Source organism: Hylobates moloch, unplaced genomic scaffold, assembly GCF_009828535.3.
Source record: "Hylobates moloch isolate HMO894 unplaced genomic scaffold, HMol_V3 SCAFFOLD_10, whole genome shotgun sequence".
NCBI lineage: Eukaryota > Metazoa > Chordata > Mammalia > Primates > Hylobatidae > Hylobates > Hylobates moloch.
The window spans coordinates 78,653,902-78,872,442 of NW_026652285.1; the positions used below are offsets into that span (position 1 = coordinate 78,653,902).

The 218,541-nt window shown below is 39.5% G+C and overlaps 1 pseudogene; it reads left to right on the forward strand.

Annotated features, from left to right (window-relative positions):
* Nucleotides 1-43,458: 43,458 nt before the first annotated feature.
* LOC116475447 (E3 ubiquitin-protein ligase COP1-like) lies at nucleotides 43,459-191,116 on the forward strand (annotated as a pseudogene).
* Nucleotides 191,117-218,541: the final 27,425 nt, after the last annotated feature.

Here is a 218,541-nt window from a genome sequence, read left to right on the forward strand (position 1 = left end):
GTGTGATGTTCCCCTTCCTGTGTCCATGTGTTCTCATTGTTCAATTCCCACCCATGAGTGAGAACATGTTGTGTTCGGTTTTCTGTCCTTGCGATAGTTTGCTGAGAATGATGGTTTCCAGCTTCATCCATGTCCCTACAAAGGACATGAACTCATCATTTTTTATGGCTGCATAGTATGCCATGGTGTATATGTGCCACATTTTGTGAATCCAGTCTATCATTGTTGGACATTTGGGTTGGTTCCAAGTCTTTGCTATTGCGAATAGTGCTGTAATAAACATACGTGTGCATGTGTCTTTATAGCAGCATGATTTATAATCCTTTGGGTATATACCCAGTAATGGGATGGCTGGGTCAAATGGTATTTCTAGTTCTAGTTCCCTGAGGAATCGCCACATTGACTTCGACAGTGGTTGAACTAGTTTACAGTCCCACCAACAGTGTAAAAGTGTTCCTATATCTCCACATCCTCTCCAGCATCTGTTGTTTCCTGACTTTTTAATGCTCGCCATTCAAACTGTTGTGAGATGGTATCTCATTGTGGTTTTGATTTGCATTTCTCTGATGGCCAGTGATGATGAGCATTTTTTCATGTGTGTTTTGGCTGCATAAATGTCTTCTTTTGAAAAGTGTCTGTTCATATCCTTTGCCCACTTTTTGATGGGGTTGTTTGTTTTTTTCTTGTAAATTTATTTGAGTTCATTGTAGATTCTAGATATTAGCTCTTTGTCAGATGAGTAGATTGCAAAAAATTTCTCCCATTCTGTAGGTTGCCTGTTCACTCTGATGGTAGTTTCTTTTGCTGTGCAGAAGCTCTTTAGTTGAATTAGATCCCATTTGTCAATTTTGGCCTTTGTTGCCATTGCTTTTCGTGTTTTAGACATGAAGTCCTTGCCCATGCCTATGTCCTGAATGGTATTGCCTAGGTTTTCTTCTAGGGTTTTAATGCTTTTAGGTCTAACATTTAAGTCTTTAATCCATCTTGAATTAATTTTTGTATAAGGTGTAAGGAAGGGATCCAGTTTCAGCTTTCTACATATGGCTAGCCAGTTTTCCCAGCACCATTTATTAAATAGGGAATCCTTTCCCTATTGCTTGTTTTTGTCAGGTTTGTCAAAGATCAGATAGTTGTAGATATGCGGCATCATTTCTGAGGGCTCTGTTCTGTTCCATTGGTCTTTATCTCTGTATTGGTGCCAGTACCATGCTGTTTTGGTTACTGTAGCCTTGTAGTATAATTTGAAGTCAGGTAGCATGATGCCTCCAGCTTTGTTCTTTTGGCTTAGGATTGACTTGGCGATGTGGGCTCTTTTTTGGTTCCATATGAACTTTAAAGCAGTTTTTTCCAATTCTGTGAAGAAAGTCATTGGTAGCTTGATGTGGATGGCACTGAATCTGTAAATTACCTTGGGCAGTATGGCCATTTTCACAATATTGATTCTTCCTACCCATGAGCATGGAATGTTCTTCCATTTGTTTGTATCCTCTTTTATTTCATTGAGCAGTGATTTGTAGTACTCCTTGAAGAGGTCCTTCACATCCCTTGTAAGTTAGATTCCTAGGTATTTTATTCTCTTTGAAGCAATTGTGAATGGGAGTTCACTCATGATTTCGCTCTCTGTTTGTCTGTGATTGGTGTATAAGAATGCTTGTGATTTTTGTACATTGATTTTGTATCCTGAGACTTTGCTGAACTTGCCTATCAGCTTAAGGAGATTTTGGGCTGAGACAATGGGGTTTTCTAGATATACAATCATGTCATCTGCAAACAGGGACAATTTGACTTCCTCCTTTCCTAATTGAATACCCTTTATTTCCTTCTCCTGCCTGATTGCCCTGGCCAGAACTTCCAACACTATGTTGAATAGGAGTGGTGAGAGAGGGCATCCCTGTCTTGTGCCAGTTTTCAAAGGGAATGCTTCTAGTTTTTGCCCATTCAGTAGGATATTGGCTGTGGGTTTGTCATAGATAGCTCTTATTATTTTGAGATACGTCCCATCAATACCTAATTTATTGAGAGTTTTCAGCATGAAGGGCTGTTGAATTTTGTCAAAGGTCTTTTCTGCATCTATTGAGATAATCATATGGTATTTGTCTTTGGTTATGTTTATATGCTGGATTACGTTTATTGATTTTCGTATGTTGAACCAGCCTTGCATCCCAGGGATGAAGCCCACTTGATCATGGTGGATAAGCTTTTTGATGTACTGCTGGATTCGGTTTGCAGTATTTTATTGAGGATTTTTGCATCTGTGTTCATCAGGGATATTGGTCTAAAATTCTTTTTGTTGTGTCTCTGCCAGGTTTGGTGTCAGGATGATGCTGGCCTCATAAAATGTGTTAGGGAGGATTCCCTCTTTTTCTATTGATTGGAATAGTTTCAGAAGGAATGGTACTAGCTCCTCCTTGTACCTCTGGTAGAATTCGGCTGTGAATCCATCTGGTCCTGGACTTTTTTTGGTTGGTAAGCTATTAATTATTGCCTCAATTTCAGAGCCTGTTATTGGTCTATTCAGAGATTCAACTTCTTTCTGGTTTAGTCTTCGGAGGGTGTATGTGTCCAGGAATTTATCCATTTCTTCTAGATTTTCTAGTTTATTTGCATAGAGGTGTTTATAGTATTCTCTGATGGTAGATTGTATTTCTGTGGGATTGGTGGTGATCTCCCCTTTATCATTTTTTATTGTGTCTATTTGATTCTTCTCTCTTTTGTTCTTTATTAGTCTTGCTAGCAGTCTATCAATTTTGTTGATCTTTTCAAAAAACCAGCTCCTGGATTCATTGATTTTTTGAAGGTTTTTTTGTGTCTCTATTTCCTTCATTTCTGCTCTGATCTTAGTTATTTCTTGCCTTCTGCTAGCTTTTGAATGTGTTTGCTCTTGCTTCTCTAGTTCTTTTAATTGTGATGTTAGGGTGTCAATTTTAGATCTTTCCTGCTTTCTCTTGTGGGCACTTAGTGCTATAAATTTCCCTCTACACACTGCTTTGAATGTGTCCCAGAGATTCTGGTATGCCGTGTCTTTGTTCTCATTGGTTTCAAAGAACATCTTTATTTCTGCCTTCATTTCATTACATACCCAGCAGTCACTCAGGAGCAGGTTGTTCAGTTTCCATGTAGTTGAGTGGTTTTGAGTGAGTTTCTTAATCCTGAGTTCTAGTTTGATTGCACTGTGGTCTGAGAGACAGTTTGTTACAATTTCTGTTCTTTTACATTTGCTGAGGAGTGCTTTACTTCCAACTATGTGGTCAATTTTGGAATAGGTGTGGTGTGGTGCTGAAAAGAATGTACATTCTGTTGATTTGGAGTGGAGAATTCTGTAGATGTCTATTAGGTCTGCTTGGTGCAGAGCTGAGTTCACTTCCTGAATATCCTTGTTAACTTTCTGTCTCGTTGATCTGTCTAATGTTGACAGTGGGTTGTTAAAATCTCCCATTATTATTGTGTGGGAGTCTAAGTCTCTTTGTAGGTCTCTAAGGACTTGCTTTATGAATCTGAGTGCTCCTGTATTGGGTGCATATATATTTAGGATAGTTAGCTCTTCTTGTTGAATTAATCCCTTTACCATTATGTAATGGCCTTCCTTGTCTCTTTTGATCTTTGTTTTATCAGAGACTAGGATTGCAAGCCCTGCCTTTTTTTGTTTTCCATTTGCTGGGTAGATCTTCCTCCATCCCTTTTTTTTGAGCCTATGTGTGTCTTTGCACGTGAGATGGGTTTTCTGAATACAGCACACTGATGGGTCTTGACTCTATTCAGTTTGCCAGTCTGTGTCTTTTAATTGGAGCATTTAGTCCATTTATGTTTAAGGTTAATATTGTTATGTGTGGATTTGATCCTGTTATTATGATTTTAGTTGGTTATTTTGCTCGTTAGTTGATGCAGTTTCTTCCTTTCCTCGATGGTCTTTACAATTTGGCATGTTTTTGCAGTGGTTGGTACTGCTTGTTCCTTTCCATGTTTAGTGCTTCCTTCAGGAGCTCTTTTAGGGCAGGCCTGGTGGTGACAAAATCTCTCAGCATTTGCTTGTCTGGAAAGGATTTTATTTCTCCTTCACTTATGAAGCTTAGTTTGGCTGGATATGAAATTCTGGGTTGAAAAATGTATGTTAATGCAATGAGAGGAGTGCAGTCTATCAATTATATATATACAAGAATACATATATATATATATTCAATCCTCATTATTCACAGATTCTGCATTTGCAAATTTCTCCACTCACTAAAATTTATTGGTAACCTTATAATTAATACCCAACAGTGTTTTTGCACTCATTCAAACATGAGTGGCAAAAAATTTGAGTCACTGGACTTGCACGTTCTCAAGTGAGATCAAGCAAAGCAATGCTCTCCCTTCTTGTTTCAGCTATCATAATGTAAACATGTCCTTTTGGGGGTACATTTCATGGGACATTCTTCATTTTTCTTGTGTTTTTGTTTTTGTTGGTGATTTCCCTGTTTAAAATGGCCCCTAAGCATTATGCTAAAGTGCTGTCTAGTGTTTCTATGTGCAAGAAGGTTGTGGTGTGCCTTATAGAGAAACATAGGTGTTAGATTAGCTTTGTGCAGGCATGATACACTGCTTATTGGCTTTGAGTTAAATATTAATGAATTATATATGGATATATATATTATACAAGGCTATAATATATATCAGATATATATGCTTATATATAAGATATATATATATGCTTATGTAGAAGATATATGCATATTATGTATATACATATATATATACATACATACATAGATACAGATATATATCTTATATATATCTTATATATATTATATCCATATATAACCTATGTGAATATATTTTATATATAGAACATATATATATATATGATAATTCAAGAGCATGTACCTTATTTATCCTGTGGCATGGTACATCCAAGGCACAATTGCACATCCAAGTCACATTGCTGTATATCCTTAGGGGCACATGCACTGATGGAATTAAGGACATTGTGACCCTTAATTTTATGAGTCAACTTGACTGGGCTAAAGGATGCCTAGTAGCTGGTAAAACTATTTCTGAGCATTTCTGTGAGGGTGCTTACTAGAAGAGATTTGAATTGATAGGCTGGGTAAGACGATCCACCCTCCCGACGTGCATGGGCATCATCCAATCTATTGAGGAACAGAATAGGACAGAAAGGCTGAGGAAAGGCAAATTCTGTCTCTTTTTGAGCAGGAGCATCCATCTACTCTTGCCCCAGGACATCAGAGCTCCTGGTTCCCAGGCCTTTGGACTCTGGGACTTATATCAGCACCCCAATCCCCTTTTCTCAGTCTTGCAGCTTCAGTCTAGAACTTAAACAATTGACTTCCCTGGTTCTCAGGCTTGTGGACCCAACTGAATCACACCACTGGCTTTACTAGGTCCTCAGCTTGCCAATGTCATATCATGGGACATCTTGGCCTCCATAATCTCAGGAGCCAATTATAATAAATCTCCTTATATTTATATATATTCTGTTGGTTCTGCTTCTCTGGAGAACTCTCATACATATGTGATCTAAAATTTCTCAATTATTAAAATAATCAAATAAAAGTTATCTACATATGTGCATAATATAGAAAGAAACTATTTTTAAAATGTAAAATATAAATCAAAATAATGGAAGCAAGGTAAAATAAAATCTAATTATAACTGCAAATGGGGTAATTTAGTTATATTTCAAGAGCAAAAACTCTCTGACATGGGCAAAAAAACTAATTCCAATTATAAGCATTGGATAGTCAGAAAGAAAAGTGTTTTTGATGGACTAAAATTTAAAGGATGGGCAGTCAAATATCAGAAAATACAGGTAAAAAAATTGCTAGAATAGAATGTTCTAGAAATCAAAGCAAAACTTATTAAAAAGATGGAAAACATATTTTGACAAAGTGCATAAATGAAGATAAAGATATAATAGCTATGAATCATGAATTTGGCAACAAAAAGTCTTAAAATATAAAGCAAGGATTGTTTAAGATTAAAGAATATAAATTTTTAAATGGGATATAGAATATCTAATTTATGAGATTAAAGTTCTTCTTATAGCCACATATTGAAATGTAAGTCTACAAGTAGAAAATGCAACCCTTCTCACAGGTTTATGAAACATTTATAAATGTTAATTATAAGCTCTCAAGAAGAACTTAATACGTTTTAGGATTTTACAAGCCAATTTTATCTTAAGAATGCAATAAAACTGAGAATCAATAATGAGGACTATTAATAACCCAGTCACTTGGAATAGTAACAATGTTATTGTAAATAATTTTTAATATAAAAGAAAATTGTTTAAACTTTGTTTTTAAATAGCCAAAATAAAACCAGTACATACACTAGTTCACAGGATCCAGTCAAAAGTTGTTACAAGAAGTAAAATTCACAATGGAATATTATTCAGCCATAAAAAAGAATTTAATCCTGCCATTTGCAGCAAAATGAATGGAACTAGAGGTCATTGTTTAAGTGAAATAAGCCAGGTACAGAAAGACAAAAATTGGATGTACTATCTCCTATATGGGAGCTAAAAAAGTTTATCCCAAGGAAGTAGAAATTAGAATGGTGCTTACCAGAGGCTGGGTAGTATGGAGGAGAGGGGAGATAGAGATAGACTGGTTAATGGTTGCAGAAATATAGTTAGAAATAAGTTCTAGTTTTCAATAGTACAGTACAGGGACTATAGTTACCAGTAATGTATTGCATATTTCAAAATAGCCAGAAGAGAAGATCTGGAATGTTCTCAACACAAATAAATGATAAATGTTTGAGGTGATAAATATCTCAGTTACTCTGATTTAATCAGTACACATTGTATGAATGTATCAAAATATCACATATGCCCCATAAATATGTAAAATTATTGTGTATCAATAAAAAAAGACTAATCTTCTATCATTGCACAAGAGAATGGAAATAAATAAGCTAATTATTTAGTTCTAGAAGCTAGAAATAAGAAATCAGGATCCTGGCAAACTATGAAGAAGAAATATATATAGATAAATATAAAATTAATTTAAAACAATAAATATAATGATAAATCCATCTGAAAGCTATTTCTTGAAAAAATAATAAAATATAGGATACACAAGGAAATTAAATTAGAAACAGGTAGGGATTATAATCCAAAATATAAAAGACATCTATGCAATAAAATGGCAAATATGCCAGGCTAATAAATTTGAAATTGTTAACAAAATAGATTTTTTTTAAATTGTATTATTTATTTATTTATTTTGAGACAGAGTCTCGCTCTGTCACCCAGGCTGGAGTGCAGTGGCACAATCTCGGTTCACTGCAACCTCTGCCTCCCGAATTCAAGTGACTCTCCTGCCTCAGCCTCCTGAGTAGCTGGGATTACAGGTGTGCGCCACCACGCCTGGCTAATTTTTGTATTTTTAGTAGAGATGGTGTTTCACTATGTTGGTCAGGCTGGTCTCGAACCCCTGACCTCGTGATCTGCCTGCCTCAGCCTCCCCAAATGCTGGGATTACAGGTGTGAGCCACTGCGCCTGGCCTAAAATAGATTATTTTAAGAAATATACGTATGTATAGCACCATTCTTAACACTGACAAGATTAGAACCATCTAATGAACCTGGAGAGAAATGTAATCAGTCCTAGGCCAAGATGGTTTTGTTTCTAATTTCTTTTTAAATTTTTAAAGAAATACAGGGCCTCAAAAAAAAAACCTTAGGAGATTTTCCAGATTATTATATAAGATAAACATTATCCTGGCATAAAATATAGAAAATAATAAAATTCAACAAAGCAATACAGTTTGAGCATCCTTAATCCAAATATTCAAAATCCAAAATGCTCCAAAATTCAAACTTTTTGAGCACTGACATGATACCACAAGTGGATAATTCCACACCTGACCTCACGTGATACATTCCAGTCTAAAGGCAGTCAAAATTTTGTTTCATGCACATTATTTTAAATATTGCATAAAATTTCTTTCAGGCTATGTGTATATGAAACAGAAAAAAAATTATGTGCTTAAACTTGGGTCCTGTCCCCAAGATATTTTATTATGTATATGCAGATATTCCAAAAATCCAAAAAATATCTGAAATATGAAACACTTCTGGTCCCATGCATTTTGGATAAGGGATACTCAACCTTTCCATGAATCTCATCAGAAAATAGGCATTAAATACCCCAAATAAAACACAGGTAAATCAACTTTTACACTGCAGGACTTTTGTAGTAACTTGTGGCAGACCAAGTGTCCCACAAAGAACAATTGGAAATGGATTGTATATTTTTTAAAGTCTGTTTGAAAGCATCAGCGAGTTTGTTAAGTTTATTAATCTGGGCTTGAAAGGCCAATATCCTGAGCAGGGGAGAATCTGAGAAGTAAGCTAGCATTCTTTGTATTTCTTTTCTCCTTGTGGTATTTGTCAACTCTTGGCATAAGAGAAATACCCCTCCAAACCCCCCAACCCACCAAAAAACAGATAACAAATCAAATGAGGCCACCAGAGGAAAACTTTCGGAAATTTTGTAGGACTGGAAGTACAAAAATTGTAGATTGGGGCTTCCAAGTCAGCCAGAACTTTATCAGCAAATATCTTAGAAGAGTGGTGCAGAAAAGTGAGCTTTATATTTTGCTTTTTTTTTTTTTTTTTGACATCAAGATACCTGCCAATTATTTAAGCTAGGCAAAGGCAGAATAAAATAAGCTAAGTGGAAAATCTCTAAAACATCAAAGCAAAACTTGACAGTGCTAAAGAAACAAAAATTTTGAATTCAAGACATTTAAAGAAAGAGAGGTTCCAGTATGTATCTTCAAATCTCCATTGGTTCCCCTGGAAAACTATACCCTAGGAATCAGGTTAAACCAGAGACCAACCAAACTTTACAAAAATTGCAATCCAGGTTTAGATAAAGATAATCGTTGATGGATTTACGGTAATATACCCCATAGGAATTGTCCCAAGCGGGATGAACTTTCTCTGTTGAATGTAAACTTATTTAGAACCTCTACCTCTTTATGAGTGAAATAACTGGAATTTTTTTTTTTTTTTTTTGAGACAGAGTCTTGCTCTGTCGCCAGGCTGAGTGCAGTGGAGCGATCTTGGCTCACTGCAGCCTCCACCTCCCACATCCAAGTGATTCTCCTGTCTCAGCCTCCCGAGCAGCTGGAACTACAGGTGTGCACCACCATGCCCAGCTAATTTTTGTATTTTTAGTAGAGATGGGGTTTCACCATCAGGATGGTCTCCATGTCTTGACCTCATGATCCACACCCCTTGGCCTCCCAAAGTGCTGGAATTACAGGCCTGAGCCACTGTGCCTGGCCTGGAATTCAATTTTTTAAATGTCAGCTATATCAAGGAACAGGACCAAAAAAAAGTAGACAAGAGATATGCACCGTCAATTCACTGTACTTACCAGACATGAAACTCTAATTAATAGCTCAAGAAAATTGATGACAAGATGGAGAATTTCACCAAAAATACTGTATCTATAAAAAATTCAATAGCAATTCCAGAACTAAAAATAATGTGGTAATGAAAACTAAGAACTTGATTTAAAAGTTGACTAGGCCAGGCATGGTGGCTCACATTTTTGGAGGCCAAGGCAGGTGGATCACCTCAGGTCGAGAGTTCGAGACCAACCTGACCAACATGGAGAAACCCCGTCTCTACTACAAATACAAAATTAGCTGGGCGTGGTGGCACATGCCTGTAATCCCAGCTACTCAGGAAGCCAAGGCAGGAGAATTGCTTGAACCCAGGAGGCGCAGGTTGCGGTGAGCCGAGATCACGCCATTGCAGTCCAGCCTGGGCAACAAGAGCAAAAATCTGTCTCTAAATAAATAAATAAATAAATAAAATACATGAAATAAGAAAAAATAAAAGTTGACTGGACAAAACCAAAAGGATTAATAAACTAGAAAATGAATGATTAGAAAATATTCAAGAGAATTATAAAGAGCAAAACAAACAGAAAACACATAAAATACCCTAAGGAATAAACCAAACATGATAAAAATATTGAATATATTTTAAAATTAATTATCAGAAGGAGAGTAGAAAAAGAATCAAATAAAAGCAAAAAGATAATGTCAATACATTTTCCAAAACCCACTAAAGGAATTAAACCACACATTCAAGAAGCACTAAGAATAGCAAGATTTAAATAAAACACACACACTTCAGCCTATCAGCATAAAACTAAGAACAAATACAAAATACATTTTTAAGGTTTTTAAGAGAAAAGAACAACATTAACCTCAAATGAACAAACATAAGATTTATGACTAAATTCCCACCAAAACAATGGGAGCCATAAAGGCAATGAAATAACTTTCTATAAGAGCTGAAGGAAAATTAACTGCCCACTAGAATTCTATGCCTAGAAAAAAAGTCCTTCGTAAGTAAATAAATGAAATACAAATTAAATGACTTTTATTATCATATTCCAGAATAGACTTTTTTTATTACACTTTAAATATGAGGGTACATGTGCACAACGTGCAGGTTTGTCACATATGTATACATGTGCCATGTTGGTGTGCTGCACTCATTAACTCGTCATTTACATAAGGTATATCTATCTCCTAATGCTATCCCTCCCCCCTCCCCCCATGCCACGACAGGACCCGGTGTGTGATGTTCCCCTTCCTGTGTCCATGTGTTCTCATCGTTCAGTTCCTACCTATGAGTGAGAACATGAGGTGTTTGGTTTCTTGTCCTTGCGATAGTTGGCTGAGAATGGTGGTTTCCAGCTTCATCCATGTCCCTACAAAGGACATGAACTCATCCTTTTTTATGGCTGCATAGTATTCCACATTTTGTGAATCCAGTCTATCATTGTTGGACATTTGGGTTGGTTCCAAGTCTTTGCTATTGTGAATAGTGCCGCTGTAAACATACGTGTGCATGTGTCTTTATAGCAGCATGTTTTATAATCCTTTGGGTATATACCCAGTAATGGGATGGCTGGGTCAAATGGTATTTCTAGTTCTAGATCCCTGAGGAATCACCACACTGACTTCCACAATGGCTGGACTAGTTTACAGTCCCACCAACAGTGTAAAAGTATTCCTGTTTCTCCACATCCTCTCCAGCACCTATTGTTTCCTAACTTTTTAATGATCACCATTCTAACTGGTGTGAGATGGTATCTCATTGTGGTTTTGATTTGCCTTTCTCTGATGGCCAGTGATGATGAGCATTTTTGCATGTGTCTTTTGGCTGCATAAATGTCTTCTTTTGAGAAGTATCTGTTCATATCCTTTGCCCACTTGTTGATGGGGTTGTTTGTTTTTTCTTGTAAATTTGTTTGAGTTCATTGTAGATTCTGGATATTAGCCCTTTGTCAGATGAGTAGATTGCAAAACTTTTCTCCCATTCTGTAGGTTGCCTCTTCACTCTGATAGTAGTTTCTTTTGCTGTGCAGAAGCTCTTTATTTGAATTAGATCCCATTTTTCAATTTTGGCTTTTGTTGCCATTGCTTTTGGTGTTTCAGACATGAAGTCCTTGCCCATGCCTATGTCCTGAATGGTATTGATACTGGGAAAACTGGCTAGCCATATGTAGAAAGCTGAAACTGGATCCCTTCCTTACACCTTATACAAAAATTAATTCAAGATGGATTAAAGACTTAAATGTTAGACCTAAAACCATAAAAACCCTAGAAGAAAACCTAGGCAATACCATTCAGGACATTTTTAATATTCTACAAATAAGGGAGAACACATACAGTTACATAAAAATGGTCAGAAATTGGAACAAACTCTTAAGAACAATGATATCTAAGTGGCCAACAAACATGTGAAAAGTATTTAAAATAATTTGTTATCTGGGAAATGCAAATTATAATTACAATGAGATGTCAGTATGCAACCACAAGAGTGGCTAAATTGTTTTTAAAAGGTGGTAGCACCAAATATTAGCAAGAATGTGGAATTGAAACATCCATACACTACAAATAGGAAAATAAACTGATAACTTGGAAAACTGTTTGACAGTATCTACCAAAGCTAGATTATATGCATGTCCTGTGACTCAGCATTGTCATTTCTGGGTATATACTTGAGAGCAATGTGCTTACATGTGCACTAAAATCATGTACAACAATGTTTGTATTCATAATTGATAGTCACAAAATAGGAAAATATATGTCAATCAAGATTAGAATGAATAAGTAAATATGGCATAGTCACACAGTAAATTACAATAAAGCAGTGAAATAAAAAGTTACTGCTACACTCAAACATTTGGATGAATCTGAAATATAATATTGAGCAAATGAAAGTGGACACTGAAAATATATACTATATGAATACACTTAGATGAAGTTAAAAACAAAACCATAGTGATAGATATCAGAATGGTGGTTGCCTTTAGAATGAATATTAACTGGGAAGGTATAAGAGGGAGGTTTCTAAGGTGCAGGTTAATACCCAATATCTTGATCAAACTAGTGATTACACAGATGTATATTTTGCAAAACAAAATACAGTTATACAGGTACTGTACATGTATATACTTCAATAGAAATATTAAAGGTAAGTGAAAACAAAGACATTTCCAGACTAAATATAGGAGAATTCATTGCCAGTAGACTTGTACTGAAAGAAATATTTAAGGAGGTTCTTCAGATAGAAGAAAAACTGTCGCAGATAGAAATACAAGAAAAAAATGAGGTGTGAAGAGCATACAAAAGAAACATAAAGGAGTTGGTCAAATGGAATTAAACTCTTGGAAGATTCTTGTACTTCCTGGGAAATTGTAAAAGACAAAACAAAACCCTCATATATATTATATTAGACTATAATAAGTGATGGATGAATGTTGTATAATTAAAGATAACTACTCAGACTACAGTAATAACTAAGAAGCTAATAGAATGGAAAATAGAATAATAAAAATTACTTGACTAATCCAAAAGAAAATAAAGTCAAGAAAAAGAAATACAAAGTGAGTGGAGCAAATAAAAAGCAAATAGTAAGATTGTAGACCAAACCTCAAATACATATGTATACGTATAATTGTATTAAATAAAAATAGGCGAAGTATTTCAACAAAAAGAAAAAATTATCAAACTATATGATGCTTAAGAGAAACAATTCTTAATGGAGAAAGTTCAAAAGTAAAAAGATGGGGGAAAAGGTAAACCATGTAAAGATGAACCTAACAATATTAGCACTTTAACAACAGATGAAGTGTTTAAAGCAAAAATCATTACCAGAAATTGAATTGATTACTTCAAAAAGATCAAAAGGTAAATTCACCAAGAATACTGACAATTCTTAACTTGTTTGCCCCAATAACATAGATTCAGAAGATATACAACAATAACTGATAGAACAAAATGGAGAAATAGAAGATCAAAATCAGAGCTAAGATTTTGGTCTGTTGCTCCTTATAAATGATTAAAGAAACAGACAAAAAATTCAGTAAGAAATTATGAGATCCAAATAATAAAATTAATAAACTTGACTTAATTGACATATATAGAATGCAACAACCACCAACTACAGAATGTACTTTCTATTTTTTTCTTTTTTCTTTTTTCTTTTTTTTTTTTTTGAGATGGAGTCTTGCTCTGTCACCCAGGCTGGAGTGCAGTGGCACAATCTCAGCTCACTGCAACCTCCGCCTCCTGGGTTCATGCCATTCTCCTGCCTCAGCCTGCCAAGTAGCTGGGACTGCAGGTGCTCACCACCATGCCCGGCTAATTTTGTTTTTGTATTTTTAGTAGATACAGGGTTTCACCGTGTTAGCCAGGATGGTGTCGATCTCCTGACCTCGTTATCTGCTCACCTCGGCCTCCCAAAGTGCTGGGATTACAGGCGTGAGCCACCATGCCAGACCAGAATGTACTTTCTTTTAAGAGCACATGAAATATTTACCAAAATCCACCATATACTGAGCTATAAAGTCTCAATGAATTTCAAAGAATTGAAATAATGTGGAAGAAGATTACAAAACTAAGATGGAATTGTGCTAGAAAACAAATAGCAAAAAAATTAGAAAATTCCCTAATGTTTGAATTTTAAACAATATTATTCAAAATAAGCTAAAGTCAATAAAGAAATCTCAATGAAAATTAGAAAATCCTTTTCACTACTTGACAATTAAAAAAACTATATAGCAGAACTTAAGGGATATAGCCAAAGCTGTTCTTCAAGAGAAAGGTATTATCTTAAATGCCTATAGTATATTAGAAAAGAAAAAAGCTGCAAACAATTATCTAAGTATCAATTTCTAGAAGTTAGTTAAAGGAGAGAAATAAAAACTAGAAGTAAAATGAAATAAATTTTAGAGTAGGGAAATTAGCAAAGTAGAAATTAAGCAATAGAGAATTAACCAAATTAAATGCTGGTTCTTTGTAAAAAATTACTAATACTGATAAAACCCTGATAAGATTAATGAAGTAAAAAAAGGGAAGAATATATTACCAATTGGAAATAAAAAGAGGACATAATTGTAGTCTTCATGAACCTTAAACAGATAATAAAAGACTTATGAAAGACTTTGTTAATAAATTGGAAAATCAGATAAAATTAATGAATATCTGGAACAACACTACTTATCAAAACTAAATCAAGAAGAATTTTTAAAAACCAATTGACCTATACATTTATTAAAGAAATTGAATCTACAAATAAAATCATTTCCATGGAACATTCTCCAGACCCAAGAAACTTCACCTATAATTTTTATAAATATTCAAGGAATAATACCAATCTTACGTAAAAAAAATTTCAGAAGAACAGAAAAAAGAGAAAATACTTCTATGTTATATTATAAATCCAGAATAATTCTGATATAAAATCTGATAAGAACATTACCAAAAAAGTAAAATCACAGATTTATGAGCACACATGTAAAAACACTAGTAAATTTCTATTAAAATAACAAAAATATTAGCAAATATATATATATATATAAATAGCACACCACAGTCCAATTGGATGTTTCAAGAATAGAAGGACAGTGCAACAAACACCAATCCATGCAATTCACCACCATGAGAGAAGCCATACCATGTACTTCATATAATGCAGAGAAAACATTTGCTAAAATTTAAAACCTCCTCATCAATTAAAAAAGAACCAATAAAACTTATTTTTAACAAAATCCAGCAAGCTTGGGGAAATAGAGAAAATTAATCTAAAATTTCTTCAGGAATGCAAATAGCTTGGAATAGCAAAAATAATCTTTAAGAAGAAAACCTTTAGAGGACATACCCTACTAGATAACAAGGCTTCTTTAGAGTAAGATATATTGATATGAAGGTTAGAAAAGAGATGAATGAAATAAAATAAAGAGTCTAGGAACAGCACTATGCATGAACAATCTCAATATTTATGACTAAAATGCCACAGCGAAGCAAAAGGCTGATCTTCTCAATAAGCGGCGCTAAATCAGTTTTATGTTTTTATGAAAAAGTAAACTTCTGTGCTGCAACATACATAGAAATCAAAGCTAGATATATCTAGATAGCTAATACAAGAGTTAAAGCAATAAAACTTTTACAATTTAACAGAATAAATATTTTTATGAACTTGGGATAGGTAATGATTTTTAAAATTAAACACAAATGGTATTACCATAAAAGAAAAGATTGACAAATTGGACTATAGAAAAAATTATAACATCTATTAATTAAAAGACATACTACAGAATTGGTAAAGATAAATATAAGATTAAGATATGGTGAGGGAGTCATTCAGAATAACAAGCTTTTACTAAACAGTAACAAAAAGAAGGCATCAATAAAAACTAGCTAAGAAAAAACTCTTCCAAACAATAAAAGAGGAAACACTTCTAAATGTATTTTATGAGGCTAGCATCACCTGACTGATTCCGGAGTCAGACAAGAACACAATAAAAAGGTATAAAAAGAAAACTATAGGCCAATATCCCTGATGAAAACAGATGCAAAAATTCTCAATAAAATACAGCAAAGTGAATTAAACTGCACACTAAAAGGGTTATACACCATGACAAGTGGAATTCATCCCTGGGATGCAAGGACAGTTCAATATATATAAATCAATGTATTATACCACATTGACAAAATGAAAGGAAAAAAATCACAAGATTATTTCAATAGATACAGGAAAAGTATTTGACAAAGTTCAGCATCCATTCATAATTAAATCTTCAACAAAATAAGTACAAAAAGAACTTTCCTCAACACAATTATAGCCATATATGAAATGCCCATGGCTAATATTATAATCAACTGTGGAAAAACTGACAGCTTTCCCTCTAATATCTGGCACAAGGCAAAGATGCTCACTCTCACGACCTCTACTCAACACAGTGCTAGAAGTCTTAGCTAGAGTAATTAGAAAATAAAAAATAATAAAAGGTATCTAACTGAATAGGAAGTGTAATTATCTCTTTGCAAATGACATGATCATATATGTAGAAAACCCTAAAGAAAGACTCAATGATTTTTAGAACAAATAAATGAATTCAGTAGATTTGCAAGGTACTATTTCAACACACAAAGTCAGTTGCATTTCTATACCCAAACAATAAACTATCCAAAAAAGAAGAAAACAATTTCATTCACAGTAGCAACAAAAAGAATAAAATATTTAGAAATAAACTTAACCAACGAGATGAAAAATAAAATTATAAAGCACTGATGAAGGAAATTAAAGACACTGAAAATTATAAAGCATCGAGGAAGAAAATTAAAGACATATATAAACAGAAAGATTTCCCATGGCCATAGATTGGGAAAAAATAATATTCTTAAAATGTCCATATTGCCCTAAGTGATTTACTGATTCAGTGCCATCCCTATCAAAATCCCAATGTCAAGCTTCATAGAAAGAAAAAATAACATTCCCAAAATGCATATGGAACCACAAAATACCCCGAATACCCAAAGCAATCACTAGAAAGAACAAAGTTGGAGACATCACACTTCTTTATTTTAAAGTATATTACAAACCTACAGTAAACAAAACAGCATGGTACCGGCATAGAAACAGACATATAGACCAATGGAACAGAATAGAAAGCCCATAAATAGAATAGAGAACCCAATGCATGGGTTCCTCCCAAAAGAAAATATTAAAATGTTGAGTAAAATGTAAAAAACTTATCATCATAAATGATAAGGAAAATGCAAACTAAAGCACAATTACATACCACCAAATAACACCCACCAGTATGGTGAAGTTAAATTAACTGACATTATCAAGTGTTGATGAAGATATGGAGGAACAGGAACCCTCACATGCTGTCTGTAAGAGTGTAGAGTAGTATAACCACTGTGAATGATTCTTTGATGGGGCATCTCCTAACTCTGAATGTGCACTTGATGACCAGCAGTTCCACTCCTAGATCATATTTAACACAAGAAGAAATCTTGGGAGGAGATACCCCACCAGATACATATGCGCAAGTATGTGGTATACATATGAGCACAAAAGACAAGAACATAGCAACATTGTTACAATATCTAAAATTTGGACATAACCAAAATACTCACCAATAATAAAATCAGTTTAGTTATTTGTCACATATTCATATCATAGAATAGTAGAAAAATGAAAGAGTAACTACTTCACACAACTACATGGATCCATTTCACAAAATGTGAGGAAAATAAGCGAAAAATAAAAGAGAGTAATTTTTTTTTCTTTCTCTCTGGCTCAAAAATAGACTAAAACTAGTCAGGCACGGTGGCTCACACCTGTAATCCCAGCACTTTGGGAGGCTGAGGCAGACAGATTACCTGAGGTCAGCAGTTCAAGACCAGCCTGGCCAACATGACAAAACCCATCTCTACAAAAAATACAAAAATGTACCAGATATTGGTGGTGATGTGGTGGGTGCCTGTAACTCCAGCTACTTGGGAGGGTGAGGCAGGAGAATTCCTTGAACCTGGAAGGCAGATGTTGCAGTGAGCCGAGATCATGCCACTGCACTCCTGCCTGGGCGACAGAGCAAGACTGTCTCAAAAAAGGGGGAAAAAAAAAAGCTAAAACTAGTAATTCTTACCTTTGGTAGTAGAGGGCATGAGGAAGGCTCTTAGGATACATTTTATGACCTGTGAGGTAGATAACTGGGTGTTTAACTTTCTAAACTTTTATCACTTTTGCAGTTTTCTCTGTATATGTTATTTTTTGATAAAAATAGTAGATATATCAAAATATTTACAGTATGTATAACTGAGTTGTGGTCTCATAGATGGTTTTTGTTTTCTGTATGCTTTCATATACTTCTAAAATATGTAACATTTAAGCATTTGAAAGTGATTTGCATTTTCTAATCACTTTGATGAAACCTTCTCCTCTTGATCCCCTTTGCCCTTTCCCTAAGTCTATGCCTTAGAACTGTCTTGTGTCAACTATTCCAGTGGTCTCTTGATCAGTCTTCTTGTCTCTATTCTTGTAAATAGGAGGCAAAATTATCTACCAAATGCTGGTCAGTTCTGTGGTCTTTAAGAGAATTCCTTAACTTTGAAGCAATTGCTCTTAGTAGCCCTTTACCTGGTCCTCATTTTTTTTTTGAAACCACAGCACAGCACACAAAACTAATGATACTCCTATGAACCACATGAAAATGGAAACGTTTTGAAGTGATAGAAGCCAGACACAAAGGTCATGTGTTATATGATTTCCTTGTATGAAATATCCAGAATAGGTAAATCCATAGAGACAAAATACAGACTATTGGCTGCCAGGGACCGAGAGTAAAGGGGTATAGAGGGAAACTGCTTAATGGTTACGGAGTTGTTATCAGCTGAATTGTAATACCTCCTGCAAAAGAAAAATTGATATTTTAAAGTCATAACCCAAAGTACTTAGGAAAGTAACTCTATTTGGAGACAGGGTCTTTACAGAGGTAGATAAGTTAAAATGGGGCCAATTTATAGTTGGCCCTCCTCCAATGTGACAGATACCCTTTTAAGAAGAGGAAATTTGGACACAGACACATACAAAGGGAGGACCGTGTGAAAACACAGGGAGAAGACAGCCATTGACAGGCCAAGGAGAGAGGCCTGGAACAGATCCTCCCTCATGGCCCTCAGCAGAAACAAGCCTGCTGACACCTTGATCTTGAACTTCCAGCCTCCAGAACTGTGAAAAAATGATTTTTTTTGTTATTTAATCCACCCAGTGTCTGGCACTTTTTAATAGCAGTCCTAGCAAACTAACTCAGGGGTTTTGTATTGGAGTGACTGAAATGTTTTAAAACTAGATAAAAGTTGGTGTTTGCATAGCACTGTGAATGTACTGAATGTAAGTGAGTTGGTTACTTCAAAGGAGTTAATTTTATGTCATGTGAATGCCATGTCAATAAATTAAAAAGAAAAGACACCCCCCCAACCCCACCCAGCTTTCTTACCACACACCAGTCAGCCAGGCAATTTTCCCTTACAAATGAAAGCAAAAGACTGGAGGTTTATTCTCCAGAGAAGGTAAAAACAAAGACACTCTGCACTGCCTTCAAGAAATCATGAGGAATTTTGAGAGGCCATTGTCAAATTAGCCCATCATTAAATGTTAAAGTATATCAACTTAAATTATATTAAAGGCACAGACAATAAATACTCAAAATCCTCACTTCCTAATAATTTTACTATCTTTTATTATTATCAACAGTTTTGAGGTTATTTGTATCTACTGTCTATCTGCAGTGGAAATACTTCATAATGATGTGACACTTCCCATCTCTTCTCAGCTTTACTTCAGTGGTATCATGTTTGTACCTTGACATTTTTTGTGGTGGAAACTTTTACTCCATGGAAATCATCAAAAACTACAAATCAGGACACTCCTTTCCCCCCACCCTCCCTGCCTCCGTTCTCAGAGCCGGTTGTTAAACCTCTACTAGCACCCTGCTGCTAACAAATTCTAAGTATCATGGAGGTAAATCATAGTCTTGGACAAACAAGAATCCCCAACAGAAACAGCCTTTGGAAATGCTCTTCCACATTTCCTCACTGTATCCTGGCTTCCTCCTTGTTCACCACAGTGCTGTTGCCCCTGGAAGCCACCTCGCATCAGTAAGGGAGAACGAGGGCCCTGGCAACAGTCCTGCATGCTCAGGTGAGCTCCTGGGAGAAGCTGCATCCCCAGCGGTGGCACTGACAGCTGGGGACACTCCCCACAGTGATGGCAAAACCATCTAGTGCTCGGGGCTTTTGCAGCTCCTGGCTGCCATGCTGGCGGCATCCTCTTGGCTGCCACTCGCTGGCCTGGCTCTCAGCTTCCTCTGTGTCAAGGCAGGAGCAGCAGGCACTGAGCCACTCTAAATGTTTGCTGGAGATGGAGCAACCTGGCCTGGTCACAGCTGCAGCTGTGCTTCCTGCCAGAACCTCTCAGCGGCTGAGTCAGTGGGTTCATTGGTGGGATGGGAAGAAGCAGTCCATGAAAGGGCCTCCCAAGGTGAGCCTGGCTCTGCCAGCCAAACAAGGGATATTTGTGCTCCTTACCTGGGAAACAGATGTAGAGGTCAAAGGGTAGGCTTAAAGCCATAGTCATCATTCCCTATCTGGAGCCACCAAACCTGCCTCTCTCACTGGGGTAAAAGTGTTGACTTCTTTCTCAACAGGGAGTGGCAAATCAAAGGCATTGCAGCCTCTTTCATCACTGCCGATTGCTGATGCCAACCATGTGCCAAGTGCTTAATACGTCACCTTAAATCTTCTCATCCACCCTCAGAGGTAAGTGTTATTTTCCCTGTTTTACAGATGAAGAAAATCGGGCTGAGGAAGTTACTTGAATAAACTCTCAAGGATAGTTTGTGATAGAGCCTGGATTCAAGCTCAAATTCCTCAGATTCCAAAGACAGTGCTCTTCCTGCTGTACTGCCCCTGTTCAGATCCTCCCATCTGGACTGGTTCAGACCTTTCCATGTGGATGGCTGCTGCCTGTTTACCTCTGCCGCCCCTCTTCCCCTGCTTCCACATATCCTACACACCACAGTCAAATTAATCTCTGTCTAAAGATCCAGATACAGATGCAGACAGATGCAGATATAGACATAGGCATAGAAATTGACATAAACATTGACTTAGACATGGACATGGACGTGAACATAGACATGGACATTGACTTAGAAACATGGACAAATATTTTGATGAAAGATTCAAAAGGTCAGGAATCATGTCTGATTCATTTTGTGTCCCTAGAATCTATCACAGTACCTGTTTCAGAGCAAGGAAGGTCTCCAAAAATCCTGGTGGAATTAAACCGAATGGACTATCGTTTCCCAAATAAAGTATTGGTGACTCCTACCAAATAATAGTATTAGGTACAGAGCCCTCACGTCAGCATCTGGAACTCTCCCCATCTGACCCCACCTGACCTTTCTCATGTTAACTACACATAGCCTACACTCTAAGCATACATGACTCCTTCGTGTTCCCTAAGCCCCACCTTGAACTTTCTTACCTCCATGTCATTGTTCATAAGTTCTTCCATTTAAAGGGCCCTCTTTAGCCCCATCTATCCCTTCTAAAATGTCATGGCCCATTTAAAATACTACTTCCTCCTTGAAGTGTCTCTCTTTATCTCTTTATGAATGTAACGTTTCTGTCTTCTGAATCCCTTAGAGCTGTATATCTTTCTATGGCCTAACCTTTCTCTGACATAGATTTTAATCATTGAGATAATAATTCCTCTTGTCTGGAATGTCCTTCATCCAGACTCTTTTTTACGTTCATGATTCAGTCTAATATCACCTCCTCTGTGAAGCCTTTCCAGCTCTCCCAGGCCAGTTAGTCACTCCCATCTAAATGCTTCTGGAGCATCTGAACATCCTCCATTGAAGTACTGGTCATCATGGTTATGGCACAATTGCTGTTATCTCTCAACTGCCAAGTGCCTGAGAGATATAGGTGGTACCTTCTTGGACTTTGTCTTTATGGTTTCCACCACAGTTTCAGCAGTAATTGGTAAATGAATAAGTGAAAGACAAGAAAGACGCTGTCCCATTTTTTTGTGCTTCCAACCTTCTTTCTCTACCATCCTACCTGTTTGCCTTCTGTTATCAGTATGCTATTTGTAGGATCACAGGTGGAGCCATGGGAAACAAAAAAATAAGAAAAACTAAGCAGCACTCAGAAATACAGGAAAACACAATAGATCCTCTGATCTGAGGGCACAAAAGCCAGGTTATCACTTACAATTAGAATCAATGGTTTTCATCAAATGAGTTGGTGGCAATGACTGTTAATTTATTTGTAGTTTCAGTATTTCCCTCAAACAACAAGAACAAAAAAATAAAAAATAAAAATAAAAAAAAAGTAGGGCCTGGCCTGGTGGCTCATGCCTGTTATCCCAGCATTTTAGCAGGCAGAGGCAGGCAGATCACTTGAGGTCAGGAATTTGAGACCAGCCTGGCCAACATGGTGAAACCCTGTCTCTACTAAAAATGCCAATTAGCTGCGCGTGGTGGCATGCACCTGTAATCCCACCTGCTCAGGAGGCTGAGACAAGAGAATCACCTGAACCTGGGAGGCAGAGGTTGCAGTGAGCCAAAATCGAGCCACTGCACTCCAGTCTGGTTGACAGAGAGAGACTCTGTCTCGGGGAAAAAAAAAAACCTAGAATATTATACTGGTTTATAATATATTGTGAATCCATTGTTCAAGATCACAGGTATGTCCCTTAAAGGAACAGCTGACTTGCGACATATGGGCAAGGAAATGTGTATTTTTATTAGAAGGTTATCCCTAGGCAGAAGCTGATAAGAAACACTTAAATGAATAGAGAGCACCAATTGGTAGAGGAACACAAAAGCCTTACTTGCAGGTGATGTATCTGTCATCTTACCTCCCACCACTTGGGGCAGCATAAAATGAGTTTTCCTGATTCATTTTAAAGACAAAGCAGTTCAAAACAGTCAAGTCACAAATTCAACATCGCAAAACAGACAAATAGATTTGTGGTTACTGCCTCTGGTTTTCTAGAAAACCAGAGGCAGTAGAAGAACCATAAGTAGTAGACAAACTGGCCTTATCACCAGGGTCCTAATATGTCTTTTTTCCTCCCTTCTGTGCCTTTACCCTGGACCATCTCTTCTTCCTAGGAATCCCTGCTTCATATAATTTAATGAGCATATTAGCAAACATTAGCTAAATCCTCCCAAAGATCTTTATGAAGCTGGTATCCTCATCCCTGTTTTACAGATGAGGCTAGTTGTTAAGACTTCACAGTCTATAGCTGGTGAACCTAGGTCTGAAACCCTGGACTTTCCTGTTTCAACATCTGTCTCCACCATTTTCCTTTGTAAAACGCACACCCAAGGCACAACTCAAGGGCATCCCAAAAGTGTCCTGATCACTCCTGGAAGGAGACCTTTTGTTCCCGAAATGTCCGTGGACTCTGATAGCAGTACTTTTAGTCACAAGCATTAATAATAGGCGAATGCTCCTTGTCCCAGATGCCCATGAGACATCAGCTTCTTGAGGGCAAGGATTTTGTATCTTTCTAGCCTTTATCTATGAATTCAATATTTTCCATGAGAAATGCACGTCAGGTATTCAAGAAAGTCAGAGAAACCTAGGGTTACTTTCAGCAATTAAAGCCTCTGGCCATAATTTGATGAATTAAAACTGCATGAAAGCAGAAGAAAACATTGAAAGTGCTTTGCTTATATAAATGCATTAATTATTGCCCTATATTCTAGCTTTCATATGAAGTTACAATTGATATTAAACTCATGGAGGAAATGTAAAGACCCCAAAATGGCTAAACTATGTAAACTTGTGGCCCATATTGAGCTGGAAACACAAGTCAAAAGGTCTTCCTACTCACATAACTTTACTTACCTCAGTCTGTGACACATAATCATGCTTAATAAACATTAATTTGATAGACAGATGGGTTGATAAATGGACACAGTGATGCATGAAACATATAAGTGAGTATGTAAACAAAACAATATTGCTTCTTTTTAGTAATGATTTTTGAGGAATATTAATAATAATGCTTTAAACCAAACTAATCCAAACAATGCCATCCCTGGTAAGTTGTCTACAAACAAAGCAAAGCTCCCATGATCTCTGTAATTCTGTTTTGACAGTATGGCTTCTGTGTCTGAAATATCTACAATCCCTTTGTTTACAATAGCACCTTAACTGGGTGATTTAAATGAGTAGAGATTGCTTTTACATTTTTCTACAATTATTTAAATGCACATTTCAATTTTCCTGAATTGTGCAAAAGTAATTTGGAAGATTAATTTCTGAAAAATACCTGCTGGAATTTGCATACACCAAGGATAATTATTATTGATATTTGCATAGTTCTCCCTGCCCACGTGCATGCACTATTACCAACTGCTATATAACCCATGAAATTATTGAAGAAGTTGCTGTCAGTACAATATGGATTCATCAATAAATGTTCAGCCTCATAGAAGAAAAACAAACTTCACTGTTCAGCTGTAGAAATGTGTCATTTCATTTTATTTATTTATTTGGGGGCAGAATCTGCAAAGATAAATCCAAAGCAAAATAATGTGGCAGTCTTGTGCAATAAAGATTAATGTTATTGCAAAGAACCTCTGAGATTCCTAAGAGGTTGAAAACCCCATTGAAAAAGCTAGAAAAGCAATAGGAATTGGGGAATCTTCGTGGGGAAAAGAAAGGAAATAGGCCGGGCTCGGTGGCTCATGCCTGTAATCCCAGCACTCTGGGAGGCAGAGGTGGGCAGATCATGAGGTCAGGAGTTCGAAACCAGCCTAATCAACATGATGACACCCCGTCTCTAAATACCAAAATTAGCTGGCCACGGTGGCACGTGCCTGTAATCCCAGCTTCTTAGGGGGCTGAGGCAGGAGAATCACTTGAACCCAGAAGGCGGAGGTTGCAGTGAGCTGAGATCGTGCCACTGCACTCCAGCCTGGGCAACAGAACAAGACTCCATCTCAAAAAAACAAAACAAAACAAAACAAAACAAAAAAAAACAAAGTAAATATACCCTTGCTACAGAGGGTTGGGGTATTAGAGTGTAGTCACAGAGCTATGCCACACATGGCAGAAAGAAAATTCACAGAGATTTGGACTGTGGGAATCACAAATTCTTGATGAATGTATGGACAGGTTAATTAAATGCTTATAAGGTGTTACACAGGAATGTGACATTTCTTTCCTTTAATCTGTTTGGGTGGCAAAACCAAATGGAAAGAAATATGGACAGAAATTATGCAGGAGAATAATAATAGAAAATACTTTTATAACACCTATTGTGTGGTAGGCATTCTTTTTTTTTTTTTTTTTTTTTTGAGACAGAGTCTCACTCTGTTGCCCAGGCTGGAGTGCTGTGGCACGATCTCAGCTCACTGCAACCTCTGCCTCCCAGGTTCAAGCAATTCCCTGCCTCAGCCTCCCAAGTAGCTGGGACTACAGGTGCCTGTGGTAGGCATTCTATTAATAGCTATATCTATGTATATATTTAATTCTTATAATAAATAGTTATAGGAATAATATTTAATTCTCATAATAAATATTCATTCATTCATTTAGTTCACCAACTTCGGAAACATTTTGTGTATTTGGCATGTTATAAGGGACTGTGAGAAGCTACAGAGATACACAGATCAAGTCCTTACCCTCAAGCATCTCACAGCAAATGACACAAAACAGATGTCAAATGTACTTTTATAAATATGTATATTATATATATGGGGGAAATAACAGTTGACTCTGCTAGGAACTGGAAAGAAGTTCTTAGAGGAAACAAGAGTGGCATTTAAAAAAATAAATAGGCAATTTCCAAATCAATAAGAACAGAAAATCATATTGGTATGTTGGGCATCATGCACAAAAACATGGTGCTATGAAATGGCATGCCTTGTTTATTACATCATAAATATCTCATTGCAGCTGGCAGTGGGAGAAGAGGAAAAGACATAAATGACCAAGGCCTTGAGTGCCTTATGGGCAATACTGAGCCACTGAAAGATTTTAGCCCTTTTCCTATTTAGAAAAAAAATGATGCAGCTCACTGCCAGCACTCATTTAATTTTATGTAAATACACTCTTTGAGGGTCAAGCAAATCTGACTGATTTTCAATGTGAAAATAAAACATAAAAACCATTTTTGGAGTTATTTCAGACAGAACTAATATAAAAATTGTCTGAATCATCAGAATCATCTATTTCAGATAAATCAGATTCATCAAATGAATCTTTGGCCAACAACTGTTCAAGGACGATGTTAACATCACAGGTAGAAATGCTATTTTTTTCTAGGATTTGACATTTTCAGTGATCAATAATTACTATATTTCATAAATGGAAATACCGCTACTAAAAACAGAATGCTATAAATACAGCGATGTGTTTTGTTCCTAAAGTCAATATACTAGAGTGAGGCAAAAATGATAATAAAAGCCAGATATTTCATGGCAAAGGTTATCACACAGTAAACATTGCAGCTGCAAGTGACTCTGGCAAGTATTCTCAAGGCAAATGGGAAAAGTTAAACAATAAAAATGACATGGATAGGTTCCCTCTTCAAAGGATCTCTCCAGGAACTCTACAGAGAATGGGCTTATAGCGTTAATTCTAGAAGAAGATAAGTTGTTGCAATTTAAAATATGACCAAGGAATAAAATATATTATATATATGTATATTATATAGGTACAATATATGTATAATATAATGGTGTATAATAAATATATTTATCAAAAATATATTACGTATTGTGCATATATAATATATATAGGTGAGAATGTAAGTTGTTGGAATTTAAAATATGACCAGGGAATAAAATATCATATTATATATATGTATAATGTACAATATATATTTATGTACAATAGATAACATACAAATATATGCATATAATATATAGTATGTATACTATATATTAGATATTTATGCAATATATAATATATACAATATATACTATAGTATGTATATAATAGATACATATATAATATAGATATATAACATGTATATAATGTACATTATACAAATATATATTATATGTATATTATATATGTGCCTATCATTGGCTGGTATATCAAGAAAAGTTTCCATTTCTCGGGGGGGCAGGGCCGAGATGGCCGACTAGAAGCAGCTGCGATCAGAGGCTCCCATCAAAAAGAACAATAATCAGCATGTGAATCCTGTACCGGCAACCCAGGTATCCATGCTCTCTCATCAGAACAGTCTAGGTGGCTGGCATGATCCACAGAGAGGAGGGAAGAGAGCTGTGGTGCGGGGGCCCACCTGAGAGCCACACGGGGCAGGGGAGCCCCTACTCCCTAGCCAAGGGAGGTGGTAAGTGAGTGTGCTACCCAGCTGGGGAAACGGTGCTTTTTCCATGGAACTGTGCAACACATGGATAGGAAAATCCCACTCGCGAACCCATGCCATCAGGGCCTAGGTTCCCAACCCTGGAGCCACGCAGATTCTCAACAGACTCTGCCTGCTGTCTAAGCCATTTGAGCTCCTTGGGGGAGGGGCAGCAGCCAGCATTGGGACACATAACTGCCTAACACATTAAGCGGGGAAGGGTGGCATCCATCTCTATAGCTCCAGGCTGCACTATTCCCTTGTTGGAGCCAGGGAGGCTGGGTGGCTTGGTCCCAAGAGCTGTCCCCCACAGACCAACACACCTGCTGTGACAGACTGTGGCCAGAGAACCTCTTCAGGCCTGACCCTGACCAATCCTTCCTTACTAGGCAGGGCCTCCCTGAAGGAACTCCAACAACTCCAGCCAGAGGCTCAGGGACAGAACTCTGGTCTCCCTGGGCCTGATCCCCTAGGGGCAGGGGTGGCCACAGTCTCTGCTGACTAGCAGACTTAGCCTTTTCTCCTGGTAGTTCTGAGGAAGCCAGGCAGCCCAGACTAGTGGGTTTCCCCTGAGTGAAGCACACCCCCTCCACAGAGAGACAGTCAAAGTGCTTTGTTAAACAGGTCCTGTTCCCCCTGCCACCAAACTGGGTGAAACCCTCCAACAGGGTCGTAAGACGCCCTAGATAGGATTGATCCTACTGGCATAAGGTTGGTGCCCCTCGAGGACAAAGATCCCAAAAGAAGGAGCAGGTACTCATCTTTGCTGTTCTCCAGCCTCCTTGAGTGACATTTCCAGGCCTGGGAGCAACAGATGAATAGGGCCTGAAGTGAACTCCCAGCAAACACAGCAGCCCTACAGAAAAGGGACCTAACAATTGAAAGAAAAACAAACAGAAAGCAACAATAACAGCATCAACAACAACAAAAAAGCCCCCAAAAAACCCCATCGAAGGGTCAGCAGCCTCAAAGATCGAAACTAGACAAACTCATGAAGATGAGAAAGAATCAAGAAAAAGCAACACTGAAAACCCAAAAGGCCAGAGTGCCTCTTCTCCTCCAAATGATTGCAACACCTCTCCAGCAAGGGCACAGAACTGGACGGAGGGTGAGATGGATGAATTGACAGAAGAAGGCTTCAGAAGATAGATAATAGAAAACTCCACTGGGAGCTAAAGAAGCATGTTCTAACCCAATGCAAATAAGCTAAAACCTTGATAAAAGGTTAGAGGAGCTGCTAACTAGAATAACCAGTTTAGAGAAGAACATAAATGACTTGATGGAGCTGAAAAACACAGCAAGTGAACTTCAGGAAGCATACACAAGTATCAATAACTGAATTCAACCAAGCCGAAGAAAGGATATCGGAGTTTGAAGACCACCTTGCTAAAATAAGGCATGCAGACAAGATTAGAGAAAAAAGAATGAAAAGGAACAAACAAAGCCTTCAAGAAATACGGGACTATGTAAAAAGACCAAACCTAGGGTTGATTGGAGTACCTGATGGAGACGGGAGAATGGAAACAAGCTGGAAAACACACTTCAGGATATTATACAGGATAACTTCCCCAACATAGCAAGACAGGCCAACATGCAAATTCAGGAAATACAGAGAACACCACTAAGATACTCCACGAGAAGATCAACCCCAAGACACAAAATCTTCAGATTCTCCAAGGTCAAAATGAAGGAAAAAATGTTAAAGGCAGCCAGAGAGAAAGGCCAGGTCACCTACAAAGGGAAGCCCATCAGACTAACAGCAGATCTCTCAGCAGAAACCCTACAAGCCAGAAGAGATTGGAAACCAATATTCAACATTCTTAAAGAAAAAATTTTCAGCCCAGAATTTCATATGCAGCCAAACTAAATTTCATAAGTGGAGGAGAAATAAAATCCTTTCCAGACAAGCAACTACTGAGGGATTTTGTCACAAGCAACTACTGAGAGATTTTGTGAGAGCCTGCCTTACAAGAGATCCTGAAGGAAGCACTAAATATGGAAAGAAAAAAAAAGTACCAGGCACTGCAAAACCACACCAAAATATAAAGAACAATGACACTCTGAAGAAACTGCATCAACTAGTGTGCAAAATAACCAGCTAGCATCATGATGGCAGCATCAAATTCACACATAATACTACTGACCTTAAATGTACTGATGAAATGCCCCAATTAAAAAACACAGACTGTCAAATTGGTTAGAGTCAAGACCAATTGGTGTGCTGTATTCAGGAGACCCATCTCACATGCAGAGACACACATAGGCTCAAAAGAAAGGGATGGAGGAAATTTACCAAGAGAGAAAATTTACCAAGCAAATGGAAAGTAAAAAAAAAAAAAAATGGGTTGCCTACCTAGTCTCTGACAAAACGGACTTCAAACCAACAAATATCAAAAAAAGACGAAGAAGAGCATTACCTAATGATAAAGGGAACAATTCAACAAGAAGAGCTAACTATCCTAAATATATATGCACCCAATACAGTAGCACCCAGATTCATAAAACAAGTTCTTAGAGATCTGCAAAGACACTTAGACTCCCACACAATAATAGTGGGAGACTTTATTTTTATTGTTTTTGAGACAGAGTCTTGCTTTTGTCACCCGGGCTGGAGTGCAATGGTGCCATCTCAGCTCACTACAACCTCCACCTCCCGGGTTCAAGCAATTCTCCTGCCTTAGCCTCCTGAGTAGCTGGGATTACAGGCACTCGCCACAACATCTGGCTAATTTTTTTGTATTTTTAGTAGAGACAGGGTTTCACCATGTTGGCCAGGCTGGTCTCAAACTCCTGACCTCAGATGATCTGCCCTCCTTGGCCTCCCAAAGTGCTGGGATTTCAGGCGTGAGCCACTGTGCCCAGCAATAGTGGGAGACTTTAACTCCACACTGTCAGTATTAGATCAAGGAGACAGAAAATTAACAAGGATATTCAGGACTTGAACTCAGCTCTGGATCAAGTGGACCTAATAGACATCCACAGAACTCTCCACCCCAAATCAACAGAATATACATTCTTCTCAATGCCACATGGCACTTATTCTAAAATTGACCACATCATTGGAAGTAAAACACCCCTAAGCAAATGCAAAAGAATGGAAATCATAGCAAACAGTCCTCAGACCACAGTGCAATCAAATTAGAACTCAGGATTAAGAAACTCACTCAAAACCACACAATTACATGGAAGTTGAACAACCTGCTCCTGAATGACTCCTGGGCATATAATAAAATTAAGGCAGAAATCAATAAGTTCTTTGAAACCAATGAGAACAAAGCAACAACATACCACAATCTCTGGGACATAACTAAAGCAGTGTTAAGAGAGAAATTTATAGCACTAAATGCCTACATCAGAGAGCTAGAAAGATCTCAAATCATATCCGAACATCACAATTAAAAGAACTAGAGAGGCAAGAGCAAACTAATTAAAAAGCTAGCAGAAGATAAGAAATAACTAAGATCAGAGCAGAATTGAAGGAGATAGAGACAAGAAAAAGCACCCCTCCCAAAAAAAATCAATGAATCTAGGAGCTGGTTTTTTGGAAAACAAAAACAAAATAGACTGCAAAATAGACTAAGAAAGAGGAAAAGATAGATTCAAATAGACACAATAAAAAATGATAAAGGGATATCACCACTAAACTCACAGAAATACAAACTACCGTCAGAGAGTACTATAAACACCTCTACACAAATAAAGTAGAAAATCTAGAAGAAATGGATAAATTCCTGGATATATACACCCTCCCAAGACTAAACCAGGAAAAATTCAAATCCCTGAATAGACCAATAACAAGTACTGAAATTGAGGCAGTAATTAATAGCCTACCAACCAAAAAAAGTCAGTCTAGACAGATTCATAGCTGAATTCTACCAGAGGTACAAAGAGGAGCTGGTACCATTTCTTCTAAAACTACTGCAAACATTTGAAAAGGAGGGACTCCTCCCTAACTCATTTTATGAAGCCAGCATCATCCTGATACCAAAACCTGGCAGAGACACAACAACAACAAAAAAACTTCAGGCCAATCTGCCTGATGAACACTGATGCCAAAATTCTCAATAAAATACTGGCAAACCAAATCCAGCAGCACATCAAAAAACTTACCCACCATGATCAAGTCGGCTTCATCCCTGGAATGCAAGGCTGGTTCAACATTTGCAAATCAATAAACTTAATCCATCACATAAACAGAACCAAAGACAAAAAATACATGATTATGTCAATAGATGCAGAAAAGGCCTTTGATAAAATTCAACATCCCTTCATGCTAAAAACTGTCAATAAACTAGGTATCAGTGGAACATATCTCGAATAGTAAGAACTATTTATGACAAACCCACAGCAAATATAATACTGAATGGGCAAAAGCTGGAAGCATTCCCTTGAAAACCAGCACAAGACAAAGATGCCCTCTCTCATCACTCCTATTCGACATAGTATTGGAAGTTCTGGCCAGGGCAATCAGGCAAGAGAAAGAAAGAAAGCGTATTCAGATAGGAGGAGCAGAAGTCAAATTGTCTCTGTTTGCAGATGACATGATTCTATATTTAGAAAACCCCATCATCTCAGCCCAAAAACTCCTTAAGCTGATAAGCAACTTCAGCAAACTCTCAGGATACAAAATCAATGTGGAAAAAATCACAAGCATTCCTTTACACCAACAATAGGCAAGCAGAGAGCCAAATCATGAATGAATTCCCATTCACAATTGCTACAAAGAGAATAAAATACCTAGGAATACAGCTAACAAGGGACGTGAAGGACCTCTTCAAGGAGAACTATAAACCACTGCTCAAGGAAATAATAGAGGACAAAAACAAATGGAAAAACATTCCATCCTTATGGACAGGAAGAATCAATATTGTGAAAATGCCCATACTGCCCAAAGGAATTTATAGATTCAATGCTATTCCCATCAAACTACCATAGACATTCTTCACAGAATTAGAAAAAAATATTACTTTAAATTCCATATAGAATCAAAGAAGGCCCCTTGTAGCCAAGAAAATCCTAAGCAAAAAACAACAAAGCTGGAGGCATCATGCTACCTGACTTCAAATTATACTCCTACAGAATCCAAAACAGCATGGTGCTGGTACCAAAACAGACACATAGACCAATGGAATGGAACAGAGACCTCAGAAATAACACCACACATCTACACCCATCTGATCTTCGACAAACCTGACAAAAACAAGCAATGGGGAAAGGATCTCCTATTCAATAAATGGTGCTGGGAAAACTGGCTAGCCATATGCAGAAAACTGAAACTGGACCCTTACTTACTTACACCTTATACAAAAATTAACTCAAGACAGATTAAAGGCTTAAATGTAAAACCCAGGCAATACTATTCAGGACATAGGCATGGGCAAAGACTTTATAATGAAAGCACCAAGAGCAACTGCAACAAGAGCCAAGATTGATAAGTGGGATCTAATTAAACTAAAGGGCTTCTGCACAGCAAGAGAAACAATGAACAAGCAACCTACAGAATGGGAGAACATCTTTGCAATCTACCCATCTAACAAAGGTCTAATATCCAGAATTTAAAATGAACTTAAATTTAAAAGAAAAAAACAACCCCATCAAAAAGTGGGCAAAGGGTATGAAAAGACACTTTTCAAAAGAAGACATTTACGTGGCCCACAAACATATGAAAAAAACTCAACATCGGTGATCATTAGAGAAATGCAAATCAAAACTACAATGAGATACCATCTCATGCCGGTCAGAATGGCAATTATTAAAAAGTCAAGAAACAATAGATGCTGGTGAGACTGTGGAGGAATAGGAATGTTTTTACACTTTTGGTGGGAATGTAAATTAGGTCAGCCATCGTGGAAGACAGTATGGTGATTCCTCAAGGATCTAGAACCAGAATTACCATTTGACCCAGCAATCCCATTACTGGGTATGTACCCAAAAAATATAAATCATTCTACTATAGACACATGCACACATATGTTTATTGCAGCACTATTTATAATAGCAAAGTCATGAAACCAACCCAAATGCCTATCAATGATAGACTGGATGAAGAAAATGTGGTACATATACACCATGGAATACTATGCAGCCATAAAAAGGAATGAGATCATGTCCTTTGCAGGGACATGGATGAAGCAGGAAGCCATTATCCTTACCAAATTAACATAGGAACAGAAAACCAAATACCGCATGTTCTCACTCATAAGTGGGAGTTGACAATGAGAACACATAACACATGGACATAGGGAGGGGAACAACACACACCCAGGGCCTGTTGGGGGATGGGGAACAAGGGGAGGGAACTTAGAGGACAGGTCAATAGGTGCAGCAAACCACCATGGCACACATATACCTATGTAACAAACCTGCATGTTCTGCATGTGTATCCTGGAACTTAAAGTAAAATTAGAAAAGATTCATCATTAATGATAATGGATATAAATCCATATTTCAAAAAGTTTCTTTGATCAATACAGTGTTTCTGCAGGCTCCATAACTTTTCCAGAAAGAGTCCACCATCTCTTCCCTCCACCATCCTATGGTCTTTCTCCTCTCAGTAAAAGACGTGATCAATTGCCCAGTCCTCCAAACTAGACACCTGAGAGTCTTCACCAATGCCCCATTATCCTTTATTCCCTAAATCTATCCATTCATCATTTTAATTTACTTCCTTGTCATCCACCCTTTTTAGTTATCTTTACCTTTTAAATACCACACATATCAGTCACAGTTTCTTTATCCTACTATGGCTGCCCTAATTTCAGTTGGCATTTCTTCCTCAGACTAAAACAGCCCTGGTTAAAATGCCAGCCCCACTGTTACTGCAATGTGACTTTGTACAAGTTGTTTAACCTGCTTAACTTCAGTTTACCCATCTGTAAAATGGGATAACAATAGATTTTTCATAGTTGTTGTGGTCATCCAATGAGCAACGCAGGTAATGTTTCTGTACAGTGCTAGCACATAGCAGTTAATTGATGTACCCTATTCTTATATTTAGCCTTCCTGTTGCCAGACTCGGGTCTCACCTCCCATCTCACTGCAGTATCAATCCATTCACCATAGGTTATGTAAAAGTGATTTCTCTAAAACGCAAATTTGACCAAATTATTCTCATGCTTTAAACATAGATTTTTCCATACCTTTTCATTAACTACAAGACCAATCCAGACGTTTTGTAGGACAGAAAATGTTTTGAATGGATATCCTGTATTTCTATGTCCAATCCTACTGTTGCCACTCCTTAACGTGCCCTTTATTCCACAGATGTACTGAAACATTTACACCACTCCACATAAACCACATTCCCTCCCTCTTCTTAGCGTTTGTATTTGCTATTTCCATACACAGAATACCTTTCCCTGTCCACTGTCACCATTCTTCCAACTCTCATATTGCAGCTTAGCCTCCTATGGTCAAGTCACATGTGATGATTCTGATATGAATTATTGCCTAGTGTCCTGTATCTAAGGATGGAGTTCATCATTCTCATCATTTGTCCTCCCAAGGCCCTCTCCCTATTCCTTGGTCATAACACCCTGCATGCTGTACTGTAATCATCTCCTCTACCACAGCCCACAGCACCCTGTACTGTAATTACCTTAGAAGGTATTTGCCCCACTAGATTGTGTGCTCCCTGAAGAAGAGTCTATGCCTTACCCCAGCCTCAAGATCCAGCACAGTAATATCATGCTTAATAACGGCTCAAAGAAGCCTTGGAGTGCGTCCCAGGTAACTAGGTTTTCAGTGACTTGTATACTCATGTGTCTATATAGGTTGTTTCCAGGAAACTGGCCAACATGCTAAGGTCAAACATTTATAGGAAGCCTTTGGCTTTACATTTTAAAGGCTTTTAGAATTAGCAATGCACTAGCAGAAGGAAGATCTCAAGTTTTTATCTATGCACAACTACATGATTAGAAAACCAGTTGCGTAGTTGAAAGATCATAGACACAAAGGGCAACCCTGCACTTGACTCAGTTCTGCTAACTTTTAGCTGTTTTATTTTAAGCAAGTTACCTAACTTTTCTGGGTGTCAGTTTCCCCTTCTATAAATTAGAGATGACAACAAACCACACAGAGTTGTTTTGAAGATTCAAGGAGAAAACGTGTGTTAAACATTTAGTACATAGTATCAGTTTAATACATGATTAGTATTGCAGTTATTCTCATTCTTATCATCCTCAGAATTCAATAAACATACCACTTCGAACCCATTAAGATGACTATTTAAAAAAAAAAAAAAAAAGAACATAACAAGTGTTGGTGAGGATGTGGAGAAATTGGAATGCTCAGGGAATGTAAAATGGTAAAGCCACTGTAGAAAACAGTATAGTGACTCTTTCAAATAAATTCACATAGAATTACTATATGATCCAGCAATTCCGCTTCTAGGTATATACCCAGGAGAATTGAAGCTGGGCATGGTGACTCACGCCTGTAATCCCAGCACTTTGGGAGGCTGAGGTGGGTGGATCATTTGAGGTCAGGAATTCAAGACTAGCCTGGCCAACATGGTGAAACCCTGTTTCTACTAAAAATACAAAAATTAGCCAGTCAGTGGTGGTGGTCATCTGTAATCCCAGCTACTCAGGAGGCTGAGGTGGGAGAATCGCTTGAGCCCGGGAGGCGGAGGTTGTGGTGAGCCAAGATTGCGCCACTGCACTCCAGCCTGGGTGACAGAGTGAGACTCCATCTCAGAAAAAAATTTAAAAAAAAGGAAGCAAGCCCCCAAACAGATATTTGTATAACATCAACACTTGTTATGTTCTTTTTTTTTTTTAAATAACAGCATTATTCACAATAGCCAAAAGGTGGAAACTACCCATGTCAACCAACAAACAAACAAACAAGTAAATAGAGAAATGAAATGTGTACCCATACAATGGAATATTATGCAGCCTTTTAAAGGAAGGAAATTCTGGTATGTGCTGAACATGGATGAACCTTGATGACATTATGCTATGAAATAAACCAGGTGCAAAAGGACAAATAATATCACATGATTCCATTTACATGAGGTATCTGCAGTCTTCAAATTCATAGAGACAGAAAATAGAGTGGTGATTATCTGAGGGGAGAGGAGAATGGGGAGTTACTGTTTAATGAGTACAGAGTTTCAGTTTGGGAAGATGAAAAGGTCCTGTGGATGAACAGTGGTAATGGTTGCATAGCAGCAATGTGAATGTACTTAATTCTACTGGACTGTACACTTAAAAATGATCAAATGTTAAGTTTTATGTTACGTATATTCTACCACAATAAAAACACTCAATGAACAAAGTTTAATCAGATCTGCCAGAATAATTAAACAGCTATAGTAAAGCCAACTGCATAGTTAAACTCATAGGAGGGTTTTTGGAAGGTTAAAGTGAAGACTCCATGTTCCTTCAACTCTAATCTGATTCCTTTATCTCAGAATGATGTTGAGATCCTGCGAATCTTTATTTTCCATAGAAGCGAGCATGCATGCACATGCGCACGCGCGCGCGCACACACACACACACACACACACACACACACACACACACACACACACACACACAGAGTCTCTGGGGCCCATAGAGACACAACCTGGAAACAGGGCTTGCCAGGATTAGAGAGCCAGGCCAGCCCATGTATCATTCACCCAGAAGACAGCCCTCCATGGAGAAAAAGAACCTCATAGTCTCCTAACAAAGAGGATAATAAATTCCGATTAGCCAAGGAAGCTCTGAGTCTAAATACCAGCAAAGCTCAGCCCCTGCAAGTGGGGATGAATTATCTGAAAGGTCATCCTAGAGACACTGAACAAAGGGCCTCGAGCAGCTGGGTTTCTTAATTTGAGGAAACACTGAAGCCTTTAAAGAAGCCAGAGGCAGAACTGGAGAGATGGGAAAGTGGAGCGGCCTTCTGAGCACAGGGAGGATTTAATAGGAAGGGAAACACAAGCCCCGCAGGAAGCTCTGGGACCTGGCAGCCATGGCTCTCTCTGCCAGGCTGATGGCCTCTGGAAAGAGCCGCCATCTCCTGTGCTGGGCCAGGGTGGCCTTTTTTGGCACTGTAATAAAATAGGATGGCTCTGATCTCAGTGATTAAAGCTTTAAAACCGCAAGCCTCTGGGAGGGAGTAGACTCAGAGTAACAACCCATACACCCATGTTCACTCTTCTCCAGGCTGTGGGCTGCTGACAGAGCCCAGTCTGTCTCCAGAAAATTCCAGGGGCCTCTCAGGAGTCTAAGGCCAAGCCTTGACCAGTGGCCTCTTGCCTGGGTCCTGTTGTCACAACCCCAGCGGTTGAAAGATGGAAAGCTCCGTGGGAGGGCCAGGTGGCAGGCAGGAAGCAGCCTGCTGGCCTGGAGCCATCCCCAGCTTCCAATAACCCCTCTGTCTAGAAAACCAAGGGAAGGAGAATGAAAGGGTCATCTTACTTGGGTAAAAACCTGAGCAATTGGCCTCATCCTGGACAGAGGGCACTCCAAGGGTAGACCTGAGTCAAATTCCTGAGTCTCTCAGGGAGCAAGGGGCTAGCTAGCACTGGTATGTTTCGAGCCAAAGACCATGCTAACAAGAGAAAGAAAAGAATATATATGGTGAACCAAGTGCTTAGTGAGGTTTTCCTATTGACTTTAATCCTCACAACAACTTTGTGTGGCAGGTAATGTTGTTCCCATTTTAGACAAAAGGGAATGGGGTACAGTCAAAATTTGAACCTGTATGTAGATGGCTCTAAAGTCGTCTCCTCTATACCACCTACACCTAAATTAAGCCTTTCACAAATACTAGTTTCCTATGCCTTGAAAATAGTCTCTAATTCATGTATTTGAGACCCAGAAAAGTTTAGTAGCTTGCCAAATATACTGTCAGTGAGTTACAGAACTGAGACTGGAATTCATTTCCGACAGATTCCAAAGCTGATGTTCATTCTTCCATGCCTCATATATCTTTAGTTAAAATAAAATAATCCTGTGGCTTTTTGCCAATCAGCAAACATTTTGCTCCTTCACTCTTGAAGCCTTAGCCCTTTAAAGAGTAGCTCAGTAATTATGCTGCCCCAATGCCCCAGAAGTCACAATTTACTACAGAATGAGGTGATATGAAACAAAACAGACACATCTCCAGGCCAAAGAAAGGCTATCTGGACTGCACAGACCCGATGACTTTTATTGAGATCTGAAGCCCATTTATGTACAAAAAGCAGTGAAGGGAAGTGGCAGTATATATGTGCATTTGGCACATGTTTAGTTCCTGCTCTGGCAAACGATTCTAGTTTTTTGGTTTTGGTGAGAAAAGACCCAGTGGGCTTGAGCAATAAAAATGACCAATCATTTTGTGGAGAGAAACTAGATGTCATTAGCCAAAGTAATAAAAGCAACTGTCTCTTCCAAGATTCATGTATTCCAGCAAATGCAGGTATCTCTCTTTTCTTCAGACTTAAATCCTGCAAGTATGTTAATTTGCATAGGAAATATATACTTTTATAATCAGGTACCTCTCTTAGTTTCTTGGGGGAAATGTTCCCAATGGCAGGAATATGCAAATTGAATAAAATGGAAATTATCTAGGATATTGCATATCACCTTATAATTTCAGTCAAAATGGCAAAGCCCACTTTAAGGATTACTCATGCCTAAAGGAAAGGGAATAGTTAAACCACAAAGGCTTGTTAAAGAACAATCCTAGGGCCACTCAGCTCCTATGAGCACCATCCTTGCAACAGAGACTTTCATATTAAAGGATGCACAAAGGATGGGAAGTCTTTAGCAATAGGAGAAAGTCTTCCATGCAATACTTGTGGTTCCAGCAATATGCACAGTAGATATTCTGAAAAAACTCCTTCCACATATAAATGCTAGATAAAGTATAACAAACATCCTTTCAGACTCATGGCTGAGCTCACAAGAAAGGGAAATCCCCAGAGGTCAGAGGTCAGAAATGAAGAAGAAACTCAAAAGCAAGGTTGTAAGCATGTGTGCTTATGCTGTTGCTTCCCTGAGGTGACAGAGGGCAGGCACAGTCATTCATGGTAATCTAGGATTTTGGATTTTAATGCCCATGTTGTGAAAGGAAATGAAGTCTTATGCTTATGAAATGTGGGAAGAGTCAGAACTTACACACTGGCATAAAACCAGGACCCATGAAAAATAACACATATGATAAAAGGATACACTAGAAATGAGCTGCCTATACCCAAAGACAGAGAAGAGGAAAGTTTATCTCTCTCAGCTAGGTTGTCGTTAGGATAATATATTCTTGAAATCTGTAAACACCAATTTGAATAACATGTATGCCTGGGGCTATAATTTATATTACATAATCCTGGAACCTCCAAGCTAGAATATTATACAAAATAGGTCATAGGCTTTTAATATCCCTAGAGAATCTGGAATACCACTCTTATGGACGAATACTTTCAGTCAAAAATGAACATGATTCCTATGGATAAAGACCCACTCACGATAAACTCTCAATCCTAAACTAAAAACACATCAACAATTGATCTATTGTGAGTTGCTATCAGCAGAAAAAAAAATTATAGTTAAGCCCTAAAGAACTCCAATAATTAACCAATTTCATAGAGACTATACAAGTATATTTAAATAGTTTAAAGGCATAAAAAAGAGCTACAAAAATGAGACACTGAGAAAAGAATAGATACTTTAAAAATAATTAATTAGAACTTATAGAAATGAAAAATACAGTTATTGAAATAAAAAATTCAATAGACAGTCTACAACGAAGCAAAGATCTTTTGTTTACAAAAGACCAACTGACTGATAAATTTGAGGTTATAAATTGAAGCCACCTGACACAGTGGAAAAAGCATGGGCCTTGTGGCCAGACAGACTAGACAGAATTTTGTAGAATGTGCACCACATCAAATTATAAACTAGTATCTAGTACTTATGAAGTGCTTATTATGTACAAAGCAGTACCATAAACACTTTATATATTATTTAATATAATTCTTACAATAATTCTGTGATATAGGAATAAGTATCCTCATTTTACAGGTAAAGAAGCTTGCCCCACATTCCACTGACAATTGAAATTGCTAGGATTCAAACCCAGGTCTGTCTCACCCTCTTAACCACTGAGATTTATTGCCTGTCCCATTAGACTGAAATCCAATTTGAATCAGCTGTGTAGGTTTACATTGCCTGAGAGTAGGAAAAAAGTATTTTATTTTCATCCTGAAGACCTAATAGAGCCTTTCAAGAATGTATTTTACAGCTCTTTTCTTGCTGATAGTAGCAGAATTTGATCTACAGCTCAAAGTATAGGCCCAGTTGAATGTGGAAGACTTGAAGGGTTAGACAGGCATCTGATGTCAGAAGAGGCAATGGGCCAGTTCTTTAAGTCTGGAAAGCTCAGGCTAATATTAGTGATCAGAGCCTGTCATGGAAGAATCTGAGAAGTCAGTAAAATGGTGAAGGATTTGGGTGACATTGAAAGTCAAGGCTAGCAAAATGTTCAGAATTTAGTGGTTCAAATGGTTAGAGAGATTAGTATTATCAAAGTGCAATTCTGAATGTGATCTGGATCAGAAATTAGTCATCATTTTTCTGTTCTTTTATTCTGTCATATTTCCTCCTGAGGCTGCTTGCTTGGGTCCTTAGAGGAAGCCCAGAAAGTAAAGATGACCTTGCCTCTGACTAAGGCAGAAAATCATTAGGCTCTGCTTGATGTGTCCTATCTCGGGTTATATCTCCAGAAGTGGATAATGCTCTATTAACATCTTGTGCAGGTAACCGTATTACTACAGTTGTTATACAAATACTAGAGCTCATTAGAAGCATTTCCTAAGAATACATATTTCATATTTCACAGCTAGTTTCTCAAAAAACAGTGTAAACAATTACTAAGCATTTTAAAAAATTAATGCAAAACCCCAGGAACCTTGCATGGAATGATTTATGTTACATTTGTAACATAAATATAATGCAAATGAACAAAAAGGCTTAAAAAATGTATATTGGGACTTTTTTTGACTTTTGGATAGGCTCTTGAATGGTCGGTGAGGATTGAAATATTTATAATGATAACAAGAATTTATTTTTAAAGCCTTTATCTCAACGAATTCTCACAGTCCTCTTGAGTCTACACCATTAGACTTAGGTTACAGATGGGAAAACTTAGGCAAGGGCAGTTAATGAAAATTGCCTAAGATAAAATAATTCATTAAGTGACAAACCATACTCTAAATTCAAGGTTTCCCAATTCTAAATCTCATGCACTTTTCTTTTTTTTTTTTTTGAGACAGAGTCTTTCTCTGTCCCCCAGGCTGGAGTGCAGTGGTGTGATCTCAGCTCACTGCAAGCTCCGCCTCCCAGGTTCACGCCATTCTCCTGCCTCAGCCTCCCGAGTAGCTGGGACTACAGGCGCCCGCCAACACACCCGGCTAATTTTTTTTTGTATTTTTAGTAGAGACGGGGTTTCACCGTGTTAGCCAGGATGGTCTCGATCTCCTGACCTCGTGATCCGCCCACCTCGGCCTCCCAAAGTGCTGGGATTACAGGCTTGAGCCACCGCGCCCGGCCTCATGCACTTTTCAATATGTCTGGTTAGCTACTTGGTAGCTGACTGAAAGCACATGCAAAAATTATGGGTTAAAGGAATCTAACAAGGTGAAATTTTTCAAGGATAAACTTAAGGTACTGCCTGAATTTATGCCAAAAGTACCCTCAAATAAGTGAGGAAGAATGTCCCAGCAGCTCATTGAAAAAAGACTCAGGAAGTCTGGGTAGCAGGAAGAACAGCATAAATCATCATATGTGATAGGACCACAAAAACTGGTATGTTAGTGACTTTATGCTACATCAAGAAGACAGATAACTCCTGGAACATCTTGCTCCATTTTGGGGTTTATGCTTTAAGAGGAAGCTATATAAAGTGAAAGATGATCCCCAAAGAGAAAACAAGATGGTAATGTACCAGAATGTCACCATATAGAGAAATGATGAGAAAACTCAGCATGTTTAGCTTGGAGAATCAATGAGATGAATTCAAGATATTCCCACCCCCAGGCAAATATAGAAACCCTAGGACTTTTAAGAAGAGGATAATTTACCTGGGATATTATAGTTGTTACAGTACCGGACTGTGGAATGATACTTGTCTGGGTTCGAATCCTACTTTCACTACTTACCAGTTATACTTACCACCTTGGGCAAGTTATCTAATCCTTTGGGTAAGTTATCTAACCTGTCTCTCAGGGTTCTCATAAATAAAATTAGACTAATAAGAGTACCTTCCTCCTAGGATTATTCTGAGGATTAAATGAGTTCATACAATTCATAAATTTAACACAAGCTATTGCTATAGCAGAGCAGAAATCTCATTAAGTATTATTTGTTGATGCCATTATCCTTTCTCCAATTAAGTGGGCCATTCACTGCCCAAGAGAAGAATCTGTCTCATAGGCATAATGGCAGCTAGGAGATGGGTCTCCATTTCCTCAGCATTTGAGACTCCCACACTCACCTCAGATGAGTCTTTCATTTCCATGAAGTGCTCTCAATGCCTGAAACATTTGTACCAAAATCTAAACCATCCCAAAGAACAGAAATGCCTTTTAAAACACAATCTCCTAGATTTACCGTCTTCTGCATACTGGCTGTGTGATCTAGAGCAAGTTAATTTGTCTCTCAGAGCCTCCGTTGCCTCATCTGCAAAATGCCTTGTTGTAGGAAAGATGACTGAGAAAATGTGTGTGGCTGTTCCCAGTGTCATGCCTACTAGGCAAAATGATCACGAAATGCTTTTTTTCTTTCCATAACTTAAGAAGCTGTGACAATGTGATAGTTTTGAAATACATCCATGTAGTCAAACAGGCCATATTAGTCTATTTTCATACTGCTATGAAGAAAAACTCAAGACCGGGTAATTTATAAGTAAAAGAGTTTTAATGGACTCACAGTCCCACATGGCTGGTGAGGCCTCACAATTATGGCAGAAGGTGAAGGAGGAGAAAAGGCACATCTTACGTGGCCGCAGGCAAGAGAGTGTGTGCAGGGGAACTGCCCTTTATAAACCATCAGTTCTCATGAGATGTATTCACTATCACAAGAACAGCATGGGAAAAACCGCCCCCATGATTCACTTACCTCCCACTGGGTCTCTCCCATGACACGTGGGGATTATGGGCACTACCATTCAAGATAAGGTTCAGGTGGAGACACAGCCAAACTATGTCACAGGCACTGAGCCCCATTATGCTATGAACACAGGGATGAATAATGTATGACCCCAACACTAACTCTGCTCATGGTCTGGAGGAAGAGGAAGTAAATAAGCAAGTGCCTAAGAACATGGCAGTAGCTAGTGATCTCAGGCAGGTTGGAATCATGGATGGGAGTAAAGGACAGCAACCACACTGCAGGAACTTGAGGAGCAAGCAAAAGTTTTGGAGTTAGGAGATAACAAATATAGCACACTCTTAAGAAACTAAAATGGAGAAAGAAGGAAGGAGAAGGAGAGAGAGATCCAGAGTTATCAGAGGCGTGTGTGTGTGTGTGTGTGTGTGTGTGTGTGTGTGTGTGTGTGTATTTGTCTGGGGCCATTATTTATAACCTGAAAAAAAGAACTAGTAAACAGGGAATAATTAAATATCAACATGACAAGGGCAGCCATTGTGCAAGTCCAGTTGTCAGAGTTGACTGATAGGTGTATAGATAGCTCACCTCACCTTTATGTCGGGGTGGAAAGCCACAGTGGACATTAGGACAAAGGGACAGTTCCAGAAGTTCCTATTCTAGGGATACAGCCAGACCCTCAGCACCTCCATAGGGGATGAATGTTATCCAGAGCCCTGAAGTTACCCATGAAGACAGCAGGAACCTCCTGAACTCTTCTCTGGGGTAGAGGGCCTGATTGAAACACTGACAAACCACAGTCAAATTTGTTTCTTGCTTTGTTTTTTTGGTGGTAGTGTTTTTCCTTGGGAACTGGCACATTTTGCATTGAGGGTTACACAAAGCAAAACAGCTCCAGTGTCAAATGGAAATCCAGCAGGCTCTTCCCAAGATGTACGCTTCCTTTGTACAGGCTGCCGACTTGGGAGAGGGGGCCCAGGACATAATGCCTGTGCCTCTTGGGAAGCACATCCAGACAATGGTCTGTGTGTGAAAAGGGGAACAGATTAACCAGGACCGGGGTATCTCCCAACTGCTTTTCTTAAAGAAAGACTCTATTGCCAGGAAGCAAAGCACACACAAAAACAATACCTAAGCTAACAGAGTACTGGCTTTAATATACTCAGAAATAACAGAACACGGGCAGGCTACAACTTTCCAAATCCCCTTGAAAATCCTTTGCCAGAGCAGAGATGGTTTGTCAAATCTATACTCTTTGTTTAATACGTTTGTTCTTTTGTTTGATCAAGGGGGGAAGCCGTCTAACTCATTATATTGGGGGAGCTGCATTCATTCCTTTGTGCTTCTTTTTCTTCTTCTAATCTTTATTAAAATCAAAAGAAGAGCCACTCTAATCCTTCAAATGATAATTTATTTCTCAACCTACAAAGTCAGAGTCTTCGCTATTATTTTAAAAACAAATCAATGCAACAATTTTAATTAAAAATGAAACAGAGTGAACCTAAAAAATAAATAGGCATTTGTTAGATCAACGAGCAAACTTGTTTACAATTAATGGGCAACAGGGCTCCTGGTGATAAAGAAAGGGTTTTAAAGCACCAGAATGTTTCACTGCAGTTGGTAAATTCTCTGGACTTTCATTTGAGTCTTTAGAGAGAAAAATACATCTGGAAGTCTCCTAATGAAATGTCCTGACCCTGGGAAATTTTATGCTTCAAAATGTGCTCTACCCACCCCCCCAGCTGCCCACCACTCCCATCTCTGCCAGCCGCTTCCTTGGCTAGAAGACTCAGTGGGTTCTATTTTAGCTGGGGTTATTCATCTCAGATAGCAGAGTAGGTTTGGCATTCTCACAAGGAAAAAAAACAGGCTCTGTATTAAGGAGACATGCTTTGGCCTGCTCGTTGGTGGGTGGGTCTGGTGGAGTGGACTGATGATCTTTAGGAAGATTCAGGTTTCTCAAGCAGGAGAGAAAACCACACATAATAGGAAGTGGACTTTCTCCCAAAATACCATTGAGGAAAAAAAAGTGATTTCCTGAAAGGAAAGCTAATGGAAAATGAACTTAAATATGTAAATTTATTCAGTGTGTATTTTTTATTGAGAAGCTACTGAGTTCCAGCAATGGCATTTAGGATTGAATTTCAAGACATGATCTTTCAGTTGGTTTATTGTGGTCCAGCAGTCTCCCAGCTCTGTCTCTGTGGCAAGCCTGAAAAGAGGAGTCACAGAATCTAAGTTCATGGTTCAGTGGAGGAGACAAAGCACGTGATGAAATCTGTGGCAGACGTGGATGCTAAGTGCTGTGGGAGGGGACATGGAGGGAGAGAGAACCTCCTTTGGAGTCACCTGTACCTCTGGACCAGGTCAGGGAAAGTTGTAGGGAAGAGGTACATTTCAGATGGGCTCTGAAGAATAAGTAAGACTTAAGCAAGTGGATAAGGATGAAGAAGAGCATTCGTGGCAGACCAGTACGAGCAGGCTCAAGTACTTTAAGAATGTAAGAATGTAGAGGAGTGGAGGGATGAGGGTCAGATGGTTATAATGGGTTTTTTTTTTCCTCTCATAAACTCCTATTCCTCCTTCCAATGTTAGCTTAAGCTTTATCTCTGAGAGGACCTCCCTAAGCTCCCTGTCTTGGTTCTGGGGACTCCCTGCACAGTACTGTGTGTCACTTATTGATTCCCCCACTAAACTGTGCCCCTTAAACTGCTCAGTCTCTCTTCCCTTCATTCCCAGTACCACAGTGCCTTGAGAAGTGGACTGAGCAGGAGGCCAGGGTCAGATGCTCAGATTTTCAGGGTGGAATGAGGTATAACACTTCTGGTAATGCTGCAGCAAAAAAATGCAACTGAAGTGTGTTTGTGTCTAAACTCCTTATGCGGCCCTGGACACTATGATTGGCTGCCCAGGTACCCCTTCAGGAATGAAGAATTTGTCACTGCATGGAAGGATTTCTGTAGGCAGATAGCCCTCAACTGTTAGCCCCTGCAGGGTCTCAGCTGAAAGCACGACCTGACCCAAGTTCACACGCTCTTCCAGAGCCATCTGCATCCAGTGACTGATTGTCAGGGTGTTTATATGCTCAAGCTTCTCAACCTAATATGAGGCAGCTCTCAGAAGCCATCATCCCATCTTCACAACTTCCTGTGGGACGTTGTGTACTCCTATGCATTAAGACTAAACCACAGCTTGACTTCTCTCTCTGCCCAATCGATCCTGCTTTCTTCTCTTCCCTTCCAAGCTCTTAATTGTAAGAGTCCTCCCTAATAGATTTCCTCCATGCTACTTTCTGTATTAGGATCTGCTTCTGAGATAATCCAACCTATTATAGCATCTTGAGGGCACAGCCTCAGGGAACCCAGGGTTGACCTGTCACAGTCACACTTAGGATACCCGGTAGGTTTGTTTTTTGTAAAAGCAGATCATTTGAGAGGAATTGTAAACAATAAGTCTTGTGAACACGACTATGTTAACAAATCATCAGAAAAAGAATTAGCAAATTAAGAAAAATAGCATCCAGGTCTGGCAATTTTGTAAGTGTTCTATTCTGGAGACAATAAAAATTAGTACAGGTCTTCTAAAAAGCAATACGATAACACATATCAAGAATTATAAATCATTCCAAACATGGAATTTATCCTGAAGAGATCATTAAAAAGAATAAAATGAATCTATACAGGATGATGTTCTTTGTAGCAATAACTCAAATGAGAAAAAAAAGTGAAACACCCCAGCTATCCAACATTAGGGACGATAATACTGTGGAATGATCTTCAGTGATAACCGTGAAGACTAAATGAAAAGCACAAAGCACTTATGATATAATTATAGGGGAAAGAAGCAAACATTTTAAAAGTTCATTATGACTACCTAAAATCTAAGTGGATTCAGATAACGTAAATAAAAGGAGATGACACAAAATGATTTTGAATGATTTGTTTTCGTTTTCCAAATTTTACTGTCATTACATTCTTCCCTTTAAAAAATTTAACTAACAGATTATTTGCATGATTTGACATCTAGTCTTCTTGCATGAGCAAAAGGGAGAGTAAATATGAAAGAACAGAAAACACCAGACCTCAATAATATGGGCCTAGAACATGATATGACCTTTCCCTGCCTGCAACTTTCTGAAAGAGATCAAGGTCTTGAAGTGGATGGATATAATTTGACAGCTGCTCTTTGAACCTTACTTCAAGAAAAGAATGAAGTCATAATTCTCAAGGGGTATCCATGTTTTTTTAGTTTAATTTTTATTTTATTATTTTATTTTTGAGATGGAGTCTCGCTCTGTCGCCAGGCTAGAGTGCAGTGCCATGATCTCAGCTCACTGCAACCTCTGCCGCCTGGGTTCAAGTGATTCTCCTGCCTCAACCTCCTGAGTAGCTGGGACTATAGGCACGTGCCACCATGCCCAGCTAATTTTTGTATTTTTAATAGAGACGGGGTTTCACCATGTTGGCCAGGCTGGTCTCCATCTCTTGACCTCATGATCTGCCCCACCTCGGCCTCCAAAAGTGCTGGGATTACAGGAGTGAGCCACCGTGCCCAGCCTCCATGGTTTAATTAAAAGAAGTTCTTGTTCTCAGTCTATTGGGGCCAAAGAAATTTACTCTTCCATATACCATCTCCTGAATGCACATTTAGTCAATCCCCTTTATAGCAGAAAAGACATCTCCAGCCTTCTTAAGAGAACCCCTTCAGGAATCCCTTCATTCCATGATTCTTGGACTCCTGATTCTACCTCGCATCATGGTACCTGGACTGTATGACCTGGTTTCCTGGACTCTCCTTTAGCGATGATACCCCAAGTAACAACATGTGTTATCATCACAGCTTCCAGTTATTTGGTATTTCTCCGTGCTGAGCACTGTGCTTAGCTTCTTATCTGTATTTTCTCATGTAGTCCTTATAACAACCCTATGACTAACTGTTATTGTTCCCACTTGGAAGATGAAGACACTGAGGTTCCAGGAAATTAAAAACTCATTGCAAGATCATAAGACCAGAAGGGTTCAAGACCAAGACTCAAGCTAGGTTTGTAACCAACAAAAACTATATCTCAATCACCATGCCTGGAGATCATGCTAATTCACACAAAAGTCAACGTTCTGCTCTTTCCACTGAGGAGCATTTCGGGAAATTCCCTTCTGTCATTTGCCTTAAAAACTCCTTAATTCTTGGGAGACACAACTGTTGCTTTGCAAAGCAATTATATTAAATATGCATTAGACTGCTTAGCTTGTCCTGAAAATGAGCTAGTCACCTTTCTCTTTTTTTCCTCACTCTGCATCTTTTTGTACAAGGAACTTGGTGACCCTGCCCTGGTGTGTGCATGATAGAGGGCAGGGAAGAGAACAAGCAGAGAAGGGAAAGAAATATGTGGGGGATCAATCTAGCTCATGTCCAGAGACTCAAATGGGAATGCCCTGTGGAAATGAACTGTGAAGGCCTGGCCAACAGGGCTGTCTGTCTAGTATCTTCTGCCTACTGTGTAGCTTCACAAAATAATTATCATAGGTTAATCAGGTCGGCAAACTTGCCGGGCAATGATAAGCTGGGCAGCCTCAGGTGTGCTCTCAGTGGGCAATTGTGAAGGCTCTCTGGCTGCTCAGATGAGCAAGTCAGCTGGGAACAACTGATCTGCTGAGAAATCTGATGGCTGCCCCATGAGGGGAACCAGGTTGCTAGGATCACTGGGTGAAAGCTGCTCACCCTTCAAATAGTCTAACCCTCTGTGATCAGGCTGTTTCAATCCCCACATCTCAAGACTCTCACAGATCTGGAACTGGTTTGTAGTCTAAGGCCCTGGCAGGGATAATGTTTAATTGGCTTGAAGGCAGAAAACGTGAAGTACAGGACATGCAGCAAAGTTAGTTTTATAATTACAAAAAGTCCGGTGCCCTTCAGAAGGGTTACATGGGGGTACTTCTCCAAGATGGATTGTTTTTTGTTTTGTTTTGGGGTTTTTTTTGTTTTTGTTTTTGTTTCATGGTGTTTTTATCTACTGCATAGAATTTGGAGGAAAAAGCCCAGGATTTGAAATGTGGACAGGAATTTAAATCCTTGGTGGGCACATAGCAGCTGTGTGACCATGGGCATGATACCTAACCTCTGTGAGGTACAATGGGGATAATTATATCCACCTCTTAGGAAGGTCATGAAAATAAATTGAGATAAAACATATGAAAGCACCCAGCACTGGCATACTCAGTCCATATTAGTTTCTCATTCTCTTCATTATTTTCATTATCATCTTTATCACATCCTCACCTTTTTTCATCATTGTCAGTAGCAGTAGCATCAACCCAGTGCCCTGACTTTCAAGACGACTATGAAAACACCCCAACTGCTGCTAAATTACCAGCAACAAGGATCTGGTGAGTAAGTTATTTTGGGGAAGTCAGGTCTTGTCAGCGTGCGTCGAGTTTCTTGCAGTCCTGTGTGTCAGTCTTTCTTAAACCCCTCAGATACCCAGAACCTCTCTGTCTACTCAAAAGAACTGAACTATTAATGTCCCTCATAGAAGAAGAAAGAGAAACCGGCTCCTGTAAATGTGGGTCAGGAATCACCAGGGAGGTAATGACTTGGTCTGTTCTGTGTTCTCTGGCCCTCCTTGGTCCTTCCATGAAAGCCCTCTGTCAGGAGCCCTGCGTGGCCATGGAGTGATTGCCCTTTTGTTCTACAAATTCCTGGATATGACTCACAGAACCGTTTAAGCACGTCTCTCTTCATGTTCCTAGGAATTTTCCTGACAAGCGCAGTGCCTATCCTGAGGCAATCGTATTTCTCCTTGACTTCTCTCCAGTATCAGCTTGTTGCTTGACACCACTGCACAGCCAATTGTATAATGTGGGTGAGTCTAGCTGCATTTTCCTCAGACACAAGCCTGTCTGCCCAGTGCTAAGGTGACATCAGGCCAGGCCACAGTAAGTCATGCCTTCCTCTCCAACCCTGAGTGAGGTGGAGTCCTTGAAACTATCACCATCCAGTGGAAATCAGTGCTGCACTTTCAGGAGGTTAAGCATGAAAAGAGCATAAAAGGTGCTATTACCCCGTGTCACGGTAATTCCCCTTCTGGAAACCTTTTCTGAGGAAATGATACGAAAGGATTCGGTCATAGTGGCTGGTAGTTACTGAGCACTCACTGTGTGCTGACACTTTTAATTGCCAGGTGTATATTGACTTATTTAATCATCATAACAACTCCAGGAGGCAGCAGTCAGGTTATCCCCATTTTTCAGATGAGGAAACCAAAGAACAGTGAGACAGTTGTATCTATGTTCATGCTGCTTAAGTGTGTAGGAGCTGAGAGTGAGCTCAGGTGGTCTGATTTCACAAGTCCTCACTCTTGACTTCTATACTAGTGTGGCCTTCATGCACAAAGCTTGATATAAACAGAAGAGGAAGAAGAAGAAGGAGGAGGAGGGATGGGAGAGAAGGAAGAAGGGGAGCAGGAGAACAAAAGGAAGGAGAAGAACAGGACAGGAAGGAAGATTTAGAATAAAAGTTAAATTTATTGTTATTTATGATAGTGAAAATCTGGGCCAGGGCCATTAGGGTCAAGTATTCTGACATTCCAGGTACCCAGGGTATTCTGAAGAAAGAGAGTTCTGTGGGTTCTATGCACAGCTGCCTTCTCACCCACTGGGGAGGAGCACAGTACTGAGAGTGGGGCTTACATTTACAAAGTTGGTATGAAAATTAATAGGCATCTACATTCCTAGAGGTCAATAAATAGAGTGAGAGTTGTTTGTTTGCTTGCATATTGGAATGGAGAAAAATAGGTCCAGTCCTAATAAACTTTAAATTACTTCTGCTCTTCCCTTCTTCCTAAACATTTTCATCTGTCCACATTACTATAGGAATTTTTTGATGCTGTCAATGGGAATTTTTAAAATAAGTATGTTGCTATGTCAAAAAATTTGGAAATTAAAAGATGTTGTTTTACCTTCTTGGCACAAAATGCCCCAGGTTCAATCTTCTCAGAAAAATATCAGGCACATCTATCTAATACCAAAAAGTTTTCGGAATGGTTATCCTAGGAATTCTCTTTCTGAAAAATTTACTATAGTGAACTAATTGACAAAGGGAGAACAATTTTTCACAGGAAGGTAATCCAATATCACTTAGAACAACAAGTATTAGAAACACCTCAAATGTCCAATAGGGAGATAGTTAAGTATCTTAGGGTATATCTCTTCCATGGGATAGTATGCAGTCATTGGCAATGATAATTTCAAAGACAAAATGTTGCAAACTGAGAAAATGGTTACAAGTAAAACACAAAAAAATTATATAGAAATTATTACCATCAAATGATATACATTTTTGCATATAGACAGAGATACATTTTTTTGCATGTAGACAGAGACTGAAAGTCTGTACAGAAATTAAATCAGATTAATGATGATGGGATTCAAGATAGTTTTATTTTTATATGCTTGTTTCCACATTAAATATTACAAATTTACAGATCCAATGATGAAAGGACAAAGCACTGTAACGGGTGCAGTGCAAGAGGGCGTCTTGGGACAAGCAAGAAGATAGACAGGAAGCTATTGCCCTAATCAGGTATGAGATCCTAGCAGTGAAGTTGAACAGTGATAGTAAGGGGAGGATTCTAGCAATAAGCTATAGTCAGTGAGAGTGAGAGGGAATCACTGATATTCCAAAGTTTGTGATTTGAGCCTAACAATAGAGAATAACAGTACGGAAACAGGACTAGGGAGAATTTTGGAAACGTTCTATGTGGAGGTAACATAGAGACATTCTTTAAGTGATATCCAGTTGGAAGTTGGAATACTGTTTTGGAGTTCACAGCAACGTGTGACTCTGGTCCCCAAGTGTCTATATGCGCAGAGGATGGTTTTATATCCAGACTGAGATCTGAGCTCATAGTAATTCTTAATATACAAAGTATAGGACTCAGGCCATCATATTACAGGTCAAGACTCACCTTAGTGATTGCCAAACTTAGAGTTCTGTTTTCTTTTGACATATATTACTCCAAAACTTAGAAGCTTAAGCTTTTGTTATCTCACAATTCCTGTGGGTCAGGAATCCAGGTGCAGCTTAGCTGTTTGTCTCTAACTAAGGATCTCTCAAAAGGGTATAATCAGGGTGTGAGATAGGGCTGCAGTTATCTCAAGAGTCATCTTGGAGAGGATCTTTTTCCAAGCTTCCTCATATGGCTGTTGGCAGGCTCAGGTCCTCACTGACTGTTTGCCAGTGACATCAGCTCCTTACCATTTGGACTTCTCCCTTGAGCAGTTTGAAATATGGCAGCTGGCTTCCTTCAGAGAGAGAAAGAGAAAGGGAGAGAAGGAGAGGGAGAGAGAGAACCCAAGAAAGAAGTCACGGACTTTTTATAACCTAATATGAGAAATGACATTCCATTACTTCTGCTGTATTTTATTTGTTACAAGGGAAATGGAAAGTCCAATTCACATTGAAAGATAGGGAATCACAGATGGGGAGGAGCAGCAGGAGGTGGAGATTATTGGGGGTTATCTTAGAGGCCTCCTACCACCAGTTTTGTAGAGGTAATTGAAGTTGTTCCACACCATTACCACCAGCACCATCACTGCCATCTTTGCCATATTCATTCACTACTTACTCTTTTGAAAAATATGGAGAAGTTGATTTTTGCAGAACTGCATAAAGTTAGCCTTCAAAGATCTCTTCAAAGCTATCCAGCTCAGAAACAGTGAATGCAGTGCAGTAAGCGTGTTGCCATTCTCCCTTTTCATGCTGCTGTCAGACATAACTAATCATCCAATTCTCCCTCCCATATCCATGCTAGGCATAACTAATCATTTAAGCCCTTGAATGTTGTGAGCATACCCAAAGTCTTGAAGTAAGTAGCAAAACTGATATTTGAATTCTGATCTGACGCCAATGTCAGTTCTCTTGCTGTTATTCACTGTCTACCTTTCAGCTCCACTCCTGGCAAGTTATTTTACAGCTCCATTTCCTATGCAGTGTGACTTAAAAATTCTAATATTTGGGTGGTTGTGTGGTAAGTGTATATGTGTATACCCACTGGCAAATTCTGTTGATTAGAATTGGCAAAACAGTAATCCAGATCACAAGATCACACATGTACACACATAGACATATAGATGTACATGTATATTTGTATATATTTTTCTTTTTCCAGAAAGTGATTATGCCATTCCCATCCAATCTAGTCAACCCACACCAGTGTGAACACCAGAAAATTGTTCTTGCCAGTAGTGGAATGTGCAATGTGCCCAAGGAGATTGTCTAAAATTTAAAGGACAGAGACCAATACAAAGTATTCACTGCCCATATCCCCCTTACTTAGAATAGGGTCTGCCATGCAATGTGCCGTAAACATTGGATGAATTAGTATGTGAATGATTACAGGAATGAAATCAGTTATTTTTCTACCATCAGTCAGTCATTCAGGCACCACTTCACAGGTTTTGCCATACACCTGTGTTTTTTGAACTTAATATTTCTCTTTAAATCAATTCATTTTAAACCTAAATAATTTTTAAATGAGCCTGTAACTTGCTATCATCAATTTTAAAAAAGAGTTCTTTTTAAATGACATAGCATATCTATTTTACGACATCCACAAATCACCTAGAAATCATCTTGCATAACACTAGGGGTGAGTGCACTGCACTAAATAAATGAATGTAAATCCCATAGCATGTGTCCATGTTTGGAGTCTCAGAGATGGCTCAAGAGGCCCTTTAAAGAGCCAGTGGCAGTGCCTGCCAGGAGCCTGGCAAGAGTAATTGGCCTCCTTAACCCTGGGAGAGATTATTGTAAAGTCTGTGAAATATCAGTAGAATTGGAAGAGGCATGGTCAAGGCAGTGGCAGATGAGAATCCATTAAAACATTCTATAGGGAGGTTGTTCTCGCTTCCTGCCAGGATGCTAGTCACATTCACTCATTCACTCATTCACTCATTCATCCAGTACCTTTTCAGATACTACCATGAGCCTAGTCCTGAACTAGGTTCCACGAAGACCAAAATGAATAAGGCCCAATGCTTGTCCATCAAGAGCTCAATCTAGAAGAGAGGTGAGAAGTACAAAACAAACAAAAACCCTTCATGCACTTACAAATTCTCTAATAGGGTCATGCATAAGATGTTCAAAGTACTGAGGAAGCAAATGCCACTGCCTCAGAGGATACAGAGAAGAGGTAACACCTGTTCCTCGATACAAAGAACAGGTATGTAAGGGCACTCAGAACAGAAACAGAATGGGTAAAGGCCTTGGAGGTGAAAAACAATGAGCATGACATGTGTGGCAATAGCGGTGGGTATACCAAAGGAAGTAGAAGGGGTAGAGGTTAACTATGAGAGCATAGGTTATGAGGGCTGCTTAGCTTGATGAAAGAGTCTGGAATTTATCCTGAGGGCAAAGGAGGTCAGGAAGGATTTTAAGCAGAGGAATAAAGCAGCCAGTCGTATATTTTAGAAATGTCCCTCCAGCTGATGTCAGTAGTATAGACAGGGGATGCAAGCTCGGTTTTCTCATCTGTGCAATGGTCTTTGTAAGCTACTTCAGAGGAATCACAGGAGAATTAACACCTCTGAGTGAAGCACTTTGATTTCCACAGAGAAAAAGCCAAATACATCTATTAAGTTAAAATACTGTCATCCTTGAGTTTCCATAATCTTTTCTCTGACCCATCTCACCCACATAAACATACTGCCCCAGGAAAGTTTGTGAAAAGAATTCAGAAGAATGTAATCCTAATACACAAATTGTGCTATTGTTTATACCTAATCACGGTTAATGTGAGTAGAAAACAAGAAGAGTGCCACACACAGAGTAATTAGCTTTCCTAAAAAAATTTAAAGGAAAGGAAATTGGTTACAGAGGAATGGAGGTCTCAGCTTGGTCACTTCCTTTTTGGATTTGGGCAAGTCTCTTAGCTTTCTAAGCTTCACTTTTCTCAGCTCTAAAGTGCAAAAAATAAGTTTTGTGTTATAGATCTCTAAGGCTCTTCTAACAGAAGTTCTAGGTTTTTAAGATGTTCTGGGTGGGGCACGGTGGCTCAAGCCTGTAATCCCAGCACTTTGGGAGGCCGAGATGGGTGGATCACCTGAGGTCAGGAGTTCGAGACCAGCCTGGCCAACATTGCGAAACCCCATCTCTACTAAAAACATAAAAATTAGCCAGGGGTGGTGGCACATGCCTGTAGTCCCAGCTACTCGGGAGGCTGAGGCAGGAGAATCGCTTGAACCCAGGAGATGGAGGTTGCAGTGAGCCGAGATCACACCACTGTACTCCAGCCTGGGTGACAGAGCAAGACTCCCATCTCAACAAAAAATAAATAAATAAATAAAAATAAAAAAAGATGTTCTACATTTTTTTAGTTATACAATCTCTTTGATAGTAAAGCATACAATAAAAAGTCACAACTTATACAGACAAGTATTAACAATGGATTGTTTTAACATATATTTAACTGGGTGTTAGTGTAAAAATAAATCTTTTTATACTAATATATTATGCACATTAATACAAGCAGAATTTTATCTAAGTAGTACAAGTGTTTTGTTTGTTTTTTCTTTTGAGATGGAGTCTCGCTCTGTTGCCCAGGCTGGAGTGCAGTGGCGAAATCTCTGCTCACTGCGAGCTCCGCCTCCCGGGTTCACTCCATTCTCCTGCCTCAGCCTCCTGAGTAGCTGGGACTACAAGCGCCTGCCACAACCCCTGGCTAATTTTTTGTATTTTGAGTAGAGACGGGGTTTCACCGTGTTAGCCAGAATAGTCTCAATCTCCTGACCTCATGATCCGCCCGCCTCAGCCTCCCAAAGTGCTGAGATTACAGGAATGAGCCACCGTGCCCGGCCAAGTGTGTGTGGTTTTCTTTTTGTTTTATACTAATTATGGTATTCTTGCTGTCTTGACCAAATTTTTATTTTATTAGTCACATTGTCACCTTCTTCATTTTTTTTTTTTACTTTTATTTTAGGTTCAGGGGTACATGGGTAGATTTGTTATATAGGTAAACTCATGTCAAAGGGGTTTGTGGTACAGATTATTTCATCACCCAGGTACTAGGCCTAGTACCCAATGGTTATATTTTCTGATCCTCTCCCTTCTCCCACCCTCCATCCTCAAGTAGGCCCCAGAGTCTGTTGTTCCCCTCTGTATGTCCATGTGTTCTCATTATTTAGTTCCCACTTATAAGTGAGAACATGCAGTATTTGGGTTTGTTCCTGCATTCGTTTGCTAAGGATAATGGCCTCCACCTCCATCTGTGTTCTTGCAAAGGAAATAATCTCATTCTTTTTTATGGCTACATAGTATTTCATGGTGTATATGTATCACATTTTCTTTATCCAATCTGTCGTTGATGGGCATTTAGATTGATTCCATGTCTTTGCTATTATGAATAGTGCTGCAACAAGGTGTTCTATATTTTTTAATGGCAAGAGTTTCATAAGCGTCTAGGATAAGAGCATTTGAGTCCAGAGAATGAGAAATGCAAAACCCTTAGAGCAGCAATGAGTTTTATGGGTTAGAAGAAAGTCAAAATGCCACTGTAGATATAGCACAATTCACCAATGGGGAAAGTAGTAGAAAGTAAGATTAGAGAGGTAGGCAGTGGCTGGATCAGGTAATGCTTGGTAGGTCATTAAGAAGTCTGAATTTCATTCTCAGTAAAATGGAAAGCAATTGAAGTGATTTTACGGACAGAAACACAATCCATTTTAAAAGAAACACTAGCTACTGGAGTAGAGAAAAGATATGGGAAAAGGAAAGAAGGAAGAGTAGAAGCAATGAGATCAATTTGTAGGCAACTGTAGTCCAACGAACAGAGCATAGTAGCTTAGACCAGAACTGTCAGACGGAGGGAAGTGAGATTAAGGTAAAGCTGAAAAAACGTACTGATAGCTTAGATGTAAGAAATAAGGGGAAATGAGAAATCAATAATGATTTCTAAGTTTTGAAAAAGACTAGAAATAATCAGATTATTCTGAGAGGGAAGAAACGATCAAGATATCTGTTTTAGCTGATTACGTATAAGATAGATAATAGACATTCTAGATGTTTGGCAGGTAATTGATATCCTATATATCATGGAAGAATTTAGGACAAGAGATAGAAAGTTGGGGGTTATCAGACTGTAAGAAATAATCCATAAACAAATGCAGATGATGAGGAGACAGTAGAGAAACACACTGAATCGTCAGAGCAGGGATGGAGGAGCCAGCAAAAAAAATACTAAGATGGGTTGGCCAGTGAAGGAGAAGAAAATCTAGAACACACTGTCACAGAAGTCAAGAGAACAGAGTACTGAGGAGAGAAAAAGTGAATAACTTTGTCAGAGCACCTGATAAGAGTAGCACTGATAATTGATCACCAGATTTGACAACATGTCGTTGTTTGATGGCATTGATAATAACAGTTTTCAAAAAATGTTTTTGAAAGAATGGGAACTAACGCCTGATTGGCACATTTTTAAAAAAAGGATTAGAAGTAAGATAGTGAAGAGAGCAAGTATGGATGGACAATTTTTTTCTCGAGTTTTGCTTTGAAAGAGAGGAAAAACATATGGCAAGAACTAGAAGAGAATGTGAGCCAAGGGTGGGTTTCATTTTCTTAACATGGGAAACAGGAGAGCATGCTTGTCTGCTGATGGCAATGATCAACAGAAAAGGAAAAAATGATCAAGAAGACAAAGAGATGATTACTACAGGAACAAAGTCCAGAAGAAATAAGTCAGATGAGATCCAGTGCACAAGCAGAAGGGTTGGTCTTAGTAGAAGCATGAACAATCCTTATGAATAAATATATAAACAGGAGAAAACTGGCTCTGGAGGTTAAGATGCAGATAGGTTGGAAAACTGGTAATGAGAATACATGTTTTTACCTTCAGATCATGACTATTTTCTTAGCTGGATAAGAAGCAAGGTCATCATCTGAGAATAAAAAGAAGGGGGCAGAGTAAGAAGGTTGAGAAATGAGAAGACTCCGCTATGGTTGTCTTGGATAATGAGAGAATCAAAAAATGTGGCAAGGTTGCCAGGGAAAATAGAAAGTCCACTTGAGGTTTATGGTCACAAATTTGAGGTTAGACCAGACAGTATGGTTGAGTATTTTTCTCCAGTTCACTATCAGTGACCCTGGTATAAGGATGAAATAGACAGGGTGGGGTTTGAGGACTGAGTTTGGCTGGCTGAGAATGACAGAAGGGCCAGAAAGGTGAGGATTTGCAAGAAGATGATTACAGCTTCAGATTCTGGAATCTGAGCTCAGTGGTGAGGAAGGAAGGAAGGCATAAAGGGGATGGGGGCTCTAAGAAGGAATTGGCTCAATGACCCAGAGGTGCAGATGTAGTCAGAAATATATATAGACCAGGGATTAGAAAAGATCTGCCAGTTCCTACTTTGACACACTTTGGCAAGTTCCTTAGTTTTTTGCTCTCATTTTTCTTTATTTGTAAAGCAGGGAAAATAATATCTACCTCATAAGGTTGATGCAACAAAAAATGTGTTAATTGCCTAGAATAATTAACATTTACAAAGAGGTCTAGTACTGGTACACAGTATTTGCTGAAAATCTTCTTTGTAAGGTTTTCTACTTTTGATGGTTAAGGCACTGGTATAATTTGAACTATGTCTACAAAATACCAAATATCTTTATAAAAAAGAAAATTCTGGCAATAACTGGATTGTTATTTTACCCAGTTTGGAAAAGATCTGGATTATGCCAGTTCTTAAGAATTTATTTAAACATTGGGCATTGTGTAAACATATTTAAGCCATTATGAGACCTTTGTCTCAGAGACTGTGGGGGGAATGAGAGAGGTGGAAATAGGAGATGGGGTCGTACCTACAATTTTAGGTATACATCCAAACTTTATAGAAAACAATCCTTTTTGTGTTTGCCTTACAAATCTCAAATCAACAAGTTCATCTTCATTGGTCTGGTATGTCAATGAGTTAAATTACACTTTCTGACATATTCTAAGCTTCACAGACATATGTTCTAAGCTTCATAGAGAAAATTGCAATTCCATAATTACATTTCAAGGAGCAATCTATACCAATACCAATACTAAATTTATTATCTCCTCCCTATGCTTATAGTGTCTTTTGTATTTTCTTTCTTGGTGTGTTGATCCATCTCGCAGGCTAGAAAATCAAGAGGTATTGGAGCTTCATCTTTCCTTTTTCTCTTACCTTCCATACCTGATTAATTGCCCATTTCAGGTGTCATTCCTAGGTCCTAGGTAGCATAGCCTTTACACCTGCCAGCTCCATCTCCATGACACTATCTCTGCTCATCTTCATCTCTCAACTGTATTCTTCACCAAACTTTATATATCTTCCTCTAATTTTTCTTCCTCTGAGCCAATACCAGTGGTATTTGACCTTAATCATTTTGCATCACTGACCTTTTGAGAATAAAATTTTCGACATTCTTTTCAGAAAAGAAAGCTCATGTGCACATAGACATGGCTTTTCACCTACAAGTTTAAGGTATTCATCTCATCACATCTGTGGACTTCTTTGTGTTCCAGGATACCAAATAACAAACTATAGCATCATCTCTGGTCCAGGGTGAGTTTTAGAAATTGCAGCTCTCACAGCACTCCCCTCCTAAGTAACTTCATATGTCAGGTTGTTGCTGAAGTTAAGACTCCTCAGTGTAGACTCAAAGCCCATCCAAATGCTGCCCCACATTTTTTTCCAGATGCAGCGTCTTACATCTACAACTGAAACACATCTAATGTAAAACTTGCCCTGTGTTTGATATCTCTGTTCTCTCCCTGCCTATCATGGTACCCAGTACTGAGAAAATTTAATAAGCACGTTGGGACACAGGAAAGAAAGGATTTTTATGTGATCCTGTTTTCCAGAGTAATATTCAAAAGACAACATTCCCAAGAAGAACATGGGCAATGGCAAACATCTTTGGCAAATACTAATAACAACTTTACAAATCCTACTAATCTCTGTCTCCTCAGCTCCGCTCACTAGATCGATACTGGAATCTATTATTTTAGTGCATTTCCACCTCCACTCTCCAAACCCTATTTCCCCAGAGACTCTACAGTTCACTGATTTTTTAGCTTATTAAAGTCATACCACTGATTGCTCGTTCTAAAATGTTCTTACAGCAATGTGATTAAGCGAATGGGCTCTGGAGTGAGAAAGTCCAAGATGTGCATCTCTGCTTTATCAGTGATTAGCTGCATGACCTAAGGAACATTATTTAATACATGGGAGCCCCACTTTTCTCATATTTCTTATCTGAAATGTGAGTATAATATCTGTTATCTCAATAAATAAAATATTATTTTCAAATTGCTTATCACATTGCCTGGCACATAGTAGTTAATAAATATTAGATGTTTTATCCTAAAATATGATATTAAGGTTCCTTCTAAGCCCATGAGTCTATAATTCAAGCCAGATTATTATTCCAGAACTCACTGGAATCTTGGGCAGGGAGGAAAAAAAACAACAATTGTTTATTGAGCAGTTACTATGTGCTTGGCTATTTAAAATTCATTGTCTACTTATCTTCATAGCACCCCCAAATCAGTTTATTAGTAATCCCTTTTAAACATGAGGCTACTATTAGTTTATTAGTAATCCCCTGTACACACGAGGCTACAAAGTTTAAGTCATGTGCCTAAGTTACAGAGAGAGTAACTTGCAGAGCTGGGACTAATCACCTCCTTGTGTTAGAATCTGAGCTCTAAAGAAGGCTTTGTCCTTAATGTCCACACTGCTTATGCGTAAACCCGCGCATTACATCTTTCACTGGAGATATCACTTTTCTGTTGTTTCTCCTTCTGCCGAGATGGTGTTTTACATGGATGCTAAAACCCTAAAACCAGGACTAGAGATCTGATGCCTGTACAGAGCCCACAAAAGCCTAAACGAAAGAATGGTTTGAAGGTCCATCTCTGCTTGGTGGTCTATAGTTTTTCAGTATAAATAATCAGTAGAGAACTGTTTCTAGAAAAACTGCAATGTTCCACTGAGTTCTGGAATTAATGATTTAACTGTAGTTATGGGGTTAGAAGAGACCTCAGGATCCTATCCAAAAGTCTGCTGAATTGATTAAAGCCAAACATTTGGAAAGATTTTGCTTCATAGACAGTTTTCTTTAGGAGGTTCCACACCATGCTTTGAAAGTAAACCTCACCTTGTCTTAAAGATTCAGTGTTTTAAACCTGATACCCGAGAATCCCAACTTCCCTTTTATGGAGTGGCTGAGACTTATCTGCAGAGGAGGCACACCCAGTTAACTCAAATGCTCATCTGGAATAATTGCTCACAAGAAAATGAGAATTGGATGATAAAGTTGAAATAACCAGAACCCTTGAAGAAAGATGGCACTTCTCATTAATACAATCATCAGGGAAGGCAAAACTTTTGAGAGGCAGACCCCAAATATCCAGAACACAGACCTAGAAGAAAAGAGGGTACAGGAAGGCCAGGAGATCTTCAAATGTGTCACTCTGAGTTTTGCAGTGGTCAGTGATTATAGGGTGCATCGCAAGAGGTTGAAAGCTGAAGAAAACAGCGGGAGTCCATTAAAAGTTCTCTGACGTGCTCAGCTTTAAAGATCATGAAAAAGAGATGGAAAGAAGGGCATGTAACCACAGAATCAAATGGGAAAATGGTACAGAGGTGCCCAGAAAATCAATAGAGGAAGTTCTAAGGGGCTCACCCTTGCTGGTTTATGCCTTCATCCAATTGTTTAGCAACATTGATTGAACATCTGGCTCTACCAGGAACTGAACAAAGACTTTCCCTCAAGTGTGAGCTTGAGCGTTAGGTTCTTCAGTTCCTTCTGATTCCCTGTGATCCAGCTCGTGCTTATTGTCTTTATTTTCTGAGTCGTGCCTCTATGGCCCCCCTCCTCTCTGAAAGCAAGGCCACTTGAGTCGTGCCTTTCTGAATGAAGTCAATGTCTGTGCCAGTCAATGCACAATTGTCGCTTATGACCTTCCTGAGGTTTCCTGTTTCCTCCTAATACATTAGAAGAACAAATCAATAAAGTCTGTGTCCCAGTACCTTGGGTAACTGCCATCTTCATGGTTACATCACTATCCAGGGTGACTGTGAAGCAGTGGGGCGCTTAACCCCAGGAGCAGTGGGAGGACTGGGTTGGGCTCGCTGGAGTCTCACACAGAGATGGCGAAATGGCTCCTGGCTGATATAGAAGCACAAGCCTCCCCCACCATATGGTGATTTGTATTCAGCAGCAGCCCCCTCCCTTGGCACCAGGCAGATGGGTCCCCAGGAGAGATCCAAGGAAGAAGGAAGGGGCTGTTGTCCTTGACAAGGAAACGATTGATGTCTCTGCTTTCTCACCCTCTTTAAATTGAGATGGGGACAAGATTAAAAGTTCAGGCAGGAAGCCAAGTGGTGATTTACAACACTGAGCAACCAGCCTAGTGTGTGAGGAAGCCTGTGGTCCATCTCTCAAGAAATGAGCTGCCTAGATATTTGAAATATTCACTATTCTTGTGAGAATCTGGACATTAAGGCCCTGTCATGATGATAATAATAATGACAAAAATAGCAAGGAAAAATAAATAATAATAAACCCTATTTATTGTATGTTGTATGCAACATCTTGTATTTTATAATTGTTATCTCTAAATTCTTATAATGATAGTGAAAGGCAGGTACAATTACCCCCATTTTATAGATAAGGTAACTGAGGCTCAGAAAAGTTAGGAAACTTGATTGAGGTAACATAGTTAGCAAGGAGTAGAACCAGGATTCCAACCCAAGTAGCCCTGGCTCCAAAGCATGTACTATTCTATTGCACTGCATTGGCTGATGCATAACGACCTGGTTGGCTTTTCTCAGGACATAGATACAGTTGAAGCACAGTCTCAAGTTGGTGTGACCACCTGCTTAGTTAAGGGTTCTCTGGGGTGTATGAAACTAGGCCAGGCCTCTTGTTGCTTAGGTGCCAAGGGTGATGGAGCTCATTCCCTCTGGCCTATGACACTGCAGACTTTGCTGTAGGAGCCTTTGCAGTCCCTTGTCCTGCCTTTGGCTTTGTGTCATGGAGTGGAACCTCTTTCAGTTGTAAAGTTTTCACAGGGAGAGCAAAGCCAAGAATGGGGGTAGGAATGGGGTATCAACAACAGGCACTGAGAAATGTGTCTGACACTGGCATCTCTAGGAAAAGAAGTACAGTGGTGTCAAGGTAGGTCAAGGTCGGGTATCAAATGGACAAGATATCAACAATTTATACACATTATTTCCAGGATAAAAAAGGGAATGTATTAAAATAAATTAAAGGTAGATCTGAGGTCAGAGTTGTCAGGAAGACGAGACAGGTAATAATACGACCAGTTAAGGGAACTAGAAAGTAGGTAGTTCTAGAAACATGAGAGCTTTCATGAATAGTTTATGACCATGCAGGGCTTCTCTTCAGAAAGTTCCACACCCTGCTTTGGAAGTAAACCTCACCTTGTCTTAAAGATACAGTATGTTAAACCTGATACCTGAAAATCCCATCTTCTTTTTTATGGAGTGGCTGAGACTTACTTGTAGGGAAAACACACCCAGTTAACTCAAATGCTTAGAACACTGTAGTGGAAGGTCAATGCATGTGATCAATCCCCAAGAGAGCCAGTTAGGTTAGTTCTGTCTCAATGCCACATCCAAGCCTTCAGCCTTTGGCAACTCTCCGGGGGAAATAAATGCCATTAATTAGAAGAGGCACCAGGCAAGTTTGTGTGTACTGAGCAACAAAAACCCATTCTTTCTCTTTGAAAGGATCTCAAAGCTCACAGTGAAACAGCAGCATGTTCCTTTCACAAGGACAGCAGAGAATTCGAGGGTTTATCAAAGATCATAACCATCTCATTTCTCTCCAAGAGATAGCAGATTTAAGGTCTAATATGATTATTTATGTTTATTTAATTCACAATATGATTATTTAATCATGTTGCATTGATCTTTGAACTCCTTTAATTCAATAACTTTGAGTTGCTCTTCTCACAGGCAAGTACAAATAACTAGACATAGACACTTCACAGATCGGCAGATTATTCTGCATTGCCCTCTCAATCTCACCTATTTTTTTAAAAGTTTTTTTAAACTATAATTCTTTTCTGTGCTAACATAAAGCATGCCTCCTTGGCCTTTTAGGCAAAAATATAACCTTGAGGATCCCAAGTGAACTTGTCTTCACTTAAACTGGAGAGATTACTCCTTGGAGGTTTTCTGTGTCACCATGTCTTCCTTCTTCTCACTTTGCTCACTCCTATTGGGTGAAGTGAGCTTCATCTGGTATTTTATGATTTGAGTGGTTAACTCTTCTGATTCTGAACAAAAGACTATACTTCATTCTGATAATTTGTACCCTCCAGGCTTTCCTCCTGAGTAGTTCCTTTCCAACCTCTTTGGAGAATGATGGAAAAAGTCTATTTATTCAGCACTCCTCATGGGTGAAAGCTCCTTCAAGCTATAAATAAAACAAATTTAACTTGTACAGGGTTACTAATGCTATGGAGAGACAAATAAAGGAGCTTGCTGCCTTCTGGCTGCAGGAATCAGGCCAAGGATTTTCACAAAATAGCCCAGGACTCTAATGTATGAAGAGTGTTATTATGATAAGAATTTAACAATAATAATTCCATTTTTGTTGCAGACATTCTTACTGAAAAGAAAGAACACCGAAATTGACCTTACCCTGACAAGATGATGGCTGAAGGATTTATGATCACTTATAACATTTGAAATTGAGGCAGAACCTCAAGAATATGACTCTAGTGAAAGGTCCTATTTATGCTTTTGATGTCTTTCACTTCAACATTTACCATATGCCTATTGGTAGGTTTGTCACACAGGACAGTTAAGGTGATAGAAGAATAAACAAAACACTATCCCTATCCTTTAATATCATTTATTTATGGGGTCAGTCATAGTTTTTCATTTTTCAAAATCTTTGATAAATGTCAGAATTGTGTTTTTTAATATTTTTACAGAATTATTACAATATATGGTAGAGGATGGAAGGCAAGGTAGTATGAAACAGAAAAGATATTTTGAATTAAGACATTTGGAACTGGATTCATATTTTTTCTTTGGTCTTTATTAGCTAAGTGATCTTGGGAAAGTTCTTCTACTAAAAAAGAATAAAGATAATAATTACTTCATGAAATTACTGTAAAAAACACATAATAAGTATATCCACACTCAACAGTGTATGCTCAAAAATTCAGATCCTTTTTCCCTTACCTGCAAATAAAGTCTTACAGTAATACAGTGGGGGTAAAGGTTTAAACTGGGGGATTCAAGAAGGGTTATAGAAAGAGGTAGCATTTTAATAGGGGAAGGAGTGGATCCAAGAAATCAGATCCATTTTCTACAAAAAGAAATGGGAAGACAGATATTTCAAGAAGAAAAGTTTACATGATTGAAGACCCGAAGTTAGAAATAGTGTTGTGTCTCAATAGTAAGTTAGGAATTGGGGTGGACACAGTTGTTGGAAGAAGGATGGTTTCAGCAAAGATCCGAGAGTTAGGTGACAATTTCAATTTCAAGTGTTTGTGAAGATATGTGAACAAAATTATAAAGTAATTAGGGTATAAGAAATAGGGAGGAGGGAATGAATTAACATTTATGGAGTGTCTTGCATGTTCCAAGCACTGTACTACTTGCCTTATAAACCTTTTTTCAATAAACGCCTACAACAATCCTGAGATGTGGATATTATTAGTTCCTCAATGGACGCAGAGAGTTTCAATTATGTGCTTAAGAACACAGCGTTAGTAATACTGGACAGAGACAGAATTCAAATGTAAGCCTATGTTACTCCACATCCTATGCATTCACTAAGCCTCTCAGGAAAACCAATTTATTGGACCTTTTAAGCATTTAAGAATGAGATGATAGGGGGTGGTTCCAAGATGGCCAAATAGGAACAGCTCCAGTCTACAGCTCCCAGTGTGAGCAACGCAGAAGACGGGTGATTTCTGCATTTCCAACTGAGGTACTGGGTTCATCTCACTGGGGCTTGTTGGACAGTGGGTGCAGGACAGTGGGTGCAACCCACTGAGCATGAGCCGAAGCAGGGCGAGGCATCGCCTCACCTGGGAAATGCAAGGGGTCAGGGAATTCCCTTTCCTAGCCAAGGGAAGCTATGACAGACACCTGGAAAATTCAGTCACTCCCACCCTAATACTGCACTTTTCCAATGGTCTTAGCAAACGGCACACCAGGAGATTATATCCTGCACCTGGCTCAGAGGGTCCCATGCCCATGGAGCCTTGCACATTGCTGGCACAGTGGTCTGAGATCGAACTGCAAGGCGGCAGCGAGGCTGGGGGAGGGGTGCCACCATTGCTGAGGCTTGAGTAGGTAAACAAAGTGGCTGGGAAGCTGGAACTGGGTGGAGCCCACTGCAGCTCAAGGAGGCCTGCCTGCCTCTGTAGACTCCACCTCTGGGGGCAGGGCATAGCCAAACAAAAGGCAGCAGAAACCTTTGCAGACTTAAATGTCCCTGTCTGACAGCTTTGAAGAGAGTAGTGGTTCTCCCAGCATGGAGTTTGAGATCTGAGAATGGACGGACTGCCTCCTCAAGTGGGTCCCAGCCCCTCGAGTAGCCAAAATGGGAGGCATCCCCTAGTGGGAACAGACTGACACCTCACACGGCCGGGTACCCCTCTGAGATGAAGCTTCCAGAAGAATGATCAGGCAGCAACATTTGCTGTTCAGCAATATTCGCTGTTCTGCAGCCTCCACTGCTGACACCCAGGCATACAGAGTCTGGAATGGACCTCCAGCAAACTCCAACAGACCTGCAGCTTTGGGTCCTGACTGTTAGCAGGAAAACTAACAAACACAAAGGAATCCACACCAAAACCCCATCTGTACGTCACCATCATCAAAGACCAAAGGTAGATAAAACCACAAAGATGGGGAAAAACCAGAGCAGAAAAGCTGAAAATTCTAAAAATCAGAGCCCCTCTCCCCCTCCAAAGGAATGCAGCTCCTCGCCAGCAATGGAACAAAGTTGGATGGAGAATGACTCTGACGAGTTGAGAGAAGAAGGCTTCAGACGATCAAACTTCTCCGAGCCAGAGGAGGAAGTTTGAACCCATCACAAAGAAGCTAAAAACCTTGGAAAAAGATTAGACGAATGGCTAACTAGAATAACCAGTGTAGAGAACTCCTTAAATGACCTGATGGAGCCAAAAACCATGGCATGAAAACTACGTGACAAATTCACAAGCTTCAGTAGCTGATTTGATCAACGGGAAGAAAGGATATCAGTGACTGAAGATCAAATGAATGAAATGAAGCGAGAAGAGAAGTTTAGAGAAAAAAGAATGAACAGAAATGAACAAAACCTCCAAGAAATATGGGACTATGTGAAAAGACCAAACCTACGTCTGATTGGTGTACCTGAAAGTGACGGGGAGAATGGAACCAAGTTGGAAAACACTCTGCAGGATATTATCCAGAAGAACTTCCCCAATCTAGCAAGGCAGGCCAACATTCAAATTCAGGAAATACAGAGAACACCACAAAGATACTCCTTGAGAAGAGCAACTCTAAAACACATAATTATCAGATTCACCAAAGTTGAAATGAAGGAAAAAATGTTAAGGGCAGCCAGAGAGAAAGGTCAGGTTACCCACAAAGGGAAGCCCATCAGACTAACAGCGGATCTCTCAGCAGAAACTCTACAAGCCAGAAGAAAGTGGGGGCCAATATTCAACATTATTAAAGGAAAGAATTTTCAACCCAGAATTTCATATCCAGCCAAACTAAGCTTCATAAGTGAAGGAGAAATAAAAGCCTTTACAGACAAGCAAATGCTGAGTGATTTTGTCACCACTAGGCCTGCCCTAAAAGAGCTCCTGAAGGAAGCACTAAACATGGAAAGGAACAACCTATACCAGCTACTGCAAAAACATGCCAAATTGTAAAGGCTATCGAGGCTACGAAGAAACTGCATCAACTAACAAGCAAATTAACCAGCTAACATTATAATGACAGGATCAAATTCACACATAACAATATTAACCTTAAACGTAAATGGGCTAAATGCTCCAATTAAAAGACACGGACTGGCAAATTGCATAAAGAGTCAAGACCCGCCGGGCGCGGTGGCTCACGCTTGTAATCCCAGCACTTTGGGAGGCCGAGGTGGGCGGATCACGAGGTCAGGAGATCGAGACCACGGTGAAACCCCGTCTCTACTAAAAATACAAAAAATTAGCCGGGCATGGTGGCGGGCGCCTGTAGTCCCAGCTACTCGGAGAGGCTGAGGCAGGAGAATGGCGTGAACCCAGGAGGCGGAGCTTGCAGTGAGCCGAGATCGCACCACCGCACTCCAGCCTGGGTGACAGAGCGAGACTCCGTCTCAAAAAAAAAAAAAAAAAAAAAAAAAAAAAGAGTCAAGACCCATCAGTGTGATGTATTCAGGAGACCCATCTCATGTGCAGAGACACACATAGGCTGAAAATAAAGGGATGGAGGAAGATCTACCAAGCAAATGGAAAAGAAAAAAAAGGCAGGGCTTGCAATCCTAGTCTCTGATAAAAAAAAAAAAAACCAACAAAGATCAAAAGAGACAAAGAAGGCCGATACATAATGGTAAAGGGATCAATTCAACAAGAAGACCTACCTGTCCTAAATATATATGCACCCAATACAGGAGCACCCAGATTCATAAAGCAAGTCCTTGGAGACCTACAAAGAGACTTAGACTCCCACACAATAATAATGGGAGACTTTAACACCCCACTGTCAACATTAGACAGATCAACGAGACAGAAAGTTAACAAGGATATCCAGGAATTAAACTCAGCTCTGCACCAAGTGGACCTAATAGACATCTACAGAACTCTCCACCCCAAATCAACAGAATATACATACTTCTCAGCACCACATCGCACTTATTCCAAAATTGACCACATAATTGGAAGTAAAGCCCCTCTCAGCAAATGTAAAAGAACAGAAATTGTAACAAACTGTCTCTCGGACCACAGTGCAATCAAACTGGAACTCAGGATTAAGAAACTCACTCAAAACCGCTCAACTGCATGGGAACTGAACAACCTGCTCCTGAATGACTACTGGGTACATAATGAAATGAAGGCAGAAGTAAAGATGTTCTTTGAAACCAATGAAAACAAAGACACAACATACCAGAATCTCTGGGATACATTTAAAGCAGTGTGTAGAGGGAAATTTATAGCCCTAAATGCCCACAAGAGAAAGCAGGAAAGATCTAAAATTGTCACCCTAACATCACCATTAAAAGAACTAGAGAAGCAAGAGCAAACACATTCAAAAGCTAGCAGAAGGCAAGAAATAACTAAGATCAGGGCAGAACTGAAGGAGATAAAGAAACGAAAAACCCTTCAAAAAATCAATGAATCCAGGAGCTGGTTTTTTGAAAAGATCAACAAAGCTGATAGACAGCTAGCAAGATTAATAAAGAAGAAAAAAGAGAAGAATCAAATAGATGCAATAAAAAATGATAAAGGGGAGATCACCACCGATCCCACAGAAATACAAACTACCATCAGAGAATACTATAAACACCTCTACACAAATAAACTAGAAAATCTCGAAGAAATGGATAAATTCCTCAACACATACATGGTCCCAAGATTAAACTAGGAAGCAGCTGAATCCCTGAATAGACCAATAACAGGCTCTGAAATTGAGGCAATAATTAATAGCCTACCAGCCAAAAAAAGTCCAGGACTAGATGGATTCACAGCCGAATTCCACCAGAGGTACAAGGAGGAGCTGGTACCATTTCTCCTGAAACTATCCTAATCAATAGAAAAACAGGGAATCCTCCCTAACTCATTTTATGAGGCCAGCATCATCCTGATACCAAAGCCTGGCAGAGACACAACAAAAAAAGAGAATTTTAGACCAATATCCCTGATGAACATCAGTGCAGAAATCTTCAGTAAAATACTGGCAAACTGAATCCAGCAGCACATCAAAAAGCTTATCCACCATGATCAAGTGGGCTTCATCCCTGGGATACAAAAACTGGTTCAACATATGCAAATCAATAAACGTAATCCAGCATATAAACAGAACCAACGACAAAAACCACCTGATTATCTCAATAGATGCAGAAAAGGCCTTTGACAAAATTCAACAACCCTTCATGCTAAAAACTCTCAATAAATTAGGTATTGATGGGACGTATCTCAAAATAGTAAGAGCTATTTATGAAAAACCCACAGTGAATATCATACTGAATGAGCAAAAACTGGAAGCATTCCCTTTGAAAACTGGCACAAGACAGGGATGCTCTCTCTCACCCCTCCTATTCAACATAGTGTTGGAAGTTTTGGCCAGGGCAATCAAGCAGGAGAAAGAAATAAAGGGTATTCAATTAGGAAAAGAGGAAGTCAAATTGTCCCTGTTTGCAGATGACATGATTGTATATTTAGAAAACCCCATCATCTCAGCCCAAAATCTCCTCGTTGATAAGCAACTTCAGCAAAGTCTCAGGATACAAAATCAATGTGCAAAACTCACAAGCATTCTTATACACCAATAACAGACAGAGAGCCAAATCCTGAGTGAACTCCCATTCACAATTGCTTCAAAGAGAATAAAATACCTAGGAATCCAGCTTACAAGAGATGTGAAGGACCTCTTCAAGGAGAACTACAAACCACTGCTCAATGAAATAAAAGAGGAAACAAACAAATGGAAGAACATTCCATGCTCATGGATAGGAAGAATCAATATCATGAAAATGGCCATACTGCCCAAGGTAATTTATAGATTCAGTGACTTTGTTCATAGAATTGGAAGAAACTACTTTAAAGTTCACATGGAACCAAAAAAGAGCCTGCATTGCCAAGACAATCCTAAGCCAAAAGAACGAAGCTGGAGGCATCACCCTACCTGACTTCAAACTATGCTACAAGGCTACAGTAACCAAAACAGCATGATACTGTTACCAAAACAGAGATATAGACCAATGGAACAGAACAGAGCCCTCAGAAATAATACCACACATCTACAACCATCTGATCTTTGACAAACCTGACAAAAACAAGCAATGGGGAAAGGATTCCCTATTTAACAAATGGTGCTGGGAAAACTGGCTAGCTATATGTAGAAAGCTGAAACTGGATCCCTTCTTTACATCTTGTACAAAAATTAATTCAAGATAGATTAAAGACTTAAATGTTAGACCTAAAACCATAAAAACCCTAGAAGAAAACCTAGGCAATACCATTCAGGACATAGGCATGGTCAAGGACTTCATATCTAAAACACAAAAAGCAATGGCAACAAAAGCCAAAATTGACAAATGGGACCTAATTCAACTAAAGAGCTTCTGCACAGCAAAAGAAACCACCATCAGAGTGAACAGGCAACCTACAGAATGGGAGAAAAATTTTGCAATCTACTCATCTGACAAAGGGCTAATATCCAGAATCTACAAATAACTCAAACAAATTTACAAGAAAAAAACAACCCTATCAAAAAGTGGGTGAAGGATATGAACAGACACTTCACAAAAGAAGACATTTATGCAGCCAAAAGACACATTAAAAAATGCTCATCACTGGCCATCAGAGAAATGCAAATCAAAACCACAATGAGATACCATGTCACACCAGTTAGAATGGTGATCATTAAAAAGTCAGGAAACAACAGGTGCTGGAGAGGATGTGGAGAAATAGGAACACTTTTACATTGTTGGTGGGACTGTAAACTAGTTCAACCATTGTGGAAGACAGTGTGGCGATTCCTCAAGGATCTAGAACTAGAAATACCATTTGACCCAGCCATCCCATTACTGGGTATATACCCAAAGGATTAGAAAACATGCTGCTATAAAGACACATGCACACGTATGTTTACTGCAGCACTATTCAAAATAGCAAAGACTTGGAACCAACCCAAATGTCCATCAATGATAGACTGGATTAAGAAAATATGGCACATATACACCATGGAATACTACGCAGCCAGCCATAAAAAAGGATGAGTTCATGTCCTTTGTAGGGACATGGATGAAGCTGGAAACCATCAGTCTCCGCAAACTATCGCAAGGACAAAAAACCAAACACTGCATGTTCTCACTCACAGATGGGAATTGAACAACGAGAACACTTGGACACAGGAAGGGGACCATCACACACCAGGGCCTGTCATGGGGTGTGGGGAGCGGGGAGGGATAGCATTAGGAGATATACCTAATTTAAAAGATGAGTTAGGCCGGGCGCGGTGGCTCACGCTTGTAATCCCAGCACTTTGGGAGGCCGAGGCGGGCGGTTCACGAGGTCAGGAGATCGAGACCATGGTGAAACCCCGTCTCTACTAAAAATACAAAAAAAATTAGCCGGGCGTGGTGGCGGGCGCCTGTAGTCCCAGCTACTCGGAGAGGCTGAGGCAGGAGAATGGCGTGAACCCGGGAGGCGGAGCTTGCAGTGAGCCGAGATTGTGCCACTGCACTCCAGCCTGGGTGACAGAGCGAGACTCCGTCTCAAAAAAAAAAAAAAAAAAAGATGAGTTAATGGGTGCAGCACACCAACATGGCACATGTATATATATATGTCACAAACCTGCACGTTATGCACATGTATCCTAGAACTTAAAGTATAAAAAAAAATGAATGAGATGATAGAAGACTATTTCAGTCTTCTATCTACCCTATTTCAGGGTAGTAGCCAAAAAAAAAAAAAAAAAAGGAGATAAAGAGATGAGTGGATGGATGGACAAATGAATGGAGAGATAGATGGGCGAATAAATAAACATGAAGATGGATAACAAAATGGATATATGGAAAGTCAATGAGTGAGTGGATGATTGCAAGAGCTGTGGAGGTAAGCTCAACACATGAAAGAACTGGAAGAAAGAGGAATTAAATATAACATCTGGTGCTGGAACATCTACTAAAATCTGAGCGTTAGTGAAGAAAAACACAAGACGAAAGAACAAGTTACAAAAAAGGGGGGGATGAAGTCTGTTCTGTGACACAGAATAAAAAATGTTTATGGGAATTATCTGCTGAAACATTGCTAAATGTGAATATGCTTGAGCATTGGATGATTTGCATAGACAGAGCAGCCTCTTTTTCCCAGAGGTAGGTTTTCCTGCTGGGTATGGACAGACAAACTGGCTGCCCTCAGCTTGCATGGAAAAATTTGAGCCAAGATGGTCACAGAAGTCACCATCCTGCTCACATCTGGATTCTGATGGAAGCAGTCAATTAGTGAAAAAAAAAATTGGGACATAAATTATTCAAATGCTTGGCAAGCAAAAGAACAGGTTGTTTCTCCTTATAAATTCTGTGTTAGAGTCATGTGAAAACAGATCGCCCATAAAGAATGCTTTCTGAGGATTCTGGGGGTGTCTTTCAGTTGGTAAAAATGTTCATTCATATTTGAGGTCCAGTTCCAATGTAAGCTCCTGTCTGAAACCTTCCTCATCTGTATGGACTTGACTGGGTCAACTTAGTTCAAGTAGACTTATGCCTCCTAGAATTTCCTTTCCTACATTGTTTCAAGTTAGCATGGGTCATAGGAGACATTTTGCATGAGTTTTGGAAGGTTGAATTAAAGCAGAAGCTGTAGTTAGTTAACAGTCAGAGGGTCAATGCAGGAACACCAGGTGCTATTGCAAACCATGTCCATTGCTACTTATCTGCTTGCAAACTTGTTGGTCTGGGCCAACAGCCAGACCAGCAGCAATTCCACCTCCCACTGGATCCTTCTTCAGTTTTTTTAACTCCTGGCTTTCATGTGAATTTAGTGCATGAAGAGACACCACTTCTTCAGGACTCAAACATTACTAATGTTAGAGGCTGGAAGACAATGAGAAACTGAGGCAGATTCTAGGCCATTCTCCATCTTTGCAGGCTCCAGTTCATCCTTGCTCTCTCACACTTCATATCAACTTCCTTGCCCAACTCTCTGTCCTGCTGACTTCAGGCTCCAGAACTAGTAGTGGCAAAGAAGGTCACTAGTTCACAAACTATGACCTGCAGAGCAAATCCAACCCACTGCCTGTTTTTGTAAATGCAATTTTATTGGCACGTAGCCAGACCCACGTGTTTATTAATTGCTTGGGGCTGCTTCTGTGCTACGGAGATCGTATGTCTTCCAAAGCCTAAAATATTTATTGTCTGCTCCTTTAAAGAAAAGGTTTGCTAAATCTGAGCAAAGACAATAACCATACACAGACTGTTAAACCAACTTCCACAATCATGTAAGGTCAAATCCCTAAATGTGCATGTGCATATATATGTAAGTACATTCACGTGTGTATATATATGTATATTATATATACATGAATGTTTGTATGCATGCATATCTGTGTTTATGAATATACATATATTTATCAGTTTTATTTCTCTGATCAAACCTTGATTATTACACAATCTCTATTCCATTAATATTTGGAAACCAAGAAAATTGAACGCTTCCCTCTCTGTTGCCACAGTATTTTGCTATTAGAGCACTTGCCATATTGAATTATAATTGGTTTGTATCTCTATTTGTGTCTGTTTTACTAAATAATGAAATCTTAGAAGTGCCCTTTCTCCAATGATAGTAAAAAAGAATAACTGAATAAGGAAATGACTAAGCAATGAGCGAATGAATAAATGTAGAAAAAGACAAAGAGATGTTTTTCTTTCCTTCTTTTGGCCTTTCTAGCTTTTGTGCATCCCCATGGCCACATACCAGCACACAGAGCCAGAGTTTGGCAGACTAATGTTTAACTCTGGGCAGCTCCAACTGGGCTACCCTCTGCCTTGATGCTGGCGCAGCCTGCTCAGCATGAGGGACCGTGGAGTCCCTTTCCAGGTTGTATTGTGCTCTGTGCCTTGACAGAAACCAAGGCCAGCTTTGGGCAGGCAGTGCTCCACTTTGACAGTGGTGTGGTTGCTGCAGACAGCCTTAAATACCTCCAGTGGCTGTGGCCCTCTGCCAAGGCTGTTGTAGGAGCTGGCAGGTGCTGGAGAGGGGCCTCTGGCATTTGGAAAGCACCTGGACTTTGTCAAGCATTTTCATTCTCATGGACTTAGTTGGAACTTATGAGGGCAAAGGACTTAGAGGAGAACTCAGTGAGAACTGGGGTTCCTCCACGACCTTGGTCAAGTCGGGTAAACTGTTTGTGTTTCAGTTTCTCTACCAGCGAAGCTCTGAAGTGCTATGATTTTGTGATGAAGAACTCAGCATCAGACTGATGGCCTGTGGCTCCTACTTATAGAGGTTTTCTGTGCCCCATGTTGCCTCTTAAAAAGAGGCTTCTTCCAGAGGTTGCAGTGAGCCAAGATCGCGCCACTGAACTCCAGCCTGGGTGACAAGAGTGAGACACTGTCTCAAAAAAAAAAACAAAATCAAAAAACAAAAAAAAAAACAGGCCTCTTCAGAGAGGAGAATGGGGAAGAGGTATATAATAAACTGGAATTTACTATACTGAAAGATATTTTAAATAAAAACGAGTGTAACTAGCATTTACTGAGAACTTATGTGCCAAAATCTCCACTCAGCATTTTAAATGTATTACCTTAAGGAAATTAGGATTGGTTGCTACTGCCTTTAGAAGCTGGTGTGTGTGTGTGTGTGTGTGTGTGTGTGTGTGTGTGTGTATGTGTGTGTGTGTGTGTGTCTTAGAATATTCTCTATATGGAGCAGCAACGGTCAATTCAAATCGTGTGTTAAATTGTTTTCACCGTTCTAGGTCATATGTGCCTTTTCTGCATGTATGCATGCATGTCTCCAGTATTCATTTTTAATAGCAAAAAGAATCACACTACGGTGTATTGAGTACCTGCCATGTACCAGGCACCATGCCAAGCTCTCTACCTTCCTATGATTGCATTTAATCTTCCAACAACCTTCCATAATGGGTATTATTCCTATGTTACTGTAGAAGAAACTAGGGATCAGAGAAGCTAAGTAATTCACATGAAGGCACACAGCCAGGAAGTGACATCCTAAATTCAAACTCAAGTCTGTTTGACTCAAAAGCAATGTTATTTCTCCTACATTGAGCTGCATCCCATTGCAGTGTGTCTGGAAAAAGTCAAGACTATCCTGCTGATATGAACATGCCCCTAAATGCCTCAGCACTAATCCTATGAGCGAGACCTTTGTGAGCATCTTAATAGGTAAATCTGTGGCTACAACCCATAGCCAGACATTTCAAGAATGATATTAATTGTCTATAACACAAAAGAAACATTATTTATTGTTATAGCTGTGAGGGACTCGGGGAGTAGCACTCATGTTTTTCCAGGTAAGGACACTGAATCTAGAGAAGTGAGCTGCTTGGCCAAGTTCACCCGGAGTTAGAGCTTAAATCTAGGTTTCTCTATCTGTCAGCTCATCTTTGTACTCCACTGCCACTTCCTCCCTTGCACTTCTGCCTTCCTCAGAAATTTTAATTGAGCATGTGAGTGTGAGAGTTTGTGTGTGTGTGTATGTGTGTGTGACAGAGAAAAAAAAGATTGCAGGAGAGTGCTGACAGGGAGGAGACCAGGTTGGGAAAGAAAGGCAGAAAGACTAGTATATTTTAAAGCCAGATACTGCATTTTTAATGGCAGTACAAGAAAGGCAACATCTTCTTGATGGCTTCTCATGATAGATTGAAACAGAAGCCAGCCTTCCAGTGTTTTCTGAGGCTTTCTGCCACAGCTTTGCAAAACCTAGAACTGAAAAAACCAATTAATGAATGCCCTGGTGCTCTGGAGGTAGCAAAGACAAAGCAATTGTGTCACAGGGAGCTGAAGCTAGGGCTGCCACTTCATTTCCTTTCCCATGGGAAATCAGAGCATTACCAGCTTTGAGGAGCCTCTGTGATCCTCCGAGTCTGTCTCTCTGCCCCCTCTCTTCCGAATGCATTTAGAATCTAATGATTCTTCTCCTGGCATGAATTGAAGTAATCCACTCCACACACCCTGACTCCAGTCAGCAAGGATTTGTCAGTGAACCCCAAAAAGGGTAGGCAGCAAGAGCATAGGATACAGGAAGATACCAGGGTGCCCCAGATTCTAACCCTTCAATATAATAAATAACATGTGAGATGGGGCTGGGGGTGGGCAGGGAAAAGATGCATTATTCACTTTCATCGAGGTCACACTGCCCTTCTCTGCTCTTTTCAGAGAAAAGCTTTTCTTTATACATGCACGCCACACTCACTCACACATGCACCCTCCCTGCAAGAAGCCAACAGAGCATTTTGGTCATCTACAGGCCACTCAGCTTCTTCAGAGTTGAGTAAGATTAAAAAAGCCCGACATCTCCAATATTCCTCAGCAACGGTTTATGTACCTGCATAGGCAGATGAAAAAAGGGCTTGGGGATGTATTAAAAAACGTGCATGTATATGATGGATGGGGAGAAAGAAAGCACGCAAGAATCTGATACAGATTAATGGCTCTCTGTATTTTTGGAGTCTTTTTGTTTCAGGCCTATAGTTGTGGTGCATTGGAAGGGTTCTGGAATTTTAGAACACAAAGTAGCAGTTTTAAATAATGAGAGAAGATTCCACATGGAACGCTCATCTGGCTGTGGCAGCCTGTGACTGAATGAGAGAAAAGTGCCCTAGAAGCTATTCATTACGAATTCACTGGAAGCTCTCAAACGAGGCTGGCAGAAGCTGAAATTGAAGTGGTCTCTGACCTAATTTTCTTCTGCATGAAACATCTGCATCAAGGCTGTCTTTGATGTATTCCACTTGGCTCTGTCTACGGGATTGTATCACATGGACTCGGTGTTGCCTCCTTATTGAAAGACATTTCCAGCCTTAGCAAGGTAATGCGATGTTACTGTTACCCAAGCTAATCACTCAATGTGCTCCTAAAATAGAAACAATAGCAGTTCAGAGACAATGTTGTCTGCTGGCTGTTCCTGCAGCTTGGGCTCCTGGTTTTCCAACTGAAATCTGTGGCATTTGCCTCCTGTAATTCCAAAACAAAGGAGAGGGAGAAGAAGGGCAAAGCTATGCAAGATAATGTTGAAGGACCAGCAGCATTATGTGTGAGAAGCTTCATCTTATTTGGTCCTTCAAGCCATTGGGTAGGATTTTGGCACCATTTAAACCACACAGAGCAATACCATAAGAGGTCGGCCTTAAGAAAGAAAAAAAATCTCTTGATTTGGATGTTGCTTTTATTCCAAATTCTGATTGACAGCCTCCGCTGAGAGAGAGAGAGAGAGAGAGAGAGAGAGAGAGACGTGTGTACTGAATGTTGAGTGTTTTGTGATTCTTTAGTGATCTATGAACTACTTTTAAAAATTGTCTTTCCCCTCTTAAGCTCTCCCAACCTAGGTGGAATGCAGGAGTGAATTTTAAAAGGAATAATGATAATAATCTTTTTTAAAAGCAACTGTAATGAGGCATCTTCTTTATCCTGGCAGAATAGCTCTTGCCTTTCTCCATAAAGGTTTGCTGCACCGTCTCCATTAATGGTGTGCTGCTGTTCCCCACCATCCCAGCATTATGTGAATAACGGTGGTGTCTTTTGTGTCCCACCCCCTGAAGAAGAAACCTTTGAAATTCTAAATGACTGTGCTGCAGGTTTTAATGTCTGCTTCTGAGAAAGGATTGAGAAATGCGCACTCACTGAGCAAGATGCAGCATGCCTTTGAAAAGCCTTTCTGCCTGACTCCTCTGTCCCACGAATTTAGATGAATATACATTCTTGTAGATGCCCTCTAGTTCTCGTTATGCCAAGAGAGAATGACAGATGTGATCAACAGCCTCCTTTTGCCCAAATATTGATATTCCCATGGACAAATATGTCGTCATTCCTTTCCATTCTAGTGCTTTCTAATCAAACAAAGCAATCAGATATGAAGCATTTGGGGGCAGTAGAATCTCTGAGGTCGGTGGCGATCTGGTTCTCCAACAAGAAGAGACTATGGGTGCACATTGACCTACTTGTTATGAACCTTCACAGAAGACCCAGGGAAGGTGTTAAGAGTCGGGGCCACAAGGTGGGCATCTTTAATCATCCTCAAGAATTAAAGCAGATATTCCTCTCCTCCAGGATGTCTTCCCTCATTATCCTCACTGTACTGGGGCCTTTCAGCTATGCAACATGACAGAACAACTGTGTTCTCCTCGATCAAAGCACTGAGAATTGTGTATGGTCTGTCTTCTCTAACAGGCTGTGCTGTCTGGAAGGCAGACGCTATTTCTTATCTTTGCAGTCACAATGTCCACCACAAATAGGCTGACCAACTCATCTGAATTTGCCCAGCACTTTTCTGGTTTTAGCACAGAAAGTCCAGTGTCCTGGAATTTCCCCTCAGTACCAGGCAAACCACTGGGTACATAATGAGTGCTCAGTAAATGTGTTAAACGAATTAATATGAAAAATATTGGCTGGGCGCGGTGGCTCGCACCTGTAATCCCAGCACTTTGGGAGGCCGAGGCAGGAGGATCACCTGAGGTCAGGAGTTCAAGACCAGCCTGGCCAACATGGAGAAACCCCGTCTCTACTAAAAATACAAAATTAGCTGGGCATGGTGGCGCATGACTGTAATTCAAGCTACTCGGGAGGCTGAGGCAGGAGAATCTCTTGAACCAGGGAGTCGGAGGTTACAGTGAGCCAAGATCGCACCACTGCACTCCAGCCTGGTGACAGAGCAAGACTCTGTCTAAAAAATAAATAAATAAATTAATTAATTAAAATAAAATAAAATAAATAAAAATATTATATCAACTTTATCCCGTGAATAATAAACTGTAGTGTTAGTTTTCAGAAACCTTCATTACCCATATTGTCTCTCCAGCCATAAGGTTCAACCCTCAACAGAGTCCAGATCTCCCAGTTGTCACACTCACTCAACAAGCAACAGACCTGCCAAGTCCTACAGTCACAGACTCAGAGTCCTGGACTAAGAAGAGAACTTGATGCTGCCTGATGCAAAATGCTGTTCTGTGTTCTGACTTCCTTGAGTATTATAAACAAAAAGGAGCTATCTTATCACAAAGGCATGAGTGCTAAGGTACAGGGGTGTGAAGAGACAGGAGAGAGAAAGAGACTGTGAAAAGAAGAGGAGAGAAGAAAGACAAAACTCAGAATCACTTTTGCTCAGGTCTTTTGGGGATCCAAGGCTCAACACAGCCTGCAAGGCCTCGGTTTTTCTGTCCCAGCCCTACTTTCTGCTCTGATCTCCAGTCATTGCTCCCACGTTCAGTGATTCCTGCTCCAGCCACAGAAGCCTCCCTGCTACTCCTCCGACTGAGAAGTAGGCTACTTCTTGGTCCTTGTACTAAGTACTCCCTGACTTGGAATGTTTTTCCCCGAGATAGCCATGGAACTTGCTCCCTGTATTCATTCAGTCCCTGGCTCAGAGCGCCTTACCTTAATACCCTGTAAACATGAGCCCTGTCCGTCTCTGTTCATCCTCTGACCCTGCGTTAATTGTCTTCACAGCCCTTATCACCAGCAGACACATTATAGATTTGTTTATTTTCTATCTAGAGCAATACTAATAGAACGTTTTATGGTAGAGGCAACACTCTATATCTGTACTTCTCAATACAGCAGCTAGTAGACGTATGGTGGCAACAAAAGTACTTAAAACTCAAGTATTTGAGTACTTGAGATCATCTAGTGAAATTAATGAAATGCATTTTTAATTTTAAAACTTTTCTTAATTTAAATTTACATAGCCACATGTAGCTAGTGGCTACCATTTGGACCTTGTGGTTATAGATGAATCTTGAAAGCAGTTTTTTTCTACTTTGTTTTTTGACATACCTCTTATGAGCAGTTCCTGGTATATAAAGGGCTTTCAATAAATGTTTTTAAATAAACTTATGATTCTGGGCATGAAACAGGCATCTGTGGCTGGGGAACAACCCAAGGAGTCAGACTAATTCTGAATTCCAATTAACCCACGTCATGAGAGGACCCAGAGTCATCAAAGGGATGTTCTCTGGCCAAATTTCATCATCTCCCTAAACCTCATTTTCTTATGTGTTCAATGGGAATATTTACTTACAGTATTTAAGAGATCTCTCAGTGACTTGATGTTCAACACACTTAGTTCTGTAGTGACACAAAAATCCTATGTGTAAGCACATGGATATATATATAGGAGGGCACTTTGAAGAATGCTAATTTGTGATATTCTTGCCAGTGATTACTATTTTGGAGGAGGGGGATAATTTATTTGTATTATAAAATAATTCTTTGCCTAACAAAAGAAACTATAACAGAATTGTCTCAGAATAGCTAACTCCCTGATGCATTTCAATTAGGAATATATTCTGACAAATCCAGGGTCCTTGCAATTTATTGCACAATGCAAGGCTTACCTGTATTTTCAAGAATGCATTAGGATGTTCCTTTGACTTGCCCGTGTTCTCATAACATCTCTTTTTCTAGGATTTGGTTTGACTTATTAGTTGCAATCTTGGAAGGGTATAGCATTCATTCCTTCTATTGGTTCAACAAGTATTTATTGAATTCAATGTAGTGCCAACTACTCTTCTTGACACAGGGAATACTTTCACATAATGAAAAATTGAAAAAGATAATCCACGTAAAGCTTTTAAAATAGTACCCAACACACACTAAGCATTCCATAAATATTAGTTGTTGTTTTTCTTGCTGGTGTTATTATATAGAACTTACAGTCTAGTGGAGGCAAGAGACAAAAAGCAAACATATATATGATCAGAATTATCTCTAATACAAAGTGCTATGGCAAATATAAAACAAGTTATAACCTGAGCCCATAGGAACAGCACCTGAGATCTGAACCCAAATGGTCCTGTGTTCAACCATTGGGTGGTAGGATTTCTGATCCCAATTACAAAAGTAGTAACATTATATTTCTGGAATTTTGTTGAGTCTGCCTCCTGTGGGCTTTTATAAAAGTGTAGTCAGACCACTTAAAAGAACAGAGAGCTATGATTTCATCTTGCTAGATGAACTATTTTTTAACCTACCAGCTAATAAATATGGTATATTAGTAAATGTCTATAGACATGGCTTAAAAAAAAATATCAGCTAAATTAAGTGATCAAGAGTTCCTGGAGCAGAAGCCACTTTACATCAGTCAAGGAAGGCTGCTCCTAGGAGGAGGTACTCTCTGAATAGGAGGAGCCAGATCCAGTCGGAAGGGGCACAGGGTTAATTCCATGTAGTAGCATTTACTGAGTAACTGCTTGGTGCAAACATAACACTGACGGCAATGGAAAGACAAGAAGGAGGGGAAGACACGTATCTGCCTTCAAGAACATTACAGTTTGCAGAAGAGTTGAAACGAGTCCACTAATGCTAAGGAAGGTAGAGGCTGTAGGAGAAAGCCTGAAAACACTGAGCTGGAATGGAGAAAGGATCTCGCTTCCCCATCTTACTTGGCTGCCTACTCTTTTTCATCTTGCTGCTTCTTCTCCCTTCCCCCTCCAACAATGCCAGAGTTTGCCCCTAGCCTCCCCAAGGACAATAGAGAAGCAGCCCTTGATGAGGCTGGAGGATCCTCCTGCCTGCCTCTCAGCACACACTTGCCTTGCTTTGACTTTGCTCTATGGAAAATAAATCACAGACACTCAATTCCCAGTCACCGTCCCCAGGGAGCTGAGACCTCACCTCCTCCCTGGAGCCTGCCTGTAACAGGGGATTGTCAGGTACAAAGAGAAAACCTTCAGAGACCCAAACCCCATTTGGAGAGCGAAGAGGGTCAATGGGAATAATTGCTAGCAGTTGAATGTGAGCGATTGTAGAGGGATTGGAAGGAAAAGGTTTCAGGAAGGGAAGAAAGAAAAGAAGGGGGGAAAAAAAGCCCTCACCCCCCCCCACCCCCCAACCTCCATAGTCTGTGCACAGAGAACTGCATGGTGGTCTGGGTCCTTGTAGAACATTTGTGTGCCGGACAATAGCACAGCCTGGCTTCAGATCATCAGCTGCTGTTTTCTGGTTAGCTCTCCCTTTATGTGAGTGCACAATGCGAGCCTTCAGTCACAGTGACTCTTGAGAAATACATCTGGTTTTTTCTTTCAGACGCTCTGAAAAGGTCAGCCTGTTCGTTTCTTAGACGCGAGACACCACAGACTTTTTTTCTCCCTCTGAACTGGAAAGACAGACCTACACCTTTTCTTGCCTCCTGGTACATAATTAGACATGGTGCGGCTCTAGAAGCCAGCTAGCCCATCCTCGGCACTCTTTCAGAGACGTGTCGCCCAGCTTCGTGGCTGCCGAACTTCTGCTCTGATCACAAAGGCTCCAAACAGTCCTCCTTCCCCAGCCCAACACCCTGGGGTTCTCTGCTTGTTGTTTTGTTAATTATGACAATGACTCCCCACAGCCTGCTACCCGAACACGGTTCATGACCGATGATGCTGTCCCTGGCAGAGGGAAGACTTGAGAATTTCTGGAAAAAAAAAAAAAAAAAAAAACAATAACAACAACAAAACCCCACATTTTAATCATTTTCACTCCAGTGATGGTAAAGATTCTTCATGCACACTGTAACATAATAATAAATGTGCCCATGAGGAAAGAATGATCAGCAGCTGGTGTCTGACAAATTATCTCATTCCAGACAGGCAAACAGTCCACAGTGGGGAGAGGCTGGAGCCTGAAGAGGCAATTTGGCACACGATTGGGGTTTACCTCTCAGATGATGGAGGTTCAAATGGCCCACTGCGTCTGGGCCTGGGCCTCTGAGATTTTCTCTGGCTCTCCTATTCTCCCATCACCTCCCGGAGCTCCTGACAGCCATAGAAAGAGGGATTATTCTCTGGGCTTAGCCAGCTCACTTCTTGCCCCTCCTCCAGGGCACTCATATTCCAGCCATAAGAAGCAATTACAGTCCACCCCCCGCCAGGAATCGTGCTCTTCCATGCGTGGTACGTGCTGTTTCCTCTCCTCATAATGCCCTGGCGCCCACGGCACACTCTTATTCTGTGTTCAAAACCCATCTAGATTCCTTCTCTCCTTTTGCTAACGAGTGTTAGTCACTCTCTCTTCCGGAAGCTTCTAGCACCTTTTCTTATTACTTTTATTACCCCATTTTGTAGCTATTTGTTTTCTATGGACTTTCTGATGGCAGCTACCATGTGTTTCTAATGAACCTTGAGCGTAAGGTACAATCCTGAGTGTTTTTCTTCTATTAGCTTGTTTAATCCTCATGACCCAAACAGGGAGGAACTCTCCCCATTTTACTATGAGGAAACTGAGGATTAATTTATTTTGCACCACTGACCCCCACATGATCCCTGAAGCAGTGTGCTAGAGGTGGAAAAGCACAACTTCACCTCTGCTCCTGTCTCCTAGCAGCCTGGTGGGGCTTACTGGCTTCTCAGGGCTCATCCCTATGTAACATGAAACACCCTGTACCTGCTTTGCTGGATGGCTGTTACGAGGTTTCAAGGTAATATGCTTTGTCTATGTTGTTCTTATCATGGGCCTTGTCTCTGACTTTATTTTTGTTAACTATTTTTAATGTCAGTTTCCTTCCAGAATGGAAACTCCAGGAGGGTAAGGACATTGCCTGCCTTGTTTGCACCTATAGTCTCAGTTACTAGAACACTGCTTGTCACCTGTAGGAGCTCCACACATGTTTTTTTAACTGAGATAGTCTCACTCTGTCACCCGGGCTGGGGTGCAGTGGTGCCATCTCAGCTCACTTCAACCTCCGCCTCCGAGGTTCAAGCAATTCTCCTGCCTCAGCCTTCCAAGTAGCTGGGATTACAGGCATGTGCCACCACGCCCGACTAATTTTTGTATTTTTAGTAGAGACAGGGTTTCACCATGTTGGCCAGGCTGGTCTCCAACTCCTGACTTCAAGTGATCGTTTGCCTTGGCCTCCCAAAGTGCTGGGATTATAGGCGTGAGCCTGTAGGCCCAGCCAGTGCTTCATACATTTTTTGATGAATGAATTGAGCAATATTAAGATAATAACACAGTCTTATTTTTAACTTGGGTCCCAACAACAGCCCACATCCTGTAAAATAAAGCTCTGGGATAAGACAGCACACACTGAGAGCTAAAAACATTTTAGCAATTATTCCTTGGGTTTCTGACTTAGAGGAACCAACCCAAAGCCCTCCTATTATTTCCCCTGCTCAGAGTTCCTGTTGGTATGAGCAACAACATCACATAGCATTCCCATCAGTGGGGAGAAAATTGAAGTTACTGGCATCTGTCTCTTAACATAGCCTTTTAGAAGTGGGTCTAAGAAGTGGCTATTCAGCAGCTATGACTTGCGTCTCTACTATGTGTGCTAGGCAATTACAGAAAGTGAGAAAACTGTTCTGTGTGTAAGTATGCAGACCATGTCTCACCCATCCAATCTCCATGTGAGCACAATATGATTATCCTCATTTTACAGATAAGTAAAACTAAGTCTCAGAGTGACTATACAACCTGCCCAAGATCTTATAGCTGTTAAGGCAGAGATCAGAAACTCAATTGCCTGTAACACAAATAAGAAACTTGAATGCTAAGGTCAGAACATGATATGAATTCTGTGAAAAACTGTCCAATGGGCCTGGCATGGTGACTCCTGCCTGTAATCCCAGTGTTTTGGGAGGCGGAGGCAGGCAGATCCCTTGAGCCTAGGAGTTGGAGACCAGCCTGGGCAACATGGCAAAAACCCGTCTCTACAAAAAAAAAAAAAAAAAAAAAATTTTTTAATTAGCCAGCTGTGGTGATACATGCCCGTAGTTCCTGCTACTCAGGAGGCTGAGCTGAGAGGATTGTGTGAGCCCAGGCGGTCGAGGTTGCAGTGAGTTGTAATCGTACCACTGCACTCCAGCCTGGGTGACAGAATGAGACCCTATCTCATAAACAAACAAACAACAACCAAAAAAAAAAACCCTATCAAATGGAAAGTTTGCAAATCTCAGTAACTTATGTTGATGAGCATAATTAGAAAACCATATGTTTGTATCTGTACCTTTGAAAAACAGAACAGAGAAGAAAAATAATAGGTTGCAGACATCTTCAATGGTCAATACAAACAAGGGTTTGCTCATAGTTGAATCAGATAACTGTAATACATATGCTTACAGCAAGTACCTAGAGATGGGGACTAGCCCCTACCTGGAGTGTTCCCCCTGTTAAACCTATAAGGAAACAAGATATCTCAGTTGAGTATCTCTAGAGAGAATCTAAAAGAATTCAGTCTCTTATGTTGTATCTCACAGTTGAGAGCTAAGATCTGGCTTTTCGGTTTCATTCTGTAATAGCTTCCTTTAGTTGGTGTTTATGTTAGACATATAAAAGACTCACAGTCATCTATTCTCTCCCAGGTTTAAAAATGGCCACGTCTTCCACTCTTATATTGCAATTTGGAAACAGTGAAGATGAAAGACGAAGAAGAGAATAGTTTCCGGTATTAGATTGCTTGATTAGTTTAAAACAAATATCATTATATTTTTAACTAAAAACCCAAGGGAACTCAGCTTGGTCTATAGCCACAATCACTGTAAATAGTAACTCTAGGACACAGAAGGAGTAGTTGAAATCCTCACTAAACGCCCTCTATGGGAGTAAACCACACTTACATGGTTACCCTGATGGCTTGATGTGTGCATTTCCTTTTGGAATGCTGGATTTGCAAAGATCTTATTTAAATTCGGACTCTTTTTTACACTGGGTTTTGAAAAATTGGGATTTCTTTTAAGTGGACAGGAATGTTAATAGGCCCTGAAGCATCTCTTGCTTAGATGGGCCTGGTTGAAGCCGCATTCTGTAAGAGGGACAGCTCACTTTTTTCAGACACTCTGGTCTGTGGAATTTTGTCTGAGGTAGAACCAAGTTGAGATAGAGAGCCATGGGAATACCCGAAGAGAGTCCTTAAAGTAGAGCTTAATGAAGTCTGCAAAAGGATTCACTGAGCATCACAGAAGGCCTGGTCTGTGCAGAACTAATTAATTTGTTAAGTATAACCTGTTGTATTCAATGTATGCAGTGCCTTATGCGATACACAGATAACAATGGGTTTTTCATGAGAACTTTCCATTCCTCCTCTAAAACTAAAAATATCCTTAGACAAAGATGGCAAAAGAGGAAAAAGTCTCTGGCTGGCCTGGCCTGGATTTCCCATGTGCAACTTCCTCAGCAAGTGCTTGTTTCTGTTACCATGGGCTACTAACATTGGCCTGTTTCCTCTGATTCCAACTACAGTTGCTCAGAGTTCACTTGGAGTATCTAGATTTCATCAACAATAATCTTAAGACATTTTTCTCCCTCAAATACTCTCCAATGTTGTCTAGACTGGGTATATTGATTATTATTCTGGATAGGATTTCTCTTTCTGTTTGCTCCTAATTACAACTCTGAAACTCTAATCTAGTTCTGTTCTATAGAAATATAATGAGAACTACAAATATAAACCACATATGTATCTCAAATTTTCTAGTAGCTATATTAAAAAGAAAGGTAAAATTAATTTAATAATATATTTTGTGGAACTATATATAGTATCAAATATATTATATCAGCATGTAATCAATACACAAAAATCATTAATGGGATGTTTTACATTCTTTTTTCCCTGTCAGACTAAGTTTCCAAAATCTGGTGTATATTTTATACTTACAGCACATCTGAATCTGGACTGGTCACATTACATGTACCCAAAAGCCACATGTCACTAGTGGCTACCAAATTGAACAGCACAGCACAAATCTGTTCTAGGGGCCTTGGGTTCTAACCAACTGCTGGTGGTAACAGAGAGATTTTCATGTTGCTCACATTTCAGTGGGATATATAACTTCCTGATTCAGATCAACCTGAAAATAACTCCCTACTTGCCCACCAAGGAGATGCCCCATGACAATGCCTGTCGATTAAACTCCACAGCTTTGTTCACCCCAACTTCCTTGCATTATTCTTGTTTAATCACTGCATTTGTAATTACCATGTTGAAGACAGTAATACAAAAAGTATTTCCAATTTCATAACTTTGACTGCATCATATTGTGTTGTTGTTGTTTGTTTTTACTTAAGTAGGGTGAGAATGTCAGGATAAAAGGATTCTTCTACTTTACTGTTTCACTTCACTATTTTCTTTTCCTCTTTCTTTGTTTCCTGTGTGTTGAAGATGTTGTCACCTTCCTTATTCCATGGTTTATGGAGTTTCATGCCTCCTCTTCTTTCTGGAGGTCTTTGCATGCAGAATGTCTAGTAGATCGTGTCTGAGTTCCCTTTCAGCCCCTCTGGAGGCTGCTTCCTGTCCACAAGTAGGGTAAGAGAAGAGACGCTAGACAGGGACTCAGGGCTGAAGGCAGTGATGTGAGGAGTGCCAGGGGGTAGAAAGCAGGGATAGGGAAGCATGATAGGGGTAGGAGGAGAAGGGAAGACAGACAGAAAGGAGTCAAGTATGTGGAAAGCATAGAAAATGGCTGGCGACTGCATAGAGAAGGGTATTCTAAAGCTGGTGGGACGATCAAAATATACAAATTGTAAAGGTTAAGTGAAATGTTTATTTTATTCCTTTCTCCTCTTCAGTCAGCCTGACTGAATACGATTAACAGGCACACTGTGCTAGCTGCATACTAAAATTAGGTGTTAGTTCGACTTCTCACTCACAGCATTAATGCACAGAGGGCTCTTACACATAAATGCCTTTCTCACCAGGCTCAGGCACCTCACATCCTTCCTCAAAGTTGTACGTTAAAAAGGAAACATGGAGCTTTTGTTCAGTTGGCCTGCCTGTGTCAGTCAGTGCCTTGTGCTGGAGAGAAAAACATAGCAGAATTGAGCATCAGACCTGACTGAGGTCAAATCCTGGCTCAACAACATCCTAGCATTGCAACCTTGGGCAAGAATATTTACCTCGCTTAGGCACAGCTTTCTTATCTACTCAAGGGACATACACATTTCTCTTTTACCCACCTTATAAAGATTTGGGAGAAAAGTAATAAGATAATGCATAGGGAAGTATTTAAAATTTCTTAAATCTTACACAAAAGGACTAATATAATTGTGTCTATGTTGGCCATTACATCTAAACATTTGCCAAGTTGCTCCCAGTTTACAAATAGAGCAAGAAAGGCTCAGACAAGTAACATTGGCTCACTCAGTATATCCCAGAAACCAGTGATAAGGGATGAAAACCTAGTCCACTGCCTTCCAGCCACAGCCGGTGTTCTTCAACCATGTTGCCTTTTTGAGAAAAATATTCCTCACCTCAACCCCATTCTAATATAATGTCTGTTCAGCCATCAAGAGAGAAAAGACCAAAGGTATTTTTCAGAATTTTTTTTAAAAAACTGTCTTTAATAACTCTTTGAAAGATTGATGTCAAAATCATTTTCTTTCTGAAATTTCTTTATCGTTTCCATCATTTATGTATATTACTTTGTGGCTACTTATAGAAGCTGAAATACACGGAATTTTTAGCCTAATGATACTTGAAACATGTGTCCTTGGGTTTTTTTCCCTTCGTTAAGCGTACTTACACCAAAAATATATGAGTTTTTCACTTGTTCAACAGTCTCACAAATAAACACTTCTTAATGAATTAGTTTTCAGAAACAATTTATTTTCAGTTCCCTGATAGCTTACATATACAAAGCCAATGACCAAGTTTATGTTCACATTCACTGTGTACAAAAAAGCAGCTAATACTGCTTAAATATGTGTTCCTTGTATTAATACCTGATCTCATTAGGTGACATGCAGTAATGACAACATCGCTGAGCTTCAGAGCTGGTTCAAGCCCCAGAAATGCTTCCAGCTAAGACCTTAGGCTTATCCCATTCCCCCTTGAACCTCAGTTTCGTCATCGGTAAAGTAGAAATAATATCACACCTGTGTCACACAATTCTTGGGAGAAATAAAAGACATACTTTTTATGGAACAGTTTTATGAAATTCAAAGTCTTGTAGAGAATTTATTTTTTCTCCGTGTAATTCTTTCAAGCGATAGCTATATGGGGCAAGAATATTCAATCTGTGCTGTGCTGTTCCCCAAGGGTCATGTTTCCATTGTGTTGATTACCAATAAGGAAGGATAAAAGCCTATGATATGAAAGAGGGTGGGAATCTGAGAGGGTGGAACAATCATCCTAAGAAATATGGCCTATAATTCTTGGAATTAAAGGATCTTAGAGATGATCTAGTCTAGCTCCTAATTTCTCAGTTAAGAAAACAGGACAGGTGGTGTGGGAAAGATGGGCCTCATTTTCAGCAGTGCAAGAATAAAAACCAAACCAAAACCATAGAAAATGCTTTATTTTTCTGCAGCTAGCTATTTCCCTACACTGTGCTGTCTCATTTATAAGGACCAAATATCACATTCTCTGGGTGATGGCAGGACACCCATGGATGATGCAGCCTTGGAGAAGTCACTCAGGGACTCTCAGAGACAGAAGGGTGATATAGTTTGGACATGTGTCCCCTCTAAATCTCATGTCAAATTGTAATCTGCGATGTTGAAGATGGGAAGTGAATGGCTCATGGGGATGGATTTCTCGTGAATGGTTTAGCATCACCCTCTTGATGCTGTCCTCGCAATTGTGAGTTCTCGCAAGATCTGGTTGTTTAAAAGTGTGTGGCAGGCCAGGCATGGTGGCTCACACCTGTAATCCCAGCACTTTGGGAGGCCAAGGTGGGCAGATCAATTGATCAGGAGATCAAGACCATCCTGGCTAACACGGTGAAACCCTGTCTCTACTAAAAAAAAAAAAAAATTACAAAAAATTAGCTGGTCGTGGTGGCATCTGCCTGTAGTCCCAGCTACTCAGGAGGCTGAGGCAGGAGAATCGCTTGAACCCAGGAGGCAGAGGCTGCAGTGAGCTGAGATTGCACCACTGTGCTCCAGTCTGGGCAACAAAGTGAGACTCCGTAGTTTGAAAAAAAAAAAAAAAAAAGTGTGTGGCATCTCGCCATCTCTCTCTTCCTCCTATTTTTGCCATGTGACGTGCCTGCTCCTGTTGTACTTCCCACCATGAGTAAAAGCTCCTCAAGGATTGAGGCCTTCCCAGAAGCCAAGCAAATACCGGCACCGTGTTTCCTCTACAGCCTGGAGAACTGTGAGCCAATCAAACCTCTTTTCTTGATAAATTATCCAGTCTCCGGTATTTGTTTATAGCAATGTGAGTACTAAACAACTGGCTCAGTAATCAAACCTGTTATACTGACTCCCTTACAAAATCCTCACCAAGTGTCCACTATCCTCTCTATACCTCTGGCGATGGCACACTCAATGCCCATCTAGACCATCCTGACCTCGTTTCAAACACATTTTTTTAATGAGAATTGATGCGTGTTTGCTGTTGGCCTCTGTCTACCCTCTCACCTACTCGGCTGAGACCCAGGCTGCTAGGATAGACTCATCCAGCCAGTATATTCACACCTGCCTGTGGCTGGACTTGGGGATACCCTGGAAAGCAAAACAAATGGCAAGCCTGTGAAAAGGGACAAGCATCAAATAAGTCATTGTAGAATTAGTTACTTCATTGAAGTCGTAATGGGAGTTCTAAAAGAAAAGAACTAGATGCCATACATGAATTTAACAAAGGGATCAAACACAGGCTTGGGGTCAGAACAGAGTTCCCCAAGAATGTGGTAATCGAGCAGACCTTGGTCCAGTGAAGTTAGATGAGTGTGAAAAGGGAGTTCCAAGCTAAGAAAATTGCTGCTGTGAAGGCCTTGAAGGAAAAGAGCCCAGAGAGCTCTGGGCAAGGAAGGAAGGCCAATGTGGATGGAGCAGAGTGCAGAAGGTGGGGTGGGGAGAGAGGTCAGGAAAGCTACTCCACACATCACTCAAACACTTCATAAGGACTTGCTCCTTTGTTTTTCAAGTTTGTCTATAATCCCCTTAAGCAGGTTGCCTGAAAAGAGCACAAGGGTTATGAACACCAACTGTATTTCAGACTGCATAGATACAAATTCTGGCTCCATGAATTGCTAGCTGTGAGACTTTAAAGTGGTTCTGTATTTTTCTCTTTATCTTCACCTATAACTGGTCCTAATAGTAGTACTCACTCCTAGTGTCTTTAGAATTAAATTAGTTTATATACACAAAGTTTCTAGAACAGCGTCTGGCATATAAGAAGTGTTACCTAAGAACTACTTATTACTATAATGGGGCAATGGCCTGACTCCTATTTTTCTCTAGCTTTTTAGTCTATGTCAATTCAGGTTCTCTGGGAAGCAGACAGGCTGGGTAGGGACAGCTTCTGGTGCAATACCCATCTGAGGAAGTCTTGGAGGACCCACTGAGAAGCTCTAGAACAGATTCCCTGAGAAGAAAAAGTCAGGTTCTAGTAATGCTGCCATGTTTAGTATGCTGAACATAAAGATGAAATTTAAAAGTTGAAGTTTGAAAGCTGGTTTTACCAGAGGTTATGGTTTGAATGTTTATGTACCCCTAAAATTCACATGTTGAAATCTTAGCCTCCAAGGTGATCGTGTTAGGAGGTGAAACTTTGTGGAAAGTGATTAGGAATGGGATTAGGGCTCTTGGGTCTTGGGCCTAAGGGAGTGTGTTTCTCCTTTTCATTATGTGAGGACACAGCAAAAAAGTGCCATCTATGAGCCAGAAAATGGGTCTTTGCCAGACCCCAAATCTGCCTATGTCTTTATTATGGAATTTCCAGCACCTAGAACTGTGAGAAACAAATTTCTGTTGTTTATGAGGTACCCAGTCTATATTTTATTATAGCAGCCCAAAGGGAGTAAGACAGAGTCCAAGGAGTGCACATATCGCTGTTATAGCTTCTCACTCATTGAGTAGCTCCCCCCAGCTTCCTGACCCTCCTTTGAATCTCCCAGACTCTCAACCGAATTACACTGTCTACTGTCCCCTGGCCTCCTGGTCTATTTGCTTTGAATAATCCCAAAACCATCCCCCCATACTGATCCATGGAAAAATTCTCTTTCACAAAACTGGTCCCTAGTGCCAAAAAGGTTAGGGACCACTGTTGAAAGCCTTTTTCACACCTAGCAAAGCTAAGTTATCATTATTTATTTAGCTATGTATAACTACGTGTGTGTTTACATGTGCACATGTATGCATGTTTAATACAAGCAAAGGTATTTTGGGTAAATAATGGTTTACCATGGTTTGGGTATATTTGGGTAAATATTGATTTTCAGGTCAACTGAAAGGGATATTTGTGTGTGTGCATGTATGTGTGTATGTGTGTGTGAGAGAATAAATAGCATATTAACAAAGTCACCTGGGCCAAATCACGGAATACCTGATAAGCAGTGTGAGCCACTGAATAATATTTCAAACGCAGTGATGGAATGAAGAGTCAATGGCTTCATTCATGATCCAAGAACTAGGGTCATGATAAGGCAACCAGGACTAGAGTAGGAAGAACATGAGAAAATCCCAAAGCCACAGTCCACAGTGGGGCCCAGACCTTAAGAACCCAGAAACTTGTCCTAAAGACACAGAAACAGAAATGGAGCCTTGTGTTAGGCTTGATCCTGTCAACAATGAGGAATCGGTGAAGGCACTAGAGAGTGATGGTCATATATATGATGGAGAAAGATCCCAGTGAGAATGAACCTAGAGAGAATGGGGAAGGGAGAAGCTGAATCTGGGAGACCAGCTTGGCATTTATAGTAACAATCTATGCTGGAGGAAGATGACAATCTTTGAGGAAACATAATGAGTTAATTACAGGACAAACTATACAAGACTCATGAGAATGTGAGTGAATTGTAGGACATGCTGAAATACTGACTTCAAAGGACTGGGAGATGGAAAAAGAGAGGGTGCAATCAGGGAGGAAGGAGGAAGCAAATGACCAAGAGAGGAGTGTCAAAATGCAGAAATGTTTGATCTCTTCAACATGATGGAGAAGATGAGCAAAGTTTTCAATGAAAAAAGCATGCAAGATTTGGAATTGTGTTGGTCCCTGGTGATCATGGATAGAACAATTTTATAGAAGGTGGTGGGGCCAGACCATATTGTGGGTGGATGATGCATCAGTGGGAGGTAAGGATGTGAAAGCAGATACGTATGTGGAGTGCAGTGGAAACCATGGCTTGGCTTTGATTTCTTCCAGCCATGTTTGCTTAAACTTTTCTAGTCTTCTTCATACTTTCTAACTAGTGAAACTGTTCACTACATCCTGAATTTTCTCTACAATCCTTCTTCATGTTGTCCTTTGATATATGGTCTTTATTCTATCTTTGCTACAGCCCTTTTTACTCCTGGACTCCTTCCCTCTTGGGATCCTCTATAAGTTTACAGTCAGAGCTGCCTGTTGGATTGTTGCTTCACCTTCTCTTTCCACTTTCCCTGCTCTGAGTGGCATGTTGTAGAAACATAGCTAGTCATTCTCTGAAATTCTTAAATCAGCTTTTCCAAAGTCCAAGGACATACCTTGAGTTTCGTCAGCCACACACACAACCTTACTTTCAGAAGACTTCCTGCTAGCATTCCTGAGAATGTCTGTCATGCAGAACAAGTGGGGTCTTGCCTATGTCCCTTTGCCAGTTAATCTTTATACAAGAGTATATAAAGATACCTATGTATCAAACCTGCACGTTGTGCACATGTACCCTAAAACTTAAAGTATAATAATAAAAAATAAAAATAAAAAAGAATTAACAAAAGATAAATTTGTGGCAATTATCATGTTAAAATCAGCATATAAAATAATATTAAATCTGAAGACCACATAGGGATGACAGGTCATTTCAGTCTGTGATTGCCTATCCTGTTCGACCATGGATGCTAAGAAAGAGAGAAGTCTCGAAGGTGGAGCCAAGATGGCCGAATAGGAACAGCTCCGGTCTCCAGCTCCCAGCCCCAGCGACACAGAAGACGGGTGATTTCTGCATTTCTGCTTGAGGTACTGGTTTCATCTCACTAGGGAGTGCCAAACAGTGGGTGCAGGACAGTTGGTGCGGCACACTGTGCACGAGCCGAAGCAGGGCGAGGCATTGCCTCACTCAGGAAGTGCAAGGGGTCAGGGAGTTCCCTTTCCTAGTCAAAGAAAGGGGTAACAGATGGCACCTGGAATATCGGGTCAGTCCCACCCTAATACCGCGCTTTTCCAACAGGCCTGGAAAACGGCACACTAGGAGATTGTGTCCCGCACCTGGCTCGGAGGGTCCTATGCCCACGGAGTCTCGCTGATTGCTAGCACAGCAGTCTGAGATCAAGCTGCAAGGAGGCAGCAAGGCTGGGGGAGGGGCGCCCACCATTGCCCAGGCTTGCTTAGGTAAACAAAGCAGCCAGGAAGCTCGAACTGGGTGGAGCCCACCACAGCTCAAGGAGGCCTGCCTGCCTCTGTAGGCTCCACCTCTGGGGGCAGGGCACAGACAAACAAAAACTCAGCAGGAACCTCCACAGACTTAAATGTCCCTGTCTGACTGACAGCTTTGAAGAGAGTAGTGGTTCTCCCAGCACACAGCTGGAGATCTGAGAACAGACAGACTGCCTCCTAAAGTGGGTCCCTCACCCCTGAGCAGCCTAACTGGGAGGCACCCCCCCCCCCAGTAGGGACAGACTGACACCTCATTCGGCCGGGTACTCCTCTGAGACAAAACTTCCAGAGGAACTATCAGACAGCTGAATTTGTGGTCTCATGAAAATCTGCTGTTCTGCAGCCACCGCTGCTGACACCCAGCCAAACAGGGTCTGGAGTGGACCTCTAGTAAACTCCAACAGACCTGCAGCTGAGGGTCCTGTCTGGTAGAAGGAAAACTAACAAACAGAAAGGACATCCACACCAAAAACCCATCTGTACATCACCATCATCAAAGACCAAAAGTAGATAAAACCACAAAGATGGGGAAAAAACAGAGCAGAAAAACTGGAAACTCTAAAAAGCAGAGCACCTCTCCTCCTCCAAAGGAGCGCAGTTCCTCACCAGCAACGGAACAAAGCTGGATGGAGGATGACTTTGACGAGTTGAGAGAAGGCTTCAGATGATCAAACTACTCTGAGCTATGGGAGGAAATTCAAAACAATAGCAAAGAAGTTAAAAACTTTGAAAAAAAATTAGAAGAATGGATAACTAGAATAACCAACGGAGAGAAGGGCTTAAAGGAGCTGATGGAGCTGAAAGCCAAGTTTCGAGAACTACGCGAAGATTGCAGAAGCCTCAGTAGCAGATGCGATCAACTGGAAGAAAGGGTATCGCTGATGGAAGATGAAATGAATGAAATGAAGCGAGAAGGGAAGTTTAGAGAAAAAAGAATAAAAAGAAATGAACAAAGCCTCCAAGAAATTTGGGACTATGTGAAAAGACCAAACCTACGTCTGATTGGTGTACCTGAAAATGACGGGGAGAATGGAACCAAGTTGGAAAACACTCTGCAAGATATTATCCAGGAGAACTTCCCCAATCTAGCAAGGCAGGCCAACATTCAGATTCAGGAAATACAGAGAACGCCACAAAGATACTCCTCGAGAAGAGCAACCCCAAGACACATAATTGTCAGATTCACCAAAGTTGAAATGAAGGGAAAAATGTTAAGGGCAGCCAGAGAGAAAGGTCGGGTTACCCACAAAGGGAAGCTCATCAGACTAACAGCTGATCTCTCCGCAGAAACTCTACAAGCCAGAAGAGAGTGGGGGCCAATATTCAACATTCTTAAAGAAAAGAATTTTCAACCCAGAATTTCCTATCCAGCCAAACTAAGCTTCATAAGTGAAGGAGAAATAAAATACTTTACAGACAAGCAAATGCTGAGTGATTTTGTCACCACCAGGCCTGCCCTAAAAGAGCTCCTGAAGGAAGCACTAAACATGGAAAGGAACAACCAGTACCAGCCATTGCAAAAACACACCAAATTGTAAAGACCATCGAGACTAGGAAGAAACTACAGCAACTAAAGAGCAAAATAACCAACTAACATCATAATGACAGGATCAGATTCACACATAACAATATTAACGTTAAATGTAAATGGGCTAAATGCTCCAATTAAAAGACACAGACTGGCAAACTGGATAAGGAGTCAGGACCCATCAGTGTGCTGTATTCAGGAAACCCATCTCACGTGCAGAGACACACATAGACTCAAAATAAAGGGTTGGAGGAAGACCTACCAAGCAAATGGAAAACAAAAAAGGGCAGGGGTTGCAATCCTACTCTCTGATAAATAGACTTTAAACCAACAAAGATCAAAAGAGACAAAGAAGGCCATTACATAATGGTAAAGGGATCAATTCAACAAGAAGCGCTAACTATCCTAAATATATATGCACCCAACACAGGAGCACCCAGATTCATAAAGCAAGTCCTGAGTGACCTACAAAGGGACTTAAACTCCCACACAATAATAATGGGAGATTTTAACACCCCACTGTCAACATTAGACAGATCAACGAGACAGAAAGTTAACAAGGATATCCAGGAATTGAACTCAGCTCTACACAAAGTGGACCTAATAGACATCTACAGAACTCTCCACCCCAAATCAACAGAATATACATTTTTTTCAGCACCGCACCACACCTATTCCAAAATTGACCACATAGTTGGAAGTAAAGCTCTCCTCAGCAAATGTAAAAGAACAGAAATTATAACAAACTCTCTCTCAGACCACAGTGCAATCAAACTAGAACTCAGGATTAAGAAACTCACTCAAAACCGCTCAACTACATGGAAACTGAACAACCTGCTCCTGAATGACTATTGGGTCCATAATGAAATGAAGGCAGAAATAAAGATGTTCTTTGAAACCAATGAGAACAAAGACACAACATACCAGAATCTCTGGGACACATTCAAAGCAGTGTGTAGAGGGAAATTTATAGCACTAAATGCCCACAAGAGAAAGCAGGAAAGATCCAAAATTGACACCCTAATATCACAATTAAAAGAACTAGAAAAGCAAGAGCAAGCACATTCAAAAGCTAGCAGAAGGCTAGAAATAACTAAAATCAGAGCAGAACTGAAGGAAATAGAGACACAAAAAACCCCTCAAAAAATTAATGAACCCAGGAGCTGGTTTTTTGAAAAGATCAACAAAATTGATAGACCACTAGCAAGACTAATAAAGAAGACAAGTGAGAAGAATCAAATAGATGCAATAAAAAATGAAAAAGGGGATATCACCACCGATCCCACAGAAATACAATCTACCATCGGAGAATACTACAAACACCTCTATGCAAATAAACTAGAAAATCTAGAAGAAATGGATAAATTCCTCGACAAATACACCCTCCCAAGACTAAATCAGGAAGAAGTTGAATCTCTGAATAGACCAATAACAGGTTCTGAAATTGTGGCAATAATCAATAGCTTACCAACCAAAAAGAGTCCAGGACCTGATGGATTCACAGCTGAATTCTACCAGAGGTACAAGGAGGAACTGGTACCATTCCTTCTGAAACTATTCCAATCGATAGAAAAAGAGGGAATCCTCCCTAACACATTTTATGAAGCCAGCATCGTCCTGATACCAAAGCCTGGCAGAGACATAACCAAAAAAGAGAATTTCAGACCAATATCCTTGATGAACATTGATGCAAAAATCCTCAATAAAATACTGGCAAACCGAATCCAGCAGCACATCAAAAAGCTTATCCACCATAATCAAGTGGGCTTCATCCCTGGGATGCAAGGCTGGTTCAACACACGCAAATCAATAAATGTAATCCAGCATATAAACAGAACCAAAGACAAAAACCACATGATTATCTCAATAGATGCAGAAAAGGCCTTTGACAAAATTCAACAACCCTTCATGCTAAAAACTCTCAATAATTAGGTATTGATGGGACGTATCTCAAAATAATAAGAGCTATCTACGACAAACCCACAGCCAATATCATACTGAATGGGCAAAAACTGGAAGCATTCCCTCAGAAAACTGGCACAAGACAGGGATGCCCTCTCTCACCACTCCTATTCAACATAGTGCTGGAAGTTCTGGCCAGGGCAATCAGGCAGGAGAAGGAAATAAAGGGTATTCAGTTAGGAAAAGAGGAAGTCAAACTGTCCCTGTTCGCAGATGACATGATTGTATATCTAGAAAACCCCATTGTCTCAGCCCAAAATCTCCTTAAGCTGATTAGGAACTTCAGCAAAGTCTCAGGATACAAAATCAATGTACAAAAATCACAAGCATTCTTGTACACCAATAACAGACAAACAGAGAGCCAAATCATGAGTGAACTCCCATTCACAATTGCTTCAAAGAGAATAAAATACCTAGGAATCCAACTTACAAGGGATGTGAAGGACCTCTTCAAGGAGAACTACAAACCACTGCTCAATGAAATAAAAGAGGATACAAACAAATGGAAGAACATTCCATGCTCATGGATTGGAAGAATCAATATCGTGAAATTTATAGATTCAATGCCATCCCCATCAAGCTACCAATGACTTTCTTCACAGAATTGGAAAAAACTACTTTAAAGTTCATATGGAACCAAAAAAGAGCCCGCATCGCCAAGTCAATCCTAAGCCAAAAGAACAAAGCTGGAGGCATCACGCTACCTGACTTCAAACTATACTACAAGGCTACAGTAACCAAAACAGCATGGTACTGGTACCACAATAGAGACATAGATCAATGGAACAGAACAGAGCCCTCAGAAATGATGCCGCATATCTACAGCTATCTGATCTTTGACAAAACTGACAAAAACAAGAAATGGGGAAAGGATTCCCTATTTAATAAATGGTGCTGGGAAAACTGGCTAGCCATATGTAGAAAGCTGAAACGGGATCCCTTCCTTACACCTTATACAAAAATTAATTCAAGATGGATTAAAGACTTAAATGTTAGACCTAAAACCATTAAAATCCTACAAGAAAACCTAGGCAATACCATTCAGGACATAGGCATGGGCAAGGACTTCATGTCTAAAACACCAAAAGCAATGGCAACAAAAGCCAAAATTGACAAATGGGATCTCATTAAACTAAAGAGCTTCTGCACAGCAAAAGAAACTACCATCAGAGTGAACAGGCAACCTACAGAATGGGAGAAAATTTTTGCAACCTACTCATCTGACAAAGGGCTAATATCCAGAATCTACAATGAACTCAAACAAATTTACAAGAAAAAAACAAACAACCCCATCAAAAAGTGGGCAAAGGACATGAACAGACACTTCTCAAAAGAAGACATTTATGCAGCCAAAAAACACATGAAGAAATGCTCATCATCACTGGCCATCAGAGAAATGCAAATCAAAACCACAGTGAGATACCATCTCACACCAGTTAGAATGGCCATCATTAAAAAATCAGGAAACAACAGGTGCTGGAGAGGATGTGGAGAAATAGGAACACTTTTACACTGTTGGTGGGACTGTAAACTAGTTCAACCATTGTGGAAGTCAGTGTGGCGATTCCTCAGGGATCTAGAACTAGAAATACCATTTGACCCAGCCATCCCATTACTGGGTATGTACCCAAAGGACTATAAATCGTGCTGCTATAAAGACACATGCACACGTATGTTTATTGCGGCAATATTCACAATAGCAAAGTCTTGGAACCAACCCAAATGTCCAACAACAATAGACTGGATTAAGAAAATATGGCACATATACACCATGGAATACTATGCAGCCATAAAAAATGATGAGTTCGTGTCCTTTGTAGGGACATGGATGAAACTGGAAAACATCATTCTCAGTAAACTATCGCAAGGACAAAAAACCAAACACCGCATGTTCTCACTCATAGGTGGGAATTGAACAATGAGAACTCATGGACACAGGAAGGGGAACATCACACTCCGGGGACTGTTGTGGGGTGGGGGTAGGGGGAGGGACAGCATTAGGAGATATACCTAATGCTAAATGACAAGTTAATGGGTACAGGAAATCAACATGGCACATGGATACATATGTAACAAACCTGCACATTGTGCACATGTACCCTAAAACCTAAATTATAATAAAAAAAAAAAAAAGAAAGAGAGAAGTCTCCTCCCTTCCTTCCTCCACTTGCAATGTCTCTGAAATTAGTACTGCTCACACAATCCCAAAAAACTCATAGAACTCTTTCTTGCTGGGAACACAAGCTCTGCATGCTACTTCAGGTCTCACTAAGATTTTTGCTACATGCCAACCTCTAGTCTATAGCATATGCTTAGTATTAAAGTGGATAATGTAACAAAAACTTGGACCCACTCACAGAGAACTACCATACTTTTTTTTTTTGCTTATTACTTCTTGCTTAGTCATTATTTCTCCAATCTGATAATAAATGTATTAGGTTGGTGCAAAAGTAATTGCAGTTCTTGCCATTGAAAGTCATGGCAAAACCCACAAGTTACTTTTTTGCACCAATATAATACAATTACCAGGATTAGCTGGATGACCAGATTCCTCATCTAGAATGGCATGGTAGCTTTCTCCCAGGTCTCTGTATGAGTATATCCTGTGTTGATCAAGATATAAAATGAAGTTTGATAAGGATGCCAAGACCATTTAAAAATGAAAGAATAGTCTTTTAAACAAACGCTCCTGGATAAACTGGATATCTGCATGCAGAAGAATAAAGTTGGACTCCTATATCACACCATAGACTGTGCAAAAGTTAACTCCAAATGGGCAAAAGACCTAAATGTAAAGGCTAAAGCTATAAAACTCTTAGAAGAAAATATGAGAGTTAATCTTCATGACCTTGAATTAAGCAAGCCTTATTAGGTATGATACCAAAAGCACAAGCAACTAAAGAAAAAAATAAAGTGGACTATATCAAAACAAAAAATATTTGTGCTTTAAAGAACACCATCAAGTACGTGAAAAGACAATTCATGGATTATAAGATATTTGCAAATCATATATCTGATAAGAGACTTGAATCTACAATATAGAAAGAAGTCTTAGAACTCAATGATAAAAAACAAAAACCCCATTAAAAATTGACAAACGATTCCAATAGACATTTCTCCAATGAAGATATACAAACAGATAATAAGCCACATGTAAAAATGTTCATCATTAGCCATTAAGGAAATGCAAATCAAAGCTACAGACAAATACAACTTCATACCCATTAGGATGGCTTTAATTTAAATGACAAACAGGAACAAGTGTTGGTGAAGATGAATAGAAACTGGAATCCTCTTACATCGCTGATGAGAATGCAAAAAGATGTGACTGCTTTGAAAAACAGTCTGGTAGCTTCTCAAAAGCTTAAACATAGAGTTGTCATACAACTCAGCAATTCAACTCATAGGTACATACCCAAGATAAATAAAAAACGTATGTTCACACAAAAAGATGTATACAAATGGTTATAGAAGCATTATTCACAATAGGCAAAGAGTGGAAATAATCCAAATGTCCTTCAACTGATAAATGGATAATCAAATTGTGATATATTTTATTCAGCCATACAAAGAGATGAAGTGCTGATACATGCCACAATATGGATAAGCCTTGAAAATACTATGCTAAGTGAAAAAATCAGACAGAAAAAAAAACCATGCAATGTGTGATTCTACTGATACAAATCTCCAGAATAAGGAAATCCAGAAAGACAAATTAGTTTTTGTTTAGGGCAGAGATGAGGAGCTTAGAGAATAATAGCTAAAAGCTATGGGCTTTTTCCTTTTTTGGGGGAGGGTGTGGTGAGTAAAAAAATGTTCTGGAACTAGATAGAGCTGATAGTTGCACAATTGTATTATTAATACACTAAAAACACTGAACTGTAAAATTTAAAATGATGAGTTTCACATATCATTCATCTGTTATGTCAATTACACCTCAATTTTAAAATGTTAAGGTGGAAGAGAAGAAAGGGGAAGAGAAGCAAGAGGGGAGAGAAGGGGGAAGGATAGGAAGAATAAGAAGGAGAAGAAGAGGGGGAATTAGAGGAAGTAAAAGAGGAGAAGGAGGAGGAGAAGATGGAGGAGGAGGAGAAGAAGTAGTAAAGTGAGCAGGACAATAACGTCCAATTTTGCAGAAAAAGTTCCAGGAGGCAAGTTAGCTACTTTGCCATTAATGATTAGGTTCATTAAAACTCCAGATTTGACAGATCCTTTCAACCTACCAACAGGCAGCAGGGGATATCTTATGCTGTCCCCATCAGGTGTAACATCATTACTAACATATTAACATTGAGCTTTTGAACCATAGATGCTGTACATTACATTTGGACAGATACTCCAGGTGCCCAAGACCAGGTGATGTGTGCTGCACAGATTTTTTTAAATTATAATTCAAATCTGGAAAGGAGTTTAAAGATTGTTATAATCATGATCAATTAATAATAACTAAATTTGATACAGTATAAAATAAATATTTATTTGATGGGGGTGGCCTCTCTCTCTCTCTCTTTGAATTTCTCTAACCTTGAATTTTATCTGTCTTGTGGCCCTTATTTCACCCTATCTTGTTGTATGCTGTTTTCATGTCTGTATTATCTCACCGATAGATTATCAATTCTTTAGTGCAGTATCATCTCTGTAACCCTCATACCTAGCACAGGGCTAGCCAACAGTAGCCTGGACTCAGCTGATGTTTGGTGGTAAATGAATCAATGAACCTCTAATTCCATTTGGAACTGGACAGAGTACACATATAAGGGAATTTTCTCAAAATAATTTCAACTTTCATTTTAGATTCAGAGCAAGTTTGTTACACAGATATATTGCATGCTGCTGAAGTTTGGGATATGAATGATCCTGTCACCTTGATAGTGAGCATAGTATCCAACAGTTCGTTTTTAAAACCTTGCCCCACTCCCTCCCCCGTCTATTAGTTCTAACAGTGTCTACTGTTGCCATCTTTATATCCATGAGGACCCAATATTTAGTTCCCACTTATAAATGAGAACATGTAGTATTTGTTTTTCTGCTCCTGCATTAATTTGCTTGGAATAATGGTCTCTAGCTCCGTCCGTGTTGCTGCAAATGATATAATTTTGTTCTTTTTTATGACTGCATAGTATTCCATGGTATATACGTATATTCTGTTTATCCAATACACAATTGATGGGCACCTAGGTAGATTCCATGTCTTTGATATTGTGAGTAATGCTGTGATAAACATACACATGCAAATATCTTTTTGGTAGAACAATTTGTTTTCTTTTTGATACACATATAAGGGATTTAAAAAAATAATATAAGAATGTTGTTATATTAGGGGTAGAAGGACTATTGCCTATACCCACTCCCCAAATTAGGCTCGCCTTCCCCAAATTAGGCTCAGTTTCCCCAGTGACACAGCCTCCAACTCTATCCTATGTTGAAATGACTTCTATTAATGTTTTTGAGCAGCCATTTCATGATGTACAACTGGAACATGGTTCCCCTTTATAACACTAGTTAGATTTTGGGAATTGTAGAAAACTTTGGCTGGGGTTAGCATTTAACTATCTGGGAGCAGTTGCGTTCTTTTATAGATGTTCTTTGAAATATAGATGAATCCAAAATTCAGAATGCAGATCAGTAATTTTCTTTCTGGATCTCCTGTGGCCACCTCAAGAGCGCCCCTTATGAGGCCACTACAAACCCCAGTGTCAGAGCTCTTCCTGGTTCCGAAGAGCAGGCACTTTCAAGGGAGTCCTGTGGGGAGTGAGTTGTTCAAGGGGAAAGCAAGGCATTGTTCAGGATTTAAAGAGCCCAGAGATCTGTGAAGACCTTCTGCTACTGATGTCTTCATAGGCTTTGGTACTATTTGCTTTCTCATCCCATAGCAGCTGGAAAATATTTTCAGAAATTTTGTTTCAATACAAAATTTTTATTTAGATTTTGTTTTTTGAAGAAGGGAATTTAGAATTTTGTGAAAGATTTAAAATATATGCAATGTGTTTTTGATATCTTTAGACTTTTACTGCCTCTTAAGTTTTAGAAATAATTGTGGCTTTGACAGAATTTGGTTTGCTCATAATTTATCACATTTGATGCTTTTCTTTAATTACAATAATATATGCAACTACCTTCAGGCTTATAAAGTGCTTTTTCAGTCTGCCCTCATCACAAGATGGCTGGGAACATCATTTTATGGATGAAAACATTGAGCTTAAGAGAGGTGCAGTGATGTACCAAGCTCACACAGGTAGTGGCAGAACCAAGACTTCAAAGTCAGGCATCAGGCTCTAGATTTTATCTTTTTCAGCACCTCACCTTATCCTATTCATATTCAGATATGCAAAGACTAGACTTCAGAGGAAGTCAAACAGAATTTGAGGGCATACAGTCCAAAATTAACATGGACAGAAAAAAGTAAGCCAAGCCTCAAGATATAGACAAGATGCATCTTGTGGGTTTTAGTCTCTCTCTTTTTGATTCAGAATCACATCTCCTTTCTTATCACAATGCAGACGTTAGGTTTTCCCCAGACTGAATTTACAGATAATAAGAACCCCGGTTCTTAGGTCTGAGATTCAGACAAACATTCTCCCAAGGCAAAGGTTCAGTGCCTTACGTGCTGGTGTAAATGGAAATGCTGTAACATTCCCGTATGCAAACAACTTGCCAAAACAGTGTAGTGTTTCAAAAGCCATGTACTGAATGGAGACAAGATTTCAGTACAAGCTGTGGGAGCAGGGTGAATTTATGAAGCAGAAAGTATGGGCTGGGGAAGAGATCAGCCCAGTAACAGTTTACTGGCCTTGCCGTTCTCTTAAGAGGCACTAATGGTAGTGGACTGGTGCAACGGAAGTAAACCCAGCTTCATTTAAAGCAGTAGCATGAAATTGGTTGCAATAAAATTATGCGTTAAGTGTGCATTATGTTTAATAAGACTGGATTGCACTTCCCATGTTTACTCTGTGACTACTGAGGCTGATCCAATTTTCTAAAGTTCTCCAATTGGTTCACGATCGAGTTTTCAGCCAGAAGGTCAAATTTCCCGTGCTGTTATTATATGTCTCTATTACTTTACTATGGCATTTACACTTTATATTCATTACTTTTTTTCTGTCTCCTGAACCTTCCCCATTCCAAAATGTTCCCTGTAGATGGCCCGTTTGACACAAATTAGAACAACCTTGATAGCTGTCAACTGGAGACTATCTGAGAACAAAAGGACATTATTGCAAACCAGCACTGGAGGTAATTTCATGTGCTTTCTCTGAAGACTTCTTAATGGCCTTTGAGAAATAACGCAATTCAGATCTGCAACCAGGAGGCAGGGTAGATGTTGGACAGCATGGGAAACATGTGACTTGGACTTTAGATCCTACCATCTAGGGGTTAGGAGTATTATCATTAGAAAATAGAAATATCTATTTTTCATTTCATGCATATTAATTAATTCATCTAATTAGAAACACTCATTGGGAACCTACTATGTGCCAGATAGTGTGAATGTGGTGAGGATACACCAATGAATAAGATATGGTCCTGTTGTGATTTTATAGTATAATAGGGATGGGAAGTAGGGATGTTGATACACTAAAATATACTTTCAATTCACTGAGATACATGAAATAGCAGAGGAAGAATTTAGAAAGTACAATCAGTATTTCTGGTGGAGAATAGACAACCTTTGCAGAAAAGGTGAAACAGCTTTCCAAAGAAAAAAAAAGAAAGAAAAGAAGGAATAAAAGGCATTCCAGGCAGAGAGAATGGCATATGCAAGACATGGAGGTGTGAAAGAGGATGATATATTTAGGAAATCATAAGTAGATCACTGGGGGCCATAAATGGTATGGGGACTAGAGTGGAATATGAAATGGCAGGAAATGAGGCCAGAGTGTGAGGATTGCTCAACATAAATGTGTCAGGGGTTTAGACATTATCCCATAGTCATGAAGGCATCATCGAAAAATTCTCCCAAACAAAGAAGTTTAATCTTTTACTTCTACAGATTGGTTCAAGTTGGGTGAAGAATAAATAGGACCCCTTTGAGACATCTTACTGAAAGAATACATTGAGGGAAGTGTAAAACAATGCATTGGTATACATATGTGTGTGTGTGTGAATAAACATATATATCATACATACGTATATGCATATCACATACTATATCATGTATATAGTATGCATACATATTATATGCATATAACATATATGCATATGTGTCTGTATAGATAGATATGGCAATACTTTCTTGTAACCTTTTACAATAGTCATGGACTTTAGCCATGTTGAATTAATGTGCATCATTCTTACACTTACTTATCATTGTAAGCAACTCTAAAAGAAGATAAAAGTACATGAAGAAATCATTTTCAGGCACTGGACAAAAAAGAGTGCAAAGCTCTAATCTTGAGAGCAGGAAACACACAAGTTAAGCTCCACATTCATATTGTGTTCCTACATGAGAATATTTTTAAATATTTCATATAAGTAGACCCCAAACAGAAAGCATCAGTCTCACTAGACAAAGGAAACAGAGATCAGAATTCAGACTGCTGTGGCAGCTAGAATTTATAAGGCAAGGTACTAGAAATAAGAGAACTGTACCAAAAAGACCTCCAGAAATTTCCACTGAATCTCTTTAAGTCTTTGCCCAAATACTAATCTGTATGTGAATATGGCAAGATTTGGTCGGGCACAGTGGTTCACACCTGTAATCCCAGCACTTTGGGAGTCTGAGGTTGGAGGATCACCTAAGGCCAGGAGTTTGAGATCTGCCTCACCAACATGGTGAAACCCATCTCTACTAAAAAAAAGAAATACAAAAATCAGCAAGGCATGGTGGCCCGTGCCTATAATCCCAGCTACTCAGGGGGCTAAGGCAGGAGAATCACTTGAACCTGGGAGGCAGAGGTTGCAGTAAGCCCAGATTGTGCCACTGCACTCCATCCTGGGTGACAGAGTTTTACAAAAAAAAAAAAAAAAAAAAAAAAAAAAAAGGCAAGATTCAACAAAGACTGACATGGAATAACTACATGCAAACTGTGAGTTGATGAGCGATCACAGAGGTCACTGAGTACAAATGGAGATCAGATTTCCAGAGTAGCTTGTCCTCAATGAACACCTCTGCCATGAATGCAAGTCTTCAGAAAAGATACATGTTGGGGGCAGTGCTACTACTTTAATCATGGAGTAAGGATTAATTGAAAGCCTGATGCATCTGAACTAATATCAAGCCTTGACAAGACCAAGTTGATCTGCTTGTGTGTGAATTAGCTGAATTGCCGACAGACAACAGACACACAGACACACACACACGCAGACACACACACACACACACACACAGAGAGAGAGAGGGAGAGAGAGAGAGAGGGAGGGAGGAAGGGAGGGAGGGAGAGGCTGATAGAAGCTTTAAAGGGAAACAGCAAAACCCAGACTGTCAACAATGTAGGAACCACAAAATCTAAATAATCAAAACTTACTAGCCATGTAGAGGATCCAGAAGATATAAACCATAAATGAAGGGAGGGGAAAAGTAAACAGAAAAAGAAAATAGATTACACATATATTGGATTGAGTAGATACAGACTTTAAAGTAGCTAGAATAAATGTACTCAAAGCTGTAAAGTACAAGATGAGCATGATGAATAAACAGATGAGGAATCTCAGCCAATCAAAATAATTATTTTTTTAAAGGGAGCTAAGGAAAATAAAATTCTAGAAATAAAGAATACAGTATCTGTAATTAAAATTTAATTGAAAAGTTTACTGAATGACCTTCATAACATATTAAATACTACAGAAGGAAAGATCAGTAAGCTTGATGAGAGATTAATAGAAAACATCCAAACTGAGTAACTAAGAGTGAAAAATACTTTAAAAACTGGATCCTCTGTAATCTGTGGGAAAATATCAAGTGGATTTCTATTATAAGTATACTTGGAGTCTTAGAAGAATATAAGGGAAGAAAAATAAATTTTTTAAATGGCCAAAAATTTTACAAAGGCAAATGAAAATATCAACCACAGATCCAGGAGATTCGGTGAATACCTAGAAGAATAAACACACACACAACAAACATACCTAGGACAAAATAGTCAAATTTCTGAAAATCAAAGATAAATAAAAATCTTAACAGCAATGAGAATAAAATAACATTATTTAGAAGGTAACAATGATAAGATTCACTGGTGACTTCCTATCAGAAATAATGCAAGCCAGAAAATAAGAAAAAGGTATATTTAAACTACTAAAAGTAAAACAGAACAAAACCTATTAATCTAGAAATCGATATGCTTTAAAAATAAAGATGAGATAAAGACATCTTCACATAAGTTAGAGCTAGGAAAATATGGTGCCAGTAGGTATGCACTACAAAAAAAAATCTTAAAAAGATTTCAAGCTAATGCCAAATTAATGCCAAATTTAAATGCAAACCTACAAGAAGAAATGAAAAGCATTGTAAATGATAAATACGTCGATAAATACAAAACACGACTTTTTCTTTGAATTGCTTTAAAATACTTTTTAAAAGAAAGATGATCGGTGGCTCACGGCTGTAATCCCAGCACTTTGGGAGGCCGAGGCGGGCGAATCATGAGGTCAGGAGTTCGAGACCAGCCTGGCCAACATGGTGAAACCCCATCTCCACTAAAAATACAAAGAATTAGCTGGGTGTAGCGGCGGGCGCCTGTAATCTCAGCTACTCGGGAGGCTGAGTCAGGAGAATCACTAGAACCTGGGAGGCGAGGTTGAAGTGAGCAGAGATCACGCCACTGCACTCCAGCCCGAGTGACAGACTGAGACTCCGTCTCAAAAAAAAAAAAAAGAAAGATGACAGAATATTGTGGGTTTTAACACATATGTAGATGTAAAAGATATGACAAAAGTAGCAGAAATGATGAAATGGTAAATGTAATTACATTTATTATAAGTTTCTTATGTTTCTGTGAAATGATAAAAATTATTTTAAATGGGTATAAATAAAAGGCAATAAATTAAGTATGATAGACATCTGAAAAATATTCAAATATTTGGGAATTCAACACACTTCATAAACAAGCCATGAGTCAAAGATGTCACAAGGGAAATGAGAAAGTATATTGAACTGAATGATATGAAAAACACAACTTACCAACATTTGCAGAATAGAGATAAAGCACTGCTTAGAGGGAAATGTATAGCTTTAAATGAATACATTATAAAATATGAAAAGTTGATCATTAAAGCTCTAGAATTTCATTCTAAGAAACTCAAAGAGAGAAAATTAAAGAGAGTGAAAGAATGAAATAATAAAGAAAAATGGAAATCCACGAAATAGGAGGTAGTTAAATAATAGAGAAAAATCAGACTGCAAAAATATATTATTTAAAATAAATAAAGTTGATAAACCCCTAGGTAGATTAATTCAGAAAAAAAATTAATATCCAATATCAAGAAAATATGATATTCAATAAAAGAGATTACCAATAATCAGAACAAAGGAAAGACATCTCTGTAGATTCTATAAATAATGAAATATTATGAACATCATGTCAATAAATTTAATAACTTAAAATGCCAAAAGCACGAACTATGAAAGAAAACATTAATAAATTGTATTTATCAAAATTAAACTTGCTGCTCATAAAAAGTCATTGTTAAGAAAATTAACATGCAAACCAGAAGAAAATATTTACAATACAGATTCCGACAAAGGACTTGTATCCAGAATATAAAAAGAATTCATACAAGTCAGTAACAACAACAAACACAAAGTGTGCCTCCAGATGCCAAAATAGGATTAGAAGTGCTAGAGATGTATTGGTTGAAGTATCTGTGAAGATAAACTGGTGGGGGAGTGGTGGCACACAAACAAGGAAACACATCTAACCTCAGGGCAATTCTGATACCTGTCCAAGATAAGAAAGAAAGAAAAATTGGCTAGGAAGAGCCTCAAATTGCAAAACACTCTGAGAATATTTTAATCAGACTGATGAATAATCTTTAAGCAAAAATTGCCCTTTAGAGGAATCCTTGTTAGGTGGGCATAGGTTAGACTCACATTCCCCAGTGCTTAGGCACTGGTTGAAAGCAGCAATGGGGAACTGTCAGTCAATTACATTTCCGAAAATAAGCTTTCTCAAAGGAGATCTGAGCAGCACACTCCTATGGATGTCAAATCACCCAGTTTAAAGAAATAGGCAAAAGAATTAAACAGACATTTCAGAAAGGATGATATATGAATGGCCAAAAAGAACATAAAAAATTGTTCTACATCATTAGTCGTGAGGAAATTACAAGTCAAAACCACAATAAGATACCACTGCACACCCATTAGAATGTCTGTAAATAAGAATGTTGACAACATCAAATACTGGTGAGGATATAGAGCAGCAGTAATCCTCATATATTACTTGTGGGAGTATAAAGTGGTAAAACCAGTTTGGAAAATTGTTTGTCAGCTTTTTATAAAGCCAAATGTATACTGACTCTATGATCTAGCAATTTTGCTCCTAGGTATTTACCCAAGAGAAATAAAAACAAATGTCCATAAAAATGTTTGTTTAAGAATGTTCGAGTTAATGGGTGCAGCAAACCAACACGGCACATGGATACATATGTAACAACCCTGCACATTGTGCACATGTACCCTAAACCCTAAAGTATAATAATAATATAAAAAAGAATGTTTGTAGCAACTTTATTCACAATAGTCTAAAATGGAAACAACTCAAACATCCATTAATGGAATATTACTCAGCAATAAAAAGGAATGAACTACTTATATACACAATAACATGGATAGCGCTCAAAAACATTTTGCTAAGCAAAAGAAGTCAGACACACAAGAGTACAAAGTGTGTGATTCACTTACATGAAATGATAAACAACATTTTTTTGTAATGATGAGAAATAGATCAGTGCCTCAGATTAGAGGGTACAGTAGTTCACTGAGGAAGGGCATGAATAAACTTTCTTGAGTAGTGGAAATGTTTTGTGTCTTGATAAGTTTCTGTATTCTTTGGAAATCATGAAATGCACATGAAGAGAGCTGTGAATCTATATATATACATGTGTGTGTATATATATATACATATACATATACACACACACATACATACACACACAAACGTATATATTATCCACCAAATGAAAAAAAAAACTAGATACTACCCTAACCATAAACATCTAGTAGAGTCAAAAGTTTGCATATTACACTAAAATATTCAAAGAAAATATAAGTTCTTTGTCTCATGATCTGTTCTTTCTCAAGAATTCCCCTCCCACAGCTCTCTAGGTAGCTGGGAAACCTAGAAGTGGAAATTTACAATATCTCAATCTTTTTTCCACTTTAGTCTCTTTTCACATAAATGTTGGATATATTTTAAGTTCACCTTCCTCTTAGAGATGGCTTAAAGTTTTCCTTATTTCTGGCTTCTCTTTTAGTTTAGATAAGTGTTTCATCTTATAGTGTCCTGAACCCTCCCTGTTCTTTATCCTGAGATGATTTCTGGATCTGATGACAAGGCTTCTTTGCATACTCTCGAAGCAGAGAGAAAAGGCATAAGTTCTGGCAGGTGTCCTTGGATCCTCTATCTTTACTGGGAAGCATCTGGTCTGTTCTGATACCTGGGCTGATCACTGCTGAGGTGTTATTGGCCCCATCTAGAGCAAGGTGGTACTGTTGAAAACTGGAATCCACGGTTCTGGTCATATGTCCCTGTTTGGAAAGCCCCTAAACACAGTGCTGTCTCTCAGCTCCTCAGTATCCCCTCAGCGAGGCTCATGGTAACTTCTGGATTGATTACCTGACATAGCTGCAGACAGCCCTGTCTTTCACCTATTTATTTCCTCCCCAGTCATCACTGCTCTGTATAACCCCAAACCATATTGAAAGTAGCCTTGTGAGAAGACTTCTCCCGAAAGCATATGACCTTCTTCTACTATCCCCAAGGTTGCTGGTGACTGTCTCCTCTCTACATCCTCCCACCATATTTTTAAATTCTTTCTTCTTTCATGTCTATCTGGATATTTCTGACTCATCTCCACCCACATCTTCTATTTTCTAACTGCTGTATGTCCCCTATGTCATATCCTGAGTTCTTTCTACTCCCTTTGTTCTAATTGTCTAGGACTGACACTAGTTATGAAAGGCACAAGCCAACCTGGAACAAGAGCTCACCGTGAAAAAAAAAAAAAAATGCTGCACATTGCCCTAGTATCATCAAAATATTGTCCCATTACACACAAAATATTTAGTTCGGAGTCTATCTTTTTAAGTTGGACAGTCAAACTAGTTTTACTGGGTTTTATTTCTCTTCTATTTTTCTGGCCAGTTCTCCTCCAGGCTTGCTAGCTCTTTTTTTTTTTTTGAGACAGAGTCTCGCTCTGTCACCCAGGCTGGAGTGCAGTGGCACGATCTCAGCTCACTACAAGCTCCATCTCCCGGGTTCACGGCATTCTCCTGCCTCAGCCTCCCCAGTAGCTGGGACTACAGGTGCACACCACCAAGCCGGGCTAATTTTTGTTGTATTTTTTAGTAGAGACAGGATTTCACCATGTTAGCCAGGATGGTCTCGATCGCCTGACCTCGTGATCTGCCAACCTCAGCCTCCCAAAGTGCTGCGATTACAGGCGTGAGCCACCGCACCCAGCCCAGGCTTGCTAGCCTTTTAACCAGTAGCAGACAGGGTGGCAAAAAGAGCCATAATGTAAATCCCAGCAGGGCAGCACCTTTTAGACAATGTGATGCTCATACTAGTCTGATTAGGCTGGCAAAGTTGTGACTCAAAGTCTTTTAAAAAATGGAGGAGGGAGAAGAGGAGTACTAGGCATGACTATACAAACTTAAAGTAGGAAATTAAATTCACCAGCATCAAGTAAAAAAAATCTCAAAATGCTTAAAGATTGAAAATAGAGACATTTTTGTTCTAACAGTTACCTGAGAGTACTCTCCTTATGGAGAGAGGGGCTTACTGGACAGAACCGACTAATCTGTGTTCTCACCCCATCAACATCATATAACACCATCCCAAAGTACCATCATACTGTTCTGATATCCCCAAGGAAAATTAATAAAAAATTATAATAATCAAAATTAATATAAAACATCGAAAGTACAAAATTTCAACTACTTGCCCTGTGAAATTTTGATAAAGGCTCTATTTGTTGTGTAACAATTTAAAGATCACATATTTTTCATCATGATGTAATATAAACACGAAGAAAGACCATATCCCCATCTTCCTTGTTTTGGCAGAGAGTCATTGGCATTTCATTGTGGTACATTTCACAGCCCTAATGCAATCACAACGAGGAGCCGTTTATGAGTTAAATTACTCTGGCATTGCCTAAATTTCTGTGAGAAAGCAGATTTACCCCCCTTGAATGTTATTATTGCAATCCTGGAATTATTTGTGTTTTCAACTAGTGAGACCGAATATAACCTTTCTGCTAAAGTTTTGGCAAAAAGACACAGCAATATATCTAACGTACACATGTGTGTTCATGTTCAATGCAAATGCCTTGGCAAGGAAACTTAGGTCAGAGGCTCCAATCAATCAATGGGATTTGAGACTTTGACTGGACTCTGCAATAGGAACTCATTTGTGGCCTGAACCCTCTTTATTAGACATATCCACATAATACCAAGCAATGCCCCACTTGATCAGTTGAAGCAACTGACCAGGTCAGGTTGTTGTTTCTTGTCTTGCTTCTGTTTGTTTAAATACAAGAACTAGAGCACTGCAGATAAAGTTGAAGTCCCTTTTGTCACCCTTCACAAGAGCATTCATTTCTCCTCCTCTCTCCCTAAGCTACCACATTCAGCAATTTACTGTGTATCCTATTTCATATGTTTATAATTTTATTACATCTATATGTGTCCCCAGTACATTTTTAAATGCTGTCATATAGTCTGTATGATTCTGCAACTTTTCATCCATTCAACATAATGTTTATGAGATACACCCATGTTGATACATGTGGACTTAGTTCATTTTAACAGCTACATTTGAATTCCATCACAAGCATATAGCACAATTTATATATCTATTCTCCTATTAATGGACATTTCAGTTGTTTCTAATTCTCCTCTATTATAGACAATGCTGCAATGACTGTCCTTGTTCAGGTCTCCTTGGTGTACATGGGCAGGAACTTCGGTAGGGAATCGCTAAAGGCAGAATTTCTGGGTCCTAGAGCATATGGATTTTCTACTTTTTTAGTGGATATTGACAAATTAATTTAAATTCAAGTATAAATAGGATCTTTACTATAGCTTATACAGCCCACTCCCTTTTTTTTATTTTTTCATCTGGGTGTGTAATTTGTATCCCAAATAACATGGGCAGAACAGGACTCTTTTTTCCATATCTTACCCTGCGATCAAATTGTTCATCCCCTAGGCTTTTCCATTTTCATTGATGATACAACCATCCATCAGCTCAACTGCTCAAGCCTAGAACCAGGTGACATATTTAATTCCCAACTTCCTCTCACCTCCCACATCCCTTTCATTTCTCCCCACCACCACCATCAACACTAGTCTCCCATCATCATTCCTGTCTAAGTCACCATCATCTCTTGTGGACCTCTGTGCTAGCCCTTGACATTCTTCAGAATTTCATTCTGCCTCTCAACACTTAGCAGCCAGAGTTTTTTTGAAACATAAATCTGAGCCTGTCTTCTTCCTTGTTTAAAATCATCCATTGTTCTTGGAACAAAATCCATACTTCTTAGCCAATAAGGCCCTACATCATTTGAGCTTGTTCCCTTCTCCTAATCCACCTAGGCCCACTCTCCCACTCCACTGCTCTCAGTCCATGCTGGTCCCCTATGCTCACACCTGCCAAGCCAACTCCTGCCTATGGATTATTATACTATTTTCTTATTATTTTATTTTTAATTTACACATAATAGTCATATATATTTATGGAATATATAGTGATGTTTCAATACATATACTGTATAATGGTTAGATCAAAGTATTGGCATATCCATCATCTTAAACATATATCATTTAACATTCAATATTCTCCTTCTAGCTATTTGAAACTATATATTATTGTTAACTATAGTTATTCTACAATGCTATAGAGCACTACAACTTATTGCTCCTATCTAGCTATAATTTTGTTTACTTTAACAAATCTCTCTCTACACCCTCTTCCTCCAATCCTTCCCAGCCCCTAGTATCCTCTGTTCTACTTTTGATTTCTATGAGACCAACACTTTTAGCTTCCACATATGAGTGTGAGCATGTGGTGTTTAACTTTCTGTTCCCAGCTTATTTCACTCAACATAATGCCCTACAGTTCCACTCATGTTGTCGAAATGATGGTATTTTATTCTTTTTATAGCTGAATAGTATTCCATTGTGTATATACCGTTTCCTAGAATGTTCTACATTTTTGCTGGGCTGGCTTCTTCTTGTCCTATAGGTCTCGACATAAATATCATTTCATTGAGAGGCTGCTCCTAATCACTTAAACTATAGTGGTTCTACTGCAATATCCTACTTTAATTTTGTCTGAGTTATCATATTTTCTTGTGTTTTGACTTGATTTATGGTAATTTTCTTATTCTTCCTTTTAGAAAGTAAACTCCATTAGAGAGGAAACTTGTCTGCCCAAGGTTTCATCTGTATCATCTACAATAGCACATGACATATAGGAGATGCTTTGTGATTATCTGGTCTCTGAGTGAGTGAATAGTAATTCAAGAGAATTTTTCGTTTTTCTATGGCTTAGAGTTGTCCATACACAGACAAATATTTAATGGACATGTTTAGGATGCTTTCATATGATAAATTTGGAGAACATATAATGTCCCTTGTTTTCTCCTTTAACTGATTTTTAAATTCAACTTCACAAGCTTCTTTAGCCAGAATAGGGTATCCCTTCTGTGGTATCCTGAAGCATTTTAATAGCCATTCCTAATATCTTCTGTGGTACTGCATTATGGCAATTTATTCAAATGTCTGTTTTCCACACTGTACTGAGAGTTCCTTGAGACAGGCACAGTGCTGGGTGCATTTCTGTATCCCCAGAGATCAGTGGCTTGAGTGAATGAATGATGGCTAAATGGGTGGATAGACGAAAAATGTCTGCCCAATTTTGCCATGATGGTCAGAACCAAAACTATAAAAAACAAAAAGGAGACAGACCTACATTACTCTCCAAAAGAGGGAGCAATAGAGTTGTTATCACCTGGATAGTTCTCAAGATCTGCAAGTTGAGCAAAGCCAGGAAATTCAAGTTTTCGCCAGATAAGCCGTTGGCTTGCCAAACATATTTCTGTTTAAATCATTTATGAATCTGCTTATAGTACATGATAAACTTTTTGTTTTATACATCTCTTATTTTAGCATTCCATATTCTTATAAACATTTACAAACTCTTTCTGTGCTATGGATATTGTGTTGTGATTCTGCTGCTAAATTTGCTACTTTTTAATTACATCAGTTTGGTTGTCATCTTACTAAATCACTTCTTTCCATTTTTCTCCCAAACATTTATTACTAAATTTTCAAGCACCCAGAAAAGTTGGAAAAATTGTACAATGAGCATTCACATATTCACCATCCGAATTCAATAATTATCTTGCCATATTTATTTTATATCTCTATATACATATATACACATGTATTTATATTTTTATTATAAGTAAATTACAGGAATTATGATACTTCACCACTAAATATTTCAGCCTACATCTCCTAAAAACAAAAGCATTAATTTACATAATCTCAGTAGCATTGTTTTATCCAGACTAATAGCAATTCCCTACATCAGTTAATAACAAGCCCATATTTAAATTTTCCCCAATTGACCCCAAATTATATTTTATAGATTTTTTTTCAAATTAGGATCCATGAAGGCTCACACATTTTTCTTCGTTTTTATGTCTCGTGTCCCTTTTACTCTACAAAAGCCCCTCTCACAATTTTTTTGTTGTTGTTGTCATTACACTGACTTTTTGAAGAGACCCTTGCCTTCTAATAGATCTACATTCTGGATTTGCTTCAGGATTTCTCTGTGACGTCATTTAGCTGTTTTCTCAACTACCTGTGTTTCCTCTTATTTAGAAGTCAAGAATAGAAGCTTGACTGGATTCGGGATAAATATGGTTTTTTGTAAGAATACTTTAATGGTGATGCTAAGTATTCCACATCTTTACAGAAAGCACGTAATGTCAAGCTGCTCTATGATACTGATGTTAAATTTGAGCACTCCATTGTAAATCTAACATTTTGCTTTTACAATGAACAATTAGTTGCAACAAAAGCACTTAATAGAGCTGTCATCAGTGAAATGCCCACTCTGTCCATGTGCAGTGCTAACAACCCTTCATAACAATCCTAGGAGGAAGAATAACTTCACTTAAAGATGAAGAAACTGCATATGGCTAGCCAGTTTTCCCAGCACCATTTATTAAGTAGGGAATCCTTTCCCCATTTCTTGTTTTTGTCAGGTTTGTCAAGGATCAGACAGTTGTAGATATGCGGCATCATTTCTGAGGGCTCTGTTCTGTTCCATTGGTCTATATCTCTGTTTTGGTACCAGTACCATGCTGTTTTGGTTACTGTAGCCTTGTAGTATAGTTTGAAGTCAGGTAGCGTGATGCCTCCAGCTTTGTTCTTTTGGCTTAGGACTGTCTTGGCAATGCAGGCTCTTTTTTGGTTCCATATGAACTTTAAAGTAGTTTTTTCCAATTCTGTAACTGGTTCCCTTCCTTACACCTTATACAAAAATTAATTCAAGATGGAATAAAGACTTAAATGTTAGACCTAAAACCATAAAAACCCTAGAAGAAAACCTAGGCAATACCATTCAGGACATGGGCATGGGCACGGATGTCATGTCTAAGACACCAAATGCAATGACAACAAAAGCCAAAATTGACAAATGGGATCTAATTCAACTAAAGAGCTTCTGCACAGCAAAAGAAACTACCGTCAGAGTGAACAGGCAACCTACAGAACAGGCAACCTACAGGCAATCTACTCATTTGACAAAGGGCTAATATCCAGAATCTACAATGAACTCAAACAAATTTGCAAGAAAAAAAACAAACAACGCCATCAACAAGTGGGCGAAGGATATGAACAGACACTTCTCAAAAGAAGATGTTTTTGCAGCCAAAAGACACATGAAAAAATGCTCATCATCACTGGCTATCAGAGAAATACAAACCAAAACCACAATGAGATACCATCTCACACCAGTTAGAATGGCGATCATTAAAAAGTCAGGAAACAACAGGTGCTGGAGAGGATGTGGAGAAATAGGAACACTTTTACACTGTTGGTGGGACTGTAAACTGGTTCAACCATTGTGGAAGTCAGTGTGGCGATTCCTCAGGGATCTACAACTAGAAATACCATTTGACCCAGCCATCCCATTACTGGGTATATACCCAAAGGATTATAAAACATGCTGCTATAAAGATACATGCACACGTATGTTTATTGTGGCACTATTCACAATAGCAAAGACTTGGAACCAACCCAAATGTCCAACAATGATAGACTGGATTCACAAAATGTGGCACATATACAGCATGGAATACTATGCAGCCATAAAAAAATGACGAGTTCATGTCCTTTGCAGGGACATGGATGAAACTGGAAACCATCATTCTCAGCAAACTATCACAAGGACAAAAAAACTGAAAACCGCATGTTCTCACTCATAGGTGGGAATTGAACAATGAGAACACATGGAAACAGGAAGGAGAACATCACACACTGGGGCCTGTTGTGGGGTGGGGGGAGGGGAGAGGGATAGCATTAGGAGATATACCTAATGTAAATGACGAGTTAATGAGTGCAGCACACCAACATGGCACATGTATACATATGTAACAAACCTGCACGTTGTGCACATGTACCCTAAAACTTAAAGTATAATTAAAAAAAAAAAAAGATGAAGAAACTGAGGCTCCAATAGGAGAGAATCTGTTCTCAAAGCTGTATCCCCTACAACACTAATGGATGTATATGGAGGAGGCAATGCAGTATTTTCTGGTTCCTAATCTGTTTCCTTGCTTTACCTAAGAAAAACCATGGTAAGACATGGTCAGAAAATAGTAATCATTCTTTTTCTGAAATGAGTAGTTGAGTCTTTTTAACTAAAAACTCTTTAAAAATAACTTTAGATATTTTAATTCTTATTTCAGCACTTTCTACATACAAGTGTTTACTTCCATGCACTTGAATGAATGATTGTTTTTCATTTATTCATTTTATTTTTTTGGGGGGTGTGGGGGGCGTGGAGTTTCACTCTTGTTGCCCAGGCTGGAGTGCAATGGCACGATCTTGGCTCATTGCAACCTCCGTCTACTGGGTTCAATCGATTCTCCTGCCTCAGCCCCCAGAGTAGCTGGGATTACAGGCATGTGCCACCATACCTGGCTAATTTTGTATTTTTAGTAGAGACGGGGTTTCGCCATGTTGGTCAGGCTGGTCTTGAACTCCCTACCTCAGGTGATCTGCCCACCTCAGCCTCTCAAAGTGCTGGGATTACAGGCATGCGCCACCATGCCTGGCCGATTGTTTATTGATAGAAGTAGAAATTAACATTTTATCTTACATAGTTATTCACATTAAACCACAGTTGTGGAAACCTATTTTCCTACTTGAATTTGGTAGACAGGAAATCAGGAACATAAATGATACTATCTTCCCCTTACAGCTGTGAGAATTATAGAAATCACAGGAAAATCTATCTCAGGTTTCAATAAGTATTAATTACTGCAATTATATAAGCATTCTCTTCCCTCTTTAGGGGGAAAAGAGACACTCAACATTTCAGATGCAAACTTTTCCTTTCCTTTTCCCTCACACGGACTCTACCTAAAAAAAAAAAAAAGAGCCTTCCCAGCCAGGCACCATGGCTCACGCCTGTAATCCCAGCACTTTGGGAGGGCAAGGCGGGTGGATCACAAGGTCAGGAGATTGAGACCATCCTGGCTAACACGTGAAACCCTGTCTCTACTAAAAATACAAAACTTACCCGGATGTGGTGGCACGCGCCTGTAATCCCAGCTACTTGGGAGTCTGAGGCAGGAGAATCGCTTGAACCCGGGAGGTGGAAGTTGCAGTGAGCCAAGATTGCGCCACTGCACTCCAGCCTGGGTGACAGAGCGAGACTCCATCTCAAATAAAATAAAATTTAAAAAAAAAGCCACCCCATGAGTTGTAGCCTCTGAGCTGTAAGTATCTGGGGTCCTGGCAGAACATACAGGGTTGAAGGTAGAGAAGTTGCAAGGGGCAACTGTTGGCTGAACAAATCAAGGAATAATTTCTATTATGTGAGAATTTACATACTTATGTTTTTTTTAAAAAAGCCCTTAGAAAGGTTGGGAAATACCAGATTGGTCTATACTCAATGTCTTCATCTCTTACTCAATTCCAGACAGTCTGGCTTCTGCCCCTGTCAACTTCACTTACAATTGTTGAGTCCTTATATTACTTGCCTTTTCTGTAACCTTTAATTATGTTGCATGCGCCTTACTTGGATCTTGCTCTCTGTCTTCTTTTGGCATTCCATCATGTTCTACTCTCTTGGCCTTTCTCCTATTTTTCTGACCATTCTTTCTATAACTCCTTTGCCAGAATTCTTTTTCTCTGCCCATATTGCACACACTGGTATTCCCTGGGGTCATGTTCTTGGCCATCTTCTCAGTTTGCATGTTTTTCCTGAATGATCTCACCCCTGCTGTGGCTTCAACCATGGCTTGTGCCTGGATAAATCCCAACTCTATCTTAGGGATACAAATTTCCATACTTCTCTCATGGGCGACAGACTCATATGCATAACTTTGTATGGTACATATCCACTCTAGAACCCCAAGGAAGTTTACCATGCCCCAAACTAAACTTAACACATTCCCTCCTTCCATCCTCCAAGTTGCTTCTTCTTTTTTTTTGTTGTTTATTTTTTGACAGAGTTTCGCTCTTATCACCCAGGCTGGAGTGCAGTGGCACGATCTCGGCTCACTGCAACCTTCGCCTCCCAGGTTCAAGCAACTCTCTTTCCTCAGCCTCCCAAGTAGCTGGGATTACAGGCATGTTCCACCATGCCTGGCTAAATTTTTTTGTATTTTTAGTAGAGATGGGGTTTCACCATGTTGGCCAGGCTGGTCTTGAACTTCTGACCTCAGGTGATCTGCCCATCTCGGCCTCCCAAAGTGCTGAGATTACAGGTGTGAGCCACCGTGCCCAGCCTCCTTTTTCCTTTATTTGCTTGAATGTACCACTTTTCTCATATTCCCCCGAGCCAGACATGTGGGATTCATCTTTGAACCCTCTACTCTCTACCTATGAAACATCAGAGCCTATGAGATGATGATTTAAATTCTTATTTCACCCTTCTCTTTCTTTTCCTACCTATAACCCATTGCCTTACTCCATTTGGGGGCTGGGTTTCTACAAATTTTCTAACTGGTCTCCCTGTCCCAGTCTGTGTTCTCTCCCATCTCCAACAACTAGCTTTCTATGGTGAGGGTGTCTACATAAGCCACAAATCCGATTATGTTACTGTTTTATTTGAAACTTTGACTTGGCCTCCTGTTGCCCTTGGATAAAGTTTGAGTTCTTTTGCATAGCATAAAAGGTTCTTCATGATCTGCCTCCTGCCTCCCTTCTAGTGTCATGCCTCAGCACAACCTCCTTCTGTCATATTGAACTACATATTCTCGGAATGCGGAGTGTCCTTTCTTTGTTTTTGTGCTTCTGCACATACTTCTCACTTTTGCTGAAGTGTCTTTCCCAACTTTTCATGCCTAACTTACACATGTCCTCCAAGATTAAGTTCAGATGTCACCATATCCAAGAAGCTTAGCAAATAATCTATTTTGGCCATTGTCTCATCTACAGATTTGTCCAGATACAAGTAAGTAAACATTTCCATTTTTAGCAATGATTGATCTACCATCTAAAATGTTGGGTTCTTATACTACATGTATTTACTTAGTGTATATGAAGGAATTTTGACTCTCTTCTCTCATTATCTCTTTACTTCTTGTTGGTAAGAGTCCAGCTCTCAACCCAAAGGGCTTGGCTGAGTACCTTGCTAGCTCTAGTCTGCATCCATCCCTGAAAAGCTAAATGCTGCCTACATTTTACAATCATTTTCCAGGCAAAACTGCCACGTAAAATTGTGTAGTTTGTGCACTACACGCATTCACAACAGAACCTGTGTGGAGATCCTGTTCCGAGCCCCTCCTTTGTAGCAAATGATCATTTGAATTTAGAATGCCACAATATACTACTGAAGCTTCAGCCACATTAAATGAATTGGGCCCTCTTGCATGATGAGATTGTTCAGTTTTAAGCCTTGTTGGTGTTTCTTTAGAAAATTATATTTTGAGTAAATAGCTGGCTAGCCCTCTCAGGGATGAGCCTATGGCCAGCAAGATACAGCAATGTGTGTTAAAACAAACAAACTAACAAAAACAACTTGCATTTTGAAGTCAGCCAGATCTGGGTTTGAATTTTTGTTCTGCTAATTGTGTAGGCCTAGGCAAGCTTCTTAACCTCTTTGATCCTCATTTTACTTCTTCACTGGACAGTAAAACTTAACTTACAGGGAGAGCATAGTATTAAATAAGTTAATATATGTAGACCACCCAGCACTGACCCTGACCAGTTTATGTTTGCTCTTCCTCCTCATTGTGGAGGAACAGCACAAGGTGCTTTGTGGCACAAGGTGCCATAGATCAAGGTGCAACAAAGACACGTATCATCTATTTACTTGACAATTCTGTCTATGTACTCATCTCATCTAGGCATCTATGACATCCAGGGCATCAAAGAGGACATTGGTTATAAATTTTCTAGTTATATGTCCTAGGTTCAAAGGAAGAGGAGCTTCAGGCTAAAATTATTGCCATTTACATTTTTTGGTTTTGCTGCAATATTCTCTTGCTTACTTACTGTTTTCATTGTGTAAGTTCTTAGCAAACATTTGATTTCTCTCATCTGCCACTGTTTCTCTTACTGCCATTGCTACTATAAATACTGGGACTGATTGATTGGAGGAATGAGAGGCTTTAGGATTCTCTTGTCTGTAATAATTCATATTATTTTTAAAAAAACACAAAGCAAGGTATCCCAGACTAGAGATTATTGAAGACACAGAGTCCATAGGATCAAAAATGGCATTTGGGAACAGTAAGGGACAATGCTTCAGGGTTTTGTGAGCAAGCTGGTGGTAGAGCTGGAAGGATGTTTCAGTGGCAGATGGAATGTGTTTCCTCTGTGGAGAGAATAACTATCATTCCTTTGAACTAGTGTTCCAGGTAAATCTTTGAACAATTCATTTGAGAAAACATAACAAGGTTTTTAATAGTTAAACCTTCTCAGAAGAGCCCCGTCCAGTGTTTTCCTGCCAGACCACACTGCCACATGAAAGGGGAAACTAACTTATGCTAATGTCCAAAAGGCTGGCCTCTGGGAAAATAAAAGAAACCAAAAGATGAAAAAATGAGTGTCAAGAAATCCATGAAGGATTTTTCCAGCTAGTTGAATTGCTTATGCAAACTCCAGTCTTTATTCCATACTTAGCATGAAGAGGCAGTGAACTCAGTGGGAAGGACATGAATTTGCTGAGACAGAGGTAATGAGTTGGAATCCCACCCCCAGCACTATGGCAGTCACTAAGGCTGTGCATAGATAGCCTAGTTCTTGCTCCTGGGCTGCAGCCTAAGTTTGACCAGTGAAATGTGAACACAGTAAGGTGAGTCACTTCTGAATGGCAGATTTAAGAGCAGATGCATCCTCTTTCTTTTGCTGTTATGATACCCAATATGCCAATTCTTGCTTCCCTGTTAGCTTGGGCCCCAGGGTGTGGAACATGATGATGCACAGCCAGCCTCCCAGGGACTCTCAATCCCACATTCAAGTAGCATAAGAGGGAGGTAAACTTTTATTATTTGGTGTCCCAAAGACTTTGGGGTTGTTTGTTACTGCCACATAATTCAGTTTACCCTGATGAATACAAACACTTTCTGCAGATTATTGAGCAAAACTCTTGTTCCTTTAAACATCAGGTTTCTCATTTCTAAAATGGCAATAACTGTAAAAATAGCTACACTCGTCCAAGGGTCTGAAATTTGCACATAAACAGTAAATCCTTTTAACAATGGCAATTCTTTTCCTTGCCAGATCTCCATTAAAAAGGATGGAAGAATTTGTCTTCCCAAAGTGACTTCAGAACATATTTCCTTCACAAAGGCTAGACTTGGATGATAAGAATAGTACCAAAGATAACAAAAATCTTCAATGAACTTTATCATCAGACTTTCATTAAGGAGCAGAATCCACTGCTTAAACATTAGCTGGTAAAATCTGAGGCTTAAAGCTAAAGAATTTTATAGTTGAAAGGTGTCATATCCAAGAGTTTTGCATCTCATTGACCAGCTGAGTAGGAGCTAACAGAGCAGCAGAACATCTGGCCAGAATACTTTCCTGTTCCCAAACCTGAGAGGACGTCTTGATACCTGCAAGGCTCTGTGAGCCAGACTACAACCAGGAAGCTTGAGCCTTCCATCTTGCACTATTAAATATCCATCCTCACTGCTCCCCACTATTGGATTTCATTATTTGCATTATATGTGTATGTCTGTGTCCCTTAGTAGACTAAATTTCCAGACCACCTTCTTTTCCTACGGGCAGTTCCTATTACAGCATCTATCTGGATGGTCGCTAGGTCAGACTTTAAGCATTTCCTGCGAATGGGGACCTTACTGCATCCCAAGACTTTTCTATCTATGAAAAGAGTCTTATTTTACATACCGGAACAGACCTCTTTAGAATTCTCCCCTACTTCAAGTCCCATCTCCTAAAATAAAACAGAATACTTCTGCACTCCTTCTAGGGACATTAGGAAGACAATTATCATGCTGATCTTTAATTTTTAACTGTCTTCCTGGGCTCTAATGTCTAGACATCTTATCACTTTTATCAGGTCTAGACTCTAGTTTTCACAGTCCCTCTTAAAATATGGTGCATAGACCTAGTCTGTCAAGTAACGTGCAATTACTTTGGTGCAGAAATAGCATGTGTTATGGTAATGGTTAATTCTTCAATGACTGACAAGATTTTTGGCTCATTACAGAGACTCAACAAATAAAACTAAATAAATGCCTAAGTATAAAAGTACCCTCTGATGTGGTCTATGCCAGTTCATCTGAGACCACATCTTTTCATCATGACCACAGACCTCTGTCCCACCAGTTTTCACTGCACTTCCTTTTCCATGTGTGACCACACAGGAAAACATCTGACTGTTCTGTGTCTTATCAAGCAGTAGACTGCATGTGAGGCTACACTCAAGATCATCTTCTTAAGCACTCTATGCAGCTGCTTTGCTGGCCTCCTCCCTGCTGTCATACCCTAGGAACTATCTCAGGACCTGCCACATCCCTGGGCAACCAAAGGGGAAAGTAGGGTCTTTCCCTGGCCTAAAAAATTCTACAAGTTCTGTTCCCTGCCTCCTCTAGACTCATCTCATTTCATCCACACACCTCCAACCTGCACCTGTGCTCCAGTCATACTGCGGTCTTCTGGCTCCTCGAAGATGCCATGTTTCTTTCTGACTCAGGGCCTTTGCACATGCTGTTTCTTCTGCCTGAAAAATTCTCTCTCTCTCCCCTTCTACTCCCCTTCATCTAGTTAACCCTTGCACACATCTGCAATCAAACATCATTTTCTCAGAATAGTCATGCCAAACCGCCACTCTAGGGCTGGGTGTTATTTGGTTTTCCTAGCATTGTATACTTCTTTTTCAGAGAATTAATCATAATTTATAATTATGCAGTTTTTATGTTCCTCTCTAAGTTTTGTGAATGCAGAAACTTTACTTATCTTGATCATTGCATGGCACTCAGTGTCTAAAAGAGCACCAGACATGTAGTAGATACTCAAGAACTATGTGTTAAAAGAATGTGTCTGCAACTTTCTCCTTAACTAAACTTGCAAGCTGCATGAGGGTGGATAGTGTTATTTTTGCAGATCATTGTGTGCCTTAGGGAGGACCTACACAGTAGCTGGCACAAAGTAGGTACTCAATAATGTAAATAAAGAAGGAAGGCAAGATGAGGGGAAGGAAGAACAGGATGAAGAGACATAACTAGTAATAACACCTCCTTTACTCTCAGAAGTGTCTCAGTTTGGACAATAAATTACATGGTCACTGTATTTATGTCTTATTAATGTTTTGAAGATATTTTTTAGGTCAGAGAGCAAGGTATGTGAAATAAATTAGGACTTGGAAATGTGCCTTATCTCTACAGAGGAGTTACAAGGCAGTCAGGAAGCCAGATAGGACAATTCCATTTCTTATGGTCCCTAAGACGTCACAGGAATCTTACGGGTGTTCTGAGTCTCAAAATGGGCTGTCTCTATCCACCGTCTTGTGGAAGCTCAGATCTGAACTTGATTTCTTTTTTTATATTAGTGGAAAACCAACATATCTCCAAAACATTTCCCTACCCTATAACACACACACACACACCACACACACACAGATGAAAGATGTCTTGGCTTGGCTCGATGGCTCATGCCTGTAATCCCAGCACTTTGGGAGGCCGAGGCGGGTGGATCACCTGAGGTCAGGAGTTCGAGACCAGCCTGGCCAACATGGTGAAACCCCATCTCTACTAAAAATACAAAAATTAGCTGGGCCTGGTGGCGGGTGCCTGTAATCCCAGCTACTCGGGAGGCTGAGGCAGGAGAATTGCTTGAACTTGGGAGGCGGATGTTGCAGTGAGCTGAGATTATGCCACGGCACTCTAGCCTGCAGGATGGGAGTGAGACTCCATCTCAAAAAAAAAAAAAAAAAAAAAAAAAAGAGAGAAAGATGTGTGAGTCCATTTGGGCTGCTATAACAAAATAACATAGACTAGGAGGCTTATAAATAATAAGTTTATTTCTCACAGTTCTGGAGTCTGGGAATCCCTAGATGAAGGCACTTGCAGATTTGGTTTCTGGTCTGGGCCTTCTTGCTGTGTCTTCACATGGTGGAAGGGGTAAGGGATCTCTCTTGAGACCTCCTTTTTTAACTTTTTTTGTTTGTTTGTTTTTTGAGACTGAGTCTCGCTCTCTCACCCAGGCTGGAGTGCTGTGGCGCGATCTTGGTTCACTGCAAGCTCCGCCTCCCAGGTTCATACCATTCTCCTGCCTCAGCCTCCCAAGTAGCTGGGACTACAGGCTCCCGCCACCACACCTGACTAATTTTTTGTATTTTTAGTAGAGACGGGGTTTCACCATGGTCTGGATCTCCTGGCCTCATGATCCGCCCGCCTCAGCCTCCCAAAGTGCTGGGATTACAGGCATGAGCCATGGCGCCCGGCCACGACCTCTTTTATAAGTATCCTACTCCTGTTCATGAAGGCAGGGCCCTTATGATGTAATTACCTTCCAAAGGCCCCACCTCCAAATGCCATCACATGAGAGATTAGGTTTCAACATATGAATTTTTTTTTTTTTTTTTTTGGACAGTTTCACTCTCATCACCCAGGCTGGAGTGCAATGGCACAATCTCAGCTCAATGCAACCTCCACTTCCCAGGTTCAAGAGATTCTCCTGCCTCAGCCTCCTGAGTAGCTGGGATTACAGGTGTCCGCCACCACACCTGGCTAATTTTTGTATTTTTAGTAGAGACGGGATTTCACCATGTTGGCCCAAAGTGCTGGGATTACAGGCATGAGCCACTGCACCCGGCCAACATATGAATTTTGAGGGGACACAAACATCCAGTCAGTAACAGGGGAAAGCAGAGAAGAGAAATATGTGACTTTTTATGTTTTCACCAGTCTCCAAAAGTCATGGCTTCTGACCTGAAACTTTCCCTGTAAGTTTAGTTCATATTCCCTAGGACGAGCCTGATGAAAATGTTGAAAGAGAGGTATGTTTGAGCCCAGATCTGAAGAAATCAAAACTATTCTGTCTTGTCCCTCTCCCTCACCTTATAGGAAAGCTTTCAGAGCTGAAATTTTGAACTAGTTTGTTATCAAGTTTACTAGAGAACAGAGTTCATTCCTGACACTTAAGTTCTGGGAACCAACATAGTTCGCAGAGTCCAAAATCTATCTCCCAGTGGCCAATGTAGTTTATTTTCCCCAAAACTTCTTGCTACCTTAAACTTATCTCTCTATGTACTATAGTGATAGTTTACTGTAGCTAGGGTGCCCAGGGAGTCACTTAGACCCACTCCTTTCACATTCCAGTGTGAGTTGCTGAGCACATTCAACAGAAGCAGATACTTTCCACACGTACACACGCACGCACACACACCCCTTACCAATATGTCTCAGTTCCTTTGAATATGAACACATATATGCTTACATTTAACTATAGGAATGTTTATAGGAATAAATGTTGTCACTCATGATACATAGACGTGTTTTGGCAAACATATATATCTACATTTTATTCGTATATGAGTATATCAATTCATTCATTCATTCAACACATATATACTAAGTGTTTTCTGAACCTAGCTCTGTTCTAGTTGCTTAGAACGTTGGTGAACAAATAGTTTGTTTCATGAACAAACCAGAAAAATAGCTCTGTCCCTCCTAGAGTTTACATTCCAGCTAGGGGGGGTTGATGGAAGGGGAGGAGAGTAATGATAAAAAGTAAATGTAATAAATAAGTAAATTATATGATATCTTATAAGGTAATAAGTGCTAGAATAAAGTAATTTAAATAAGCGCATGGGCTGGAATGAGTGGACTGCAATTTTAAATAGAATGATTGAGTGGTTATGTAGATTTCATTGAGAAGCTAATATTTGAACAGAGACTTAAAAAAAGAAGTGATAAAATAGTCCTCATGATATCTCATGGCTTTGGTGTCTTCTCCGGTCTCATGACCTAAGATCCATAGTCTAGTGGATCTGGGATGAGTATTTCATTTACAGGGAGCAACCAGTACAAAAAACTCTAAGGTGAGAATGTACTTGACATTTGTGGGACAGCAGGGAATAGTTTGGAATATAATGATGGAGGCAGAAATATTACAGTCATAGGGGAAATAGTCAGGAATGATGGGGACCAGATCATGTAACTCACATGGATGTAATAAATAGATACTGTGTGTGTATGTATGGTACACATACTTGAATATGTATTTTTACTCTTAAATGTATTTTTAGACTTACATGTATTTTCATATAAATGCCTATTGTAAATGTATAGAGAAATATAGTATGTTATATTGCATGACACCATCTATTTGATTATGCAGATACATGCTTTAACTATCTATGCTAATAGATGTTCACTGATGTATCTACTGAGCAATTGAGTGCACATGTGAATTTATGGAATATGTGTAGCATCCTGTATACGTGTGTGCATGTGTGCTTATATACTATACTACTGTACCTGTCTACTAATAGCCTGCATCGTTTCAAATGACAGAAAAGTCTCATGGGTATGAAATACCCATGCATTCGTGGTTTCTCTCTGCAGACACCTAGCAGGAGACAGAAACCCACATCATTCCTCCTGACCATTACTCCTGCAGAGAGAACCTTGTTCCCTGCAGAAAGCTTCAGTGCTAAAACTAGCAAATACCAACAGGTTTCAAAGACTATGGATCTTAAGTCATGAGACTGGAGAAGACACCGAAGCCACAACCATTTGATTCTGGAAGAACATGCAAGGGTTCTATGACATCGATAAACCATTGGCCTCATTCTGGTGTTTGGCCATTTATCACAGTAGTTAAAAGTGCCAGCCTGTTCTTTGTTACATCCTATAATTTCTTTTCTTTTCTTTTTTATCCTTTTTCTTCAACTTGTTGCTGGCAAATAAATTGCTGATACATTCAGATTTCAATTTGAGATTTTATTCTTAAAAAGCTTTGTGTTATAGGGTGAGATATGAGATTGTTTTTTCTTTTTTTTCATTTTCCATAGTTGCCAAAGTTGTAAACCTAAGGCCAAGTTAATTAGAGTCAATGGAGAATGTATTTTTTTATTAAACTTTCTCTATTGATTTTTTTCCCTCTCATACAAATAGTACAGACTTAGCTCTCGAAATCAAAAACACTGTAGAGCAAAGAAACGGAATAATTGGGCTCCCAAGATGCTTTACAAACTCTGACATAGGATTTCAGAGATGGCTAAAATTTCAGAGGTGGCTAAGCTGGCAAGATGGTGAGAATCAAGGTCAGCTAAGGACAGACTGACCCAGCTGTGTGCCAGCTAAGGTTTGTGAGGCCAAATTCCCAGGTATATTTGGCTAATAAAAGCTGTGTTGGTTTCTCCATGGTGCAAACATGTGGACCATTGCAACAGCCTCCTAGTTTTTCTTTCCACTTTTATTCTATTCCCTCCAATCCATTTTCTATCCAGGAGCTAGATGTATCTTCCCAAGGAATAATTCCGATGATGCCATTTTTAGGGTCAAAGTCTTCAATGGCTTCCTTTAGTTGAGGGTCGGCAACCTACAGCCCATAGGCCAAATCCAGCTCAATGCCTATTTTTGTAGATAAAGTTGTATTAGAACTATAAACAAGAGCTTTCTCTTTCTCTCTCTCTTTCTCTCTCTCTCTCTTCTCTCTCATCAATATAAACTCAAGGATTCCTATTTTATGCAATGAGTGGTTGCATAAAATGTTACAATCACTATTTATTTTGATGGTTAAATTGTCCTAGATTTGGCCAGCAGGAGCCCTTCAACCTGACTCTTATTTCCTTTGACTTGTTACCATATTCTTTGAGCATTTTTCTATTTTCCTACTTTCTAGTGCCAAAAATGTATTGAGCTCATCTTACACTTTTCCTGCCTCAGCCTTGGAATCAACCCTTTTTCCATGGGACTTTGTTTCCTTTTAGCGAAAAATTATATTTGGAAAGCAAGATATGGGAGCCGGGTGTGCACATTGCTACTGGAATGGCATTGTTTTTAGGTCCTTTCAGCAGTAAGAAATATATGCATATGTATATACATACATTAACACACATGCATATACATACATACATATATATACACGTCTATGTCTATTTCTACATCTATGTGTGTATATATATATATATATATATATACATATTTTAAAACAAAGCTATAAGTTTACTCCTCTATCTCCAGTTCCAATCTAACACTTCAGGTTTCTCTCTAGACTTCCCCTTTCCATATTTATAAATCTCTTCTCCAATTATGCTCAATATTGACTCTGATATTTTAACAAACTTAAGAGCAACGATCTTTTCTTGCCTTTGCATTCACCAGAGAGCTGCCAATGTGTTCAAAATTCAGGGACTCGATAAATCAGTGCTGTTCTTTAGTGCCTGGGCCAGGGGCAACCTTGGCTTTAGCAACAAAACTACAGACTGGAGAATTTTCAAGAAATCTGGAGGCTAGTTGTGTGCCTCACTGTCTGCATGTGACAAGAGATCTTTTTAACTGACATTACTCTTCTTAAAATGGAGAAATGAAAAAAATATTCTCAAAGTCTCTCTGAGACTCTCCAGAGACAGGTGCTATATAAATTTAAAGTGTAATCATTGTTGCTGTGTGGAAAAAATGTTCTCCATCCATCTTGTTCTACAATAGATGGAGAATGTTTTCCAGGATCACTGCTCTTCTCAGGCTTCTAAACAGGTAAAACAGCTAAATATTGCATTCGATGTGATTGCATCAGTCAAAATGAATTATAAACAGCACTCAACTCTCATATTTTTAAAATTTATTTTACTTAAAAAAATGCAGCACAACATAGAGAATACACATGAACCTATCTTGTTACTTAAAGTAGGGAAGGCTTTCAACTCAGGTCAGATAGGGCATGCTCTCTAGGGTGAAGCAATAGACAGTAAGCTAGAAGTGTCCAGGTGGCCTCAACCAAAGATAACTCTGTCTTTTCTTCAGTTTGCAGCATCACAGAAAATGATGCTCTCTCCTGCCAAGTCCCATCTTTTGGAAGGAGGAAATTGATTAGGTCCTGGAGGTTTTCATAAATGCATCAAGTGACTTTCTCAGCATCATCTGAAACAGTAAGTGAAGAACAAAGACTCAAAGAATGCTACCCTCTGCATTTACCTAACAGCTGCTTTCTGGCCTCCAGATGTAGGTTTCTTAGAGCATGATTATTTATTGCTGGCTATATTTCAGTCCATTAAACTTAGAGACTTATATATACACAAACTCAGTTTCAAGTCCTGCCTAGGATCAGACAGAATAAGTCAACACAGAAGGACCTTTAGGAAACTTCTTGTCTAATTGCATCTCTTTATAGAGGAGAACATTTTATAGATAAGACTTGTCCAAAACGAGTTCCGCTCTACCATGCTTTACTTCCCTCTCCCTTGTGATTTGTCCTCCTGATTTAAAAGCTGTATCTTGGTTAGAGGTCAGCTCTGGGTTTAGCTACTTTTCAAGATATCACAGTTCCTCAAAATAATTTTCGTTTAAGAGAAAATGATATACTAAGATTTTGCTCTCAGTCTCAAACTGCATGCTTGGCATAATGGAAAATGCATTAAAATGACTCTTATTCTAACATTGCCAACAACCAGTTGAGTGATCCTAACCTTTCTGAACCTTAGTTTCCACATCTTTGAAATGACAGTATTGGATTAAAATATCCACTCCATTCCCCAAAAACGTATTGAACAAAATAGAAATCCTTCCCCCACCTACTTTATTTGGCACGTGACCTTGGGCAAATTACTAAACCTATCTGTAACTCAGTTTTCTTATCTGTGTAATGAGGAATAACAGAAGTACCTACTTCATTGCTTTGTTGTGAGGGTTGAATGAGATGCCCACACAAAGCACTTACAACAGCAACTGGCGTATATGGCAAGTGCTCAATAATTGCTTGCTGCTATTATTATTATAGTTATCATCATTATTATTACTGCTGTTCTTTCCCAGCTCCTATTCTTGGCTCGTGCTGTTTCTTCTGCCTGAGTTGATCTTCCTCTCATCTGCACGTCCAAATCCTACCTGCCCTTCAGGGCCCAGTTCAAATAATCTCCCAAGGAACCCTCCCTGATTCTCACCCGCTTCTTCCCTGGATCACCCATCCATGGTACACTGACATCACCATCTCATTTAAATATCATGTATACTCATCTATTATCTGTCCTTCAAGGCTTCTTGATGGCAGGGTTTCCATCTGACTCATCTTTGAGGTCAAGTGGCTGGTGCAGAACCCAGCAACTTGTAGGGAAGTAGTAAATATTGGTTGAATGAATGAGGTATAACATTGCTAAAATAGTATGTCTATAGTGGTTGTATAAATGGTTATTTCAATCCAACCAAGAGACATTTTTTTCTAAATGTTGTTAATTAAAAGCTGAGGATATAGACACCCCCCGCTCAAAAAAGAAATCTACATTACTGATCCTAAATGCTAGTCCTTAGACCAGATCAACCCAAATCATCTTTGGAGTTCTTTAAATATGTGAAAACCTGGTACCCATCTCCCAAACATTCTCATTCAGTAGGTTTTTGTGGGAATGGAAGTGACTGAAAAATCTTTATTTTTAAAAGGCTTCACAAGGGATTGTGATGTACAGATAAAATGAGGATGCTCAAGTGTATACTATGTCTAACAACTTTCTTAAGGTTTCCTCCCCCAAATGACTGATTAATTTTAATACATAACCATAAAGTCTGAGAATTTTTTGCTCTTTTTATGTTGTCATAATCAATGGTTTTTTTTTTTCCAGACTGAAGATCCTAAAAAAAATGATAGCAGCTTTTAAGAGTGACTATAGTGGAACAAGCAATATTCTAAGTGACAAGAGACATAGGTTCTAAAATAAACTTAGCCAAATATATATGAACTTGAACAATCTCCTTTGCATGTCCAGGTTTTAATTTCCCCATCTTTAAAATGGGAGCAATGACAACAGCAGAATGCAGCTAGTTTGGAGATTTTGAAGTCAGATTGGCTATTTAGCATTAACCCACCATGATGCTGGTTGATCTTGCTAGATACAAATCTGCCATAAGTGAAAGCATCTTGACGGTGTCTTGGAAGCTGACTGGGAAAATACTGCTTTTAGCAGTACCTTTAAAGCAACAGGAGCTTTTCTGCATTGCATAGAGACAGAATGAGCTTTGTGTAAACTGTGCTGTAGCCACATTATTCTGAAAGCCCATTGGGAAGATGCCAATAGTAATTCAGCTCAAATAATCTCTATTAGCCATAACCCTTTTGGTTGCAAGAGACAAAAACATGACTGAAATTATTTTCGGCTAGAAGGATCAAGGAGGCTTGCAGCATAGCTTTGAGAACAGCTGAAATTAAAGACGTGAATGCTGCAAGTGTCTCTGCTACTCTTTGTGTATTAACTTTATGTGCTCAGCCCGGCTTCCTCCACACTGCAAGGGATATGGCTGTTGCTTATATTTTCATCTCCATCTTTGCCACCAGAGAGGGACTGCCTTTTGTCTTGTTCCAATTTGGGAATTCCTGGGGAAGGACTACTCTGGCTTCGGTCACATGTCCATACCCTGAATCAAACCTCTGAGTTCATGGAGAAGTACACTGATTGGAAGATCCTACTAATATTAAAAAGTTTGAGGAAGAGAAGGAGCAATTGCCTCTATAAAGGGATGCTACTCCTAGAAAAATGATAGGTGCTGAGAAGGCCAAATGATCAGTGCCTACTGAACTGTCCCATAGGTATTTAGGTAGATATGGGTAATAAAGTTCTTATGAACTAGCCCTCTACATGGAATGCAATGTAAGGAAACACAGCTTGGTTCTGACACCAACTAGCTGTGTGACCTGGGACCTCATCATTCATCTCTCTGCATTTTGATTACTTGTATAAACAACTGTCTTCCCCCTCACCCTGCCTTGAGTAGCGTTCTTTGAGATTGGACAGAAGGTATTACTTATATTTACATCTGCAGAACTGAGTACAAAGTAGAGCCCTTAATTAGTACTCCATGATGTGGGTGTTTTTTTAAGTTAATATCCAAGCAAAGTTTTTGATGTTGCTTACTGAGATACTTGTAACAACTAGATTTTTTTAATGAAGAAAAGGGTGAATGGAAAATAAACAAACAAGATAAAGCCAAGTGCATACCATAAAGTACTGTTAGAAAACAATGATGATACATTTGCCTTTAAGCTTCCTAACAGTCAGAGCAAAGATGGGAGATGAAAAGACACTCTATAATTAGGGTTGCCAGATATAGAAAAATAATAACAGAAAGCCAAGTTAAATTTGAATTTCTGATTAAAATGAATAATTTTAATATTCTATATTTATGCTGTATTAAGGATACATTTATACTAAAAAAATTATTTAGTGTCTATCAAAAATTTAGCTTTATCTGGATGTCCTGTATTTTATCTGGCAACGCAATCTATAATCAGGTTTTCCATACCAAAAAGATAAGGACTAAACCAGTTGCTCAGGTGAAGTTGAGCTTTTCCTAATACCAGATTTCTCCTAATAAAAGAATAATGGGATGCCTAATAATACTTGGTTATCTGAGCTTTCCTAGACTCTTGGTTTTCTCCTCTGTACAATGAAGGAGTTTGAATCAACAGCCTATAAGCCTCCTCCTTGTTCCAATGTCCTGTGATTGTTTGTGATTTTTCATACCCTGGGATTATGCTTTTTGACTAGATGGCTCTGCTGCAGCCAAAAACTACCAACTGGAGTACTTTCATTTAGCTGAATTATTTACTTCACTCAAGGTGGTGATGTAGCCATGCTCTGATTCCCCAAACCTTTTGTGCCAGTTCTGGCTGGTGGCTCTTGTGCCCAACCCAAAAGGACTAGAGAGAGTCGCTTTCCCTCTTTCACTCATTCTACATGTGCATTTTACTGCTAACATCCTAGGCCCAGCAGGAGCAATGGTGACTGTAGCTTTCCTGAAGGAAGTTAAACTGAGGGCTAGAGTGTAAGTACTGCCCAGGAAGAAAAAGGAGACTCAGGGAAACAAAGCAACTAATCCTGGGTGGTTTGGCCAGTAAGTCATTGAGTGCTGACTTATATCCAAATTCTACAGTCTTTCCACTATGTAATACTGCCTCACAAAGAAGCTGAAGCCCAGAGCCTTGCAGAAATTTGTTTAGTTTACAACAGTAGGACCCAAGTGAAGCATTTATTGCCCTAGTGAAGCTCTCTGAGTTTAGATTCTTTTCTTTAACTTATTATTTTTATTATTTTTTGAAGCCTGCGTGTTTGAGAAAAGAGAGTCTGGAAAATACTTTCTGCTCTCTGAAATCAAAAGTTTTTTTGTTTCATGGACCAAACTGGTAATATTTCAATGAAAAGATGTCAGGCTTACAAGATCAGGCCTCTAGACCACCCTTCCAACCTTCTCACTTGGTTTCTGTCTGCCCTGAGATGGCCTAATTCAGTAGTCAGACAACTGTTTGCATTTCCCTGAATATACCACATCCTCCCAAGCCTTTGAGCCTCTCCTTACCTTTTCCAAGACCCAGCTCAAGAATCATAGCTTCTGAGAAATCTCTCCTAGTTCTCTCAAGCAGAGCAAGGCATTGTCAATCAGCTCCTAGTGCCTACAACTCTTACTACGTAAGATTATGATTCTTCGTTTACACATCCTTTGTCCACTAACTCATAAGGTCCTTATAAAAATTGTTTGCTTTTTTATCTGTTTATTTTACAGCTACGTACCTCTGGCATTTAATGTAGCACCTAGCATAAAGTTTGAGCTCAGTAACTATTTGCTGAAGGGAGAAAAGAGGAAAAGGAGGAATGAAAGGAGGGAGGCAGGAATGAAGAAAGAGTATTTGTATCAGAGTTCTTCAGAGAAAACCAAGAGAATCTCTCTCTCTCTCTCTCTGTGTGTGTGTGTGTGTGTGTGTGTGTGTGTGTGTGTGTGTGTCTGTGTAGCGAGAGAGAGAGAGAAAGATTACAAAGTATTGGCAAACATTCATTGATGACATAGGCCAGGTAGTCCCATGATCTGCCCACTGTGAACTGAAAAACCAGGAAAGTTGGTGGTGTAATCTGAAGTCCTAAGAGCTGGAGAGATGATGGTATAAATTCCCATCTGGGTTTGAAGGCCCGAGACAGGATCTCCAAGGCAGGGAGAAGATCGATGCTCCAGTGCAAGCAGACAGGCAGAGAGGGTGAATCCTCCCTTCCTCTACATTTTTGTTCTATTCAGATCCTTAATGAATGAGATGATTCCCAGCCACACTGGAGAGGTCAATCTACTTCACTCAGTCCACCAATTCAAATGCTGAACTCTGATAGCAACTCCCTCACAGATAGATACACTCAGAAATATTGCTCGGGCAGACATCTGTGCATCCCATGGTCCAGTCAAGTTGACACATACATTAACTTATCACAGTTTCTGTGCAGTCTGCAGAAGAAAGGAAGCCCACTGACGTTTTGTTTGTTTCTTCTATTATTATTCTCTTGGTGACTTCTTTTAACAGTTTCCTTTTATTTGTTTGTGGGCTTTATACATAACCAATTTTTAATAAGTCCCCACCGTTTTTTAATATTGAACCATTAGGATTAGGACTTACAATTGTCTAGACTGTGCCACAAGGTCTGAATCAAGACTTAAGATACATTGGGAGGAAATCTGTCATTATCTAAGTCAGTTTTTTCTTTGGTTTGTGTCTTCTCCCTTTGTACTTTCGGGCATAGGCTCAGTTAGTTGCTCGTAATATAAGGATAAATGCAACGAAAGCAATTTGCCAGTGCCGTTCAGTTGCACATCCAGTCATGTCAGCAAGTGTTGCCAATTTTCCTTCATAAATATTTTCCATATCTGCTTCATCTTCTCTAAACACCCTGCCACTGCATTGAGCCAAGCTTTCCACCTCTCTCTTCTGAAGGATTGCCACAGCCTCATGGTGTTCAACCATCCTCTCCACTTCCCTACCTCTGATCTATCCTCTATCCAACCACCAGAATGAGTTTGCTAAAACTCAGCTCTCAATTGCTTAATTGTCTTTACTTGTCTTCTATTAGTCTTCAACAGAAAGAACTGGTTTCCCTGAGAACAACACTGTTCGCATTGGATGAGGGTCTACCCTAATAACTTCATTTTAAATTGATTGCCTCTTTTAGGATCCTATCTTCAAATAAGGTCACATTCTGAGGTACTGGGGATTAGGAGTCCACCACATAAATGTTGGAGGGGCACGGTTTAACTCATAACATCACCCATCCAGCCCCTTTCATACCTCCTTGTTTTTACACACATTGATTAATTTGCTTGAGATTCTTTTCCTCCCAGCTCCTAAGCACCACAGGTAGATTTGAATAATTAAAATCTTCTATTTTCTCTTCATCTTGTTCATCATTTTCTTGTATTCCTCTTCTATTATAACCTTTCTTTCAATGAATGATATCTATTGGTTTCCATGTCTATCGCTCTAATTTGCCATTTTGTTCCTAGTGCCTAGCAGTTTTTGGCATAGTGTGGATAATTAGATGTGTTAGAATAAATACATTAGAAGGGATGAGACACAGAAATTGACACATAAAGTGAGCCCCCCAAAAAGCTTAAAAAAGTTATCCAAATGAAGAAAACGAGGAAGAGCTTTCCAGGCCTGTCCAGAGAAGTGACACAATATGATGTGTTTATGGAACTATTAGTATATAAATTAGTGAGTTAGAAATTATAGAAAGTGTGACTAGAAATGTAGGCAGAGACATATTATAAAGGGCCTTGTGAGCCAAGGAGTGTGGTTAGTATTTTATACTCATTAATTCATTTTATACACACACACACACACACACACACACACACACAATTTACTGACTTCCTAGCACATTGTGTTAAATCATTGAAAAGTCCCAAAAAAGGAAATGACATAGCCACATTTGTTTATTAGAATATTATTAGTTTTGGTAGCAAAGTAAAGACAGATTGAAGAGGGTCAAGACTGGAAACAGGCAGGCCATTGAAGAAGTTGTTGCCCTGGCCCAGGCCTGAGATGATAAATAAACCAGCACAGATATTACAGAGAGTGGGGCAGGGGCAGGGGGGGTGGGAATCACAGTAATACTTAGAAAATAAAAGCAAATAAATTTGATGGCTGATTAAACAAGAGACATAAGAGAAGTTAAGGAGGAAAAGATAAATCCCATGTTTGGCTGGGTGATTGGTAGGATGATAGAGCCATTCCTAGAAACTTCAAAGATAGAAGAGAATCTAGTTGGAATGCATTTAGAGGTGGGGTGGAGTAGGGGATAAAATACAGAGGAAGATAAAAGTTGAGTTGAGTTACAAGTGCTCAGGAAATATCCCATGGGAGATAGCAGGTAGATGGCCATCTCTACCAGTCTGAAACTTGGGAGAGGTTTTGGCTGGAGATGTGGATACTGTAGTCATCTATATAGAGAATATAACTGAAGTCGTGGTAATAGATCCATATTCCAGAGAAAATGGATATAGTGAGAGGAAGTCAGGACTAATTCTAAAACTCTAGGCTTAGTAGCAGTAATCCACCAGCTTTGGCTTTGTCCTATTTGTTGGTAACCCACATATTTGGAGGACTACAGACTTTCTAGGTTCATATTGAATATTGTCATCTAGGAATACATTAGTTTATGAAACCAAATACAATCAAATCCATGACTTTCAAGAGTGACAACCAAAAAAAAAAATAAAATAAAAGCCTCTGGTGATCTCATTTTATTTTGTTCATTTATTTTGCTGATTTTATTTTTGTATTTGGAGTAATGCAATGTATTAAAAATATAGTCATTATTCATAAACCAAATCTTCCAAAGGAGCTCATTCAAAGTTATAATTGCAATAATTAAGTTAGATAAAGCAGGTAAAGGTTATCTAACCTCTCTTTTCACCTCCATGAAAGAAAACATAGAAGTCCATGAAAGTAAAAAAATCTTTACCTGGCAGGGACCCTATTCAATCATCACACAAAATGGGAGGGCTGGAATCCTCCACTTTGAGGGATGAAAACCTAGCTATCAATAATGGGCATGTCATAATTGATCTTTACTAGTAGAGTCAGCCATTTGCAGATTCTATTCTGTCAAGCTACATAACCTTGCTCCCTCCCCTCAACATCTTGGTTTCTTTCCACTGTCCCAGTGCAGCCATCCAGCCCAGAACACAACAAGAATAGAGTTGATGAGCCCTCTTTTCCTCAACAAACACCTGTGGTAAGCAAAGGCTGTGTCTACTTCTTGACTATTGTATTAATATTTGTCTATTCTTAAATAGTCTCTCCAAATTCTCAATTTTCTTCATCTGTAAAATGGAAATTGTACTGATTTTTCTAACTAGTACTCTTGCATTACAAACTACCTTTGGGTTTGACTGTTTTCCCTCTAGTAAAATCGTTGACAGGATTTTTTCTGTCAGGTTAAGCCTTTCTAATTCCTTGGTTGTGGTATCAAAATATCCTTGACATAAAAACCCCACTTCTCCACATTACATTGAGAAAATAATCCAAAAGAAAGAATAAAGTTTGTGCCATAGATATTCTTTGAAATATTATCTATTGTAGAAAGATGATATCTCACAACAAGAGATTAATTAATATTCACTTAATAGAATTGTATGCAGCTCTTAAAATGGTGTATTTATGAAGAAAGAACTAAGAGGGGAAAAGATAAAAGTGATAGCCACTTATATTTCTATAATAATCATAGATATATGAAAATGATTTAGTCATTTAGGCAAGGACTTTAAGAGGACATTCATAAATGACTTTTAAAAGTCAAATTCTAATAATCTTGTGGTCATCCCTGCTATTTCCATTTAACGGAAGAGGAAACTGGACTCAAGAATTGCCCAAGACCAGTTTTAATCCGTTGAAGTAGCAGTATTGTGAGTGGATTGTCTTCTTGTCATTGTGTCTTCCATTAATGATGTTGGATGATTTTATGCAATTTTTGTTTTAATATTTGCTAGAAAGAAGACTGGGAAAATGAGTTCCATCTTGTAATAGGTAAACAGCATGTTCATTTTTAATTCTGCAATTAGAAGTATAAACTTTAGAACTGGGCAGGCTCTGTATTCCATTGCTATTGTGGAAAATGCCTCACAATCATTTTAGAAGTGAGTTCCTCCCACTCTCCATGTCCTGGGTGCTCAAATGGAAAGGTCTATTCACCCCCCTCCTTTGTCTTTTCCCATAATCACTCATGACAGTGGCTGAGAATCCCTGTTGATCATTAAATGGATAAAAGAAATAGGCTTGAGCCATCTTTTTGACTGAAATTGTACCACTGTTGTGAGCCCTATGGCTCTCTCACTCTCTCTAGCTTGGCTCCAGCCCCTTTAAGACTGCCCATGCAAGCTAGCTCAGCACATTGCTGAGAGAAAACTTGAAGACTCACTTAAATGATTGACCTATTTCTGGGCTCTCTGTTATTGCAAATTACAAGAATACACTGTGTGCATGTTCAGGTAATTTGATACTATTACCTTAAAACTCACTGGTTCCGCCTCCCCCTTCCCTCCTCTGTTCAGATGGAATATCTGACCTTTTCCCTTGGCAGGCTGCTTCTCTTTTCCAGGTAACTGATGATGATTTTATACCCTGGATGATAATCAATATGTAGAAGCTGTCTTTATTGATTTGGATAAAACCACCAATTATGGCTATTTTGAGCAGAGCTCAATGGGATTAGATGTGATTACATGGCAATGGGGTGTGAGCCCATCAGCAACTCAGGGGCTGCTGTGAGGCTATTTAATTGTTACAGATGAAATGCAAATGGGTGCTTATAACCACTTCCCACTCAGAAGACATACCTGCATCCTTCACAGGGCAGAACCTCCAGGCTGGACCACACCTGGCCATGCCCTTAGGACTGTATGAGTCTGGTTCACAGACAGCACAGATCAAATGGCTCAAGGAGAACCAATGGCCTTCATGAATCCTGTTTACTCCAGTCTTGGCTGTGTCATTTATCCAGAAATCAGAGGCAGCAACATTTCCAAGAGTATATGGATTTCAGGCAGATCAGTAAGAATGTCAGGCAGCAGGAAGAGAGAACACAGCAGGCTTTAGCTCAGGCAGTATCCTTAGCTTGGAATGTTGGAGTGTCCTTCCCAGAATCCCCTTCCTGATAGCCCCAGATTCTCTGCTGCCTCCTCTGAAAACTTTCCTTGTCATCTTTTCTGGAAGATGATTCTATATCCTAGTCATTAGGAACATAGATCTTGAAGTTCCCCTGTTACTTCTTAGCTAAGTAACTTTGCACAAGTTACCAAACTTTTCTATGAACAATTTGTACAATAGGGACAATATTGAAATACTTAAAACTATACTTGGCCCTCATCCCCAGCCTTCCATTTGCAATGAAAAAGAGTTGGAGTCAGAGATTCCAGTGTACATCTCTGCTCTCTATATTTCTCAGCTATGTAGCTATGCCTACATTTCCTCATCTGCAGTAGTTACATGATTTAGCATATGCAATGGCCTCAGCCTACAGAAGGTGTGCTCTCTCCCTGATTATTATTTTTCTCCTCTCAATCAGTTACTGAGTGGATTGTCTGGATCTCAGACATCTAGGACCACATGTTTCCTCCAGTCATTGAGGGCTTGGTAGCACAACATGATCATAATAACAACAACAACACAGTCCTATTCCATTCATTAATTCATTTATCCATCCATTCATTCAAGAGGTATTTATTGAGCATTTATTAAAGGAGGGACTGTTACGAGCACTGGGGTATATGGCGCTGAGCAAAACAAATGAGGTGTCTGAAATGATGGAGCCTATATGCCAATGGAAGGGGAGAGATACTAAACATATGGAAACAAATAAATGGAACAAGATAATTTAAGTGCTGTGGAAATATAAATCAGGGTTATGTGACCAAGAGTGACTGGGACATGAGCATTGGGAAAAGGCTGTTGATTTGATTAGACAGTGCCTCTCTAAAGGGATGACATCAAAACTATGACCTGGAGGCCACAAAGGATTCTTTCAGGTAAAGTTCTGGGAAGAATTGCAACAAGGTCATTAGGCAGAAACAGACTGGTATGTTCAAGGAATATCAAAGGCAATCTGGACAGTCCATAGCAAGCAATGGGGAAATCTCCTTGAGCAAAAACGCAGGTGCTCCCGCTCCACTGAAGTCATTAGCTCCTATTTATTTCAGGAGTCCTGCACTGACTCAGGAACAATCATGACTCAACTCCTGGCTCCCTCGTGGTGACTCTCCAGAGTCACACTGAATGTGGCGCCTGGGCTTTTTGTTCCTGCAGTTCCTGCTATGCCATTTGATATCACCAGTGTTGACAGAGTTCTAGCCACTGCCCTGTTCTCCTTCATAATCACCACACTAGAGCAAGGACACAGATGCATGTTTGGGGAACAGAATATTTCTCCTTATGTGTACTGCACTCAAGACTTAGACCACAGAGCAGAATTGTGATTAGTTCTCTTGCCAGCCCTAATTGAGTAGAATCTATTTATATGATCTTGTCTTCAGTTCATTCAGACTACCCTAGAAGTGGCATCCTAGAACGCTTTTACTAATTTGGGAGTTCAAGACATTTAAAATGTATGGAATCATGCTCTATTCCACATAACTCTTCTCTTTTCTAGTATACTTAGTGGATAGGAGTCCAGACGTGGAGTCAGATGGACCTGGGTTCAAGCCCCTTTTCCACTGATTGAGTGAACCTGAGCAAGGGAAATAATCTCCCTGTGCCTCATCTTCCTCTTCTATAAAATAGGGAGAGTAATAATAACTGTATCATAGCTTATAAAACACCAGTACAGGACCTGTCATATAAAAAGACACAATAGTTTTTCTTCAGTGTTGTTACTTTTGGACCAAGATGTGCGCCTTGACCTTCTACTTTTTTTTTTCCTTTTTTTTTTTTTTTTTGAGATGGAGTGCAGTGGCGCAATCTCGGCTTACTGCAACCTCAACCTCCAGGGTTCAAGTGATTCCCCTGCCTCAGCCTCCCAAGTAGCTGGAATTGCAGGCACCCACCACCACGCCTGGCTAATTTTTGTATTTTTAGTAGAGACAGGGTTTCACCATGTTGGCCAGGCTGGTCTCGAACTCCTGACCTCAGATGATCTACCCACCTTGGCCTCTCAAAGTGCTGGGATTACAGGTGTGAGCCACTACACCCGGCCCTAACTTTCTTCTTTTAAGAAGAGTTCCTTCCCACTTCCTGTGACACTAAGATGTGATTTTTATTCTCCATGGTTGGGACACAAATGAGACACACCCATCAGCTGGTTTGTTGAGTTACTGATTTCTTAATTACTGAGTTACTGATTCCTCCAAAGAGGATCCCCAGACTCGCATATAAGTAAAACTCTTCTCAGCAGTGGCTGAATTTATAGGAGATAACACAGCTGAGTTCCTTTTTTGGAGTTCCTTAAAACTGCAAAAAACAAAACAAAACCCAGAGCTCACACTATACTAGCTATTCTGATTTGTGCAGACACCTGGACATGCATTAAATTCACGGTGTCAGAAAACAAACATGGAAAACCCACTGAAGCACCAATCCATTTTTTCCTCTCTTGCTTTTCATGTGCTTTTGAGTAACCAAAGAACATTCTTGTTTAAAGTTAAAAAAAAAAAATGCTAGTAGAGTTTGCTTTTGGAGAGAGCTCCTTATAAAAGCTGCAGGCCTTTGGGGGGCTGAAAAACAGAACAATTGGAAACTCCAAGTGTGACTTCTGGCCCCATCATTTAAGGCTGAATTCTTCTGTCTGAGACACAGTGATGGTTCCCACTGCATAATTTAGACTCCCGCCATGCACTTAAGTCCTGTTCACAGGAAGAGTAGCTCACTCAGCCTGCAGCAAAGGTAGAATATGCAACAGTTCTGTGGTGTTGTTGGAACAGGGCTGACGAGAGAGAATTTTCCTGCTAATCCTCTATCCATTCTGACACCAGCCTGGCATTTGGGAAGTGGAAGGGAGATAAAGATTAGGACTATTTAGGGTGAGCAGAGACGTGTAGCAGCCTATATGCAAGTGTCGCTTCTCAAATACGAAACTGAGAAATAGATCACATTTTACACTGAAATTTTGCACTGCTTCTGAGCATCTTGCCAAGAGCTATTCGAAGATAGCAAATATTTTAGGATTAAGGGTCTCCAAATCTGAGCAGAATAGGCCCAGCCATGGAGTAGGTCAGCGCTTCTGAGGCGGTTGCTTTCACTTTTCATGGCCATGTTTGTATCCATGTCATGACTGAGTCAGGAAACCCGCCTGCTCTGTTTTGTTTTGTTTTACCAGTTTTGGTTGTTTGACCATCAGATTATACAATCGCTGAGACTCAACATGCTACAACTCAACTTGGCTGCAAAGATAGCAAAACATAGCATTTTTAAAAATCTGCCAGTCTTTAGAGAGTTGAATTGCATAATGTCTGTAGCTTACCAAGTGTTTTTCCATCTTCAGTCTGATACAACCGAACTGAATAGTCTTGACAAGGTGATGTTTATGGTTGCTAAGACAGAAAACAATTCCCACCTTAAGCCCTGTTCCCTCTTCCCTCTGCTTGCTCCCTGGGTGACTTCCTTCTTTCCTTTATTTAGTCATTCAATTGGTTTAAACTTCATTTTAACAAATGAATTCATTCCAATATGCATGTGGTTTTAGCCACCACCTGATGCTGATGGTAGCCTGCTCCCTCTTGTCATCCACAAGTGAGTACTACTGTCTGCTGCATGAACATTTCCACCTGGCTGCCTCATGTACACTTCTGCTCACCCTACATAGTCCCAAACTCTGCATTCCTCACACTTAAATGTAAAGCTTAACTCATTCTCTTTCCTCCTCCTTCTTCTGAATTTCTAATTGATGGAAAGCTATCAGCACATTTTGCCCAAGCCAGAATGCTAGGTATACCTATTGATCCAGCTCCCTTACCAATTTTATACAATTGATTAATAAAACTTGCCCACTCAGCCTGTTAATATCTCCGAACTCTGTGCCTTTTCCTGTTGTCGCTGTAGCTCAAGCCAACATCATTTCTTACTGTGATCACTGCATCAGCCTCCCATCATTTCTCCCCACCATTTTTCTTGTCCAATTTCAATAGCTTCTATGCAAGTAAGAGTGATCTTTCTGAAATGCTTATTTGACTATGTCACTCACTACTAAAATCTTTCAGTGGCTCTCCATGGCCCTCAGTCCAAGCTCCTTTGTTTGGCTTAAAAGTTGTCCATACCTTAACCTTTTCCTACCTATATAGCCCTGTTTTCTACTGCCATCTGCCTACTTCTACCCTCCAAATCTCCCCCAGTCTCTCTACCCGCCTCCCCAGCCTCCTTTCTCTCTCTCACTTCCCTGCATAGATGGATGGAGCCCTTGCTTCTTAAACAGCGCTCCTTCTCTTCTCTGCCTATTTCTTTCCTTTTACCCATAAGTTAGCTAGTGGAACATCTTCCAGGAAGAATTCTCTCATCACCCTCCTCCCTTATTAAACTGTGACCTCCTTAAAGATAGAGCCCATGTCTTCTTCACTTCTGAAAGTCAATTTCTAGCAGAGGGCCTCCCACACAGTGCTTCATAAAAACTCAAAAGGTTGAGTGAGAATTTCTATCTCCATGTATGACTGACAGTCTAAATGCAGCTCTTAGCCCAACATGTTACCCAGAAGGCCTCAAGGACCTAGTGAAGAGTGACTCCCTGTGTCCTCGTGGGTTTCCCTGCATACTGAAGTGGGCACACAATTAAATGGCCAGCTCTTACAGTTAAAAGCCAAGCAAACCTTCCACACCTTTCTGGAAGTTCACAGTAGATCTGTTTTCATTTTGCAGATGAGAAAATTGAGGCAAGGGAACAGGTGGCCAAAAATACCCTCATAGCCTTGAGAAAGTCCATCTTGATGTTATCCAGTGAAACCTAATGGCAACACAGGAGCCAGGGAGCCTGCTTTATTTTGGAAATGAAAATGTCGGTATAGTTGCTGAGAATTTGAAGAGAAAAGACACAAAAAAGTAGAAGGCTAACACCAATTCCACACAATTATAAAGAATCATAATAAAGTTACTATGAATCAAAATATCTCATATTTATCTCATTTAGTTCTCACAATAATCTTTTTATTCCCGTTTGTTGTAGGAAGAAATTAAAGCTCAGAGAAGTTCGATAAATTGCCCAGAATCTCACACACACTAGTGAACAGCATAGTCAACATTTGAACACCAGTTTGCCTGATTTCAAAGTCTACATTCTTGGATGTGAGGGTGATCTGGCTGTGACATCTGCTACCCACTGATCACCAGGGTTGATTCAGCTGATCTGGCTGGCTAGGCAGATGTCCCCTTCCTCCCTCACCGCTCCATGTGTTTCCCTCCCTAAGCTGCATGCTCGTTTGAAGAGGACGACCATCCCCAATAGAGGAGGGCCAGTCTTCAGCAAAGGGTATACGAGTAGCTGTGCTCCACTGCTAGAACCTCCAAACAAGCTCTCAAAGTCTATATTCTTCATCATCAAGTGATACTGCCTTTCTAAAGAGAAAATTGAAAAATTCAGGAAGACTGCTCCTTATGTGTGGCCAGGGCCATATATAGTAAACATTCCTTAACTATCTCTTAAATGAAAATGAGTGAGTGAAAAATTTATCTAGAATCTTCTGCTGGTTTATTTTCAGATTTCTTCCATTTACAGAACAGACTTCCCAGGAGTCCTCAGGCCAAGTCAGACAGTATCTCTTGAGATTTTTTTTTTTTTTTTAATGGAGTTTCACTCTTGTCACCCAGGCTGGAGTGCAATGGCACAATCTGGGCCCACTGCAAACTCCTCCTCCTGGGTTCAAGCAATTCTCCTGCCTCAGCCTCCCAAGTAGCTGGGATTACAGGCACCAGCCACAATGCCCAGCTAATTTTTTTGGTATTTTTAGTAGAGACAGGGTTTCGCCATGTTGGCCAGGCTTGTCTCGAACTCCTGACCTCAGGTGATCCATGTGCCTCGGCCTCCCAAAGTGCTGGGATTATAGGCATGAGCCACCGTGCCCGGCTAAGATTTTTTTTAAGAGAAAAATCTAACCATTGACCATATTGGACATGAACAAGATGCCAACATCTTGAGCAGCTTTGTCCAACAGAGCCTTCTGTGACTAAGGAAACATTCTAGAACTGCATTGTACTATCTAGAGGTAGCCACCTGTGGCTGTCCAGTACATGACATGTGGCTTGTGTGACTGAGAAACTAAATTTTAATTTAATTTTAATTAATATTAATTGAAATAGTCACATGTGGCCATTAGATAGCAAAGACATTTCATTCAATAATTATTTATTGAGCACCAAGCTAGATGATGTTAAGCACTGAACTAGGTGATAAGTGAGGTAAAAACTAAAGCAATTCCTTGTCCTCATGGAGCTATAGTCTCATGAAGCTAGATATCAATCAAATAATTATACCAATAAAAACAAGATTGCAATAATGGTGATTGTTATGAATGAAGGTTATAGAGTCTATTGAGATCTGGACTAATCTGAGTGTCTCATGGGAGTTTCCTGAAGAAGGAATATTTGGGTCTGATCTGATGGATGTTAACCAGGTGATAACCTTCCCTGTAGAGGCAAATTATAGGAGAAGTCCTGAGACAATTGGCAGAATGAGAACTAAAATACGGCAGAGAGGCTAGAATGCTAAGATCATGGGGGCACTGTAGGGATGGCCTGGGTCACACCATATCAGGTCTTATAAAGCCATGTTAAGGCCTCTGTCTCTGTACCAAGCATAATGTGAACCTATTGAACTGGTTTTGGCTGCATAAGGGGATGCAGGGAAACCAGTGAGGAAACTGCCTGGTAGTGATAGACTCAATGAAGAAGGGAGCTCAACAATAGGCATATACTAGAATCTCCCAGGTACAATACAACTTCTATCTCATCCTTTTCTAGAGCCAGCCTTCCTACAGTTACATGCATGCCTAATTGCAGGGCTGGGTAGGAAGCCCCTCCCACTTCTACTCTCTGCCATGGCTGGCACATCTCACAGGTTCTCACGCTGAAATCTCCTCTTCTACCATCTACTACAAGTCTGTCCACCATACAAAGGGTGCTGCTTGGCTGTTTTAGGCTCATGGCTCCTTAGAATGAACCGTGAAGGTTATGAGAAGAAGAACATTTAATAAGCTTAGTGAGCCTCTTCTCATTGCTTTCTTCTTTCCTCCCAAATAACATTGCTGTCTCACTTCTCCCTTCGCATGGGACAGTCATTTATTCTTTTCTCTGGTAGTTACTCTTTCCAGCCAAACTCTGACAATCTACCTTTCTGATGCCTCTTGCCAAACTCATCTTACAATCTCAAGGGAGGGATGAAGGTTCACATACATAATACAAGATGGCAGGTATTGAGTACCATCTTCATGGAACAAGTAACAATAAGCACTTAGACAATAATAAATCAAGAGAGACTTCACAAAGGGATGATACTGGGCTATATCTTTAAAAATGTGTGTACACAAGAGCAAGAAGCCTTTCTAAGAGATAAAACTGTACAGGCAAAGGTCAAGAGCAGGGAAAGGCAAGAACTGCAACTAGAATTGTTTGGTTAGTGCCCTGAGGGAAGCAAGGCAGGCCAGACAAATTGAAGCCAGATGGCAAGGGGCCTTGAGTGTCACATAAAGCTATTTGAGCTGTTTTCATTAGGTAGCAGCCACTGGAAATATGGGGAGGCCTGAGCTAATCAGAGCAGCATCTCACAAAGATGGATCTTAGAGTTATGTATGGAAGAATTTCACTGGATAAGAGACCAAAGTCAAGGAAACCAGAACAAAACCTTTCGAATGGCCTTGCCTGGGCTTTCTAAGGCTTCACACTTTCTAAGTGTGCTGACTCTTTCTAAGTGCCTGACTCTATTGTACACCTGTTTTTGTTTTAATGTATTTATTAAACACTTACTAGACATTCACCAGGCATGTCCAATGCCAGACAACAAAGTTGACCTCCATCCTAACACTGTGTTTTATTCATCCTGCATCTATAAACTCTAGCAGAACTCAAGTCAAGCAGTAGGCACTTAACAGATATTTGTTGAAGGACTGGTCAACTTTGGTTTCTAAACCATTGTAGCAACAAAGATAACAACGATAACAACAGCATGAGTAATGTCAGAGGTGTTTGAACCAGAGTGCCCCCATCTTGAATAGGGGCTGGGTATAATAAGACTGAGACCTCTTGGGCTGCATTCCCAGACAATTAGGCATTCTAAATCACAGGATGAGACAGGAGGTCGGCACAAGATATAGGTCATAAAGACCTCGCTGATAAAACAGTTTGCAATAAAGAAGCCAGCCAAAACCCAGTAAAACCAAGATGGTGATGAGAGTGACCTATGTTCATCCCCACTGCTACATTTCCACCAGCACCATGACAGTTTATAAATGCCATGGCAAAGTCTGGAAGTTACCCTATATGGTCTAAAAATGGGAGGAACCCACAGCTCTGGGAACTGCCCACACCCTTCCTGGGAAACTCATTAATAATCCACTTCTTGTTTAGCATGTAATTAAGAAATAACCATAAAAATGGGCAACCAGCAGCCCAGGCTGCTGCTCTGCCTATAGAGTAGCTATTCTCTATTCCTTTACCGTCTTAATAAACTTGCTTTCACTTTGCACTGTGGACTCACCCTGAATTCTTTCTTGCACAAGTTGCAAGAACCCTCTCTTGGGGTCTGGATGGGGCCCCTTTCAGGTAACAGTAATGAGAGTGACATCAGGGCATCACTCTGTCCCAGGCAATGGTATGAGTGCTTCACACAAATCAATTAATTTAATTCTCACAATTACCTTATGAGATAAGCATATTACTGTCCCCGTTTTACAGATAGGCAAACTGAGACCCCTAAGAGAAAGGTCTTCCCCAAGACATCACAGATATTAAGTAAGAGAGCTGGATCGCAAACCATAGCAACAGATCAGAGCCTATGTTCTCACTCAATATCTCACATCTCCTTTCATGGGGCTGTCTGCTGATTTCTGGACTCTTCACCTTCCGCATTCTGCTTTATGTCTAGAATAGCAAGAAGCAGAGACGCTCTCCAAGTAAAAGTTCATCCAGACAGCCCACTTAAGAATTTCTGGAAGGGAGGATTTCCCTCCCTCCCACCTCTATGGTCATTATGGTCACTGTCAGCCAAGAGAGGCCATTCAGAGGTACATCCTGAGACAACATGCAGGATCTTTGTGGGGAAAAAAGCAGAAGAGATGATGCAGGTGGCCTCCTGGGAAAGTGAAGGGAACCTGAAATTGGATAATGGGGTCCACCCTACACTGGGCATGAGGTAAGAAATTTTACCTTCTCACAATTCTCACAACCTGTGATGGAAGTATTATTCTCAAATAAATTGCCTAACATCGCACCACTAACAAGGGGCAGGGCAAGTCTGTCTGAACTCTTTCCATCTCACCTCTCTGCCTCTACGTCTACAATAATGGTGAAATTGGGGTGGGGACAAGGAGGAGGGAAGTGAGGGGGCATTTGTACCCCTCACCAACAAATGAAAAAGCAGACATTTGGAGAAGAATCATTTATATTCTATGGGCATCATCATTAGGGTTTTGTGGGGAAGTGTGGGTTGTTCTGTGTTTTTCTTTTTGGCATGAAAACAATCTACCACATATCTTATCAAAATGACATGGCTATTCCTTGTTATAAGAAAACTCACCACACCAAACCATTGCCATTACAAAGTGCATTAAAGTAGCAAATTATTTTATTCTGCCTAAGTATATAAATTACTAAATTTTTCAGGTTTCTCTAGTCAGTGTCATGCCAATGCTATCATCTTGTCCTAGTTCAATGAGCCTTATCTTGAATATCACCTAGTGTTCATAACGGAAATTTTAAAACAAAAATCTGAGGTCAAACAATATGTATTGAAAGCAGACACCTGGCCTGAATGACACAACCTCAGGTCGTTCAGTGATTCTCCTGATTATCTGTCTTTTTCAATAGAAGAAAATGGTTTTTCAGATTTGTATTTAAATTTCAAAATAACAGTAGTAGAGGCAAATCTCCAAGACCTGATATTGTCTTAAATCCACAGTTTTTAGTATTTTTCCTTCAACTCTTCAGCAGGATAAAATCATTACAAAAGTCCCCTTAAGATCTCATTAAGAGGAGACCCCATGAAGCTGACCCCACAGGGAGATATAGGTAGGGTACAGCCATCCTATCTCATAAAGAAAGAACAAGCCCTTCTGATGAATCTCAAACTGTCTTCATCTTAGTCCAAACGTAGGAGTTACATGTGAACCAACCAATCGACATCTCACTCCTTATAACTAACAGTGCCTGCAGAGGCTGTTCTTGGGCTCTTTCTGAGGTGTTGACTGAAGTCCTAAGACGCAGAGTCTCTGGTTTCTTCCCAGAGTCCTTGGGCTTGGTGGAGGTCCTGGAATCCAAGCCATGGTGAACTCATGATCCAAGGGTTTACTCACCGGTTCATGCAACAGGAAGAGAGGCCCAGTTCACCTGGGGCTGCTCTAGAAAATATAAAAAGTGAAGCTCTCCTGGCCCACAGGGAAAAGGTAAGAAAGTGTGTCTGGGGAACAGGAAGGCACTCATTAGGATACGGAGCATCTCCTAGGGGCAGAGTGATTTTGATTCAGATTCAGACTGTAACAGCTCCTGGCATCATGCAAATGAAAGCACCAAGGAGTCTTTCTTCCATGAAAATGGGGCAAGTTGCCCTTTTTTTTTTCAAGTAGCTAAGCAACAAAAAATATAAATTACATCACAGAATGGTTGCCTAGAAAGAAGAGAAACTATTTGGGCTTTAAAAACGACCTTTCTTTTTGAGAAATATTTAATTGTGTCTAAAAAGTGATAGAAAACAAAAGGTAATGAAATGGCCCTAAATCACCTTAGGGTTAAAAATAAGTAAAAATAGTTCTGGCTGAGTGTAACAGTCAGTGTGAGTAAGAGTGTGCACGTGTGTTTGTGTGTGTGTGTGTGTGTGAACATGTATAAATCTGTCTTCTGCCTAGATTGAAAATCATTTGAAGACAGAGACTATGATATTTGGGCTGAATTGAAATCAAATAAATTTCTAAGATAAATTTTGATCTACTCCTCTCCCAGTCTTTCTTTTCTTTAAAATGGCACTATTTTCCCCTTGTCTACATATGAGAAACTCACATTAACTATAAACTCCTGGAAAATAGAGACCACTTAATTATCTCTTTTGGTTACCTAATTCCATAACACTCACCTAGTTCTCTCTCTCTCTCTCTCTCTGTCACACACACACACACACACCACACACACACACACACACACACACACACAACACATTCAAATACTTCATAAGGAAGTCTAGGAAGAGCTAATCAATACATATTTACTGAAACACTTTTGAGTATGTACAATGTGCATGGAAGTTACGAGAATTTGTAAGAGCTGCACCAAGAAATGAAATGATTGAATTCTGATTGTGGATTCCTACACCATAGAAAATACTCATAAAAATGTTATAGCACAACTGTTTCATTGGTATAAAAAGAGAAACATAATCTACGCTGGCTGTTTTCCTACTTCTAAGTGTGTCTATATGTTTTCTTTATTTCATGCAAACAAACACACATTGAGCACCTATATAAGACACTACTGTAAGAAAGACAGTAAAGGGTCAGATAGGTGTCTGCCCTTAACATGTTCAGGAAGAGAAGAATAAGACAATATAGTTGGCAGAAGAGGTGGGAGTGTCCAGACTGGAGAATGTGTCCATATTTTGCCACTTTCTTGCTGCGTGACCTCAGATAAGTAGCTTAACATTCCTGAGCTTTAGTTTTCTCTTCTGTAAAACAGGGATAACAGTACCTCAAGGTTTTCACAAAACTCAAATAAAATCATGAAAGTGATGTGCAATCTATAAAGTACTATTAGATGTTAACTAAAATATAATTTCACAGACAATAAACATATCTACTATATTCACTGAATGGTTGAAACTGGAATTCTGGCCATCCTGGGGTTAAACCTGGCTTGCATTGTGTGTTTTTAAAACTTTGAAAGAGTCTCAACACTTAAAACTCAAATTCAGATTCCATTAAATAAAAATCTGAAAAATCTTACAGCATTGGACCCACATTATTAATAACAATAATGGGCTAAAATTGAGTAGCAATGCTACTTTTAGAAGGAAGAGTTATCTTTTAGTTAGCCACAGTCTCCACTATTCCCTTTTGGCTTATGTAAGTTAAAAATCACTATAATAAAAGAGAGACAGGGGTAAGTGCAATGAAAGAAGGGGAACTGGCAGAGAGATGGGACTTCTGCATATTCAAGAGAACACTAGCAACTGGAAGGGTTGGGAGAGCTGCCTGGTAAAGGTGATATTTGAGGATGTGAGAATGATGGGAGTTTAAAAGAAGAACAGTTTGAAAGAAGGTACAGTGGCATGGGAATTGGTAGTGATAACCACTATCAAATTAAGATAAGGATATGTGGAGAGTACTCATTTATTTATCCAATGTGTATTGAGAATCTAAGTGTCAGGCTCTGGACATCAAGAAACAATAAACAGATACTTGAACCCGCCTTCTCTGGAGCTCATAGCCTAGTGAGGAAGACAGAAAAGTAGAGGTAACAAAGTTGAACAAATTCCCTTTGGGGGTCTTTGATGACAACTAGGAAAAAAATCACAGTATTCCTCAATCTTTACCAACTAGACATGCTATTCAGGAGTTAGGATCATGAACCATAGACAAGAGTCCAATTTTACCATTAATCCCCGGTATACCCATCAACAGCTGGCCATGCTCATACACACCACTCTTTCCTAATTCTTACAAATAGAGATAAAACCAATATCAGCTACTTCCCAGTTCCTTTTAGATGACAACAGTAGAAAATAGAAGTGCAGATGCTTCTTGACATGTGATGGGATTACATCCCAATAAACCCATCATCATAAATCAAAAATATCCTGTTGAAAATGTATTTAATGCTCCAATAAACTCATTGAAAAGTCAAAAAATCATAAGTTGAACTATCATAAGTCAGGGACCACTGTAAAATTATTTGCAATGTAAAATATGTTATGTAAGTGTATGTTGTTAGCATTACCATTTCTCTGGTCTCCAGGGATCACTTACAGCATAGGCAGTAGGGATAATCTCCTATCAGGGAAACAGCAAGAGTAATGCTTCATAACTATTCGTGGGTAATGGAAAACAAGGGCAGAATGAATGTGAGCACAAGCCTTTAAACTACACAGACTTGAATTCAAATCCTGTCTTCACCATTTGTTACCTGAATAACTGGGCCTGTTTCCTCACTTATAAATTATATCTAATAATGTCTCTTTCCTAAGGCTGTTATGAGAATAAAATTAGAGTTAGGCAGTGCCTAGTTCATAGTAATTATTTGATAAATGACACTAAAGATTGTTTTACTTACAGCTCAACTATCTCAAGATGACAGAGGTAGCATTGCAGAATCAAGGAATCATAGAACTAGAATGACCTCAAAAAAATTGTATTTTCTCTTTCTGAGACTATGGTCTTTCACATCTTGTTCTAGCATTTCTTACTCCAAAAGTTGTGATCTGACTTATTCATTCCAAGAATTCCTCCTCCTAAATGTAAGCCCATTTTGTCTTATTTTATTCCTCTGTAGAATAACAGGACTAGAGAAAAAATCAGGATAAGACCAAGATCTAAAATGACCAAATGTTCTGGTTTGCCTGGAACCAAGGAGTTTCCCAGGACACTGCACTTTCCATGCTAAAATGAGGACAGTCCTGGGGAAACAGACAGTTGGTCACTGTACCTCAGTTAGTGGTGCCATGTTTTGATCTCTGATTAAGCTAGAAAAGCCAAAAAACTGTACAACTCAGTACATTCTATTTCTTACTGTATACAAATACTGACAACTAGAAGTGGTAAGAAAACTAGAAGCAAATGCCCCAGGTGGACCAGTGTATGCACTGCCACCTTTGTCCCTTAATTAAACCTGGTCTTTACATTGCCAGGACTCTCTGATTTGGTAGTTATAGTCACCGTGGAAGAAATGTGGCCTTCCCATTGTAGCTATGTATCTGATGCTATCTCAGAATCTCACAACTTGATGCCAAGTGATTTTTGAATGAACAGTGTCTATAGTGAAAGGCTTGTTTTTGTGTCTTGTCTTATGCAACCTGGATCAGAACAAAAACATGGCACCTTTTTTACTTCAGTGACTGTATGTGAGTTGTCTCCACTGATTTAGGCCAAAGTTGAGTCCTCTTGTCAATGTATTTGTCTGTCTGATTAACGGCAGTCCTCTCTTCTTTGGCTAGGATGCCAAAAGCGCATTACTGAGTGGCTTGTGAACCAAATAATGATGGCTGAAGGTATGAGCTCTCTGATAAATTTGCACATATCAGACAGAATGGGCTTCCATTACATATATCAGAAAAAATGGGCTTACATTTAGGAGGAGGAATTCTTGTAATGAATAAGTAGGATCACAACTTGCAGCTGTTTAACTTTATTTTTCATGAACTTAAAATAACTTAGGAAACTTTTTTGCTTTGGAATTGTCTTTAGTTTTTCTCTGAGAGTCAAAGCCTTGAAGTCAGTCAGGACAATGTCTGAATACAGAGAGAATGAGAAACATTCCCTCTACGATGCCCCCAATTCCTTTGAGGGTTATAGGAAATAAGCCAATAATTTCCAGTGGTCAGTCAGTTTTTCCAGTAATTTAAATGACTCACAGTGGTATAAACCAGGTCCTGTTGAGAAGCATTACACCATCCCCTTGTGATGATAAGCAGAAGCTCTTTAGTGAAGTTGTACAAACCCAACTTTCAGCAGCATCAGCCACATAATCAGATAATCTTGAAGAGCCATCTTGATTTTTAAAGCATTGAAAAATAGGTCTTTAAAAAACATGGAAGATTTAACAAATGACAAGCTGAAAAAATAAATTGTAACACATACGACCTACAAGTGATCTGGTTTCCTTAATATATAAAAAGCTCTTATAATCCAACAAGAAAAAGCAGATTAACAATCCAATAGAAAAATGGATAAAGATCACAAGCAGGCTTCTTCTTAGAATATAGAAATGGTTTATAGGATTTTGAAAAAGATGTTCAACTTCATTAAAAGCAAATGTTCAAAACCTATAATAAAGCAACAGTATAAATTTATTTTATTATGATAAATTACATTGAAACATTTTGAGATAGCAAAAGAATAAACACATATTAAATGTTCATCAGTTTGAAATTGAACTGGTACAAGAATGGAGATTCAGTATGCCTTTCTTATGAGGATCCTCTCAAAACCCTTTCTTGTTGTAAGAACAGACTTTCGCAGACCATTGGTTGGAGTAGTGATGTTTCTTTATTCGACCTCCAGAGCTGCTAAATAAGATGACAAAAGTCTGTGTTTGGAGATGGGACAATATTGTTGGCAGTAATGCTGGCATGTCCAAGACTAGAGGATGAATCTAGGTTCTGCATTTTCTTGCTCTGTGACTTGTGAACAAGTCACTTAACATTCCTGAACTTCAGGTTTCTCCTTTGCAAAATAGGGTTAACAGCACCTCACAGGGTTTTCATGAGACTCTGATAAAATCGTAAAAGTGACTTGCAAACTGCAAAGCACTATAACATGTAAATTTAAAAAATTTCACAATTAGCATATCTACTTGTACTAATGGGATTGTTAATTCTGCCAGACTTTATAGATCATCCATGGCCATCCTGGGATCAAATCTGGCCTGCACCATGTCTTTAAAGCTTTGAATTATCAACATTTCAAACTCAAATTTCAGGGTTTTAAAAAGTCTGGAAAATCTGGCAACATACTGCCCACATTCTAGCATGGCAATAATAGACTAGAATTGAGTGGTGGAGCCTCTTTTAGATGGGATGTTTACCCTCCACTTGGCCGCAAGTCATCACTACTCCCTTTTGTCTTATGCTTCACTCATTTACACTTCCTGTCTGTAGGCCTTTGAATTGCAACCCTGCAGTTAGTTTGTCACCATAGTTTGCAAAAGAAATCACTGCAGACCAGGAAAGTAGGGTCTTGGTCACCGTCACCCAGCAAGCACTGAAACCCACCAGAAGAATCTTTATGGCCAATTACTCTTTAATTCATGTGTGCCTCACACACCACAACTCTGAAGCTCTGAGCCCATAATCAAGCTCATTTATTTTCTACAAAACAAGAGAGAAGATCCTGTTTGTCCTGTAGCTGATCTGGGCTCCCTCTTACTAGCTCCTTCTTGAAAAGCTAGATTTCAAATGAGAATAATCCTCAATTAAAACCTTGTCATGATTTCCCTTTTTAGCTTGGCCACTCTTGCCCACCCCAGTGTCCGTTAGGCAGTTCCTCTGCTACAGTTTCCATGACTGTGTGCTCACAGGCCTAGTCACTTTATAAGAAACTTCACTTCAGCAGGATGTGAACACCACAGGGGAAACGGTCTGGCAGAATTTATCCTGCTAACAGTATTAAAACTGGTTTAGCAGAAATACCATTTGACCATTGACCAATAGGATTACTGGGTATATACCCAAAGGAACATAAATCATTCTGTTACAAAGATACATGCACGCGTATGCTCATTGCAGCACTATTCACAATAGCAAAGACATGGAATCAACCCAAATGCCCATCAATGATAGACTGGATACAGAAAATGTGGTACAAATACACTATGAAATACTATGCAGCCATAAAAATTAGTGAGATCATATCCTTTGCAGGGACATGGATAGAACTGGAAGCCATTATCCTCAGCAGCTAACGCAGGAACAGAAAACCAAACACTGCATGTTCTCACTTATAAGCGGGAGCTGGACAATGAGAACACATGGACACAGGGAGGGGAAGAACACATAATGGGACCTGTCGGGGCAGGGGAGTGTGGGAGGGAGGGAGCACATCAGGAAAATTAGCTAATGCCTGCTGGGCTTAATAGCGAGGTGATGGGTTGATAGGTGCAGCAAACCACCATGGCACACATTTACTTATATAACAAACCTGTACATCCTGCACATGCACCCCAGAACTTAAAATTTTTAAAGAAACAACAAAAAACTGGTTCAGGCTCTGAGTGAGCTTCAAGATACTCCTAGATGAAATTCTTCTCTATCCCATGGGAGCCAACAGACCCACAAGAAAAGGAACTCGTGTGTGTGTGTGCGTGTGTGCGTGTGTGTGTGTGCGTGTGATTTATGAATGAGAATTACGCAGCAAGTAAGCAAATTAAACCATATCTGGACAACTCTTGCCTGAGAAGTATGATGTTAAGAGATAAATGGGTTGACTCAACACTGAAAATGAAAGTCGGTGATTCATGAACGCATTCATTTTCTTCTTCATGCATTCAGCATTAACCGAGTGCCTGTTACATTCTTGGCATTTGCTAAGATTCTCGGATAAAAAAACAAGCCCAGTTCTTGGTCCCAACAATCTTACTTGACTGTACCATTAACCACCTGTCCAGTTAAACAACTTAAACTCTCTTTTTTTTTCTCAATTCCTTTGCTTTTGTAATGGGCATAATACTACTCACTTTGAGAGATTCTGTTAGCCTAAATGAGGTTTGTATAGGTTTCCATGGCTTAAAACATATCAACTAACCGCAGAGATTTAATAAACTCTGAGCCAAGCAGAGCCCATCACTTTACAGATAAACCTATGAGGTCCAGAGGAATCAGATTACTTGCTCAGGTGGGCAGCAAGTTGTTGACTGAGCCAATTCCCAACACTACCACAGTCACTACCATCACCAGAGCCCAGCAGTTCTGTTGATACCCTAAGCTACGCTAGGATGCCTACTCTGATTTCAGTCCAATCACTATATAAATGACTATAGCACAATTTTGTGTTTTTTAAACATAATTTTGATAACTTTAAGAGAAATGCTTTTCCTTGTTATCCTATGTATTTTTATCCATTTAAAAATATTAATTTGAGAAAGAGTTAACTATCTTCTCCAGATTGCCAAAGGAGTTCATTGCACCAAAATTTGTAAGAAATTATTGCCTTTGAGCAGTGGTTTTGAACTGGAAACAGTTTTGCTTCTGGCCCCTGGGGATATTTGACCATGTCTAGGAAGAGTTGCTACTGGCATGTAGCAACCAGGGATACTGCTAAACATTTGACAATGCACAGGACAGCTCCTTCGTAACAAAGAATTATCGTACCCCAAATGTCAATCATGCTGAGCTTCAGAAACCCTGTTTTGGAGCAGTATACAGCAAAAGGCCAAAAAGTTGCTAGACTTTGTATTCTCACCTAATTTCCAAGTACGTTCATCTTTTTTGATCCGCTTGATCTCCCCATGACTATTCACACAAGTGAAGTGGTTTTATACATTTTTGTTGATAATTCTTGCACCTACCCCAATTCGAGCAAGTATTACAAGTTCCCCTGGATCTGGAAGCCAGAAGCTCTGTGCAAGGCAGAGTTATGAGTGCTGCTGAATTTATTGGGCTAACTTCTTGGAAATGTAAGTGAGAAATCTGTCCCATAGGCAAAAGCAAGATGGCCCATGAGCCCTTTGTTTAGCTAGCCAGGCCTTGCATGGACTGCACGGCTATTTCAGTGGTTTCCCTTAGGGTGGCGTCACTTAAAATGTAGAATTCCTTTTCAAGGCTAAAAGAGCAGCAAGAAAGAAGGAGCAGGTGAGGGGATAAAAACATTTTCTCCACCTGGGGACCAGTAATAGCAACAGAAGGTACATATGAACCATTTTCTTCTTCCTTCTTTCCTCACAGTAATATATTCATCTTCAAAGGAAAGTCTTTCATGTGTTGATTTTTTTTTTTTTTTTTTCAGATGAAGCTTCACTCTTGTCATCCAGGCTTCAGTGCAATGGCACGATCTTGGTTCCCTGCAACCTCTGCCTCCCAGGTTCAAGCAATTCTCCTACCTCAACCTCCCAAGTAGCTTGGATTACAGGGACCCACACCACCCCCGGCTAATTTTTGTATTTTTAGTAGAGACAGAGTTTCACCATGTTGGCCAGGCTGGTCTCGAACTCCTGACCTCAGGTGATCCACCTGCCTTGGCCTCCCAAAGTTCTGGGATTACAGGCATGAGCCAACATGCCTGGCCAGGTGTTGACTCTTAAAAATGAATTACTCAAATAGAAAGAACAAAGGTTGAAAACGCCAGGAATTTTTTCTAAAGCAGAACAAAGGGTAGAAGTCAAAATAGCATTTTTTAAATTCTTGTAGGAGAAGCCTTGACAAATAGCGTGTCTTGTCTTAGCACATTTTACGTTTCCCATCCAGGCTGTGAGTGGCATTCCTTTCTGTTTGGAGGTTCTGAAAAACATCTGGCCTGGCCTGGCACAGACCCGGCTTGCTGGTGAATCTTTCTTCCTATGTAATAGCAAAAATAGGATAAGTAACTGATGTTCCAGGATGATACAGGTGCAAGAGTGGATCAGGGATTTCCAATGAGTGAAGAATTCAATTCCAAGTGAGCTGGTTAACTCCTGAATTACCGGTCAACAGTACAATACTTAGCACTGGGAGGATATATAATAAATATTGTTAAATGTATGAATTCACTAATGGATTAAAAAAATCACAACTACCCTTTGAGGAAAGATATATTTCTCATTTGCAGATGAAAAAATAAACTCAAAGAATTTAACCATGGTTGCCTCAAATTATAGAATTGCCAATAGACTAAGCCAGGACATGGGCTCCTAGTCATTTGACTGGAAACACCTTATTCTAGACACTATTTTTTTTTCTCTTAGAGCTTTACCTAGGAGGGATTTAGTTTCAGTATACCTTACATGGGCTAAAGAATAATCTGGCTGAAATATCAGTCTCACCACTGACCATTAGCACTGATGACAACAGACAGTTTGGAAAATACTACATTAGGCAATATTAAACAGGTTTCTTTATTATGGGGCTTATTAGAGCTTCTAATATGCCAATACATGGCAGAAATAGACTGCAACATTCCCTAAACCTAACCAAGCAGTGCATTTTAGACATAGCGTAGCACCAATATTGCACAGTACTTTTGAGAAATACGGGATAACCATTTTGCCTGTCTTATCTTTGCTACCTGATTGGATGGTGGCCAAAATTGAGAAATTATCTCACTTCATCTTTGGAACAACTAACCTAGTGAGGCAGCTGTTCACCACCATCTGAGTATGAGATATCAATTTAGAGCACTTCGGAATGAAGACCCAGCCCTGTGGTTATTTAACTATTTAACCATTAGCTAAAACAAAACAAAACCACAAACAAAACCCTGTGCTTGTTTCAAACCAACTCAGGAACTGAGCAGCTTACTGAAAGTTTGTGCAATGCCAGAATGCATGTTCATCTTTGCTTTCTGACTGCTGGTGTAACTTGAGCCAAAAAAAAAACCTTGATAAGATACATATGAACAAATTCAAGTTAAAATAATCTCTCTCCTATCATGCCCTCAATGAATAAATGTGACATGAAGTACATTCAAGATGTTGTCCAGATGATCATCTGTAGGACCTTGTTGGGGTACACATGCGGATTGTTTTTGGTCGAATTATTTTGTCTTTCTTGTATATATAGGTCATCTTTTAAGAAATATGAAAATGAAACTGATATAATGATATCAGTTAATTGAAGATAACTAATACAGTGCCTTTCTGCCTACCTACTTGGCTCTAGGACTTTCAAGAAAATAAAAGTGACATTCCATGACATATATATCAACTCAGAAAAGAAAAAAAAATCCAATAAATGTTATATGTAGACCAAACTATTATATAGGTTCTATTTTTTTTCTTATTATAAAATGGGATTGAAAGTTATATCACTTTGCCACTAGAACTACAATGCACTATCCATTGCTCCACAGAGCTACCTAACAGTTACATCACTTCAGAGTATAGTCTTTCTTTAGTTGTCATGTCATGGTGCTGTATAGCCTTTGGGGGCAAATATTTGAGAAATGGGTATCCAGCTGCCTAAGGCAATGCTGAAAATACCCCAAATCCACTGCAGGGGAAGAGTAATAATCAAAAGTAGCATTAAGGAGATTCTAGAGTATGAAGAGGTTGTAAAATTCAGAGTGCTCATTTGAGCATGCTTAGTGTAGTATGGTGGTTAAGAGTTCAGATCAGGGAGCTAAACTCCCAGGTTTGAAACACAGTTCTGTTCTTACAACCTTGAACAAGTTATTTAAACTTTATATGTCTCAATTTTCCCTCTGAAAAAGGGAATAAGAGTATAACCTACCTTACATGATTATGAAGACTCAGTATGTGTTAAGTGCATAGAATGGGGTTTGGTGCAAAGTAAGCTTTCAATTAATATTAGCAATAACGCCAGGCTTGGTGGCTCACGCCTGTAATCCTAGCACTTTGGGAGGCCGAGGTGGATGTATCACGAGGTCAGGAGTTCAAGAACAGCCTGGCCAACACGGTGAAACCCCATCTCTACTAAAAATACAAAAATTAGCTGAGTGTGGTGGCATGTGCCTGTAATCCCAGCTACTGGGGAGGCTACGGCAGGAGAATTGCTTGAACCCAGGAGGCAGAGGTTGCAGTGACCTGAGCTCATACCACTGCACTCCAGACTGGGCTACAGAGCAAGACTCCATCTTGGAAAAAAAAAATAGCAATAACTAGGATTACTAGCTGTGTGTCCACAAGAAGTCAGTTCACTCCTATAGGTCTTATTTCCTCCATCTATAAAATTCAGATCCTCATAATAACATTGCAGTACGACAGGAAAGATCAAGTAAGACAAAGGAGAGAAGCTAAAGTGTAAAACATCACTTCACAAACATTAGAAAATTATTTTCTTTCCAATATGATCTTTATTCATCTCAGTGAATGGTACTTCCTCTTCATCTGCAGGCCTTAGTTTTCCTCTCTGGACACTGCTGTTTCTAGTGTACAAAGTGGTATGCACTTGCTGTGTGTGCTAAGGCAGGAACCCCTGGTCCGTCATCAGCACTTTGCGTCTCAGAGAATGGCACCATTTGCTATCCAGGGGTCGGAGCCAGAGTGCCTGCATCCAGTTGATGGGCACCTCCTTTTGGGTCCACCCCCAGCATAGAGACCTAATCCCTCTATTTCTCCATGTCCTCAGCCATTATTGTAATTCATGCCATCATCGTTTGTCAGTAATAGCCTCCTATACTCCAACTTCCATACTTGTCCAGTCAAATCCATTCCATTCTCCCCAATAGAAAGGGAGAATTTTTAAAAAATATAATTTTACTCATGTCCCCTTCCAGCTCAAAGTCCTCCAATGGCTTCCTATTCTCATATGCCTGACCAGAACATGCTCCTTACAAGGCTTTGCATGACTGGAACCCTGCCTATTTCTTCAGGTTTACCCCATACCATTCCAATCTCCCCAACTTCCTCTCCCCGCTATGTTACTTTCTACACCCCTGTCTCATAGGTCTTTTCTCAGTGACGTGAATACCCTTAAGCTCTTCCCTACCTCAGGACCTTGGTACTTGCTGTTCGTTTCCCCTGGCTCTTTGAATGGCTGCTGACTCCTTTGCGTCTTTCATATCTCAGCTCAGATTTCACTTCCTTAGTGAGGTCCTTCCTGATGGCCCCCAAATGCTTGTTTTCATAGTGTTTACTGCATAGTTCTTATGAGGTTTAAATGAGAAATGCCTTTAGAACAGTGCTTGGCACATAAGAACTGCTCATTAAAAGTTGTGATAATTATCATCATCATATCATCCTCCTTCTCTGCCACAGTAGCCTATTAAATTGCACGGAGAACACTAACAAGAGTGTGTGACTGTGATGTGTGTTTACTTCCTTTCTTTTTGTCTATCTGATTATTAGTTCCCTAAGGGATAGATCTCTTTTCTCATTCCCCCCGGTGTACCCTCGCCTCGCCTCGCCTCGCAGCAAACTGCCAGTCACAGAGCTGGCTCTCAAACATTTATTGAAGGAATGAATGAAAGTGAGTGCCTCTTGGCTGTCAAAGGAGTTCAAATTGCTAAAACCCCACAAAGGCCCAGGGCAGTTTCACCATTACGGCAGCCCCGCACCTGGTTCCAGAGAACAGCACTGCATATGCTCCCAGGCAATTGCATTTGCGTGTCTCAAACACTTGCCTGAAACTGGTACAGAATTTCATCTGATTTCTGATGACTCCCATCCCTCCTTCTTCCCTCCCACCCCTTGATCTCCCTCGCATTTTCCTGTTTGTATTCAACGCGTCCCTGCTTGTGTGAGAAAAGCAAAGAATCCCACAAAACTCTTTTCTTTATCCTCTTTCCAGAAAAATGGGCCAATTCACAGCTGCAATCGTTGGGAGAATTTCCTGTCTGGGAGTCTGGAAACTGCCAAGAGTGGAAAGCTGCAGCCAGCCAGCGAGGCCTCTGTTGTCACTGGCCCAAACAACAACAAAAACAACCGCAACAACAACAACAACAACAAAACATGCCACGTGTGCACTGGCATATACAAACACGCCCACAGAACCAAACCAAGCGGACAAGGCTTCAAGGAGAGCTTCTGGGCGGCTCATTCCCGCGGCGAGGCATATCCCTTGGCATGGTGCCATTGCAGCCCAGCTCCCCCCCCCCCCCCCCCCCCCCGCCATCTGTCATCAGCGCTCTGCCTACTGTAAGTGTGCCGACACAGTACACGGAGGCTAACAAGTAGCAAATGGAGGGGAAGAAAAAACAAAGCCACTGCAGTCAGTGGGAGAGGTGGCTAGGGCTTTGACATAAACTGACAAAAAGCTGGGAAATTTAAACTGAAAGTTTGCCCTCAAGACTTTCAGCTGTGAGGGTTGGGCTGGGGAGGAGGGAAGGGTGTACGGTGAGGGAGGTTGGCAGGGAGCAGTCTGCAAAAAAGCTGGTGAGATAGAGTTAAGTAGGCCGGCTTTTTCCAGACTCTATGAATAATATGAGACATTACTTAAAATCCATTCTGACTGTTCATAGATTGCCCAAGAAGCCTTTCCCTTAAAAGAAAAAAAAAAAAAAGGAACTAAGAAAACTTTTTCCAATAGAACTTCTGAAGGAAACATTTAATCAGGACATTGCGTGTAATATAATACAGGTTGCTAAATTTCCTATCAAATAATCACCTCCAGAGCAATTAGGAAAGATTGCCCTTACCTTATTGTTAAATTAGTTGTCAGCTTTATGTTGTCATTTAAGGAATCGTTGGGGAAAAATCAGGGTATTTGTTATTTTTCAATGTTTTTTCACTATAACAAAAAAAAATTTTTTTAAACCTAATTGTCTACCAAAAATCTACAGCAGCAAAAGAACCTAAATCAGCTAAGATTCCTGCTAAAATGTGTCTAGATTTTTTGTGTGAGTGGCACAGACAGTCTGCATGCACTTGGATGGATGATTGTCTTGTGGTTTTCATTCCTTGTCATTAAATTCAGAGACTCTTTCCCTTAAAATCTTAAATATAAGGACCCAGATTACCAGGCATTTGATGATCCTCTCACAAGCTTGGCATCGCTCTATGTTAGAGATGGAGAAATTAAGGCTAAGAGAGTTTAAAATTACTCAAAGTTAAAATGGCAGAACCTCAGGATCTTCGGACTTGAGGCCCTACTCTTTTGTTTTAGACAATGAGATTCTGCTAAGCTGCTACTATTTCACTTTACCCTTTTAGTTCTCACCACAAAGCCACAAATGCTATAAATTCTAATTCCCACTATTCAAAAATATTAATTAAGCAAGCAAAATTGCAGAAAGTTTTAACTAATACGGCCAGCAACAAACCAGCTCTCGTTCTGTTTGTCAGTTAAGTGTTACTATTTGATCATTTTAATAGTTGATTGCTAAAAAAATTAAACTCTGCAAAAGAAGTTTCAATCCCCAAACAATTCTGATTGATAGCATGGTAGCTCAGCTCATTATCCCTAATCAACAGAGTAAACATGTATTTACAAATAAAAACATATACCAGATGTATTTTCATCCACGAGGTGATGCTGTCAACTAAAATAGGGAATGTGCACCAATGTACAGCATCCACCATTTTGAAGACAGGTTTGCCACAAACCCTCCTGCTTCATGATTCACAGATGAAAGCCTGTATGCATGCAGGTGGTTGTGATATTACCATGTTTACAGAAAAAGGGTGAGGTACTTGAAAAGCACCAGTTCTAAAGTCAGAAGAATGTTCTTTGAGTGCAGGTGCTACCATTTCCAGGCTTATACTGTTATGCCTCAGTGTCTTCATCTTTAATATGGTAATAATAATGGAACCTACACAATTGTTTTAGGTATTAAATGAGATAGCAGATAGGAAGGTGTTTTATGTATAGTAATATACTAATGTGGTTCCTTTTTCAGTATTCCTCCATTTCCTTCAAATAACCTTCTGTTTCTCCCAGATTGATGAGAGTTTAAAAGGAGATATTTTACCTCCCTCTTCCCATGCTCCCTTCAGAAGGTAAAAGTCCATTTAAAGGGACTCGTAATATTCTAGAGACCAGCCCAGCACTTTATATCAAAAACCCATTTTGAGTTTCACCTGAGAGAAGAGGAGGACATAGAAATAGCTTTTATTTCCCTTTCCTGTGGAATTGAACAGAATTTTCAAAAACCCTACACAAAGCTCTGCTAGGAGCATGATTCTGCAGGAAATTTCCAAACTGTGCTCCATAGATGTTTATGAGTGAACAATGTAAATTAGTACCTTATATCAACGCTCATAACATTCATCCACTGGTTCATTAAACTCATATATTGAGTGCCTATTTGTACAGGACAGTTTGTCAGGGACTTGGGTGATAACAGGAAACAAATGTACTCCATGTGAGCAAGTTACACGGTGGTCCTTTCAGTAGGCTTTCCTACTGTGTTAGGAATAATCTAAGTTTTTAGAAGTGTTATTGAATTGTGAGAATATTGTTTAAATGTTAGAGGAATGCATTCTTGTAACAGAGCAAAAAAAATAAGAGTTTAGAAACCCACTTCTCTTCCTGACTTTACCAAGATATGAGGCCTTGAATAAATCACTCTCCTGCTTTGGGTAGCTCCTGTGCTTTCCTGACATTTAAGGCTTTTCAACCTCCTCTCGCTTTGTTTTCAGAGATAGTACAGTAGTTTCACCATGAAATATTTGACTAAGGGTTAAATCTGGAACCAGCATTTGTTTCACTCTTTTAAAGTTTGTCTTTATCAAATAAAGTGTCATGGCAGGAAGCTGGGTAAAGATACAGTCCAACAGAGGTCTTTGGAGAGGTAAAATGAAGCAGGACTTAAAAAATAGTCTCCCAAATCCTTTACTAAGCGAAGGGTCCACGAGGGCAAGGTTTTAGGATGTCTCATTCACCACTATTACTTTCTGTCTCATCTCTACAATGGTGCTGGTCCATGGCCAACTCTCACAAGTATTTGTAGAACAAACACATGAATGAATCAGCTTATGATGACAAATAATATCATAGCACATAACAGCTGATATAAAGTAAAATATCAGCTGATGATAAATCCTCCCAACTGCTTTATCAAATCTTTTGGAAACTTCCCTGAAAAGATGACCATGATTCTACGTGGATACAGTTGCCTTTGATGCTGAAGCAGCATCTCAAATCCCCTCGATGGTCTCCATTCATAAATTAGAAGATTGGGATAGGGTTGAAAAGGCACTTTCCAGAAGCTTCAGATGTTGGATTCTGACCCTGGCTTTTCCCTAGCTAGCTGTGTGGCCTTGAGCAAATCGTCTACTTCTCATGACCTAAGTTTTCTCATCTATAAACAAGAGGTTTGGGTTTCTAAGACTCCTTCCAGCATTAGGAATTTAGAAAGAAAGTGGAAAATTATACACATGTGGGCATTTTAAAATTAGAGTTTCACCATCCAAAATGCCTCTGTTACTTTATTAACTCCATTCCTGTTTTAAACTTGGAAAATTGGCAAAATGAATGCAACTGTTTCAGAAGTTAATGTTGTGTTGGATCAACATAGCAAATAGACACTTGCCTAGAGAGTAATATTTTTGCCAGAAATGGGCTGGCGCTGAAAAACATTGCCCTGAAAAGCCCTCTCCAGCCCGTCACTCACATCTTTTTCTTCCCACAACTCAACACCCAAAGACCAACTTGAACTGAGGTTAGAGGTACAAAGCAGCAGTAGCCTCTCACCTTAGGACTAAACATTGAGTCATCTTCATTGATAGTCCAACCATAACCTGGAATTCAGAGTGAATAACTGATCTTCAGCCTTAATCCTTCATCCTGAGTCTGGGGAAAACTGGAAAGAGTGGTTTATTCATGCATGCATCCCCAAGTACTTACTGAGTTTCCAGGAAGTGCCATCTCCCCTAATTCATTCCTGACTTGCACATGACTCCTTCCCGCTTACTTTCCCATGCCCCCATGCTGTCCTCACGCACTCACCTATTACTCAACTCCACTCTTCTCAACAACAAACCTTCTGTTGGCTGCTTCACACAGAAACCTTGACTGCATGTAGATGACCTGGCCCACCAAGTTTGAAAACATTGAAATGTCCAAGACCTTGTTAATATGATTTCTTTGGGCCAAGTGAGTTGGGCTTGCCACCTGCAGGGAAAGGCCAGGTAGAAAGAGTCCAGCCCCAGTAGGCACTACACCACAGACTAAGGTTCATGATTGCATTCCTTCAGAGATTACAAACCGCCCAAAGAATGTCTCACAGTGGCAAGGATTCGTTATCTGAAATGCAACTATTATGGTCCTGTAAGTACAGATGCTGACATGTTAATGTTTTCTAATAGGTGTTACTATTATGGGCTAACAGGATCCCTGGAGCCATTAGAACCTTAACCTTGTTAGACCTGACATAGTTTGGCTGTGTCCCCACCCAAATCTCATCTTGAATTGTAGTTCCCATAATTCCCATATGTTGTGGGAGGGACCCAGTGGGAGGTAACCGAATCATGGGGATGGTTACTTTCATGCTGTTCTTGCGATATTGAGTGAGTTTTCACAAGATCTGATGGTTTTACAAGTGGCATTTCCCTCTTTGCTCAGCACTTCTCCTTATTGCCGCCATATGAAAAAGGAGGTGTTGGATTCCCCTCCCACCATGATTGTAAGTTTCCTGAGGCCTCCCCAGCGATGCTGAACTGTGAGTTAATTAAACCTCTTTCCTTTATAAATTACCCAGTCTCCGGTATGTCTTTATTAGCAGTGTGAGAACAGACTAATACAGAACCCTCATCCCCATCAGGAATGAGAGCCAAACCTTGAACTCTTGCCAGTAGCTACTTGACATCATTGATTCCTACTGCACACCTAGATTTTGGAATATCACCTACGCCTGTGTTCTCTGCTCATCCATCAGAAACTCAATTAAAATCTTCTTAGACCTCTGATTCTAACTGCTCCTATTTTACCTAGTATTGATTATCATGTTCAAGAGCTACTCAAGGAAACCGGCTAAAACTAGTTAAGCATCATGCCCAGAGTAGCAGAGCTCACATGGAAAGAGTCCAGGGCCAGTTTCAAGCAGGGACACCTAAAGTAGTGTATCTGCATGAAATGAAATCTTATGGAAGTCCTGCTGGGACCACGGTACCCACCATCAAATCCAAAGGGCAGAGCAAATACAGGAACAAGTGAATAAACTCTGAGGTTAGTAGCAGGATGGACCCACAGCAAAACAGAGCACACATCAATCAATAATTCAGAGTAAGTTGTGAAAACTAAAACTGTAGACCTAAGCGAAAGATGTCCCCTTGTGAACCACATAGTACATGGGACAGGCAGGGAAGCTTTAAAAAAGACCATGATGTTTGTAACACAAAGGATAAATGCTTGCTGAAATAGATACTCCATCTTCCATGATGTGGTTATTACACATTGCATGCTTGAATCAGAACATCTCATGTACCCCCAAAATATATATACCTACTATGTACCCACAAAAATTAAAAATTAAAAAAAAAATTAAAAACGTGAGAATTGGACCTGCATATTCTTTGGGACTTGCTTTTTTTTATGTGAGACTGAATTTTCTTAGAGCATCTGTAGATATGGCCTCCATTTCATCCAGGCTGTTCTATTTCATTGCTAAGCCAGGATAAATTTTACTTATTTCACGCTGATAATGTATTTGGTTTGAATTTGTTTCACTTTTTATGAAACAAAATTTAAGATAATCATTAGGAACCCCAATTAGGGTTTCATAATACCATACGTATTTATTTGTATTTCAGGAGATGGGGTAAAAAAATGTTTTCATCTACCAATAATGTAATCTAGAGAAATTAAGGCTTTGTTTCATAGGCTCATTCTAAGTGAGAAACAAAATAGTACAGAGAGAATTTGCCTCCCCAATCCCCTTACAAATAAGGAATAGGGAGAATAAGGCAGAAAAGCTAACAATTTGCCCTAGGTCATACAGGTAGCTAGTGTTGGAATTAAGAAAGTTTATTTCATATGGCTCCAAGATAAGCAGGAAAAGGCTTTCCCAATTAGTATTGTTTCTCTGGTTTACTTGGGCAAGCTAGTCAGTGGTCTTTGTTTCCAGAAACATTTGTGCAAAGCATATCATCCAGTCTCAAACGCAGCCAGATTCAGCAAGATCAAAGACAAAGTTAAAGGAGGACATGCCACACAAAGAAAATGAAGTCAGCCTAGAGATTTTACCTCTGTAGAGACTCATCACAGCCCCAGCTGCTTCTTGGTCAACCAGAGACTCTGGACCTCAGGAAGCCACACCCCCCCAAAGAAGAGCAATTCTGCTACACGTGTACAGCCCTGTGACTTAAAGCTGGTGAAATCACACTGCTTGGTTGAGTGGCTTTGTCAGTTTGTGCCCCAGCTTTCTCTATGCTTTGGCTTCTTCTTCTAGTCCCTAGCTGCAAAGAACCATAATGCAATTTGCAGAAACTAAGCAAAAAGGAATACATTAGTCTAGTCACTTGGAACTGCTGCCAAAGGAATAGTATCTTCAACTGATTGCCAGCCAAGTCCCTTATGAGATTGTGTAGACTCTTACAATATTGCTCGGGGAGCGAAACAAAGGGGAAGAGAAAGAGAAGAGCCGTGCTTATTATAATTTATAGTCCATTGTTATGGGAAGCTTCTTATGTTACCAGAAAGCTGGTGTCTGGGGTTTTCCTCTGCCCTAGAGGAGATGAAAATGGGAGGAGGGAGGGGAAGGTTATCTTACGAACTTTTTACAGCCAAAATCATCAAGGCCAAAATTCCTTCCTAGAAAAGTCAGTGGCAAGATTCAGACAATTCCCACCAGTCCAACAACTCCCAGACCTGGGTGATTAGCATCATCCCTGACATCGAACAATAAAAGTCACTCCACCCACCCCCAGGGAGCAGAGAAATCTCAGGACCTCTTGCTTTAAAAATATTCTGATGAGAGGCATCAAGGAAGAAAATCGAAGTGTTAAATATTTGTCTAGAGGATTGGAGCACCTTGGTTGCTGTGGTTTCTAACTAATTTAATTCTCTTTGTTCCTCATCTTAGAGAATAAAGGAGTTTCAGGTATTCCTGTTAAAATTTTCTTATATATATAATATATACATATTATATATATTTTAAGTTTTAGGGTACAAGTGCACAACGTGCAAGTTTGTTACATATGTATACATGTGTCATGTTGGTGTGCTGCACCCATTAACTCATCATTTACATTAGGTATATCTCCTAATGCTACCCCCCCCCCCCCCCCAACCCCACAACAGGCCCCGGTGTGTGATGTTCCTCTTTCTGTGTCCAAGTGTTCTCATTGTTCAATTCCCACCTATAAGTGAGAACATGCGGTGTTTGGTTTTTTGTCCTTGCAATAGTTTGCTGAGAATGATGGTTTCCAGCTTCATCCATGTCCCTACAAAGGACATGAACTCATCCTTTTTTATGGCAGCATAGTCTTCCATGGTGTATATGTGCCACATTTTCTTAATCCAGTCTATCATTGTTGGACATTTGCGTTGGTTCCAAGTCTTTGCTATTGTGAATAGTGCCACAATAAACATACATGTGCATGTGTCCTTATAGCAGCATCCTGTTAAAATTTTCTAACTCAGCTGTCTTTACCATTCTCTCCTGTGGGGAGAACAAATGGATTGTATGTTAAGCAATCTTCTCCAAAGGCTATGACTTCTGCTAACCTTCCTTGATTACATTCTCTCATTAAATTAGGGTTCTTAGTCAAACAAAATGTGATGCCAGAAGTCCTGGTGCTCATCATTAGTGGCTTCACCCCTTTCCTCCTCTCTGTGTGGGTTCCATGACACAGAAGCCTGATGCAGACTAATAGGTATCCCTGAATGGATTGCTTTGAGGGCAAGAACCTTGTCTTATGCATCTTTGACTCCATATTCCACAGCCTAGTTCATGGTACAAAGGACAGCGTGGAATGAATGTCACTGTGAAGCATGAAAGAAAGGGTTACCTTTGCTTGTGAGCTCCTCTTTGCTTGTTAGCTCAAAACTCACAAACTGAAAGAAATGTGTTGATGAGTCTCTATGGAGGTAAAATCTGTAACCCATGTGCTGGCATATAAATATATGGGTTGTTTCTACAAAATGAGTCAATAGAAAGGAGCATGCTTATGTAATAAAGTTGCTGTGGAGAAAAAAAGTAAAGGAAGCAAGTGCTGACCCTCTGCATAGGAAAATATTATCACAATGTAGATGCACCAGTGAGGATGTCTTAACTCTAAGGTATGGACCTTCAAGTGGCCTGACCAACTCATCCAATCATCTACTCTCCAGAAGATGATCTTCACAGTCATATTCATCTGCAGATGAGTACCACCCCATGACTCTCAAACATGTGACCCCGTTCACCTGTATGAAACACCTTCAAGAGCAAATGTAAGTTTATCCCAATTCTCCACCCACTAGCTTTCACTAGAGAAAGCACATGGGTCTAAGAGTGATATAATTCATAAAAAGACACCCTTGAAGTCAATCTTATGTTCATTTATAAATTCCAGAATGTTAAATTATATTAATAAAAAATCTTATGAATTTTTTATTCATTCATTTACTCCCTTCACAACTTTTTTTTTTTTTTTGAGATGAAATTTTGCTCTTGTTGTCCAAACTGGAGTGCAATGGCTCAATCTTGGCTCACTGCAACCTCCACCTCCTGGGTTCAAGTGATTCTTCTGCCTCAGCCTCCCAAGTAGGTGAGATTATAGGCATGCCACCACGCCCTGCTAATTTTTTGTATTTTTAGTAGAAATGGGGTTTCACCATGTTAGCCAGGCTGGTCTTGAACTCCTGACATCAGGTGATCCTCCCACCTCAGCTTCCCAAAGTACTAGGATTACAGGCATGAGCCACCGCACCTGGCCTCCCTTCACAACTCTTTTGACTTACCTGTCTTGACACTGTGAGTCTCAAGAGTCCCATAAGTAAAAAATCCTGTTCCCTCATATACTCTGTTTTTATCTTCCTCCTACCCAGCTTGGGGGCCTTGGCTCTGTTTTCCACTTCTGGCATAGTTCCTACCTCTCGGAATATTTCATAGATTATTGTCATTTCCCCTACTTAAATTTCAGCACTTCCCAAAAATCTTGGCCTGAATTCACTTTCTGGTACTTGTTATTCTTTTTTTTTTTTTTTTTTAATATATATATGATTCTTCTCCATCCAATAACCTCCACCTGCCCACCCACACACTCCACCAAATCTATACCCTCAGGAACTAAACCTAATCACCAGTGTCAGAGGTGGAGGTGGGGGCAATGGGAGGGTGGGGAAGGTACCCCAAGGGCCTCAGACGACCTAGAAGAAGCAGGGTTTGGATGTTGCAGATGTCACAGGACAACTGATATTTCATTCTTCTGCCAGTGTATGTTCAAATCTCAGGAGTGAAAGGAACTTGAAAATTCATCCATGTCTCCTCCTCTACACCAAAATATTAGCCATTAAGAAAAGATTAGCATTCCATGGTGTCCTCAGAGATCTCTGAAGTGGATTCCATCAACTCCCTTAGTAATGCATTCCAGAGGCTCATCTCACTCAAAGATATTTTCTTCATGCTGAACCTAAGTCCTGCTGGAAACAATTTAAACCATCCCCCTTTGGCCTGACTTTGTAGGGAAAAAAAAGAAAACTCTTTGCCACTGTCCTTGCAGGGTACCTTCATAGATTCTTTGGCTTCTCCAGGCACTTCATGTATTAGTTAAAATGAGAGCAAAAAGGAGACTGGGAGAGCAAGAGATGGTGAGAGAGAGGTCACACAGCAATGCTTGTCTCGCCCTCTCTGGTCAACATTTCAGAAGCACCAAGGCCTTGGGTTTGACCCAGCTCTCCCTTCTCATTTCTTTGGCTAAGTCACATTCTCTTTTCACTGCCTGATGACCTACTTTTATCGCAAGCAAGGTTCTCCCCTTGAAAAGTGTAGATAACATGTAGCCAGACCTGGGGTGAATCAGCTGAGCTGCACAGCTGCTGTGACCTTTTCCTTCATCTCCTGGTAACGTGAAGGAAGGAATAAAGATGATCAAGTTTTCTGCTGGCCAAACCTGCTTCGCTTTCCTGGCAAAAGGACATGAGGAGATAAAGTATATTCTTCTACCCGAGACAGTAAATAAAAGAATGTTGTGGGCGTACAGGACATTTGGAACATTTCATTTTTGTGATTGTGCATTCTGAGCTAAGAGCCACCACAAAAGATTGGTCTTTGGAAACTGAGGGGGTTTGTGGTTGTATTTCGGGGCTGCAGACTAGCCAGGATTCTGTTTCAATTTTCCCTATTAGTCCTCAAGTTCTAGACTGAGGCCCCCAAAACCCTGGGGCATCTGACCAGAGACAGCTGCCAACATTTTCCCATGATGAGCAATGGAATGCGTATTGGCTGAGCATGTTGATTTGCAAGGTGTTTATAAAGTTTCTTGATCCTTTTTTCCACCTGGTTTCCTTCCGGGACCCAGTGGTGTATGGACTGCAGTGTGCCACTTGGAGCAAAGAAAAGGAATAAACAGCATACTCTCTTCCCTGGAAGCTGCTTTTGCATAATTTTATTTTCAAAATTATTTTGCTTTCTTTACTTTCTTTTCCTTTTTTTCTTTCCTCCCCGCCTCCCACCCTGCCTCTGGTGTCTCTGTTTACACAGTTTAGACATTGGGAACATGTTGGTAGTTTTCCAGCTGCTTATGCACAAGTGTAATTGAGTCATTTATTTTTAGTGATGTCAAGACTTTGAGAACAGAAATAAAAGAAACATTACACACTGACTAACTAAAATGTAAGAGAGTCCTCATCTGGAGGATGAAGATACAGTGGATGTGATTATTTTCAAATTGTAGGTTCTTCACTCTTCATTTCAAAACCAGATTTGGAACATAATTTGCTTCATTTTCAGCTGGTGGGGTCTCCGATCTCAAGTGAAATTATCCTGAGCTTTTTCATGGTTAATGGCTGACTGGCAGCTCCTCATTTTCTTCCCCTTTAAGTGAGAGACCAACTTGGATTAGTTCCTGGATGGAAAGGATGAGGCTTAAAGTCCAGTGGGACATCCTGAGATCCTTATAGAAAAAGGTCATTGGAACATTATCTGTCATTTAAAATGGAACAATTAAGTAAGTGCAACAACCTATGTGTTTGATGACCAGCCCATTCCAAGTATATTGTTACCTTACTTTCTATGCACCCACATTTATTTTGGGTGTAAATCAAACCTGGAATAGAAGCATTCTTTGTTCTTTACAAAGCTATCATGAAGTGCTAATGACATTTACACAGGTATTCTTTAAGTTCTTTCAATTCTCCCACCCCTAACATTCCCTAAAAATATAACAACTATTAAAATCTTGACACAATATAACACAGGATATTTGAAAATAAAATTCTGATTAATAAAACTGGTTAATATTAATTGAGTGCACATGATATGCCAGGCATTATTCCAAGTAGAGTACATATTGGGAAGATAGAACTATAGATAAGGAAAGACATGAACAAAGATATTAAGTAATCTACCTAAGGATACACAGCTATTGTTCTGTGATCCCAGAGAGTCTCTAGTGTCTTTAATTATGATCACTGTACTATACACTGCTTATAGTAATAGAAAGGCAACCAAAAATGGGAGAAATATATGCAAGCTAGAAGGCAAAGAAGTAATCTTCTTTACATATAAATAACGTTTGCAAAACAATATGAAAAAAAGTCAGATGCCTCAGTAGAAAAATGGGCAAAAGACAACAATAGGCAATTCATACATAGAAAGTGCAAAAATGGTTAATAAACTTTTACATTATGAAACTACATTAAAATTAATGAAACATAAATGCAAACAATGAAGGCGAATTAGATTAGAAGAAAAAATGCTGCTCAGTTTTGACAATGGTGTGAGGAACAGCCCCTCTTAAATACTGTTAGTGTGGAGTATAGATTGTTGCAACATTTATGGAAAGAAAATTCTCAGTATATAAAGTCTTTAAAATAAGTTTAGTAATTTCTCTTCTAGATATTTATACTAAGTAAATAGTCAAGAGTGAAAACAAACATTCAGGTATAAAGCTATCAACCTCAGCATTATTTAAAATAATGGTACATCTTTATTGTAGAATACCAAACCATCATCAAAATTCATGCCCTTAAAAATTAATATAAATGTAAGATTTCCATGATGTTATTAAATGAAAGAGGGGTTTGTATAAAGGTATGAACAATTTGATTCCAACATTATGAAAAGTATATCTATGCAAAAAAGAAACACTGGAAGACTGGAGTGTAACCAAGTATTATTCCTGATGATCAGACAACTCATGATTCTCACTTTTTCTGAAACTTCCTCTTCAGTGAAAATGTATTCTCTTATAATCAAAAAAATTTAAGTAATATTGGAGTAAATACAGGAAAACATAGATGTGCTCAGACATCTATAATGAATAAGCTCTTACAAATCACATTTGAGCACGGACTTTAGCTCTGAAAGTCCTGGCAGAGGAAGCAAAGGAGAAATAAAGTACATATTGTCATTTTTAATAGAAAGAATACAAATTTCTCTTTCAAAAACACTTTTTCCCTGATGTTAAATTAAAAGTGAATCTTATTGACTGTAAGGGACCTTAGGTGACATATTGGACAATGCCTTCACTTTGTCCCTATGAAAGACACAGAAACTTTGTTTAAAGGTACAAGCTTCATAGTGGCCCACTAAAAAGGGTAAACACTAAGGAAGTAAGAGTAAATAACAACTCAGAAAAGACATTTTTACAGGAAAGTAAGGTAAAGTAGTAAGCAAATTTTTTCCCTTGGAGTACCTAACCTTTTAATCCAGGGTTAGAGCTTAGAGGACCCTGAGGAACACTCTTGGGTCAAATGCCCAATGTTTTGTCTTCAAAGTCATTTAGAGTGAACTGTGTTAATTCAATAAAAAATACTGTAGGCATACAAACAACTCCAGGTTAAATAGGATAAAAGTTACAGGACCTTGGGCCTCTAAGAATTCTCTACTGTAGTAAAAAGTATTTCTCCATAATATAGAGTTAGCCTCAGATTAAAGTGAAGAAAGTATAATTTAAAGGGATTTGTGCCAATTCTTCTCTGTAATATTTCCTCTATAAGACTTACTACAAAGATAGAAAATCAATGAATGATAACATTTTCAAACTTGAGAAGTTGTAGAGTTTCTGTCATCCACAGGCAATTAACTTTTGGAAAGCCATGAACACTTTGTAGATTGAATTCTCAAAAACTGTGGAGTCTTGCCCCAGAAATATACATACATGTGCCAAAATTGAAGAAGTTTAAGAATTCCCTCACATTCATCCATAATTCCCTGGGATAAGAACACCTGAATTAGTTTAACCTTGTTTTCCTGAGAAAACCTTAGAGCAAGATACATTATTCTACTTAATTGAACAACATTTCTTACTTTTGCAAAATTAGTCCCGTCACATGAGTGAAGTAACTCATCCAAGATTATAAAGCAAATTAAATGGCAGATCCAGGATAAAAATCAGGTCTTCTAATTCCCAAGACAACCTTCCTTCTCCCACATCCTTTGTTCACTTAGGTTTTAAAACCTGCTCAGTTTCCCACAATCCTGGTAGAAAGGAGGATCTCTATAACACACTTAGGCAAATCCCATGGAGGACTGAGGTATCTCCTGGGAATGCAACACTGAGAAAACACTTGGAGTAAAGTCAGGTTAAAAGGGATATGCTAAGTCCCCAACACCAGTTTTTCAATGGACAAGAGTTCATGTCAGCATCATATCCAGTTTGGGCAGTTCTTCTTTAATTAATCTTGGGCTGGTTTCTGATTATGGTCAAAACATCTGAAAGTCAAGACATTATTAATGTCTTACTCTGGTTTGGGAAGCAGTCATGAATCAAAGCCCTCCAGCAACCCCAGAAATAAGGGTGATGATATGTCTGAAAATAAGGAGGGTGAGGCATAAAGGTCAACAATATCAGAGCCCTGCAACTTATTTTCATGGTATTAATAGTAAGTAATCATTATTTTCTTTATTTGCCAGGAGGAACCTGTGACTCATGAGCAAAAGAGAACTATAGGATGCTTTTGTGTCTGAAAACACAGACAGAAAATTTAGATCTTTCTGGTTATTTAACAAAACAACTAAGTTGAATAGTCCTACCATTGGACCACGTGGTTGTTTGTACACTGGTTTTGGCTGGAAAGTCCCCCATAACTACCCTGTTTATGGGAGTCCTACTCATCCTCCTAGGTCCATCTCACATCTCACGCTACCCAGAGACACTGCCCCAAGTATCCCAGCCCAGGCTCATCTCATTCTTCTAGCAGCCCCTATGGTACTTTTATGTAGGACATAATTCAACAATATTTACCTACTGCTTAATAGAGCTCATTAACTGCTTCATGAATCTTGTTTCTCCACCAGATTATAAGGTATTCAAAGGCCAGAATCATGTTCCCAGTGCTGCTTCCTACTGTGCACTCTGATGGTATTCAAAACTTGTTTGTTGATTGACCGATTAAAATGAGAATATGGCCACTGTCCCGCCTGAATCTGGTTCAGCAGCATTCTCTTCAGAACAGAGTTAAGCTTTCCTGCCTGATGAACCTCTGCTGATGCTTCAAGATCTGGCTCAAAATGCTACATCCTCTACAACAGCCCCACTAACAGAGAAGTTCTGATAATTCCTCATCATACCAAATATCATGATATTTCTAAGGAGATGATGCCCGGAAGAACAGATCCCCCCACTCCTAAAATGATTGTTTTAATCCAAAAGTGCATTTTAAATGGTAATCAACATTATCGTACTATCATCTTTACCTGAGAGCTAAGAAAGCCAGTGAAAATTTTCAGAGTAATAAGTTGAGAAGAACTTTAAACATCATTTTTGTTAAATTATGGTCTAGCTATATAATAGAATACCATATAGCCATTCGAAATAAGATAGAAATACATGAAATGATGTCTAAAATATAATTTTACATGGTTAAAAAAACAAGTTGTAATTAAACAATACTGCTAATAAAATTACATTTTTATTTTTAAAATGTGTGCATGAATGCACATATACATGCATTCATATGTATTATACATGTGGAGAAAACATATGGAAGGATCCCTGAAAAAAAAAAAAATCATCATTCATGGTTCTCTGGCAGTGGAATTTGGAGCCTGGAAAAAGGAGGAGAACTAGGCCTTGAATGTCTCCTTTAGGCAATTTAGTACTGTTTTTCAGATTTTGCAGTAAGCATTACCTTTATTACTTATGTCATGTTAGAGTTGATTTTTTTTAATTTTCAAAAAAATTACCAGTCCAACTCTTTAACACTGTAACCTCATCTACCTCTCACTGCTCCTCCACACATTTGGGACCTCAGACAACCCATGTGACAGATGTTTCCTCCATGCTACTTTGACTAGTCCTCTTTCCTCATCCAGGAATGACCATCCCTCTCTGGTTTCTGCAGTGAACCCCTACTTGTCCTTCAAAGCCACTAAAAATCTCCTCTCCTCTGTGATGCTCCCAGGATGAATTAATTGTTTGCATTTCTATGTCCTCACAGAACTTTCCACATATCTCTGCTAGAACAGAGATGTATATATATATGTGTAAAACTACATATAAAAATTGTATCTGTCTTCCTCACTACAGTGAATTCCTTCAGGCCAGATCTGTCTTTATTTTGTTCATTTTTGGCACTATCTTTTGCAACTCATCACGTGGAGCTTGGGACACAGTACATACAGAAATGTTTGATGAATGCAAAAACTGCACGTCTGATCCTGAGATCCCTTCTCTGCAACCTTGGACCTTTCAAACACCCAGTCAATTCTAGGCAACAACCCGGTTATTGGTATTCTCAATAAAATGTAGCCTTGGACTCCTAGCCAAAAGATAAAACATTCACTTGTATCCTGTGTATTAACTTCAGATAATTTGATATCACAGCCTACTATAAGTCAACTCAAGGGAACCCTTTTGATTGAATTAATGAAATACAATAAAAATAGATGTTCCTATAGAAAACATCATGCAGAGGATCTCAGACAGGCTTCTTGGATGAACTTGACATAAAATTAGGGTGTTGTTTCCATTAAGTCCATATGTAACAAATTTTCTTTCCATGTTGATATTCAATAACTGACCTGATTTGAATGACCTCCCTGTTGTCAATTACACATTGCTTCTGTGTGAGAGCTTCATGTCCACTAGCTTCCATTACTGTTTACTGGACAGAAAAATGAATTCCAGGAGTCTCATCACCAACATAAACTCAAATAAAACCAGTAACCACAACACTGTAGAAATGGTTCTACATACCTTATTCTATTTAACTCTCATAAATGTTTCAAGAGGTAGGAATTTTTAATCCTACCTATGAAGAAGAAAACTGAGGACCAGGGAAGTTAGGTAATTTATATCAGGTCACAGAGCTACTAAATGGTAAGGCCCAGATTAGACTCCATTCCCTCGGCTCTTCTCATTAAGATATGTGCATATGTCATGTTATTAAGCCACATGACCTCCATCTAAAAGATGTGTACCCATCCAATTTCAAATGAGAGACCTTTCATAGTCATTAAAACACCAAAAATGGAGGATTTGTTTTTGCTGTGGCAGTCACAGATTTTCTTCCTTTTCTATCTTCCTTATTATCTTTCTTATCTATGTATGGCTATCTAGCCATACATGTATCTATTCATTCAACATTCATTGAGCACCTACAATTAACCAGACATTGTAGCAAGCAATTGGAGTGAATCGTGAACCCAAAAAGATAAATATGGGTTTCTGTGGCCCCAAGACAAGCTCATTGATATATAATGATTAGAACTCATTATCGGGTATAGTTAATTTTATCTGAGTAATTTTCTATTAAAATTGCTATGAATATGTGAATATTAATAGCCATCATTTATTGAGGACTTACTTATCTTCTAGGCATTGTTCTAAGAGTTTTACATGTAACTCATTTAATCCTCCCTGTAACTCCACACATTTGGTGACTTTTATTAATCCCACTTTAAAAATAAGGAAACTGAAGTACAGAGAAATGTGATACCCAAGGTCAGACAGCTAAGAAATGGCAAAGCTAGGATTAAAGCCCAGGCTGCCTGAACACAGAATGCTTGACCAATTATTTTATACAGTCTCTCCATTTAATATATTGGGTGCTGACTCTGGGGTCACCAGCATGAAAAAGGCATCATTCTTATCCTCAAGGAGTTAATGAAAAAAGCAGGCAAATAAACAGGTAGAACAATACAGAGTGGTAAGTGGGATGATAGGACGGGTGTGCAGGGAGGTGCAGGCACACAGAGAAGTGGTCCTGACAGCGTTTGCAATAACCCATCTACTATCCTCATGTGGACATAGCCCAGACTCTTCTCCTATGTCCAGAATTCATTCAGTGCCCAGAGATCTTGGTAAAGGAGAAAGATGGGAGAGGGAGAGACAAGAGGAACGATCAAGGAAAAGAGGGAGAAAAATCTTGAGAAAGGAGGCACATAAAAAAGTGCTTGCCCAACCATAGGGTTTTGTATTTGTGAGGCATTCCTATCCCTCAGAAATGCATACGTGCTTAGAAGAAAATGAGTAACTCTGGTCCTAATTGTTTCCCTACTCTTCTCCATAGTACCACGACAAACAGAAACGTTCTCCCCGCTTCGCACCCCTCAGTTACCCTGAGAGGCAATATGACGAAAATTAGGGATCCTAGGAAAGAAAGTGGACAAGTCCCTGCTACTCCAATATGTGGATGCACTCCCGATAAATCATGTAAATTATTCTCTCAGCCCTTTACATCGAATTTTCAGGTTGTTTTTAGTTTTCTGCAATTATAAAAGATGCTAGATTGGATATTTTTATACTTGCATTTTTGTACACCTTTTGACCATTTCCTAGAAAAGATCCCAGAATGGAATTACAAATTCAAAGGGTATATTCTTTTTTTAAACTCTTAATCCATATGGCAAAAACACTTCCCAAAAAGTAGTGACAAATTATATCCCATGGAGTATATTTGGGAATCCTTATCCAATCACACTTTCCCCAGCATTACTATACTTTTAAAACCTTTATTTTATTAGGAAAAAATGTAAGTTTTTCATTTAACTTTCATTTTTGGATTACCAGTGAAGTTAAATATAGTTTATAAGTTTATTAATCAACTGTATTAATTAAAACAATGCATATAAACCTAGTAGATGCTCAATAAAGCACGATTTTTTTTAATAATGAGTTCGAACATGATTTCACGGTTTCTGGCTATGTATATTTCTTCTTAGAATTTTAAATTTATTTATTTTTCTCATTTCCCTATTTGAAGTTTAGTGTTTTTTCTCAGTGAGCTTTTTATATATTAGGTATACTGATCCTTTGTTTTGAAGAAATGTCCAGGTTTTCAAGGATTATTGTCACTTATGGAACAATGCTATATAAAGGCATTATGCTTTACAAATATGACACTTTTTATTTGTCTCACTGATAAGGAAACAGAGGCTTAAAATGTGTATGTGTTTCCTCTTTTTTAGGTAAAACTTTTTATACGGTCAAATGCATAAATCTTACATGTACCATTTCATGAATTCTGACAAATGTATGCACCTGTGTCACACAAGTTTTTATTAAAATGTAGAATATTGTATCACTCTGAAAAATTCCTTTGCATACTTTTCTAATCAATATTGCCTTTACCCTATCCCAACCTTGAGAGGAAGCCATCGTCCTGGTTTAGAACTTCATATAAATGGAATCCTACAACATGTACTTTTTTTTTATTCTGGTCTCTTTCACCCAGCATCATGCCTTGGAGGTTTATTCATGCTGTTGTATCTGTCGGTGGAATGGGATATTAAAATGGCAAAAACTGAAATTACTTTTGCACCAAACCTATGCAATGACATGAGTGGCTGTGGCCGAGTAGCATTCTATTGTATGAATATACCAATTTGTTCATCCATTCACCTGTTGATGGATATTTGAGCTACTTCCAATTTTTTACTATTACAAATAAAGCTGACATAACATTCTTGTACAAGTATTTTGTGAATAAATGTTTTATTTCCTCTTGGACTTTATACATAGGATGGAATTGTTGAGTCATAGGGTATGTGCATGTGTAGTTTAATAAATAACTGCCAGATCTTTTTCCAAAGTTGTTATACTCATTTTCCCTTTTTTAACAACACAGGAAAATGTGCAAATATTATTATTTTTAAAAGCAGTATAAAAAACCACATATATAGTATAACCTTGTTAACCTTATTGTGTACTATATATATATTATATATATATATATATGCAAAAGGCTAGACAAATCTTTTCAAGTGTTAATAGAAATAATCTCTGCATACTAGGTTACAAATAATTTTCACTTTCTTTCTTGCGTTTTTCTAACTTGCAGCATCATGTATTACTTTGATACAATATAAATTTGTTTTTCTAACTACAGGAAAAAGAAATGTCAGTAGACTACTGGATCAAAATACTGTCTTCTATCCAAAAAGACCAAGAGATGCAAAGGATTAATCATGAACCCAGTTGCCCAGAGGTGGAAAAAAAAAAAATCTGTTGTGGTACAGTGAAGAAGCAACAAGTTATATGGTAAGGTTCATTCATAATTCACAAAACTGTTTATTGTGCAGGGTTTTTCTTGAATGCTTGAATTTGTGGTTAGGTAGAAGGACTTCTCTTCCCCTGCCTTTATTTATTCTCTGTGTTTATGTTGTGTTCCAGAGCTTTCTGCCTAGACAATAAGTCCTGTGTCTTGTTATTCTGAGGCAAGAACATAATAGATGCTCACTGTGTTTGTGGAAATACTGGACACTTCGTGGAAAGTACATTTGACGTGGTGGCCGTGTCTAAAACATAGTCATATCATTAATATCAATAATGTAGAAATTAAAGATACAATGGAATGCTTTTGCACAACATGAAAAATACCCAGTTACACATTGCATTGGAATGCAACTCCCCACTGCAGGCACAAGGAGGCTACTTAAACTTGAGAAACTGCTTGGAAGTCATTCTCAGTGTGATTATTCTTTATCTTCAAACAGAAACTCAGATTACAAGGAGTAACTTTTCCCTCAAGGAACAGTATCAAAAACTTTTAAGCAGACCATATGGCATTTGTCAAACGAGAGGGGGAAAAAAATCTCCCACTTCTGAGGGATATTTATTTTACCTGTCAGGTCTTTAAAGGAGAGATTATATATAATATCTCTTTTAATCTTCACACTCAAAAAGGTGTTCAATCTGCCTACTTGTCTCTGTGGAAGTGTGAACCTAGGCAATAAAATTACTTTTCTCCCACAGCATAGCATAGCATAGTTAGATACTTTTTATGAAGCTACCCTAAAGCAGGATGTTGAGAACCATGTGCAGGGATTTCAAAGTTTACTTGTTCTTCTAACTGGAATGCTGTAAAATCAGAAAGTTGTTAAACAGAAATAATATGGTAAAAAGAATGCAGATTCTGGAGCCAGAATCCTGCTTTGCTTCTAACAATATGTCCTAGTACAAATCACTTAGCTCCTCTGTGATTTAGCTTCTTCATCAGTAAAATATTATCAAAATTGTAATTACTTCATATAGTTGCTGTGACGACTGAGGGAGTAAAACTTTGTAAATGAGTGAACTCTTGCTTAAAACCATGCCCAGCACATAGTACTTTTAACCAAAGTAAGTTATTATTATTATATTTCTTTAGTACATGTCATTGAGATGTTCAGAGAAGTATGATTCATTCAGAATGATAAAGGAAAAATCTGCTTGAATTAATGAAAAATGTAGATTAAAAAATCTTTTTTTTAATCCATTATGTTACTTTCAAAAAGATACAGATATTTAAACTAAAGTAACTAAAAAGTATTAATGCTAAAAGTTTCATAAGGGGCATACTTCAAAAAATGGGTAAGTTAACAGTCTGCTTATAAATGAGCACATCCTTTGAAAAGTGTCTTCTATTAAGTAGGGTAAGTATTCCATCACATCACACCATTTATTTGGCTCCAGAACAATCATTTCCTCTACAGAAAGCAATTTCATAAAGTAAAAAAGCATCTTTAGGATAATTGATGCTAATCTCCCTCTTACTCAGGAAACCCTCACACCACCCGGGACTTGGTGTCACATGGATTCAGTGAGGAAAACTTACACTTCCATTTCAGTCCAGTCCATCTTTAGAAAGTGCTTCCTTAGATTAGGCTGAACTCTTCTTAAAATGTCCACTCTCTGTCACTGTTTTGTGGAGTTCCACTGAATGAATCATTCCTCTTTGTTTTGATAACTGTTCAAGAATTTGAAGACAGCTTTTGTATGCTTCCTTGAAATCTTCTCCAAGTGTAACAACCTCATTTTTTTGACTATTTTTCGTTGGCATGACTTTAGATGCATCATCTACCTTGGTACCTTGGTCCTTTTCTTCTGGACTCTCTCCTGTTTGACCTTTTTCCTCCTATATTCGGGTTACCAGAACTGAACATGAAACTCTGGGCATATTCTGATTAAAGCCATGCTTGTTCTGGACCCAGGATTGATCTTGATGTTTTGGTAGTCATATGACTCTCTTGACTTATACCAAGGTTAGCAGTACCACCCCCTCTTTTTTGCAGGGGTAAGGGGTACGTATTAGTCAGGGTTCTCCAGAGAAACAAAATCAATAGGGTGTGTGTGTGTGTGTGTGTGTGTGTGTACAGAAAGATTGATTGAGAGATTGAGAGACATAGTAATTTACAGGAATTGGCTCACACAACTATGGAGGTTGAGAAGTCTGAACGGGAATTGCTGATTGTGCAGTTCCATCTGGGTCTGAAGGCTTGAAAAGCAAGAAAACAGGGTGCAAGTCCCATCCAAGTCTCAGTCAGAAAACTAGTAGAGCCACTGGTGTAAGTCCCAATATAAGTCGGAGTCTGAAGGCAGGAGAAGAATGATGCCCCAGCTTAAAGACAGTCAGACAGAGAGAGATTTTTTTTTTTTTTTTTTTTTTTGAGATGGAATTTTGCTCTGTCGCCCAAGCTGGAGTGCAGTGGCAAGATCTCCACTCACTGCAAGCTCCACCTCCCGGGTTCACGTCATTCTCCTGCCTCAGCCTCCCGAGTAGCTGGGACTACAGGCGCCCGCCACCACACCCGGCTAATTTTTTGTATTTTTAGTAGAGACGGGGTTTCACAGTGTTAGCCAGGATGGTCTCGATCTCCTGACCTCGTGATCCACCCGCCTCAGCCTCCCAAAGTGCTGGGATTACAGGCGTGAGCCACCGTGCCCGGCCTTTTTTTTTTTTTTTTTTTAACTCAGTCTTTTATTTTATTCAGGTTTCCAACAAACCAGGTAAGGTCCTCCCACAGTGAGAAGAGCAAAAATCTGCTTTACGTAGTTTGCCAATTCAAATGTTAATCTCATCTAGAAAAACCCAGAAATGTTTAACCAAATATGGATGGTCACTCCATGGCCCATGCAAGTTGACACAAAATTAACCATCGCAGGGTGCTGTGTGCTGTGTCAGCTATATCTTTCCTACCTTCCACCTCAAATATTTTTACCAATCTATTACTGTTACAAGTATATTCATGTACTGTTACATGCATATGCATTTTACATCTACCCCTATTAGATTTTTTAAAATATTTTCCCCAGAGATTCATGTTCTGGGGATCTCAGATACTAGTTTCCTTATCATCATATTGGGTAGCATTGTGGAATTTCCACATGTAATATGGCTCAATGAGTCTTCTTCTAATACAAAATATGAAACTGGGAACTACCGAGAAGACTATCATATAGAAAGAATGCTTGGTTTCCATCCATCCCTTAATCAGTTGTTTCTGAGGTGGTCATTCATTATTATTATCTATCTAATTGTAGCACCAGTTGCCAACATATTCATAAGGTCTTAAAGATCTGGAATAAAATTTTGTCATACGTTCTTCTATTTGTAGGATTTTATAATCTTTAGTCAAGTACAGACACATTAGAAACACTGAAATGTGGATATACTATGTCTTTAGCATTTCCCTTGTTGACTAGTTTTGCAACCTTATTGAAAAAGAAGTTAGTCTGGCATGGCCAGTTCTCAGCGGACCCACTCTAGCCTCTAAGGTTCATAATCTATTTCTTTAATGATATTTTTGAGATTTTTGCCTAGGAACAAACTTTTAAGCCTATAATTAGTAGAATTTGCCCTCTTTCCTGTAAATATCTATGTAATGCCTTATCAAGTCATAAGTGGATTAATTCACCATTTGTCTTCCCAAAGTTAAATCATACAGTTTATTAAGGCTTCATTATTGATCAAAGAATATTACTTCTTCATGTCTTTGGGTGAATTAATTTATCTGCCCATGATTTTAGATTTGAGATTTCTTGGATATTAACTCAATCATGTAATATATTTGTTATCGATATCAGATCGGAAAAAAAAATGGGGAGGGAAAATTAAAATGCCTCTTTTACCTAAAGGCAAAGGACTGAAGGAAATAATCTTGATTTTCTTTTTGTACAAGGTCTGTATAGCTCAGGAGGCTTCATTAAAACACTTGTCTGGGACCACTTTAAGTCTTCCCTACTCTGTAATCCCGCCGTGATAGACTTAAACCTCACCAATATTCACATGTGTAAATCTGATTTTTCAGGATAGTAAGATTTGAAAGATACGCTGCATCAACAAATTAGAAAACTGAATTTCACAAACACATAAAATTGCTTTCATCAGGAGGTTTCTAAAACTGTAAGAAACCAAAAACGCAGAACAAGAAGGAGCTTCAAAATATGACTGTAACCACAAGTTTATGTGCAGAAACAACTTGCCCTTTGGGACCCTTTGGCCATGTCTCTTGACTACAATTCTCTTCCTGTTTTGGTATTGATTTCAAGCCTCCCTATTCTTCCTGTTCTTGCTTGGTTAAACGTTCTCATCACCCTGGTCTATTTCCTTGATTTCCTAGTTGATTATTTTCTGGCTCATGATGCAGACTTCCCTAAACTGGATTCTGGTCAAATTAACTTTTCTCCTCCAAACTTTGGTAGTGATCTTCTACCAGGAAGAAAAACATTTCCTCTCCTGGCTCAGAACAATCAATAATGCTCCCTCCCAGAAAATGAATGTCAATGGCTGTCCTACTCTCCCTGCTGATGGCTCTCATACTTATTAGTCCATCTCACATTTTAAGCCTTTATTCTACAAGCGAATTGGCAAAAACCAAGTCACTTTACATAAAAATGAGAATTACAGTAAAATTCAGCTTGTCTAATCTCAGCCCATTCAATCCATCTAGATGCACTAGAATAGGACTAACCATGTGATGATTTAGAAGAGCCAAGTTTTGTTCCTCTTTTTGTTTTTATTGTCCTTTGCCCTTAGTGAAGCTGTGGTATATCAATCTAGACAGCTCAATGGCAAGCATTGAGGCAAAGGCTAATGTGTGCTGTGTTAAATTCAGCCCCTGTTCCAGACACTGTTTGGCTTTCGACTGTGCAGATCACTGTATCCACTACTATGATCTTCATAACACTAAACAGCCAATCACGGTATTCGAAAGACACCAAAAAGTATTCTCTTACGCAAAGTTTGTGAGTGGTGAGGAGATGGTCTCTGCCTCAACAGTCAGCTGAAACTGTGGAATGTAGGGAAACCATACTCCCTATGCTCCTTCAAGGGTCATATCAGTGAAAAAAACTTTGTAGACCTGGCTTCCAATGGAGATTATATAGCTTGTGGAAGTGAGAATAACTCTCTCTACCTGTACTATAAAGGACTTTCTAAGACCTTGCTAACTTTTAAGTTTGATACAGTCAAAAGTGTTCTGGACAAAGACTGAAAAGGAGAAGATACAAATGAATAGGTTAGTGCTGTGTGCTGGAGGGCACTACCAGATGGAGATTCCAATGTGCTGATTGCTGCTAACAGTCAGGTACAATTAAAGTGCTAGAATTGGTATGAAGGGTTAACTCAAGTCAAATTGTACTTGATCCTGCTGAAATACATCTGCAGCTGACAATGAGAGAAGAAACAGAAAATGTCATGTAATGTCTCTCCCTAAAGTCATCAGGGTTTTGGATTTGTTTTCAATAGTTTTTCTTTTTCTCTTTTCCCTCCTTTATGACCTTCGAGACCTTGGGAATACCCAGCCAACTCTCCATCATCATTGTAACTCCATGGACGTTGCTGCTCTTGGTGGTGTGGTTATCTAATTTTTGTGGTAGAGAGACAAATTCTTTTGAATAAAAATAAATAACAACAAAAAATAAAAGTTTATTGAGAAAAAAAAAAGAAAAGCCATGTCAACTAAAGGTCAGATCTCTGGAATTAATCCTAGTTGTACTCTCTGAGTCCATGACAAACCATGTCTTCTCTTCAAGCCTCAGTTTTTCAATCTGTCTAAAAATATGGTTTGACCAGAAGGTTCTCAAGGTCCCCATTAACTTTCAAGTTCTTTGGATCTATGGATCTATTTTAAAGTTGTTCATTATTGATTAATAACATTCATGTGATAGCCTGATCCAAATATTAGCAGTATAGAGATGTAATCGCAACTTTGGAGGCAATGAAAGAATAGCAGTTCTTAAAGTAATCAAATCAATTTTTTTCTCTCTGTTTTTCCTGTTTACTTTTCCATTTCCCCAAATCTTAATGTATTGTGGTGAAGGAGGCACTCTTTCCTAGTGTTAATGGCAGTAAAGACTACTGCAAAATGTCATAACAATGCCTGTCCTCCACTGATCCAGTCCACATTTGCAGATGCAGGAGCTTGAGATAGTCATCCTAAATTCTGGATGCCTGTCCAAACCAAACCTCTAAGTTCTTGGACTTGGGCCCTTCTTTTAAGCTGAAATAAAAACTTGCACTTTCTTCCTGTCTCCAAAAACTTTTGGGTAAAACCAACCCGTAAATGCAAATAGACATCCTTTCACACACAATGTACACCTGTACATAGGCTTATACATGTGCCAGTAACTAGAAACTTCATCATACATTCATCCACCCTTCCAAAACATCAACAGAAGGCAAATTTTCTAGAATGTGAGGACGTCAATTTAAAATGAGCTACATTAATGAGGTTTCCAGGAGGCTTCTAAGCTGTTCCAGTGATGGCTTTGGCTAGAGTGACCCACTGCATAGTTTTGCCCATGATCTGATCACAGAGAGTTGTCTTTATTTATGTGCTGTGTTTGAATAGTGGAGACAGTTTGGCAGAGTTATGGATAAGAGATTTAACTGCCACATATCTTTAAATGCTAACAGCTTTTAACATTTTTTTCTATACAACATGCTATATTTATGAGACAATGAAGGGGTAGGGGTCTGAGGAAATAAAAACGAAGAGAGAATAAAGGAAGAGAACAGTAGGGAACTCTGGCCTTGATGGGACTGAAAATATTTTAGAACTCTCAATTCCATTCTGCTCTGAAAGCACCAGTTAGCTTTCCAAAAGTTTCCATTCATTATACTCCAGAGTTTGATGTAATCCAAAGTTTAAACAATATGTTCATTATATCTCTATTTACATACTCATTCAATCAGTAAACATACTTATTGAAAGTATATTCTATCCAGGGCATTATCTTAAGCACTGTAGAAAGTTTAAAGGTATATAGGGCATAGCTCTATCTTTTGACATCTGTCTAATGAGGAGATATAATAGATATGCATATGACTATAATACATCACTCTGCATTGGCAATTAATTATAGAAGAGGCATTTTTAAATACACATTAGGATGTAAGAGAATGGAATCCCAGGAAGAGAGAAAAGCATGAGCAAAAATGTGGAGGCAAAAAGTACCAGGCTATTTTAAGGAATGACTGAATCACTGTGTTTGGGTGTTACAGGAATGGAGGGGGGAAGTCTCGAAGAAGTATAAGCAGGCTGGGACGAGATATGAATGACTTTAAATCTTACACTGATGAGTCTGGCCTTTTTTACTAGAAATGAGAAGTTAGTGATATTTAGAGCAGGGAAGAGCATGAGCAGAGTGTTGCTTTCAGAAGGAAGAGTGATCTCAAGGCAAGGTGAAGGACTGATTGGAATAAGAAAGCTTAGCACCACAGTGACCAGTGAAGAGGCCCTTTCAGTTGACTTAGTGCAGGTAATAATGGCATCATCTAGGTGGATAAAGATTGGAAGGCAAAAAAAATTAATAACTACAAGAACAGGCCTGGGCCAATCAAACACCATATATGTAGAATGAGAGAGGAGTTATAGAAGACCCTGAAATTTTAAATGGGATGACAGGAACAATGTAGATCCATTGAGGGACAACTAGTAAGCGAGGGATGTTGACAGTCTTAATTTTAAACATGTAGGGAATTAGACAATATTTCTCTACATGCCTATGAGAGATCTCCCTTTTCAAACTTAGACTTCAATTGGGAAATAAGAAAGTCTGGGGATAACTTCTATTGTTTTTTTATAAACCCATTCTGAATTCCAAACAAGAAGGAAAACAGACGCAGTTCGTGTTTTCTTTTTCTAGTCACCAATTAAACTGATGATCCAACACCATTTACTTCCATTGCCTTATCCACATTGCTGACAAAAATAAAAACAGAGCCCAACATGAGTCCATGAAGCATATCCCACCTCTGCTTGTACAAGACTGCAAGTGATAGCTTGAGAACAACCAGCCGTGGAAGAAAACACACCCAGTATGGATTGAGAAGGCTAGTATCCAACCCAGAAAAGGACTTTCTAATATCAGTGAGGATGAGAATAAATGGCTCCCTAAGAAAATGGTATGTTCTCTTAATAGCTCACAAATTTTCCAGGTTAGTTTGATCAAGTGAAGCAGAGGTAGCAGGGATACAAATTATTGAAATGGTGGCAAAGATAAAGCTTCTATGTAAAATAAAATTTAAGATGCAAAGGAGATTAACAACTAGCTTTTTTAAGAGAATGAAGGAGGGGGCTTACAGCCTGAAATATATCTGTTTATGTTCTTACTCCATTCCAGGGTCCAACTCCTGAAGATCAGAAATAGGGAGGATTTGGTAAAACCTCTAGGCTCCACTTTCTATCTAGCCTGGCCCTGTGTTAAATCTTTCACCCAGACTTATTAATCCATACATCCACTGGGAGAAAAGCATGTTAGAACAAACTGAGGAAGCCTGAGAGCTTCTCCTCAGTTTCTGGTTGCCCTTCAGCAAATAGGGTTCTGCTAGGGACAGAATCATGCACTCTATCTCCTATTTGGAGTTGGCTGTAGGAAAGAATCTGCACACATAGGCAAACTGCAACTCCAGCACACAGCTCTGGTTTGGTTCCAACTGAAGTCAGTTGTCCCATATCCTCTGATTGCAACACATTGTAGGGAAACCATCAGTGCTCTTCACTCAGATGTTGTCAGCCAAGACTGATCCCAAAATAACCATGATGGTCCCAGAGGGTGAATGGAACCCACACTTCCCTTGGTTTTCCAGTGACATTTAGGAAAGTTTTCCTCCAGCTTCAATAGGTGACTTATCTAAGCAATGACTGGAGTGACTTCAAATTACTTAATGTTCATAGTTATTAACACCATAATTTAAAAGTTGGTCATTTGTTCCATTAATATGATATTAATGACATTGGAGATTCATAATATGAATCCCAACTTATATTTCCATCCCAGTTTATGGTGGACAGCTCACTTCCACAGACGTTGTCAACCCCATTTGCCAACTCAATTATCTGTTTATGTTATCTCTATCTTCAGAGGAGAAGACCCAGTCTCAGAGAGGTTAAATGATTGTCCCAAAGTTTCACAGTTGCTAAGAGGCGGAACTGGGGCTTCACCCAACTCTTCTAACTCTGAATCCCTTGCATTTTTTTCTTACTGCACCACAGAGTAGTTATAGGGCATGTATATCAATTGGTGTGTGCACGAAGTCGAAAATCTCATTTAATTTCTAATTGTTCCAAACACACACTCACCACTGGGCTAGTTCTGTAGGGGGGAAAAATCAGTGAGTCTGGTGGATTTTTTGTGGTTGTTGTATTAGTCAGGGTTCTCTAGAGGGACAGAACTAATGGAATATATATATATATATATATATATATATATAGAGAGAGAGAGAGAGAGAGAGAGAGAGAATATATATATATATAAAATAAAGAGAGAGAGAGAGAGAGGAGTTTGTTAAGTATTAACTCACACAATCACAAGGTCCCACAATAGGCTGTCTGCAGGCTGAGGAGCAAGGAGAGCCAGCCCAAATTCCAAAACTGAAGAACTTAGGGTCCGATGTCCAAGGGCAGGAAGCATCCAGCATGGGAGAAAGATGTAGACTGGGAGGCTAGGCTAGTCTCTGATTTCACATTTTTCTGCCTGCTTATATTCTAGCTGTGCTGGCAGCTGATTAGATGGTGCCCACCCAGATTAAGGATGGGTCTGCCTCTCCCAGCCCACTAACTCAAATGTTAATCTCCTTTGGTAAAACCCTCACGACACACCCAGGGTCAATGCTTTGTATCCTTCAATCCAATCAAGCTGACACTCAGTATTAACTGTCACAGTAGTTGCTTTTTTCATAATATAGTCAAAATGCCCAGTTGAGCCAGTAAGGTTTTTCCACCTTGAGTGGATTACTTGGCCAAGTATTCATTCTCTATAAAACAAATATTTACTGAATGCCTACTACGTTTTACACATAATGCTAAAATTTTCACAGTTTTCTCTCTGTGACTTAGGTTAAATAATTCATCCAAATTGAAAATGTTATACACTTTTTTTTGTATTTATTTTCTAGTGTGCTAAAGTCATTTTTAGGCTGGTAAGCCTTCCTCATTTCTCCTCAGGAGAAAAAAAAAAACAATGTATTTGCATTTAAGGAGGTTCCCCCTCATTTTTCAGTTATGTTCATCTCTATGACCCACTTATTTAGGTTCTTTGGAAAAGGAGAATTCACCTTCTGTGGGTCACCATATTAATTACTATTACAATGAGCTGATTTATGGCCACAGAGCTCTTGCAGGTGTTTGAGAATGGTGCTCCACAATGGGAAATGGAAACAGGGTAATCAATAACCACCCTGAGACTCCTGCTTTAAGGCTGTCCTTGAAGGTGTGCTGTGGATCTTTTTCCAGCATGTCTGATGAGCAATTCTTTTGCTGGCAAGGAGCCCTATGGGAGGAGAAGTAAGTATTGTCTTTAGACATGGCACAAAGACCAAAAGACACTGCCAAGACATCAATACTGAGAGATCATAGAGAGCTTGTTGGTGGAGGAGGGAGGCTGGACACAGGCGGGAAGGTGAGATTTCTTCTTTTGACTGCTGAGATCACTGGACTTGCAGTCAGAAGATCCGGGCTCCAGAGCTGGCTCTATCCTTTATCAGAAAAGTAACCTGGGACACGTTACTTAATCTGTCCAAGTGTCAGTTTTTGCCTCTGTAAAATGAGCATAATGATAATACCTATATAATGTAGAGATTAGGTGAGATGGTCAAACTTCTTTCTGTTCCAGGAAGTGCTTTCATGTAGTCTTAATGATGTTTTTGCTCCCATTCTCTCCTTTTCATGTGAACTATGACTTTGGTGAAGGCAGGACCATGCCATATATAATGCTGTCTTTAGGCCTTAGCACAGGGACTGGCACACTGCAGGTGATGAAAGGTCTTTGTGAAGGATTGCATGCATCTTCCCTTCCCTTGTCTTCCTTCTACTTGCTTTCCACTTCACCCCCTCTTAATTATCCCCAAATACATGTGGAATTTATGAGGGAGCAGCGGGGAGGGCCACTTTGGAGAGGATCATTACTCCACTCCCTTTCACTGCATGGCCTTTTCCCTAGGCTACTCAGAGAGCTATTTGAGCTAGTTAGGTATAAGACCACTGAGTAAGAATGTTGACTCCCAACCAGGCAGCTATATCCTAGCTTTTTAGCTTAAAAGTGGCAATTGCGGTGCCTTAAATAAGTATAAATCCTGACCAAAAGAGAGCAAAAAGTTTAGCCTGGCTGAATTTTGAATCCAACCGTAAACTAGAAAAAGAAGAAGCAGGAAGACTCATCACGAGGCTGTATCAATAGCCCCAGTGTGAGAAGGCTCAAAGAGTCTGGCCTGAAGCTTGAGCTACCACAGCAGTGAGACTATTTCTAATTTTAGAAATATTAAATAACTGATAATGATATGACCTTGTTAAAGAACCATGTTAGGAAAAAAAAGGGACACTTAAAAATAGCATACACTTTCCCTGCTGAAGGTTCCAGGTAAAACATGGGTTCACAACCATAATGTAGGTTCCAGATGATGAGACACCCCACATTGCTGACAAATGTGGCAAGGCCAAGACTCCTGTGTGTCCTGGAAGATACGCATTTTCAGCAACCAGCAGGGTGGCTCTTACATCCTTACCATGTGAGAGAAGTATAAGCACTGGGAAATCAAAGAAATAGGACTGAGTCCTTTTCTCAAGGGGTGTGAAGTCTAGTAACCAGCCTAATGGTGACTCCAAGATATCCTAATTTTAATATGTGAAGCTGTGCTACAGTGCTGAAGACCTAACTGGGGAAAAGCAGCCTCATGCAATGCTTAGAAATGTCTGAAACATTGCTGCTGGCATCTTATGAAACAGGAATCTGAAATGCCAAGCCTAAATAAAACCAGCAGGCCTCACTCTGGGAGGACAGAGAAATGGAAGATGCAGTAACCCTGGAAGGTTAACAGAACCCCGGATAGCTTCCCCATCCTGCCCAGTGCCACAGATAGGCACCTCTAAGGCTTGGCCACCTCAAGGATCATTAAATGCTTTTAGCAAAGCTGTCTCTGAGGAGCAACCAGCTTTGAAAGCCAAATTGAAAAATGTCCATCTGATCTTGTAACTGGAGAGAAAGTAGGATCTGTGCCATGATAACACATTAGAGTCATTTGGAGATGAGAGAAAGGAAGGGGTGATCTCATAATTAGCAGGGGCCTGAGAGTGCAGAGAGGGGATGTTTCTGGAGTCAACAGTGGAATTCACTTGGCATCAGATGCCATCAGTCCCTCCCTAGGTGACTCTAAATACATGAAGAATTTGCTGAGTACACCTTAGTTAAATCTTATCTGAGTTTCTTCATGTCAACAATACTTCCAACCATATGGTTTAAAACTGGTTCTCCACAGGGGGCAGTTTTGTCCCCCAGGGGACATTTGACAATGTCTGGGGACATTTTCGATTGTCCCCACTTGGAAGAGATTTTCTACTGGCATCCAGTGAGTAGAGGCCAGGGAAGCTATTAAACTATTGTAAGACAGCCCTTCACAAAGAAAGAATTATTCAGCCAAAATGCCAACAGTGCCGAGGTTGAGAAGCCATAGTTGAGAATAATGAATATTTTCTGAACTGTCATCATTTTCAGGATTCTTTTACTTTTATACCTTGAAAACAAAGGAATTGGCTTACCTATCATCACTACAGTAATAGAAAAGTCCCAACAATTAAGATGCTACAATGGTGTTTACTTTTTTTTTTTTTTTTTTTTTGCGGGGTGGTGGGGGGAGTCTTATGAACAGAGACCTTGGACAAGAGGTGAAGGGACTTCTGCAATACTGTCAGAGTCAAATACCTTGAGATTTCACTTTGTTCCTGCATCTGAGGCCATCAAAGTCCTCACCAGACCTCACAGCCTGAAATAATGTTTTGGAAAAGCCAAATATAAAGATACATGATTTTTTAATCTGCTGGGAGTGGGTGGGACCACACTACTGTTGAGAAAGATCTTTCTAAATACTAGATTGGATTATGTGACTCTCATCTTGAAGCTTTCAATGACTGCCCACAGGACAATATATTGCACTGTTCTTCTCCATCTGGCTCCGACCATCTCTCCAACCATCTCATCTTCTGGATCTTCCCAGCTCACATCATTTACCCCAGTTATACTGGATATCTTGTCTTCCCCAGGATGCAATTGTCCCATCACACTTTTCTTGTTTTTAAACATGGGAGTGTTCACCTGCCCGCAAGGTCCTCTACCCTATTTTCCAACTAACTCCTCGCTGTCTGCTAAGAATAACCTCAAATGTCCACCGCTTCTAAAACCATTTTCTCACCTGGCCTCTGCTCCTTCCCAATACCCTGGCCTAAGTCTGGTGCCCTTCCCAGAAAAACCTGTATCTGCCTCCAATATAATACCTACTGTCCTGAATTTCAACTAATTGTGCATCATCTCTAGGCACTTTGAAGAGAAATGGTTTCCTGTTCATCTCTGTATGTACATCAACCCTCCGGGTATGGTGCAGGGCTTGAGTCCCTAACAAGCTTTTAACTACTATTTGAGAAAGAACAGAAGAAAAGTACAGGGTGGGGAGGAGGGCAGGGTGAGGAGGGAAACAGAAGACAAGAAAGGAATGATGATGGAGGGAAGAAAGCGGGAAGTGAGAAAAAGAAAGAAAAGGCAGGAGGGAAGCAAGTGGACTGGGAAGGAGGAGAGAGAAAGGAAGAGGAAAGGGGAGATGGGAAGAGAGGGAAAGAGAAGGAAGAAGGAAGGGAGAAGGAAGCGACCAAAAGGAGAAAAGGAAGAACTCTACTAATATCTCTTGCTTAGAAAAGATTGCTCTCTCTGACTTGAGTCAAATCCCTGCATTAACTGTCTTCAAGAACCACATAACTCTCTGTCATAGCACTTTCCCCATTTGTAATTATAGACATATCTGTGTGATTATTTACTACAATGCTGCAGCCTCTATGAGGTCGGCTTCTACATTTTCCTTCACTGTTATAGCTTCAGTACATATTGTGTCTGCAAAAATTATTTACTAAATAAATGAAAAAGTGGGCAGACTGGTGGAGCAGAACCAGCAGCTAATTTTATTAGTAAAAAGTCAGCCCCTCTGTTTTTTATAAACCAGTCTGGGAACTTAGATTTAGTCTTGTTTAACCTTCACCTAAATTTTTCCATATTAAAAAACTTCTGCTGCTTCTAGAAGGAATTGTTCTAAAGCATTCAAGACAGTGGCAAATACGTTCTCACTTTAAAAATCAATCCCAGGAGCAATTTATTACAGGGAAATTTCCTGGACTCCAAGAAGCACCTTGAAGTCAGGAGATGATTAATTTGATATAACTGAAGAGCTGCAAACATCTGCTCCCCGTTGACATCTGCCTCTCATTAAGTTACAGCCCTCTGTCTCCCTCTGCACTGGGGGCTGGCTTGTGTGTTGATCTGGTAACTCTAATTATATGGTAAGCCCAGTGCTCAAGGCCCTTGTGCCAGCCACCTGGTGGGGGCTCAATAAAAACTTGCTCTATTGCATTGTACTCCAGATCCACCCTGAGCACTTTGTAAGTCCTCTATCACTCCTAAATAATAGAAATAAAAAGCAGTAATGAGGTTGGTGGACACATTGTCATCCTGTAGCTCTGGCTAAGGCTGAATTCAGATAGAATCAAACTCTTGATTGAGTCTCATAAACAAACAAATTAAATCCATGACAAATCTTCCAAATCTGTTATTTGGCATCAGGTTTTGCAATAACTCTTTAATTGTTATCCCTTATCCTGTTATCGGCTTTCCCACCAATGCTGCTATCAATGCAATTGTCTTAAAACACACTGACACTGAGCCACCCTATTCAGAAACTTAAGAGGCTCTGCTCCACCCACGAACATGTACCACCTTCCTAACCTTGACTGTTAAGCCCTCCACTTCTTTGAATAAACGTAACCTCTGTGCTAGTACTTCCCTTCAGACAGCCTTGTTTTTAGTTATATGGTGTGATTTCTTGCTTCCCAATTCTGCTAGTGCTCTACCACTTTCATGCCTTAGCAAATGTAACTCACATAAAGCCCATGTGCCATATGGCACCATCTTGATTCAGTGTGTGTCAGAAGTATATCAACCCTGACCCAAATAGACATACAATTAATTTAATCTTTACTGAAGTCTTTCATAAACATACCCAAAGAGAGAACATAGAAAAACTTCCTAAAACCTCTCTTCTCCCATTTCTTTCCTTCCTTTCCCCCAATATGTCTACGCTCACCTAAAGTCTCTCTCCTCCCCAACTCTAAGCTCCCACTCCAAGATATTCTTCAAGCCCACATTCAGGTTCTTTTGTCTCCCTTCCTAAGCTCTTCATATCTATATCATTTCAGCCTCCCTGGCTTCTTAAAACTTTCCTGTAAGAGCCCTGGAGCTAACTCAACAAACAAACAAAAAATTCTTCCTAGCTAGGACATAGGGTAAGGGAAAAAAATTGAAAAAATAAATTATTTTAGTTTGTCTTATTCCTTTCACATTTACAGTGTACACTCTGCATGGAATGCTCTTGGCCCATTTCTAACATCAATACCCCACTCAATAGCTAAAGCCCAGAACAAAAGATCCTTCTCGAAACATTCCATGATGCCCTCTTAGAGAACTTTGCACATTCTATCTTTTCTTATAGCCTTTGGTGTAAATGTCTTATTTCTACTTTTGAAAACTGGGACTCAAGGTCATCTGTAAAACCCTTATTTGTCCTTTAGTACTCACCAAAATATCACTTCTAGGGCAAAAGGTTTCCTCAATACTCACCCAAAAATTTTTTCCAGGGCAATGGCTTCCCTTACTTTCTTTCTGGCCTTGGCTTGGTTATTTCTTTGATGCCACAGCAACTGGCACTAACCTGATACATCATAATGAAATTCTGTGGATTATTTACGTGTCTATATTGCCTTCTCTCACCCAAACACATATACTTTGAAAACAGGGAAATCTCTTATTCATCCCCAAACTTATCCAAGTACTCAGCCAAAATATGTTCTCAGAAAATGTGTGTGTACAATGTCATGTTTATGAAGTTATGTATTCTCCACAATATCTGTTTCTATACCTTACTCATTGTAGATTCTCAAAAAGTGTATTTGGAATTGAACATATATGAAACATTCAGCTTGATTGATTTTCTTCTTTGACATAACTTTATCTGTTTGGTGGTCTAAAAAGGTTTTCAAAGTGAAAAACTGGTGGAGAGAAAACAAAGGATTAAAAATAAACTAGTTTGACCAGTTTCTTTCCCTGTGGATATAAAGCCAAGCTTGGAGCTTTGTCTAAGGAAATCACACTGCCAGGCAAAAGATAATAGGCTGAGAGTGGGTCCTTCTTTTGCAACCTGCAAGGCTGCAAGACCTTTCATTTCTGTATTAGAATATTCTGTTATACTAGGCTCATGTGGCTCCTTTGGTTAATGGTGACAGAAAATGTCACTCCAGGGCCACATAACTGCAAATACTACTGGCCTAGAAACTGAAACAGATTGATACTATTGGCAAACCACACCTAGGCAGCTTTTTATAAGAGGGGGGAGAACATAGAGTGATTAAACATAATCACTCTTCTGCATTGTGCAACTAATCTCCAACATCCCTGGACTGCTCTCCAGGCTCCATAACTTACACCCAATCCATGGAGGTGGGCCCACTGACTGTTTCCAGTACATAAAGGAGTCTATACACAAAAATTAATTCTCTTAAAATTCAGTCCTTCTCCTGTGGAGCAAGAGCTTGGAGGAAAAAGGATATTTTTTTGGCAAAGCTTTTGAGTCAGAAGTTCAAGGTAGAGGCAGCCTGGTGAAGGAAAATACTGTTGGTGCCTATGCTCCCTGCTAGCTCCAGCCCCAGGAGTGGGTTATGAACCCATTCCCCTTGAAAGACATTGGTTTGGATGGTGGTATGGTTGTAATTCCAGCCAATGAGGTGTGAGCTGGAGAACTGTGGGAAAGCATTTCTTTTCAAAAAAAAAAAGACACATAAGAAAAGCTGGTCTCTTCCTTTTCTCTGGACATTGTCTTGTCTGGCTGTGTTATCTACAACTGCAGCAGCCGTTTTGCGACCAAGAGAGAATCCTAGGCTGAGAACAAAGACAGCAGTGGCAGATGTGAAAGACAAAAAGACCCTGAATTCTTGATACTACCATCTTGCTGCTGAATAACCAACACTGTAGACCCGTTACTTCTGAATTTCTTGTAATATGAAATAATACATTTTGTTATTGTATTAGCCACTTAGAATTAGGTGTTTTGCTTTGTTTTTTGTTTTTTTTTTTTTGAGACGGAGTCTCACTTCTGTTGCCCAGTAGTGCAATCTCGGCTCACTGTAACCTCCACCTCCCAGGTTCAAGTGATTCTTCTGCTTCAGTCTCTCGAGTAGCTAGGACTACAGGCACGCACCACCACACCTTCATTACTTGAGGCCAAAATAATCTTAATACATTTGGATTACTGAATTAGTTAAAACTTTTGAGGATTTTTTTTTAAGCATAGCTCTTGTACCTACTCCATCACAGCAAACAGGTGAGAACAAGTACCTGCCTCAGCCACTTCCTCTTCATATCCCAGACCCCACACTCTGCTGTGGACCATGTTACTGGTCTTCATCCTCAGCTGAGTGACCCATTGATTTACTAGATTAGGTCTTGACTCAACTATTGATTCTATTAATATATAGTCCCTTAATTACATGCCCAAATCACATACCACCCCTTTCCTCCTCCCTTAGACTTATAGAACACTCACTTGATAAGCCAGCCTCCTGAAACCTGTTGCAAGAAAGGGAATTTAGAACACATGCAGGCAGAGGCAAACTGTATGATCTACTCCATGTTCTTGCACTGCATTTATTATGTTTCTGTCCATAGCCAGCACTTGGTCAAGCTCTCAGTGAATTAAAAGGATGAGTTACCTAACCTCTGAGGGAACCTCAAGCTCTGAAAAGCCATTCCTCAAGCAACTACCTGGATATTCATGTTTTTGAATGCATGGGTTTATTTATTTAATTTATAAAGGATTTAGTGAGCAGTTAATCTAGGCCCCATGCATTCTACTAAAGATTGGCAATACAACAGTGAATGAACCTTTTATTCATTCAACAAACATATAATGAATTTTTACTATATGACAGAGAACCACTAGGGCCTAACCTATAAAGGAAAAAATATGCAGAGATTGCCCAGAAGGAGGGCACAGCAGAGACAGACGTTGTATAGTAGAGACAGACCTTTATCACGTATTCATCCAAACACTAGGTAAACGGCAAGAGTAAGGCAAGAGAGAACATTCTAGACCAAGGAAACTAAGCACTGAGGCAGGAAAAGGAATGGCACAATTCAGAAAACCAAAAGCTAGTGTTACTGGAGCACAAGAGCAAGGGGGGAAGCTATTTCAAGAGGTGGCTGTGAGAAACAGGAGGCAATGGCTCGATCACAAGACACTCTTTATACCATGTCAAGGAATTTGGACCTTTTCCTAAAGCTCCATTGGAAAATTTTAAGCAGGGTTATAAACTGACCAGACTTTTGCTGGAAGTGAGGGCCAAGCCTGGAGTCAGAATGACTAGTAGAAAAATAAACATGAAATAAGGAACATCTTAACAAAGACGGTGGCAATTGGGAATACAGAAGAGAAGATGAAAGAGACATCAAGTCAGTGGAATCAGTAGAAGATAACTGCTAATGGCTATTTTAAAAGCAGGGAAGGAAGAAGGACAAGGAGGAGATAATTCCCAGGTTTCAGTGGAAGGCAGTTTGGGAAGGAGTGGAATTAGACTGCATTTAGTTAGCAACCTATTGTGTCCAATGTGGGGCGTCCAAGTTAAGCATTAAAGACATACAAGAGAAAAATCTGGGCTGGAAAAAAATTATTTGGGTTCCACAGCAAATTGTGGGTATTTAAAAACGTAAGAATGGATGAGTTCACCCTGAGAAGTGATATGTAGTGAAAAGAGAGGAGTCCTACTGGAGATCCCTGAAGACAGTCTATGTTTGCGGGGCTTTGGGCAAGAGGACCAATGGAAAACAATACATCAAACCAAAAGGCTGTTAAATAAAATGTTTAATCCTCTTGCTTTTAAAAATATACCTTTATGGTCAGGCGTGGTGTCTCACGCCTGTAATCCCAGCACTTTGGGAGGCTGAGGTGGGCGGATCACCTGAGGTCAGGAGTTCAAGACCAGCCTGGCTAACATGGTGAAACCCTGTCTCTACAAAAATATAAAAATTAGCTGGGCATGATGGGGGGTGCCTGTAATCCCAGCCACTTGGGAGGCTGAGGCTTGACTCAGGAAGTGGAGGTTGCAGTGAGCCAAGATCATGCCATTGCATGCCAGCCTGGGCGACAGAGTGAGACTCCATCTCAAAAAAAAAAAAAATATATATATATATACAGATAGATATCTTTATAATAATACAAGTTTGAGTGTATAAAATGATTTTTATATGTCTAAAATTTGGCAAAAATTAATAGGATGACTGGGTTCAATTATTATTTTGAATGTCTGCATGCTCTGTTGATTGCCCAGCAATGTGCAAATGAGGGATAAAAAAAGACACGCACAGTTCCTGAGTTATTATAAATTTATCCCATGAAATTTATCTCCTTGTCTTCTTTTCAACAAAATCACTAATTATGTTGTTGTAATCAAGATTCTTATATAGTCATGTTCTTTTCACGGTAGTGACAAAATAGAAAACTGAGGCAGTACCAACTGGAGATGTCAACAAAATTGTTAAGGCAACATTTCAATTCAGAAATGAACCATTAATTTTATAATTGTGTTCAACTTTTGTAATATACAGAATATAGGGAAAATATTGCAAAATATTTAACCTTCATTATCTCTTAGAGTAGTATCTAAATATATAGAGTAATATAGAGATTCAGTGTCATACCTCACATTGATTACATCTAAACCTATGTATATACAAATTTAAGAGCAATATGAGTTGTTTTATATTGCAAAGGTTTTCCTGCATCTATGTGCCACTACTGCAAATCCCACATTAATTCATGAGTATTTCAAAAACTAAAAATCAAAAGGTAAAGGGAAGCAAGAAAATGGGCACTTGGTGCTCTGGAGAAATGATACTTTATTATGCAAGAATGTATTGCATTCATGATATCTGAGAAGAAAGATTTGACATATTAATTTGTCTTTTCTCTTACCTAAGCACTTCTGTCTCTCCAATCTCCCTGCACTCCAAAGTGGTGCCCAGTCTTTGACATCTGCAACAGCATAGCCCACACTCCTTTATGGAACTTGGTCTTAGACATCTTGTGTTTAGAAGACATGGGTCAACAGATGCAGAGAAAGATCTCCCCATGCCTGAACAGCGTTAGTCATGAGAGCAGTTGTTTAAGGTTATGAGACATACTGTCCCAGAACTGAGTACTGGATCCCAATTGTAGTGGTGCCCCTGTGTCCTTTAATAAATATACTGGGAGATTGTGACATGTGGGGCCTTCAAGAAGATGCTCCAGGCAGGGCTTCCTATTACTGAGTCTAAAGACGCATCTAAGGAGCATCAAGAGTTAAACAGTGGGTGGAAGAAGAGAATCCCGTGACAGAGTTTGAAGTATCATGGCTAGAGAAATTAGAGCAAAACCAAAAGTGGTATTATAAAAATCAAGGGAGAAGAATTTCTAAGTAGTTATCAACAAAGGCAAACATTTCAGAGAGGTGAAAAAAGCAGGACATTGAATAAACGAAATGTGGCATATTCATACAATGGAATGTTATTCAGCAATGGGAAGGGATAAGTTCTGAAATATGCTACAATGTGGCTGAATCTCAAAAACACTCTGCTAAGTAAAAGAAATCAGTCACAAAAGACCATGTATTGTATAATACAACTTATATGTAATGTCCAGTATAGGCAATTCCATAGCAACAAAAAGTGTTTTAGCAATTGTTGGGGGATGGCAGAGTGGAGGGAAATGGCAGTGACTGCTAATGAATATGGGGTTTCTTTTTGAGGTGATGAAAATGTCCTAAATTTAGATTATGTTGATGGTTGCACAACTCTGTGCCATTGAACTGGACACGTCCTATGACTAACTTTATGGTATGTAAATTACATCTTAATAGAGCTGTTTTAAAAAAAAAGAAAAGAAAAAATAGGAAGATAAATCTGCTACTTCTAAGATCAAACCACTCTATACAATCACACCAAACATTGAAAAATCAAGTCTTAGGAACCATCAGATGTTTAAGACTAAACTATCTTCCATCATGATTGGCCCATTGCCTCTGACCAAAAAAAAAAAAAAAAAGTCTATTTTTTGAGAAACAAGGGAATGAGATAAAGGGACCATTTCATAATAAAGGTATTTCACACTAAAGTAAACTTGAAAACAGAGAACATTTATGCAAAAAAAAATCCATTTACTATGTCAGTAATTTTCAGCATTTCCCCTGCTGTTATTATAGATAATTGAGTAAAAGCTTTTCCTTCTCTACATAAAGCATCAGTTTCCAACTGATTCTCTTAGAAATTTAGTTTTGAGATCTCACTTCAAGATCATGACTGTAGAGTTTATGGGAAATGCGTATGTGTTTGAGTAAATAGAACTATTTCCTTTTCTTGAGGCAAATAGTTGCAACAACTGGAAAAAAACAGAAGAGGGAAAGAAAGAAGTAAAATCTCCCACCAAGTTTATCAACACAGAGTCACAGCTACTCTTTCGTAATCTCCAGGCGACTATATATCTAGGCTATGAATCCACATCTTTCTCACCCAACTTACTATTCAAGATTTACGTGATTCAGGGTATTATATGCTAATATATTTCTGTTGCTCAAATTTTTAATGTACGCATTAGTTCTGAAGTCCATAAGCTGGTTAATATCTGCATTCTGGCTAAGGTGTAGTGTTGAATTTGTACCTTTTAAGAATTTTTTTAGATTACAAGTTGGGGATATAATACCCACAGGCAAGCAAAATGTAATGGGGAGCTTAATAACTTATAAGAAATCTTATCACTCTAACAACAACAAACACAAATAATAGGATAATTAACATTTTTTACAGTTTATACAACACAGTCATACATAATACTTTGATTTTCATGAAATAGGTAGATCGGGCATTACTATCATCTCCATTTTTAGCTGGATAAACTAAGGTTGTTCAAAACCATTAAATGACTTGGGTACATACCCTTGCTCACTGTTTCCAGAGCCCCCTGTCTCTAACACTCACTTGTGTCTGATTACTTGACGCGTCCTCCTCTCTAAGTTTCATGGAAACAAGGTCCTAGCACAGCATCTGATGTGCAGTTATGTGCTCCATAACCATTTGTTGAACTGATCAAGTTCCCACAACTAGTGAGGCATGGAGACATGATGTCAGATGTCCACGTCACTTCTTCTTTTAAAGCCTTAGCTGTGTTTTATTTACCTATTGTTACTGTTGGCTTATAAAAATTAGAAGAAGATGCCAAGTGAGGAATGTTTATTTCTATACCATAAAATATTTATTTTTATACCTAAAACCACCTGTGTGTAACAGCGCTTTGGCATATGGCTTAGTGATCATATGGCTTTATGGCCAGATAGCTCAGTGGTTGCGTAGCCCAGTGATCATAAGCCTCAGTGGTCATATGTCTCCATGGTCATGTAACTCAGTAGTGAGCTCAGTGATCATATAGCTCAGTAGCTACAGAGGTCTATGAACAGATAGCTCAGTTGTGATATATATATAGGCCAGTGGTCACGTAGCTCCTTGGTCATATAACTCAGAAGTCATATATCTCAATGACCTTAATCGTTATATAGCTTAATAGTTCAGAGTCAGAGGGCATATAATCAGGTCTTTTCCCCAAACTTCACTCTATCCTCTCCCAGATGTCAGCTTTTTAGCACACCACTAAACCTTCCCAAGCTGCAGCTTCCTCATCTGCAAAATGGAGATAAAATCTCCCAGGATTATTTTCATGGCAAAACGAAATCGGATCTGTAAACCATGCAGCACAATGTCTGGTACTTAAAAAGCATTGATTGTACATCATTATCATCATTGTTATTATTACTCTTATTATTATTGTGTCCCTAAAGAGAAAGAAGAAAGTCTTTTGGGTTGAACACAGAATTGTCAAGAGTAGAAAAGGCAATTTACTGATAACTGATACTTGATTTGGAGATAGGAAAGCTTTTACTCAATTTTCTGCAAGAATAGATGAGTAAATGTTAACTCTGTCATGTCTTCCATGTCACACTGCAACCCCCAGAGGCAAGTACAACATCTCCAGCTTCCCGGGGAGAAGTTCATTGACTTGCCAGTTGAAGAACCCAAAGCCTCCTAGATTATTCTGCTCTCATTCTCTTCTTTCACCAGCCCTGAGTCATTTAATCTCCTCATTCCACCGTCATTGCTATGTGCTGTATTTTTTGTAGGCAACTACCACCCGACTTGATCAGTTTAAAGAAGGGAATTTCTAAATCCCTTTGCAGCTTAGAGAAGTATTTTCTTTCATTTGTACACACACACACACACACACACACACACACACACACACACACACTTCCCTTTACTGCTAGGTGTTATAATTTCCAATTTCAAATGCTTCTTATGAACACAAGAATTCCCAGCTATGGCATGAAGAACTATGTCTTCCTCTCTGAGTCCCTTCGTCAGAGCCTCCCTGCCCTCCTCTCAACCTGGCCAGCCAGCAGCTCAGAATATGGTTGAAATAAATTTATACAGACGTTGACACTTCATTATTGTCTTGTGGGTATTAGTAAAAGAGAGTATCGAGAGTAAGGAACTTAGGTATAATCCTGGTTTCATCACAGTTTAGGTGACTGAGTTGTCGGCAAGTTATTCCATGTCCCCAAAACTTGATTTACACGTTTGTTAAATGAAAATATAATAACACCTAGTTCATGGACCTGTGATAAGATTACATAAATAAAAATACTTTGTAAAATATAAGACATTTCTCAAAAATATTTTAATTGTTAGACATGATAGTACAGAGAAAGAAAGGTAGTGCAAAATTAATATGAATTTAGGACCCATTGAGTGATGGGTACTCTAACTGCTAAAATGTTACTTTTTTGATGTATGTATCAAGAAATTATCTTGTATCTACATTTATTTTTGTTCAAGGATTCTTTCTCTCTTCCTCTGGTGTAGATGATGGCCAGTGCTCTGTCTATATTCCCCTTCTCTCCTTACATCTTTTCTCCTGTCAAGCTCAGCTCTTTGCATTATTACTACTGTCAGCTTCAGACAAATATCTCACGAATTTACCCTGAAGGCTAGGGAGTCAGGAGACCACCAAGGAGCAGCACCAAGCAGAACATTATCACATCATGGAGAAGCCCCATGTGGTACCACTTCACCTAGATGGTGAGCTCCCTGGAGGTCAGTGCCATGGCGAGCTCCCTGGAGGTCAGTGCCATGGAGGACTCATGGGGGGGTTTGGACCATTAAGAATGGGTAGAATTTAAATGGGTAAATATTAAAGAAGAGAAGGCTATCCAGAATGTGGAAAGGTGTGATTCAGCCTTGTAGGAATGTATAACAAGGGCATCTGGAGCATATGCATCAAGACTTCGGTTCAATTATTCATTCAACCATTTATCAAGTGCTGTATTACTTTTCTATGGTTGTGTCCCAATTTACCACAAAGGTAGTATCTTGAAAAAACACATACTTATAATCTCACACCTTCCATGAGTTAGGAGTCGAGTCATGGCTCAGCTTGCTTCTCTGCTTGGGGTTTCATGAGGATGCTGCTGGGCTACATTCCTATTTGGAATCTCAATTGGAAGAGAACCCACTTCCAAGCTCATTCAGATTACTGTAAGAATTCATTACTTGCAGCTCTGTGACTGAAGTCCCATTTTCTTGCTGGCTGCCAGCTGGGGACCCCTATCAGGTCCTAGAGGCCACTGTCATATTCCTGCCACATGGCCGTCTTCAACAGGCCCTCTCACAACGTGAAGGATTCCTTTTTCAAGGCCATGAGGAAAATCTCTCTCCCTTCAGGAGGATTCAGTCCCTCTTTTAAGGGTTTTAATCTGATTGGGTTAGACCCACCCTGGATAAGTTTCTCAAAGCCAAGTAATTACGGAATTTAACTACATCTGCAAAAATCTCTTCACCTTTACCAAATAATGTAACCTACTCCCAAGATTGGCATCCATCATATTAACAGATCCTTCCCACACTCGAGGGCAAGAGATTATATAGAGTATGTACACTATGGGGTGGGATTCTTGAGGGTCTTCTTATAATTCTGCCTACCACAAGCATCTATTATCTGCCAAGCAAATAACTGACAGAAATAATTTAAACAATAATCTGATGTGTCGTCTTCAAAAAGTTATAAATTGGATGATAAGCACAACAAGATTATAGGGCTAGATGAATAGGATTAAATGGGGGAAAAATACATGTAAAGTGTTTATCTCAGTGCCTGAAAAATGAAAATTAGTGTTCCAAAAAGTTAGTTCTTCTTATTATTAAATAATTAAAATATAGTCTACTAAAAGGTGTATTAAAGTTCTGGGCAAGACATATTGAATGGGGGGAATGCGCAGTTGTTTGGGAGATTAGAAAAGGCTTAAAAAACAGAAGCTACTGGATGTCAGTCTTCTCACAAATTTTACCAGATTGGCCTTATTAGCCCATTTTTAAAAATGTTTGGAAACCGAGACTCAGTTAAGAAACTTACTCAAGGCCACTCAACTAGTAAAAGATGAAGGCATGTTTCACACTGGCATCTTTTGGTGTAGGAACGCTTGTCCCTCATGGTATGTGTGTGTGTCTACAGCAACAAGGAGTCCATGTTAGCCATAGGGAAACATGTGTGGGGGTAAATACCCATTTATCTGCCCTATCCATTGATGCTGAGTAAGAATTTTTTGTTTCTCAAAATTTGTTGGTGGGTCGATCACTTGAGGTCAGGAGTTCGAGATCAGCCTGACCAACATGGTGAAACCCCGTCTCTACCAAACAAGCTTATGTAGATAGCATGGGTTTATGTCACTAAAATTCAGGAAAAGGGATTTAAAATTAGATAAAACAAAAAAGTAGGTACATTTGGCAGAAGAATTACCTAATACCTAATCAGAATATTACATTAGGAAAATTGTCCTGGCCTTGGTGGGCAAGATGCATTACAAGGGAGCAAGGAAGTACCTAAGTGGAGAGTTGATCCAAGGAAGCTGCATTTGTACTTCAGATGTGCAGCTGGATCAGTGGAGAAGAGCATTGGCAGAAGTGCTGGAAATGGGAATGAACAAGTAAGTAGGAGTTGGATAAAAGGCCTGGCAGTGCTGAAGCCCTCCTCAGAACTCCCCTACGCTTTCCCCGAAAACCCTCTTCCATCTTCCCTCCCCTACTCAAGTGCCATGCCTCAGTCAACCTGCACCACCCAAGTGTTGGCAATGCACTCCAGGCTAACCTTTTCAATGCCTCTTTGCTTGGTGTTTTCATCCCTGGGAATAGCCTTCCTCTTATTCTCCTCTGACAAAATCCTAATCTTCCGTCAATGCTCATATTAAGTGCCACCTATTTCAAAGAATGATCTATAATCTTTTCTGGCTTTCCAAATTGGTGTGATCTCTAGCTTCTCCAAACACTCAGATTGTACCTAAAAATTCGCGCCATACCACTTAGCACTTTGATACACGCTTTTATGGGGTTCTCTAATTGATTTTAACTCAGTACAAGGAAGGCCTTCCAACAATTAGAGCTCTCTGACTGCCTATGAGGGAGGAGCTGCCTGTGAAGGCAGGGAACTGATCCTCACTAAGCTTGGGTGCAATTTCAGTAATTGTCAGGAAATTGAAATGAATCCCCAAATCTGCTGTGAAGATTTTAACATCTAATAGGAATGTGGGTCTGGAAAAATCTCTGAAGTCCTGTATCACTCAGAAATTCTGGATTATATATAGCAAGGTAGCATTTATTTTATAAACATCTTCTGAGCACCTACTTTGGGCTCCAATCAGAAACACAAACTCGACCAGGCGTAGTGGCTGGGATTACCCACTTTGGGTGGCCTAGGTGGGCTGATCACTTGAGGTCAGGAGTTCGAGATCAGCCTGACCAACATGGTGAAACCCCGTCTCTACCAAAAATTAGCCCAAGTGTGGTGGCGAGTGCATGTAATATTAGCTACTTGGAAGGCTGAGGCAGGAGAATCACTTGAGCTTGGAAAGGGGGGATTGCAGTGAACTGAGAGCACGTCACTGCACTCCAGCTTGGATGACAGAGTGAGATGAAAGAAAGAAAAAGAAAGAAAGAAAGAAAGAAAGAAAGAAAGAGAGAGAAAGAAAGAGAGAAAGAAAGAAGGAAAGAAAGGAAAAGAAAAGAAAAGAAAAAAGAAACAAAACGAAACAAAAAGGAAGGAAAGGAAAGGAAAGGAGAGGAGAGGAGAGGAGAGGAGGGGAGGGGAGGGGAGGGGAGGGGAGGGGAGAGGAGAGGAGAGGAGAGGAGAGGAGAGGAGAGGAGAGGAGAGGAAAGGAAAGGAACACAAGCTCAATTGCTTACAGGTGATGTGTGAGGAAGGTGACTTTCATCAGGAAGGGGGATGCATATTGGGTATTACTGAGAAGTGGTAGAGAGAGGGACATGCTGGAGCTTTGTCTAAAGCGAATACCCAATTATCTGCCCCATCCATTGTTGCTGAGTAAGAATGGAGTCCAGCATTATCAACCATTCTGATTATTCAATGTAAACTTGAAAAACAAATTTTGTATAAAACATCCTAAATTTTTAAGTTGAAAAATAATTCTGTTTACAAAAACAGAAAACAAATTAAACAAAACAAAACAAAACATGCAGGCCCAAGAAAATGCATCGAAGGTTTAGAGTCAACCCTCAGGCACCATCTTGAGCCTTGACACTAAATACTCTACAGGATGCTTGGGGTAAGAAAGATAAAGCTGACCTTGAGAAACCCTACACTCTTATGGGAAGACAGGCATTTGAACACATAATTCCATCATAAAGTACATTTAGCATATTTCAGGGTTGTCTTCAACAGTAAATGAGGCTATTTCATGGCAAAACAAAGAAAGAAAGAAAGACTAGTGTGAAATCAATGTAAAAATATACACTCAATGTCTGTGGGAGTACAAAGGACGAGATGGAAAACCTAGTAAGGAGTCCAGGACAGTAATAAAGCATGAGAATAACAAGTCAAACTGATATTCGAAGAATAGAAAAGAAAGGTAGTGACTTTCCAGAAAAGGTGAACATAGACCTAAGTCTATATTCAAAAATATATTGAATTGCTCCCTAGGGCAACTAGATAGAGGAGTAGTTTTTGTTTGAGGAGAATTATGATTCATTCAGTTTGGAACAAGTTCCACTGGATACGGCTATAAGACATCCAGAAAGCAATGTGTAATTGACCAATTTCATCATGGAGTTGGAAGGTTGGAAGAAAAATGAGAACAAGAGATGATGATTTGGGGGTCGTCTACAGAGGTATAAGGTTTCAAGTTATGGATGTGAATGAATTCAACAAACGGGAGAGTACACAGTAAGAATAATAGAGAATGGGGGCTCATATATTAGAAGACAAGGAACAGATAGGGAGTAAGAAAGTCCAACAAAGTTAACTAAAAAGAATATTTTGAAAGCAGGGAAAGACCTGAGTCCTTGAAGCCAAGGTAGGTATGTTTCTTGAGAAATCATTCTCCTTCCATTCCTTTACATGTAGGTCATCCTCAAGGTACAAATACCAGGGGAAAAAAATGTAATCTCTAAAACCAGCACAACAAGGCTGATTTCCAACCTGGGCAGGAATTCCTACCAGTGAAGTGCTGATAGTAAGTCTTGTAGAGAATGTTGTTGGGTGGTAGACTGAACCTTTCATTTTGGATTGTCACCAGGAGAATATTCTTTCCATGGCTGAGAGAAAGAAGGCTTCTATTCATTAGAGAAGAAACAGATTTTTGCTGTGACTGCGAAGACAACATAGGCCACGAGGAAGGGATTCATTATTTTCAACTGCAGTCTTTCCATAGTTCTGATACAAATGTTATTCTGCACCGAGAAACACTCAAACTAACTTCAAGGCGGTTGAACACATACATGTTCTTAGGTTGCAATTATTCATCAGAGTCAACTTTATTTTTCTTAAGGAAACTAAACAAAGATTTGCTGGGAAAAGAAGGAAAATGAAGCAGCTCAAATGAGGAGTTTAGTGGACTTGAGATGTGAATTTTTAGAAAGTCCCTTCTCCCCCATTAATCCTTCCTTTTTGTCCTTTATCCATTATGTGGGATTAGTTCTTTGTAAATTTGGATTTGTCCTGATGAATTAAATTCTTGGCAACTGCTGTTCCTGCTGACTGGGCGCTTCTTTGTTCTCTTTGTAAGATCTATAACTCATTGCACCTGTTGCATCTGAATAGTCCTCCGCAGCCAGGGGGTGTGTGTGTGTGTGTGTGTGTTCGTGTGTGTTCTTTAAGGCATTCTATGATGTTCACTATAAGAGGAAAAACTCCAGGATGACGGTAAGTGTTGTTAAACAGTGGACTGACTTACAGAGGCAAGTTGTAGAAATCTTTCTCATGGGAGATCTTTTAAGAAAAGCACCAGACAAAGCTCTAAGAAGCTCAGTGTGCATCGGGACCCGTTTTTGGCGGGAGGCTGGAAAGATGGATTCTGAAGACCTTTCCAGCTCTCGGGGGCTGCTGTATGTTTTCATCAGGGATGAAGAAAGGAATTTAGTACGGGGGTGGAGCCAAGATGGCCGAATAGGAACAGCTCCGGTCTCCAGCTCCCAGCCCCAGCGACACAGAAGACGGGTGATTTCTGCATTTCTGCTTGAGGTACCGGTTTCATCTCACTAGGGAGTGCCTAACAGTGGGTGCAGGACAGTTGGTGAAGCGCACTGTGCGCAAGCCGAAGCAGGGCGAGGCATTGCCTCACTCGGGAAGCGCAAGGGGTCAGGGAGTTCCCTTTCCTAGTCAAAGAAAGGGGAAACAGACGGCACCTGGAATATCGGGTCAGTCCCATCCTAATACTGCGCTTTTCCAACGGGCCTGGAAAACGGCACACTAGGAGATTGTGTCCCGCACCTGGCTCGGAGGGTCCTGTGCCCACGGAGTCTCGCTGATTGCTAGCACAGCAGTCTGAGATCAAGCTGCAAGGCGGCAGCGAGGCTGGGGGAGGGGCGCCCGCCATTGCCCAGGCTTGCTTAGGTAAACAAAGCAGCCAGGAAGCTCGAACTGGGTGGAGCCCACCACAGCTCAAGGAGGCCTGCCTGCCTCTGTAGGCTCCACCTCTGGGGGCAGGGCACAGACAAACAAAAACTCAGCAAGAACCTCCACAGACTTAAATGTCCCTGTCTGACTGACAGCTTTGAAGAGAGTAGTGGTTCTCCCAGCACGCAGCTGGAGATCTGAGAACGGACAGACTGCCTCCTAAAGTGGGTCCCTCACCCCTGAGCAGCCTAACTGGGAGGCACCCCCCCAGTAGGGACAGACTGACACCTCATCCAACCCGGTACTCCTCTGAGACAAAACTTTCAGGGGAACTATCACACAGCTGAATTTGTGGTCTCACGAAAATCTGCTGTTCTGCAGCCACCGCTGCTGACACCCAGCCAAACAGGGTCTGGAGTGGACCTCTAGTAAACTCCAACAGACCTGCAGCTGAGGGTCCTGTCTGGTAGAAGGAAAACTAACAAACAGAAAGGACATCCACACCAAAAACCCACCTGTACATCACCATCATCAAAGACCAAAAGTAGATAAAACCACAAAGATGGGGAAAAAACAGAGCAAAAAAACTGGAAACTCTAAAAAACAGAGCACCTCTCCTCCTCCAAAGGAACGCAGTTCCTCACCAGCAACGGAACAAAGCTGGATGGAGGATGACTTTGATGAGTTGAGAGAAGAAGGCTTCAGACGATCAAACTACTCTGAGCTACGAGAGGAAATTCAAAACAATAGCAAAGAAGTTAAAAACTTTGAAAAAAAATTAGAAGAATGGATAACTAGAATAACCAATGGAGAGAAGGGCTTAAAGGAGCAGATGGAACTGAAAGCCAAGTTTCGAGAACTACGCGAAGATTGCAGAAGCCTCAGTAGCAGATGCGATCAACTGGAAGAAAGGGTATCGCTGACGGAAGATGAAATGAATGAAATGAAGCGAGAAGGGAAGTTTAGAGAAAAAAGAATAAAAAGAAATGAACAAAGCCTCCAAGAAATTTGGGACTATGTGAAAAGACCAAACCTACGTCTGATTGGTGTACCTGAAAATGATGGGGAGAATGGAACCAAGTTGGAAAACACTCTGCAAGATATTATCCAGGAGAACTTCCCCAATCTAGCAAGGCAGGCCAGCATTCAGATTCAGGAAATACAGAGAACACCACAAAGATACTCCTTGAGAAGGGCAACTCCAAGACACATAATTGTCAGATTCAACAAAGTTGAAATGAAGGAAAAAATGTTAAGGGCAGCCAGAGAGAAAGGTCGGGTTACCCACAAAGGGAAGCCCATCAGACTAATCTCCCATCAGCTGATCTCTCAGCAGAAACTCTACAAGCCAGAAGAGAGTGGGGGCCGATATTCAACATTCTTAAAGAAAAGAATTTTCAACCCAGAATTTCCTATCCCGCCAAACTAAGCTTCATAAGTGAAGGAGAAATAAAATACTTTACAGACAAGCAAACGCTGAGTGATTTTGTCACCACCAGGCCTGCCCTAAAAGAGCTCCTGAAGGAAGCACTAAACATGGAAAGGAACAACCAGTACCAGTCATTGCAAAAACACGCCAAATTGTAAAGACCATCGAGGCTAGGAAGAAACTACAGCAACTAACGAGCAAAATAACCAACTAACATCATAATGACAGGATCAGATTCACACATAACAATATTAACGTTAAATGTAAATGGGCTAAATGCTCCAATCAAAAGACACAGACTGGCAAACTGGATAAGGAGTCAGGACCCATCAGTGTGCTGTATTCAGGAAACCCATCTCACGTGCAGAGACACACATAGACTCAAAATAAAGGGATGGAGGAAGATCTATCAAGCAACTGGAAAACAAAAAAAGGCAGGGGTTGCAATCCTAGTCTCTGATAAAATAGACTTTAAACCAACAAAGATCATAAGAGACAAAGAAGGCCATTACATAATGGTAAAGGGATCAATTCAACAAGAAGAGCTAACTATCCTAAATATATATGCACCCAACACAGGAGCACCCAGATTCATAAAGCAAGTCCTCAGTGACCTACAAAGGGACTTAAACTCCCACACAATAATAATGGGAGATTTTAACACCCCACTGTCAGCATTAGACAGATCAACGAGACAGAAAGTTAACAAGGATATCCAGGAATTGAACTCAGCTCTACATAAAGTGGACCTAATAGACATCTACAGAACTCTCCACCCCAAGTCAACAGAATATACATTTTTTTCAGCACCACACCACACCTATTCCAAAATTGACCACATAGTTGGAAGTAAAGCTCTCCTCAGCAAATGTAAAAGAACAGAAATTATAACAAACTGTCTCTCAGACCACAGTGCAATCAAACTAGAACTCAGGATTAAGAAACTCACTCAAAACCACTCAACTACATGGAAACTGAACAACCTGCTCCTGAATGACTATTGGGTACATAATGAAATGAAGGCAGAAATAAAGATGTTCTTTGAAACCAA